Genomic DNA, 250,122 nt, shown 5'->3' with positions numbered 1-250,122 from the left:
TGGTATAGACCTATCCTAATCATAAAGCAAATGCAACAGTTGCATTGGCTCAGCAATGGCCCCAGTCAGAGCCCAAAGAAAATCTGTGGCATGAGTTGAAGACTGCAATCCACAGATAAATCCCAGAAACTTGAAACAGCTTGAGCTATTCTTCCAAAACTGGGCAAAAACCATACTATACCGTTGTGCAAAGCTGATAGATGCTCATCTTAAAATGATTCGTGACAGTTATTCCTGAAAAAAGGGCTCCCACCAAGTATTGAGCCAAGGGGTGTGAAGACTTATGCTATCAAGACTTTTTTTTTGTTTCTTGTTTACTTTGTGAATATTCTTATAATTGTTTGTTCATACTAAAAGTGTACAGTATGTTGTGTAGATAGGTGAAAAACTCCTACTTTAATGCATTTTGGATTGCATTTTTTAAACGAATTTGAAAAATGTATAAGGATATTCAGACTCTTGCATCGTACTGTAGGAATCAAAACTGGCAGAACTCAAGCATGCATAGTATAGACTCAAAAGGACAGTAGTGATGAGGGGAAAGAGAAGTGGAAGGCAGAAGATCTCTTCAAGCATGGTACTCAGGAGAAGTTGGTAGAAAAGGACAGTTATCTCCCAGTTTCCCATTTGCACCTATTTTCTGCATGCATTATGTTTGTTGACTACACCTGTCTTTAAAGTAATCCTATTCCAGTAAGGTTAAATGACCATTTTTCTCAATGAAGAAGGGTGAATAGTGGAGTGCCGCAGGGATCTATACTGGAACTGGTGCCATTTAACATATTTATAAATACTCTGGAAATCAGAACGAGTGAGGTAATTAAATTTGCAGATGGCACAAAACTTTTAAAGATGTCAAAACACATGCAGATTGTGAAAAATTGCAGGAAGACTGGGCATCTAAATGGCAGATGACATTAAATGTGGACAAATGCACAATGATGCATATTGGGAAGAATAATCCAAATCTTAGTTACCTGATGCTAAGGGCCACCTTAGGAGTCAGCACTCAAGAAAAAGATCTAGGTGTCATCGTAGACAATACACTGAAATCTTCTGCCCAGTGTGCGGCGGTGACCAAAAAAATAAACAGGATGCTAGGAATTGTTAGGAAATGGTTGCAAAATAAGACCAAGAATAATATACTGCCTCTGTATTGCTCCATTCAATTCTGGTCACTGTATCTCAAAAAAAAGATATAGCGGAATTAGAAAAGGTTCAAAGAGGAGCTACCAAAATGATAAAGAGGATGGAATTCTTCCCGTATGAGGAAAGGATAAAGGAGGCGAGGATAGAGCTGGGCAGACTTATACGGTCTGTGCCAGAGCCAGTGGTTGGGAGGCGGGGCTGATGGTTGAGAGGCGGGGATAGTGCTGGGCAGACTTATACGGTCTGTGCCCTGAAGAGCACAGGTACAAATCAAAGTAGGGTATACACAAAAAGTAGCACATATGAGTTATCTTGTTGGGCAGACTGGATAGACCGTGCAGGTCTTTTTCTGCCGTCATCTACTATGTTACTATGTTAGGTTAGGGCTCCTCAGCTTGGAAAAGGGATGGCTGAGGGGAGATACAATCAAGGTCTATAAAATCCTGAGTGGTATAGAACGGGTAAAAGTGAATAAATTTTTCACTCTTTCAAAAAGTACAAAGACCAGAGGAGACTCAAAATTACAAGTAAATACTTTTAAAACAAATAGAAGGAAATATTTTTTCACTGAAAGAACAGTTATGCTCTGGAACTCGTTGCTGGAGGATGTGGTAACAGCAGTTAGCATATCTGTGTTTTAAAAAAGGTTTGGACAAGTTCCTGTAGGAAATGTCCACAGTCTGTTATTGAGATGGACATGGGGGAAGCCACTGCTTGCTCTGGGATTGGTAACACAGAATGTTACTACTAATTGGGTTTCTGGCAGGTACTTGTGACCTGGCTAGGCCACTGTTGGAAACAGGATACTGGGCTAGATGGAATATTGGTCTGAACCAGTATGGTTCTTAGGTGTCTCAATGAAAACAGCTACATTGATAAGAACTAGAACGTTCTGACTAGGGCCCTTAGGGCAAGATGCACTAAACTAAACAAGGCTTTAACGAGCCTTTAACGAACATTTTTCCTACCCTGGCATGCATTAAAGCCCAATTTCTGACGACGGTAGCAGCAAACGAAAACGGAATGCAGATGAGCAAATTGTGTAGAAACCCCATTGAAATGAGATGCACTAAAGTTTTCTGCTTGCCCTAATGCTGGAAAACTACCGGAAAGCTAACGAGAGGTCTGTACCTCTCGTTATCTTAAATGTCAAAAAACTTAAATGTCAAAACAAAAGAAAAAATCACGAAGGGGGCAAAAACGCTCGTCAGGAGTGTCCTTTATTGACGCCCGAGGTCACCGCTGCTTCCCACTCCCCCTGCATTAAAAAAAAAAAAAAAAGGATCGGGAGGGGACAAAGGCGCTCGTCAGGAGCGTCCTTTATGGACAGTCTTGCCCCCCCCCCCCCCGCCCGAGGTCACCGCTGCTCCCCGCTTCCCCCTGCATAAAAATCAAAACTTTAGCAGCCCCGGCCCCCCTCCTTTCCTCTCTTTCTTTCTCTTTTTCTCCCCAGCTCCGCCTCCTGCCATCCTCCGCCCCCGTGCCACGCTGCCCCCCCTGAGGTTGTCGCCACTGCTCCCCCCCTCCACGCCCTGAGGTTACATCAGACAAGGGCGGGCCCAGGAGCAAAGGAGAGATGTCCGAAGACTCGGCGAAGAGGCGATCAGCTGTTCTTGCCCGTGCAGCGCCTTCACACAGAGGTGGAGGGGGAGCGGCAGCGACGACCTCGGGGGCGGAGGATGGCGGGAGGCAGAGCTGGGGAGAAAGGGAGGGGGCCGGGGCTGCTAAAGTTTTGATTTTTATGCACGGGGAAGCGGGGAGCAGCGGCGACCTCGGGCGGGGGGGGGGGCAAGGCCGTCCATAAAGGATGTGTTTCTTTTGGTGGGGGGTTGTTTTTGTTTTTACGTTTGTGGTATGCGCAGAGCAGCCAGCATAACGCTTGGCTGCTCTGCGCATGCTTTACGGGCCGATTACCGACGTTTTTAAAGAAGGGTTAGTGAATGCAAGTGAGCTGCAACGAACAGCTCATTTGCATTCCCTATCCTTCTTGCATAGCCGTTCTGTAGCAATTCGTTATGGAAGTCGGTACGGAACGGCTCTAACGAGGACTTTTGTGTATCTTGGCCTTAGTCTCTTGCAATATTTTCCAGTGAGTATAGTAAGTATAAACCCTTCTCTACCACAAAACATTGCAAGGTCAGAACCTGCTCCACGTCCAGTCCTCTTTTCTCAGCTTTACCTCCAAGCCAACTCACGGTGCGTTGCCATTTACCTGTACTTAAGCACAGCAAGCATTTGCACTTCTAGCAGTCACATGGACCCATCACCTTCAGGGTTTAAAAAAAACAAATTCTTCCAAAGTCTGAATTTGATCAGTGGCTCTCTCATTGATAGCAGAGTATACCCCTCCTTTTACCACATCCCAAATAATCACAACTTTGTGACCTACACATTCTGACTACAATCATAAAAATATATTTTACTTGACTTTCAGTTGCTACTATGAAACATCACCCATCCAGTGTATCTGATTAGCCTATATCTCCCTGATGGGCAGGGGAATGAAGCCTGCACAAGAAACCTGCCCATCTCACCTACTCTGTTGTCTACAGGAGGTAATGTTAATAGAACTTAAAATTGCAAATATAGCATTACATGTATATGACAAAATGGATTAGTGCTCTAAGGGACAAGTTGCTCTTTGTAGAATCTAAGCACACAAATTAATTCCATTTCTTTAACTTATTTTAGTGTCATTAAGTCAGATCAGTAAAAATCTCCTAAGGCTAAGTGTACCACTTTGATTGTAACCACAGAAAGTCAGTATATCATATCCCATCCCTATCACCCGTCCTTGGATATAGCAATGGCAGAAAGGGGAGAAAAGAAATCATATTGGATTCTGTAGATGAGCCAAGAGTTTTTCTTCTTACTGATTTGAATGGGTTCTATTTTCTAAACAAACCCAGTCCTGCATTGTGACAGACAACTTATACAATTACTTAGAAACACAGAAAAATATAGGCAGATAAAGACCATATGGCCTATCCAGGCTACCCATGCCATCTATTCTTCCTATCACTCCCTCAGAGTTCCTATGTACTTGTCCAAAGCTCTCTTTTATTTTATTTATAATATCAAACAAGTACAACCAAGCACTGTTTCAAGAAACCAATACAGCCCACATCACGGGAAAAGGAAGAGAACAATTAAATATGAAAATAAACATTAAGGAAATTAGGACTAGTCACAACATACAAGGACTAAACGTAAAGCGATGGTATTATGTTCCCTATCTAATAACAGTCTTTCCAGATGGTCTGGTTCAAAGACAACACATTTAAAATCAGATAAAGTAATCAAACATTTGGAGGGAAGCTTTATTTAAAAAAAAAAAAAAAGGTAGCACCTAAAGCTAAGGCCCTAACTTTTAACTGAAGAAATTGCTTACGTTTTATTGAATTGTCATAGAGACATCTGGAAAGATCTATATTTTCCCTCCACAATACAGGAAATCTTTCTTTCTAAAGTAATTTTGCATAATTGTAGCCTTGTCCAGTTCTGAAGAAAAAGACACCAGGAGAGTGGACCGCAATGATATATCATCCTGCAGTTAAATTATCCATCTCATTATCTCTAATGAATAATATATCAGGTACCACCAACTCATCTTAGGTAAATAACATTTTATAACAACAATAGTATCAGCACTAGGCAAAAGTAAACACTTCTTTGAAATATTTCTTAAGCAGTATCTCTGCAGACAACAAAGGACAAACAGGAAAATTCAAGAATCTCAAATTGGTAGCTCTCTATGTAAATACAAGTTATCTTTAATCCTAGATTTATTTATTTATAGCATTTATACCCCGCTCTTTCCCGCTTGATAGCAGGTTCTGTGCAGCTTACAAGGTACGGTACAAAGTATCATTGAGATAACACAAAGTATGGCACAATTTATCACAGAGATAACCCAGTTATATATAATATAGGAGGACAATAGGAGGAGACGTGGGGGGGAGGATTGGAGTATGGGTAGTGCTAGTGGTGTGGATTAGGTTCGAGAATTAAGTTGGGTTGATTGGGTAGGCTTGTTTGAAGAGGTATGTTTTCAGCAGCTTTCGGAAGGGTAGGTGTTCATAGGTTGTTCGGATGTGTCGAGGTACTGTGTTCCAGAGTTGGCTGCCTATGACGGAGAAGTTGGATACGTAGTAGGTTTTGTATTTGAGGCCTTTGCAATTGGGAAGATGAAGATTGAGATATGTTCGAGAAGATTTGGACCCGTTCCTGGCTGGAAGATCGATCAAGTTGGTCATGTAGCTTGGAGATTCGCCATGGAGGATCTTGTGGATCAATGTGTGGGCTTTGAAGTTTATGCGTTCCTTGATAGGGAGCCAGTGAAGTTTTTCTCTAAGTGGTGTAGATGTGCCTGCTTGTTCTAATACCCCAATTTGAGATCCAATTGTTAAGAAAACTTCAGCTGATACAGAATAGAGCAGCTCAACTAATATTCCAGATTAAGAAATACAGTATCATCTCTGGGTATCTTCATAAACGCCATTGGCTCCCTTTAAAAGCTTGAATTATTTTTAAAATTGCTTGTATTATTTTTTTCATATATTACATACTTCTTCACTAGATCTACTAATTCAACTTTTGTCTCAATCATCTTTTTCTTCATCTCAGGTATAAAATACATTTCTATTAAAAGATAGTCCTTTAACAGTAGGATGTTACAAGTGTCAGTTATATCTGATCTTTTCTTGCTATGCCATCATTATATGGAATGATCTACCCCAATGTATTAGAAATGACCCAAACTATCTTCCGTTTTGAAGGAAACTGAAAACTCTGATAAGTTTTTAAAAAATTTCTTTTGATAATTTTGATGTTATTTTTACAAGTTTCATGTATCACTGCTGATGTAATTCCCCTTCTTATGCTATAAGCCACTTAGAACCACCAATTGGGATTTGCGTGGTAAATATGTTCAGTATTAGATTCAGATTTATTAAAAGAACTATCGTTGAATCTTAGAGTCAAAATCATCCATCTTTGGGACAACTAGATGAGAAAAAACACAGTTGTTGTACAGGACCTTTTAGCATTGTCTCAGTCCTCTTAACCACTTTTCACACATCATCCTATATAATTTTCACCTCCAACGTTCTGAAGCTGCCTAGCATCCTGGCTTCCGCCGTGGTCTGCTAGGTGCTGTAGATCAAAATGACGTCACGAATCCCACTGATTGGCTGCGCCTCGGGATGTCACCAGCCAGACACACAGCAACAAACCGCGACCCAGCCAGCAGCAAATAGTGAGCCAGGCAGGGGGAGGAGTAGGGAAACATGCAGAGCGTGTTTCCCTACTCCTCCCCCTGCCTAGGAATCGCTCAAGACTGGCTGTAAATATCCCAAAACACCCGCGCGCAGTAGCTGCCATCAAAAAAACGCCGCCCTAGACTGTTGGAGAGGACGAAGAGGAAGGAGAGCGCCTGCGGCGACTGTCCAATGTGGAAGAGGTGGGTGAGGGCTCAGGGTGGCCATCAGGGTCCACTGTTGACTCGGAAGAGGGGGGGAGGGACAGAGCAGCGGGTCCGACTCCAGCGCAGCCGTCATCCCCTTTCACTCAAATGAAGCAAACCTATGAGATGCTGCAGGACGTTTAATGCACAGGAGTGGAAGTGAGCAACGCAAGTCTACAGTAAGCAAGGAAGCCCATTGGCAGTGGCGTACCAAGGGGGGAGTGGTGGGGGGGTGGTCCGCCCTGGGTGTACGCCGCTGGGGGGGGGTGCCGCACGCCGGTCAGCTTCGTTCATTTCCATGCTCCCTCTGCCCCGGAACAGGAAATAACCTGTTCCGGGGCAGAGGGAGCATTGAAACGAACTAAGCTGACCAGCGCGCAGCACCCCCCCCCCCCCAGCGGTGTGCACCCGGGGGAGGGAGGGTTCTTTCGTCGGGGGGGGGGTTGCGCTGCGCCGGGGGGGGGGGGCGCTGCACTCGGGGAGGCGAGGAGTATCGGCGATCTGGCCCGGGTGTCAGCCCCCTAGGAACACTACTGCCCATTGGTTAGTACATAAGTACATAAGTAGTGCCATACTGGGAAAGACCAAAGGTCCATCTAGCCCAGCATCCTGTCACCGACAGTGGCCAATCCAGGTCAAGGGCACCTGGCACGCTCCCCAAACGTAAAAACATTCCAGACAAGTTATACCTAAAAATGCGGAATTTTTCCAAGTCCATTTAATAGCGGTCTATGGACTTGTCCTTTAGGAATCTATCTAATCTCTGTTTCCACTCCCCTACGCAGCCATCATTGGTATACACTCAAAACCAAGCAAACCTAAGAGCTGCTGCTTCACATTGGTGTTTTAAAATTGTTGTTCTATCTGAAACAAGTCTAAAGCTGTTTCAACTGGATAGGCAGTGCCTTAAAACATGGAGGACAAAAGGAGGGGGGAGACAGACAGACCCTGCAACTGGGAGGGAGACCGGGAGGGGGGGCCCTGCAACTGGGAAAAGAGGAAGGAAGGAAGGGAGGAGGGACCCCCCTGCAACTGGGAGACAGACCGGGGGGGGGGGGGAGACCATGGAACTGGGAGCGAGGGGGGACCCTGGCACATACTCTCATTCTCACACACACACTCGTACCCAATCTCACTCTCTGTCACACACACACTCACATTCACTCTGTCTCACACAGTCACTCTCACACACACTCAAACATACACACTCCAAGGAATACCTTGCTAGCGCCCATTTCCTTTAAAGAGCAACGGGCCTTTTTTTACTAGAATAGAGATATTTCTGAAGTTTCAAGGTCTTCTGTTGGGGCTTCTTTAGGAAATTCAACAGGTTTCAAAGACAAAAAACAAAGGTGGCTTACACCAGGGGTGTAGCCACGGGTGGGCCTGGATGGGCCCAAGCCCACCCACTTTCCCTCCAGGCCCGCCCAGCCAACATCCTTGTACCAAGGTATCAGCAGGTGGGGGGGGGGGGTGTTCCGCCGGCGCCACAGTCCCCACCTGCCTACCAGCTTCATCGAAGCTCTTCTCATTCCATCCAGCCTTTAAAAAAAAAAACCAGTGAAGCGTGTCTGCTCTGCTTGGCTGTAAAGCAAGCAAATTGCCTTGTCGCGTCGGCCCTTCCTTCACTGTGTCCCACCCTCTGATGTAACTTTCTATTTCCGCGAGGGCGGGACACAGTGAAGGAAGGGCCGACGCAACGAGGCGATTTGCTTGCTTTACAGCAGAGCAGACGCGAGGCGCTTCACAGGGTTTTTTTTTAAAGGCTGGGTGGCAGGAGAAGAGCATCGATGGAGCTGGTAGGCAGGTGGGGACTGGGTCGGGGAGGGGGGCTCAGATGGGAAAAGGGGTCTGGGTGGGGCTCAGATGGGAGATGGGGACTGGGTCTGGGTGGGGAGGGACTCAGATGGGAGAAGGGAGCTGGAACTGGGGTCTGAGAAGGGGGCAGGAGGGATTATGGGGCCATGCCTGGGGCAGGTGGGAGAATGGGTCTGGGGCTGAAAAGGGGGGGCCCTAATGCAAGGCATGTGGATGAACTGGGCGCCAGTACTGAAACTAGGGGCTGAAACTGCGGACTGGGGGCTAAAAAGGGGACAAGGAGAAGTGGCTGGGGCTGAAGCTCGGGACTGGTGGGAGAAAAGTGCTGGGGTTGAAACTGGGGGCTGAAAAGGGGACAGGGAGAAGTGGCTGGGGCTGAAGCTCAGGACTGGTGGGAGAAAAGTTCTGGGGTTGAAACTGGGGGCTGAAAAGGGGACAGGGAGAAATGGCTGGGGGCTGAAGCTCTAGACTGGTGGGAGAAAAGGGCTGGGGCTGAAACTGGGGACTGGTGGGATAGTTGGGCTGAAAAGGAGGGGCAGCGAGAGGGAGGGCAGACCCTGGATGGATGGGAGAGGGAGGGCAAATGGTGGATTGAAGGGGCAGACACTGGATGGAAGGGCCAGCAGAGAGGGCAGACACTGGATGGCAGAGAGAGAGCGAAGACAGATGCTGGATGGAAGGAAGACGGTGTAAAAAGATTAGGAGGGCAGAAACCAGAGACAACAAATTGTAAATAAAATATATATTTTTATTTTTTTTGCTTTAGGATAAAGTAGTATTGTAGATGTGTTAACAAATATTTATAAATAGAACATGTAAATAAGGTAATCTTTTTATTGGACTAATTTTAATACATTTTGACTAACTTTCAGAGAACAAAACCCCCTTCCTCAGGTCAGGATAGGATACTGTAACAGCACTATCATGTATTGACCTGAGGAAGGAGGTTTTGGCCTCTGAAAGCTAAATGTATTAGTCCAATAAAATGGTATTTTATTTTCTATATTTGTTTTATTTCTATTTGTTAATTTGTAAAGTGGTGATTGGTATTTGTTAGTTTTTTTTTCTTCAAATTTACATCTGTTGTCTTTATATTTTGCACAGTACTAGGGGACATTTTCTGTTTCTGTGGTGTTGCATTGTATGCAGAGTCTGGCATCTTGGGGGTTCAGTTTAATTTTTGTCTAAATAGAAAGTTTATGATTACTTATTCTATAGTGGATTAGGGTGTATCTGTGTTTGTGAAAAAGACATGGCTTTCAGGTGGCACTGACTGTGCAGGATTGACGATCTGTACTATTCTGTCTGGTTTCATTTTACAATAGGTGAATTGATGGTCTAGTGCTCACTGTAGTGTTTAAGATGCTTTCCTTTTCCTTGTGTGTGACTTGTAGAAATGACTGCTTATGGTATGGTAGAATTGCTCTATTGGTCCTGAGTGTTTTGTATTCTCGGTATGCCTAGTACTGGATTTTGGAGGGGGGGTGTTAAAAAATGACCAGCCCCGGGTGTCAACTACCCTAGGTACACCACTGCTTTGATCGCGGTCGCTGCCTTTTCTCCTGCGGCTGATGCCAAACTATGGGGGAGGGGGAAGGGCAGGGTTGATGCCGGGCTACAGTTCCAGGCTGGAGATTTTGGGACAGTCCTGCATTTCTGACCACCCCATTGTTATGGGACTTGCAGCACTGATTTCCATGGGCATAATCAGGCACTGCAAATCCCACACTGATTTGGGTTATAAAGTTTAAATCAGGACTGCACAAAATCTCAAGCCTGGAACTGGTTAATTTGCCATCTCTGTGATTTCTAATTTTTTGTGTTTTATTCTGCAATTTGTAAGGGGTGGTCTGTGTTCTTGGCATCTCTGCGATTTCTCATTTTTTGTCTTTTATTTTGCAGTTGGTAAGGGGTGGTCTGTGTTCTGCATGTGACTGATGTAAAAGATTCTATGTGCATGTAGTTCGTGTTGGGATCTATATGAGTCTGACTGCTCTGGCTTTTTAAATGGGAATGGCCGTTTCAGAATTTACCTGTTTTATGAATACAGCTTAATCAGGCATTTGCATTTGTTACAAAGCAAAGTTTGAAGGATATGTGCCATTGACATGTTTGCCTTATAGCAGCCATATTTGGTCAAGTTTAAGATATGGGATAAAATCACAATATTTTAAAATGTCGGTGTTCCATGAACCAGGTATGTGGTTTGTGTTAATGCAGGAGAGCTGTTGCACAGACTGTTTACTTAGAAATCCATCATCAAGTGCACTCTAAGGCATTATTAAGGAGTATCCCAAGAAACACTACTCACACCTAGTGCCCACCCATATTAGCTCTGGGCCCACCCAAAATGTCAGGTCTGGCTACGCCACTGGCTTACACCAAATCTCTCCCGAGCAAAAACATCTTCATGGGAAAATCCTCCAATGGAGGATAAGTGGTAAGAAATGGATGGATGAGGGGGGTCTGCCTATCCCCTGAACTTAGTGAAGCACCGGAGCCCATACCAGCAATCATAGGAGAAGCACCCCTAATTCAAGGACACCATACCCCCTTTATTAAGTGGCGGTAAGCCCGTGGGCTTACCACTCTGTCATATCTGGCGCTACAAAAATATATTTATTTTTGTAGCACCGGAGAGTACCTGGTGGTAATCAGGCAGTACCATGTGCTGCCCAGTTGCTGCCGGGTTATTGCGGGAGCCCTTACCGCCACCTCAATGGGTAGCGGTAAGGGCTCCCCCATCGAAATGGCCACGCAGCAAGTGCTTTACTTTCTGCACAGTCATTTCCTGTAGGAAAGAGAGACTTTCCTTTTACCTGCTGCAGTAAAAGGGGGCCTTGGCGCGTGTGAAAATCTTGCGCCAATGTCAGTGCAGGCCCCCTTTTGCCGCAGCTTGGTAAAAGGAGCACCAGATGTTTTTCTATAGGGGCTGGAGTAGAAGTGCCCACCACTGGATGTTTTTGCTTTCCTTTTCCCCCTAATGTAATTTAATCTAAAACAAACAGGAAGGCAGGGGCTTCACAAACAAAATTTCCTGGCTTCCTCAAGGCTTCACCGGGGATCCAAAGTGGAGGAGTGGCCTAGTGGCGGACTTTGGTCCTGGGGAACTGGGTTCAATTCCCACTGCAGGCACAGGCAGCTCCTTGTGACTCTGAGCAATTCACTTAACCCTCCATTGCCCCAGGTACAAATAAGTACCTGAATATAATATGTAAGCTGCATTGAACCTGCTATGAGTGGGAAAGCGCGGGGTACAAATGTAAGAAAAAGAAAAGTGACACACAAAGGGCCTGGCAGGGGCATGCCCCTTTAGTCACATCCTGTAGCTGCACCATAGAGAATCCAGGATATTGCCTTGCTTCTAAAAGACCCCACAACAGGGATACCCCATTCAATATCTGGCATATTAAAATAATCTATTAGTAGTACTTCCCCTTTCCCAGCTATATTTTCAAATGCCCTCCACAGGGAGGTGGTAGAGACAAAAACTGTGTCAGAATTCAAAAAGGCATAGGATGAACACAGAGGAACCCTATTTAGAAAATAGATGGTAGAAGAAAAAAATAAAAAAAAATCTTTAAATGGCTGCAGGGGGTTGTGTGAGTGACAATTGAATGGCTACTCCAGCTGTGAAGAACTAAGGCCGGTGCCAGGCAGACTTTGTAGATCTATGTCTGTATATGGCAATCCAGTTTAAGATAGGCTGGAGAAGGCTTCAATGGCTACTTCAGTAGTTGGAACTGAGGACAGTGCTGGGCAGACTTCCACAGTCTGGGTTCCACAAATGACGAGACGGATTTGATAGGCTGGAGTGAGTTTTGATGGCAACTCCAGTAGGTGGAACATAAGGACTGAGCCGGGCACACTGGATGGACCGTTCAGGTCTTTATCTGCCGTCATTTATTATGTTACTATCGGCCTTATTTTCGAAAGTGGTGGGCGCCCATATTTCGACCCAAATCGGGAGATGGGCACCCATCTCGCAAAGGCGCCCAGATCGGTATAATCGAAAGCCGATTTTGGGCGTCTTCAACTGCACTCGGTCGCGGGAACGAACAAAGTTGACTGGGGCATGTCGGAGGCGTGGTGAAGGCGAGACTGGGGCGTTTATCGGCCGAGGAGAGATGGACGCCTTCGGCCGATAATCGAAAACAAAAGAGCGGCAGAAGCGAGAATTTGGGTCGCTTTTTTTGGACCCTTTTTTTTCACGACCCAAGTCCCAAAAAAGTGCCCCAACTGGCCAGATGACCACCAGAGGGAATCGGAGATGACCTCCCCTGACTCCCCCAGTGGTCACTAACCCCCTCCCACCACAAAAAAAGAACTTTAAAAAACTTTTTTTGACAACCTATATGCGAGCCTCAAATGTCATACCCAGCTCCATGACAGCAGTATGCAGATCCCTGGAGCAGTTGTTAGTGGGTGCAGTGGACGTCAGGCAGGCCCATCCCCCCCCTACCTGTTCCACTTGTGCTGGTTAATGTTGAGCCTTCCAACCCCCCCCCAAACCCACTGTACCCACATGTAGGTGCCCCCCTGCACCCCCTTAGGGCTATAGTAATGGTGTAGACTTGTGGGCAGTGGGTTTTGGGGGGGCTCAGCACACAAGGGAAGGGTGCTATGCACCTGGGAGCTATTTTAATTTTTTTTTTTAATTTGTAAAAGTGCCCCCTAGGGTGCCCAGTTGGTATCCTGGCATGTGAGGGGGACCAGTGCACTACGAATCCTGGCCCCTTCCACAACCCAATGCCTTGGATTTGTTCGTTTTTGAGCTGGGCGGCTTCAGTTTCCATTATCACTGAAAACCAATAGCGCCCAGCTCAAAAACACCCAAATCTTAGGTATGTGCCCCGCCCAACCCATATTATAAAAAAATACGGTTTGTCCCGCCTCTTCGCAAGGCCGCCCATGGAGATGGGCACCCACTTTCGATTATGCCCCTCCACATCTTCAATTAAATCTCTGTCCAATACATTTGCTATCCCCTCTTTCCAAATTGACCCACAGTGCCTCTTCCTTACCCTATAGGTCCTGCAATTGTGTGACTTTAATATTATCGTTAACATATAATGCCACTCTTCCTCCCTTTCTTCCTAACCTTTCTTTCCGCTCATGGTTCTCTATGAACCATGTCTCTGATCGCCACTAAATCTAAATCAGCCTCTTCCATTACAGCCTTATTTCCCATACTTTGGGCATTAGAATATACTGCTTTTCAAATGTTGCCCCTTTTTCCCCATTGGTGTAGAGGTAGTCAATGCTTCACTTACCTGAGGGGCTTCTACTTACCTGGGGGTTTTGATCATTATGCCTCAACGATTTGAGTTAAAAGCCCTCTTAAGTACATAAGTACCGCCATACTGGAAAAAGACCAAGGGTCCATGAAGCCCAGCATCCTGCCTCCGACAGCGGCCAATCCGGGCCTCAAGAACCCGGCAACCCCCCCCCCCCCCCCCCCAAAAAAAAAAAATGTTCAATGGACCTTTCCCTCAGGAATCTGTCCAAACTCCCTTTAAATTCCGTAAGGCCAGCTGTTATCACTACATTCTCCAGCAACAAGTTCCAGAGTCTGAGTAAAGAAAAGCTTTCTCCTATTTGTTTTAAATCTACCATATTCTAGCTTCATCTTGTGTCCCCTGGTTTTTGTTGTTTGAAAGTGTTAGGTTAGCCAGTCTGCTGCTGAAAACAGATGGGCACCATCTCTGTTCAGCAACCCTTGAAAACATCCAAGCCAAAATGCTGTTCACACCATTTCTGCAGCCACATATTCATCTCTAGGATGTGAGCTTCTCAGCCTTGGCCTTTACCCTCAAACAAGGAGGATCGATCAGAATACCACCTGCGCACCTGTCTGCTTCACCTTCTCTCCCAGAGCCATGAAGTCACTTTTGATACATTCAGAGGGATAGCTAGCTGATGACTGGATAATGTCATTAGGCTTGATGAGTATGGGCAAACTTTCGTAACATCTTGGATTTTGGCACCTGGCAGACACACACAACAATCCACATTTATTACTACAGAGCCACTATATACATACTTATACATATTTACAGTGCTTCTAGTCCTCAATACAAAATTAGCCCCTGTGTTTGTAATAGTTTGCATAGGTGTAAAGTTCACTGCTAAATATTACCTAATTTTCCAAGTGAAAGTATGCACGAGTTCACTTTGAAAATTACACCAGGAAACGACCTGCACACATTTACACCTAATATGTATGCCTAGCTCATAGGAAATTTTATATGTATACTTTTGAAAATGTGAAAGTATGCCCTTTAGTGCAAATCCCTCCTCACCTCCATCCCCAGAATATAGTGCAGGTACACTACTACTATGAACAAATTTAGCTGTATATAGAGACGGAGACTTTGTAAAAGCTCATTTCTATAGTACTTTTTCTTTTGTACTTGCAAGAATGACTTTTAAAATTGTTTCCACAATGTATAATAATCTCCTGATAGAACAGAACTTCACAGAGATGAGATGCCATACCAGACAGTTGCCAGTAGCCCCAGTGAGTTTCAAACAGTGTAGCAGAGTTACCTACTGTGGCAAAACAGTGGGTTTCCAAGCCTGTGAACTGTAATTTCATGAAGTGCATTTCCCTTGTTTGGCCAGCAGATGGTGACTGTCTTTTTTTTTTTTTTTTTTATAAAGCTGTTACAGAAGTGACAGTTTTTTCTCGTCTAAGTGTGAGGTAATCTTTAGTTCCAGATAGGGGAAGGAGAAAGAAAGATCTTTTCACTGGGGCCCTGCGAGCAGCTATATTTTATAACCTGTGAGAAGCTATATTTCCTGAACTCCCCAGATAGTAACAAGGGTTTTAAGACAGTTTTAATGTTGATCCTTGTTTTAGTTATGTTATTGCTTGCTGTACTTTTTTCACCTAGTTTTTTCAAACATTCACTGTTTTACTGTAACAATAAACCTATTAGTTTATTGGCTCTGCTGTCCTGGACTAAGAATCCTGGTGGTTTGTGTTTTGGGTGCTTTCTAGGAACTGTGGGACCCCTGGAAGTATGGACCCAGTGTCCTTAGAAACCACTGGAGAATAAAATTGCGGGTGGGAGACTTACCCAGAGGCAAGTGTAACCCAGCAGGTGGGAAGAAGGATATGGCAGAGTAGAGCATGTGCACAGGTGGTAGTGGGCCTGAGCAGTGCTGGGACAGCCCTTTAGGTTGCTGCACGGTTAAACACCCCCAAGTGGGTTGACACCTACCTTTAACAGGTTTGTGCACAGACCCCAGGATTAATCAGACACAGAAGGGAGTGGCATTACATGGAACCAGAATGAACAGCTCGCAGACTAGTATAATGTTCTGAGCAAGAGAAGCCCCCTTCCTATGCACAATGATTTCCTCAGACCTCTGTTAGTTCCATACCTCAAAGAGTAGTGCAAATCTCAGAGAGATGAGGGATTTGTGTGCCTGATGTATCCTATCTGTGGAAAACACCTGCTAAAGGTAAGCAACTTAATTTTTTTTCTGTCAGCAAGCAGGATATAATCAGGCACATACACAGGTAACTCCCGAGTGCAAGGCTGCTCAGAAAGAAATTTTTCTAACAGTAGCCTGTTTACAAAAAATGATGCAAGATCTTCTGCTCTCACAAAGACAGGTTGATCACTATAGCTCAACTAAATACTATCTCTCTGGCTGAGGACTGGTTCAAGCAGTAGTAAGAAATGATAGTATGAAGCAAGGATCAAGTAACTGTTTTCCATATGCTGTCCAGCAAAGCAGACTTCAGGAGAGTTCTGGTAGCTGCAGTGGCTACAATTTGATATTCCTCTAGCCTGCAATGTCAGAACTCAACACTCTTTTCATAACAGAATTGAAAAAAGGATGACAATTGACTACTGAAATTTTTGTTTATTCATACTTGTATCCCACAGTGATCCAAAAACGAGTTTCGGTTCAATGTGGCTTACATTTAACAGTTGTTAGAGATTACATTGTTTCAATTACATTTACAGGGTTGTATGATGCTGTGTTTTACAGTGGTTGGCAAGGTAAACTATTAGTGCATATGGAATAGTCATTGGGTTTCTTAAGAAAACATGTTTTAGTTCATTTCTTAAATGAAAAGATGCGTTACAGTTCGAGGTTGTGTTGTCAATTGTTGTTCCAGAATGATTAGTGCATATTTTACTCATAGAATTTCCTGAAGAGGTAGGTCTTTAGGTCTTTTCAGAACTGGAGGTAGTTCGTGATGCTTCTTATGACTATGGGAATTGAGTTCTACCATTTTGATCCCAGGAAGCAAAATCTCACCGTGTAGGTGGACTTGTATAGTACATTTTTGCAATTGGGCAGATGTAGTAGGTAACTTCTGGTTCCTTGGATTACATTTCTTATGATTTCATGTCTAGCATGTAGTCCAGTGAAATGCCAAACAATATTCTGAAGATGATTGTGCTGGTTTTGAAAAATAGTCTGGCCTCGATCGGGAGCCAATGTAGCATTCTTCCCGACGGAAATATTTCGTAACCTGATACAATCAATGGTACTAAGCCACGCAGACTACTGTAATGGAATCTATGCGGGATGCAAAGATCAAATCATAAAAAAATTTCAGACCGCCCAAAACACAGCAGCCAGGCTTATATTTGGAAAAACGCGTTTTGACAGCACCAAACCACTCCGAGAAAAACTGCATTGGCTACCAACCAAAGAAAGTATCACTTTCAAAATCTGCATGAATGTTCATAGAATTGGCGAGGCACCTGGATACATGACAGACCTTATTGACCTGCCAACCAGAAACACCACAAAATCTACACGATCATACCTAAACCCCCACTACCCAAGCAACAAAGGACTCAAATATAAATCCACCTTTGCATCCAGCTTTTCCTCATGGGATGGCTGAGTCTGCATCTGCCTCAGGCCACTGGACCAAAGCACCAAGGTACAAGTCTTCTCCTGAACTCTGGAATTGCTTCCTCCTCCGATGGGCTGGAGAGGGGTATCTTATTGGTAAGAGCTTGCTTCAATGCCCAAACAGGCACCAGCATAGTCGAACATTTGACAGTCAAGGCATGTGTCCCTCTCTGTTGGGGGGGGGGGGGGGGGGGGGTCTGGTTGAGGAGTGCTAGACCACCAGGGAAGTGTTGGGGGATGGGTGTCAGCTGCTCTGTCGGGGGGGGGGGGGGGGGCTAGGGGTGTCTGGTGCTGTGTCTCGGGGGGGGGGGGGGGGGGGGCTAGGGGTGTCCGGTAATCTGTCCAGGGTGGAATGGGGAGGTATGCTAGCATGCAGATGCATACTAGACAGGGCTCTCCATTCTCCCCAATGCCCTGCAAACCCCAATGCCAGTTCTGAGCTGATGTAGGGTTTGCCACGGGAGCAGTGCCCTTGTTTGGCATGCTGCATACTGAGCATTGGGGAGGAATAGGTAATGCCCTGTTTAGCTTGCATACTCATTGCATTCAGAGCTGGCCAGCGTGTTACACGCACTGGCCAGCTCTGATCATCACATGGGATCAAGCACAGGCAGCTAGTAGGGCGCTACTGACCTCTAGCACTCACGTTTGCTTTTGATCTGGGCATTAGAGTGGCTGACAATTTCAGAAACTTAGCCGTACCAAATAGCAACATTTACAGATGTTTTTGTAAGGCATATTTAAAGTCATTCTTGTCATTTTACAATCTCTGGTAGAAGCTGCATTGGAAGTTTTGTACTGGCTCCAAAGCAGCAGTTTTTGTCCCACAAGTGACACTTCACCTCAAAGGAGGACATGGGGGGGTGCCAAGATACTGCAAACCGTTGTGGCAAGGCAACAGTTCAGCACCTATGCTACACAAAAGGCAGGGGTTGGGATCTGCCATGGTGACTGAGGACTGTTCCAGTGCCTCAGACGGTACAAGGGGCTGTGGGCAGAATGATGAACATGCTGAAAACCAGACAGTATCACAGAAGGGAACCTTTGTACCCCAGAGGGGAGGGAAAGGAGTATTTGGAATGTTATTGAAGGTGGGAGAGGTAGCAGATGAGGAGATGAAGGTGTTTCAGATGACAAATCTGGGTGGACGGAAATGGCAATCAGGCTCTCAGACTCTCTCACAGTCAGCACCAACGCAAACATGCTGCAGTGACACTTATTCATGATTCATGACATTCATCTGGCATTGGATGTACATTGGCATGCTATCTAGAACTGTTGGCTAGACATCACTGAAACAGGGTCCTTCACACTCCCCTGTACCACCCACACCTCCACCAGCCCTATACATATTTTTTGCCTTCAAGTTTTTTGTCATGCACTTTTGCTTAGAATATGCCGGGATTGGGACGTTTAAAGAGCAAATAGCACTTCTAAAATGACCGCCCTAGTATTTTATTGACACACATAGATGCCTTACACAAAGCCTGCAGGAACAGTGTCTCGATTGTGGACACTGACACTTATGCCTGCAAGTAAAGCACACATTTTAGAAAATACACATTAAAGCTTCACCCAAACTCCTCCCATGAGCACACCTACTCTATAAATATGTGCCATGTATTTTTACATGTGCACTAATTTGATAAAAGGCCTTTCACAAGTGAAAAGGATTTACAAAATTACCTCCTTAAAGTCATTGTATATGGCGATAAAAGCAACATCTGCAAAGGAGAATCTACCTGAATGCTTCTTTTCTCTGCTTCATGCTTGCAGAAAAGATTTAAGTGGTCCTTTCAAGCTCACAGAGACATCCTTCTATAATGCTTGCATTCAGCCTGCCTGTATTTGAAACCCAGACAGGAGGAGCTGGCATTGAAATTCTGAATCTTTCTACGGCATTTAGGGCATGGTCAGAATTCCAACTTTCATTTGATAGCTTATTTTTATTTTTCCTGCTGAAAATATAACAAAAAAAGACAACATAACTATGCATGACTTCTCACTGACAAAACATAAACTTTTCAAAAAGAGATCTTTTTTGTGTCCATTTGGCAGAGCATAAAACAAAATTGAGGGGTCCGAGGAGCACAATGCGAATGCGGACAGCCACAAATGCTCTTAAGCGCTCAGAACAGTTGCAGCGCTGTGTGATGTTACCCACTTTTGTGCCTGATTATATCCTGCTTGTCAACAGAAAACGTATTTTACAGTTGTAACTTACCTTTGTCTGATAAGATTAGGGATGTTCAGCGTGGACTGTCCCTGCTAGAGGGAAAGGGTTATAGCTGATCACAACGGTTGAAGAAAACCACACAGCTTACATGCAAGATTGTGTTTTTTTTGCCATACTGCTTTAGAGGGTGGCAATACAAAGTGATAGGACTGTGCCTGAGAGATTGTAAGTCACTCAGCTAACAGTTGCCATGTTAAAATTTGTGACTTTGCTTAGCAGTGAGTTGCTTCAAATACAGTGTGCAAAGTGCATTGATGTTATATTCACAACAGTGACTATTTCCTCTTCTAGTGCTGTTAGGCCATTACTCTATGGTTCCCAACTGTTTTTAACACTATGGTATACCATCTTCCTTTTTCTGCACCCCATGCCATCATCACCTTTCCTCCCCCAACCCTCAAAATCACTTTTCTTCCTTCCTTCCCATCCCTTGGCATCACCAACCCCTGGATGGCATTCAACTGAAGAGAGGAATGGAAAAGCAGCACTTGCTACATGCTGCTTCCTCCTTTGCTGTTTTCCTTCTGAAATTGGAGCACGTGAGACTCTCTGGCCCCATGTGGTTTTTGTCTTCAAAAGTAGAGAGGTGTGGTAGCCGTGTTAGTCCATTTTTAAAGGTAATCAATAGAAATAAAACAAAATAAAACATGATGCCTTTTTTTTATTGGACATAACTTAGTACATTTCTTGATTAGCTTTCGAAGGTTGCCCTTCTTTGTCGGATCGGAAATAAGCAAATCTTGGTAAATGACAGTATATATAAGTGAGACTTCAAAGCATTTCAGTGACAATCTAACAGGGTGGGGATGGAGGTGGATGGGTGAGACAGGGGGATATGCATGGAGACAGGAGAGTGACAAACAAAGCTTACTAGCCCATTATACGCCATAAAATTGTAAATTGTACTGCTTTGTTTGTCACTCTCCTGTCTCCATGCATATCCCCCTGTCTCGCCCATCCACCTCTATCCCCACCCTGTTAGATTGTCACAGAAATGCTTTGATGTCTCACTTATATATACTGTCATCTACCAAGATTTGCTTATTTCCGATCTGACGAAGAAGGGCAACCTTCGAAAGCTGATCAAGAAATGTACTTCTGCGCAAGCAGAAGAGCAAATGGCTAGAAATGTAAGGAGGGGTGACAAAAATTTCTTCAGGTATATTAGTGAAAGGAGAATGACTAAAAAGGGAATTGTGAGACTAAAAGATACAACAAACCGCTATGTAGATAATGACAAAGAAAAAGCCAATTTGCTAAATAGATACTTTTGTTCTGTTTTCACTGAAGAAAATCCTGGAGAAGGACCATGAGGGACTGGCAAAAGTACATTTGAGAATGGAGTGGATATAGCACCGTTCACAGAAGAGAGTGTGTATGAACAACTTGGAAAGCTAAGGGTGGACAAAGCCATGGGACCAGACGGGATTCACCACAGAATATTGAGGGAGCTCAGAGAGGTTCTGGCGGGTCCTCTTAAAGATTTGTTTAATAAATCCTTGGAGATGGGAGAGGTTCCGAGGGATTGGAGAATGGCGGATGTGGTCCCTCTTCACAAAAGTGGTGATAGGGAAGAAGCTAGAAACTATAGGCTGGTAAGCCTCACTTCGGTTATTGGAAAAGTAATGGAAGCGATGCTGAAGGAAAGGATAGTGAATTTCCTGGAAGCCAATAAGTTGCAAGATCCGAGACAACATGGTTTTACCAGAGGGAAATCGTGCCAAACGAATCTCATTGAATTCTTTGATTGGGTAACTGGAGAATTGAATCATCGACATGCTACAGACGTAATCTACTTAGATTTTAACAAAGCTTTTGACACGGTTCCCCACAGGAGGCTTTTAAATAAACTCGATGGGCTGAAGATAGGTCCCGAAGTGGAGAACTGGATTAGGAACTGGTTGACAGACAGACGACTGAGGGTGGTGATAAATGAAGTTCACTCGGAGGAGGGAAAGGTGAGTAGTGGAGTGCCTCAGGGATCGGTGCTGGGGCCGATTCTGTTCAATATATTTGTGAGTGACATTGCCGTAGGGTTAGAAGGTAAAGTTTGCCTATTTGCGGATGATACTAAGATTTGTAACAGAGTGGACACCCGGGAGTGGAAAACATGAAAAAGGATCTGCAGAAGCTAGAAGAATGGTCTAAGGTTTGGCAATTAAAATTCAATGCGAAGAAATGCAAAGTGATGCACTTAGGGAGTAGAAACCCACGAGAGACTTATGTGTTAGGCGGTGAGAGTCTGATATGTACTGAGGGGGAGAGGGATCTTGGGGTGATAGTATCCGAGGATCTGAAGGCGACGAAACAGTGTGACAAGGCGGTGGCCGTAGCGAGAATGTTGCTAGGCTGTATAGAGAGAGGTGTGACCAGCAGAAGAAAGGAAGTGTTGATGCCCCTGTACAAGTCGTTGATGAGGCCCCACCTGGAGTATTGTGTTCAGTTTTGGAGGACATACCTTGCTAAGGATGTAAAAAAAATTGAAGCGGTGCAAAGAAAAGCTACGAGATTGGTATGGGATTTGCGTTCCAAGACGTATGAGGAGAGAATTGCTGACCTGAGCATGTATACCCTGGAGGAACAGGGATATGATATGATACAGACGTTCAAATATTTGAAAGGTATTAATCCGCAAACAAATCTTTTCCAGAGATGGGAAGGCGGTAGAACAAGAGGACATGAAATGAGATTGAAGGGGGGCAGACTCAAAAAAAGATGTCAGGAAGTATTTTTTCACAGAGAGAGAGTGGTGGATGCTTGGAATGCCCTCCCGCGGAAGGTGGTGGAGAAGAAAACAGTAACGGAATTCAAACATGCATGGGATATACATAAAGGAATCCTGTGCAGAAGGAATGGATCCTCAGGAGCTTAGCCGAAATTGGGTGGTGGAGCCAGTGGGGGGAAGAGGGGTTGGTGGTTGGGAGGCGAGGATCCTGGTGGGCAGACTTATACGGTCTGTGCCAGAGCCAGAGGTGGGAGGCGGGACTGGTGGTGGGGAGGCGGGGAATAGTGCTGGGCAGACTTATACGGTCTGTGCCAGAGCCGGTGGTGGGAGGCGGGGCTGGTGGTTGGGAGGAGGGGATAGTGCTGGGCAGACTTATACAGTCTGTGCCCTGAAAAAGACAGGTACAAATCAAGGTAAGGTATACACATATGAGTTTATCTTGTTGGGCAGACTGGATGGACCGTGCAGGTCTTTTTCTGCCGTCATCTACTATGTTACTAAGTTATGTCCAATAAAAAAGGTATCATCTTATTTTCTTTTTCATGTTTTATTTTGTTTTATTTCTATTGATTGTCTTCAAAAGGAAGCTGACAAGAGAGGCAGTGCCAGTGGCAGCAGGAGGCAAGCAGTGCTATTCACTTTTTTCTTTGTCAGCAGGCCCTAGCCAGGGGGGGAGGGGACGGGAGAAAGAGAGCACATGCTAGCCTTGGTAAAGACAGCTATGACCTGCTGCGGTCTTCCCTCTGTTGGCAGGTAAATTTCAGCTGCACATCTAACATTCCCCTATGGCACACAGGTTAGCAACCCCTGCCTGCAGATAGTATGCTAGCTACAAAGTGAAAATGCTTGTTGTAAAGAACACCCCGGGTTCTCCATGTACTGCCCTGGGACTACACCTTCTATACTTGTCCTTTCTCTGTAAGAGGAAAAATCCTGTAAGGGTTCATAGCACTAAACACCTGGCTATAGTCCAGGTACAAGCCTGGAGGACAGCCTGAAGTGAAGGGACCTGCTTTCCTATCAATTTAAAAGCAGAAGACACCAATTGGCACTTCTTAGAAAAACAAAATTAGAAATAAAGGTCAAACAGGATGCAGGTGTGACTTTTTTTTTTACTCTAATCTCGCTTAAAGCTGGTCACAAATCTGAAAGATACCCAATATAAAAAAAAGGTCACACTTGTATACTGTTTATTGACATTTAAGTGAAACAATGATCATCCAGGTTCATTAAAATCTTTAGAAAGTGTGATTTTTCACAGGTCAAATAGCGTCCCTACTGTCACAGTGCTGCCAAAGCACAGCAGGAAACAAACCCTTCCTAGACACAACCCCAGAGTTTCCTGGTTAGCAGCCATGTCAAATACCATTCTCCCAGAAGGGAGATGTTATTGCTTTAAACAGCTGGGATAATTTGGTAAACAATTCTGATAGCCCTGTTAAGGCAAGTAACAGCCTCACACCTACAAACACTGAGGTTCCTTTCTCTTCAAAGAAAAGAATGGTTTCACAGACAGGTTAAATAAATCAGTAATATATTAAGCACCATAAAATGCAAACAAATGCAGCATTAATAAATTAATTTGCCAAGCTGACAAAATTGCCCTACAGAAGTCCACTCAGGAGGATAGCAAAACATCATCTTAAATATACACAATGAGGATGGCTGAGATAAATACAAAAACTGGGTGTCCATTCCAAATGAGAGCTGCTCTTGAAGGGCTCTTGTGGATCAGTGAAAGCCTACAGTTACCAGAAAGCAATCACTGTTTGCCAAAACTATTAGACACACCAAATAAATCCCAGCTTTGGGCTAGGATGCATCCTTCTCCAAGCATCCAGAGGGCTGTGCCTCTGAGTGCATAGCATGAAGTGCCATGGCCATCATCCTTTCCGAGTCAGATAACTGTTAAATGATCAAACTTGTAAACAAAACAACTATAGAATTTAAGGTTTATGAGAAAGCAGGTAAGTTACAAATACTGGTGGAATCGTAAGGATGCAGCACATTTGGGTGCCTGACTCGTTACTATAGGATTACCCGTGCTGTCCTGGTCTTTGTCCAGGCGGGGAGTCGATGCTGAGGAATTTAATGTTGAAGGGAGAGGTCTTGCTTTAAAGGATTCTAAACTGCTAAGACCAGAGTCCTTACAGTCACTGTGTAGGTCTCTATAGGAATTTGGGTCCTCTAAACTTTCAGTTGTTCTAGTGCATGATTCTAGTGAGCAGGCATCTCCAACATGCATAATACTACAGCTGAGGAGGCCACTGGACAATTGGACAGCTTTTGGCTCCCCTGTGCCTCCTGGGTGCTCCTTCCATTCATTAAAATTAAAGTCAGTCAGCTTGCTTTGTACCACTACCGTGTGCCTCCTCCACACTTTCTTTTTCCGTCTCGTCTCTGGAGAGTTTGGTTTCCTCAAACCAACCCCAAACATGTCATCAGCAGAGGATTTCATGTGTGGTTTGTGCTGCATTGGTACTGGGTGTTTAAGGGATTCAGAGACTTGGAGCTCATCTGGCTTGTGGTCAGAAGGGGCTGTATCAACACTAGTTGGCACACAGCTTTCTGTTTTCTGCCGTGATACTTTCAGGCGAGCCAGGGTGTCGCATTTGATCAGCTGATGGGAGCTGAAGGAACGCCGCTGGCCATGTACTTTGCTGTCAGAACACCTCTCAGCATACAACCCAGGGCTGCTGTCTTCCCTGCATTTATTCTGTAGAACTCCCAACACGGACTTCTCTGGCAAGAAGCAGGAAGCAAAACTACTTTGAGTGTCTGATTCCAGGTGACTGAATTCACTCCGCTCATCATCTGCCTCATCCCCACGGCTTTCAGCAACTGACTGGACCTCGGAGCAAATGCTGCGGTCAATGGTGGACATTGTAGAATATCCTGAAACTATAGAGTGCGAATCAGCAGTGATTCTATCCTGTGACATGTCTGAAGACTGCCAGAGCCTTTCACCTGGCATCTCTTGTGAACTGCAGTCGGTACTTTGAGTTTCAGCTGTAACCTCCATTTCTTCAACAGATCTTCCCAGTCTTACAGAACTCATCTTCTTTGTTTTGAAGTTCATTTGAACTTGAGCCACAGTTTGTACCTCAGCTGCTAGGGCAGCAAAGTGTTGCTGGTTTTGAATGTCAGGTTCCCTATTCATGTTATCTTTGTCCTTCATGCCTTGGTTTCTGTGATTCAGTGATTTTACATTGTCCAACTGTTCCTCCATGGCCCCATGACCCTGTTGTTCTTGGGTTTCTTCCACTCTCACATGATGTTTGTTAGCAGTCTCATGTTCTGAGTCATCTCTGTTGCTTGGAACGCACTTTTCCTCCTGCCATTTCATTTTCTTGCGATTCACTATCGCCATGAAGGGGATGCTCAGCATCTCCTTTGTCTGAAAGAAAAGATGCACACAGGTAATTACGATTTCCGAACAGCTCATACCAATCCATAGTGGATTTCTTATTACCTTCATTATGGCTGTGGTCAATTTTGAAGTACAGTGAAAAAAAATATTAAATAGATCATATTTGAACCAGGAAGTAATATTACCGACCTCCTCATACTAGCCAATCATTTTATTATTTAGGAGAGTAAGCACTGGCAAATGTTCCACTGTTTCAACTCTCACTCTGAATATGGTGAAATCTAATTCTCCTAGGCCCTATAGAATACTCTCTTGGTTCTGTGTGCTGTTCCTGGGATAAAAGGTTGGCATGTGAAGTGGGCATTCACCTTAGATTTAGCCGAGTTGCTCCTGGTTGAATCTGTAATCATAAGAAAAGCAACGATTAGCCAGTCTGTGACAGCCACTCTGAGGTAATTACAATGTTAGAACAAACAGCAGGTTTATGATTTTAGTAAAACTTAAGTCCAGCCCTATTTCTGAAATTACCAACCAGAGGAGCAGTAAGTATATGAAAAATGGATTATAAGCTGAAAAGCAACCAAAAACACCCTATGTATGTACAGCCCTTGCTGACAGATTATCACAAAATATTGTCAACTGTATGCGATATTGTATTTTGTTTTGACTGTAATGTGTTTATGATACTTTTTGATTATGAATGTTTTATTATAATTTGCATAGACTATTAGATAATGTGGGGTATAAATCTTGTAAAATAAATAAACAAACCAACTAAAAAACATCAAGAACTGCTGTTAGTAAGACTGTGAATGTACTGCCATTAGGGTAATGTGTGCACACATACACCATAAGGACATTTATGTACATGCTGCATGTGCTGCTATTGGGGGGGTGGGGAGACTGTGTACAATGCTGCAAAGTGACTGTATGTGCATTAGCAGATACAATAGCAAACTGCCTTCAGCAGATCACCAGAGCTTTAATTTACACTCTTGTGAGGTGCTCAAAATCAGCTCATCCTGGTGCCTGCAATGCAAATGCGTTTCTGCTAGAATGTCTTGTATATCATTCTAGTTTATTATGGCACCACATCACTTATGTGGGACTGTAAATCACTACGATGGACTTTGTAATCAGAATGGAAGTCTAGCAAGCTTTTAAAAATAAATAACGATGCTTGCCTACACTTATATTAAAATGGTAATTCCTAAACATACAGGAAGTAATATATCTAACCACATGCTAGTAATAAGGTCAGAATAATCAAGAAGTTTTAGATTAGTAAGATCATCTCAGATTCTGTGTCTTTAATAATTGTTTTCTTATCAGAACTGTCTCACTATCTTGATTATGAACAGATTTTCTGCAGCCTCTTCTTTTATATTTTCTTGGGCTCTCTTAAAATTCTGAGACCTAACCTTGGCTTCTAGAGATTCCTGTAAATACTTAAAACAATTAGGCCTAACCTCAAGCCACAAAAACACACAGGAATGCCCACTTACAAATAAGCAAAGCTTGAATAAACTATGGAAATTAAGGAGGCAATTTTAACAATATTTGTGGGTGCCTTAAGCAAATGTTCACTCCCCACTGGTTTCCTTTGAAAATTCAGGGCCCGAATGCCACCATGGGTACTTCTATCTCTCCACACCTTGCACCTGCTTTACAACAGATACAAAGTTGTCACTGTATATTAAAACAAAAAGCCTGTGGACTGTAGGCTTTCAGAAGTACGCAGACACTGATCTGCTGAAGGGAAGGACAAGTTTTAGTCTATGATTTACCTAGGTTAAATCATTTGAAAAATTGTTCTCTAATGGATTAAGTAGACCAACTGACTAGTTCTTCAGGATATTGCTCCATTATATGCACAGACATAGTGTTCTGGTGTTCCTATTAATTTCCCTATGGAAAAAACCCTAAAACAAACTAACTACAAGTCCCTGTATATAGTGAGGTAAAACCAGGACTGGATTAATCTGTCCTAAAAATCTGGAGTCAGGCTTTTGTAAATTCTAACATGTGACCCTGTAATGTCCTAAACTTGTCCAATTAGGCAAGGCCAAATATCAGCACCGAAGACCAATAGAAGCTTATCCTGGGATAATTCTAGAGACGGGGCAATTTCACAAGTGGCAGTACAGGCAGGCAGCTGATAATATCTCTCCCTTTCTGGTTACACTGACTTGTCAGAAAGCTGTGGTGAGTAGGCAGCAGATGCAGAAGTGAAACAACCACAACAAATCACAATGGTAATATCACCAAGACAAAGAACAAGGTAAGACAAGGAGACAGCAATGTGAGATGGCATTAGATGTGAGAAGGGGGAACCCAGTGCTCCTGAAACTTTCTTACTAAAGCCCAGGATGTTAATGTGTAAGTCACTCGCAAAGCAGCACACGCCGTACCAGTTCTACATCTCCATAGGGTCTGCTGAAGGAGGAAAAGGATGACAGTAACAGAGTCAAAGCAAGAACTTATGAAAAGAATGTCAGAATCACAATCATAAAAAGGTTTAATTACTTTTTTGAGTAGCAGTATGACTTGGGAGTCCTGCCTACCTCTGTTATGCAGTTTACTGTATTTGTTACAGCAATCACCTTATGCCTCTCCATCACATTACTTATCTCCTCTTACAGAAATCCACCACCCTAAGGTTCTCTACCAAAAGCTCATAAAGCCCACCATCTAGAAGGAAATAAGGTGGCCCAGCCTTGACACATTAGAAAGAGAAAATCATCACCCCTCCTGTCCCAAGTTCCCAGCTATTACCTGAGGCTTCTGCAGGGGCTACTGTCCTCCCAATGTTGGGAAGCAAATGCTCTATATTTGGCACAGACTGCGTGTCCCTCTCCTCCACAGGAGTCTGTAATTACAACATAGACCAGTCAACCAATAGCACAATCCCTGCACAGCACCCAAAATACACAAGGTGGAATTCAAGTCACTCACTTTTTCCCCCTTCTCCTCTTCACTAAAGAACCAGTCTGACTGCAGAGAACAACAACAAAAAAAAAGAACATTAAAGTAACCTCCTCCCAGATCAGACTCAATACACCATAGCACTCACACACTTCATACAGCTGTCAACCATTCCCCTCCCATGCTCAGCCAGAACTCAGTTCCTAAATGGTAGTTTTATTGTTACATCCTTATTGCAATAATTATGGATGCAAAAGTTATACAAGTGTGGCTGCGATATGTACATACGCACATATGCATGCAATCACTGTGTAGGTAATACAAAGCTTTTTAGCTGCACCACAGTTCCTACTTATCTTACTTACATGTTGAATAAGGGTCTCCACGATCTTATAGCGGTCTGGCATGTGAGTAACCATATCTGTCATATTATCCTCTGAAGTTCTGACCAGAGTGGGACCAAAAACAAGTGCGAGGTTACGGGGCTCCATCTGCAAATAAGACGGAGTTAGAAAGTAGACGAACCTTGACAATAGAAAAACAGGGAGTGCTGTTGTTGGGGTGAGGGGAAGAGGCAGGAGTAAATACCTTGTTCTTGTCGCAGTGATCCGCTATAATCTTCAGGTGTCTTATCAGGAACTTCAAGGTTTCGTAATTGTGTGCCGGCAGATCTTTGATCTGAGGACGAGGGGAAGAAGAGAGGAGGTTTGAGGAACTTATGGAACGTATTCAAATTCCTTTCTTCTCGCAGCCTGTCAAAAGAGAGGAGCAACTTCTGGATTTGGAATTATCAAACTGCCTCCATCTCTACAGATCCTTCTGGTAGATATATCATATTGCCCTGCCTATCCTTTCCTTGAGACTCTTCTCCTAGGACATGTAACACACTGCCCCTCCTTCTCAGAGATCTCTCTCCATGTTAAATAAAATAATCTCACGCTTCCCCTTCCCCAATGTCTCTCTTCAGGGGGACTGGGATGGGATACGATTAGTAAACTTTGTATTTTCTTTTACCAGTTTCCAAAGTGTTTTGATGCGGTCTGTGGCATTTTCCACACGGTTTGCTTCAATGAAGTCACTGTATTTATCTGAAACCAAACCAAAGTTACAGACCTTTGTCAGTGATATGTAGGAACAATCATATCTAAGCACGTATATATGAGGGACCTTAAAAGGACTAATAAATTAAATGAGACAGAATGAGGTACCACATTAGGAATATTCACTCACCGTCCGTGAAAAGTGGTTCTGGCAGTTTTCGGAAGAATGACTTCAATAAGCTGCTGATAACATTGAGGTCTTGCCATCTCTGTGGAGAGAAACATGGAGAATTCAACCACATGCAAACAGTTAACATAAAGAAGCAAGAGCAGAGTGTCCTTGTGAAGAGAAAGCAAGTTATTTACTTGTAACAAAGTTACAAGGCAACAGGGGAACACAGCTGCACAAACTGGTGATGTCTCCTTAGAAAAACCTGTGTGTGTGTGGAACTCTCCTTTAGCTCAGTAAAACCTTTAGGCTTGTCTAAGTATATGTAGGCATTCCCATAAGTATAGGTCCCCTCCCCCTCAGTCCATAGCGAAGCAAGACATTTTAACCTGTCAGTCACTTCTCTTTATTTAAAGAATCTGTATCTTGAGGGGAAATGTGGCTGCATTCCCCTACTGTCTACACAGGATCATCATCACAGGTAAGCAACTTTGCTTCCTCTGGAGACAAGCAGGGGAGATACAGGCACTGACTGGTGATTTGGAAGTTGACAACCACTTGTTAGTTGTAGTATAGAGATAGCTAGAGGCAGGCAACCTAGGAATGATGTGAGGGTGGTTAGCATTTCCAGTTTCACTTTGTTTCTCTCATTTTTTTTTAAATACAGAGGCTACCTAGAACTGCCTGTACAAAAGGCCATGTCTGTGCAAGAAGTGTCAACACAATAATGCTTAGTAAATGTGTATGTGGAAGTCTACATGGCAGCTTTTTAGATATCTTTGTGTAAGAAAAACTGATTCAATCTGACACCCAGTTGGAAAGAGAATGCTTGGACATTGGTAACCCTGGGTTGTTACGTTTGTATGAAATAAAAAGTTGCAAAGTTTTGCGCATCTCCTTTGTGGCTTGAAGGTAGTACAGCAATGGACTTCTACAGTATACAAAGCAAAGCCTTTTTTCTACCGTGTCAGCAGGAAAGAAAATAGGTAAAGTGATGTTTTGATTTAGATGAAATTCTGACTGCCTTTGGTAGGAATCTGAGAATCACTTTGCTGGAAAAGAATTGCAAGTAGGTGTTGTATTGAACTAACGCTTGAATTTCACTGACTTGTATGGCCAAGGTGATAATTACAACGAATATAGTCTTCCATGTTAGAAATTTAAGTGAATCACTATATAGAGGTTCAAACAGAGCTTCCATTAGAGCTGCAAGCATTACATTAAGGTCCCAAGGATACAGTGGGGTACACCTTGCTGGTTGGTGTTCATTAATCCTCTCATAAACCAGGAAAAAAAAGGGTGATTAGAAAGCAGTTCAATAGCGTCTAAGAGTGACAATATTTCTGCACCACAAAGGTCTTTTTTAAAGACCATACTCTTCTAGAATCTACATACCAAGGACCAATATTATCATACACAGACAAGACTCCTGAGGAAGGCACCGTGTGTGCCGAAACATGGTACCCTGTTGAGTCATTTTTCAATAAAGCTTTTGATCTACATATACGTCTCCGGTCCATTTTGGATAGCTCAACTCTGCTCCCACTCCCCGCCTTTTCTTGTTTTGAAAGTAAACATAAGCAGAAATTGCTGAAAGTGTAGTCTGCTATAGGTGGTCTTAACTCCACACTGATAACAAAACAGGTAAGAAAATCAGAATGATTAGAGGAACGCCATCGTGTAAACCTTGTCCATTTATGTTGATACTTCTTTTTTGTAGGGGTTTTCTTGCAGCAAGTAATATGTCTTGAACTTCTTGGGAGAGCGACAGGGATTGGATTATGTGCCTTTCAACATCCAGGCCAAAAGATACAGAGACTTGATGTTTGGGTGTTAACAGTGTTCCTGGCTGCTGTGTCAGCAGTGGCAAGTCCCCAAATGGTAGTGGGTTGTGCAGAATAAGGGATAATAGTTGAGGGAACCAAATATGTTTCAGCCAATGGGGGATCTATATTAGAATTACATGAGCTTTGCCTCGAGATATTTTTTTCTTAAATGTTTATTGAAATGCAACAAAGCAAATCATAATAGTCTCAACAACATAAACACATTCACAAATACAAAGTTATATTGAAACACTAAGCATAATAATTTTTTCCATGCCCCATCCCCATAGCCAACTATGACACACAAAAAAAAAACCCACTCACACAAGACCACTGAAGCTAAGAAAAGAAAGAGAAAGAATAACACAATTGAGTAAAAAAAAAAAATGCTCCTAAGGCACAGAGTCCAAATGTTTCAGCAAAGCAGCCCAGCTTTTATTAAACTTTTCAGTGGTATGTTTCTGACTGTCAGTAAGCAATACCACAAATCTCAGTCTCTTATACCACTCTCCCACTTTTGGTGGGGAAGCTGAAGTCCACTCGTTTCCAATGGAGCATTTTGCCGCCAACAAGCAATTGACAATCACTTTCTGTTGAGTGAACAGGTAACCGTCTAACCCCAAACATAGCAAGCACAACTGGAGTACCAATTAAATGAAGTGCAAAACACAAAAACAGGAGGAAGACCTCTCTACAAAGATCCCGAAGAAGAAACCTAGGAGTAGAGGTTGATACATGAGGAGTAGTGAAAAGTTGAGTTCTTTGTTAGAGCACCAATGATGAGACCCGACACGGGGACGTGTTTTGGCGGACAACCTGCCTGCGTCAGGGGTTGCTGACAAACCATTCCAAATGTAGAACACAGAGAGTCTGGTGCCTTGTTGTAGCGATCAAAAGTAATAAAATACTTGCCAGCTAATAGCTGGACAACAGAATAAAGTACTATCAAAGCTACACCATAGTGTGGATGTCATCGTGTCAACCTCTATTCCTTCATAACAATTAAATGAGCATCTAAAGCCAGATTGATGGCCTCTATAATGCGGGCCCAGAAGGGCTTCATGTAAGAACATTCTCACCACATATGCAAATAAGACCCCCTCTTCTGGCATTCCCTCAAGCAAGGATTAGAACCTCCCCCTTTAAAAGTGCACAGCCACACCGGGGTCATATACCACCGGATAAACATCTTAACATTGGTCTCCCGCATTTGGGTAGAGATACTTGTCTTATTTACCAATATGATCACCTCTTTCCACAGCAGGATACCAAACATCTGCTGGAGGTCTTTCTCCCACTGCATCACATAAGTAAGTTTGCCAACTTGGCTTCCCTGGATGCACTTGAATAAGGCTGAGATCAGGCCTTTCGCTTCCGGATGCTGGGTCCAAAGTGCCTCTCGGGAGCTAAATGACCTGGATTTTGCATCTTTGTAGGGGTTACTATACAGACTGTGCCTATACTGAAGATAAAAGAAAAGGTCCAGTCAATGCAGATCAAACTCTTCCTGGCGCTGATCAAATGCTTCAAGATATTTTCTGAAGTACTTTGGATATGAGCAGGAAGGGAGGGAACGCACAACAGAAACTGTGATTCCAGGTGATCAGAAAGTATAGCAGGCTGTTCTTTGACTTCTTCCCCAGAGAACAGGAAGCGTCTTCACTTCTGCTCACTGCATCCCAACAAACAGATCAATCTTAGGATGACCCCAGGAACCACATGAGGTTTGGGCTATTGACTTAAAGTAGTCTTAATCTGACTGAGGTTTCCTAGTAAATAGTAGGTCACTCACAGGGTAGCCTGAATGGCACATGCAAATTGCCATATCCAGACACCTCAATAAAAACTAAAGGAAGCTGATCCTCCTTGTATTTTTATGTAGAACATTGCTATCTGGCTGTCTGGATGGATGAAAATGTTCTTGCCTTGTAGTCAGCTTGTGAATGTGCAAAGTACAGAAGCAATGGTTGTGAGTTCTAGGCCTGCATTCTTTCAGTGACCAGACACCTGAGTGCATAGCTGTAGAAGGTAAGATATCTGTGAGGTGAGGCATCTATTGTTAAGGAACATGTCAGCCTATTTGGGGGGGGGGGGGGGAACTTGTCCTCTGGATAGACTGACTCCTGTTAGCCACCACTGTAAGTATTCTTTGATTGGTGGAAGTGACCCAAATCCTCTTGAAAATGCCAGTGCTCTCATGTGTGACCCTGCAAGTGGCACTATGTCAACTGATGTGCCCATATGATCTAGGAGGCGCAGAGTGTCTTGAGACGTTACTGACCAAGCCTGGTGAAGTCACAGCTACAGTTGATGACGCACGACTGTCTTCTGGGAGGTATGCTTTGGTATCTATGGTGTAAAAAATTGCCCTGATGAACTTGATTACTGCAATGATTGTGCAGAAAGCTGAGACGAGTTCATGGATTGAAGAGACACTGTCTTTAACTGAGACACAGTGACCTTCACCTTGTCAAACAGATTATCTTCTATTCGGGTAGCATCTGCAAGGCAGTCTAGACGATCTGAACCAAGTTGTCTGTCTTGCACCTATGGCTACAGCTGCAGTCTGGAAGGCCACACCATATGCATCATAACTTGTACATATGAGATGGTATACCCATTCCTGAAAATTGTGTTCTAAAGACAGTGATCTGAAAAGGATTCAGCCAAGCTTTCCACCATTTGTTGAAGAAGGGAGCGGTGATGGTGGAGGATTTGTAGTTGATATGCCAGAATTTTCATGGTGAGCATGGTTCCTTGGTAAAACTTTTTTCCTATCATATCAAGTAACTTCTGCTTTGCCAGCTGATGTCTGTGCAGAAGTCTTGAGCAGTTCACACTTCTAAGGGTAGTCACAACCTGGTGTCAGAAGGACCTTATATTTTAGGTCCAGACATCTTGACATTGTCTGGGCCAAAAAGGGTGCCTTCCAATTATATTAATTGAAGATCCTGATAAAGGTGATGCACTGGACAAGCAATTACTTCTTTTGGAGCACCGAGAGATAACAATATGGCTTGGAGGTTGGTCTTATCACTGGTTGGTAGTGTGGAAGACAAACCTAAGACCCCTGATAATTTTAATAAGAATTTTGGATGAGTGATCCTTCTGCATGTTCCTCAAGGATTTGTGAAAAGTGATCTGAAATGCTTTTCAACAGTCTAGACTTGTTCATTCACCTCTACTGATTCACCAGAATATGATATTCCCCTAGACACCAAGATCTACATAATTGTTAGGTAGTTCATTCCTATGCTAGCATAAAATTCCCATAAATTAAGCAAAGGCAGCAAAGGTGATTATAGTGGACCCTGAAGGGGCTCTTGACATGGGGTGACATTCCTGAGCCACACAAGCATTTAGAAGGGCTGAGCTGTTGAATAAACTTTTGAAGCAAAAAGAGCAACCCACCATGTAAAGCTTCACTACTGTGGGTTCATGTGATAATAGTTTTTGTTTCAGTGAGGAGATATGCATCTGAATAGGTCACAGAGACTTTTAGACTGTTTAGAAGAGAGAGGAAACTGTACTAGTGCAGTATAGCCTGAACATACATAGGAAAGACTAAAGGCTTTCCTGAGCTAGAGGAGAGAGCTGCACACACAGGTTCCTCAAGGAGATATCACCAGTGTGCCTGCATCTCCCCTGTCTGTCTCTGAAGAAGCAAAAGCACAACCAAATTCTAGTTCCTTTCTTGATATATGTTGATTTTTATATTTTTTTAATGTAAACCGCTTTGAAATGCGTTAGCAAAGGCAATATATTAAATGTAAATAAACCATAAACCTGACATCCACTGCTGGAATTCACATCACTTGCAGTCACTGCTTCCACATACAGTATTTAAAATGAAATACATTTTCATCATTCCAGTTCTATAACAAAAAAAAATCACTGAAAGAAGGTAAAGTGTATTCAAACAGTACAATAGAAGAGGCAACTCCATTGTGTTGTGAATAAGACGAACAAGACTGAAAGCGGGGACAGGGCAGGGGTTGTAAGTTAAGCACAGACAGAGCAGGGCCAGAAATGCTTAAGGCCAGGAGATCAATACAACATTATCCAACTGTAAAGATCTTATCTGATAAGGTGACTATTTAGTTGAAAACCCATATTTGTAACCAAGAAGTTTGGATGAATGAGGATTACTAGACCATGGTCCTAAAGATTCGGTGTGTGGTTTGTGATTGTTGGTGTAAATGGAACATTTGTTTTAGACAGAAACCATCTTACATATAAGGTTGACTACACTAATATAGTTCATGTATTGAGATCTAGTAGGCTGGTCAGCCTTCTGAAAAATACAGCTTGGATTGTGGTAGGCTGCAGTATCCATGAAAAAAATGACTCCTAGTGGGACTACATTGGTACCAGTCAAATACATGATCTGCTTTAAAGATTTGTGTTTACCACTGAACATCTTGAGAGGCTCAGAAAGACAGGTTATCATAAAACAGTCCTAGCTGTAGGTGCACTACTGACCAAACTACCTTTTAAAGATAATTCACTTACATACATTAAGGAATCAAACACAATAAAACGTGGAAAAGAAAATAAGATGATACCTTTTTTATTGGACATAACTTAATACATTTCTTGATTAGCTTTCGAAGGTCGCCCTTCTTCCTCAGATCGGAAATAAGCAAATGTGCTAGCTGACAGTGTATATAAGTGAAAACATTCAAGCATTACTATGACAGTCTGACAGGGTGGGAGGATGGGGGTGGGTAGGAGGTATGCATGGGGACATCAAAGCATATCAATGATATTCTAACAGGATGGGTGTGGATAGGTGAGGGGAGGGTGATCAACAGAGACATACAGCTTTATGGTTTATAATGGGCTAGGAACCCCAGGTCCTTGTTAAGTCCTTTCTGTTGGGTGTTAAAATATTCAATCATTCTGACTTCAAAGGTCTTACGTTCGTGTATGGTTTTAAAGTTACCTTGCAGGATTCTCACTGTGAAGTCACTGGTACAGTGTCCTGGTCCTGTAAAATGTTGACCAACAGGCGTGGGAACCCTACTGGCACTAGTATTGTTCGGCTAGCCCATTATAAACCATAAAGCTGTATGTCTCTGTTGATCACCCTCCCCTCACCTATCCGCACCCATCCTGTTAGAATATCAATGATATGCTTTGATGTCCCCATGCATACCTCCTACCCACCCCCATCCTCCCACCCTGTCAGACTGTCATAGTAATGCTTGAATGTTTTCACTTATATACACTGTCAGCTAGCACATTTGCTTATTTCCGATCTGAGGAAGAAGGGCGACCTTCGAAAGCTAATCAAGAAATGTATTAAGTTATGTCCAATAAAAAAGGTATCATCTTATTTTCTTTTCCATGTTTTATTTTGTTTGATTTCTATTGATAACCTTAAGAATGGACTAACACGGCTACCATACTCCTATACATTAAGGAAAAAGCTTTTAGGTGTCTAATGCTAATGTTATGGACTAAGCTTCCCTTGAAACTTTGCATATTAGGCTGATTATTCTTTAAGAAGGGGTTGAAAGTCCCTTTATTGTTTTACTGTTTAAGACTTTTGGTTACCTTCTGAACGCTGTTTTACCATTTAATGTTGAGAATCATTTTGTTGACTGAAAATCATTCTTAATTATCGGCAGGGGAGCAACCGTGGGTCAGCTTTTTGTTTTGTCCTTGGTTGTTTTCATTTTGTTCTCTGATTTAGTATGTTCATTTTTATTGCAATATATTAATGTAAAGATTTGAAGTAAATATAAATAAGGGTGAGAAGAGACAGAGTGCAGAGCCCCAGGGTTATGCTTCCTTACCTCATCCTGCAGGTTAATTTCCGTCACCCCTTTGTTGAGCTGCTCCTGGAGGCTGGACACCACGGCATTATTACCTGGCACTCGGTAAATGCCCATGTAGTGCAGACCCTTCTCCTCCACTAGTTTACAGCAAGACTCCACAATCAGGGGAACTTTCTGCAAATGCAGGGCACATGTTACCATTTATACAGTGTAAAGGGGGGGGGGGGAGACAAAGACAACTATTCATTCGCAATGAATTTGGAAATACACATATGCTTTCCCAGACAAATGTGCTCTAGATTCTCACCTTGTTATCAACACCTGGCTGACAATCTTCTAACCTCACTCCAAAGGCTCGGGGGGAAAATTTCTTGGTTTTTTTCATGATACTTCGTCCCCAAGATCCTTTTGTGGGACCACCTTCATCTAGGGAACAGATTAATTTATTATAACCTCAATATCTAATCAAATCAAGGACAGTCATGCACTATAAAATAACAGCAGCCATTCTATGTAGCCTTCCTTTCTGAATGGACGTTTCCCAATCAAAAAGCTTAATGCTACGCTGGACTTGTTCATTGTCTGAAAATTTGAGCACACATGGAAGGAGAGAATTATATATATTTAAGTCATTTTTATTAGAAGCATTATAGCAGACGCAATCAAAACTATGCAATTGATAAAGAACAATACCCTCAAAACTTTGTAATATACTCCCCCATTCCCCACCCCCCCCCCCCATCCCATGTCATGGTTGGCTCCCCTTGAAGAATTCCTAGCTAAATATCCATAGGCTCATGAATTTAAAAGGTAACTATGAGCCTTACTAGGCAATAACTGCCACAAAGGTGCCTAAGTCTCTTGAAAAAGGTTTCCTTGACAACTGTCCAGTCAGCCTATTCCTTGCCGCCCTATTCACAATTACTGGACGAGGAGAGCTCGCCAGCCCAGTATTGTGGGACCAGAAGATGTCAACCATGTTAACAGTATGTCTTTGATCCCAAAATGAATAGCCTTGTGAAGAAATTGCAAGAAACCTAATGGCACAGGATCAGTGCACACATAAATGTCCAAATAGCATAAGGGTGATCATACAGTCCCAACAAATGTCTAAGGCAGAAAGGATGCCACCCCAAAAATGGGCTATAGTGGGACAGAGCCAGAACATATGCCCCAAGGTTGCTGCAGAACAGGCACTTTAAGGACAAATTCAAGCAGCCTTGAAAGCTCAAGATGGAAAGATATGCAACTTTAATGTAAATTTATAAAGGAGCGCCCGCAATAACATGGATTCAGACATTTTATGTGACAGGAGAAAATTATAAAAACAAGAATCTGAGTAGGCATCTTGGATTTTGTGGTGGATTCAATGTTTTGGTCACAATTCTTATGTCTCTTGAAATTCAAAGATTGGAAGCTGCTGCTCTTATCCAACACATCCATATGACAATTAATGGAGAAATATAAAAGATACAGACTGTCAAAGCCATTACCTTTCATGGAAGAGTCTTGCTTTGGGGATTGGGGGGCATTCATTCCTGTTGACCTCAAAAACTCAGGTACACGAGGCCCCTTCGGAGAGGAGTCAGGTTTGGTTCCAGAGAGGCTGTATGCAAGGGCATAAAGGAAGACCTTAATTTCCATCTCTTTCAAGCAAATGAAAAGGGTCTATCATCTCCTTTCCCCAGAGACTAGAGGGCTTTAAGAGCACAAATACAGTTTACAAATCTGATTACAAGTAAAATTTCTACATGGCTAATACAGCTATTCAAAAGCACTGTCTTGGACTCAAAATGCACTAAATGTAATCAAACACAAGCAGGTCTTTGTTCTTTAATCCCAGAACATATGCACTTGAATTTTGAAGGCCCAAAATCCCAAAGCAGTTGCTGACCTCATGCATCACTTGCAGGTATGGAAGGCAAAAAACTGCAATGCCCAAAGGCCTCTCCAAATCATACAGCGCCACCCAAGTACTAGAAATACAGACAGAACCTGACAAATCACATACACACACCACAATGTCTTACCTCACTTTTCGATAATCATTTAATTTCTTATTGATTAGTGCTTGACTCGCAAATCCAGGCTGCTGGGGGTAAGAGAAACAAACCATCTTGTGAGTGGGATTCTCAAGCTCACCTGTTTCTCCCTGTTGAGTGTGATCAAGGCCTCTTGTAGGTGAGGAAAGTGCCAACTACATGGTCAAGGATACTGCTTCCTCTTGCTTTTTTTTTTTTTTAGCAGTCTTATGACCAAGTCCCTACTAGTTCTAGTTCTGGCTTAGATATTTCCTCACAGTGCGAGTATCAGAAAGTTAAGTAGCTTATTCTAAACTAGTTACACGTAGCACAACTGGCTAATTGCATGACATTACAATCTAAGGTTTAAAGGTACAGGATTTCATCTCCTTACTGAGGAAGGGGAAGGCAGGAGACACAGAGTTAATCTTAGTACATGGATTAACTGCCAGCAAATAACTCCTAGCAGCTCTTTCCTTGTAAAAACCTAATATTGGTGATCTCTCTATATGAATAAAGGTTTCTGTCCTGAAAGCAAGTATATACTATGTAAGCCACATTGAGCCTGCAAATAGGTGGGAAAATGTGGGATACAAATGTAACATATAAATAAATAAACCTCTCAGCAATAACCATAAGGTAGTAGGCTGTCTCCAACTGCGAGACATAAGAGGAGGTATTCAAAGCCTCTCACCTCTCCCTCTATTTTGCTGTCCTCCCTAATGGCTTTGATCCAGGAGAGCATATCATCACGATCCTCTGCCTGAAAGAGATATTCACAGAAATCAGCCGTCGTCAGCCGCAAGACGTGCTTCCTCTTGGTCTCGCTGTAGGAAATGTCCACCAGGCAGGCTTGGATGCTGATTGGCTGCTCCTCCTCACCTTGGGATGGTGCATAGCTGTCAGCCTCCCGTCGGTCCTTGTACAAGTACAGCAAGTGTGAGCGGAGAACAGAGAAAACTCGTTTCCACTGACGAATTCCACCACCTACTTTCTGTGGGGAAAGAGAATGATATTTTATTGTATTCATGTTTATACTTGGCTATTTTACTATTGTTATGCTGTTAACAAAATTGTAAGATTTATTTTAAACTGTACCTGCTGTAAACTGCCTTGGGTGAATCTCTTCATAAAGCCAGTTAATAAATCCCAATAAATAAACAAAAATGGTGAAATGTCGATAAATACCTACTGCTCTCTAACTGCATGTCCTGGTCAGGACCATCTTCTCAAGGAATATAAATGTCAAGGAAGGCTCTCATTTCACTATATACAGTTTTTACTCATATTAATGCACTTCTAGAAGCTACATGCAGAACTTTTTTAAAGAATGCTTGCAAACTGCATGGCCATTTCCTCAGATTACTTCTAGAACCCTGCCCATTGTAAACTATGTGCAACAGAAGCCACAAGAGGCAGGCAAGCAAAGTCTCCTGTATCTCAGATACAGAAGGAAGTCTCTCCTGGAAGCAATGCCATCTTTCACTTCAAATACAATCCCCTGGGATGGTATTTCCTCCTACCCACTGATGATTTTCTTGATTTCAGGCGTCTCATCTCACTGGGAAAGTCACCTGGGAATGTGGGCAACTCCCCTTCTGATGACACAGCCCTTGGGAACATGAGTATTTCACTTTACCTTGCCCTTTTTGGTGAGGATCTGCTTGTAATGCAGCCACCCCTCCTTCCGTACATCACTGAATTTAACATCCAAAAGGTCAGATGGCAAATGTTTCTTTGATCTTGAGTCTTCTGATGTCCCCAGACTGTCCAGTGACTGAAAAAAAAGGGCCTCCAGTTATCACCAGCTATAATAGGGATTTCTGATTAACTTAAATTCTTGTTCTATTAGTACTGTTCTCTATACTAGTCTGAGCATGAAGGATGTGTTCACAATACCACATCACAGTCAAGACAAATTCCTAACTACCCTCCTCCTCTTCCCTCCACCTGGTCTGACCCCCTCCACTCTCCAAGTCAAAAGGTCCCATCCCACCAGAGCCTGACCTTTCCTCTACCCCCTCAACCTATCCCTGGTGGTCTCGAGGCAGTCTCCTCTGCTCCTGCCCCATACTGTGCTGAATTCAATCAAAATGGTATCTATGACCCATAGTGGTAAGTCCTTGGAAGGGAAATCAGACAAAGGGGGGAGATGGAGGGGGCATGTAGCATAGCAGCAATATCTTTTTTTTGGATTGGGCTCCCATTGTAATACATACTGTGGCAGATACTGCCACTGCATGTAATAGTGGCCACGCACAAGCATCTGCTCATTGTGGTAAATGCAGGGTAGATGCTGGAGACACCCCCCCCTCCATTTACTACACTGGCCTTGCACTTACCACACATTAATCTTTTCACCATATGCATGGCAAGACCCCATAACAACATAGTAAATGTTAACAAAACCAACCAGTGTGTCCCATTCAATTTGGCCATTAAGGTAGATAGGATTGGAACAGCTGCTCTGTGCAGGTTACCTCCCATGCCTTCATAAAAATGCAAAATTTATTTCCCTTCTACTTTGGAGTGGAAGTGCTCTATGCTTAGCTTCAATCCTCTTGCTATTTAGAGATCCTCTGTGTACATCTCACTCCTATTTGAATTCCATCACTATTTCTCTCTGCTACCTCCTCTAGCAGGGCATTCCAAGCATCCACCACTCTCTCCACGTATTAAAAAAATGTTCCAGATGTTGCTTTTGAGTTTAGTTCCTTGCAGCTTCATATGTCCCCTAGTTCCACAGCTGTACTGCCTGTGGAAAAGGTTAATCTGTCCATGAATTAGTTTCAAATATTTATAAGTCTGAATCATATTTCCGTTGTCTCTCCTCTTATCAGAAGTACACATAATTTGGGTCACCAAGAGGCATATTTTCAAAGCACTTAGCCTTCCAAAGCTCCATAGGTTTCTTTGGAACCTTGGAGTGGAGGAGTAGCCTAGTGGTTAGTGCAGTGGACTTTGATCCTGGGGAACTGAGTTCAATTCCCACTGTAATTCCCACTGCAGCTCCTTGTGACTCTGGGCAAGTCACTTAACCCTCCATTGCCCCTGGTACAAAATAAGTACCTGAATATATGTAAACCGCTTTGAATGTAGTTGCAAAAACCTCAGAAAGGCGGTATATCAAGTCCCATTTCCCTTCCCTTCTCATGCGTCCTTTGCTGCAGACCCTCTTGTTTTGATTGCTTTTCTCTGGACTGTCTCCAGTTTCTTTCCCGAGATAAGGCCTCCAAAACTAAGCACAATACTCCAAGTAAAGTCTTATCAACAACCTGCAACCTCCTTCTTTCTGCTGGTTATGCTTCTCTCTATGCAGCTCATGATCCTTACGGCTTTGGTCTGTGCTGGGACTGCTGCTTTTTAACATACTTATAAATGACCTAGAGATGGGAGTAACTAGTGAGGTAATTAAATTTGCAGATGACACAAAGTTATTCAGGGTCGTCAAGTCGCAGGAGGAGTGTGAAAGATTACAGGAGGACTTCGCGAGACTCGGGGATTGGGCGTCCAAGTGGCAGATGAAGTTCAATACTGACAGATGCATGTGGGTAAGAAGAACCCAAATTACAGCTATGTCATGCAAGGTTCCACGTTAGGAGTCACAGACCTAGAAAGGGATCTGGGAGTTGATAAGACGTTGAAAACTTCTGCTCAGTGTGCCTCGGCAGCTAAGAAAGCACACAGAATGTTGAGTATTATTAGGAAAGGGATGGAAAACAAACACGAGGATGTTATAATGCCGTTGTATTGCTCCATGGTGCAACCGCACCTCGAATACTGTATCCAAGTCTGGTCGCCGCATCTCAAGATATAAAGGAATTAGAGAAGGTGCAGAGAAGGGCAACGAAAATGATAAAAGGGATGGAACGACTTCTCTATGAGGAAAGGCTGAGAAGGTTAGGGCTCTTCAGCTTGGAGAAAAGACAGCTGAGGGGTGATATGATAGAAGTCTACAAAATAATGAGCGAAGTAGAGCGGACAGATGTGAAGCGTTTGTTTACACTTTCAAACAATAATAGAACCAGGGGACACAAGATGGAGCTAGAACATGGTAGATTTAAAACAAATAGGAGAAAGTTTTTCTTTACTCAGCGTGTAGTTGGACTCTGGAACTCGTTGCCGGAGAATGTAGTGACAGCAGCTGGCCTTACAGAGTTTAAGGGGGGGGGGGGGGGGGTTTACACAGATTCCTGAGGGAAAAGTCCATTGAACATTATTAAAAAATCATTTGGGGGGGGGGGGGGGTTGCCGGGTTCTTGAAGCTCCTTTGGATTTCTATAACCCAAATGCATCACTCTGAACTTCTAAGCATTAAAGCATGATTGGTTTTGCTGAAATCCAAGTAAACCACATCCAGCTCATACCTTTAAGCTATTTCTCAGATTACTCAGTTGAAGAAATCAAATCAGATTAATTTAACAACATCTGCTTCTGGTAAAAATCATGTTGCCTCGGATCTTGCAACCCACTGGATTGTAGCTTGTTTGCTATCCTTTCATTCAGTTGGCATTTTTGTTACTTGTCCCCAACACCAAGGTAACACTTACTGGACTGTAGTTTCCCACTTTGTCTGCTGACACGGGACCACATCTGCCTTTTTTCAATCCTATGGAATCGCTCCCATCTTCAAGGATTTTTTAAACACATCCTTCAATTAACCCATTGGAACTTTTTTGAGCTCCCTTAGTACCCTGGAATGTATCTCATCTGTCCCCATAGCTTTGTCCACTTTGTTTTGCAAGTTGTTCACAACAGTTACTTATCTGTAGCAGGTATTCTCCAAGCAGAATAGGAATCCTCATCCAACAAAACCTATGCGAGAAGAATTCTCCAGAACTTCTGAGAAAACTTCACTGCAAGGTTTTTAGAATACAACTTCTTGGCAGGAGGTAGGGTTGTGAGACTTCCTATCCTATTATCCTCAGAGAACATCTGCTACAGGTGAGTAACTGCATCTTCTCCGAGGACAAGCAAAATAGATGAATCTTCATCCCTAGCTACAAGCTGCGTGAACATAAAAAAAAAAAAAGAGGCAAAATGAGCAAACACCAAAACAGTTTTTGGTGGCAACAAACCTTAAACTATGTTTTTATAATTTGTTTGGTTTTTGTTACAGGCAGATTGGAATGGAAAGCAATGAGCCTGGGATTCTAAAATCCTAATAGTTTCTGGAGGACTATTTGGCTAAATCTACTATCATGTCCTGCTCTAGACAATGTGAAGTGAATAACTGAAGTCCATGTTACTACCCTGTAAATCTCTTCTATGGAGACTAGTCTCAAGTCAGCTAACACCACCAACATAGCTCCAACATGTGAGCCATGATATGACCCTGTAGAGGCAGTCCAGCCTGGGTGTAAGTGAAGGAAATGCAGTCTGCTAGCCAATTGTAGAGTGTATGCTTGCCAACGGCAACCTCCATCCTGTTTGGGTCAAAACAAAGTCCACCCAGCCTTTGTTTATGGGCTTTATTATGCTCCAGATGGAAGGCCAAGGCCCTCTTGCAGCATGCAGTGTACTTTGACCTTTATGAACATGAGGTTTAGAGCAGAAAGCTGGTTGGACAAGTGACCGGTTAAGATGGACTTCTGATACTACCTTTCAGATGAGAGTGTAGAACTGCTCTGTTACTGAAAAACTTAGTGTAAAAATTTCAATTACTAGAGCCAGGAGCTCACTTACTCTACAAGCTTAAGTAACTGCCACCAAAAACAAGGACTTTCCAGGTCAGGTACTTCAAATTGCAGGTATCCAGTAGCTCAAATGGAGCTTTCATCAGCTGGGTAAGAACAACATTGAGATCACATAACACTTAGAACTTGAAGAATCCTGGTAAGTGCGTCTGCAAAATCCTCATCTTACCATGGAAACTTTGCAACTTCAACTTTAAGCTGAGATAAAATTATTATTAAAAGGCAATTATTAAAAGACTGAACTAGATATACACGTGCACACACACAGAAATAGATAGATATGTATGCACACACAAATAAGAGGAAATGACCCAAGGGCAAACTTCATAGGTACAAACGTAGCCATATACTACTACTTTCACAACAGTGTATGTTAGTGAAAATTACCCTCCATCTCTGTCAAGATCCAAAAACTAGAGAAAGTCAAACATCCAGGCTATGATCTGTAAATACAAGACCAGCAGTATCCCAGCTGCAGTAATTTCATGGTGAAGGTATAAGATTTGCCTTAGTCCCTGAACCTATGTCAAGGCTGCCAGCAACTTCAATGAGCTTTCTAACGTTTGTGAATACTCACGCCATCTGTGAAGAAGCTCCTCAGCATGCGCAAACTAGGTACACGATTGGGTAGTTTTCTGAAAGCAAAGATCCATAAATTAGCTAATAGATGAAAAAAAGCAATGCACAGAAAATCCCAGCAAACAAAAAACACTACATAAGAAAGCTCTTCCAAAGCTAGAGAAAGTCAAATGTGCCAGGTCACCTAGCTGCCTAAAATACATTAACTGAGAAGATCTCAAAAAAATATGGATGAAGAGTGTGATACTGATGCAGAGCCTACTCCAAGAGGTTTCCATTCCCACTGATCTCAAGGTTCAAACTGAGTCGGACGTGCCCAGACAATTCTGTCCTTTAACACAGGGAACAGAGGGTCAGGAAGTGGGGAAGAGAGTATCTAGAAGAATACCTGAGGGAGAGTGTGACAATGTTCACAAAAAGAGCAAAGAAAAAGTTTAGAGGAATAATAAAAGAACAAAAGTTCCAAAAACAGCTAAAAATGTATAATAAAGGGGAAAAAAGTGAAAAAAATTTGGCTAGTGATAACATTTTTCTAAATAATTTTTCATTCCTAGGCCTTCTCCAAGTATTTACCTCAGGAACTTCCCTTCCTCCCGGAAAGAGTTCAGACCTTCATCACATGACTTGGATCGCTCTGTTGTTATAGCAACTAGGTATGAGGACCGCCGGCTGGCTTTGATGCTGCCTGTCGTAGAGAACAAAAGAAATCTGACTAAAAGTAGAACACATCTGAACAGAGAAAGTAAATTTCACCTAAATAAAAGAAAAATTATATTTAAAAAAAAAAAGGAAAGGAAAGAAAAAGATAGTAGCTATCCAGGTACTGCCGCTGAATATCAGCAGTGCCCAGGTAACTCCTTGAAGGCCAGATATTTAGTGCCATTACTTGGATACATGCCGGCACTGAATATCTTGACTCAATCTGGCATCAGGTTCCATTTATACACAACATTGACCTCCACTGGCTGAATATTGCCCCCTAAAAATGTTGCCATGCTGCCAATTTGACTCCTATCTCTGCTCAGCATACAGGAAGTAGCAAGGTGGGTGTGACACAGATAACATCTGGGGCTGGAGTAGGGTGCAGTGTGCTGAAGTTTAACATGTGGAGATACTGTACAGGGTGGAGTTTCATGCAGTATTAATGCAGTGAAACACTGTGTATATGTGAAAGACTATACCAAGGGGCTGGAGCAGAGTGTAGTGTGATGCAGTAAAGTGTGGGGAGACAAAAGGTGTGAAATAGATTCGTTTTGAGCAGGATAAAATTTGATGCATTATAACATTGACAGACACTGGATATGGCACAGATTATACTGAAAGGCCGGAGCAGTGTGTAGCATGACAGAATAGCAACAGGGAGTAGGTGTAACTTTTTAACATGTTGCAGCATAGCATAAGATTTATTTTACATACGAAGGACAGTGGGACACTTACTGCAATCCTGGGAATAATGGCGATTTATAGCAAAGTTGAAGTTTGGCAAAGCAGGGCTGGTAGTTTTGATGGGGGCAGATTTCATGGCACTGCAGACGACAGATGAAGCTGGCACATGTTTTGCCTTCAGGTCAATGTTAGGACTCGTTGGCTCATCTGAAAATTAAACATAGTAACATAGTAGATGACGGCAGAAAAAGACCTGCACGGTCCATCCAGTCTGCCCAACAAGATAACTCATATTTGCTGCTTTTTGTGTATACCCTACTTTGATTTGTACCTGTGCTCTTCAGGACACAGACCATATAAGTCTGCCCAGCACTATCCCCGCCTCGCAACCACCAGCCCCTCCTCCCAACCACCGGCTCTGGCACAGACCGTACAAGTCTGTCCAGCACTATCCCCGCCTCCCAACCACCAGCCCCCCCCCCCTCCCAACCACCGGCTCTGGCACAGACCGTATAAGTCTGTAATTCAACTAGAAAGTGTATGCTTGGCTACTACAGTCCAAGTTTTATTGGTGTCAAAACAAACAAAAAGCAGGGTGGACTTTGAGGGTTTTAGCTTATCCCAAATAGAAAGCTAAGGCACTTCTGCAACTCAAAATGTGCAAGACATGTTCCCCATCATGAATGTGTGGTCTGGGGAAAATATTTGAAAATATGATCGAGTGGTTAAGGTGGAAATTCAGAAACGAAGGATGTGTCTGTATAACCATCCTAATTTTGATAAGCTTTTGTTTAGGGTGGATCAGTCACTAAGGCCTAGGGCTCACAGACCTTGCATGCTGAGGTGATCACCACCACCCACCTGAGAACGATCAACGAATTAACTAACTTCCGCAAATCTCTGAAGACTTACATCTTTGACAAAGCCTACCACGAGAACCCATAACTAACCATAACACAACACCCTTCCAACTTTAGGCAGAATGTTTCTCTCTACAACTTCTTGATCAAATCCTCTTGTCTTCCTTGACTTCTTTGTAACACCAAATGTACACTTCATCCTGTATGGCGATGCCACAACAGGTCTTTGTAAGCCACATTGAGCCTGCAAATAGGTGGGAAAATGTGGGATACAAGTGAAAATAAATAAATAAATAAAAATAAAATAAAATCTTCCAGAGCAGATACAAAACTTCAGTTCACAATTGCCTAGTAACTCAAAGAGAGCTTTCATCAACTGGGTCAATATCACACTGATGTCCCAAGACACAGCGAGTGGTTTGATGGGAGACTTCAATAGAAGCAAGCCTGACATAAAATGAAAGAAGGCAGAGAGATGGGTTTCCCTTCTACATGCTAGTGATAAGTGACAGTTGAACTGAGGTGAATTCTAACTGAATTGGTTTCCAAACCTGACTCTGGTAGATGTGGAAAGTATTCAAGGAGTTTAATGTGAGAAAGGGTTTAAGGGCTTTCTGTCACACTGGACAACAAACCTCTTCCACTTAATAAGACCTTCCACCAGACTCCTAGAAATCAGAAGGATATGAGAGATGTTATCAGGTACATCCGATGAACTGGCATTACCCTCTAGAGGCTGCAAGGCCAGGGATCTAATTTTGAGATAAGGGAGTTCCCCGATTTTGCATTAGATCCCAGCTCAAACATAAGCCCTTCCTCCAATCTAGGAGGACGGCACAGAAGGCTAATTGGTCCTTATCCTTGACCAAGGAACTTTCTTATTCTGATGAGATGCAAATAAATCTACACGAATGTTTCACACTCACAGATCATCAATGGCTGCCTCTCTGAAGCTACAGTTGCACCCTGTGCCACTTGCCCACTTCCCATCCATCCTTGCCAATGAGAGGAGACGGTGAGCTGGGAGCAATTTTTGTGCCCCCATATATTTATGCTGTGTGCCGCACCACTCACACAGCCAATATATGGCATGGCCCCTCTGTCCAGGGATCACTTGGTGGTTGGGACTAGACTCACTTCGTGAATGTCATCCCATGTGAGATGGCCAAATTCCACATCCTAACAGTTTTCCCACAGAACAAGTATGATTTCCCATGCTTTAAATAGAACATAGCTACTGTAGCTGCAGCAGGATGATTTTATTGGACAACTGATCTGTGACAGTTTTAAGAGTATTCCAGATCATCCTTATCTCTAGGAACTTTATCTAATGAAAACTTTTGTGAGCATACCATGCGCCCCTTTCCCCCTCCAATCCTAGTCTAGATAATTAGGAAAATTAGGCCTAAAGAATTTGGGAATAAGCAGTTCCTGGTCAGATTCAATTGTATCAGCCACCAGAAAGAGTGTGCATGAACGGTCAGGTGACTTGAAGGGATTCTCACATGTTCTAAATGGCCCAATTCCATTGAGATCATAAGGTCCACTGGGCTAAGGGCTGCATTTTGATTAAAAATTTTAATCATGATTAATCACATGATTAAAGAACCAACAGCTTCCTCTCTCCTGCTGCCAGGTCCATTATCTCTCTCTCTTCCTTCCCTCCTATCCGCCCCTCCCCTGTGGTCAACATCTCTCCTCTTTCTTCCTTCCTACCCCCCCAAGTCCATTATCTTTTTTTATTTTATTTTAGTTACATTGTACCCCGCGCTTTCCCACTCATGGCAGGCTCAATGCGGCAAGCAATGGAGGGTTAAGTGCCTTGCCCAGAGTCACAAGGAGCTACCTGTGCCGGGAATTGAACTCAGTTCCTCAGTTCCCCAGGACCAAAGTCCACCACCCTAACCACTAGGCCACTCCTCCACTCCTTTTCTTCCCTCCCCCCACCCTCTCCACCCCAGGTCCATTATCTCACTCTTTCGTCCCTCCCTCTCTCCACCTCTCCAAGTACATTTCTCCTTTTCTCTTCCCGCCTTCCAGTTGTGCATCTCTCTCTCTCCCTTACCCCCACTCCCATCCATTATCTCTCCCTCTATCCTTCTCTCCTTCCATTGGACAGCATCCCCCCCTCCATGTAGCATCTCTCTTCCTCTCCTCCATGCCCAGGTCTATTATCTCTCTCTCTCTCTCTCTCCATCCTTCTCTTCTTTCACCCTCCCCGTGCTCCATCTCTCCATCCTTCTCTTCTTTCCCCCTCCCCATGTGCAGTCAAGCTTCTCTCCCTCTACATCTCCCCCTCTTTCCCCCCTCCCCCATGCATGATCCAGCATCTCTTCCTCCTCACCCTGCCTGTGGTTCGTCAGCAGACCTGTGGCATGCACTGTGGCTTTCCCTCTGACCCATCCCTCCCCTGCAGAAACAGGAAGTTGCATCAGAAAGCCCAAGAGCAGGCCATAGGCAGTGTATGAGCATTGCTGCTGCTGCTGCTGCCAGGGACCTGAGAGAAGGCCTGATTTAAGGTACATCCAGGGGGGGAGGAGGGAATTGAGACAGCTGTCAAACCACAGGCAGGGCAGAGAAGGAGAATGGAGAGGAATGCTGGGGAGAGACTGCAGCACAATTCACTTTATTAGCTGTGATTATTAATTTTTTTTCCCGCAATTAACATGCAGCCCTACTGGGCCCGTACCATGTTGAGGTATACCCAAGGTAGTTACACGTACTGTTGAAGCCATAAAGACCAACAATCTCAATATGTCCCGTCCTTAAGCCTACTGATTCTCTAATTTCTTCCAAGATGGATACTTAAGTGTGATCCTTTCTTGTGGAAGAAAGTCTTTTGCCCGAATCATGTCTAGCAGAGCTTCTATAATTGATGACAGAAACAAGTGAGATTTGGGGTTCTGCTCATGAATTCTGTGGTTTCTTCCTGAGATGTGCTCTTGATTAGCCAATTGTCCTGATGAGGAAACGCATGTGTCTACCGAACTAAGGCTGCAACCTTTTCTGGATGCCTTCAAAGCTGGTCTCAAGCCTTTTTTGTTCAAGGACGCCTTTGGGTAGCTCTCCTCTGCATGCCTTAGCAGCGAGTCCTAATTACACAGACGTGTACCTCATGTACTCCCTCCCCACACACTTTATGTACATTGTAGTTCACCCCTTATCACCCTCCATCTTGTTTTGTCTAACTGCGTTTACAACTCTTCATTGCCTACTTTTTAGGCTGTTAAGCCACTCAGATGGTTCATCTAATGGGTGGGGTAGAAAGCTCTTAATAAATTTGAAACTTTAACTAGTGTTGGTGTACAACTCTAACAGCTAGCATTTTCATTAACACATGTGATACCGATACGAGGATGAAGGGCAGCATGCAAAACTAGGAAGTTGTGTTTTCCTACTATGATTCTGAAATACTTCTTGTGCCACCATGTATCTCTATGTGGGTAAATCCTGGGAGTATAGCCAAGTCTCCCTTCTGGAGGAAAAGAAAAAAATGCAGCTGCCCAGGGAAACAATCTTTAATTTTTCTTTTGCAAAAATGTTGTTCAAGGCCTTTAAATCTTTAGGTCTAAGGTGGGATTAGTTCCTCTGTTTGGAATCAGAAAATATTTGGAGCAAAATCTCCATCCTGCTGATGGAACAGGCTTGATTGCATTGGTCTCTAAGAGAGAGGAGAGTTCCTTTAACAATACATTTTGAGGCTGAAATTTTGACCACAATATCTTTTGCACACAATTTAAGCAGATTTACAATAGATGCAATATGTACCTGCTTTGTATTATGCTGAGAACTCAGATGTCTGTGGTTATAGTAGACCAAGGTTTATGTACAACTTTAGCCCTCCCCTGACAAAAAGGTCCTCTGGAACAGACACTGGAAAACTGGCTTTGTCTACTTAGATATAATCAAAACCTTGTTTTAGCTGGGAGCCCTCTACTACCTGAGGCAAAAGTGAGGTCACTGTTATTGACAAGATTGATGGGGTGAGGAGTAATACCTCCACAGAAAATAGAAGTGCCTCCTCAGCACCCCACTCAAGTACCCCCTAGATGATGTGAAGGGTGGGTAAAAAGTAGCTGCAGAGAAGGTCTGAACCACAGCACAATGGTCTTTAATCTGATCCAGTTCCTCCTTGATGTTATTTCCAAAGAGAATTATTTTCCTTGCAGAGCACATCAGTGAGCTTTTCCCACGTCATAACTGAGATTTGAAGCCAACAGTCATGAGAGTCTGCAGGCATCACTACCCATGGCAAAAGATTTCATGCTGTCTTGAAAATGTCACAGGTCAACTTGACCAGGCGTTGTCCCCTAGTGACCTGGGGTTATCATTTTTCTATTGAGAAAAACTCTTGACAGACCTATCTTGTCCAGAATGTTTTGCATATATTGGTAAAAAGCTATATGGAAGGTAAGCAAAGAATTCTGGGGGGGGGGAAGCTCTTCCAAACGTGGTCCCAGTTATGAGCATCTCCCAGAGAGCACAGATGGGTGGATTCTTGTCTGCTTGATCTTTAGAGTGTATTTGACCACCAATGAGTGATGTGGTAGCTGTTACTGGATTCCAGAAGTCTTCTGGACACTGTTTATGGAGTTAGCCTTTTTATTCACAGGTTGTGCAGGAAGTGAGGGTTAAATTCTCACCTGTAAACGGAACACTGTCACACTTTCCTTGGAGGAGAGATCTGAGAAAGTGAAAGATGTCCAACATTTCTGGCCTAGGCTCAAGCTCTCTCTAAATTAAACGGGGTCTCAGCCATTCCCCAACAAAATCAGTGAAAAAAAAGGTCCTCAAGCAAATACTTTTTCCTTTCCAGTGGAAGAGAAGAATCTGAGGGGAGACTAGTAAATTCCTCCTGATTACAAATACCTCCAGGTAGAGGTAGTGGAGATGAGGACTATATCTGAATTCAAGAAAGCATGGGACAGGTGTGTAGGATCTCTTAGGGGGAGGAAGAGATAGAGGATGATAAGGATGGACAGACTGGATGGGCCGTATGGCTTTTATCTGTCATTTTCTCTGTTGTTATGTTTCTAAATGGAACCCTAGAAATGCTCAGACTCAATAATCAGAAAAATACTCTGGCAAACTTCCTATGCTCCATAAAGTCGAGCCACTTTGCTCAGCAGACTAAATGGAGTGACGTGGTCGAAGCGGTGTGCATGATGAATGATTTTACCCGCTGTTGATTGCATACGTTGAAGGCGCTTCAAGGCGTGCAAGGGTAAACCAGCATACAGGGAGTTATAGTAGTCGATTTTAGAAATTACCAAAGAAAGGAGCAGGGTACAAATAGACTGAGAAGAAAGGAATGGACGAATAACATGAATATGATGAAGAGCTGTATTTAGGATTTTTTCCCCTGTTTTGTTAATCCAAGTTCATCTTTTCCTTTTTTTATCTACTAATGAGATTACAATTGTAAAATTTATAAAAATAAAAAACAAACAGTAGTAAAACCTACCTAGGGCTTTTCTAAAAGGGAAAAGGAATGAAACTGAGGTGGTCCTGATGAAGAGACAGAATTTTAATGAGAAAGGTAGCTCATAAATCCTGTAGGAAAAGACAACGGTTGTACTCTGCAGAAGCAAAGGAACTGAGGTGGCCCCATACGATGATGGTTCTCTGCACTAGAATGCACTACAAACTTAAAAAACTTGGATATTTATTTATTGCATTTGTATCCCACATTTTCCCACCTCTTTGCAGGCTCAATGTGGCTATATACTTTTGTAGCCTGGATGACGCCACCCAGTCACGAGGGCTCATATTCTGTTACCCTCAGAGAAAACAAGCTCCAGGACAAGGTTGGGGGTGCAAAGCATGGTAAATAACTGAGATATAGGACACCCTGACAGAAAATGTCCAGAAAATGAAACTATTTCCTTCTAGCCCAAGGAGGTTTGATAACAGGAGACAGCACAATGTCACAAAGCTGAAGCTGGTCTCCACCTAATGAGGTTTTAATTCTCCCCAATGCAGCTGCCAACATCTTGGTACAACTAAAACAATGAAACTGATAGGGTGACGAGCTCCGCCTACTGACTTCAGCCCCTATAAAAGACTAGATAGGCTCATACCATCTCCTGTTATCAAACCTCCTTGTTCTAGCCATTGACTCTAGCAGGCAAGTATCAAAACCAGAAATGGACCATTTTTCACTGTAACAAGGGGCCTGTACTTTACTAAGAATAAAATCACTCCACTGGAGGTGGGAATACCCGCCAGCAGCATGAATGGCACTGGAAAACGTTCTGGGTTCACACACAGTATGTCAGAGTGTGAATGATTGAGACTGTGTGCATATGATAACATAACCTACTTGTTTTTTCCAAAATGGGTCTTTTCTTGCTCCTCTGATATTTTCTTCATGCTTTACTTTCTTCCCATGCTGTTCCTTCAAGACCCAAAAGACATGCATTCTGACTACTGTTGCTAGATTTTATGGTACAATAACAAACTCCTTTTCCTTCTGCATTGTTCACAGTTCTAACTAACCCAAGGAGCAGAAGCCACCAAGCACTGGAATCAAACCCAAATCTGAGGCCAGAATTGGCACAACCACAGGGCTGGCTCTATAATATGTTCTTTAATAACAAAAGGTATTAAATTATGTTAATTTCAGCGGAATAGAAGAAAGAGCATGTAGACCCTGCATAACAAATACCAGTTACTTTACTACCCAGAATGTCAAAGAAAGATGTAGACCATACTTCCAGAACTAGAACACCAACCATGGCCTATGACCATTTCATATTGTTTTTTTTTTTCAATTTTACTTTATTAAGAGAACACACACGCAAATAAAACTTTACAGATCCATAATGTGTAGTCTATTAGTATCCCATTCTGTCCCTCATGGGGCGGATACAGCTCTATCGAATGATAGTATTCCCTCGATGGTTATATGTGTTACAGGCCTTGCCATTGAGACTGACAAAACGGGATGTAATGGCACTTAGGAGGCTAGTAGTCAAATTCTGCTGGGGGGGAAAAAAGTCTAGGATGAAATGGCAGCATCTCATAGGGAACTGGAGACAGGGTGGGCTGGGATTGCCGGACATCCGATTGTACAACCAAGCATGTCTTATGAGACATATGAGGGACTGGGTACTAGGTACAACCACATACATGGATATGGGGATGGAACGCGCATTTTTCCATCCGTGGCATTTGAACTATTTGCTACACGTTGAAAGGAAAGGAAAGCTGCCAGAAAGAATAAGGGACAGTGTATTGCTGGGGCCATTGTGGCATATGTGGAGGGAGCTATTACAGCGCTGGGGTCAGGACCCCACAGCTAGTGTATTGATGCCGTTAACTGGGAATGATTCTTTCACCCCCGGTAGAGAGAATGTGGTGTTTCGTAGACTTCAGGAACAGGGTGTGGAATTGTTGGAAAATTTTATTCAGGAAGATGGAACTTTGGTACCAGTAGAAGACTTTGTGCAAAGGTGGTCAGGGGGACCGGCGATAATATTGGCCTATCATCAACTAGCCCATTACGTACGTAGCTTATCGAAAGAAGGTCTGTCTTTGCGATTTAGGAGACAGCTTCGGGAATTTATAGAGGGAGATGCGATGGGTCAGGTCTCGGTATCCTGGTTTTGCAAAGAACTAGAGAAGGGACAACCAGAAAAACAAGTCCTAGAGGTGGCTACTAGATGGAGCGTTGAAGCGCAGCAGTCAATATCTGAGCGCCACATAAAACAATCGCTGACAGGGTTATCGGGGATAGTGCATAGTGCAGAGCTCCAAGAATGCCAGTTCAGGACAGTACACAGAGCCTATTTCTCTCCCAGAAGGGCATTTCAAGCAAAAGTCATAAAATCTGACCATTGCCTAAAATGTAAGCAGGGAGGTGCTACATTGACACACTGTATGTGGCAATGCAGGCGTATTAGATCTTTCTGGGGGGGGACTAAGTAACTACTTAAGTGGGGTATTAGGGTATCAAATTGATATCACCTTTGATAAAATGCTATTCGGTAACCTGGGACAGTGGGGGGTGGGGACACAAGGAGAACGGCTGTTTCTAAGTAAATCTTGCATAGTGGGGAAAAAGTGTATCCTTAATCATTGGGTAATGGACATGCCTCCCTCTCATTGGTACTGGAGAAATAAACTCCATCAGCTTATGCTCTGGGAGGCGAGAGGGGCACGACTGACACCAAGAAGGCAGGTCCGGTTTCTGAGTATTTGGCAGAAATATATAAATACGATATCTCCACGAGCACGCAGTCAAGTACTTAATGGGCTACCTTGGGGTAGAGGAGGAGATTAGAATTGATAAGTTATGAGATATGGAACAGGACAAGGAGGGGAGGGGGGGTGAGGGGAGGGGAGGGGGGAAAAGAATGCACATGACCAGATAGCGAAGGCCTGAATGGTGGAGCTTTCAATTGACAAGCATTGTTGAAGTTAAAGGTACACTTTAGTGAAGTTGTAGTATCAGGGTACAACATTGGCTATCAGAGGAGAATGGGAGAGGGGGGGGAGGGAGGAATTGGGAGGGGTAGACTGTAATATTAAAAGTTATAAAAATTGATGCCTGTTAGTTAGCAATTATTGCACAATCGCATTGAGATCTGATGTTTGATCTGTGCAGAGTTTGTATGAAAACGTTTATTGTGTTGCAGCATCAATAAAAAAATGTTTAAAACTAGTATCCCATTCTATAAAACAACAGACCATATTACCATCCCTCCCTCCCCTTCCAAATAATCCCCACCCCCCAGACCTAAGCTGTAAACAAAAGAGGAATCTGGATTAGCAGACCATTGTATATAAAAGAGTCCCAAGTCTGGTGATACTTCACAATAGATCCATTGTGTCTCGCTGTTAACTTAGACATCAGGTGGATATAATTCAATTTGCGAAGAATCATCTGAGGACCAGGGAGTATTATCATTTCATATTGAAAGTCTGCATCAACTAAGGTCTCAGCACAAGGCCCAATATTCAGTGGGATTTATCCAGGTAGTAGCAGCTCCTTAATTCCCAGATTTTCTGCAGCACTTATCCAAACAGTGCAGCTGAAAATCTGGTAAGACCACCTTGGCACCATCCAAGAAGTGTTATGGTAGTCTGGGGGTGGAGTTTAGATGAGGCTGTGAGTTAAAAACTGTTCTAATTTTATCAAGGTACCAGTCTGAATATCACCTGTAGCAGGATTAGGTGCTGGCAGCCACATCATATCCAAAATTTCAGAACAGCCACCAAATATCCAGGTATAAAAATTCTGTGGCAACCAGCATTTAAAAAAACAATACCTGAATGCCGACCTGGAAAAAAGAGAAAGGGGCCATAGGAGCATTCTACAGGACTGTTAATCTCCTACTCTCTCTTCACTGCTATTACTAATATGTTCTGTAGTGCTACTAGATGAATGAGATGCTGTACATAAACACTTAAAAGACAATTCCCACATCACAAAGCTTACAATCTTTTCAAGACAGATGAAAAGCCAATAAAAGATTAGGGAATTTAATTTATTATGGGAATGATTAAAACATCATAAGTAGTAAACAAGGAGTTAAGATTTAAAGGCCAAAATGTGGCCTTTGAGCCTAGATTTGAACAGAGCCAGAGATGGAGCATGATATACTGGTAATTGGGAAACAAAATGGGAGCTGGAAAGACTTCTACCGTCTATGCCCTGATTGTGACTGAATAGATAGGGATGGGGGCTGGAGTGTAAACTTTAAGGGGCTTCGACGTTAGCTTCAGAACTTAGTACAAGAACAGTGCTGGGCATACTTTTACGGTCTGTGCCCTGAGAACGGCAAGGACAAATCAAACTCGGCTATACATACCATGTAAAATGAGTTTATCTTGTTGGGCAGACTGGATGGACCGTACAGGTCTTTATCTGCCGTCATTTACTATGTTATACTGATTCAAGAAGCCTATTTCAGGCATATGGTGCAGCAAGATGGAAGAAACAGAGTCTGGTGCTGGCGATGGACCAAAGAATGGAGTTCTCAGGGAGAGGTCTAAGGAGAGATACTAAGGAGCTGCAAAATGAATGCACCTGTGAGTAACAGACGTTTGAATAGCATGTGGAAATGGATAGGGAGCCAATGAAATGAACTGAGAAGAGGGGTTATGTGAGTATTGATACTGGTAGAAGATAAATCATGCAGCAAAATTCTGAATAGATTAACATGGAAAAAGATGGCTCAATGGGAGACTTCTGAGGAGCAAGTTGTAGTAGTCTATGCAGGAGGCAAGGATGTGTGTTCAGAAAGAAATGAATTTTGGTGATGTTATGTAGAAAGAAATGATAGGTCAACCTGGAAGACATACTGAGCCAAAATGACAAATTACTAAATCACCTAGACTGGATGGCATGCACCCTAAGATATGGAAAGAACTCAAACATGAAACTGATTATCTGCTGTTAGTGATCTGTAACCTGTCTTTAAAATTGTCCATAGTACCTGAAGATTGGAGGGTGGCCAAAGTAACACTGATTTTTAGAAAGGGTTCCAAGGGTGATCTGGGAAATTACAGACCAGTAAGCCTGACGTTAGTGCCAGGCAAAATAGTATAAACTACTATGAAGAATAAAGTTACGGAACATGGTTTAATGGGACAGAGTCAGCATGGATTCAGCCAAGGGAAGTCTTGCCTCACCAATTTGATTTTTTACTTTGAAGGCATGAATAAACATGACGATCAAGGTAAGCCAGTTGATGTAGTGTATCTAGATTTTCAGAAACCTTTTAACAAAGTTCCTCATGACAGACTCTTGAGAAAATTAAAAGTTGGATAGGAGGCAATATTCTGTTGAGGATTAGGAATTGGTTACTGTACAGAAAACAGGGAGTAGAGTTAAATGGCCATTTCTCTCAATGGAGAAGGGTGAATAGTGGTGTGCTGCAGGGATCTGTACTGGGACCGGTACTATTCAACATATTTATAAATGATCTGGAAATTGAAATGACGAGTGAGGTGTTTAAATGTGCAGATGACACAAAACTATTCAAAGTTGTCAAAATACATGTGGACTGTAAAAAAACTGCAGGGAAACGTTAGGAAATTGGAAGACTGGGTATCCAAATGACAGATGAAATTTAATGTGGACAAATACAAATTGATGCACATTGGGAAGAATAATCCAAATCTTAGTTACCTAATGCTAGGGTTCACCTTGGGAGTCAGCACTCAAGAAAAAGATCTAGGTGTCATTGTAGACAATATGATGGAGAGAGTGAAAGGGTCAATAGATTGAAGATCCTAAATGTGTTGGTACTGATTGGACAAGACTGTAGGGGGGGGGCTGGTTAATCGTGGAAAGGTATCAGATGATGGTCAAGCAAGGGAAGAACTGAAGTGGAAAAGTTTGAGAACAAGCAGGTGGAGGAGGACAAAATTGAGGAGGTGACCATATTGGTAAGCAGGAGTAGTGGAGCACCACTGGAAGTCAAATGAGGTTAAGACAAACTTTGAGGCATAAGAGTCAGAGGGGTCATCAGCATACATATTAAAGTCTCCAAGAACGAGGAAAAGGGAAGATGGTTCAATAAAGAAGGAAAGTTAAGAGTCGGAGTTGGTGACAATGGAAGAGACAAACTTATCTGGGGCAAATAGGCCTATGGAATGCACTTCAAAGGAAGAAAAGGAGTGAGACAGAGATGGAAAAATGGATTGAAACCTACAAGAAGGTGAGATCAACAGCTCGTCACCACTGCCACAGCCAACTGGATAAGGTATATGGGAGAAAAGGTAACATCAATGAAAACAGTCTTCAGAGAAAAGTCAAACCTCAATCTCACTATAATTGTATCCAGATTCTACTGCAGAGAACAGTGCTTCAAAAATACACATCCATACGTCTTCCATTTCAACAGTTTGTAAGAAGGGTTTTGGAAAATCAATGTTCAATTTGTGATAGCTCTGTATAATAGAACTATTCTTGTATTTTAAATAAATACATTCCAGTCTACACTCACCTATAAATGGAATGGAAGCCAATGAGTCTTCAGTAGTTGCCAACGGAGCCACTCTCTGACTGGAACTATCTCCATGTTTGTCTTTGCTGCTGCTAGTTTTAATAGAAATGTTTGAAACATCCTTCACATCCACTGGGAAGGCAAAATTCATCTGTCTCAAGGCAGGTGGGGCTTTGCGGCCTGTGGGGGGTTTCTGCCTGAGAACCACTTCTTCCTTCTTCTCTTCTACTTCAGGCTGCTGGTGCCCCATATCCTCATGTGAAGACTGTTCAGGTGACTTGTCCAGAATGGTCAATCTTTGGTCCCTGGTAATTTCTGAAGTACCACTCAGTGAGGATTCTGAGCAAGATGTGCCATCAATATGGGAGGATGACAATTTATCTAAGCAAGGGGCTGGTTGGGTTTCTTTCCTTTGAGACATATTAAATGTTGGAAGGTCACCAAAGGTAGTGTCCCTATAAGAAAGAGCATGAAGTAGCTCAGTCCTGCGCTGGAACGAGGGGCTATAGCTTTGGTAGCCTACATAGCCAGAATCTTCAGTGCTCTGGAGGTTTGGTTGGGAAGGGTGTTTTCGCACTTGTACAGCAAAGTCCCTGGAAGTGAGAGGAGATGAATAAGAACTTGCTTGGCTCTGTTGGAGTCTACCAACTTGTGGTCCGGCAAAAGGTCCAGGCCTATAAAACTTATCCATTTTCCATAGGCACCTGTCAAACCTTGGTGAAGCTACAGCATTTTGTTCCAGGCTGTCCGTGGAGTTTTCATAGTTAGCCAGATAAATATCTGACCGTGATCGGAGACTGCTATGTTCGTGGTTTGACTGATGCAGAGTGTCCTGGGAGGCACTATGAGGCCAGGCTTTGTTAACTGGAACATACCCTAGACGGTCTTGAGAAATACTGCGGTACTGTAGTGGCATGGCATGTCGCTGCTCCTCTGAAGTGTTCCTCCGGGGGACTTGGTTAGACATCCAATTGGACAGTGCCTGCTGGCATTCAAACCTGGTGATGGCATTGGGGTTCCGTAAACATTCCCAATTTGGATTCCCTTTAGTGGCAGGAACTTGACCGAGATCTCTAAAGTCCTTAAACACAGCACGGGTCTGATGGGCTGGAAGCAGTTTAGAATTACTATAATTAGTCATGGAGGAAAGGGAATGATTTACAGAACCTTGGCAACTGCTTTTAGGAAAGTGAAATGAAGGAGAAGCAAGGAAGGTAGACCTCCCTACTGGTATTCCAGTTTTTGGCTGGGTCATTCCATACTGGATCTCCTCCATGAGACAGACAGGGCTGGGTATATTACTCTCAACACTTCTGATGGCATCTATTCTTGGTCTGCTTCTAGCACTAGGTATTGGACTGGTGACAGAGTCTGCAGTCATGGGTAATGAATTTCCAATCCAATGTGGCCTGCTCTCTGCCCGTTTATTCACCAAAGGTTCTAGGACTCTGGGTTCCTGGGCTTGATTCCAGCCCCGGTATGTGCAAGTCTTTTGGGAGTAGCAAACTGGAGGCGGCTCTGGAATACTCTGAGCACCCCCTGTGTATGGGTCATTCCCCTTCAAGTAGGCATCTTGAGAATAGGCCTGCAAGAAAAATAGACAAACTATGGGTATTACTAATCATCAGGCTTCCTTGTGGAGTAGACTATTTAGCAGTTTAGAGAGGCAGGATGACATTGGATACTTCTGGAGGAAAGCTTTAAAAAAAAAAAAAGCAACGAGGAGGACGGCTAAAACTAGGAGAACTTTCATGTCTTAGTGAGATTCTTTTGCCGAAATAAAGTCCTGCACAAGGAGATGAAGGACATTAGTGCAGAACCATCATATAAAAATTTAAACTCTCTGAAAACCAAGGCTTTTCCTTAATTTGTTACCAATCTAGTATTACTTTTTCCTTTAATCTTGTTTTCCAGTGCTGCTTATTGCATTTTGTCCCAGTATTAGTTTCATGGTGTTTACTGTTTCCCCCCACCCCCAGATATTCAGCCAGCGGCGGTCAGAGTTTTTTTTAAAATACTGATCGTTGCTGGCTAACTTATCCCCCGACATTCAGTGCCAAACCATGTCCGGCCACCGGCACTGAATATCAGGGATTTTGGGGGCAGGCTGGGCGCCCAGAACTCTGCGGGCCCAGTCAATATTTAGCCAGGGCCATATAAACATTATGAATATTGGGCCAGCCAGCCCACATTACTTTTTTTTATTTTTAAATTTTTTTTTCTTTACTAAAGCCCCAGAGCCCCCCTCAAGCCCTCCCGTCAATGTCTTTTTCTTTTCCTCCCCCATCCCAGCCCTTATCAAGGCCCCTGACCCCCCCCCAGTCATGCAGGCATGCCCTCCCCTCCATCCCTAGTGGTCCAGCGGGGTCATTAGGGGCAGGAGCACAGTCCACTCAGTCATGCCCCTTGAGGCGCAGGTCTAAAATGGCTGCCGCAACCTGAGACCAGCACCACAAGGGGCAAGAATAAGGGGGCTGCCATCCTCCCCCAACGACCCCGCTGGACCACCAGGGGTACAGGTAGGCCCAGAGGGAGGGCCTGCCTGAATTTCTGGGGGGGGGGGGGGGGCTGGGGGTTCTTGATAAGGGCTGGGAAGTGGGAAGAAAAAAGGGGACATTGGTGGTGGTGGGGGGGGGGGGGGGAATTGAGAGGGCTCAGGAGTTTTAGTAAAGAAAAAAAATAAAAAGAAATAAAATTTTTTTTTTAAAAGCTATACAGGTACCAGTCCGATATTCAGAGCCGGAACCCACGTAGCTAAATGGCCTTTATTTATGACAGCTCTTGACTACTGCCAGCACCCGCATAACCTAGGGCTCCTCCCGAGTGAAGCCCCTGATCTGCCCACTTTTTGTTTGGGCGGTCTCAGGGGATATTCAGCAGCACTGTCCAGTTACGTGCTGCTGAATATCCCTGGTTAGATGCCAGGAAGCAATTTTCTCCTCTCTCCCTTCCCCTCCAACCGTGTGCATCTCTTTCCTTCCCTCCAACATTTCTCTTCTCTTCCCTGCCCTCCATTCCATCTCCTTACTGTCTTCCCTCCACTCCATCCATGTCCAGCATTTCTCCTGCCCTTCCCTCCATCCATGTCCAGAAACTCTGCTCTCTCCCTTGCCCTCTCTTCCCATCCATGTCCAGATTCTCCTCTACCCTCCCATCTGTGTCCAGCGATTCTCACCTGCCCTCCATGTCCAGCGATTCTCCTCTGCCCTCCCCTCCCATCTATGTCCAGCGATGTCTCCTCTCTTCTCTCCCCTGCCCTACCCTCCCCATCCATGTCCAGCGATTCTCCTCTCTCCCCTGCCCTCCATGTCCAACGATTCTCCACTGCCATCCCCTCCCATCTATGACCAGCAATTTCTCCTCTCTCCCCTCCCCTCCATGTCCAGCAATTCTCCTTTGCCACCTATCCTCCCCTCCATATCCAGTAACTCGCCCCAGGCCTCCACCTGCCCCCCCCTTTTAAGTCCCCGACGAGTTCCAGCACCTCAGCCCCACCTGCCCGCCCTTAGCTTCCCGACAGCCCCCCCCCCCCTCCACGACGCGTTTAAATCTTTTATTTTATTTTTTTTTACGTGAAGTCGCAGCACCGGCATTAGTGAGAGGACCAGGCTCACCTCCTCCTGCCTTCCCTTCTGTCCCGTTTGTGGCCGTGCCACCCTTCAGACTTACCCTGTTTCTGGGAGTCAGTGTCTGTGCTGGCTTCTGCTTGTCTCTGTGTCTGTGTTTGTCTTAGGTTCTCTCTGGCTCTGTGTGCTGATTGCCCTACTGAACCTCACCTGTGTGGGCTATGCCTCTTCCAAGATGGCTGCCGCCTCTTCGTCTCTGCCAGTATCCAAGATGGCTGCCGCCTCTTCGTCTCTGCCAGTATCCAAGATGGCTGCCGCCTCTTCGTCTCTGCCAGTATCCAAGATGGCTCCCGCTGTTACTTTCTATGGGATGCCTGCTCTGAGTGTCAAGCCTCTGTTTGGTTGCAAGGTGATTGCTGCACCTGTGGCTCTGGTGTTGATGGGCTTTATTAGTCACCTGAAGACTAGAGCCTGGGCCTTTGTATCTACTAACCTCTACTCACCTCATCTAATCTCATGCAAAGGTCCTGGAGTATAGAGTGCTGTACCCGGTGTCAGTGTTTGCTCTGTGTGAGTGTTCTATGTTTGTTTGACTAGCTAGCTTAGGCACCGTGTAGCTTATAGCCTGTGTATAGCTTTGCTAGTGTTTTATGTTTGTTTGACTAGATAGCTTAGGCACCGTCTGGCTTGTTGCCTGTGCCTAGCTCTTCTAGTTCTATGTGTTTGTTTCCAAGGTATGACTAGTTAGCTAAGGCACCGTCTGGCTTGTTGCCTGTGCATAGCTTTACTAGTGCTCTATGTTTGTTTCCAAGGTATGACTAGTTAGCTAAGGCACCGTCTGGCTTGTTGCCTGTGCATAGCTTTACTAGTGCGCTATGTTTGTTTCCAAGGTATGACTAGTTAGCTTAGGCACCGTCTGGCTTGTTGCCTGTGCATAGCTTTACTAGTTCTATGTGTTTGTTTCCAAGGTATGACTAGTTAGCTAAGGCACCGTCTGGCTTGTTGCCTGTGCATAGCTTTACTAGTGCTCTATGTTTGTTTCCAAGATATGAATAGTTAGCTTAGGCACCGTCTGGCTTGTTGCCTGTGCATAGCTGTACTAGTGTTCCATGTTTGTTCCTTGTGTCAGCTAGCCGTCCTGCTAAGCTGTTTCCAAGACCATGTTTGTTCCTCGTGTCAGCTAGCCGTCCTGCTAGCCATTTCCTCGTCTGTGTTTGTTTCTAGTGTTAGCCTAGCCGCCCTTGCTAGCCACTATTCCAAGACTGTGTTTGTTCTTAGTGTAGACTAGCCAGCTTAGGCCCCGCTGGCTTGTAGCCTGTGTCAAGCTGTGCTTGTCTTCTGTGTTTGGGCCCAGGGCATGACTTGTTAGCTGGGGCACAGCTTAGTTGTTAGCTGGTGTATAGCCTTCCAAGCCTCTTGAGTCTGCTCTGTGGATGTTCTTGTGTATGACTGGGTTGCCCGGGTACAGCGTCTCTATGCGCCTGGGTCCAGCTTACTTGTCATTGTGTTGATTCCTGCTGACTACCAGAACCCGGATAGTTCCTGATTGTCTGCCTTGCCTTCGCCTAGGTGCCAGGGGGCACTCCTGGATCTTCATTCCTGCTGTTCCTGTAAGTCCTACCGGCTGCAAGAACCTGAGGGCTCAACCCGAGGGGGAAGGCAGTCAAGTGTAGGTGAAGCCTAGGTCCAGGGTGTTCCAGTTCCGTGGGTTCCGCTCCAGTGTGTTCCAGTCCAGTGGGGCCACTCCAGTGTGTCCAGTCCAGTGGGCCCCACTCCAGTGCGCACCAGTCCGGTGCGTTCCAGTTCCGAGGGTTCCGGTGTACAACTCCAGTCCGGAGTTCCGGTCCAGTCTTTTCTCTTTTCTACCTGGAGGGTGATTTTGCCTTAAGGACTCACAAACCCCGCGCTCCCGGGGAAGAAGCCTGAAGGTATGCCAAGGTCCTCGAGAGCGCGGCGAGCGCGTGAGGCGCGACAGAATACAAAGGCCATGAGTTCGGCGAGATCATCAGTCCAGGTGGGTTTCCTGCCCATAAATTCGTGCCCCACGGACAATCCGAGGGGAACTTCTGAAATTTTTTTTGATTCCAAGGACAGTCTAGTTTCTAGTTTTGATTCCGATATAAGCCTGGAGGAATACCGAGACGAACTTCTGTGGAATCCAGCCTTTGCGGATACTCTTGAAGCAGCAGCGGAGAAGGAGCGTATCGAATGGAGGCTGTACGACGATGACCCAGTTTTTGACATGGATCCGGACATCACGCTCCGTGAGTACCGCCGCAGACTTCGGGAAGACCCTGCTCTGTGGGATACTCTGGAGTCTGAACTCGAAAGAGGACGCTGGGAACGTTCTCCGCCCAGGTCTTTTCGCCCTCCTCAGCCGAGTAGCTGGCTGTACCATGGTGGGGTAACTTCTCGTCGGGATCATAGTCCACAGATGCTGAGTCCAGTTCGAAGAGGGGTTCCAGTGAAGCCTCTAGCCAAGCCACTGAGGTCGGGCCGAGGGAAGCGTCAGACCAAGCCCCGGACCTCAGTTCAAGTAGCGCGGCCTCCTAGGCGCTTGAGTCCAGTCCAGGGGATGCTTCATACTGAACCTCCTATTCCAGTCCAAGTAACGAGGAGGCTTAAGTCTCCGAGACCAGTTCGAGGAAGGCCTTCAATGGAGCCCCAGATTCTTATGCAAGTGGCGCTCCAGGTTGAGCCTCCAGTCCTCATGCAAGTGGCACGCCCTTTGAAGTTTCCGAGTCCAGTCCGAGGGAAGCTGTCGATGGAGCCTCAGATTCCTGTGCAAGTGGCACTTCGGGTCGAGCCTCCAGTCCTCCTTCAAATGGCATGCCCTTGGAAGTCTCCGAGTCCAGTCCGAGGGAAGCTGTCGAGGGAGCCTCAGATTCCTGTGCAAGTGGCGCTTCGGGTCGAGCCTCCAGTCCTCCTTCAAATGGCATGTCCTTGGAAGTCTCCGAGTCCAGTCCGAGGGAAGCTGTCGAGGGAGCCTCAGATTCCTGTGCAAGTGGCGCTTCGGGTCGAGCCTCCAGTCCTCCTTCAAATGGCACGCCCTTTGAAGTTTCTGAGTCCAGTCCGAGGGAAGCCTTCGATGGAGCCTCAGATTCCTGTGCGAGTGGCGCTTCGGGTCAAGTCCCCGGTTCCTGTTCAAGTGACCCGTCCAGTCAAGCCACTGAGTCCAGTTCGAGCAGCGCTCCAGATCGAGCCGCCGATCCCTGCCGTAAGGGTGTGTTCGGCCAAGCCTCAGTTAAAGTTCCGGCCCTGCCAGGAGGCAGAGGGCGTCTCGAGTTGCAAGTCCAGTCAAGATGCTGAGTCTGGATCGAGTTGCAAGTCCAGTCAAGATGCTGAGCCTGGACCGAGTTGCAAGTCCAGTCAAGATGCTGAGCCTGGACCGAGTTGCAAGTCCAGTCAAGATGCTGAGCCTGGATCGAGTTGCAAGTCCAGTCAAGATGCTGAGCCTGGATCGAGTTGCAAGTCCAGTCAAGATGCTGAGTCTGGATCGAGTTGCAAGTCCAGTCAAGATGCTGAGCCTGGATTGAGTTGCAAGTCCAGTCAAGATGCTGAATCTGCACCGAGTGCAGAGGTCAGCCACGATATTGAGTCTGCTATTGAGGAAGAGATGATGTTCCCAGAGGACTGTGATAGACCTTGTGTTGATTCAGCCTGGGAGAAGATCTCCGAAGCTATAGCTGAGAGAGGGTGTGTTCAACGGCTTGGAGCCCGGAGAAACCCATTTTCTGCATTTCAGCCTGCTAGCATGCTCTGGGGATACCAGGGCCGTCTCCTCTTGAACCCTGCTCGGCAGAGGCCGCCCGAAGCTAAGGTTAGAGAGACGTCCCAGTCCGGCCAGAGAGGGGCGTCCAGCCCTGCAGCTGAATCTCTTCCAAGTTCCAGTTCTAACCATGATGCTAAGCCTGTTCCGAGTTCTAGTTCCAGCCAGGAGGCTGAGTCCATGTCTAGTTCCAAGTCCGACCAAGATGTTGAGGTCGTCCTAAGTTCCAGTGTCTGTCAGGAGGCTGACTTTCTGTTGAGTTCCCGGTCCAGTCAAGCCCCTGAATCCAGTTCCAGTCAAGGGGTTGAGGCCAACCCGGGTGCTAGTTCCAGATCCATTTCTGTTCAGACTTCTAGCTCCTGCCAAGATGGGAATGCCACCTTGAGCCTCAGCCCAGCTTCTAATGTCAGCTGGAGTAGTGACTCCAGTCCTGTTCCTGTCATTTCATGGACTTGCCAAGAGGTTCAGGACATTGGGGGTTCCCTCAGGAGAGGGTTACTTTTGAATTGTGTTCCTCTTGATGTTTCCATGTTCCTGAGGTTGCCCCATGGTGACTCGAAGGAGCTTCCTGGTCACAAGTTCTACTTTTGTCTGCCAGTTTTGATCTTCCTTGTGACTTCCAGCCCAGTGATCTATGTCTGGCTTTTGAGACCTATCAGGAGGTTTCATCATAGTTACCCCTGGATACCCGACCGCCTCCGGGAGACCGAGAGGGGGGTCTTGAGGAAGGGATACTGTCCCGTTTGTGGCCGTGCCACCCTTCAGACTTACCCTGTTTCTGGGAGTCAGTGTCTGTGCTGGCTTCTGCTTGTCTCTGTGTCTGTGTTTGTCTTAGGTTCTCTCTGGCTCTGTGTGCTGATTGCCCTACTGAACCTCACCTGTGTGGGCTATGCCTCTTCCAAGATGGCTGCCGCCTCTTCGTCTCTGCCAGTATCCAAGATGGCTGCCGCCTCTTCGTCTCTGCCAGTATCCAAGATGGCTGCCGCCTCTTCGTCTCTGCCAGTATCCAAGATGGCTCCCGCTGTTACTTTCTATGGGATGCCTGCTCTGAGTGTCAAGCCTCTGTTTGGTTGCAAGGTGATTGCTGCACCTGTGGCTCTGGTGTTGATGGGCTTTATTAGTCACCTGAAGACTAGAGCCTGGGCCTTTGTATCTACTAACCTCTACTCACCTCATCTAATCTCATGCAAAGGTCCTGGAGTATAGAGTGCTGTACCCGGTGTCAGTGTTTGCTCTGTGTGAGTGTTCTATGTTTGTTTGACTAGCTAGCTTAGGCACCGTGTAGCTTATAGCCTGTGTATAGCTTTGCTAGTGTTTTATGTTTGTTTGACTAGATAGCTTAGGCACCGTCTGGCTTGTTGCCTGTGCCTAGCTCTTCTAGTTCTATGTGTTTGTTTCCAAGGTATGACTAGTTAGCTAAGGCACCGTCTGGCTTGTTGCCTGTGCATAGCTTTACTAGTGCTCTATGTTTGTTTCCAAGGTATGACTAGTTAGCTAAGGCACCGTCTGGCTTGTTGCCTGTGCATAGCTTTACTAGTGCGCTATGTTTGTTTCCAAGGTATGACTAGTTAGCTTAGGCACCGTCTGGCTTGTTGCCTGTGCATAGCTTTACTAGTTCTATGTGTTTGTTTCCAAGGTATGACTAGTTAGCTAAGGCACCGTCTGGCTTGTTGCCTGTGCATAGCTTTACTAGTGCTCTATGTTTGTTTCCAAGATATGAATAGTTAGCTTAGGCACCGTCTGGCTTGTTGCCTGTGCATAGCTGTACTAGTGTTCCATGTTTGTTCCTTGTGTCAGCTAGCCGTCCTGCTAAGCTGTTTCCAAGACCATGTTTGTTCCTCGTGTCAGCTAGCCGTCCTGCTAGCCATTTCCTCGTCTGTGTTTGTTTCTAGTGTTAGCCTAGCCGCCCTTGCTAGCCACTATTCCAAGACTGTGTTTGTTCTTAGTGTAGACTAGCCAGCTTAGGCCCCGCTGGCTTGTAGCCTGTGTCAAGCTGTGCTTGTCTTCTGTGTTTGGGCCCAGGGCATGACTTGTTAGCTGGGGCACAGCTTAGTTGTTAGCTGGTGTATAGCCTTCCAAGCCTCTTGAGTCTGCTCTGTGGATGTTCTTGTGTATGACTGGGTTGCCCGGGTACAGCGTCTCTATGCGCCTGGGTCCAGCTTACTTGTCATTGTGTTGATTCCTGCTGACTACCAGAACCCGGATAGTTCCTGATTGTCTGCCTTGCCTTCGCCTAGGTGCCAGGGGGCACTCCTGGATCTTCATTCCTGCTGTTCCTGTAAGTCCTACCGGCTGCAAGAACCTGAGGGCTCAACCCGAGGGGGAAGGCAGTCAAGTGTAGGTGAAGCCTAGGTCCAGGGTGTTCCAGTTCCGTGGGTTCCGCTCCAGTGTGTTCCAGTCCAGCGGGTTTCACTCCTGTATGTTCCAGTCCAGTGGGGCCACTCCAGTGTGTCCAGTCCAGTGGGCCCCACTCCAGTGCGCACCAGTCCGGTGCGTTCCAGTTCCGAGGGTTCCGGTGTACAACTCCAGTCCGGAGTTCCGGTCCAGTCTTTTCTCTTTTCTACCTGGAGGGTGATTTTGCCTTAAGGACTCACAAACCCCGCGCTCCCGGGGAAGAAGCCTGAAGGTATGCCAAGGTCCTCGAGAGCGCGGCGAGCGCGTGAGGCGCGACACCTTCGTTCCCTCTCAGTGTCCCGCCTTCCTGTGACATAGTTTCCTGTTTCCGCGAGGGCGGGACATTGAGAGGGAACGAAAGGAAAGGGGGGTGGGGCTGTAGGGAAGCTAAGGGCGGGCAGGTGGGGCTGGGGTGCTGGAACTCGACAGGGGCTTAAAAGGAGTGTCACAGGTGGCAGGAACGGAAAGCAGGGCTAGGGAGCTAAGGGCGGGTAGGTAAGCCTAGGGGAAAAAAGCACTGGTTCTACGTATAATCCCTACACTTATGGTTTCAGTTTTGTAACTTATATTGTCTTTGCTTGTCTGTCTCCTGCCTGCTTAAATTTCTTGGCTCTGGCTATCCACTGATACTCAGCATCACTAACCAGGCAGTGTCTCTGAATATTGACACTAACCAGCCATACTGCTCCCTCACATTGGAATTTCCTCCCTCTCTCCCTCCAATCCAAGCGTTCACTCCCTAGATTCAAAATGGCATTTAAGACACTTTTGTTCACTCGAACTTTAACTCTGAGCCGGAAGTGTTGCACAGAGCCTCTTCTGTGTTTTTTTTTCTTGTTTCTTCTGGATTCTTTTCTCCAGCCTCAGTGGCGTACCAAGGGGGGGGGGGGGGCGGTGGTCCTCCCCGGGTGCACGCCACTGGGGGGTGCCGCAGCGCACGCCTGCTCCTCCGAGTTCGCTAAACTTTGTTCGTTCGCTGCAGCTCCCTCTGCCCCAGAACAGGTTACTTCCTGTTCCGGGGCAGAGGGAGCTGCAGCGAACGAAAGCGAACTCGGAGCAGGCACGCGCCGCGGCACCCCCCAGCGGCGTGCACCCGGGGGGGGGTGTCATTTTGCCGGAGGGGGGGGGAGGTGTCATCTAGCGAGGGGAGGGGCACACTGCACCCGGGGGGGGGGGGGGGGGCGCATCGGCGCTCCGCCCCGGGTGCCATCCAGGCCAGGAATGCCACTGTCTAGCCTTCTTTCCTCACCTATGATCACCCTAACTATTTGTATTTTGGTGTTCTGTTTCTTTCTTCTACTTGCTTAATGTATTTTGTAAATCACCTTGTTTGCCAGGTGGTATTATCAAGTCACATAAACAAACATTTTGGAACTGGGCTACAGATGGGCATCATTGGGGGGCAGAATCATGGAGGAGCTGGTAGTTATTTGGTGCTGGTAATTCTCAATACCTGCATAGCTAACTGGGTATACAGGACCACAGAAAAAGCAGTCCTAATTCTACCCGCTTAGCTATGTGAGTGCTGGCCTTAAATATCAGCTGGCACCAAACATAACTTCTAAGTAGCCAATCCAATTTTTACCCCATTTCCAACCTCCTCAGTCCCTCCACGCTCATCAGCAAACCTTTCCCCGTTCCAATTGCCCCGTGGCCCCTTGCTCCTCATCCAATCAGCTGCCCCTTTCTAATCCCTTCACCTCACCAAGGTTCCAATCTCCTCTCTGATCCCTGAACCTACGTCAATATATGAAGCCTCACCCACAACCCAACACTCACCCATCCCCACATCCCCTAGACCTCTCCATCATCACAGACTTACCCTGGAGAGATCTCTGGTATCCAGCAGGACAGGGCTGCAATGTCCCCTTTCAGCTCCAGCTATCCACATCTGTACCCCTAGTTGTAGGCCTCTGGTACTACCGCTAGGGGGTGCCATTTTTGATAGCCAGAAACGAGGAGAAGAAAAGGCACCACTCCAGCTCTGTCGCACTAGACAGCAGAGATCTCCCTTGGGGAGGTGCAGGGCTGAAAAGAGGTGATGGAGTGGGTTTTGGATTGTGGGCGGAGCTTCATGTATCGACATGGATCAGGGACTATTCATGGGGGGGGGGGGGGGGGGGGGGACTCGCATAAGTCAGGGCGGCACACTTTTGGCCGTTCATGATCTCGTATTCAGTGCCAGTACCCAGACATGGCCCAGCTCTGAATAACCAGGGCCTAATTTAGCCTATGGCCACCAGCAGAATATTGATCAGATGATTCTTTCTAGTTCCAAGTAGAGTTAAAATTACAATAACAGCTCTCAGACAGTGTGGAAGAGAGCTATCTGATATCACTAGAAATGGAAACAGCAGGCATGTCCTATACTCTCCCAGGAACAACTCGCAAGCCTGAGAGAGCTGTAAGGAAAGGAACTCTATCCCACCTGCACTTACCTTCATGGACACCCAAAAATGCTCACTGGCCCACTTCAGGGGCACTCAAAAGTGCTTACCAGTTGTAAGATATCCTCATCCTTAGGCATGATGGAGAGTTCCAAAGCATCCTCACTGTAAACAAAACAAAACCAAAAATGATAAAGTTGACTGGGCCAAGACTTGCTTCTGGAGGAATCTGTTCTAAACACCTTTGTATAGTCACTCAAACTAAAAGATAATTTGAATTTAGATTGTGGAACTAAAGGTGAGTTACATTTATGTTCAGTATATATTTCTCTGTTCCAGGTGGCTTATAGTCAGGATTTAGATTAGTTTACTAACTAGTTTTCCCACGCCACAGCAATTTAATGATACCTGTCCTGGAAAAGGGCAGATAACTAGCATCACACACATTGTTAAAACAGGCTTGCATATATTTATTACTCAGATATGCAAATATGGAGGGCAATTTTAGACGCCATTCGGTTTCAGTGCCAAAACCAACTTAAAAAGCTGTTTTTGGCAAGTTTCTGTTTCTGCAAGAAAGCTTTCCGCAGGGTATCGGTTATGGCCAAAACTGGTCTCTTGTTTACGGTGGTTCCCACAACCCCTCCCCACCCCCTGGTCCCAGAAGAGGAGCTCACCTCTGGCAGCAAAAAAAAAAAAAAGCAGCTCACTGGCTCTGGCAGCAAAAGGAGCAGCAGCAGCTCAACTCCAGTAGCAAAAACTCATCTCCAGCATCAAAAAAAAAAAAGTGTGTAACGTCTGCTGCTTGAACGCATTAGTGACAGCAGTCACTAAGGTGACAACCACCCTGTAGAAAGGGATACTAGTACTGAAGGATATGCGGGATCACAAGCTTCAGTTCTTGCTGAAGCAGTACTTTTGAGATGTCAACTTCTGTCTGAAGACCCATATATCAAGGTTGGAAGCAGACATATCTTACATGGCAAGTGTTCTATATCACTCTAGCCAGTACTGTAGAAAAATGCATCCTTTTCAAATTACTTACACTTACTTTCAAAGCACATAAGATTGGACTACTAGACTATCTACTTTTACCATTCCATATTCCCCTACGCGACTGCTCTGCACTATAAATCATCACTGTCTCGTTCTTCCAAACCCAAAACAAGTTCAGTTAGCATCAACCCGCCATTGTGCCACTTCCAGGCACCTTTTCAGTGGAATTCTCTCCAGAATCATCTTTCAAAAAAAATTCAAGAAAATCTTAAAAACCTGGCTATTTGAGAAGCCATTTAATTTAATGGAATCAAATGGGGTTGAGAGTTTGCTGTACCATCTCCAAGGTTTGCTCCTGTTCCCTCAGCTATCCCTTACCTCCCCTTTTATATTTGCCTATTGCTGTCTACCTGTGAGCTTGTATACTCTGTCCTATCTACACACTTTAGTTCATTTCAATTTTTCTTTTTTGTTGCTATTTTACTCTGTAAACTGTCCAGATCTGTGAGTTAGCTTGAGCAGTATAGTAAGTTATTTAATAAACTATAAACGACTATGGCAGTATCTAACTTAGCTAGGTAGGCTCATGTGACTATGAAACTGGGCTGTGAATACAGCCTCAAAACCCAGCTTGGCAGGCTTTGTTTTAGGGTCAAGATGATTTTTGGACAGGACTTAAAGAAGACAGTGGAATATTTGGGGGAAAGCACATCCTTAGAGACTGGCTTATCCTCTGCAAAGAGCACTTCCTGCTCATTGCCAGGAAGAACTCTCGAACTGCATACTCCCACACTGCTACAGCACCCTGCACACTGGGAGCACCATTTAGCATTCTCCGGAGGCATCTTCATTAAGCTACAGCAGTACTCGGAGATGCAATCAACTGAAATTTTCCCTTCCCTGTTTTGCACCAAAAAGCCACCATCGCAGCTGACTCACGATGCCTCGACTTTTAAGTGAGGTGAAAACAGCAGTGCAGTACCAGCTTGCCTGCCTCACTCCCCAAACCTGTCTCTTCTCCTCACAGCTGCACCATCCCTGGCACAAACTCGACCTCTCTGGAGATAGCCAAAGGACCCTAACTAATGGTGATCTCAATATTGAGCTGATCCCCTCGGAAGGAGTAAGGAACTGCAGCAGGGATTGAAGCCCTCCTCTTGCCACCGAGGCTGTACAATGGCTCTGGCAGAGCAGTCTCTTCTTAAAGTCTGGGGCAAGAAAGGAACAATGTTTTCTTCTTAAGCCAGAAATATATAAGGAAATTGGGGAGAGGCACAAGGGAGGCAAGGGAGAAGTAAAGTTCTAAACCCAGTAAGATCTGTCTGGGAAGGGAAGGGACCTGAACCCCTCTAAGTATTCTGTACACAATCAAATTCCAGCTGGACTTTGGATTCCCTCTGACTTTCCCTGCTCAACTGGGTAAGAAGTTCTCCGACTGGGTCCAGCAGCACTCTACTACTACTACTATTTAACATTTCTAAAGCGCTACTAGGGTTACGCAGCGCTGTACAGTTAACAAAGAAGGACAGCCCCTGCTCAAAGGAGCTTACAATCTAATGGACAACATGTGAAGTCAGCTTACAATCTAATGGACAGTATGTGCGGACAGACAAATTGGGGCAGTCTAGATTCCTGGGTAGAGTTGAAATGGTTAGGTGCCGAAGGTGACATTGAAGAGATGGGCTTTGAGCAAGGATTTAAAGATGGGCAGGGAGGGAGCTTGGCGTATGGGCTGAGGAAGTTTATTCCAAGCATAGGGAGAGGCAAGGCAGAAAGGGCAGAGCCTGGAGTTGGCGATGGTGGAGAAGGGGACAGAGAGGAGGGATTTGTCCTGTGAGCGGAGGTTTCGGGTAGGAGCGTACGGGGAGATAAGGGTAGAGAGGTAGTGGGGGGCAGCAGACTGAGTGCATTTATAGGTTAGTAGGAGAAGCTTGAATTCTATGCGGTACCTCATCGGAAGCCAGTGAAGTGACTTGAGGAGAGGGGTGATATGAGTATATCGGTCTAGGCGGAAGATAAGATGCACAGCAGAGTTCTGAACGGATTGAAGGGGGGGATAGATGGCTAAGTGGGAGGCCAGTGAGGAGTAGGTTGCAGTAGTCAAGGCGAGAGGTAACGAGAGCGTGGACGAGAGTTCGGGTGGTGTGCTCAGAGAGGAAAGGGTGAATTTTGCTGATGTTATAGAGAAAGAAGCGACAGGTCTTGGCTATCTGCTGGATATGTGCAGAGAAGGAGAAGGAGGAGTTGAAGATGACTCCGAGGTTGCGGGCAGATGAGACTGGGAGGATGAGGGTGCCATTTACTGAGATAGAGAGCGGAGGGAGGGGAGAGGTGGGTTTGGGTGGAAAGACAATAAGCTCTGTCTTGGACATGTTCAGTTTCAGGTGGCGGTTGGATATCCATGCAGCAATGTCAGATAAGCAGGCCGATACTTTGGCTTGGGTTTCCGCAGTGATGTCTGGTGTGGAGAGATAAAGCTGGGTGTCGTCAGCGTAGAGATGATACTGGAAGCCATGGGATGAAATCTAGCAGCACTCTCACCAGACCAGTCCTCTGCAGCATGAAATGCAAGTCACCATCGGCTGGAGACAGAATACTGGCATGCTGGAGCTGCACAGAGCCTCTTAAACGGCAGAGTTCTCAATTCACACATCTGGGCTTGGACTGGTGCATGAAAGGACACAATTTTGCAATTTCCATATGTTAAGTGGAGCCACTTCCACATGTAGCTGTCCCATTTTACAACTTCCCCATGTAAGAGCTGCCAAATAACTAGTAAGATCACATTCTTTTTTTGTTTTTGATGGAAGGCAAAAACAAAACAGGGGATTTAGGAGAATTACTCTCTTAATCCCTGGCCAAAATAAGCACTTTTTAGAAATCTGTTTGTGCCCCTGAGCTGGCATAAAACCCAAACAAGAAAGTTTTTCTCCACAACATGTATTCCCTTTGTAAAATGGGAAATATGTGTATAGATTTTTGTCTCACCCAAATCATGCCCCTACCACACCCTTTCAAAATCTCTGCGTGATGTGGATCTCCACATGTAAACAGTGGCTTTCTGAAATCATCATTTACAAGTGAATTAATGCTGCTATTTATACATGGAGATGCTTCTAAAATAAGCATCTATATGTCTTTATAAAATACTAGCACAAATCCTACAGAAATCCTGCCTAGATTGAAGGAGCTGACTTTATGCTAGCTCAAGAACAAGTTTAAAAGAGCATGTGTACTATACACATATGAATGTACATTGTAACTCCACCCACACTCTCTCTGAACATGCCTACTATACAACTTCATGCCAGCTTCTATCACATGTATTTTTAGGAATAACCCAATGTTGTAAGAGCCCATTTATCTGTGTTACATGCAAAAACAGTTTATAAAATTATCCTCTATGTATGGTCCCATCTAGTTTAACAGATCCATGCAGGTTACACCCCTCTATGATCTGTTTAAAGTGATATGGCAATTTGTGTTTTGCTTCAATTCCATCCTCTTTCGATATAGTCATCCTTTCTGTTTATCCCATGCATTTTTAAATTCTGTCACTTTTCTTTGACCCCGTCACCTCCACCGGGATGATATTTCCAAGCATCCTTCTCCTAGGTCCTCAATTACAATATGTAACTTTACCCGATATGTGGGTAAAGTTATGCACATACAGCCTATACAGGCATAACGTTTTACTTTACTGTACATGGGACTTGTAGCCCGCAAATAAAATAGTTCAATGCAGTTAACAATAGTTAAAGAATGAACCAACTTAAACTATGTGGAGGAGTTCCCGGAGGCAGGGTTGGGGAGGAATTCACAATTATGCACATAGTATTTTTTTTTAAATGCATGTATTCTTACTGTACACTGCCTTGAGTGAATTCCTTCAAAAAGGCGGTAAATAAATCCTAATAAATAAATAAATAAATATGCATAGAACCACCAAGAAAATTTCTACATAGTAAGAAGGAGGTGCATAAATTCCATGGGGCAACTTTTAAAATCTGAACGTGCAGATTTTCTTTTTCAAAATATGCCTACACCATACAGGAAAACTTATGCATGCATACATCTAGAAAATTAGCTCCTAAAAGTTCAGTATAATCATGTCATCACAAGCATGAAATTACACTAATTTATATGAGACAAATACTAAAGGTATTTACTGCATGTATAGACTGCTGAAGGAAAACAATTCAGCACATATCCACACCACTGTAAGAATTCCTACCTTTACTGAATCCCTCCTACTCACCTGTTCTGTATCAGAGCTATGACCTGGGAGTAGGTCTTACCAACAATGCTCTCTCCATTTACTTTCACTAGTCGGTCCCCTGTCAACACAAGAACAGATGTAATCAGAAGGACAGCACAGGCCAAGGACCTCTATTCAACAGCCCTTATTGCCCCATATGCATCTTCTGCCAGTCTGCATGTCCCCAAGGGCTCTTAATTCCCTTAACCTGGAATAACACAATTGAGGCATATTTTCAAAGCAAAGCACTTAGCCTTCCAAAGTTCCATAGAAACCTATGGAACTTTGGAAGGCTAAGGGCTTTGAAAATATGCCTCATTGACACCTTGAATTCTTCCTTCTGGAGTCAGGGACAGAAGTTGGCATCAATCTTATTGTCTACAGTAACTTTTATTAAAGGATACAGGGTCATGTTATCACACACCAGGACAATTCAACAAAGGTAGAGCTGCCTTCTAATTTTACCATCCCACTATCTGCCTACAGGAAGGAACCAGAGAACTGCATGGGAATGAACACTGCGGGAATCCTGTGGAATCTGAAGGATTCCCGCTGGGATGGAAGAAGTTACAATGGGATTCTAGCGAGGATAGAAGTTACCATGGGATTCTAGCGGAGATGGAAGAAGTTACCATGGGATTCTCGCAGGAGTGTGGTCAAAATCTCTGGCAACTCCAGAATGGAATGCACTGCAAGAGGCAATTAGAGCACCAGAATGAGGCTTAGAATGTCCATAGAGGCAGCTGGAACACTCAATGGATGAATAAGAACATAAGAATAGCCATACTGGATCAGACCAATGGTCCATCTAGCCCAGTATCCAGCTTCCACCAGTGGCCAATCCAGGTCACAAATACCTGACAGAATCCCAAATAGCAGCAAGATTCATACTACTGATCCCAAGGACAAGCAATGGCTTTCCCCATATCTATCTTAATAGCAAATTATGTACTTTTCCTCCAGGGATTTGTTCAAACCTTTTTTAAAACCCAGATATACTAACTGCTGATAACACATCCTCTGGCAACAAGTTCCAGAGCTTAACTATTTGATGAGTGAAATTTTTTTTCCTCCTGTTCCTTTTAAAAGTACTACCACGTAACTTCCATGGGTGTTGAAAGAGTAAAAACAAATCGATTTATGTTCTACACCACTCAGTATTTTGTAGATCTCTATCATATCCCCCTCAGCCACCTCTTTTCCATGAAGAGTCCTAACTTCTATAGCCTTTCCTAATACGAGAGGAGTTCCATCCTCTTAATCATTTTGGTCGCTCTTCTTTAAACCTTTTCTAATTCACAATACTCAAGGTGTGGTCGCACCATGGAGCGATACAGAGGCTTTATAATATTCTGTGTCTTATTTTCTATCCTTTTCCTAATAATTCCTAGCATTCTGTTTGCATTTTTGGTCACCGCCCCCAAACTGGGCAGAAAATTTCAGCACATTGTCCACAATGACACCTAGATCTTTTTCTTAGGTGCTGACTCCTAACTCATAGTTCCCATTTCCAGTTCATTAATAAATATTTTGAACAGCACCGATTCCAGTACAGACCCCTGGGGCACGCCACTATTTACCCTCCTCCACTGAGATCATAAGAATAGCCATGATGGGTCAGACCAATGGTCTATCTAGCCCAGTATCCAGCTTCCAGCAATGGCCCAATCCAGGTCACAAGTACCTGGCAGAAACCCAATTAGTAGCAACATTCCATGTTACCAATCCCGGGGCAAGAAGTGGCTTCCCCATGTCCATCTCAATAACAGACTTTTCCTCAAGGAAATTGTTCAAACCATTTTTAAACCCAGATACACTAACCACTGTTACCACATCCTCTGGCAATGAGTTCCAGAAATTAACTATTCTTTGAGTGAAAAAATATTGCCTCCTATTTGTTTTAAAAGTATTTCCATGTAATTTCATTGCATGTTCCCTGGTCTTTGTACTTTTTGAAAGAGTGAAAAATCGATTCACTTCTACCCGTTCCACTCCACTCAGGATTTTGTAGACCTCAATCATATCCCCCTCAGCCATCTCTTTTCCAAGCTGAAGAGGTCTAACCGCTTTAGCCTTTCCTCATATGGGAGGCGTTCCAACCCCTTTATCATTTTGGTCGCTCTTCTTTGAGCCTTTTCTAATTCCACTATATCTTTTTTGATATATGGCAACCAGAAGTAAATTGGCAATTGAACCCTACCCTCTTTTTTCTATCCATCAACCAATTCCTAATCTACATTCCTAATCCACAACAGAACATTGCCTCCTATCCCATGGGTTTTTAATTTTCTCAGGAATCTCTCGTAAAACTTTATCAAATGCTTTCTGAAAATCTAGATACATTACATTAACCAGCTCAACTTTATCCACAAAAAAATGAAGCAAATTGGTGAGGCAAGACTTCCCTTGGCTGAATCCATGTTGACTCTGTCTCATTAAACCATGTTTATCTATGTATTCTTTATAATAGTTTCCACTATTTTGCACGGAACCAACATCAGGCTTACTGTCTGTAATTTCCCAGATCATCCCAGATCCCTTTTTAAAAATAGGTGTTGCATTGGCCACCCTCCAATCTTCAGGAGCTATGGACGATTTTAAAGACAGATTGCAGATCAATAACAGCAGATCTGCAATTTCATGTTTGAGATCATAGTTAATGAATATCATCCAAAAAAAACCACAGGAGGCTGTTGGGGTTGGCTGCCATGAAGTAAATAATAGCGTCAACTCCTGCAGTTACGGGTGGGGATGGAGGAGATTGACTAGGGGATGGAATGGATCTTAGCAGATATGGGTGAACATAAGAATAGCCATACTGGGTCATACCAATAGTCCATCTAGCCCAGTATCCTGTTTCCAACAGTGGCCAAGCAGAAACCCAGATGGGTTAGATTCCACTGGGGATAGTTGAAATTTCTGTTCCCATGCAACTCTCTAGAAGGAACCCAAAAACAGTAGGCAAAAGAAGGTGAGGGAGAGACTGACACCATCAGACAGAGAAACACTGAGTGACAGAGCATACCAATAATCAAATATACTGATGAATAAAGTGAGAGGCAGAAAGCAAAGAGAGGTCAGTATTCAGTGGCACAGCTTAACATTTAGGGCTCCTTTTACTAAGGTGTGCTAATAGATTTAGCACGCGCTAATGAATTAGTGTGCATTAAGTGCCATGCAGCTCATTTTATTCCTATGGGCTTCTTAGCATTTAGCGTGCGCTAAATCTGTTAGCGTATCTTAGTAAAAGGAGCCCTTAACTTTTAAACACATAACTGACTATTTGATGATATGTGTATCTTCAGCTGCAGATATCTGTTTAAGTGGCACTCTGAAAATTCACATACAACTTTAAGCATTCAGTTATATATGTAAAAGCTACACTGCTACTTGACCATCAGCATTTAGATGTATAATTTATATGTTCCACAGCTGAATTTCACTGCTGAACATATAAGTTTATAACCTGCCCTAAGACCCCTCTGCCACTATCACTCCCCTTTTTGAAACACATAACTGGCCATTTTACAAATAAAATGGCCATCGTTTTACATAGAAGAAGGCTGCCAACTGGAACCAGATTCATAGGACAGGGTTGATCCAATCCTGGTTTACCCTCAGTGCATGCTGGGACTTGTAGTCTTGCTTTTCTTAGGGAACAGCTTCAATACAAAACCACGTGGAAACCCAAGAAACCTATCCAGATTCTCTAAGTTATACTGTTAATCTTTCCACTTAAATATTGTAATATACCATTTGCTATTTTTTGTTTTATTTTGTCCAAAAGAGAGGAAAAAAGCCTTAGCAGTGAAAGGCTTATGCTGTGAAAATTAGGCAATGTCCATTCCACTCAGTTGCATTAACATGAGTACCACAGCTGCCTACTGACTTGGACTAATCATTGGCAAAAACCTCCCGATTAATTTTTCAATTTCTTCTTGTACTCAATTCTCTCTTCCTTCACCATACTTGCAGCAAACATGTGAATTTCAAATGCTTAATTACCAATGTCCAAAAGCACAGCAAAAAAAACAAAAAGACAGCACTTAACTTTTAATGTGGAGTGGAGGAGTAGCTTAGTGGTTAGTGCAGTGGACTTTGATCCTGGGGAACTGAGTTCAATTCCCACTGCAGCTCCTTGTGGCTCTGGGCAAGTCACTTAACCCTCCACTGCCCCTGGTACAAAATAAGTACCTGTATATATGTAAACCGCTTTGAATGTAGTTGCAAAATACCACAGAAAGGCGGTATATCAAGTCCCATTTCCCTTCCCTTTGTCTCTAACCCGATCCCAACACCTGTTTCACCAATGCAGACTTCTTCAGGGGAAACTGTAGGTCTAAGGGGTCGTCTTGTCGTCAATTGCTTGATTGGTGGAACTGTTCACAGTTTTTTGATTTTGGCAAAAAGTTTTCTTAGGGAATGTGATATCGATATCAGAACTACAAGTCCCTGAATGCAATGGGATAAAAACACAGGAATGGATCAACCTTGTCCTGTGAATCTAGATCCAGTTGGCAGCCTTAACATACATCCACCAGCAATTTCTTTTTTAAGCAGTACTTGTGAGGTTACACTGTGACCATCTGCATAAGTGCATTTGAATAAACAGACCTCTTATGTGTCTTCGTTTCCCCGTCAATCCCATCACTGACCTGGTCATATCTGTTTCTCTTTCCTAACACTCTTCAAGACTGCCTTACAAATACAGCCCTAAAGAAATACTGATTCTGCCCTCCCATCTCACCTGTGCAGAGTCCAGCTAGATGTGCAGGACCACCTTCCTTCACATTCTTAACAAAAATAGTATCCATGGGCTCTAAGTGACTGCATGGAGACTGGACAGCTGAAGGAAGCATTAAGCAGAATGAGAGAACAATCAGCCACAGGGACATTTATCTTTGCAGTAAGATTCACAGTTACACTCACATTGTACTCATATATACAGCAAATGTTATGTGTACCTGGCATAACATCCACCACTAAACTGTATCAAATCAAGAATGTAACACCTATACCTGCAGGACAAGCACATGTACATACACACACACATATATGACCAACAAAAGGCGGCATCACACACACACAGGTGGTGACAGATTGACCAACAAAAGGTGGAGTCACATACAAACATTATATATATATATATATATATATATATATATATATATATATATATATATATACATACACACACATACTAGTAAAACATGCCCGAACCCCCCCCCCCCCCATCCACCCCTTCGGCGTTGTGAAGCCACTGACCGCCATTGTTCCGGAGCTCGTCAACGCATGCCACCTTCATCTCCCGAGTCCTTGTTGGTTGTAAAGCCACTGACGTCATTGCTCTGCCCTCGACGTCATCACATTTGACGCGAGGGCGGGGCCCAGACACAGCGATTTCGGTGGCTTCACTACCACGAACCCTTCGAACCCGAAGGAAGTGCCCACAGGTACTGACAGTGACGTCAGTGTCCTCAGAATGTTGAGGGTGAGTTTTATTATATAGGATATACACACACACACAAACACACAGATGGTGACTGACAAGAGAGGGTGTCATACACATGCACGCAACTGCAGACAGGCACACCAACTGATGACAGATGGAGTCACTCACCCATGAACGGGTGGGCGAGAGACTTGAAGAATGAGTAAAAGAACAGAATGAGTCCGAGGTTTTACCTGTCTGATTCCTATTGTCCTTTTCCTCCTCCTGTAAAAACAAATTTGCATTACCAGCTGTGTTAATGAGTAAAAATAAATGCATATCATGGGTAAACATATATGCCCATATAAGCCATCCATAGTTCCATACACATACTGCCTTGTATTTTCAAGTCACTTCTGATTGGTTCAAAGATCACCACATGAATGAAACGCCTCATTAACACCTTTTTCCCCCAAAATCTATTTTATTGGTTTTATAAAGAAACCAAAAACATTTATAACAAACCATCATTACCAAGTTAAATTTTTCTGACAAAGTACTTCTTGCATACACTTTATAGAATAGTATCAGTTACGGCATTTAGGCATAGACATGGTGCTGGCGTGTAAATGCTGACTTACATGCTTAACCGCCGTTAAAGAATTCACACTTAGCGCACAAGTTTGGTGCCTAACTTAGGTGACTTTTCTTGAATTAACCTCATAGTGCCCAAAGATTTGAGTTAGGCACCAGCAGTGGAGGAGTAGCCTAATGGGTAGTGCAGTGGGCTGAGAACCTGGGGAATTGGGTACGATTCCCACTGCAGCTCATTATGACCATGGGCAAATCACTTAACCCTCCATGGCCCCAGGTACAAACTTAGGGGCCCTTTTTCTAAAAGGGTTGGCGGGTGGCAATGGGCTTCCCACTTGCCAATCTGGAACTACCACCGGGCTACTGCAGGAGCTCAGCTGTAGTTCCCACCCCCCAGCATGCGCCATTAACAGTGCTACAAAAATATTTTCTATTTTTGTAGTGCCAGTGCCCGGTTAGCAAGTGAGCCCTTACCGCCACCTCAATGGGTGGTAGTAAGTGCTCCTTCCCGAAATGGCCGTGCAATAAATGGTTCACTTAGTGCACGGGCATTTTCTTGTTGACAAAAACACCAGCCTTTTACTCGCTGCGGTAAAAGGGGGTCTCAGCACATGTTAAAAACATACTGATGCTAACGAAGGCCCCCCTTTTACCACAGCTTAGTAAAAGGACCCCTTAGACTCTGAGCCCACTAGGGACAGAAAAGTACCTGCATATATGTAAACCGCTTTGGCTGTACCCACAGAAAGGCGGTATATCAAATCACTAACCCTTGACATTTTCTTTAACAGTACATTGCATCAATGAAGATTATGAAAAATGAACTGTATAGCCCAACATTGCACCCGTCTTAATTGCTTTATTCAAGGAAATGATTCTCCAAAGCAAGTTAGAAAAATGAGAGTGTCATCACCATATAATGATACCGAATGCTGTTCTTAACTGACCATTATACCAAATATACTTTTAGCTTGTCAAATTTCAGTGGCTAGTGGCTCTATGTCTACGGCAAAAAGAATAGGTGACAAAAGGCACCTTGTCTTCTACCATGATATAAAGATAAATTTTGGGGATGCCAACTATTAACTAAAACTGAAGCACTGGGATTCATACACATAGCTCTTATCCAGTACATAAAATTTTGAACAAAATCAAAATGCTGTTAACAAAAACAGTCATTCAATTTTGTCAAAAGCTTTTCAGCCTCTAAAGATAACTCACTAACACAACAGTGGCAAAGCTGAGCAAAGTGTCGGGAGATTAATCAGTCTAATGCATTGTCAGAACCATGGCAATCTTTGATAAAATCTGTTTGGTCATGGTGTATAATAGTATGAATAAAGTCATCTACACTGGTACACAAAATCTTTGCAAACATTTTAAAATCTCTCTCTTTACTATACACAGGTCTATAATTAGCACATAGTAGAGAGTCTCTTTCTTGTTTTGGTATAAGAGAAACAGATACCTCACAGAAAGATTTAGGAAGAATAACTTTTTTAAAAATATTGTTAAATATTTCTACTATAGGTGCGATTTGATATATTGCTTGGTAAAATTTTATCAGAAGGAAATGTGAACCTGCTGTTTTACTGTGCTTCAGGTTCTTAAATACTCACTGTACGTGAATGTAACTCACCTTGAGCTACTACTGAAACAAGTGTGAGCAAAATCCAAATAAATAAATAGTGTTATGTACTTTCTCAGTGGCATAGCCACCAGGCCCACCCATAGAGACCAACCAAATTTCGGTTTTGGTTGTGGTGTCAAAACTAGCCTTAAATTCTTTTTCTGCCTGGTTTCGGCCTTGGCCAAAAGGTTATGGCCATGATTTCAATTTCAGTCAAAACTACCAATGTGTTTTCAGTGAAAGCTGAAAATTTGTGTTTTGTCCTGTTTGTCTCCCTCACTCTCCTCCAAACAGGAGTTGCCTCCCCCCCCCCCCCCCCCCCCAAGCCTGTCTTACAATTCCTGGCTGTCTAGGGGTGTAGGCAGGGCAGGAGTGATCCCTAGTTGCTCTTGTCCATGCTGGCTCTGCTCTCAAAATGGCTGCCATGATCTCTAGAGACAATCTCACATGACTGCCGCAAAAGATCATGGCAACCGTTTTGAGAGTAGAGCTGTCATGGGCAAGGGTGACTGGGGTTCACTCCTGCCCTGAATATATCATTACACCACTAGTGACTGTAAGACAGTCTGGGGTGGGGGGGGGGGGGGGGAGGCTACTCTTTGCATTCTTTTTTGTGCAATTGCAAGTAATGCGGTTATAATCTTGCATAGTAGTTTATATAGTAAATAGAGTAATCCAAATAAATGCATTTGATACAAAAGTTTAGAAGGAATATAAGTCTGTAAATTTGGGATGATAAGCTCCTTAGGAATTAGCCTCTCTATGGTGATATGACATCAGCTGTCACTCCAATAGTGGCACAAACTCAGCCATTGTAAAAGCACTATGGCTTTTAGTTCATTTTCATTAACTGAGGTCCATGTGTGCAGAGGCTATTTTGCTTGAAGGTAAAATATGGTCTTTTATTATTTAAATTATTATACATATTCTGCCTTGGATACTATTTAGGTGATTCTAAAGAATTTCCAGGCTCTGTTGGGTATGATGAAAACGCAGCATTTTAATCAAACTTGTGGGGTGCAGAACTAGATTCTATGAGAAAGGAACCTGCAGCAATTATTTTCAAGTACAAGTACTGGTCAGCTTATAATGTTAGCTGGGAAATATTAGTGAAATGAAGTTTAGATATTAGAAAATTGAGAAATGTATTGCTCTTGATTTGTAACTTTTCAGAACGTATAGTGCTCATATTCAGTGACATCAATGTGCTTTTTCATTCTGGATTGTGCATCAGGCTGGTATATTATCCGCAGAGTAGACCAGTGTCTGGACTCCTTTACTCTGTTTTAGTAAGAATCTATATCATGCTTGTCCTTAATCAGTTTTGTAACTGAACACAAAACGAGAAACTCTAAGTGCTACTTTCTCTTGTTAAGTCTGCACAGTGTGGATAAGCATAAAAAGCTGATTTTTTTTTTTTTTTTACATGTTCTCACAAAGTTTCTGTCTCAGAGTATATTTAACTACATCTGCACTGACTTGGGAACCTAAACATGCCAGACTTGAGAAAATCCTTATTAAAATAGCTCTCCCAGTTGTCACAGCCTGTGCTTGCAGTTCCTGGGACTGGAGGGTAATCTCCTGTGAGTTTAGCAGAGAGCTGCCAACTGCAAGTTCAGCAATCCTCAGTTGGCCTCATTGGTTCACATTCACACAACCAATCTTTAGTTTTCCAGATCAGTTTCAGCCAAAACCAGGCAATAAAGTTTTGGTAGGAGTTTCGGTTTTGGCAAAACTGTAAAAAGTAGCACTTAACTGGGCAGTGCTGCTGAATATCGGCACTAACCAGCCAGCTGTACTCTGGGCAGGAGCAGAGTGTTCTATGGGGTGGAGTCAGGGAGAAGGCGGCAGTTATGCAGATGCCCACATAGCTAAGTAGGCATACAATCCCCCTCCCTACCCATCTTCAAATCCTTGCTCAAAGCCCACCTCTTCAATGTTGCTTTCGGCACTTAACCTTTATAACCTTTCAGGAAATCTAGATTGCCCCAATTTGACTGCCCCTACTTGACTGACTGTACATTTGTCCTTTAGATTGTAAGCTCTTTGAACAGGGACTGTCCTTTTATGTTAAATTGTACAGCGCTGTGTAACCCTAGTAGCGCTTTAGAAATGTTAAGTAGTAGAAGTAGTAGTAGTAGTAGGACCGCACAAAAAAACAGTTCTAACTATACTGTATTGAACATTGGCTGGCACCCACATAGCTTTCGGGTAGTGGCCATGGACATGGTTGACCTCCCCTCCCTCCAGCCCCCCCCCAGATCCAACCTCCTCCCAACCCCCACCAACATGACCCAATCCCATCCCCCTATCACGACTGGTCCCCTCTCCTAGCAGCCCCCCTCCCAGCACCCACCACCTCCTGAAACCTCCTTGCCTACCCACCTGTAGGCCCCCCCTCCCACAGCCTACCTTATGCTCCCTGATGGTCTAGTGGGGTAGATCGGACAAAGGCAGACCTCACTCACTCCTGTCTTTACCAGCTCCAGCTATAAAATGGCTGCTGTGATCTCAAGCAGTAGTCTCATGGTACTAACGCTAGAGGTCAACCTTAAATATCTTATGTGTGTACATTTCCATTGAGAGCCAGATATTCAATGCCAGTGCCCAGACATGGCCCACCATTGAATATCCAAGGCTAATTTAGCAGGCAACAATCAGCATTTAAAAATATGCTGACCACCACCTGCTGAATATTGGCTGGCTAGTAGTTTATCTTTGAACTCATAAAAATGTCTTTAGGTCAAATTATAAGTAATATGCCATCAGAGCTTTCTAGGGCATTAAGCTTCCCTCTCACTGCTATTAAATCTTCAAAAAAATACACAAGCAAATATTTTTACAGTCTTCTAATTTTTATAAATATGGTTTGAGGGCAAGCACCTCTGCTTCCTTATTTGTTCTCAAAACTATTGAAAGAGAAATAATCTGGCCTCTCGGTACTGTTTCAACAGGCTAAAAGAATCAATATCTGGGGTACAATCAAATCTTAAATATTCTTGCCAAGCCATCATTAGTTGTTCAATAAAATTAGATTCACTAAGAAGCTGGCTGTCAAAGTTCCTCAGAGGAGTATCTCCTATTAAACTTTTTAAACCATAAGCAGATGGGCATGATCTGAGATTAGAATGGGTGCCATTTTATAAGAATGTAAAGCACCTAATAAATCAGCAGAGACAAACCAGTAGTCAACTAATACATATATCCAGTCCATACGTTATCTATGCCCTTGGCTTTCCAAACACCCCATGTAGAAGTCTCTAACATGTTTAAGTAAAGCTTTAGCATCTTGATTAATCACTATTTTATTATGGGATTTATCCACTGAGGAGAGACTGATATTAAAGTCTCTTAAGCAGATTGCTCCTTTGGCTATTGATTTTTAGCTGCTCCATTACTAAGAGGGTAAACATATAGACAGTGTAATGAGGTGATCCTGAAAAATTCCTGTCGCAATTGCTTATCATCCCTCTATTATAGTGTGAACAATTTGTATAGGACAATTTTTAGCAAGTACAAAGTCCTGGAAAGAAAATATGGAACTTCTATCCACACAGGTGTTATCTACAGACCTCCAGCACAAATGGAGTAGCTGGCCAGTGTTGGGTTCAGTTTGTCAGCTTTGGATCAATAAACTACTGCTCTGATCATCTTGAAGATTGTGGTTGGCTTTTTCCCTGTATTCACTTGAAGCTGGACAAGGACCTGATGGAAGACATTCATAAGCTTGGTATGAAAGGGGAGGTGCTACTGTTGGGAGATTTCAACGTACCTAAGTGGATCGAAACGTCCCGTCAGCAGAATCAGATAGAAGTAGCAAGATCGTGAACGCCTGCCAAACTGACTTGCTCAGACAAATGGCAAAAGAACCCATAAGGGAAGGGTCGACACTGGATCTAGTACTCACAAATGGAGAAAGTGTTTCCAGTGTCTGGTGGGGCCCCACCTGGGTAATAGTTATCATCAAATGGTTTAATGTAAGAGCAAAAGCAGAGTACAGACACACAAAAAGCACTGGATTTTGGTAAAATGGGGTAATATTTGAAGAAGGGGCTGATGGCAGGGGTAGGAATTGGAGAAGTGGAAGTGCAGTGGTCTAAGCTGAAAACTGCTATAAATATGGCAACTGATCTTTACACAAGGAAAGTGATCAAAAACAAGAGAAGCAGGAAGCCTATATGGTTCTACAAAGAAGTGGCTGAAAAAATAAGGGCAAAAGAGGTTTTGTTCAAGAAATACAGAAGAATGCAAAGAGAGGATCATGGAAAAGATTACCAGATTAAACTCAAAGCAGCAAAGAGGGAAATACGGCTAGTGAAAGCGTGGACAGAAGAAAAAATGGCTAAAGGTGTAAAGAGAGGTGACAAAATATTTTTTTACATATATTGGGGAAAGGAGAAAAAATAGATGCTGAAAATAGCTATGTGGAGAGCAATGAGGATAAAGCAAACGTGCTAAACAAACACTTCAGAAGTATTTATTTAGCATGGAAGTAAATTCTGGAGAAGGACCCTTGTTGGCTGCCAAGGATATCTGTGAATGGAGTGGATATAGCGCCATTTATTTATTTATTCAGAACATTTATACCCCGCTTTATACCACTTAAAGCAGCCTCAAAGTGGCTTACAATGAACTGAGGAAACATCAATATATATAAAAGGCGAGTGTCGTACTCACTCGCAAATGCACAGTAGAGACCTTCTCTGCCCCGCCCCCACGTCAATACGTGATGACGGGGGCGGAACAGAGAGGGTCTGTACTGCGCATTTCTGAGGGAGGGACACCGCCGTCTAACGCTCCCCCCACCCGAATCACCGCCGCCACCCACCTTCTACCCGGTCAGGCCCTCACTCCACTATTGAAACAGCGAGGGTCCGGGAACGCAGCACTGAGCTCTGCTCAGCTGCCGACATCGCCCTTCCTTCTTCTTCTCTGCCTCTGTCCCGCCCTCGACGACGTTACGTCACACGAGGGCGGGACAGGCAGAGAAGAAGAACGAAGGCCGATGTCGGCAGTTCAGCAGAGCTCAGTGCTGCGTTCCCTGACCCTCGCTGTTTCAATAGCAGAGCGAGGGCCCGGCCGGGTGGAAGGTGGGTGGTGACGGTTCGGGGGGGCAGCGGCGAACTCGGCGGCGGGGGCAGGCCTTTCAACCCCCCCTTCCTATAATAGCCCCTTTTTACGGGCTCAAAGGCTAGTTCACAGAAGAAAGCAACAGCTTGAAAATCTGAAAGATGATAAAGCTATGTTGCCAGACGGGTACATCCCAGGATACTGGGGAGCTCAGAGAAGTCCTGACGGGACCTCTTAATAGATCTTTAGAGACAGGTGAGGTTCCTCGGGATTGGCGACGTGCGGATGTGGTCCCTCTTCACAAAAGCGGAGACAGGGAAGAAGTGGGAAACTACAGGCTAGAAAGCCTCATGTCAGTGGTAGAAAAAATAATGGAATCGCTGCTGAACAAAAGGATAGTTGACTTTCTAGAAGCCGACGGGTAACAGGATCCGAGGCAACATGACTTTACCAAAGGAAAATCCTGCCAAACAAATCTGATTGACTTCTTCAACTGGGTGACCAAAGAACTGGATGGAGGAAATAAGATAGATGTGATCTACTTCGATTTCAGCAAAGCCTTTGATATGGTCCCTCACTGAAGACTCATGAATAAGCTGAGAGGGCTGAACATAGGACCTAAAGTGGTGAACTGGACTGGAAACTGGTTGACTGACAGGTGGCAGAGGGTGGTGGTAAATGGAATCGGCTCAGAGGAAAGGAAGTTGAGTAATGGAGTGCCTAAGGGGTTGTTGCTGAGGCTGATTCTGTTTAATATGTTTGTGAGAGACATTGCTGAAGGGTTAGAAGAAAAAGGTTTGCCCTTTTGCGAATGACACAAAGATAGACAATAGAATGGATACCTTAGGGTGTAGAAACCATGAGACGGGATCTCCAAACATTAGAAGAATGGTCGAGAGTCTGGCAGTTAAAATTTAATTACATTTAATTAAAATTTAACTGTACAGTTAAGTTCTCCTGAGGACGCCATTACAAGGCAAAACATGGACCATGTAGAGAATGAAAAAAGTAAAAAGAGAAAGTTATTAGCAAGAAACAGAAGAAGTTAAAAAAATTGAACTTTGGGGGCAAAAAAGAAAAGATGAGGTCCTCCCTTGTATTACTGGATGGACAAACAAGAAGAAACCACAAGTGAGTTATAAAATCCTATATAATAATTCTCACCTCCAACGTTCTATGCTTGGGACCGTGGCTCCCTGGCTGCAAGTGGTCTGCGAGGCAGACAAGCACGGATGTCACTGACGTCAACACAGCTGATTCCAAGGCAAGGGGAGGAGTAGGGAAACACGCGCAGTGTGTTTCCCTACTCCTCCTACTGCCTCGGAATCAGCTGTCACCCCCCCCCCCCCCGCGCGCTACGGCCCCCTTGAAACCCACCCCCTCCCGCGAACCTGTCGAACCCCCCCCAGAACGCTGAAAACCGCACCCCCCCTCCCGCCGCTGTTGTGCACTACCTTCGGGTGGGTTCCTCAATCATCTTCTCAGAAAGTTTAACTCCGTGCGTCTGACGTCAGACGCACGCAGAGGAACTTCCAGACAAGATGATTGAAGAACCTACGGGAAGGGAAGAACAACACTTCAGCTGTAAGCACAGGTAGCACAACAACGGCGGCGGCAATGGCAGCAGTTTTCGCTGGCACGGGGGGGGGGGGGGAAACGACAGGTTTGCGGAAGGGGGGTTCGAGGGGGCCGTAGCACGGGGGGGGGGGGAATTGCCTGCCTAAGGCCCGTTTCCTTGCCTACAGAAACGGGCCTTTTTTACTAGTTTCAAATAAAATAAGCAACAGAGCGACAGCATGTAAGGAGACTGTCATGAATTAAATGAGTATTACTTAGAAAATCCAACCACCTTCCCCGTAAAATAAATCTTAATTTGGCAGGGTTAAGTCCATTTCTTGTTGTGCAGGAGATTCAGGATCCACCAGATCTTTTGTCTTATCAGAGTCACCAAGTTCTGCATTTTCAAGGTCATCATTTTCACGGAGTTTCACAGAATCTAAACCTGAATTCTTTTTCCATTTCTTCTGCAATTTCTAGTGCAAATTCAAAGCCATGAATATTCTCCTTTAAATTCAAAATGATGGCAAAAGGGAATGCCCATCTATATTTAATTATCTTTTCTCTAAGGAACTGAATAAGTGGTTGAAAATCTGTCTATGTAACATAAATGATGCACGATCAGCATTTTTTTTTTAAATCTCCACTCCACAAAAGGAAACAATTCTATAAAGTTGGTCTGATGTAGGTGCCATTAACTGACAGGCACCTATGTGCACTAAGCGTTATTCCATAAGGAAACATCTAAGTACCATGGTGCTTAACTGCAAGGAGGGGGGCATACCTCCCATATATGCAGGTAGTTTACAGATTATAAATTACACATCATTTGGCACACACTGGTGCCAACTTACACCTCCATTGACATGGCATAAGAGGATGCACCTACACATGAGTGTGCCAGTGCTGACCAAGATGCCATTATAGAACTGGCACTAAGCGCACGGCATTGGGGCACCTAGATTGAGTGTCAATTTATAGAATTGTCCCCAATATGCCTTTGTTGCAGGTGGCCATAATAGCCGGTTTATCTAATGAAGAGTTATGCTAGCCCTTGCTCTCAGTAAAATACAGGCCAATGGCTCATAATAAGAGCTAGGCTTCTTAAAATCAGAGATCACCTTTGACACAGTTACATTTCACTGTGGCAAGTGCTGAACTGGCAAGGGTGGGGGCAATCTACTCTATAAACAATCCTGAGATTGGCACCTGCAAGACGTCATGAGCAAGAGTTGCTATGGTTACGTAGAGATAGTGCTGGGTCAGCTGCACCCCAGATGGGACCATCCAAAGGGGGGGCTACAGGAAGGTTTGGGAATATGTGAAGTCATTCTGATCAACTGATAAGGACTAGGAGCCCTGTTGAGACAGCTGGGGTCCATTGAAATGAATAGGGCCAAAATTGTATATAAGCAGCAGTTTGAGGAGTATTAGTTCAGACGAGACGAGACGAGAAGAGAAGAAGAAGGAGATGAGAGGAGAAGATGAAAAGAGAAGGGAGACTCCAGAAGGCTAGAGAGAGAGGACGTGCCGTGATATGCGGTTCCATTATGTGAATGCTTAACCTACCTGTATTACCATTGGTAAGATTGTGATAAACTATCTTATTATATCTACTACATACTGGGTTCCTTTCTAATTACAAGAGTCCATACTGCCTGACGGTGTAAGCCTGTCATGAGCAGATTCGAGGTTGGGAAAGCTAGATATTTGGAGGGCATATGTAACTTTGCCCAGAGAGATGAGACGGGCCACTGCTTCCGCTGCTGGATTAGCAAAGGCAGATTCGGAGAAAATAAACACTTCCTACATGTGGAAACAATTTCTCTAAACCATGAGTGGGCAACCTCCATCCTCAAGGGTTGCAGGATTCCCCCAATGAATATGCACGAGATCCATTTGCATTCACTGCCCCCATTGTATACAAACTGATCTCATACATACTCATTAGAAAAATCCTGAAAACCTGAATGGGCTGCAGCCCTTGAGGACCAAGATTACTCACCTCTGATGTAGACTATTAAGATGATTAGAAAGACAATTGAGGATACCAAACAGATCATTTTATCAGGGTAGCCAGGAAGAAAGTGATAAAAGAGGTCCTGCAAAGTTTGAAAGATAGGTTTGTTTTACATTTTTAACTTTATAACAGTCAGAGTTTTTAAATATGTAAGGTGAAATTTAGTTACTGAAAAAAATTTCATCTTTCTAATGAGCTCTTTCTATAATACAATCAATTCAGACCTAGTGTTACGAGACATAACTGAAGCAGGTAAGTGCTAGGTTCAGCAATCATCTTTTTCTATGGTATTAGTAAGGAACTCCGTATTTAAAATTATACATTTAGCTCCAGCAGACAGAATGTGTCAGACAGCATTCTGTGGTGAAGGAGCTTTTTATCCAGCTCTGCTAAAGCAGGTCAGGCAGTACACACACAGAGACCTGCCAAACCTCCCACTTTTGCATGTAATCTCCCACACTCTTGCCAGGGTAACTGGGATCTCCTGCTCTGAATGGCATCCCCATCCAGTGGCAGCAGGAAACGCCTTCATAAAACATCATCTCCTGCTACTGCTGATCCTGTGGCAGCAGGAGACATTTAATGAAGGCGTTTTCTGCTGCTGCTGGATGGGAACGCCACTTCTTTTGCCCCTGGCTGTGAATCGGCATGTGCAAGGGACGGAACTATGGGCGGGATTGGATGGAGCTATGGGCAGGCCCTAAATCTCCTGTTAAGTGGGTAGGCCCCCTTGGCAGCTCTGCACAGAGCACAGTTAGAGAGCATTGAAAATAGTGACCCTGGTAAACAAATGCCACAGAACCTTTGGAGATATAAAAAGCAAAGTTTCCAAAGCTAATTAGTAGATTTTATGAACTCTTTGTGTCATCTTGGATGCCCAAAAAAAACCAATAGGAGGAGTTGGGAGGGCAGAGCTTTACCTTCATACAACCATCTTCTTCACAAGAATACCACTCCCACATTAACATTTTCTAAGAAGAAAGCACCATCAGACTCACAAATACTGAAGATATGTTCAAGAAGTGAGTTCTTTTTGTTCTTAGTCCTAAAGAAAACAAGATTCCACAATACTTTTTAATCGACTGGCTCAGCATTTATTTCTGCATTTGTATCCCACATTTTCCCACCGATTGGTAGGTGCAATGTGACTTACAAGATTCTGGAGTTGATTGGTTACAGTTTGTATAGAACAAGGTTACAATTATATAGAACAGTGAGATTAACAGATGTATGCAAATATGTTGATGTCCATAGCTTCTGAAATTATAAAGGCTCATCTTCAGATATGACCCAAGCTTGGGGATACCACATCACATCTTGCTGATGCGTTTCACTGGGTCAACATTTGGAGTATCATGTGCTAAATCAAGTTATGCAGGTTACTCAGATGCAAAACACCAAGAGTTAGTAAATGATAAATTGATTGCATTTATCCTTATATTTGGTCATTTTACTATTGTTATGCAGTTAACAAAACTGTAAGGTTTATGTTAAACTATACCCTGCTGTACACCGCCTTGGATGAATCTCTTCATAAAGGCAGATAAATCCCAATAAATGGAGACACTTTCTTATGAAAGTTCTGTGCTGTTAGAAGCATTGCAGTGTAGAGTTAACTTCCAGAGACCTCAGGAAATCACAAGAGGAAAGCGAAAAAGAAACCTTTGTACCACCCTCTGAACTTCCTGCATGCCACATTCCAAGGATCAAGCCCTACAGCCCTCTCAGCTCAACAATGGGACATCTACTTACAGCCATCCTCTAGCTCGCCCCTCCCCCCACCCCACCCCCAGAATGAAAGCTAAACTGAACCACTCATACCATTTTCCTTCTTTCTGCCATGAGGGGTAACCTCCTCAATCACAATCAACCAAAGCTAGTGATCAAAACCAAAAAGGCCTATGACAGGGATCAAAGTAACTACCAGTGGGGACACCAAAACAATACCTACATTCATTTCACCCTCCCTTACAGTCGCCTTGCTCAAATCTTCCTTAGTAACAAGTTTATGGATTATTCTTCCAGGAACAAATCTAAACCTTTTTAAAACAGATTTACACTACCAGCTTTTACCATATCGTCTGACAATAAATTCTAGAGCTTATGTATTTCAAGAAAAATTATTTTCTTCAGTTTGTTTTAAATATATTACTTAGTTAACTTATGTGCTCCCCAATCTCTGTACTTTTACCAAAAAGTAAATAGATTTGCATTTACCTGTTCTTCTCTACCCATTTTTTAGACTTACCATATTATCCCTCAGTCTTCTGCTCTCCAACCTGACTAGCCTTAACCTCTTTAGCTTTTCCTCATAGGGGAGTTGGTCCATTACCATATTTTAGGAGGTTTTTTTCGTACCTTTCTGAATTCCACTATATCTTTTCTGAGATGCTGCAACTACAACTACACAAAATACTCAAGATGTGGTTGAACCACGGAGAGCTGCAGAAGCATTATGATATTCTCTGTTTTATTCTTCCTTGCTTTCCTATTAATTCCTAACATTCTATTTGCTTACTTGATTGCCACACACTGAGCAGAGGATTTCAATGTATTATCTACAATAATACCTAGATCCTCTGCTGGGTGGTAACTCCTATTGTGGAACTTTGTATCATGTAGATATAGTTTGAATTGTTCTTCTCTATTTGCCATTTGGATGCCCAGTTTCCCAGTCTCACAAAGTCCTCTTCCAATTTCTCACAATCCTCTTGTGATTTAGCAGCTTTGAATAATTTTGTGTCATCTGCGATCTGGTCGCCTCATTTGCTGTTCCCATTTCCAGGTCACTTATAAAGCAGAGGTTCCAGTACAGATCCTTACGGAACTCTTCTAGTCACCTTTCTCCATATAGGTAGAACTGTTCTGGCAACATAATCCACCTGGGAGGGGACTGTACTGGACCTGGAGCTTACAAATGTGGAGAAGATTTATAGTGGGTGATCTGGCACCCGGTGATCACCTGATGGAAAAATTACATCTTACTCCCTTATTTTCTTTCCTTTAGTCCTACCAGACCAGTCTAGAACCTATGGGTTATGGTTATCTACCATCAGATAGAGATAGAGAAACAAAAGTAGTTCCATGTGATTCACTCCATAAGGCACAGAAGTTCAGTATTTCAACTGGGAAAGCTTTGCATTCTCTCACTAATTTGAAATGCTATACATAATATAGCTAAAATAGCATATTACCTCTTCATCATGGAAGTTGAACCTGTTGATTTAACATAATATAGTAAAGGCAGAATAACACAGGTGTACTTGTTGACTGAGGCCAACCTAGTGAAGCTTGCATATTACTACTACGTAGGTAAAACCAAAAAAAGAGAAGAAGATGAAGCTGTTGGGGAAAAAATAATATAGTAAAACCAGGATACTAGTAACAAATCAGTTGCAAAACGAAAAAATGGAAACCTATACCTGAAATGAAGGATAACATAGTAGAAAAGCTGAATAATTAAATATATACTCAGGTGGGTTTCTGGACTTGTCTGGTATGACTAAATGAAAGACAATAAGTGAGTAAGATATAATTGTTCCTTCCTTAGCATCCTTACAAGACCAACCCAGAACATGTGGGATGTAACAAAGCAGTCTGGAATAGGGGTGGGTCAGAAAAACATCTGCTAGAATTAAAATTCAACAAACCAAAGGAAAGTATTCCCTGGGACACAGCAAAGAAAAAAAAGTAACTCCAGACTATTGAGGCTAGAGACCTGCTTGGATATGATGCATACAAGGGAGAATGAACGAGGCAGAAACACTGAAAAAGAACTGAGAAACATTAGGAAGGAGAAGGGGAAAAGGAATCCCAAAAGGCAGGAAGCAGCAGTATAGAATATTGCAAAGTAGAGAGGACTCCTCATAAGTACCCATGAAGAATACAACTGTTGGAACTCCAAAAGGAAGAGGTCTATAAGGAAGACCCAAGTTGAGATTCATACAAGCTTGTCTTTGAAAAGGAGAAGACAATAAAACAAGATACTAGATGCAGAAGAGACTAACCCCAAATTGTAGAGAAATACTAATTTGTCTGAAATAGACTAATTTCAACTTCCCTCTAATAAAGCAAAGAAGGATCAGTTCCAATATGATATGTATGATAGATAAAGCAAACAGAAAAAGATGAAAATCCATCGTACTCAAATGAACCCAAAAGGGGAGTTCCTTAGAGAAAGACAGTATGGTTAAACCATGGAGAGATGCAGAAGCATTAAGATATTCTCTATTTTATTCTTCATTCCTTTCCTATTAATTCCCAAAATTCTATTTGTTACCTTGGCTGCTGCCACACACTGAGCAAAGGAGTTCAATGTATTATCTAAAATAATGCCTAGATCCTTTGCTGGGTGGTGATTTCTATTGTTGAACTTTGTATCATGTAACATATATACATAGTAAATGACGGCAGAAAACCAGTCCATCCAATCACAACATAAACAGTCACACACAATATCAATTCATGATTAACCTAACAATGAATGTGATATAAAATACTTGATCATGGTCTCTCTTTGGCATTTCTGGGACACAGATCATAGAAGTCCATCTGGCACTGTCTTTATGTTCCAACTACTGGAGTTGCCATCAAAGTCCACTCTAGCTTACCCGAATTGGTCTTATTTGTAGGACAAAGATCATAAATGTCTGCCCGGCACTATTCTCACATTTCAGCTAACGAAGTTGTTGTCGAAGCCCTCTCAGCACATCCTAAACCGGACTGCCCTATATGGGACAGACTACATACGGGACACAGACCATACAAATCTGCCCCCACTGGCCATCTGAGCACCACTAGACACATCCACACATATACGGCAGATACAGTATGAATTGTTCTTCCCTATGTGCATATGAAAATTCATCTGCCATTTGGATGCCCAGTTTCCCAGTCTTGTGAAGTCCACTTCCAGTTTCTTGCACTCTCGCAGATCTGCTGGATTTATAATCTTCAAATTTATTTTTTTAAATTTCCCTCTCTTGTGTTCTGCAATATTGTTTTATTAGGTTTTATTATTGTTGTGCTATTACATCTCCATCTCATATTTTAGGTTTTATGAGTTTAATTGCATGTGTATTATGTTGATTGTTAATTTGTTCGGTTATTACATTTTAATATGTACACTGTCATGATCAAATTTGAATGGCTGCATATTAAATTCTCAAAAATATATAAATAAATATCAGAAGGACAGGGTCCAACATAAACCTCTAGGTGATGACTCATTCTTTGGGTAGTCAAAACAATCAGAGATAAAAGACAAGGTAACAAGAATAATCTGACTGTAGTTGGAGGCAACTACCAACCACAATAAGGTGCGTTCTGGATAAAAACCCTAGACTGCAATAAAGACTAGAAGACAATTTCACTTAGTTACGGTCTGAGTCTGCAGAAATACCAACATTATTGCAAAACAGCTGGCTTGAACTTATTGACATCTAAAGAAAAAAAAATAGCACCAGCATCTGTAAGGAACAACAAAGAATAGGAGAGGAAACAAATTTACTAGATGAGAAAATTCAGACACTCCTCTGGTCCCTTAGGTGACCACTTGTATCCAAATAAACTAATCTGTAAGTATCAGTTGAAAATTGAAGGATATAGCTTCTGGATCAACAAATACATATATCCCATCTGTTGGAAACAGAGGCATTAGTCCAGAAGAATGGAGAATAAGAACCCGTCATTAAAGAGTTCTAGTTATAGCCCGAGTATCAGAAAATAGGAAAGATACAGAGTTGTGCCATTTAAAGGAATCCACAGAATAAAGAAGCACTACTAGTGTTGAACTAGAAGAGTTGACACATGTAGACAAAGTCCCAGAGGAGAACAGTGTAAGAAATATAAGGTAGGAGATGAAAATGTGATTCCCAGGGCTAATATATCTTGCAGAAACAATGTAAGAAACTATACTCCCTCTGCTATGCAACTATAATAGCCACATTTGGAACAGGTATAAAGATAAGGGAAAAGAAGTTTTGAATTCAAAATACCTAGCATGAATTATAAGAAGTTGAAAAGCAAAATTCCCAACTGATTCTTTGCCAACCATAGAAAGAAAAGTGATCCTGCAAGAATTAGTACACTGAAGGAACTAAACATCTGGCCAGTGGCGTTCCTAGCCTGCATGGCACCCGGGGCAGATCACCGATGCGCCCCCCCCCCCCCCGGGTGCACGCCGCTGGGGGGGGGGGGTGCCGCGGCGCACGCCTGTTGGCTCCGAAGAGTTCGCTAACTTCGCTCGTTCGCTGCAGCTCCCTCTGCCCCGGAACAGGAAGTAACCTGTTCCGGGGCACAGGGAGCTGCAGCGAATGAGCGAAGATAGCGAACTTGGAGCCAGGCGCGCGCCGTGGCACCCCCCAGCGGCGTGCACCTGGGGCGGACCGCCCCCACCCCCTTGGTACGCCACTGTATCTGGCAACTTGAATAACTAATGCAGATCCACAGAGATACTGAAAATTTGAAGGGCAAAGGCCAAAATATCCAGAAACTAGTATTTAGAAAGTGCTAAAGGACTGCACTAGACATAGTGGAAATAAGACATAAAACATATGGGTCACTTGGAGGAACTCCAACTGATGGCTGAAATAATCCAGCCTGCCAAAGGCAAACCAACCTACAGTGAAAGAAGACCTTTAGAATTAGTCCTGCCTTTAAGACAAGACTTCAATGATATCTTCTTGAAAGCAAACCGATAAGAGAACATCCCATGGCAGTCCCCCCTTAGCAAAAAAAAAAAAAAAAAAAAGTATAATTTTGCAGGTAAGAATGCTTCTAAACTAATCAAACTTGTTAGCAGCCCCTGTCAGAGGTTCTGAGGAGGAAAACTGCTGAGAAATGTTGATCCTTTCATAAAGCGAATGCTACATACCTGTAGAAGGTATTCTCCGAGGACAGCAGGCTGATTGTTCTCACTGATGGGTGACGTCCACGGCAGCCCCTCCAATCGGAATCTTCACTAGCAAAGTCCTTTGCTAGCCCTCGCGCGCCCGCGCGCACCGCGCATGCGTGGCCGTCTTCCCGCCCAAAACCGGCTCGAGCCGGCCAGTCTCATATGTAGCAAAAGAGATACGAGGGAAGACACAACTCCAAAGGGGAGGCGGGCGGGTTTGTGAGAACAATCAGCCTGCTGTCCTCGGAGAATACCTTCTACAGGTATGTAGCATTCGCTTTCTCCGAGGACAAGCAGGCTGCTTGTTCTCACTGATGGGGTATCCCTAGCCCCCAGGCTCACTCAAAACAACAACCATGGTCAATTGGGCCTCGCAACGGCGAGGACATAACAGAGATTGACCTAAAAAAATTTACCAACTAACTGAGAGTGCAGCCTGGAACAGAACAAACAGGGCCCTCGGGGGGTGGAGTTGGATCCTAAAGCCCAAACAGGTTCTGAAGAACTGACTGCCCGAACCGACTGTCGCGTCGGGAATCCTGCTGCAGGCAGTAATGAGATGTGAATGTGTGGACAGAAGACCACGTCGCAGCTTTGCAAATTTCTTCAATGGAGGCTGACTTCAAGTGGGCTACCGACGCAGCCATGGCTCTAACATTATGAGCCGTGACATGACCCTCAAGAGCCAGCCCCGCCTGGGCGTAAGTGAAGGAAATGCAATCTGCTAGCCAATTGGATATGGTGCGTTTCCCCACAGCCACTCCCCTCCTATTGGGATCAAAAGAAACAAACAATTGGGCGGACTGTCTGTTGGGCTGTGTCCGCTCCAGATAGAAGGCCAATGCTCTCTTGCAGTCCAATGTGTGCAGCTGACGTTCAGCAGGGCAGGAATGAGGACGGGGAAAGAATGTTGGCAAGACAATTGACTGGTTCAGATGGAACTCCGACACGACCTTTGGCAAGAACTTAGGGTGAGTGCGGAGGACTACTCTGTTATGATGAAATTTGGTGTAAGGGGCCTGGGCTACCAGGGCCTGAAGCTCACTGACTCTACGAGCTGAAGTAACTGCCACCAAGAAAATGACCTTCCAGGTCAAGTACTTCAGATGGCAGGAGTTCAGTGGCTCAAAAGGAGGTTTCATCAGCTGGGTGAGAACGACATTGAGATCCCATGACACTGTAGGAGGCTTGACAGGGGGCTTTGACAAAAGCAAACCTCTCATGAAGCGAACAACTAAAGGCTGTCCCGAGATCGGCTTACCTTCCACATGGTAATGGTATGCACTAATCGCACTAAGGTGAACCCTTACAGAGTTGGTCTTGAGACCAGACTCAGACAAGTGCAGAAGGTATTCAAGCAGGGTCTGTGTAGGACAAGAGCGAGGATCTAGGGCCTTGCTGTCACACCAGACGGCAAACCTCCTCCATAAAAAGAAGTAACTCCTCTTAGTGGACTCTTTCCTGGAAGCAAGCAAGATGCGGGAGACACCCTCTGACAGACCCAAAGAGGCAAACTCTACGCTCTCAACATCCAGGCCGTGAGAGCCAGGGACCGGAGGCTGGGATGCAGAAGAGCCCCTTCGTCCTGCGTAATGAGGGTCGGAAAACACTCCAATCTCCACGGTTCTTCGGAGGATAACTCCAGAAGAAGAGGGAACCAGATCTGACGCGGCCAAAAAGGAGCAATCAGAATCATGGTGCCTCGGTCTTGCTTGAGTTTCAACAAAGTCTTCCCCACCAGAGGAATGGGAGGATAAGCATACAGCAGGCCCTCCCCCCAATGCAGGAGGAAGGCATCCGATGCCAGTCTGCCGTGGGCCTGAAGCCTGGAACAGAACTGAGGGACTTTGTGGTTGGCTCGAGATGCGAAGAGATCCACCAAGGGGGTGCCCCACGTTTGGAAGATCTGGCGCACCACTCGGGAATTGAGCGACCACTCGTGGGGTTGCATAATCCTGCTCAACCTGTCGGCCAGACTGTTGTTTACGCCTGCCAGATATGTGGCTTGGAGCACCATGCCGTGATGGCGAGCCCAGAGCCACATGCTGACGGCTTCCTGACACAGGGGGCGAGATCCGGTGCCCCCCTGCTTGTTGACGTAGTACATGGCAACCTGGTTGTCTGTCTGAATTTGGATAATTTGGTGGGACAGCCGATCTCTGAAAGCCTTCAGAGCGTTCCAGATCGCTCGCAACTCCAGGAGATTGATCTGTAGATCGCGTTCCTGGAGGGACCAGCTTCCTTGGGTGTGAAGCCCATCGACATGAGCTCCCCAGCCCAGGAGAGACGCATCCGTGGTCAGCACTTTTTGTAGCTGAGGAATTTGGAAAGGACGTCCCAGAGCAGGGCCGTGCCTAGGGTCTCTGGCGCCCCCCTGCAGACTATCAGTTGGCGCCCCCCCCCCCCCCCCCCCATGAAAATGATCGCTCACCACTTGCCACACTGAAAGGAATTGTCAGCAATATTCTTAGAAACAAATTGCTATACATTGCAAAATAAGATAGCAGATGTAAATTCTCAAAGTGGACATATTCCAAACGCTAAAATGAAAATAAAATAATTTTTTTCTACCTTTGTTGTCTGGTGACTTTCTTTTTTCAATCATGCTGGTCCAGTATCTGATTCTGCTGCTATATGTCCTCTTAACTCCATTTCCAGGGCTTCCTTTCCATTTATTTTTTTACTTTTCTCCTTTCTTCTTCATTTCTTGCTCTATATCCATTTCCAGCAATTTCTCCTCTCTCCCTGGGTCCTGCCCTCCCATCCATGTCCATTCTTGTCCCTCTCTGCCCTTCCCTCCTCCATCCATACCCAGCAATCCTCCTCTCTCCCCTCCCCTCCATTTCCAGCAATTTGTCCTCTCCCTGGGCCCCCATGTCCATCCTTGTCCCTCTCTGCCCTTCCCTCCTCCATCCATAGCCAGCAATCCTCTCTCCCCTCCCCTTCCCTTCCAGCAATTTGTCCTCTCCCTGGGCCCTGCCCTCCCATCCATGCCTCTCTGCCCTTCCCTCCGCACCCTGGGGCCTTTAAATCTTTTACTTCCGGTCGCAGCAGCGTCAGTGAAAGCGGAGCGCTGCCGACGTCTCCCTTCCCTTTGCGCTCTTGGTTCCCTCAGTGTCCGCCTTCTTCTGACGTCAGAAGAAGGCGGGACACTGAGGGAACCAACGAGTGCAAGGGAAGGGAGACGTCGGCAGCAGTGGCGTAGCTAGGATAGTTGACACCCGGGGCCGGTCATTGTTTAACACCCCCCCCCCCCCAATCCAGTACTAGGCATACCGAGAATACAAAACACTCACGACCTATAGAGCAATTTTACCATACCATAAGCAGTCATTTCTACGAGTTACACAAGGAAAAGGAAAGCATCTTAAACACTACAGTGAGCACTAGAACATCAATTCACCTATTGTAAAACGAAACCAGACAGAATAGTACAGATCGTAGATCCTGCACAGTCAATGCCAACTGAAAGCCATGTCTTTTTCAAACACAGATACACCCAAATCCACTATAGGATAAGTAATCATAAACTTTCTATTTAGACAAAAATTAAACTGAACCCCCAAGATGCCAGACTCTGCATACAATGCAACACCACAGAAACAGAAAATGTCCCCTAGTACTGTGCAAAATATAAAGACAGCAGATGTAAATTTGAAAAAACTAACAAATACCAATCACCACTTTACAAATTAACAAATAGAAATAAAACAAATACAGAAAATAAAATCATTTTATTGGACTAATACATTTAGCTTCCAGAGGCCAAAATCTCCTTCCTCAGGTCAATACAGTATAGTGCTGTTACAGTATCCTATCCTGATCTGAGGAAGGGGGTTTTGTTCTCTGAAAGTTAAGTCAAAATGTATTAAAATTAGTCCAATAAAAAGATTACCTTATTTACATGTTCTATTTATAAACATTTATTAACACAGCTAAAATACTATATCCTAAAGCAAAATAATAAAAATATATATTTACAGTTTGTTGTCTTTGGTTTCTGCTTTCCTTATCTTCTTTTCACCTTCTTCCTTCCATCCAGCATCTGTCTTCGCTCTCTCTCTGCTCTCAAGTGTCTGCCCTCTCTAATGTCCCTTCCATCCACATCTGCCCTCTATTTCTGCTCCTTCCATCCACCATCTGCCCCAGTCTGCCATCTCTCTCTCCCCCTTCCATCCACCATCTGCCCTCTCTCTCTCCTTTCCCTCTAGCATTTGCCCTCTATCTCTGCCCCCTTCCATCCACTGTCTGCTCTTTCACTCCCTTCTATCCACTGTCTGCCCTTTCTCTCTGCTCCTTCGATTCACCATTTGCCCTCTCTCTTTCCCCCTCCCATCCATTCAGGGTCTGCCCTCCCTCTCACTCCCCATTCCATCCAGGATCTATCCCCCCTCTCTCACTGCCCCCTCTTTTCGGCTCCCAGTTCCCACCTGCGGCTGCCCCTAGTTCCAGATCCATTGATTCTCCCATCCACCCCTGCCCCAGGCATGACCCCATTCTCCCTCCTGCTCACTTTTCAGACCCCAGTTCCAGCTCCATGCCCCTTCTCCCATCTGTCTCCCACCCAGTCCCTTCTGCCCATCCGAGTCCCCCTCACCCCATCTGTCTCCCACCCAGTCCCTTCTGCTATCCAAGTGCCCCCACCCTCACCCCATCATCTGTCTCCCACCCAGTCCCTTCTGCCTATCCGAGTCCCCCTCACCCCATCTGTCTCCCACCCAGTCCCTTCTGCTATCCAAGTGCCCCGCACCCTCACCCCATCATATGTCTCCCACCCAGTCCCTTCTGCCCATCCGAGTCCCCCTCACCCCATCTGTCTCCCACCTAGTCCCTTCTGCTATCCAAGTGCCCCCCACCCTCACCCCATCTGTCTCCCACCCAGTCCCTTCTGCCCATCCGAGTCCCCCTCACCCCATCTGGCTCCCACCCAGTCCCTTCTGCTATCCAAGTGCCCCCCACCCTCACCCCTCTGTCTCCCACCCAGTCCCTTCTGCCCATCCGAGTCCCCCTCACCCCATCTGGCTCCCACCCAGTCCCTTCTGCTATCCAAGTGCCCCCCACCCTCACCCCATCTGTCTCCCACCCAGTCCCTTCTGCCCATCCGAGTCCCCCTCACCCCATATGGCTCCCACCCAGTCCCTTCTGCCCATCCGAGTCCCCCTCACCCCATCTGTCTCCCACCCAGTCCCTTCTGCCCATCCGAGTCCCCCTCACCCCATCTGTCTCCCACCCAGTCCCTTCTGCTATCCAAGTGCCCCCCACCCTCACCCCATCTGTCTCCCACCCAGTCCCTTCTGCCCATCCGAGTCCCCCTCACCCCATCTGGCTCCCACCCAGTACCCTCTGCCCATCCGAGTCCCCCTCACCCCATCTGTCTCCCACCCAGTCCCTTCTGCCCATCCGAGTCCCCCTCACCCCATCTGTCTCCCACCCAATCCCTTCTGCTATCCGAGTCCTCCCCCACCTTCACGGTCACCCCATCTGTCCCCACCCTCACCCTGCCTCGTCTTCTCCCTGCCACCCGTCTTTAAAAAGAAATTGCCGACGCGATAGCGAGCGCAGCACCTCGTGTGGAAGTAAAAGAAGCGAATCCGATCATCTCATTGGGCCTTCCTTCACTGTCCCGCCCTAGAGGAAATAGGAAGTTGCGTCAGAGGAGGGCGGGACAGTGAGGGAAGGCCCAATGAGATGATCGGATCCGCTTCCTTTACTTCCACACGAGGTGCTGCGCTCGCTACCGCGTCGGCAAATAAATTTAAAGGGCTGGTGCGGGGGGGGGGTGCCAGGATGAAGAGCAGCGGGAGCGGCGGCACCCCCCTTTCTGGTGACACCCGGGGCGACCAAAAGATTTAAAGGCCTCGGCGGGGTGAGGGTAAGCACCGCGGCGGCGCCCTCCAGAGGTGGGCGCCCCCCTGCGGCGCTTACCTCGCTTACCGCATCGGCACGGCCCTGTCCCAGAGTCAAATTGGACCAAATCGTCCACCAATACAGGGATTCGAGAAAACTCGTGGACAGGTGGATCACGTCTTCTAGATCCCCAGCAGCCTGAAACCACTGGGAAGCTAGGGTCCATTGAGCAGATCTCATGTGAAGGCGGGCCATGGGAGTCACATGAACTGTGGAGGCCATATGGCCCAGCAATCTCAACATCTGCCGAGCTGTGATCTGCTGGGACGCTCGCACCCGCGAGACGAGGGACAAGTTGTTGGCCCTCGCCTCTGGGAGATAGGCGCGAGCCGTCCGAGAATCCAGCAGAGCTCCTATGAATTCGAGTCTCTGCGCCGGGAGAAGATGGGACTTTGGGTAATTTATCACAAACCTCAGTAGCTCCAGGAGGCGAATAGTCATCTGCATGGACTGCAGGGCTCCTGCCTCGGACGTGCTCTTCACCAGCCAATCGTCGAGATATGGGAACACGTGCACCCCCAGCCTGCGAAGTGCTGCTGCTGCTACAGCCAAGCACTTTGTGAACACCCTGGGCGCAGAGGCGAGCCCAAAGGGTAGCACACAGTACTGGAAGTGACGTGTGCCCAGCTGAAATCGCAGATACTGTCTGTGAGCTGGCAGTATCGGGATGTGTGTGGAGAGCATAGCCAATCGTTTTCCTGAATCATGGGAAGTAGGGTGCCCAGGGAAAGCATCCTGAACTTTTCTTTGACCAGATATTTGTTCAGGGCCCTTAGGTCTAGGATGGGACGCATCCCCCCTGTTTTCTTTTCCACAAGGAAGTACCTGGAATAGAATCCCAGCCCTTCTTGCCCGGATGGCACGGGCTCGACCGCATTGGCGCTGAGAAGGGCGGAGAGTTCCTCTGCAAGTACCTGCTTGTGCTGGGAGCTGTAAGACTGAGCTCCCGGTGGACAATTTGGAGGTTTTGAGGCCAAATTGAGGGTGTATCCTTGCCGGACTATTTGCAGAACCCACTGATCGGAGGTTATGAGAGGCCACCTTTGGTGAAAAGCTTTCAACCTCCCTCTGACTGGCAGGTCGCCCGGCACTGACACTTGGGTGGCGGCTATGCTCTGCTGGAGCCAGTCAAAAGCTCGCCCCTTGCTTTTGCTGGGGAGCCGAGGGGCCTTGCTGAGTCGCACGCTGCTGACGAGAGCGAGCGCGCTGGGGCTTAGCCTGGGCCGCAGGCTGTCGAGAAGGAGGATTGTACCTACGCTTGCCAGAAGAGTAGGGAACAGTCTTCCTTCCCCCGAAAAATCGTCTACCTGTAGAGGTAGAAGCTGAAGGCTGCCGGCGGGAGAACTTGTCGAATGCGGTGTCCCGCTGGTGGAGCTGCTCTACCACCTGTTCGACTTTCTCTCCAAAAATATTATCCGCACGGCAAGGCGAGTCCGCAATCCGCTGCTGGATTCTATTCTCCAGGTCGGAGGCACGCAGCCATGAGAGTCTGCGCATCACCACACCTTGAGCAGCGGCCCTGGACGCAACATCAAAGGTGTCATACACTCCTCTGGCCAGGAATTTTCTGCACGCCTTCAGCTGCCTGACCACCTCCTGAAAAGGCTTGGCTTGCTCAGGGGGGAGAGCATCAACCAAGCCCGCCAACTGCCGCACATTGTTCCGCATGTGTATGCTCGTGTAGAGCTGGTAAGACTGAATTTTGGCCACGAGCATAGAAGAATGGTAGGCCTTCCTCCCAAAGGAGTCTAAGGTTCTAGAGTCCTTGCCCGGGGGCGCCGAAGCATGCTCCCTAGAACTCTTAGCCTTCTTTAGGGCCAGATCCACAACTCCAGAATCATGAGGCAACTGAGTGCGCATCAGATCTGGGTCCCCATGGATCCGGTACTGGGACTCGATCTTCTTGGGAATGTGGGGATTAGTTAAGGGTTTTGTCCAGTTCGCAAGCAATGTCTTTTTTAGGACATGGTGCAAGGGAACAGTGGACGCTTCCTTAGGTGGAGAAGGATAGTCCAGGAGCTCAAACATTTCAGCCCTGGGCTCGTCCTCCACAACCACCGGGAAGGGGATGGCCGTAGACATCTCCCGGACAAAGGAAGCGAAAGACAGACTCTCAGGAGGAGAAAGCTGTCTTTCAGGAGAGGGAGTGGGATCGGAAGTAAGACCCTCAGACTCCTCGTCAGAGAAATATCTGGGGTCTTCTTCCTCTTACCACGAGGCCTCACCCTCGGTGTCAGACACAAGTTCACGGACCTGTGTCTGCAACCGTGCCCGGCTCGACTCCGTGGAGCCACGTCCACGATGGGGGCGTCGAGAGGTAGACTCCCTCGCCCGCATCGGCGAAGCTCCCTCCGCCGACGTAGTCGGGGAGCCTTCCTGGGAGGCGACGGCAGCCGGCACCGACGCCGGAGACCTCACCTCGGGCGATGGACCAGCCGGCGCCACGCTCTACGGTACCGGTGGCGCAAGCACCGCCGGTACCGGAGGGGTAGGGCGCAACAGCTCTCCCAGGATCTCTGGGAGAACGGCCCGGAGGCTCTCGTTCAGAGCGGCTGCGGAGAAAGGCATGGAAGTCGATGCAGGCGTCGACGTCAGAACCTGTTCCGGGCGTGGAGGCTGTTCCGGGCTGTCCAGAGTGGAGCGCATCGACACCTCCTGAACAGAGGGTGAGCGGTCCTCTCGGTGCCGATGCCTACTGGGTGCCGACTCCCTCGGCGACCCAGAGCTCTCGGTACCGACACGGGAAGGGGACCAGTGACGATGCTTCTTCGATTTCTTAGAACGAAGCATGTCACCGGAGCTTCCCGGTACCGACGAGGAGGACGTAGAATCCAGCCGTCGCTTCCTCGGGGCCGAGGCCGAAGGAGGTCGGTCTCGGGGGGGCTGTACCGCAGGAGCCCTCAGGGTAGGGGGAGACCCACCCGAAGGCTCACCGCCACCAACAGGGGAATGGACAGCCCTCACCTGCACTCCTGACGATGCGCCACCGTCCGACGACATCAGCAGACGAGGTCCCGGTACCACCGACGTCGATGCAGCTATCCGATGTCTCGGCGCCGATGCAGAGGGCCGATGCCTCGATGCACTGGCAGCCGAGGATGAAGCTCTGGACGCTGAAGACGTCGACGCACTCGATACCCCCGGTGCCGATGCCGACGAAGAGCCCGAGAACAAAACGTTCCACTGGGCCAATCTCGCTACCTGAGTTCGCCTTTGCAAAAGGGAACACAGACTACAGGCCTGAGGGCGGTGCTCGGCCCCAAGACACTGAAGACACGACGCGTGCCTGTCAGTGAGCGAGATAACCCGGGCGCACTGGGTGCACTTCTTGAAGCCGCTGGAAGGCTTCGATGTCATGGGCGGAAAAATCACGCCGGCGAAATCAAAATCCGAAATGACGAAATTGAGCACCAAAACTTTGAGGGAGAAAAAATCTCGACCGAGGCCGAAAAGAGGCCTACCCCGACGACGAAAGAAAACTTACCGGGGGAAAAGTCTGAAAATACGGGAAGGGGCAAAACGAAACCCGAAGGGCTTCCGGAGCACTTCCCAACAATTTTGAAGGATTTTCCGAAGAAAAACAACACGTCGAAGACAAAGGACGCGCGAGGTCGACTTTCCGGGGCTCGACACGGCGAAAACACGACCATACCGAGTGCGGACAAAAGAAGACTGGCCAGCTCGAGCCGGTTTCGGGCAGGAAGACGGCCGCGCATGCGCGGTGCGCGCGGGCGCGCGAGGGCTAGCAAAGGACTTTGCTAGTGAAGATTCCGATTGGAGGGGCTGCCGTGGACGTCACCCATCAGTGAGAACAAGCAGTCTGCTTGTCCTCGGAGAAAGTACCATACTAGCCTAGTTCCCTAGGCCTAAAAGCAGCCAAATTTGATAGGTCCAGCTAGGAGATCTGCAGACAGAATGGAAGGCAGCCCAGTGCCAGAATCTGGGAAGTATGAAAGAGTAGAGAAACCTTGTTCTAAATTATCTTTGAATTTGTGACAGAGAGAGATATTATTTTATCTCAGAGCAGGGGCAGCCCAAGGCAATTTGCAATGCCGCTCTCACCTGGTCTGGCATCTCCCCCTTCCCCACATTTTACTTAATTTTTTCTTTTCCAAAAGGCAGCAGCGGTAGCAATTCTCATAGGCAGCCCTGCCATGGTGCCAGCAGCCTCTTCGCTGTACTGTGTCCTGCCTCTGAGGAAACAGGAAGTTATGTCAAGAGGTGGGCCGCAGTAGGGAGAAGATTTATAGCCAAAAATAAGATAAACTTGCTTGAGGGAGGTGGAGGGCATACAGCCGATGACGATCGGGGTACATAAGTCTCTGCATATGAACTGATAGATGCAGTGCGGTACAACTGAGGTTCATGTTCTACACAGCTGTATGGTTGAATCAAAGTGATATGCATAAAAATTAATTGTATTTCTTAAGATAATCTAAACTTGATTGAGTGATTCAACAAAGTATTGTGAAGTTACTGCCTACATTGAGTCTAAAATACTGGCAGCCAGCCCCCTGAGCGTGATTTAAGTGGGCAGCAGCCTCTCCTGCCCACTTAAATTGTTTTGAATATTAACCTCTATGTTTCTATGAGAAAACCGACTATTTAGCCCTACTCTGTTTTTTTACCCTTTAACCAGTTCCCAGTCCATAATAGGCCATTGCCTCTTATCCCATGACTTTTCAATTTCCTCAGGAGTCTCTGATGAGGTACTGTATCTAGATTTTGACATCTAAAATAACCCCACAGTATATCTTCACATCTAAATAATAGCATTTACACATGTAGATTGCATATACATGTAAACAGTAATTTTAGAAAACCACTATTTACCCATGGAGATCCACGTCACAGAGATGTCAAGGGGGCATGGGGGATGCATGGTTTGGGTGTGCCTTAGGCAGGACAGAAATACACATATTTATTTCTCTGTTGTGTAAAAGGAACATGTGTTTGAGGGGAAATGCCCCAGTGGGTTTTACACAAGCTCAGAGGCATCATGCACAGATTTTTTTTATTTTTAAGTGCTTGTTTCAGTCAGGGCTTTACAAGACGGATTAAGAGGTAAATGGTTCATAATCCCACATTGTTTAGTTCTGCCTCTAAAATAAAGAAAAAGAAAAATTGCAGCCTCACTACTTGAGTGGTGGAACATTCAGGTCTAGGTTTTTTTTTAATGGGAAAGCTACAAGTGGAATGATGTCACTTGCATGTGGAAGTTGTGAAATCACTCCTCCAACTAACAGAGCAGACCAATATTTTTATGATTTGGAGACATTTTATTTTTTTATTTACATTTGTTTTTATGTGTATTCTTGTAGTGGCAAGTTAAGCCCCTCATACAGCCTCTGGGAAGCGAAACATGGCCACATCAGGCATCCAATTTTAATAAAGCTGTGTTTGTTTTTTTTATCTTTGGTCTGTCCTTTGGTTGGAGGACTGTTTGCATGTGGATCTAAGCCTCTGTTGTCCGTGCAGTTGTAAAATCACTACCTCCATATGGAAGCTGGCACGTTTATGCTGTTAATTTTTCCACTGTATATATTTGCAAAATGGTTGCTCACACTTTATGTGCCCTCCTGCATACCCTATGGTGAACTTCGATCTAATTTCCTTTCTTCGATTCCTGCTAGACCAGACCAATGGATTAAGTCACACTACCAACAGATGGAGGCAGACACATCAGCTTTTCCAGTGACATTATAAGGAATGGTGAAGCCCTGGAACTTGTCAGCATAACTATTGTCAACGCTGATTTATATGGAATAGAGAAATAGCTTTCAGGAAAAAGGAAGGTACTGTCTGCAACAGAGCCCATCACACAGGAAACATAAGGATCCCCTACATGAGAGAAGCTGCAACCCCGAGATGCATCTGGTTGAATTTATAGACACCAAAAAAGACAAAAAAAAAGTTTTACAAGGAGTCTTTTAGGTATACATATTGCAGAGACTTAAATGGCTGGCTTGCTAAGGCAGTCAGAACCAAAATAAGATATCACTGTGAAACCACTGCTTAACCACTTCACAACAAGAAACTTGTCTGGATGAGCTGCCAACAGCACCTCCTTGACTCTACCTTTAATAATAGCAAAGTATAGCCACCTGCACCTTAAGCGAGCTCAGGGATAGGCACTGGACAAGATCATCCTAATAAAAGCCCAAGATGGACAGCACACCTGCCAGTAAGAAAGCTGACATCCCTTGTACCAACCTTTAAAAAGGCTCAACACAGGCTAGAAATGTACAAGCCCTACATCTCTTAAGAGCCTTACTATCACCACCAATGAATAAACTCGGCACTTTAAACAGATTCTCCTTGGACAGGCCATAAGCCAAAGGGATCTGGAACCTCCAGGAAAATAGGACCCTGCTAATAAAGACTCCAACTGCAGGGGAATGGCAGGGGAAACTAAGCCAACCAACCCCCCAGGTCAGCATACCATGGCTGACAAGGCCAGAATTACCACAGAGGGATGGTCCCTATCCTGCACAGAATACCCCTGACCATGAAGAAAAGACACAGAGAAGATCCTCCTGTGGCCACAGATCAATCAGCACATCTATTGTCAGAGCCAAACTCTTTTCTACAACTGAAAACACATGATGTTTTGGCATTTTGCTGCACCACCACCTAGTTGAATAAGGGAGGGAAACACCACTCGCCTACAACTATTTGACAGACGAAAGACCACAACTTCCACTCTCCTGGGTCCAGGATGTGCCAGCTGAGAAAGTCCACCGCAAAGGAAAGATAAGGATCCCTACATAGAAACAAGATGGCAGATAAGGGCCAAATGGCTCATCCAGTCTGCCCATCCTCAGTAACCACTAGCTCTTCCTTTCCTAAGGGATCCCACATGGCTGGATGTACAAAACTCGAAGTACTGGATTTCAGAAGTACTGATTTTGGTAAAATACCTGAAGAAGGAACTGATGGCGTGGGAAGGCATAGATGAAGCGGAAGCCCAGTGGTCCAAGTTGAAAGCTACTATACACATAGCAACTGATCTTTATGCAAGGAAAGTAAACAAAAACAAGAGAAATGGGAAGCCTATATGGTTCTCCAAACAAGCGGCTGAAAAAATAAGGGCAAAATAGGCTTCGTTCAAGAAATACAGAAGAACACACAGAGGATCACAAAAAAGATTTTTGGATTAAACTCAAAGAAGCGAAGAGGGAAATATAGCCAGCGAAAGCGCAGGCAGAAGAAAAAGGCTAAAGATGATAAGAGGTGACAAGACCTTTTTCGGATATACTGGGAAAAGGATAGGAATAGAATTGGTAGACTGAAAGATACTGAGAATGGCTATGTGGAGAGTGATGAGTTAATGCGACCATGCTAAACAAATACTTCTCTTCGGTGTTCATGGAGGAAAATCCTGGAGAAGGACCACAGTTGGTTGCCAAGGGTATATCTGGGAATAAAGTGGATACTGCACCATTCACAGAAGAAAGTGTTTTTAAACAACTTGAAAATCTGAAAGTGGACAAAACTATGGGGCCAGATGGAATAAATCCCAGAATGCTCAAGGAGCTCAAAGACGTCCTGGCAGATCCTCTTACAGATTTAATAGATCTTTAGAGATGGAACGCAGGATTAGAGATGAGTTGATGTGGTCCCTCTTCACAAAAGCAGGGACCGGGAAATGGTGGGAAACTACAGACCTCACGCTGGTGGTAGGAAAAATAATAGAGTCACTGCTAAAGGAAAAGCTAGCCAACTTTATAGAATCCAATGGGTTGCAGGATCCAAAGCAACATGATTTTACCAAAGGAAGATTCTGCCAAACAAATCCAATTGATTTCTTTGACTGGATGACCAAAGAACTATGAATAAGCTGACAGGGCTGAACTTATGACTCAAAGTGGTGAACTGGATTGGAAACAGGTTGACCGACAGGCGGCAGAGGGTGGTGGTAAATGGACTTCACTCGGAGGAAATGAAGGCCTCAGGGAGGAAGTGGAGTGCCTCAGGGGTCAGTACTGGGGCCGATTCTGTTTAATATATTTGTGAGGGACATTGCTGAAGGGTTAGAAGGAAAATTTTGCCTTTTTTGTGGATGGCACGAAGATCACAAAGAGTGGATAACCTGGAGGGAGTAGAATCCATGAGAAGAGATCTCCAAAAATTAAACGAATGGTCTAAGGTCTTGCAGTTAAAATTTAATGTGAAGAAGTACAGAGTGATGCATTTGGGGTGCAGAAATCCAAAGGAGATGTACCGGATAGGAAGTGAGATATTGATAAGCACAGCTCAAGAGAGGGACCTTGGTGTGATGGTGTCTGAAGATCTCAAGGTGACAAAACAATGTACAAGGCGGTGCCATGACCAGAAGGATGCTGGGCTGCATAGAGAATGGTATAATCAGCAGAAGAAAGGAGGTGCTGATGCCCCTTTACAAGTCGTTGGTGAGGCCCCACTTGGAGTACTGTGTTCAGTTTTGGAGGCCCTATCTTGTTAAGGACGTAAAAAGACTTGAAGCAGCTCAGAGAAAAGTGACGAAAATGATATGGGGTTTGCGCCACAAGACATATTACGAGAGACTTGATGACCTGAAGATATATACCCCAGAGGAAGATATATACCCCAGAGGAAAGAAAAAACAGGAGTGATACAATACCTTTCAAATATTTGAATGTCTGTATTAATCTACAAACAAACCTTTTCCAGAGACAGGAAGATGATAGAATCAGAGGGGACATGAATTTAGGCTGCAGGGGAGCCAATTTAGGAATAACGTCGGGAAGTACTTTTCACCAAGAGGGTGGTAGATACCTGGAATGCCCTCCCACAGGAGATAGGGGAGATGAAAACAGTAATGGAATTAAAAAATGCATGGGATAAACAAAGGAATCCTTTATGGAAAGAATGGAACCAAAAACTTAGTGGTGCTTAGATGGCAACCCCAGTAATTGGGAAGCAAGAACATTGCAGGACAGACTTCTACACAGTCTGTGCCCTGAAAATAGCAAGGGGGTATCAAGATCAAGTATGCATATGTAGTATCGCATCATACCTTATGCCAGGGCTGAACAAAGTTTCTTAGGATCTAGGAGCCAGCCCAAAAATCTAGGAGCTAGACTTGTAACGAGCTAGGGAGTGAATACACACACACATACCCATAGCTCTATCTCTGCCTCTCTTTAGCATTCAAACACTCATAGATCAGTCAATCACCACCCCATATGGTATACAAGCCCCCCCCCCCCCCACACACACACACACAACACACACCAAAACGAATTCTCAATACTGCTCTTAAGCTTTTTATTGTTTTCACCTGCACATACCTCCCTAGCTCCTGCACCCCATCATATTGACACCAGCTCGTGCTCCCCCTCCCCCACTGTCCAGTAGCACAGACACCCAAGTTTGTGCTCCCCCCATCCCCCCACCCCCGCAATACTACAGAAATGAAATATATCAGAGATGAACATTTCCCAAAGCTGACATAGTCTAAATGAGTGGAGGAGTGGCTTAGTGGTTAGGGTGGTGGACTTTGGTCCTGGGGAACTGAGGAACTGAGTTCGATTCCCACTTCAGGCACAGGCAGCTCCTTGTGACTCTGGGCAAGTCACTTAACCCTCCATTGCCCCATGTAAGCTGCATTGAGCCTGCCATGAGTAGGAAAGCACGGGGTACAAATGTAACAAAAAAAATAAAATAAAATATTTTTTTCTATCTCTGTAGGCTGAACATTTTATTTTTCCATTTGATTTGGTCTGTCTCTCTTCTGCTTTTCTCTATTTTTCCTGCCTTTCCAGGTCTCCTGGCCAGGAGCTATTTTTGGATGGTTAAATCACTTTGAATATCAACCCCCCCTGCCCCCCCTGCATTCATGGTGTTTCCTGTTTTCTTCATTCGGATTCCTTTTTCATTATTTGAAAGATGTTCTTTTGACTATTATAGCCTCTTTCACCTTTTAACCATGCCAGCAGTAATTTGGCCTTCCTTCCACCTTTTTTAAAGCATGGAGTACATCCATTCTGCCAATGACGACTGCAGAGAGCTAAGCCTCATTCCGAGATGGGAGAAAGGAGAATAAAAATATGCACTAGGGGAGAGAGGTACTGAAGGGAGGTTGGAAGTATGTGCTAGGAGTGGAAAAGTGCTATTGGGGGGGGGGGGGGAAAGAGTGGGGAAGGGAAGGGTGGGGTGCATCATAAACAGGCACAATGCTTCCTGTTCTAAAGCACTATTTCTTCCTTTCTGAGGAAGCTGACGGGGCATTAAAAAAAAAAAGTGACGAGAGAAAAAGGAACAGGAGAGGTGGAGGAGCAAAGAACACATGACTGTGCAAACCTACAGACTACATGTAAGGAGAGAAGCAGGGAGCACACACACCTGTGTTTGCTATCTACTCCACACCAAGAATCAGCATTTTCTAGTATGGTGTTAGTATATCAGGCAAACAACAAGCTGGGGAGGGGCTGCCTGCACCTTTTGACTGCCACCCCCCCCCCCCCCCCCCCCCGTGCAGCTTTCTTTTTTATCCTGGCGCCCAAAGTAGAAAATACAAGTTATTTTTGCTGCTTGCTTCCTTGCTATCTTCAGCACAGATTGTCATAGAGGACAACAACCTCCTAATTGATGCTATATCACCCTTTAAGAGTAGCATGGAAAAGGCTAAAAGTAATCACAGCTCCTGCTCTGAATTTCACAAGTATACCACACAGCAGAAACATTCCCTGGGCCTTGCACACAAACACCCATTGTCATGACCGGATTCTGGAAGCTCTAGATGGCTCCCAGGCATTATAATAAGGTATAACAAAAGATTTCATTTGCAAGATATCAGAAATGATCTCACCAAAACTCTGTCAGGTGATCTGTAAGATTGCATCTTCCCCAAAGACATTCCTTGTGACATTATTCAGGAGGAATCCTGGATTCATTTTTTTATTCCATTCATAAGAATACAACCTTAAACAGCATCCGCCAGCTCAACCTCATCCCTTGAGCAGCACCCACATATACAGTAATAGATGACTGACCAAATAAAAGCGGAGTCACTCATACACTCATCTACTCGGCCTTCTACCCCAGCAACACTAGTCCGTTGCCCCAGCAACACCCTCTGGGACAGCCCCAGACTCAGAGCTGCTTTCTTACCTTTGCACCAGCCTGCACTGCTGACTCTGGTGGATATACAATGAAATGTCTGAGTGTAAATCCAAAGCCTTGGGGATTCTTCCTAATATGTAAAGTTTTCGGGCCCACCCAGGGAACCAGTGGCCCAGGTGGGAAGTCTCCATCCATCTGCTGAAGACAGAAAAAAAAAAAAAAACAATGAGTCAAACAAGACTTAAGATCATCTTCCATTACACACCATGCAACATTTATTCCCATTACCCAGCATATGGTAAATGTCACATAAGCATGGTAGGCTGGGAGCTGGGGAGCAAAGAGAGAGACAGAGGTGTAGGTATATAAGTAAAAAAAGACCTCAGACTCCAGAAACCTCACAAACTCCCCATTCAGCTTCTCTATGTTCAGATACAGCCATTACCGGTGAGGAAGCTCAAAAGAATGAAATAATGGCCAGAGGCCAGATGGATTTCCTCTCAGATTCCTTGCTGTGGGACACACACAGTTAACCAGTATCGAACGTTGAGTATTGGAAGACCTATATATACAGATAGATACAGTAAGAGAAGGAATTCAATAAGGCAGCTTGAAGAGAAAATGTATCATACTGAGTTCCCCTACTGAAGCCTGCCAAAATTGTAAAGTTTTTTTTCTCAAACAGTTTTCATTGTCAGCAAGTGCAGAGGAACAATGAGGGGTGTCGCAAAGGTGTTATCAAGCCTCTTGTCAATTCTGAGGAGTCACGGGGCACATCAAACTGAGGGAATTGTGGAAGGATGGCAGCTTTAGCTTCAGTACCATTAAGATCTCATGAACTGAGCATGTGATCACTGGTGGCTTTGTTGGAAGAATTTCAGAAGAGATGGGACTGTATCCTACTCCAGGAGCTGGGTTAAGTCAACAGTATTGACCAGTTTAAACAACACATCTCCATTGCACTAATCAACTACTGTGATATTAGACTCAGTTTGTCTAGACTGCCCTGACTTAGCTGGAAATCGTTTCTTCATTAGGTATACACTGATTTCTCATAAGTACCTGTGCTTTTAGGCACAACAAATCTAGCCAAGCAGAGGTTGACATCAGAATTATGTATCTGAAAATTTTAAACTGCAAATGCAATTTCTATCATCCATTAAAACAGCCTTTAAGCAAGATAAGAAAACTTAAGAGAAAAGCAGGCAACACTACTGAATTTGCAGGTTGTTAATTTTCTAGTTATTCCTTTAATCTTTTGAATGAACTCTTTCAACACCATCTAATGGAGGTCCTTATGGTCCCACAGAAGCCATGCCATTTCTAATATAGTTCCACTATTCATGATGTATTGTAAGCCACATTGAGCCTGCAAAAAGGTGGGAAAATGTGGGATACAAATGCAATAAATAAATAAATAAATACCTCCCGTAAGGATTTTTCCTACAATCTGGAAAGCATAGTGGGTGAGGTACAAAGAAAATACAAGTTAAGTAGGAGGACATAATCCTCACAAAGATAATAGATGGATAAAAAGTGACGAGAACAACAAAATGGAAGTCGTCTGTCTTAATAAAAACAGTCTTTATTGGATCATATGTTCTTCGGTGATAAACTGTGACACAGGCAGGTTCACTATGTGCATTGATGGCAAGCCGTAGCACATATGGACTCAACACGGCTGTGTTTCTGCACTAAGGCCTGCATCAGGAATCAATGATTCTAGAACAGTTGTGACTAATACTCTAATGAGACTGGTGAATCTCAATCTGTAGCATAAAAAGTCTGCATATTCACTATCAATTAACTGAGTGTTTAGTCCTTGTAATCTGAAATCGGGGCAAATGTAGTCAAAACCTTGGATGACCCCCAGGTTTTCCATGGAGAGGGGGGGTGCTTTCCAGCTCCCAACTTATGTTGATATTAGAAAATCAGATATTGTGGTAAAGGGAAAAAAAACATAACACCATTACAAACAGGAGGTACCTATACAAAGTGATTACTCTGTACTATGTATGGAGAAAGAGAAGCAATTAAATAAAGTAGAAGAAAGATATAGAAATAGTACCAAGGTCTTAACTAAAAACAACTCCCACGCCTGCCAGTACATATCACACCCTATGAGCTCTAGAAGGAAGTTCTTTGGCCCAATGCCAGTATCAAGAAGCGCCCTTAGCAGTAAATCTGAGAGACTAAAATCAGGTCCAACCAATCACAGCTTATGAGTGAGTAAATTCCTGTCATGGTGTATGCAAAATAAACCCATTTGGAGACACTACCCCATGGAAAACAAGAGAAGTGAGATCTAGGGTTATCTGATGTTAGTCACAGTGAGTCACCTCTCTCAGCCCTGCCACATTCCATTTCAAAGACGTCAACTTGAAAGAAAATGGAGAAAATCTCATCTAGATGAAGACAGGCTCAACTGTAAGAAACAGATACAAGGGAATAATGGGAAATTGACCACAGGCTCCAGGAACCAGGATGAAGTCTCAATGCTTTGAAAAGTTTATTTATAAAAGACACAGTACTGTGACTCGGCCCATGGCCTGCTTCAGGAGTCTTTGACAATAAAGAGGTTACAAAATCTGGAATATCAGATCTTTCCAGTTATTAATACAAGGATTGGTCTTGAGAACGACCTTTTAAATAATAATGGCAAATGTGCGTGTCTTCTAATCTTGTGACACAGAAGCTGAGTGGACCAATCCCACTATTCCGTTGTATCTGTTTTTCCCATGGGATTTTGAATTTCTCCACCTAGTCAGATTGTCGCTTCAACTATAAGAACACATGATAATATACCGCAAGGCCATAACAGCAGCCAAAAAACAATATTTTTCTCAACACATAGAACAAGCAGCAAATTAAAATAATGAACAGTCTACTGCAAACCACACAACAGAACCAGCCTTCCAGTCACAACTAACCAGCAACAATTTTGTCACTTACTTTGCCAACAAAATTAAAGATCTCTATCAGGACCTACAGACAGTCCCATCAAAGCTCCTATCAGCTAATGAAGAGAACACTCCCTCTTCCTTGCCATGCACAGCCATCAAGGACTTATTCAACCAGGTCACAGAGAAAGCTCTTGAAAATATCCCGAAAGGTCTATGGCCTACAACCTGCCCTCTTGATCCCTGCCCAGCAAAGATTGTACGAGTGAGTACAGGCCTCACTGAAGGAACCACTAAAACTGTTAGCTCCTCTCTTATGTCAACACTAAAAAGAGCTGTGGTGCGCCCCTACTGAAAAAGAGCTCACTGGACCAGGACAAGCTCGAAAACTACCAACCAGTCTCTTAACATTCCTTTCCTGGCAAAACTTATAGAACATACAGTTTGCAGTCAACTCAATGACTGGCTAATTGAAAGTAATTGGCTAGACCGATGTCAATCTGGCTTCAGACCTGGGTATGGAACAGAGACAGTTCTTGTGTCTCTTCTTGAAGATCTGCACAGAAACCGTGACAAAGGATCTGCTTCGATACTAGTGCTGCTCAAATTTCTCGACAGCCTTCGACACCGTGGATCATAATATCAAGCTTACAAGACTGGCAGAAACAAGTATCAGTGACACAGTATCTACTTGGTTCAAATCCTGTCAGATAGACAACAATCAGTTCTGTTCAGTAACAGCACATTACCTTGGGCACTGGACTGTGGGGTGCCACATGGATCCATACTGTCTCTCATTTTATTTAATATCTACCTCAAGCCTCTGGCCGAGCTGCGTTGGTCAATAGACACAAAATTTCTACATCTATGCTAATGATGTGCAACTAGTCATACCCACTGAACCAGATCTACCCATAGCTCTGAATAAACTGACTGCCTGCCTAATTGCAACTCAGGAATGGGCAAACAACAATATATATAACAATATATAGATCCAGAATTATCGTATATTATTTGTTATTCTAATATCATGCTTTTTCATCATCATGTTACCAAGATCCTTCTGTAATTACTAAAAGCTATTTCTTGTATACCTCCACTACTCATGATAATTGTAAGCCACATTGAGCCTGCAAGAGGTGGGAAAATGTGGGATATAAATGCAATAAATAAATATATAAATATATAAATAAATATATAAATAAACTTTACCTGAACCCAAATAAAACAAAGATTCTTTGGGTACCAAACACAAGTGGACAAATGCCAAACTTCAAAATACTTTTCGGGAAGTATGAACTCCTCCTAAAATCACAGGTCAGAAATCTTGGGATACTGCTAGACTCATCACTCACTCTAATCTTGCAAATTCAAACAATCTTTGAAAATTGTCTCCATCAAATCTCTCTCCATATATTGAAAAGACAAGTCTAACCAGAGTGATCTATGCCATAACATTACGACTAGACTACTGTAATGCCCTGTACACTGGCCAAACCAAAAAGAGTTTGTATCAGCTCCAACACCAGCACAATTGATAGAAAGCTGCAAGTGGCGTGACCACATCACACCCTTCCTGCAAAAGCTACACCGACTACCAGGAACTTACAGGGCTGTTTGATTTTCAAGGTCCTCAGACAAAATAGGCCAGAGTACTTAAAGAATAAGTTAACCCTTTACACACCTTTAAGACCTCTAAGATCCTCTAAAGGATCATCACTATCTGTACCCTCCTCAAAAGAAATTTACCCGCCAACAATCCTTCTCAGGAGTAGCCCCTACATTCTGGAATTTATTATCAGAGGGGCTACGTATAACTCGAGACTACCTCTACTAGTTCCCACCCTTCACTTGCACAGGCCTGCAGCAGGAAGAAGCACACTAAGGTCAATTCATAGAACCTGGGCCATGCTATCTATCTAAGCTGTCCTTATATTCCACCAACTCTTCATAAGGGCCAAAAGCAGACTGCTAATAAAGAAAACCGAACAACATCCAGAATCAACAGAATTAAAGTATTTAAAGGATAATACATATAAATCCAAAAAATGTTTAAAATATATCACATTAATGAAGAGAAAACTATTACATAAAAATGATTTTTTTTTGCTGTTCTCTGAAAACAAGTATGAACTTTGACATCGTTATCTATTGGTAACATCTTCCATGATATCGCCTGATAGGTAAAAAAAAAATTTCCAATAATCTTTTATAACATACTCCAGACACAAAAGGAAAGAACAATGTCCCATTATTCCTCGCCTGAGGAAATTTTAAGACTTTGGGAAAAAGAACAAGTGGACTAACCACTCTGGACCAGAACCTTCAAATTTTATATACATCAAGCAAACTAATTTAAACATAATAATTTGCACTTATACAAGCAACTAACGTAAGCAAATCAATTATGGAGAAGCTATCATATTTATACTAACAAAACATCAACTCAGCAGCTGTATTTTGTAAAATATGAAGCTTAAACTTTAATTGTTTTGAAATACTAGATTATAAATTATTGCAATAATCCAAATGTGACAAAAGCTTGGACCAACAAAAAAATATGTTCTTCAATAAAGAGCCTATTGTTTGTAACTGAAGCAATATTAAAAAAAAAATACACACTGTTTTAACTATCTGATTAACTTTAGGTTCTAACAAGAGTATAGTAGCATCCAGCAAAATTCCCAACATTTTAGTTTTTCAGCTTTCAGTACCGGTGTAAGAATATAAACAGCTGTGTCCAAAGCATCAGGACCTGCTCTCCAGAAAATAGGCAGTTTAAATCTATTAACAAATAACCAGATCCAATGTAAAAGAAAACATGTTTTTTCCCCCCATTGCAGATTCCAGGGAAGAAAAGATGTGCCTAAGCTTCAAACATTCAAGTCATTACTTCTAGGGTACCAGCCTCCAAAACTCACAGCAGTTTCAACCCATCCTGTTCTATACTTCTCTAGACTTGTCCGCGCCATCATGTTCAGAAACTTCTATTCTCTGCATTAGGTTGGAATTTGTGCCAATGTTTTCAGCCCCCACAATCTGCACCCTCAGAGACTCCTCTAAGCCCCTTGTTCTCTGAATTTCATTGGCGTCTCCTTGGGCATCCTCAAATACACATTTAGTAGCAATTCTAATTTCCCACTGGAAACTTTTCATCCTTGTTCCAGTGGTACCATTCCTGGCTCACTTCTTTAGTGCACCAGTAGTAGCAAGGAGTAAAGCCCAGGAGCTCTATCTCAGGCAGGGAGGGGCTGGGAAATGCTGGTATCACAGGTTTCCCCATTATGACCCAGGCATGCTGGAACATGAGCACACTCCCAGCACTGCTCAGTCACTTACTCTACCAGTGTCTCGGTTCTTTTATCATAATATTTTTAAGCTGACAGCTAAATGTGCCCTTGTGATTTAACCTGTAGAGACAAGTAAAAAGAAATACTCAAAGACAGAAAAACTAAAACAAAACAAGCTAGGAAGAACCAGAGCTAGTAGTAGCAATAGCAGTAATGAGCAGGAGGAGTCAGAGTAATGCAGACAGATCAGCTCACGGAAAGAAAGAATGACAACCATATACAGAATAAGTAGGACAGGAAAAGCAAATTAACACACAAATATACCGAGAGAAGTGCATGAATGGGCTCTGGGGCTCCCACTGTACCTCTAAACCCCTGAGCCCCAAAGTTCCATGGCGAATGGGGCACAAGACAATTAGGTAAATGAGAAGTAATGCTTAAAGGATTCCAGTGACCATAGCACATAAGGCATCAGAAATACTCACAGCATCTAAAAAGGGGTCCTGCCATTATTCTACAGCTGCAGAAGGCTCCTGTCAGAACTCAACCAGGTTAGAAACTGTAAGAGGTCTGAGAGTATATGTGCAGTGCAGGGGAAAACTGTATAATATTCTGAGAACACCTGGAGTATGTGGACCATCTATGATAGCCTGTGGCTCTGGGGCCAACCACCAAGAGGCCTGTACATCATGCAAACTCCCAACTACGACACTACCAAGAATACATGTGCATGCCATAGGAGCCAGCTTTTCAAAATTGTTGGGGGTGCTAAAACCATGGAAATTACTTCTCCCGGGACACAATCAAGGAATTTGTTTAATATTGGGGGTGCTCAAGCACCCACAGAGCTGGCTCCTATGGTGCATGCAAGATGACCACTAACATTAAGTATAAAAGAACCCATTTTTGTCCCCCGTGAGCCGTTCATACCACCCACTCCCCTAAGGATTAACAGCCTGCTTTTCCATGAAGTCTCTTGCTTCTCTCACCAGAAATTGTTGTTCTGTGCCCAAATGAGGCCTACATTGCTGCTTCATACAGTCGGTAGTGCTGCTACTTTGCTGCTGCGACTTGGTACCCGTAATTTCTTGACGTAAACTGGCCAACCAGATGCAGCGGGGCTCCGGGGAGCTGCAGTCCACCCCAATAGCTTGCTCCCATTGAAAGTATGGACTTTGCCAAGCACTTTCCACCACAGACATCACTGCACCTCACTTTCTGCTGCCAAACAACCCAAGAAATACTGCTATGAACTGAAAAAGAAGCAGGGACTGTGCAAAGCAACAGCAGCTGGAAGAAGAAAGCGTCTTTTTGGCGGGTGGTCTGCTGCTCTCATGTCTTGTCCTGATTCAGCAGAAGCAGTGGAAGGAATGTGTGGTGGACACAGCACTACCTGCAGATGGGTCTGCCCCAGTCAGTCAGTCTGTCCCAAGGAGAGAGAGAAAAGATAAAGTAGAATAAAAAGATGGACATCCATGAAGCGACACTGGAAGTTCCTCAGTCGGGTGTTTTCTGTTTCTGTCTGCAGCTGCTAAAGGCGATCATCATTCCAGCCCTCCTCTCCCTGTGACCCAGCCCACTCCAGCTGACACCAGCACAACCCACTGCAAGTCTCACCCTGCTGGAAATATGCTGGCCTGGATGAAAAGCACATAGCACCTCCTTACTCTCTCACAATTCATTTCAAGCCAAAAAAAAAAAAAACTATAGGAAAGATCATCTGTGTGCTGCCTGAGAAACGCAAAGGCTGAGAAATTTTCAAAGAGATTTCCTTGGTTAAAGGAGCATTTTACCTCTCAGAAGCCAAATGAAAACTTGCCACTATTTATGGGTAAAAGTATATGCACATGCAACAAAACACGAGCAGGGGAACAATACACATCCTTCGAATTTTCAAAATATGCACAGTTTTTTAAACATGAGAAAAGTATTACAGAAAGACTATGCAAGCATATACTGGTGCTCACACCATGTACTTTTTTACTTTGAAAATTAGTATAAGTTCTGCAGATAAAAGTATCTATGCACTTCCCCCCACCCCCGACATTCAAGGCTATTTAACTGGCCAGAAAAAGCCAGAAACAGCCTCTGACCAGTTAAAAAGCATATCGGTGCATAACTGTGGATATGCAGTAACCAGTTATCTCTTGCTAAATACCATGGCTAGCAGCTAGCCACTATTCTGCTACGTCACGCGACACAGTTGGTTAGGAATGGATATCCAGCACTTAATTGACTATGTTCAGCGGTTAAAACAGGCCTATCTTTAACCGCTAAAAAGTTAACTGGTTAGTGTTGAATATTGGCTTAACCTAGGGTTACCATATGTCCGGTTTTACTCGAACATGTCCACTTTTTCAGGACACGCCGGGCAACCAGGCAGGTTTTTCCAGCCTGCCCATTTGTTCGGATTTACGGACGAACGGGCAGGCTGACGGGCTTCCTAACTTCCCCTCCTTTACCTTAGTGTGGTGCCCTGGTGGTCTAGTAACCTCTTCGGGGCAGGAAAGAGCCCCCTCTTTCCTGCCTGGCACGTCTGCAGACTGTCTTTCTCCCAGTGCCGATTCAAAATGGCTGCCAAGAATTCAAGCGGCAGCCTAGTGAGACTTCTGCAGAAGTCAGTCTGAAGACAGTCTGCAGACACGCTGGGCAAGGAAGAGGGGGCTCTTTCCTGCCCGGAAGAGGTCACTAGACCACCAGTGCACCACACTAAGGTAAAGGAGAGGAGGAGTGGGGTAGTGAATGGAATCATGTGGATGGAGGGAAGCTGGAAAATTGGGGGGAGAGGGAATCAGGCTTTCTTTGGAGGGGTCAAAGTGATGGGGGAGGAGCGGGGCATGTATCCTCTTTTTTTTTTCTTCAGGCAAATATAGTAACCCTAGCTTAACTGGCTAACTTTTTAGCAGTTAAAAAAAACCCCAGATATTCAATTCCAGTCACTGGAAATGGCCCAGTATTGAATATCCTGGTTTAACGTCTGCGGCGGACAGCAAAAATTCGGCCTGCCACCAGAAAAATAATCGGGCCCTTTGCAATGAAGGTAGTTCAAATTTTGTTGCTTCAGAGGGCCAACTTTTTAAACCTTGGCGTTGCTTGCAGGCTCACAGATACTCCTTGGGGGGGGGGGGGGGGGGGGGGGGGGGGGAGTTGCCTTTCAAAAACTGGTAGATGAGCGACACAGGTATTTTTGTACCAGAGGGCTATAAAGCAGGTCGAGAGTCAATGTGGTAAAGCATAACCACAGATTTTGAAATGAGCTCTGAGAGCATGTTCAACCTGCAACTTTAATCTATGCAACTAATTAGTTGCCCAGGTAAAATCTTTTGAAAATTGTCCTCTGAGTAATAACGAATAGGACAAACAAAGGTTGAATTAGTACAAGAAGAAAAGAAAAGCAGCTATCGGGTTTTGGTACAGGTTTGAATCACTTCTAGTTGTTTTTGGCGTTTTCTTTTCCCTGGCTGTTTTGGGAAATGTGCATCTCTGATCTCTATTTTGCATGTGCAGGAGGAAATGCTTTCCCCGCTTCTATTTCTCCAGTATTGCACTGAATGCAGGGTCTGCCTGTATGGGATTTCCATTTTAGTTTGTGCCTGCATGTTATTTGTGTTTTCTTATACTTTATTTGATGAGTTTTGTCTTTGTTTTGCATGTGACCAACATATTGTGTTACTTATTCCCCCAGCAAGTCCCCCAGAATCTTTAATTTGAGCTTATGCCAATTCCAAGAAAGCAACAAAGGTGCTAAAAGATAAGTTCAATGTTTTTGGTACCCAGAAATACCAGAAATCAAAGGGTAACTAGTACTGCTCGTTACCTACAAGAAGACGCCTGGGCAACCAGGGAAGACTAGCAACGATCAATTTTTGGCTTTACTATGTGTCAGAAAACGCTGATAAATTATTTGCTTTTTACTTGGATTTAGATCATGTGTTTTCATTAGTAGGTCACAAAGAGTCACGTCGTTCTCTCTCCTCTAGGCGAATTCTCTGCTAATCCTGAGTAAGCAAAACAGTAAAATCCCTAAATTCGCAGGTATACTGGAGGTTTGAGGAGTCTGTGTAGCCACTGCTATATCTACCATGAGTGTATGGCAGGCCCAGAAAAAAACAAAAGGGGTTCAAGAAAGCATAATCAAAGGCATCCTTAGCAAAAATTTGGGAATCGTTTCCCAGCAAGCAAAGTACTGGTGCTCTAGGGCCTGGTGGAATATTTGCAGTACTGCTTTTACTTCAATGTACTATACACTCAATTGCACAACAGACCCCCCCCCCCCCCGACTGAAGAGCTACAGAATATACATCAAAAAACATACACAAAAATCCTTACATTAATATACTTTCATTACTGATCATTCACAGAATAAAAAATAAAGGGACATATCCAAATGCAACCATAAAAATGGAACCTTTTACCCTCCCCCCCCCCTTAAAATCAACTTTAAAACACCAAGTTTGTGTTTCTTTATGGAACTTCCAATAATCTGGGCACTCACAGTAACACAGTAAATTATGGTAGACTAGGAAAACAGGCCCTTTTCAGGAGCAAATGAAACAGGCGCTAGCAAGGTTTTCCTCCCTAACCCCCCCTTCTCCCTCCCTCCCTCCCAACCGAGCCCTTCGTCGCCCCCGTCTCCCTCCCTACCTACCTACGGACCCCTTCATCTTTCTGACGGCATTGCTCCGCATTCCGCACCTGCCTCTTGGACGCAACGAACGCCATTATGGGACAATATATGTTATAACCAAAGTATTGCTAACAGTATTTAAACTTGCTATTTAAAAATAAGTTTTCCTCCCCGCCCCCCCCCCCCTTGAGTTGTATAGCATCCTCACTGATAGAAGCCAACTTTTCAAAATGATTAGGGGAGCTGAACACAACCCAATATTCTCCCTCTGCCTGCCACCACCTCCAAAAAAGAAATAGTTTTAGACTGCATTCAAAGATAACATGAGGCTCCATTTCCCAAACTTTAGCTTGCACACCATTCCTGAGACATCACCGTCCCCTGCATGTTTTCAAATCTAAACCACACCTTAAGATATCTTTACACTATACACAAACTTCAGCACAAACGCACTCAGAACCTTACCATACTATAATAGCACTAACTCCCAGGACACGAAGAGCTACAACCCATTTATGAAAAGGCAGCACTGTAAATACTACATAGGGCCATAAAACACCAATGCACTAAACTAGTGAAAAAAACAAAACAAACAACATCCCTACGCAGATGCTACCAGAATACCACATTGAGTCCTGAGGCAGGCACGGTTAGACAGACTTCTATCAAGTGCAATTCCAGCAGCTGCTGTAAGAGACTAACAAAATCCGGTCTTTGCTGTTCAGGTTATCAAATCCCAATTTTTTTTTCAAATCATATTCAACTCTTTTTTTAGTTGTCTTTTCTTTGGAAGGTCTGCTGCTTTGGCAGGTCCTGGGAGTAAGGGCTGTTATGGAATGGCAGATCTACTACATAGGTCCGCCCTGAGAAGGTTTTGTGTTACCTGATAATGAGAAAACATTTTGCGTCATTGTTAGTGAGGTAATACAAGAACTGGAACACTCTTTTTGGTATGATGAGTACTAAGAGGAACATTCTAGTTTAGCTCTGCATCCAAGGGAGTTTCTGTGGGTATACAGTGTTTGCTTCAAACACTGGAGGTGCATGGTTTCTCGCTCTCCCTATCTTTCTCCAAATATCCATATCAACTCTATTTGAAGCACTTGACTGCCATAAGACCATGTGCTGCCCACATTATATATTAAAGGGTATACAGCAAAAGAAGCAGTGAAAGGAACTAAAGTCATGGATATATGGGCAGGTCCTAGTTTGTATATTTGTTTCTCCGAGAATTAACGGACCTGCTCCTTTGAGTGGTTTGTGGTCACAAGAATTGGAGTTTCATTTTAGAAGAAATTTCATCTCATTGCTGCTGTCTCAGTTCTAATATTTATGCCAGTCATATGCAGGTTGAAAAATAGTTACAAGTTGCCTCAATAGACATCAAGGTACCAGCACAGGGGTCCAAGAACTAGCAAGGGAGGAAAGTGTCCTGCAGGCTTGGAAAAATGACATCAGCTCCAACAAGCTGAGAGAAAAAGCACCAAGTTAAGGTAGTTAGTCTCTGCATGCAGCGGAAACAGGAGAGGGAGGAAGGAAGGAAGAGGCAGGGAGGGAGACAGAAACATAGAAGGGAAAGCAGAAAGAAAAGCCAGAACAGAAAAACAAGGAAATATGGAGCACAAAGGAGAAAGATAGAAGCCTTTCCATTAAAAAAGCAAACAAATCACTGTCAAAGACATGTACAATTGTATGCATAATCCAGCAAGGAAAGCTGTGTCAGAAGGGACACTCTGGCCATGAACCCACTGAGGTCCTACAGTGGAGCTGGGGGCAGCTCCGAACCAGGTCATCCCACTTGAAAACAAAGGACAGCTACTGTTCTGTGTGAACGCAGATTCCTCTGTTCAGCAATTAATGGAAGGGAATGATATCACCAGCAGAAACCCAAATAAGGTAAACTGCATCCCCAGCTCACAGAACAAAGAGATTAGAGATGCAGGCTGCAGTGCCAGACCCAGAACTACCCTACACACATAAGGGTGGTGATGGCAGTACCAGTCAGTCCCAGGACTCTCCTACACACTACACACACACACACGAGGCACACCAAAAGGGCGGCAGCCCTATTCTACAGTCACAAAGATTCTACGGTAATACCAGGCCTACACTAGACACAAAGAAGTCATGAAAGTTCCAGAGCCATACCACATATACAGTGGGACACTATGGCAGTGCCACACTGAGAAACTTAATTACTTGCCTTTTCCAAATCCAAAACATACAGTGCCTTGCACAGTTCAAATTCAGCAGTCGGTCTCTGGCAGCAGAGGATTATGCAGCCCAATGCTAGGGCTGTTGAGTTGGTACATCAAATCTTCGACCCACACCCCCCTCCCACAGCCCTGCCAATTCACTTCACTTCTGCCCTGTAAACACCCCTCACTATTCCAGTACCGAAAAACTCGCGCACTGCTTTGTCCATAACCCTCACTCAGGCCCTACAGCACCCACTGCTATTCTAACATTGAGAACCTCTCCTCTGTGTTCTGTAGCATCTCCAACTATTCTAGCACCAAGAACCCCTCCTCCAGCTTACAGTACATACACAGCTCTCCCAATGAAACCAACTCCTGCCCCACATTACTACCTGCTTTTCCAGTATCGAGACCCCACATACCAAAGGAATTAAGCTCTATGAGCAATTGCATTCTATTTCACAAAGCCGCCTTTTTCAGGAAATCCTTTCACCTTCACAGCAAATAATTCCTGCCTTCACTCACTGTACAAGTCTCAAGCCAATGATCACAACTATTAGTTACTATGCGTTCCACTATCTTCACGTTGCACTTTTCTAACTATTGTCTCAACTGATGTTAGCCTTCTACTAGAGAATGACACGGGGACGGGGAACCGAAGTAACCTCGGGAATGGGGACGGGGACAGAGCTCGTGGGGACACACTTTGTCCCAGTGTCATTTTCTAGCTGGAAGGGTAGAGGGTGGTGGTTGTAAGGAGGGTTATTATAGCTGCTCATTGTTATTATTGTTTTCCATTTGTAATTTATACACAACAGTTGCACATCATAGTGTTCTTTTTTATACTTTAATAAAAAGATTGGAATATAAAATCATAAGTGTTCAAGGCTTCTGTAGATGAGGAGAGCCCACGGGGACAGGGCGGGGATGGGGACAAACTTTGCCCCCCCCCCCCGTGTCATTCTCTACTTTCTACTTCAATTGTCAAAATCTTCTCCTCTGATTTTATTGTGAGCCACACTGAAACCAAACATGTTGGGAAAACGTGGGATACAAATGTCAAATAAATAAAACTCTGCCCATGCAAACCCTAGCACCAATATGCCGCTTTCCACTACCAAACACAAAAAATCAGGGACAGATGGTGTTAGAAAGGAACAGGCAAGCACAGAGAGGGGGAGACCACCACCTCCTAAGAGGTCAGCCTGTAAGTGAAGTGCAGCAGCCTGAGGGCTCTAGGAAAGAAATGCAGAGCATGTAGCAAAGGAATTGAAACCCTCCAGTACTATGTATAGAAAGAAGCTCATGCCCTGTACTTTACAGAGTGAAAGCTGGCAAATAGCAGCTATATGCAGCCCTTTTTTTCCCCCCCAAATCAAATTCAAAATCCAAATCCCACTTAAAGTAGCCACTATTATGGTCCAAGTGTCCAGAAACTTCAAGTTTCATCAAATCCACAAATTCTCATTCATTTAATCTTGGCAGCTCCCGGGGCTGTAGAAAGCTATAATTGCTCACCAGGGAGCTCCCAACCTCCCCCTCCCCCAGAGGGAAGTGGGGATGGAGGGGTTCTTCCAAGGGGTGGATGAAGGAGCTTACAAGGGGTGGGGAGCGTAGGACAGGCCTCTACAAATTTTACTGACCATTTAAAATCACTTCACTTGTCTGGGGCTAACAGGCATATTCAGCAATACTTAACCAGGTGACGCTAAATATGTCTTGTGAACACCTAAGATGAAACCACATAAAACAACAGTCTTATCTTTAAGCGGTTCATTGCCAGGTACTGCACTTAACCATATATGTTAGCCAGCCGCATATGCCTGGAAATTCAATGGCAGTGCCCAGACATGGCCTGGCATTGAACATCCGGGAATAAAGCTAGCAGCAGCCAACAAAAAAGTGACTGCCGGCTGAATTATCTACCCCTCTGAATCTATAAGGTATGTGCCTCTCCTCCGATGCAATGTTTTTGTGCTTGAACTCTTCAGTCTTTATATAGCGTAATTGGAATACAACTCCAAAAGGAGGTGGAAGGGAATGTGAGGATTTGTATCCTGTTGTCCAGAGAACACCGGCTACAGGTAAATAACTTGTCATGCTGCTTGTCCACAGGGAAAACCAAAGTCCTCACAACTGGGAATCCCTAGCTACAGGCTGCCTTTAACAGAAAAAGGGGAAAATGGAAAAGGAGACTTCCAATTGCAAACAACAAATTGTTTTGGTGACTAAAGGCTTTTTTTTTTTTTTTTTTTAGTTTTGTGGCCACCCCCATGTTATTTTAAAAAATGCAACCTGATAAAAGTGAGCCCTAGAGATAGTGGAGTTGGATTCTAAGCCTCAAAGAGATTCCAAAGGACAGGATCCACATCATAGCCCTGCAAATCTCTGCAAAAGGAGATTGTAACAGCGAGAACGATTTTGGATTTTTACTTTGAGCACCAGAGAACCACACGGTTTAAATAGAACAATAGCATGGCATTATTTCTTTTGACTTGAATTTTCCATGGGAGCTTTGTTATTGGCTACCTGCAACAAATAAATGATTACCTTTTTTAGGACTGGATAGCTAGTCGAGAGAATCTTCTTAAAACAGGGCACCATTTTTTCTGTAAGGTGAGTTCGGCTCCAGAAGTCACAGTTAAATGAAGTATGTTATTTCTATCATTTGAGTTTTAGTTCTAGAGAAGATTACAGAATGCTATTTGATATCACATTTTAAAATATTTTTCCTCCAAATGGTCAAGCGGTTGTTTACAGTCGTAAACTGCGAAACGCTGGCCACCACTGGCATATAAAATAAGACTAAAGGAGGAAGATTTTCACTTTAACAACACACATTAGATAACTAAAAGCTAAGTAAATTAATGTTTGAAACTTCTGAAAGGCATCTTAAGTACTTTTAATGGAGAGAGAGTAATTCCATAAGGAAGGGGTTTTTTAGCCAATGACTTAACATTGAGCTTTGGCTGCTAAAATAGAGCCTTGAACGTTCTGAGGCTTTTTTTTCCTTCCTATAACATAACTGGCAACTCAGATTTTAAAATTTTAAACGATCCATGAGGTCAAAGGAATAATTTGCATTGATAGTTGTGAAGGTGTAATCTTTATTCCTGCCCCCCTTTTTTTCTGGTTGTTTCTTACCAATTATGGTCAGACAAAATGGATACTGGGAACATCTCTTCAAGCCACTGGGGTCTTCTTAGACATATTGTTAGGAAAAATAGCTGCAGCAAAATCAAATGACTCAATTTTGAAAAGTTATCCAGATGGAAGCCTGAGCCTAAAAACAACTTGCAAAAAAAAAAATGTTTTTTATTTTGAAAAAAATAACAAAACATTAGAGGTACCTACCTAGGAAAATCTAATGGGGGGGGGGGGGGGTAGACTGCATGACAGCAACATACTTACACAGCAAAAAACAGTTTTGGGTCACAGAAGACAAGCGGAGGTGAGCGTGATACCAAATACATCTGATCGGATCCACAGAAAACTTAGGACTAAGGAGAACCAGTATGACAGCAGTAAGAACATAAACCTTGCCATACTGGAACAGAACAAAGGTCCATCAAGCCCACATCCTGTTTCCAACCATGGGTTGGAACAGGTGTGCCTGCTCAAAAGCTTCTAGAAAAAGTTACTGGAGTAGTTGCTTTCTGTGCTAGGCTCCATCAGTGATGTCACTCATTAATGAGGATTTATGTCCTGCTGCTTGTTAGAGAATCAAAAATGGCTTTACAAATTTAAGCGAAACTTGTACTGCCTTTCCCACAGGTCACAGCTGCAACAGTACAAACAATCGTAACACAAATTAACCAAGTTTTACATGATCTGCTTTTTCTTTACTTTGCCCCTGCTCACAAGCTTGATGCTGTTGTGTCATACGGCCAGACGTAAATTACTGGTCATTTAAAACCAGCCTGAAGACGTGGCTATGTCGCTCGGTGTTTGGCACATAAGGGCTGTTTTGTTTCATGTGTATATCTGATGATTTCTGGATGCTGCCCTGCTATCATATTAGAGAGCTTGACCCTGAGAAGCTGGTTGTTTGCTTTGTAAGTTCAGCTGTTGAGGTTGTTCCGTTTGTATGCAAGTCTATGCCTCTTTTGCTTTATTTTATTACTACTTGACTACAAAACTGCTGCTCTGTTTTTATTATTCTATTATAAACCACTTTGCTGATCAAATGAAAAGAGGTATAGCAAATGATTAAAATAAACTATAGGAGGTAAAAAGCGTAGTGTTCCAATTTTTCTCCCAAGAGCTGTCCATGGAACAAGCATCCCCCCCCCCCCCCCCAAGTGCCTCAGGGTTCTAGTGCTTTGTACTTCTTGAGAGCAAATCTGATCACCACAGAATGTTAAGGAAGCTGTTGCCTCAATAAAATCTGGGAGACATTTGACTTTATACATGGAATCAACCTTTTTATTCACCGAGTGCACAGCGAGGGGACTTTCCCACATTTTTATTTCTAGGTCCATCAGGATCATATAAACAGGCATTGCAACGCTTTCCGGGGGGGGGGGGGGGGGGGGCGGTGTAAAGGAATTGGAGGATGTTATCATGCGTCTTGGGTTCCTCCTCACTCTCTAACTAAAAGACACTGAAATTAGCCATTTCACATCATTATTATTATAGATGCTCCCCAGCATTTTCCTCACCTAACCGCCCAGTGAGCACAAACCTCTAGCAGTAGCAAACTTCCACGCTTTCCCCTACACAAGGCTCGACTCCTCCTTTGGCTGCTTAGGAGCAGTTCATTGCTGAAGGCATGAAAAGTCCACCTTTGACACATGCATCTCAATATACCATAACATGGGCATTTTGGAGCTTTGGTAAGGTCACCAGGGCAGCCAGGAAACCTGGGTTGGTGGGACCACACTTAGTCCACAATCTGAAGTTTGTCCATCCCTGCTCTATTCTATCCCCTATTCAGACATCTAAAAAGTTCTAATGTACCAAAAGTATTTTTCCCATAAGGAAACCATTTCATCCTCTTTAGCTTTCTCTGTAGTCTTCCTAGTTCTGTTCTATCTTTCTCAATAGGCAGTGTCCAAAACTGCACACAATAACCAAGGTACTCTCACACCATGAGCTGATAGAGGCATTATCATAATCCATTCCTTTCAGAATAAATCCTATCAATTTATTTTTTTTTGGCCACTGTTGTCCACTGAGCTGAGGAGTGGCCTAGTGGTTAGGGTGGTGGACTCTGGTCCTGGGGAACTGAGGAACTGAGTTTGATTCCCACTTCAGGCACAGGCAGCTCCTTGTGACTCTGGGCAAGTCACTTAACCCTCCATTGCCCCATGTAAGCTGCATTGAGCCTGCCATGAGTGGGAAAGCGCAGGGTACAAATGTAACAAAAATAAAATAGATACTATTGGAGATTCTACATGGAATGTTGTTATTCCACTAGCAACATTCCATGTAGAAGGCTGCGCAGGCTTCTGTTTCTGTGTGTCTGACGTCCTGCACGTACGTGCAGGACGTCAGACTCACAGAAGCAGAAGCCTGCGCGGCCACATTGGTGATCTGCAAGGGCCGACTTCTACATGGAATATTGCTAGTGGAATAGCAGTAGAATCTCAAATAGTAGCAACAGTGGAGGAGTGGCCTAGTGGTTAGGGTGGTGGACTTTGGGCCTGAGGAACTGAGTTCGATTCCCGGCACAGGCAGCTCCTTGTGACTCTGGGCAAGTCACTTAACCCTCCATTGCCCCATGTAAGCCGCATTGAGCCTGCCATGAGTGGGAAAAGCGCGGGGTACAAATGTAACAAAAATAAATGTATTGTCTACAGTGACTCCAAGATCCTTTTGCTGAGTGGTAATTCCTAATATAGAACCCAATGTTGCATACCTATAATTTGTAATCCCTCACACCCAATCTTCATTACTTTGCATTTGTCCATTTATTTGGATGCCCAGTTCCCTAGGTTTGCAACATCTTCCTACAGTTCTTCACAGCCCACTCGAGTTTTAATAACCGTGAATAATTTTGTCTCATCAGCAAAACTGATCACCTCACTCACTGCTCCCTTTTCCAAATCATTTACACAAATGTTAAACATAGTGACTCCCATACAGATCCTTTAGGCATGCCACTACTCACCCCTCTTCACTGAGTCCCGTTCTGCGATTCCTCTCTTTTAAACAATTATCAAACCACAGCAGAAATTACCTCCTATTCCATGATATATTAATTTAATTTATTGATGGCTCTTCTCATGAGGAATTTTGTTACATGCTTTCTGAAAATTCAGATACACTACTACACTGCTTCCATGAGAATGAATGACGACTAATGGTCTGCGATATAGAAGTGGTAAAACCAAGGAAGTGGCTAGGGCTCTTCAGCTTGGACAAGAGATGGCTGAGGGAAGATATGATAGAGGTTTATAAAATACGGAATGGAGTGGAATGGGTACAGGTGAATTGCCGGTGGTTGGGAGGCGGGGATAGTGCTGGGCAGACTTATACGGTCTGTGCCCTGAAGAGCACAGGTACAAATCAAAGTAGGGTATACACAGAAAGTAGCACATATGAGTTATCTTGTTGGGCAGACTGGATGGACCGTGCAGGTCTTTTTCTGCCATCATCTACTATGTTACTATGTAACTTTTCACAAATACTAGGACTAGAGGGAATGCAACGAAGCTACAAAGTAGTAAATTTAAAACAAACCAGAGAAAACAGTTCTTCAACTCAATGAGTAATTAAACTCTGGAATGTGTTGCCAGAGAATGTGTTAAAAGCAGTTAGCTTAGCAGGGTTTTAAAAAGATTTGGATAATTTCCTAACAAGTAGTAGTAGATAGACATATATACACACACACAATTTAAATATTCATCTGTTTGCGAGTATGCTCTCTTTATGAAACTATGAAAGAAGCAGCCATATCCCTTCCCAATCTTTTTTGTTAGATCTTGAATCCCGTACTTCTCTACCGGGCTTTAATGGAAAGCAATGCACGCTAGCGCAGCCCTTAGACCAAAAATCATGTCAACCCTGCCCCCACCCCCCACTTCAAAAAGATGGAATGAAAAGTCTTTTTTGTTTGGAAAGCAGTCAATTGCTTAGCAGATAAGTTTCACTACCAAAACAAAAAGAGAGAGTTATACATTCTGGATGCAGAAATTCAAGGAAGCAGTACACAGATGGACATGCTGATGTCCACGAAAGATGTCGGGGTGATTATATCCAATTATTTTAAGGCAGCAAATCAGTATGACAGGACAGCGGCCAAAAGCAGAGAAATGCTGGGTGCGTAAGGAAGTACAAAACTAGAAGGGAGAAAAAAAAAAAGGACAATCAACTCTTCTTTTTTTTTTTTCCAAGCAGTGCATAATTAAACTGTGGAATCTGTTGTCAGAGGATGTGCTCAAGGCAATTTACACAGTAGGATTCAAGAAAGGGTTGGACAAGTTCCTAGAAAAAATATCCATTAAAAAAAGTATTAGGCAGGCTTTGGAAATGTGCTATGAGAAATAGACCTATTTTTGTGATCAGCTGGATACTTGCAACCCAGACTGGCCCTTATCAGGGACAGAATGCTGGGTTTGATGGACTTTGGAGTGGAGGAGTAGCCTAGTGGTTAGTGCTGTGGACTTTGATCCTGGGGAACTGAGTTCAATTCCCACTGCAGCTCCTTGTGACTCTGGGCAAGTCACTTAACCCTCCATTGCCCCTGGTACAAAATAAGTACCTGAATATATGTAAACCGCTTTTGAATGTAGTTGCAAAAAAACCTCAGAAAGGCAGTATATCAAGTCCCAATTCCCTTTGGTCCGACTCAGTATGGCTCTTCTTTTGTTCCAAGTCAGGTGTGAGACCTCACTTGGAGAACTGTATCATTCTGGAGGCTCACTGAGAAGAGCTATAAAAGAAAATGGTGCAGCATCTTCATCAGAAGTACCAGGTGAGGCTTAGGGATCTAAACATATATATCTTAGAGGAGGGACCAGATAAGCGAGATACAATAGCTGCATTCAAGGACCTAAAAGAAGATATAGCAGCAAGCCTGTAACAGAGGAAAGCAAGCTGAGAAGAACAAGGTGTCATGACCTAGGTGAAATGTCGGTAAGTATATTTTAAATGAAAAAAGAAGTGGAAGAGCGAACACCCTCCTAAGGTAGATGATGGTGCCTAAAATAATTATGGAATTTTAAGAGGGCCTGGGATAAACACAGAAGATCCTAATTTGTTAAAAGTGAAGAAAGCATGACCTAGTGGTATATGTTCATAGCAGTGTAGTCACCTGATTAAATAGTGGGTGTTGGGGCTGCCTCAATGTTAGAAGTCCTAATGGAAATGTAGGGATACAACCCCTATCACTATACTAGTGCAACACGGAGCTTGGTCTACAGCCTCCTGCACTCCAGAATACAAATGACCAGTGATGATGTTTCAATACAGCATAAATTTGCACTTCAGAAAGGAAATACCTGTAACCCACTTTTGGCTGATGCAATAATGAGGCAACCATGGCAAGAGCCTTGGTCAGGGCAGCCTCCCTGGTGCTGGAATTAGGAGTAAAGTTTCTAGAATAACATCAAAAGACATTCCTGTAGTGTTCCACACCATAATATACAGGAAACAAGCAATCATCTCTCTAATCGTAAGAGACAGTGCCTTATTGAAAATTATATAAAACGGGCAGCTATGGGGTCAAGGGGTTCTTATTTCTCTCTTGAACACCTCTGAACTTATCTCTACTCATCAGTTCACCTACTGGAGCACTTCAGAGTGTGCCTGGCCAGCTCAAAACCACCTTCCGATCCCGCCGTTCTCAAGGGAAAGAGACTTGCCCCACCTTCAGTCTGTATGACAAGCTCTATAATTGCTATTGGGTAATAAGACAGGTGGCCTGATCATGAGCCGTAAAGAGTGTGTTTAGCCCAACTAGATTTTGATAAGTGTTCATTCTAAAGCATTTAACGTACACTTATTTCTAACTTCTAAGCATACCTAGCAGTTGTTCATAACTTAAATCTTGACTTCCATTCTTGGTTATTCAAATTCAATTCAAATCAATTCTTTTATACCACTAATATCCCCTTTCTTCAGTGCGGTTTACATTCTAGGTGAGACAAAAGCAAATAGTGTGAGGTTTGAGAAACATTAGAGACCATTGGATTAATGCACGAGACTGAAAACATTAAGGAAAGGATAATGGATGATACTAGGAGATAGAAGTCATAATGGATTATTATGAAGAAGTCTTTAGGAAGAGAAATGTTTTTAGCGTCTTCCTGAAGTCGAGGTAGCTGTTTTCTGTTCTGATGGAAATAGGTAGAGAGTTCCATATTTTGACTCCAAGAACAGGAGGGGGGAATAGAGAACTGAAAATGTTCTTATTTCTAACTTGCTTTTGGAATGGTGATGCTGGCATCAGTTGTTGTTTCAGTCTGCTATATTAATTTCCTGTAAATAAAGCTTCATTATTACTGTATTCAACACTTGTATTATGTCTGTCAGTGTGTCTAGAGTGAAGGAATAGCCTAATGGTTAGTACAGTGGGCTGAGAACCTGGGGAATTGGGTTCAATTACCACAGCTGCTCCTTGTGATCCTGGGCAAGCCACTTAACCCTCCGTTGACTACAAAAAAAAAAAAAAAAAAAAAAGATTGAGACAGGGAAAGTACCTACACATAAAACATATGTAACTGCTTTGGTTGTACCCACAGAAAAGGAGTATATCAAATCCATGACACTTTATCCTTTATATCTGGGAGGGATGAGAACTCAGATTTCTGATACTGTTTCATAGTAGTTCTATTATTAGGTTTCAATTTACTGTTTTCAAGTTACCTCGTTTTTTTGTATTTATGTCTATTCTTGGTTATTCTACTATTGTTATGCTGTTAACAAAATTGTAAGTTTTATGTTAAATTGTACCTGCTGTACACCGCCTTGGGTGAATCTCTTCATACAGGCAGTTAATAAAGTCTAATAAATAAAATAAGATTTGACCAGTTACAGGGATGTGAGTCTAAGATCATTCCAGAGTGCTTTACATTAATATTCTTTCCACATCCCTACCCGCACTGTCCCATAGGAGGCAGTGTTATTACTGATTTACTCGTACAGAAACATGTGGTCAGGTTTGTCCAACAGGCTCCTATGGTGGAATCAAGTAGGAGCTGGGTCTGTCTGTCAGGCTGAAAGTTCTAGAAGAACAGGAAGTGCTAATGGAAACGCAGTTGCTCACATAGTGGTCCTCTTACTAAGCTGCAGTACAAAATTACCTTAGAGCACTCTTATGCAGGCCTTTCCCATGTGCTAAAGTCATTTTTACCACAGCCGGAAAATGGCCAATTTTCACATTTTCTGAATTAATGGTTATGCGCTAATTTTGCCATTAGCACATGGCGATTTTAAAAAACGTTAGCTCATGAGCACTTACCACCTATTTTGTTGGCAGCAAAGAGCTCACAAGCCAATCCTGTGCTAATCAGCATGCAGTAATGTAGATGCGCAGAAATGCCACACTCTGCCCCCAAACATGCCTTCTCCCAGAAAAATTGGGAAATATTTTTTAGCGCGTGGTTTCCACATGCGGATTCAAAATACTGCAGCTTAATAAACGGAACCCATAGTGGGGTCTCTGGAAGGCTATGCAGGAGAAGTACGATGCGGAATGTTTGGGTAATTTGTATAGATCAAAGTAGGTTACAACATACACAAATAGAAATACATGAAAAACATACAAAATATTAAAATATAGCAATATACAAAAATACAAAACAATGCTGCCCTTATAAATTTTTTTCATATTACTGTAATGAAAATCACATCACAGCACCAAAAATTATTAGAACGAGACAAACCTGAAGGCTTAAATAAAAACTTAAGCATTTTTTAAAAGAAATCATATTAGGTCAAACACATTTCAATAAGAGGCGAGTTCCACAGGATTGGAACCACCACCGAAAAGACAAGAGATTCTCAGCCAGGAGAACCTGAAGATGAACTGGCACATCCACTAACACCAATTCTCAGATCTTTTTTTTTTATTGAAGTTTAACAAAATATACAAGTAGGAACTTGTAACAAAAATTATAGACAATGTTCCTAAATGTTTATACAGTACAGGAAAAAAAATACAATAAGGAAATAATCTTAGGAATATTATCTAATTTTAGCCCTCAAGTAAAAGGAGGCGGAACACTCAAATAAAACAGAGAGAAAAAAATACAAATAAAGGTAAAGGCATTCAGTGCAAGCATTATCACAATACCCAAATAACCTATTCTATACTGAAGGATTACCAAACAACTCAATTGGAAACATATTATCCAGAAAATTATTTAACTGTAAAGGCTCATACAAAATATATCTAATATTGTAAATTTTAATCATACATTTTGAAGGAAAATAAAGAAAAAAAAATCGCCATTATTCTGTAATACATGTGGGCAACGAGCCAAGAATGACTTACATCATTCTTGAATCTCCCGCCCCACGTCAGGAAAACACCAAATTTTTTGACCCATAAATGATGACGGAAAAATAGCTTAAGAACTAAGGGGTCCTTTTACTAAGGTGCGCTGAAAATGGCTTGCGGTAGTGTAGGCGCGCGTTTTGGGCACACCCAATCCATTTTTCAGCGCACCTGTAAAAAAAGGCCTTTTTAAAATTTTTGCCAAAAATGGGCGTGCAGCAAAATCAAAATTGCAGCACATCCATTTTGGGTCTGCGATCTTACCACCAATCATTGACCTAGCAGTAAAGTCTCACATGGTAACCGGGCAGTAATGACCTATGCATATCAAGTGCTACTTGGCGCACATCCAATACGTACATTCAGATGAATTTGAATTTCCAGTAACCAAAGCTTTTGAAGAACGAACAATAGGATGTTTGCTTTTAAGGTGGTAGGTCAGCGTAGTGAGGCTGCTATGGTATTTGAAATCCTTACCACAATATTTGCAAAGAACAGTTGTCTTGTCCTTGAAACGAAAGTCAACATTCAGCAAAACTTTATTGTTGTCCGTTGCCATTCACATTTGTGAAAGGGGGGTCCCAGCTTTGAGTCGGATACACAGCACTAGCAGCTTTGAGTGAGGTTGGCAGCTGAGTGGAGTTGGCGGCACTCGCAGCTCTGAGTGGAGTTGGCGGCTCTGGCAGCTCTGAGTGGGGTCAGCGGCACTAATTGTGCTGCCCTACTGTTGTTTTTTTTAGTACCTTGGTTGTCTGGTGATTTTATCTTCCCTTCCCTTCCACTTCCCCTCCCCTCCTCAGGCACCATCTCCTCCCTTCCCTTCTCCTGACACCATCTACTACTACAAATCATTTCCTCCTTTCCCTTCATCCATGATCACCATTTTCCCCTTCTCCCCTCCCTTCTATGGCCACTATGAGTCTTTTTTGATTCTTCCATCCATCCCCCATTTCCAGCATGTGTCCCTCTACCCCTCCCCCACACACACATCTTCTCTCTCTCTCCCCTCCCCCCAGCACCTTTTCTTACTTCTCCCGGCACTCCAGCAGCCTCTTCTCCTCTGTGCGATTCTTCTTCCTGCTCCTCACGGCCCTCGGCCTTGACTGCTTCAGTGAAAGCACACTGCTTCTCATCTGGCTCCAAGCCTCTCTCTAACAGGAGGTTCTGTCAAAGGCAGCAGGCACCATCTCCTCCATTTTCCCTTCCCCTCCCCTGGCACCATCTCCTCCCATCTCCCTCCCTTCCAAGGGCACCATCTCCTCCTTCCTCTCCTCAGGCACCATCTCCCTTCTCCCGCTCCCTCTCCTGGAACCATCTTCATTTCTGATCACAAGCCCAGCAGAGACTGGTATTGCTCCTTCAGTCTGGAAAGCCACTTATATTACCATTTTTTAATATTTTTCCCCTTTCTCCCCCCCTTCCCTTCTATGGCCACCATTTCCCTTCTTTAATTCTTCCATCCCTCCCATCTCTTTCTCTCTCCTCCCCCCTGCATCTGTCTCTCTCTCTCTCTCTCCTGCTGCAGCCTCCCTCCTCTGCCCACATCTATTTTCCTCCTGCTGTGGTTGCACCCCCCCCCCCCCCCCCGGTGCTGGCATGCAGCTGTTCCTTCTCCCTGTCTTACCCAAAGCCTCTGTATGCCCACCTCTCTTTTTTTTTTTCTCCCACTGTGGTTGGTGGTCAGGTTAGCAGTTGACAGTCGGGTCAGTGGTCAGGTTGGCCCCTCCCACCCCTTTCTCTTTCTATCTTACCTGGTAGCTCCTCACAGTGCTGGCACAGTGTGGAACAAATGAGGGATTCAGCAACTCCTCCTTATGCTTGCTCGCAGCTCCCTGGCAGCTTCCTCTCCCTGCCTCACCCAAAGCCTCTGTAACAGGAAGTTCCATCCCCTCTGACAGAACTTCCTGTTACAGAGAGTAGCTTGGAGCAAGCAAAAGACAGGGGCACTACCGGAGCATCAGAGAGGTAAGGTCCCGAAGAAAACAAAAAATGGGAGAGAGATTTGGCCAAGTGATCTTTTAACTCGAGTTAAACATTTAACAAATTAATCGTGTTATTAATGCGTTAAATTTTCAGCCCAATCACCTGAAACATCTCTATCCCAACAGATAAGTTGGATGCAAGAAAACCAAACATAGTGGTAAAAGAGAAAAACACCAGAACAGCATTAATAATAAAGACGTCAGTCCTGAGAGATTACTTTATGAACCGTGTAGAGAGAGAGAAGATCCTCAAGTACCAAGAAATGTAGTCCAAGACTAAGAAAATAAGGTGAAAAGATAAAGAAATATTTTCAAGCATTTTAGGTGCCACAGACTTGATCATAAAGAATTTGCAAACCCACCTGGATAAGTTGCCTATATGTTCCATCTCATGAACTCCAGAAGGAAGCTCTCTTTGGCACAATGCAAGTTTTATAGCAAATGTTAGCAGTAAATTCGAGAAACTAAGATCATACTCCACACACCTTAACTTAGGAGTGAGGTTCACTCCTGTCACAGTATGTGCAAAACTAACCCATATGGAGAAATTGCCCCAAGGGAAAAAACAATTTCAGTCTTCTGCATATTTAAGCATAGCTTACTTGCAAGCATCCAGGTTTCAATAAATTTTCAGGCAACGCTATAAACTGAATAGTCTCATCAACTGTAATAACTACACTAGTACTGCTGGCAATATAAGGGACAATATTCGGCAAAATCATACCCTGTTAGATAGCTGGGTAAAGTTATCCACATATTTTAAACTAGACATTGCGAGACATCTGCCACTGAACATTTATCCAGCTAATTTTTGAAGCTAACTAAACAAATGCTTCTGAATATGGACCCATTTGATTACACAGCTTTGTGGTTAGGCATGAGAAAGCTGGATGCTAGAGAGACATAAGTGGGTATCTCGATTTCTCATTTACAGAATAACTGTACAGACTGGATGGCCTGGATAGCCGGCAGTCATTTGCTGCATTACAATGTTACTATGTTATGTCCAAGCAAAGCTGATTCTCTGCAGATCAGATTCTGAAAGGGGCTCCCCATGCATATGATTTACAAGTCACTTCCTCTCATTGCTTCAAGCTCTGCAGATCAGGGCTAGAATCCCCTGGGCTCAGCTCTGTGATGACAAGGAGGCCAAAGGTCTTGAACTAGTTATGCTCTTCTGTAGAGGAAGACACTAAAGTGCGGAATAAAGAGGTGACATTACAGACCATGTTCCAGCTAATTAAGGAGTCCTGGGATGGAGAAGGGAGTTGTTGCCAACACATTGTTTTATGCCCTAGAATGGTACAGCACATCACTCACATTCCAGTATGCTGGGCCCCCTGACCCTTGCATACAATGTGCTCATTTACAGCTCTGCTGGGAGGGAGGCCAGATCCTGTGATCACAGCTCTGGTCATTCACAGCTGTCTGTTAAGTCACTCACTCCTCCTCTAAAGGCCCAGAAACAAACAGATCCATAAGTATCCAATTCATGGTGATATTAAGTGATACACTAAAGATATTATCAAATACTAGTAATAAAAAAAGCCCGTTTCTCATTGAAATGAAACGGGCACTAGCAAGGTAATCACCTTCTGCCATTAATGTTTTTAAGGGAAGTTCCAACATCCCCCTCCCTCCCAATACCAGGGGGCCCCCCCCTCTCTTCCCAGTTCCAGGGTCGTCGTCCCTCCCTCAGAGTTCCAGGGTCATCGTCCCTCCCTCCCTTCCAGTTCCAGGCCCCCTCCCTCCGAATTTTAAAATTCATCTTGACCTACCTCGTCGGTAAGTAAGCGGTCAGGCTCGGTATTTACTTCAGTTTTCCCTTCTCTGTCTCTCAGCTCTGGTCCCGCCCTCATGTCCTGTTTCCGCAAGGGCGGGACCAGAGCTGAGAGACAGAGAAGGGAAAACTGAAGTGCCGAGCCTGCACGCGTTTTACCGTGCGAGGTAAGTCAGGATAACTTTTAAAATTCGGAGGGAGGGGGCCTGGAACTGGAAGGAAAGGAGGGAGGATGACAACCCTGGAACTGGGAGGGAGGGGGGACAGACAATGACCCTGGAACTCGGAGGGAGGGAACGAACTTCCAGTGGGTGAATATTATATGCAGCCTTCCCTTCCCTCCAAGAGCGAGGCACTGAGAGCGAGTGCAAGGCCTGTGGTTGGTCCCTTCTCCTTCTGACGTCGCGTTTCTTTCCCTGGCAACTATACAGAGTTCCCTCGAGGGCGGGGCGATTACGAACCCTACACGGCTTCACTGCCATGCTGCCATGGAGTCAGCTTCAGAACGTTGGAGGTGCAAATTATTATATTAGATATGCTTTAAAAAGTGCTATGTTCCTATTCTGCTTTTCTTTTACATGTCAAAGGATTTCAGGTACAGCTGACCAAGCAGCAGAGATAAGCTTGCTGTATCACAGAACAGAGGCACTCCAGTAAAGCTTGGGTAGGAAGGGTGCAATACCAAAAGTCTATTTAATCACACAATGCATCGGCTAAAGATACTCCAGACTTCATAGCCACAAATTCATAATTATACTACTAGATAATCTTTTCATATATGCAAACTCAGAATGAATTACAAACCTGAAGGCAACATCTCGCCAAGATAAATGGTTCCTCAAACTGCTCGCTCACAAAAAGACATGTACCCTCTTCCTGACACACAGTTCTGTTTTCCTTTCTCCTCCCTTTCCCACTCCTCTTGCCTCAACAATCTGCTTCATTTCTTTGAAGGCGTGAACATATGGATAAAGGAGAGCCTATTGATATAGTGTATCTAGATTTTTAGAAAGCTTTTGATACCATCCCTCATGGGAGACTCCTGACAAAATTTTTAAAAACATCGGATAGATGGCAATGTTTTGTTTTGGATTGGTAACTGGTTAAATGATAAAAAACAGAGGGTAGGGCATCATTACTATAACATATTTATAAATTATAAACAAAGAAAAAATATTAGGCACTGAAATGGCAGATGACATTTAATGTGGTCAAATGCAAAGTGAAGCACACTGAAAAGAATTATCCAAATCAGTTACTTGATGCTGGAGTCCACCTTAGGCGTCAACACCCAAGAAAAGACCTAGATGCCACTGTGGACAATATGTTGAAATGTTCTGCTCAATGTGTGGTAGCAGTGGCCAAAAAATCAAATAGAATGTTAGGAATTAATAGGAAAGGGATAGAAAATAAGACAAAATATATGTCGTCTCTGTATCACTCCATGGTGCAACCTCTCCTGTTGCAATTCTGGTTGCCGTATCTCAAAAGATATAGCGGAATTAGAAAAGGTTCAAAGAAGGGTGACCAAAACGATTAAGGAGATGGAATTTTTCTCATATGAGGAAAGGATTAAAGGCCAGATGCACAAAGCTTAAAGCGCTATTAACGTTTGCTTTAGACTGGTTCTAGCCAGTCTAAAGCAAGCGATTATGTAGCTAGTAATGTACAAGGGGGTTTTCCTTGGTTCTGTGTGCCGTTAGCAGCCTATGAGAACCCCACGCATATTCTAGTGTGCATTTGGGGGGGGATACACAGCTCCAGAACAGCCATAAAGTCAATGAGAAAATTTTATAGCTGCTATGGAGCTGTCGGAGAGGAGAGAAGCAGAAGCAGGCAGCTGCAAAGGTTGCTTGCTTGTGCTCCCTACTTCTCTCCTCCAAAATTTTTTTTATTTCCCTGGTGGTCCAATGGACCCTGCCCCCTCCCCCCCCCCCCCCCCCCCGGAATCTTGTTTTATTTGTTTTAAATTTTCCCTGGTGGTACCAGTGGACCCTGACATCCCCTCCCTGCAACACTCCCCCAAACCTTTTTTTTTTTTTTATTTTCTCTGGTGCTCCCTTTCCCCCTATGCACACACATACCCCCTCCCGACCTCTCCATGTACCTTTACAAGGTGGAGGCAGGAGGGCAGGAGCAACAGCTCTTCCCTCCTGTCTAAGGCCCGCCTGGAACAAACTGGCAGCATCTAGGCCCTGCCCAGTGCATTCTAGGATGTAGTGGGAAGGCCTAAGCACCATATAAGGAAATAAACTCCTTATATGGTGTTTAGCCCCACTCAGTGCATCACTGGGCAGGGCCTGGATGCCACCATTGTGTTCCGGGCGGGCCCGAGGAAGGAGGGAGGAGCTGTTGCTCCTGCCTCCACATTGTAAAGGTACACCTGAGGGGTGCGGGTGGGGATGCGGAGTATATGTACATTGAGGGAAGGGGTCTGGTTCACTGGATCAACAGGGAAAATAAAAAAAAAATTGGGGGTTTGGGGGGGGGGGGGGGTAAGGGTCCACTGAACTACCAAGGAAAATTTTTAAGACAAACCAAGAGACTGGGGATGAGTTTAGAGGGGCTGTCCTCCACAATCCCAAACCCCCATACCCCCAACCCCAGCAGCTCATAGACATCCACAACTGAGCTTTGGAGAAAGGAATAAGCAGTGCAACTAGACTGGAATCCAGGACCTGTAAATGGGTAAACATTTCGGAGCTGCTATTCAAAAGTACTTTTGCATTGGTCACTGGGGAACATGGCTGCCTAAGCCCCAAGCTCCCGATCACTCGCAGCGTTTTTTTATTTTTTGCATTCCCCCAGCTCACAGTGATTTGCTTTTGCCTGATCTGCACGGCAGAGACAATCAACTTGTGGGTGTTCTGGAGAGGTGATGCAGACCCGTGCAGAGCCAGTCGATCTCTCCCAATTTGCATTCGAGGGTGGCACGAGCAAGAAGCACATGGCGGCCCAGGTAGAGGAGACCTTGGAGGAGCAGAAGCTAAGCGGAGGCCCGTCCTCTGGGGACGGACTCACGACGCAAGACCAGGCAGGTCCCGAAGACGCAGTTTTCCCGGAGCTGAGTTCCTGGCTGCAGGAGATTCGGTCGGACCTTACGGCGGTCCGCTCTGATCGGGCCGCTTTGGGGGCTGGCCTACGAGGTAAGAGTAAAGTGCTGGGACGCTAGGTGGAGGAAACCGAGGGCCGAATTGACGAGCATACAGAGGCACTGGGGTCCATGGACCGGCAGATCACAGATGTCCGCATCGGTCAGCAACAAATGGCTGACAAACTAGAAGACTTAGAAAACCGGAGCAGATGCAACAATCTGCAGTTCCGCGGTCTTCCAGAGACCCCAACATCGGTGGTCCAACAAGTGGTTAGCTCGCTGCTTTCTGCAACTGAGTCGCCTATTGCCCCGGACAGTGTAATACTGGAGAATAACCTCCCTAAAGATAATATAGCCTGTTTTCAGGATTTCAAACTGAAAGAGCAGGTCTTAAAAGCCGCACGCCAAGCTAGCAATTTCAAATGGGACTCCTACTCTGTGGAGATTTATCAAGATCTGGCATCAGCCACATTGAAACGCCGGGCTGACCTAAAGCCTGTTACAGCCAGACTTCCTGAACTGGGTATCCGGTATAGGTCGAGACATCCCTTTGCGCTGGTTTTCTATAAAGATGGATGTATGCACCATCTGTTTCAGAAGCTCGTGAGGTCCTCCCTGAGGGGGACCTAACATCGACACCATCACAATCTGGTGTGTCTCGGCCCGACATCGCCCTGAGGTCTCAACCAAAGTGGCAGCGAGTGGGACACAAACGTCTGCAGCACCAGCAATCGGCTGGCCTCCTCACTTGAGGGTGGACCGGGAGTATATAAATAAGGTCACTTCTATGCTGACAGTGTTGGACCCCCTTTCTGGGGTCAGGTTCATGTGTGAAAGATGTTGTTTTGACTATTGAGACTGGGAGTTGGAACTGCTCGATGTTTGGGATTGCTGCTGTGAACCGACCGTTCACTTGTCTATTAGATTGTAAGCTCTTTGAGCAGGGACTGTCTCTCTTTGTTAAATTGTACAGCGCTGCGTAACCCTAGTAGCACTCTAGAAATGTTAAGTAGTAGTAGTAGTATATTGACGTTCCATACTTTGGCTGTTTGTTGCTGAGTGGGGGTTTAATATAGCTGGATGCATAATAGGTTGTGGGTGTGAGGGTCACGTTCCTTCCCTAGGGCACCTATTCTGATATGGACAGGGTGTCATGGATAAGTGGGGGGCTGGATGGGGAGGGGAGATAGGAGAGGATCTCCACAGGGTACGGGGGAGGGGACTGGTTTGGTGGTTGAATGGTGGTCAGGAGTGGAGGGAGAGGAGTGTGATTGGGGGTGTGTGGATGGCTAGAGTGGGGCTATAACACTGTTAGGATGACAAATATAAACTTAATGTTCCTGAATGTCAGGGGTTTGAATGTGCATATGAAGCGTCAGCTGCTATTTCGGGAGCTGGTTCATTTGAAGGTAGACATTGCCCTGATTCAGGAGATGCATCAAAAGCCACAACACAAGCATTTGTGCAAACATCGTAATTATCCACTTATGTATTTTGCATCTAATTGAGTGGGGGGCAAGACCAAGGGGGTTCTGATAGCGTTTAATGATTCCCATCCTTGGCGTACTGAAAAACAACATTCCAGATAAGGGGGGTCATTTCTTATTAGTAGTTTTTTCAGTGGGGTCTCAAAAATACACTATAGCACAATCAATGGTACTCAGTCATCTAGATTACTGCAATGCACTCTACGCTGGCAGCAAAGAGCAAATAATTAAGAAACTTCAGACAGCTCAGAATACTGCAGCTAGACTCATATTCGACAAATCAAAATATGAAAGTGCTAAATAAACACCTACGAGAAAAGCTACATTGGCTCTCACTCAAAGAACGCATCACGTTCAAAACATGTACCTTAGTTCACAAAATCATCCACGGAGACGCCCCAGCCTACATATCAGACCTGATAGACCTACCACGCAGGAATGCCAAAAAATCATCCCGCACATTCCTTAATCTTCACTTCCCCAACTGTAAAAGGTCTAAAATACAAACTAATGCATGCGTCAACCTTTTCCTACCTGAGGACACAATTCTGGAACACGCTGCCGCACAACTTAAAAACGCTCTATGAACTAACCAACTTCCGCAAAATACTGAAGACCCATCTCTTTAACAAGGCATACCACAAAGACCAACAAATATGAACTCAAATACAAATATCCAGAACTGCCTTACAATATCTGCTTGCTAAACTACTAGTATGTTCTATCATTATCATGTTTGCTTGTTAAACTACTATTATGTTTTATCATTATCATGTTACTGAAGATCCTTCTATAATGCTAAATGTATATCTTCTTATATGCCTCCACTATTCATGATGTATTGTAAGCCACATTGAGCCTGTAAAGAGGTGGGAAAATGTGGGATACAAATGCAACAAATAAAATAAATAAATAAATATAAGGGCCTAATACGAATCATAGGGAATTTTTTCACCAATTGGATCAGTTATTACTGGCACATGGGGAGGGGTCATTGTTAGTTGGGAGGGACTTTAACCTCACCTTAAACCCCTGGTTAGATAACGCGACCCTAACAATACAATACACTCAACAGAGCCGTTCACTGCTTCGTGCATTTTTAACTAGGTGGCAATTGATAAATTTCTGGCGACATACGAACCCTGTTACAGAGAGAATACACATATTTCTCATCAGTTCATCAATCTTATTCTCGTATTGACTTCTGGTTAGGCGACGCGTCAACTCTTCCATGTATTCAGGACCAGCGGATAATACCTCGCACATGGTCAGATCATAGTCCGGTCGCTCTATGTCTGTTCTCGGACCCTGTCTAATATTACCCCACAATGGCATTGGGGGTATCCTATGACTATACAGAATGGAAAAGGGTATTCAAATCCTTACTCAAGGTGTCGGTGTCCAGTTCCCTGGTAGAGAATGGAAACAAGATACTTTACTGCTGGTACTATACTCCCAAGAGATTGGTTAGAATGTTCAAAGGGGGGGGTCAGCCTTGTGTTTGACGCCAGTGTGAGGGAGGGGGGAGAGTGAATGTATCACATTTGGTGGTCTTGCCCCTCAGCACAAGAGTTCTGGACTAAAGTTTTGAAATTTGTGTCTAGTTTGACTGAGGTCAGTTATCCCAAGAAAATGGAGCACTGTCTTTTGCATGCTAAACCGCAAGGTGTGAACCTGAATACTCATCGGCTGGTCACACAGGTGTTTGTGGCTAGTAAATTAGTATTGGCGGCAGCATGGAAACAACAGTCCCTGCCTGATATATCTGTGATACTGCGTAAGCTGGATTATATCCATTTGATGTCTAGACTCACAGCGTTGTGTACAGGGAGTATAATAGATTATCATTGCATTTGGGACCCATATGTTCTATGGTCATCTCACCCCGAATCTGCTTCGCAAGAATCTTAGATTTGGGGGGGGAAGGGGTGGGAGGAGGGGGTGGATGGGTATGTTAAGCTAAAAGAAAAGCCAGTTATCTTTTGGTATCTGTTATACTTATTAATGTGAACCTAGTTTGTGGATGGTTCAGATGTTGTATTATTCAACTGCAGATATTTCAATAAAATTATAAATAAACATTTTTTTAAAAAGTACTTTTGCATTTGACACTAGGGTTCCTAGCAACTAAACATATCATTTTGGCCATTTTTTTATTTACAAAATGTCCATTATATTTTTAAAGGGGTGTGGTTTGTGGCAGAGCAAAGATTCATGGGGGGAGGGGGAGGAGTCACGGTCCACTGACCGCCAGGGAAAATTAAGAAAAAAACAAACCTATGGGATCTGGGAGGTCCGGTGCATCAGAGCTGTCAAATCCATTTGAAAAGCTTAGACTCACAAACAGCGAGCGATGCACAAAGCGGGATCCGTGCAGCTCATTTGCATGCCATCCCCTTTATGCACTGGCCCTAAGGGCTCTTCCACTAGGAGAAGAAAACACTTGAGGGAGGATATGATAGAGGTCTACAAAATCCTGAGGGGAGTAGAGTGGGTGGACATAAATCAATTTTAAAAGAGTAAACAAAGTACACAGACAAGGGGACACTCCATGAAGTTATAGGGTAGTACTTTTAAAACAAAATAGGAGAAAATATTTTTTCTCTCAAAGTTAAGTTCAGGAACTCATTGCCAGGGGACGTGGTAACAGCAGTTAGTATATCTGGGTTTAAAAAAAAAAAAAGGTTTGGACCAGTTGTTGAAGGAGAAGTCCATGAAGTCCGTAGAATGGAATCTTGCTACTCTTTTGGGTTACTAACAGGTACTTGTGGAAGCAGGATACTGGGCTAGACAGACCATTGGTCTGACCCACTATGGTTATTCTTAAGTTCTTGTACATTTGTCTGTGTTCATAAACCTGGCATCCACCTTGATCTGTGAGTGAAACCTGCATGCAAAGCCACAAGCCTGACCCTCTCTGTATGTCAAGGGATACAAGAAACTGTGTTGCCCAATATTTGGGGGTTCCAAGAGTCACCGACACTGGTTATGCATAGAACAGGGGACTCTCTGGAATTTCGATACTTTGGGCATTTATTTGCAGCAAAAGCTCAAATCTCCAGCTGCTACAGACTTGATTCCACTGTGCCAGGATGGTGTATAGAAGCTCCCTTTGCTTGCCCCTATCCCTCACACCCCCAGCACAGACTGCCCTCTTGCCTCCCAGCACCAACAAACAGCGCAGGCAATAGAATGCACGACTGCAACAATATGAAAAGACGACAGTCTATGGGAAAGGGTGTTGGATGTGTGGAACAGCCTCCCGATGGAGGTGGAGGATACTAAGAGGTACATTTTTAACACATCTAAATCCGATTTTGGATGTTTTGTGAAAAACATCCAAAAATCCAGCAGCGAATATGGTTTTCAAACCAGAAAAACGTCCAACTCTTTTTTTTTTTTTTTTTCAAAAATGGCTATTTGCTAGACATTTTTGTGCTCAGTGTATATCTTTTAGGGACATTTTTGGGGAAAAAAAAGTCCAAGGGAAAAACACACAAAAACAAACCACTGAGATATATGGGGGAGGGTCAGCATTCTTACTAGACTGGCCACAGACATCCCAGCAGAGCAGTGGGGCACCCTAAGGGGCACAGTAGTGTACTTCACATAAAAGGTCCCAGGTACACCTCTCACTTACCAGTTACAGTGGGATATGGGCCTGGATATCCTTCTCTACAGTCCACTACACTGACCACTAGGAAACTCTAGGGACCTGCTTGCTGCTCTAATAGGACTGGCCATAACATCTGAAGCTGTCAGAGGCTGGTATGTACTGTTTCTTTCACAGTTTTAAGGGGTGGGAGGGGGCTTTATGTGGAAATTAAAAAGAGTAAGACCTTTCTTCCCAAGAACCGTTTTCCGTAACCTTGTACAATCAATGGTGCTCAGTCATTTAGACTACTGCAATGCACTCTACGCCGGTTGCAAAGAGCAAATAATCAAGAAACTTCAGACAGCCCAGAACACTGCAGCTAGACTCATATTCGGTAAAACAAAGTATGAAAGTGCTAAACCCCTATGAGAAAAGCTGCACTGGCTCCCACTTAAAGAACGCATCACGTTCAAAATATGCACCCTAGTTCACAAAATCATTCATGGAGATGCACCAGCCTACATGTCAGACCTGATAGACTTACCACCCAGGAATGCTAAAAGATCATCCCGCACATTCCTTAACCTGCACTTCCCCAACTGCAAAGGGCTAAAATACAAACTAATGCATGCGTCTAACTTTACCTACCTGTGCACACAGTTATGGAACGCATTACCGCGCAACCTAAAAACGATCTACGAACTAACTAACTTCCACAAACTACTGAACACCCATCTCTTTAACAAGGCATACAACAAAGACTAACAAATATGAACATACACAACTCCTCCACATATATTCAGAACTGTCTTACTATATCTGCTTGTTATATTACTATCATGTTTTCATTATAATGTTACAAAAGATCCTTCTGTACCATTAAATGTATATTTTCTAATTATATTTCCACCTATCATGATGTATTGTAAGCCACATTGACCCTGCAAAGAGGTGGGAAAATGTGGGATACAAATGCAATAAATAAATTCCCCCCGTGGTCATTTGGTCATTTAGGGCACCTTTTGGTCACTTGGTCGTAACTGAAACAGATCTAGCCAAAAATCTCTTAATTTTGGCCCTGGATGTTTTCATTTTGTTCCATTATTGAAGCTAAACATCTATTTTTTGGTGCCACCCATGGCCCGCCAAAACACACTCCCAACATGCCCTCTTCAAATCTGGGTAAACTGGAGCAACACATCTAAAATTGGGGTGTCAAAAATTGCAACTTGGACGTTTGAGAGAAAAACATCCTTCTTCCACCTTATGATGTTTTGGAAACTTTTTTTTATTTTATTTTCAAAATGAGCTCCTAAGGCTATTTCCAATTAAAAAAAAAAAGCATGGTATAAGCACACAAGATCTCTAAGAAAGAGGCAGGGATAGTAGATAGTATGGATGGGCAGACTGGGTAAGCCATAAAAGTCTATCTGCCATCATTTTCTCTGTTTCTCTGATGCTTTCCTTTCTGCTTTTGATTGGTTCATTCTACTAACCATGTGCAACTTTCTTTAAATTATTCACCTTACTTTCTAACTCTTCTTACTCTCTTACCTATCTATATGTTCAGCTTTGCTTTACCCTTCACTATCAATTAAAATGCTCTATTACGTATTGTGTTGACATTGTAAGTAGTATACTATACCATACTTATTATTTGAATATTTTTATTGCTGTAATCACCTATTGCTTATGTTTGATCTATTCTTACTGAACACAGCCTTAAGCGAATTCCTTCTAAAAGGCGGTAAATAAATCCTAATAATAACCAGAAACAGTCAACTGCAAGAAGCAGGAAAACAGCAGCAGCTGCTCAGCAGTACTTTGACACCACAGCATTATCACAGGGTATGACAGGAGACAGAGGCAAGGAGAAGAAGGATTGGGGGGGGGGGGGGGGGCAGCGACATAGCAACCACCTCCCCCTCCTTCTACAGTAATCTCAAACTGAGTAAAACTCAAAAGTTCCCATCTTGGCATAAGCCTAGTCTACCTATATCTTCAAGCAACCTCACTCCCGCTCTCCTCCAACCATGTTATCCTAAATTTACTGCTATTAGTCACAGGCCTTAGACATGGAACAGGATTTCATTTCCTGTTTTCACTGAAAAGCCTTCAAAAAGTTGTTGGCAGCATTTCTACAGGACTTAAAATGAGCTACTTCCTGCAGTAGCATGCCATACAGTCCCTAGCTAAGAGAAACCAAGAGACGGGGGATGAGGTTAGAGGGGCTGTCCTCCACAATCCTGAACCCCCATACCCCCACAAACCCAGCAGCTCATAAGCATCCACAACTGAAAGCTTTGGAGAAAGGAAAAGGGAATGCAACTGGAATGGAATCCCAGACCTGTAAATGGATAAAGCATTTCAGAGCTGATATTCAAAAGTACTTTTGCATTTGACGCTAGGGTTCCTAGCAACTAAACATATCATTCTGGCCGTTTTTTTATTTACAAAATGTCTGTTATATTTTTAAAAAGGGATGAGGTTTGTAGCGGAGCAATAGTGAACGAAAAGGTTATACACTGAGGAGGAAAATTCAGCCACAGAATATAACTTATACATTCAACTGGCAACACAAAAATAACGGGTATAATTAACCATTCAGCCTAGACGTTTCAAGTATCTGTGGATTTTCAAAACTAGTACTTTATGGTTGGGGTCACTGAACATATGTATAACCTACAAGTTTTACATTTAACAATGACCAACCACACTGGTGAATGACCTCTTTTTCTCATAATATGAATTTTTGTCAGGATCACTCAACCCCTGCTGCAGTCAGATTTCAGCTGAGAAATGCAAGGAAGCCCCACACACACAAAGCTTTAACATTGTGCCATGACTCCTGGGGGAGGAAAAGAATGTGGCAAGAGTGTACGGGACTTGAGAAAATGTGCTGTAAATGAACATCACATCTCCTCTCTTTTTGAGCTACATGATGCAGGGTTATGGTGTGTCCTAGTCCTAGAAACCTTTTGAACACATTTACACAGCACACTGCCCTCTGCCTTTAAAAGAAGCGCTGTGCTATGACATGTGGCTGTACAAGGGCACACCCTTACAGATACTGAAAAATACTGAAAGCAACCCACCTATGTGGTGAATCTCTTCATAAAAAGGCAGTTAATACATCCCAAGAAAGAAAGAAATCAAAAACTTGGCACCCAAAACTCTCTCCCCTCTTACTTCTCTGTAAGTTTAAATTAGTTCTCCAAACTGCAGACCACATCTAATGCAGACACCCGTCACTTCACAAATGAGAGAATTGCACAGCAGTCTACTACCCCTATTCCTGTCTAGCTGTGATTCAAGCTCTGGAGGGTCCCAAGGACTAAAAGAAATGCACGTCAGCACTGGCCACATCTTTGCTCCCTCGAAGGGCTCCTCTCCTTACTATAGAGATAAGAATGGTATACGTGTACAGCATACCGTCAGTGACAACTATGATGCCCTTGGAGTCTCTCCCTAAACCTACTTCTGCTGCTGATCTGCAGTCTTTCTCTGGGGCCCAGCATGACACACATTAATACCACATCTTCAGCCTTTTCAGCAGCCGTTAACTAATCTTAACAACTGCATCTCTACGACTGAGAAATTTTCAGTTGAAACCCAGAAAGGAGTAAGCAAGTCTAGTACAGTCTCTACTCAGCATAAGATAAACAAAGGGAGAGAAGAGAGAAAAGGAGTGACAGATGCCCTTCACTCTGATAATTTAGGACAGAGAAAGTATCTTCAGACTGCCCTTCCCAGGGAGAGACCCAGGCATTCTCTTGAATAAACTAAGAGGGAGGTTTGACCGGACAGGAAACACCAGCAAAGACCACATCTCAGACATGTACTTACTTGTATATTTGGAAAAGGAGGAATTCCAACCAGGCAAAAAGTGACTCCATTCATTTGCCAGTTGGAGGGAGGGAAGTGCTGAATTCCAGAAGCTGCAGATTGTTGGAGAGTTGCTCTGACCCCAAGACGTGTCTTGCCCTTGAAGCTATTTTACTGCTTAGGAGTCTTTTTCTAAAGTTTGGGTCTCCTTCTCTACCCTGGAGCTGCAATTCCTGTGTGTTTCTGTCCTGAGTTTGGGCTGTCTTTCCTTCTCGCTCCTCTTTCTCTCCTGTCCTGTACTGTCTAAGTCTAGAAAACAACAGTTACTCTAAAAGGAAACACTTGAAGCTTTATTTCACAAAGGCGGCACTGATGCGCTGCAAAAATGAGAGGCCCTCCCCCAACTTTCCCTAAGGAAGTTTCCGGGATTTTGACTGAAGAGAGCATGGAGAGCCTGTGACAGAGAGCTCATCGCTAAAAAGCCACACACAGGGATAGAAAGTATTCAGCTACAGACAGTATGTTTTTCTGTGCTTGCCCTGAATCAAACAAACTGATAAATGGCAGATTCAGTAGCACAGAACTAGAAATAGCTGCACACATCTTGTGGCTGAGTGTGATGTGCCAGTGGAGGCTGCCTTAAAGAACAGGCAACCGTGACACCCTCCCTGACCCACCTCACCAACACTGCCCAGGCTACAGCCCTTCTTTTCTCTCCCCCTCCCTCGTGCAATTCGAGGGTGGGGCTCCGACCCCGGCAAAGAATTACAATAAACACCACACCATACAAGATCTAGTGGTAACAACTTGGCCACAGCTTTATTAAGTAAAACATGTAATCAACAATTATAAGAAGTATACAGGGATACCAAAGGCAACTAAAAACCCATCTAGAGCAATTACAATATCCCTAGTCCACCTTGGGATCAGCGAGGTTGACAGTCTGACATTTGCAAACTAGTGAGCCCAACCTTGGGTGCCGAGAGAAATGGTGGAAGCTATAATTCAGAACGAAATCAGTGAACAAATGGGACAGACATGCATTAACGAGGAAAGCCAGATGACCTAGCAAGATGTCAGGACTTAACTGTATTAGAAATTTTTGAAAATAGAATCAAATATGCGAGTACGAGTAAAGGGGTCATGGATTTGATAGAACATCTTTCTGTGGTACAACCAAAGCAGTTTACATTTATTATATGAAGGTACTTTGTCTCTAGTGGGCTAAAAATCTACAGTTTTGTACCTGGGGCAATGGGTTAAGTGACTTTCCCAGGGTCACAAGAAACCAGAATGGGAAAATGAACCCAGTTCCCAAGGTTCTCAGTTCACTACACTAACCATCTAGCTACTCCTCCCTCACATGTGGATGGAGGAGCCATGAAGTCCCTCATTAGAGGCTCCTGTGGAAATGAGGAAGCAGGAGGCAATCCCTATTGTGGGCAAGGAACTGGCTAAAAGACAGGAAACAGAATAGAATGAAATGGTCAGTTCTCTCAATGAAAGGGCGTGCCCCAGCGATCAGTGCTAGGTCCAGAGTTTCACATATTCATTAATAACCTAAAAAAAAGGAGAAAAGGGCAAAGTAGTCAAATATGCAGATGACAGAGTCATCTGAAGTGGACAAAATGAAAGCTGACAATTAAGAATTTCAGAATTTGATTCACTGACTTGTCAATCCACTCTTCACATAGAATCAAGGCAGAATACAATCCCAATAACCAAAAACAACATAAGCATCATATAGAAAAGAATACCATAAAATAAAGTAAAAAGCAATAAAATAGCATAGATCTCTGTCCTAAAAACATTCATCCATAACTAAAATCCTTACCCCAAACTGACAACAGTTTTATCTTAACCACATAATAAAAATAAATATTTCTTGACCTCTTTTGCATAATTCTTTCCAACTTTTGTCAGGTTGGAAAGAATAAAAATAAAAAAAAGTACTAGAAGATGTAAGAGCCATTGTCGCCAGTCACTTTAACGCTCATCTTTTAAGAATGTGTCATTTAGTCACGTACAATTAAGGGTGCGTCAGTTTGTCAATTATAACATTTCAGTGTGTGTCACTTAAGTGTGCATCTCTTAAGGGGGCCAGGAAACAAGCATGTCCGTCATGTTCCACAAGGCCATACTGGTAGAGGCACGGAGATTTATAAGTCCTCAAAGGGAAGAGACAAACTTTAATGGCTTTTCCTACTGTTTCTCACAGAAATAAAATGTCCACTTTGAGCTGGAAATGCATCTTTTCAAGAATTACGACCTCACAACCATACTCTTGATTCTGCCTCTGAGGAGCTCAAAGTGAAACTACAAAGAATGGCAATGGCACTTAATGGGTGCCTCAATAGGCTACCTGCCTTCCAAACACAGATCAACACAGATCAATTATCACCAAATCATCCTTTTTTAAATTTCTGCGTGCTCTTCAACACGAAGGACTCCAGTTTGCCTTGTATTCTAGAGTTTCCATGAAGAAAGCCAAAAGTCAAAGAAATATAAAAATTTGAATTTGCAGATTAATTTAATTCAAGAGTACTCTAAGAATAATAGTATTAATTGAAAAACCTGTCTAAGCGTTGCTTACAACATCAATTTGAATGTTTAAAGTGAACAGCAACTATTTTTTTTCTAAGCCATGGTTTTAAATTTCAGGTTGTTTTTTTTTTTTTTTTTACTTGTTAAGCACTTTTAACGTTGCTTTGTATGCATTTGTATGCTTTTGGTGAAGACATTAATAAACGTTTCATGAATTTTATACATTCTGTGTCTCTTCCCTCCATCAATGGCTTACTAATAAGTGTCACACACTTAAAAAAATGCTTCTATAACTAACGTGCTATAAAGTGTCACATGGGTATGTGTCACGCTTGACAATGACACTGGTCAAAGTAACACTTGCTCTTCTGTCGTACAGAGAAAGGCAACAAAATGGCTTGACAGGTTAGGGCTCTTTATCTTGGAGAACAGAAAGTAACAGAGGGAAGATAAGATGGGCTTATGAAAATATAAGTGATGTGGCACAAGTTAATAGGGAATGGGTATTTACTCTTTCAAATAGTACTAGGAACCAAGGAACCATATGAAGCTAGCCAGGGTGAAATTTATATTTACCTACTCATTACCTTTCCTCGAGTCATAAGAATATAAGAATAGTCATACTGGGTCAGACCAATGGTCCATATAGCCCGGTATCCTGCTTCCAGCAGTGGCCAATCCAGGTCACAAGTACCTGGCAGAAACCCAATTAGTAGTAGCATTCCATACTACCAATTCCAGAGTAAACAATGGCTAAGGACTTAGGACTTTTCCTCCAGGAACTTGTGCAAACCGTTTTTTAAACCCATATACACTAAACACTGTTACCAAATCCTCCAGCAACGAGTTCCAGAGCTTAACTACTCTGAGTGAAAAAATATTTCCTCCCATTTGTTCTAAAAGTATTTACATGAAATTTCATTGTGTCCCCTGATATGTTTTGAAGAAGTTGGGGGGGGGGGGGGGAGAAATTGATTCACCTCCACCTGCTCCACACCACTCAGGATTTTGTAGACCTCAATCATGTCCCCCCTCAGCTGTCTCTTTTTCAAGCTAAAGAGCCCTAACCTCTTTAGCCTTTCCTCATATAGGAGCAATTCCACCCCTCTATCATTTTGGTCACTGTTCTTTGAGCCTTTTCTAATTCCGCTATATATTTTTTGAGATATGGCAACCAGAATTGAACATAATACTCAAGGTGAGGTTGAACCACGGAGCGATACAGAGGCATTATAATATTTTTGGTCTTATTTTGCATTCCTCTCCTAATAATTCCTAGCAGCCTTGTTTGCATTTTTGGTCACTGTCAAACACTTGGCAGATTTCAGCATATTGTCTACAATGACACTGTGAAGTAACAGTGTGTGTTAAGCCTGTAAAAATGTATTGGATATTTTCCTACCTAAATTAATTCTGAAGAGCATTTCTCTAGTTTGGCTAGCAGATGGTGCATGTTTATGCTTAAAGCTGTTACAGAGGACTGACTTCTCTTTCCTTTAGTCAGTACAGAGATAATAGGAAGTGCCTGTAGTGATGTAATAGTTTTTATTTGAAACTTGACTCTTCTGGGCTTTGAATGTTCTGAAGTTTGAAATTACCCAACAGATACTGGCTGTTGCTCCAGTCTTAGCCCGGGAGGAAAAGAGAGAAAGATCTCTTTACTGAGGCTCTGTGAATTATATGTTCTGACCTTCCCAGGTATATAGATGTTTAGACAATGCAATAATTGATCCATATTTCAGTTACCTGTTATGGTTTGCTATTTGCACTATTTTGTTCCACTGTTCAATTTTTAAGAGAATAAACATAATTGTTTGTTCGCCCTGTTTGTCTGATAAAGAATCCTGGTGGTTTGTGTGTTGGATCTGCGAGTGCTTTCTGGGAACTGTGGGACCACTGGGAGTGTGGCCTAAGCATCCTAGATATCACTGGGGATAATTTGAGAGTGGGAGACTCGCAGAGAGGCAGTTGTGACCCCAGTCGGTGGGAGGAGGGTGCTAGTATAAAGCACGTGTGGCAGGTGCAGGCGGACCTGAGCTCTGCTGGGGATAGACCCTCTAAGTGGCCACGGGGTAACCCCAGGCGGGTGGGCTAGGCATTTCGTGGCAGACACCTAGATCTTTTTCTTGAGTGCTGATTCCTAAAGTGGACCCTAGCATCAGATAACTATGATTTGGATTATTCTTCCCAATGTGCATCATTTTGCATTTGCCTACGTTATAAATACATAAGTATTGCCACACTGGGACAGACCAAAGGTCCATCAAGCCCAGCATCCTGTTTCCAACAGTGGCCAATCCAGGTCACAAATACCTGGCAAGACCCCCAAAAAGTTCAATACATTTTATGCTGCTTATCCCAGAAATGGAGAAATTAGATCTTACCTGCTAATGCCCCTGTATAAGACGTTGGTGAGGCCCCACCTGGAGTATTGTGTTCAGTTTTGGAGGCCATACCTTGCGAAGGATGTTAAAAAAATGGAAGCGGTACAAAGAAAAGCTACAAGGATGGTATGGGAGTTGCATTCCAAGACGTATGAAGAGAGACTTGCTGACCTGAACATGTATACTCTGGAGGAAAGGAGGAACAGGGGTGATATGATACAGACGTTCAAATATTTGAAAGGTATTAATCCGCAAACGAATCTTTTCCGGAGAGGGGAAGGCGGTAGTACGAGAGGACATGAAATGAGATTGAAGGGGTGCAGACTCAGGAAAGATGTCAGGAAGTATTTCTTCACGGAGAGGGTGGTGAACGCTTGGAATGCCCTCCCGCGGGAGGTGGTGGAGATGAAAACGGTAACGGAATTCAAGCATGCGTGGGACAGGCATAAAGGAATCCTGTGCAGAAGGAATGGATCCACAGAAGCTTAGCTGAAATTGGGTGGCGGGGGGAAGAGGGGTTGGTGGTTGAGAGGCTAGGATGGGGGAGGGCAGACTTATACGGGGTCTGTGCCGGAGCCGGTGATGGGAGGCGGGACTGGTGGTTGGGAGGCGGGAAATACTGCTGCACAGACTTATATGGTCTGTGCCCTGAAAAAGACAGGTACAAATCAAGGTAAGGTATACACATGAGTTTATCGTGGGCAGACTAGATGGACCGTGCAGGTCTTTTTCTGCCGTCATCTACTATGTTACTATGTTACTATGTAATTTGCTTTCCTTTAGTCCCTCCGGACCGGACCAGGATTGGACTGTTGGGTTGTGCCCGCCTACCAGCAGGTGGAGACTGAGAAAAAACTCTGACTCTAGAGAGCCAATAGGAGCCCTGGCCATGTGACCTTAGCCTCAGTATTTGAATAACAAAGCAGGAAAGAAAGAAAGAACTTCTGTGCCGTATGGAATCCTAGCAGCCACAAATTCCTCGGCAAAACCGAGTACTAGAGCTCACCAGCAACTCTCACCAAAGAAGTGGTATGGCCCATTTGTATTAGAGCTCGCCAGCAACTCTCACCAGAGAAGTGGCATGGCCCATTCATATTAGAGCTCACTAGCAACTCTCACCAGAGAAGTGGTATGACTCACTTAAGGTTTCATATATATTCCATCAACTGAGCTCACCAGCAACTCTCACCAGAGTAGTGGTATGACTCACTTAAGGTTTCATATATATTCCATCAACTGAGCTCACCAGCAACTCTCACCAAAGAAGTGGTATGACCCATTAAGGTTTTATATATATATATTCCAGCAACTGAGCTCACCAGCAACTCTCGGCAGAGAAGTGGTATGACATATTTAAGGCTTTATATATATTCCAGCAACTGAACTCACCAGCAACTCTCACCAGAGAAGTGGTATGACATATTTAAGGCTTTATATATATTCCAGCAACTGAACTCACCAGCAACTCTCACCAGAGAAGTGGTATGACCCATTAAGGTTTTATATATATTCCAGCAACCGAGCTCACCAGCAACCACCAGAGAAGTGGTATGGACCACGCAAAGTCTTTTTTTTTTTTTTTAAACATTCCACGTGTGGTAAAGGAACGAATACACTTCCAAACTTAATAAAAGAATCTAAAGAGTTGATAGAACATGGGAGGGGCCTGGTCCGGTCCGGAGGGACTAAAGGAAAGCAAATTAGCAGGTAAGATCTAATTTCTCCTTCCTTAGCATCCCTCCGGACCGGACCAGGATTGGACTGTTGGGAAGTACCAAAGCAGTAATCTTAAGGGAGGGACAGACATTGAGAATGTGGTAGAGTCCCTGAAGACACCCAAACTAGGATGAATACGAAGCCAAAGCTTGATGATCCAAGAACTGCCAATAAACTAAATAGAATGACTACAAAGCAAAAAAGCTGAAAAGTCCAAGCGATGCTGAACATTGTCCCCTACCAAGTGGCCGCTATATAATGTCCCCTACCGCACTATCAGTGCAGCGCAAAGGACAGAGAGACTCGAGGAAAAAAAAAAAACGACTGAAAGAAAGATGGCAAAGGTAGAAGCAGAGCCACCTGGAAACAAAAATCTGCAATGAATCTACCTCAGCTGAGAAAGTGGAAACCGAGATCCTGAAGTACAATACTCCAGATATCGTAGACTATTGCTGACCTAGCAACAGATTGGAAGTATGTAAAGCCTGTCAGTGAGAAAGTACCTGATCACTAGAAGCTAAATAGGTAAAAACAAGAATGCAGTTAAATACTATGCAGAAGAAGAAGGTACCTAAATCCTTGCTGCAAATTAGACTGAAGGTCCAAATAAACTGACAGCCGCTGCAGTTACCCAACATGAAAAAAAAAAAACATATCTCAGAGCGCAATTCAACTGAGAGAGAAAGAATCATCTGTAGCTGTTGCCTCTGCAAACCAATCACCTGAGACTCTTGTCGTAGACCCCAATTAGTGAAAACGGGAATAAATCAACAGTAGACACTTGTTAGTACCTTTCATCTGTTAGAAACATATAGAAGTCCATAAAACACTACACAGTTCCAGGAACAACATGTATAGAATGTTTGTACGTTTAGGAATCTAGCCAGGTGCTCATGGTCTGGATTGGCCGTGGACAAAAAGGTGGGCTCAATAGGACCTTTGAGCTTTTCCCAGTGTGGAATTACATATGTACTTATGTAGTAGAACTATAAATATACATATATATTTTCACAGATGCAGCCATCAAAAAACTGGTCACTGTGTATATGCTCCCGGCATACCTGCAGGAAGAATGCTCAATCTCAACCACCAGACCACTAGTGAGAATACAGAGGCCAACTGAGTGGAGGGATTCCATCAGAGATAAATATCTGGATACGAGAGGGCATCTATCTCTGCCGCTGACAAGTCTTTTTAGCAAGAGAGTAAGCGAGGCACATGGAAGGTCAGAGCAAAAAGAAATAGTTGTAGAACTGGGACCTCCCCTTAAGGTACTATCCACTGAGAACTCTTTTTTTTTTTTTTTTTCCTTCAATGGTCACGAAATTGACAGAGTGAAAAGCTGCCCAAAAAAGACTACCGAGACTCCAAAGCGAATGAAGAAAAAATTGCTTCTTGGGAGCTAGAAAGTAATATTTTACTCTGCAAAATAGAGCAAGGTAATGGCCGAAGGCCCAAGAACATCCAGAGAAAACAGAAAGTGGGACGCTTGTAGAGAAGACAAAAACAGTCTGCGCCAACTTGACTAAACAAAGAGAGAAAAAATAGAAACATGCTATGAAATCTAATGAGATCACACGAGAGCTCAAAAGAGAGACCTGGCTACATGCACCCCATAACCTAGGGTGTGCCCGAAATGCACCACCCGTTGCTTGACCTGACAACTCTGCCAATAAGACTGTCTGTAATGAACCAGACATCTATGGAAAGGATGAAACGACGAGACGTAGTTTCATGAGCGCCGCTGCTACTACGACCATAACTTAAGAAAAAAGTGCGCGGAGCCGACGCGAGACCGAAGAGCAGGGCAAGAAAACTGGTAATGAGGACCTTATCATCCTCGTATCACGGACATTACTCCTCCTATACTGAGATGTACTAAGATGTACCGACCCACATCCATAAGAAATGAATGTGGTACTTGCAACCTGGACTGACCACAACTGAGAACAGGATGCTGGGCTTAATGGACTCTTAGACTTTCCCCGTATGACCATACTCATATACTAATAGCAAAAATGCACAGGAAGTGAAAGAATCCCCTTCCAATTGAAAGGAAGGTCTGGAATGAGGACATATAGAATGAAAATGAAAGGATCACCATATGTTGAGCGTGGACTGAGACACACTGGCCTTTAATTTTACCGGATCTCCCCAAACCTCATATCATGTCATGCCTCCTTCCTCACTGAGATGTACAGAGATGAACAGACGCACACTCACGAGATATGAATGTGGTATTTGCAATCTGGATTGACCCCATCTGAAAACAGGATGGGGACTCTTGGCCTTTCCCATTATGGCAACACTTATGCCCTTATGGCAAAAAATGCACAGAAAATGAGTGAATCTCCTTCCAAGAGAAAAAAACTCTTGAGAGAGGAAGAATAAAATGAAAATGAAAAGGAATAGACTTGGAAAATACCTATTACGGAAAAGGTGGTGAATTTGTGCCACAGGAGACAAGACTGTACCTGACGTCAAGAAAGCTTGAAACAAGACCCTAAAATCTGTAAGGAAGAGAAAGGGATAGCAGATATTATGGATGGTCATACTGGACAAAACCAGAATGTTTACCATGTGCCCAGGCTGAATAGAGGAAACAAAAATACAAGTAGATGGCATGAGGACCTCCCACTATCCTTAAGTGGGAGAAAATGCAAATTGACCTGATAACTTTACTCCCTAAGTGGACATATATCTTGTAAGTCCTAGAAGAAAACTAAGATAACACATGAGAAACTCCAAGACAGTTGGAAAGTAGAGAAGATGTGAATAAAACATGCCTTCTAAAGCATCTGAGAAAACTGGGTGCTCGGTAGACAGGACTGAGTCTCCTAGAATATGAGAACCATCTGAACCATGTAGCCTATGCAGCTGTCATCTGCTATGCCAAAGAGAATGCATAGCCATGAAAGAAAATTGCTGAAAGGAAGTAAGACCTTATGTCCAGAATTGCAAAGTACGCAACAATTGAGTATCAGACAATGTATTTCATTGCACATGGCATCTGAACCATATAGCCTACGCTCTAGAGAACGTTTGTTAAGATCTTAAAACACTGTATAAGAACATAGCCACGGAGGAAAATTTCCTAAAAGGAATTAAGATCTTATGTCCAGCATTGTAAAGTACCAAACAATGGCACCTGAACCAGATAGCCTATGCCACAGAAAATGTTTGTTAAGTTCTTAAAACACTGTATAACATCATAGCCATGAAGGGACATGCTTGAAAGGAACTAAGATATTATGGCCAGATTTGTAAAGTACTAATCAATTGACTATTAGACAATGTAGTCCTATTCACCAGGAAATGAGAAAGACACAGAGTGACACACACTGGACCTCCATAAAAACTGCGCTAGACAATAGCAAAGACCTTTCCTCCAAACATCACACACAAGGGAAAGGAATAGGAAATTGGTTATTTTGGAGCTGAGATATAATTTAATTCGCCCCATCGTCTAAAACAGAGAATTCCCGACTGAGCTGCACTTTGAATCGGAGTCTTGCCAAGAACAAAGAAATCGCCAACTGAGCTGCACTTTAATTCACAACATTGCTAGCAACCAAAAAGTCCCCGACGGAGAAAAAACAGAGGGGAAAACAAAATGAGCGCCATTCGCATCGTAACATTTCGTTTTTGTTTTGTTTTTTTAATAGCTTGAAAAATACATGTAAAAATTAATTGCGGGGAAAATATACTACCAATTGCCCCAACTACCGGAGAAACAATATCTCCTTTCCATTGCACAAACAGCCAAACACAGTAAAAGCAGAAAAACGCTGCCGCATCAAGGGAAATTGCAGCTGCAGGCAAAACAATGGCGGCCAAGCGCGCCAAAATGAGAAGAATAAAGTTCGGGGGAGAAAACCACTGACCAGACCGACGAAGAAGCAGGAAATCCGTACCGCTGAAAAACAGATAACCTCCGATGCTGCACAAAACATGGTTTAGCCTCTGGCCCGACAGGAACCGTCAATACAGCTCCCAAGCTATACAGACCTGTCCAAGAGCGAGCACGCGCTTAACAGTTCGCGCCTCTCTTTTTTTTTTTTTTTTACAACTACCGCCACTAACAACGCCGGATAGCAGAGGAAAAATAATGAAGATAACAAAAAAAAACACCGATTAAAGTCACAGATGCTGACTTTTCACTTTTTTTTTTTTTTTTTTTTTAATAGCTCCGCCAGAAAAGAAAATAAAGACTCTTCAAACAGAATAAGACAGAAGAGCTACCTGCTCGTTATAAGACTGGGGAAAGCAAAAACTACTTCCTTTAAATTCCTTTCATTTGAATTAATTTTTTAAATTTTCTTTTACTTGATTTAATTCTTTAAAAACAGCTGCCTATTAAAAGTGGCTGCCTCTCCCAAAGACGGTACACCTTTCCAGAGAAAGGGACGGCCCTTCCCTGCTAAGCCAGGGAGATGGGGAGGAAGGGGGGTGGACTCGAGACACCCGAGTTTAACACCCCAGAGGCTGTCAAAGAAAGAAAAGAAACCCTGTCAAGCCTCTAATTACGATTCCAGGCACAGAAGAAGTATTATAAATATATCTGTAATATCTTATAGAGAAAAAGAGAGAGAGAGACTAATGGGCTCACTTCCTACCTGCTGAGAGACTGAGAAAATACTGAGGCTAAGGTCACATGGCCAGGGCTCCTATTGGCTCTCTAGAGTCAGAGTTTTTTCTCAGTCTCCACCTGCTGGTAGGCGGGCACAACCCAACAGTCCAATCCTGGTCCGGTCCGGAGGGATGCTAAGGAAAGCAGTGGATTTTCCCCAAGTCATTTTAATAATGACCTAAGGATTTTACCTTTAGGAAGCCGTCCACATCTTTTTTTAAACCCTGATAAGCTAAATTGCCTTTATCACATTCTCTGGCAACGAATTCCAGAGTTGAATTACATGTTGAGTAAGGAGAAATTAGATCTTACCTGCTAATTTGCTTTCCTTTAGTCCCTCCGGACCGGACCAGGATTTGACTGATGGGTTGTGCTCGCCTTCCAGCAGGTGGAGACTGAGAAAAAAACTGACTCTAGAGAGCCAATAAGAGCCCTGGTCATGTGACCTTAGCCTCAGTATTTGACTAACAAAGCAGGAAAGAAAGACCTTCTGTGCCGTATGGAATTCTAGCAGCCACAAAGCACTGGGCAATGCCAAGGATTAGAGCTCACCAGCAACTCTAACCAGAGAAGTGGTATGGCCCCTTTTTGTATTCGAGCTCACCAGCAACTCTCACCAGAGAAGTGGTATGGCCCCTTTTTTATTAGAGCTCACCAGCGACTCTCACCAGAGAAGTGGTATGGCTTACTTGTATTATAGTTTACCAGCAACTCTCACCAGAGAAGTGGAATGGCTCACTTGTATTATAGCATACCAGCAATTCTCACTAGAGAAAAGGTATGTCTCAGTTGTATTATAGCTCACTATGAACTCCCACCAGAGCAGTGGTATAGACCACTTAAAGTTTTACATATACATACCAGCAACTGAGCACCCTAGCAACTCTCACTAGAGAAGAGGTATGTCCCTCTCGCAGTAAAGCTTACTAGCAACTCCCACCAGATGGCTCACATGAATTATAACTCACCAGGAACTCACAGCAGAGAAAAAGGTAAGACCCTATTTAAAGTTCTTTATATATATAAACCCATACATACCTATAGCTACATATAAATTCCAGCAACTGAGCCTACCAGCAACTCCGACCAGAGACATGGCATGGCCCACTTAAAGGTCACTATATATAGTAGCATCTGGTTTGTTTGTTTGTTTTATTTATTTATTTATTTATTTATTTTTATTCTGTTGAAAACAAAAGACGAAACCTGGGAGGGGCCTGGTCCGGTCCGGAGGGACTAAAGGAAAGCAAATTAGCAGGTAAGATCTAATTTCTCCTTCCTTAGCGTCCCTCCGGACCGGACCAGGATTTGACTGATGGGAAGTACCAAAGCAGTAATGTTACGGGAGGGACCCTATGAAAACCCTGAGGGAATACTGGAGTTGCCAAGACCGCCTACTGGCGACAGGGACCATTCAATATACAAAAGACTTTGAGGGCCCCCAAAAGAAATCCCTCTGCAAAGAGACAACCGATTATCTAGTTGAGAAATGAATTTCATTACTGTAACTGTACCCCTGGAGAGAAGACAATTAGAAGGTCTGAATTTCCTAATGCAGCGAAATATAGTGAAGCAGAAACGACCAATCCGTTACGCCAATCGGCTAGAAGGACAGAAGGACTATCCCAGCGCCGAAAATGTTCAATAGTGGTGAAACACCATGTAACAGAAGGACAGGACAATCCCAACGCCGAAAAATGGGAAATAGTTGTGAAATATCATGTACATAAGTACATAAGTACATAAGTAGTGCCATACTGGGAAAGACCAAAGGTCCATCTAGCCCAGCATCCTGTCACCGACAGTGGCCAATCCAGGTCAAGGGCACCTGGCACGCTCCCCAAACGTAAAAACATTCCAGACAAGTTATACCTAAAAATGAGGAATTTTTCCAGTCCATTTAATAGCGGTCTATGGACTTGTCCTTTAGGAATCTATCTAACCCCTTTTTAAACTCCGTCAAGCTAACCGCCCGTACCACGTTCTCCGGCAATGAATTCCAGAGTCTAATTACACGTTGGGTGAAGAAACATTTTCTCCGATTCGTTTTAAATTTACCACACTGTAGCTTCAACTCATGCCCTCTAGTCCTAGTATTTTTGGATAGCGTGAACAGTCGCTTCACATCCACCCGATCCATTCCACTCATTATTTTATACACTTCTATCATATCTCCCCTCAGCCGTCTCTTCTCCAAGCTGAAAAGCCCTAGCCTTCTCAGCCTCTCTTCATAGGAAAGTCGTCCCATCCCCACTATCATTTTCGTCGCCCTTCGCTGTACCTTTTCCAATTCTACTATATCTTTTTGAGATACGGAGACCAGTACTGAACACAATACTCCAGGTGCGGTCGCACCATGGAGCGATACAACGGCATTATAACATCCGCACACCTGGACTCCATACCCTTCTTAATAACACCCAACATTCTATTCGCTTTCCTAGCCGCAGCAGCACACTGAGCAGAAGGTTTCAGCGTATCATCGACGACGACACCCAGATCCCTTTCTTGATCCGTAACTCCTAACGCGGAACCTTGCAAGACGTAGCTATAATTCGGGTTCCTCTTACCCACATGCATCACTTTGCACTTGTCAACATTGAACTTCATCTGCCACTTGCACGCCCATTCTCCCAGTCTCGCAAGGTCCTCCTGTAATCGTTCACATTCCTCCTGCGACTTGACGACCCTGAATAATTTTGTGTCATCGGCGAATTTAATTACCTCACTAGTTATTCCCATCTCTAGGTCATTTATAAATACATTAAAAAGCAACGGACCCAGCACAGACCCCTGCGGGACCCCACTAACTACCCTCCTCCACTGAGAATACTGGCCACGCAATCCTACTCTCTGCTTCCTATCTTTCAACCAGTTCTTAATCCATAATAACAGCTCCCTTAATTGGCAAGATCCCCGTTAATGTCGAAATCATTGAATCTGTTGTTATCTTAAGATCACGAAGAAGACCCCATAACAGCAAGAAAAAACTGACTGAGAAAGATGAAAACATGACCTTCCGGAAGACAGAAAAGAAGGAACCAGAAGAAAAATCAGCTGCAACCTGCAGGTAAAGAAAAGAGAGAGAGAGACGCGGTCCGACGATGCAACTGCAGCCTAGTTACAATTACTGACGCAGCAAATCCTGTCTTAGCTCAACAAGGCCGTAGGAAAAAACCAAAGAAGAAGACCAAAACAAACCTGTTCTGAATGAAAGATGGGACTGTGGAACAGCAGGGCCTTGCGAACAGGAAGATGTAGAATAGACACCAAGAAAGACGCTAAAGATCCGCATATCCCGGATCTCAGGACCAATATGGAGCTGCCAGATCTACTGGGCCCCCGTGTGTCTCTATCTCTTGTAAAAGACGACTCCAGAGAAAAAACGGAGGAAAGAGATAGAGAAGATTATCGCTGCCATAGGACACCTACCCCTGCCGCTGACGAGACAGTTCAGTGAGAGACTAAGCGAGGAGCCTGTGAGGACAGAGCAAAAGCAAAAGGTTGCAGAACTGAAGCGTCCCACTAAGGAACTATCAGCTGACCACGCTCATAAGGTGAGAGTCCATTCCTCTGAAACTAGGGAGAAACAAAAGAGAAAAATGCACTTAATAAATCTCGTTTTTTTTTTTGTTTTTTTTTTTAACTCCAACCACATGAAAAACAGAGCGACAGTAAGGCGAAAAACTGCCCATGCTAATAAAGTCGCCTTCTGCCATATGAATCGTAGCCTCGACATTGATCTTTGAGAAAATACATAGGCTGTCAAGGAATCGTCCGACAGACTCTCACAGAGAAAGAAACGCCTCTAGAAGTAAAGAAATTATTCAAATTTTGAAGATATTGAAGAAGTGACAAGTTGCCCACTGAAAATGGGGTAGCCTGCCTAACCAACAGGCACCCCCACCACGGAAACTGCCAAGGAACGATAAAACATGTCCACTGTGCATATTATAGAGACATACGTGCAGTAAGGATGCTTTAGCATGTTCTTTTACAAAGAATGAGCCAGCATTACTACTAGTAACAGGTGTGGTAACCTTAGTACTGTGGTGGTAGTGGTCATTATGGTTGAAACACCAGAACAGAAAATAGCAGAAAAATGTCAAGAAAAATATAGCCTAGGAAAGAACTCCAACAAATCGCTGTCATGGACAGTAACCTGAATATAATGTCAAACAAAGAACGCAACCTAGGAACTATATTTGAATCTGCCCCACCTTAGTAGCCAGCCGCTCAGTCTAAGACCGGTCAACTTGCTTGATAAAAAGTTTTCCTGATGAGCCGGACATGTAGATACTAGAAAGTAGAATTCTCTCTTCCATAAGAACTACTGCCACCACTACCAAAAACTTGGTAACAGTGGGAGTGACTGTTGCGAGATACAACAGCAGTGCAAGAAAGCGAAAAAAAAAAAAAAAAAAAAAATGGTGTCCCAGAATCTCAAACCGCATAAAACCTTTGGCAAGCGGTTCTGAAAGGAATATGTAGGTAAGTTGCCATCAGATCCAAGGATATTAAAAACAGTATGCCATATTCAAATGACTCCATAGAAAAAACATGTGACATGGAGAACGCGGTACCTTGAAAACAAACACATTAGGCTGCTTGCAAAGTCAAAAGCTTAAAGATCCAAGAACCGCCAACAAACAAAATAGGAGGATTACAAATCCAAAATCCTGAGGGTCCAAGAGCCGCTGTAGATTGCCCCCTACCGCACTAGCAGTGCAGTGAGGACAGGAAGACTCTAGAAAGACGGCTGAAAGAAAGTTGACAAAGCTAGAGGCATAACCGTCTCGAAAAATCTGCAATGATTCCGCCTCAACTGTAGAAAGTGGAAACACGAATCCTGAACTACAAACTCCTACTTGTCTCTTACAGAGCTTGCAGTACCGTGATAGTGACAGGTAGCCGGTAAACATACCCGGAAACGAAACTGGACCAAGAGTAAGGAATAGCCTTCCCCACTGAACAGAGAAAATATAGGCCCTTCTGAAAAAACAAGGGTCCTGAACTACCAAGACCTCACCTGATAAAGGTAGGTGCTAAACTATTGGCCACATAGGAGCAGATAGCGACATGCGCAAATAGTGTCATCCACATCTTACTTCCTCCCCTGAAACCAGAGAGGTGAGAATTGAACAAATTAAACATGTACCCATAGAAAGTAAGTTATGAGAAAAAATATACATCCAACAAGAACAATCCATACCAGGCAGAAAAAACTGCCTGTGACTGCTACTGCTGCAAGGAAATTCTCAGTGGGTTTTTTTTTTTTTTTAAATCTGGCTATTGTTACCAATATTATGATGCCCAGTCCGCCTTCCAGTGGTGAACCCGGACCGCTCCTGATGAGCTGGGCACTTGCGTTATCCGGAATGCACACCTGCACCTGCCCCGTTTTTTTTTTTTTTTTTTTACAGCAAGTGCAGCTACCTGAATTGCCACAAAAATCAGATACCTGACATGAGAAAAGGCAAAAATACTGTGAAAGAGGTCCTCACTGTGCGCTATCTACTCACACACAAAAATCAAACAGACTGACCAAATACAAAAGCAAAAGATATTGACACCAAAACATACAGGTATCTCCTAAAGGGTGACCTGATATTAAGAACATAAGGGACAAGCAAAATATTATTATTATTATAATTATTATTAACATTTGTATAGCGGTACCAGATGCCCGCAGCGCACAACATCTTACATAGAAAGACAATCCCTGCTCCATAGAGCTTACATGAGTCTTTATGTAACATATAGTATAGAGGAGCAGCCACTGACCCATGGCCAGACCCTGGGCCAAAGAAGAAAAGGCCCGAGGGAAATACCCGTCTGCTGCAAATCCCCAGACTACCCCAGAAACAACATCTCCGTTTCCTTCTACACTCCCGAGAAAAACAAAACCGAACCGGAGAAACGCTGCCTCGTAAAGGAAACTGCAGCTGGAGGCAAACATGGCTACCTAGCGCGCCAAAAGTAAAAGAACGAGGATCAAAGAAGAAAAAACACGGAGGACATGAAAGGAGATGCGACCGCAAACGAAGAAGCAGGAAATCGCTGCCGCTGGTAGAGGAAGAAAAAGTTACCCTCCGGTGCCGAGCAAAAACATGCTTTAGCCTCTCCTCCGACGCTAATAGACAGCGCAGCACATCCTGAGCTTTTCAGACCGATCGGAGAAGAGCGGGTGCGCGCCGAAGCGGTTCGCGCCATTTTTTTTTTTTTTCTTCAATTCACAGCTGCTAAAACGCCAGAAAACGGAGGAACATAATTGTGAAAATAAAACAAATCGCCCTTTAAAGTCTCAAACACTGAATTGTTCCCATCTTTTATTTATTTATTTATTTTTGCACAGCTGAACTAGAAAAGAAAAAACTCCTCAAGCATAATAAATCACAACCGAGCTGACTGCCAGGAAAAATCTGGGGAAAGAAAAAAGGGCTTCTTCTCGTAATTTCCTTCTATTTGTTTTAACTCTTTTAAAGTACAATCCCCAAAGAGAAATATTCTCTTAAGTTTTTTTTTTTTTTTTTTTTCCAACCGAATTAGAAAAGACAGTGCTGAAGAGAAGTAGAATAGCACAGAGCTGCCTGCTCGTTAACAGCCTGGGTATATACATTTTTTTTTTTTTTTTTTTTTTAACAGTGGAGCTTGCTCATTAAAATTGTGACTTTCTAGAGTGGCTGCCTCTCCCAAAGACATACACCTTTCTAAACAAAGGGTAGCCCTTCCCAGCTACATATGGGAGATGGGGAGGAAGGGGGGAGGGACCCGGGGACACCCGAGTTTAACACCCCCAGAGGCTGTAAAAGAAAGGAAAAGAAATTCCTACCTGCCCAGCGTCTAATAGAGAATTCCTAGGCACAGAAGAAGAGGTAGCATTATTGTTGTTGTAATTATGAACCTCTAAAAGAGAAAGAGATAGAGAGAGACTAAAGGGCTCACTTCCTACCTGCTGGGAGACTGAGAAAATACTGAGGCTAAGGTCACATGACCAGGGCTCTTATTGGCTCTCTAGAGTCAGTTTTTTTTCTCAGTCTCCACCTGCTGGAAGGCGAGCACAACCCATCAGTCAAATCCTGGTCCGGTCCGGAGGGACGCTAAGGAAATAAAAATTTTCTCTGATTCGTATTAAATTTACTACTTTGTAGCTTCATCGCATGCCCCCTAGTCCTAGTATTTTTGGAAAGAGTAAACAATTCACATCTACCCGTTCCACTCCACTCATTATTTTATAGACCTCTATCATATTTCCCCTCTGCCGTCTTTTCTCCAAGCTGAATAGCCACTTTAACCTTTCCTCATAGGGAAGTCGTCCCATCCCCTTTATCATTTTAGTCACCCTTCTCTACACCTTTTCTAATTCCACTATATCTTTTTTGAGAATCGGTGACCAGAATTGAACACAATATTCAAGGTGCGGTCGCACCATGGAGTGATACAAAGGCATTATAATGTCCTCATTTTTGTTTTTCATTCCCTTCCTAATAATACCTAACATACTATTTGATTTCTTAGCTGCCGCAGAACACTGAGCAGAAGGTTTCAACATATCATCAACAACACCTTGGTTGGTGACTCCTAACGTAGAACCTTGCATTACGTAGCTATAATTCGGGTTCCTCTTTCCCACATGCATCACTTTGCACTTGCTCACATTAAACATCATCTGCCATTTAGATGGCAGTCTCCCAGTCTCATAAGGTCCCCTTGTAATTTTTCACAATCCTCTTGCAATTTAACAACTTTAAATTTGCTGACGACACAAAGTTATTCAATTACCTCACTAGTTACTCCCATCTCTAGGTCATTTATAAATATGTTAAAAAGCAGCAGTCCCAGCACAGACCCCTGAGGAACCCCACTAACTACCCTTCTCCATTGAGAATACTGACCATTTAATCCTACTCAGTTTTCTATCTTTTAGCCAGTTTTTAATCCACAATAGGACACTACCTCCTATCCCATGACTCTCCAATTTCCTCTGGAGTCTTTCATGAGGTACTTTGTCAAACACCTTTTGAAAATCCAGATACACAACATCAACCGGCTCACCTTTATCCATGTTTGTTCACCCCTTGCCCAGAATGTTGCCCAGTTCCGAACAAATCTAAATCCCTCATCCCTGCTCCATCATCTCAACCACACATTGAGACTTTAGAGCACTGCCTGTCTCTTGGGTCCTGCACATGAAACAGGAAGCATTTCTAAAACACTACCCTGGAAGATCTGGATTTCATCTTTCTACCTAGGAGTCTAAATTCCAGAGCCTCCCTCCCACATTTTCCTATGTCATTGGTACCCACATTTACCAAGACAGCAGGATCCTCCCCAGCACTGTCTAAAATCCTGCTAGATCATTCCAGACAAGAAGGTAATGTCCCCATAGCAGCAGATATAGACACAACACTGACAATTCAGTACAGCCCTGGAACTTGCCAGTATACTGCAGGGATCGGTGCTGGGACCTCTGCTTTTTAACATATCAAACATATAAACGGCGAGTGACCGTACTCACTCGCAAATGCGCAGTAGACTTCCCTCTCTGTCCCGCCCCCGCGTCAATACGTGATGACGGGGGGGCGGGACAGAGAGGGAAACTGCGCTAAGGGGAGGGAACCGTCGAGGTCGCCACTGCTCCCCCTCCCCCCCAAGGTCGCCGCCACTGGTACCCCCCCCCCCCGGAGTCGCCGCCATCGCCACCCCTCCACCCAGCCTGTCTCTTCACTATTCAACTTACATCTCTGCAGCAGGGCAGATCAGCTGAGCTGCCGTTGGCCTTCCTTCCCTGCCTGTGTCCCGCCCTCGCCGACGTTACGTCACACGAGGGCAGGACACAGGCAGAGAAGGAAGGCCGATGGGAGCTCAGCTGATCTGCCTGATCTGGAGATGTAAGTTGAATAGCGAAGAGACGGGGCAGCAGCAACTCGGGGGGGGGGGGGGGTACCGGCAGCGGCGACCCAATAGCTCGTTTTAACGGGCTCAACGGCTAGTTCATAAATGACCTAGAGATGGGGGTAACTAGTGAGGAAATCAAATTTGCCGATGACACAAAGTTATTCAAAGTAGTCAAATCGCAGGAAGATTGTGTAAAACCAGAAGCAATCACTCACGAACTTCCTGTTCGCTAGCAATTACTTCTGGTTACTCACGCCTTGATACAGCACTTCTCTAGCGAAACTATGGCCACAGTGGGCGTGCTGAACCAATGACTCACACATTTCCCTGCACTCACACTTGAAAGCTAAGTTTGGATTTGATTCTTTCATGTTTTATTTGGATCCCTCATATACTCTGTGGAGCTAGCATTTATGTATATCAAAGGGGTTTTTGCCTATGACAAAAAATATACCCAACATTTACATACATAAAAAACTCCACCCTTGTTATTAACCTATAACTATTGGGTTGGAGGTTGGGCTTGAATCAGGGTTTTTTTCCCCTTACCCTTTCGAACAATACGAACGCACCACACAGAGTTATAGTTGCGTTCTTTTGAGAGTTTTCTTTTGCCAATTACCTTGAGAGTTATATTTATATGACTGAATTTGGTACTCTCTTCCCTTTCATTGGTGATATATAACTAAGCGCAAATTACTCGTGCCAGAATTCTGCACCAAAAAAAATAAAAATAAAAAAAATTATACAGACAAAATGTGCAACTTCTGCAAAATTCTGCACAAAAAAGTGCAAATTCTGCAAGTTTGTCATAATTTAACCAATATTATAGCCCCATACACAGATACCATCTATATTATTCCCAGCCCCCTCAGCATCCATATTTTTTCCAGGTCCCTCCTTCCCACCAACACACATATATAGCATCCACTTTTTTTTTTCAACAGCTCCCTCCCTGACTGCACTCAGAGACCATCAATATTTTGTTTTCAGCCTGCCCCTGCACTCACCCGTGATGTAGGAGATACATGGAAGTACCTCTTCAGGGCAGGAAAGACCCACTCTTTCCTGCCTGCTGCCACTGCTCTGGGCCGATGCCGCCAAGGAGGTCAGCGGTGCTCTCACTTTTTCCAAATGGCCGCCCAAGACTACTTGCGGCAGTCTCACAAAATTACTGCTTGAAGTCTCGGTGGCCATTTTGAAAAAGCAGCAGCACAAGCCAGAGAGCGGCGGGGGAGCCAGCCAGGCTGGGGAGGGCAGCAGATAGCGAAACATTTATATTACTGTACCATAATCTCCTACCTCCACCAGCTACTCCAAGCTATTCTGCTGGCAAACATTTAAGGGGAGAACACTGGAGGTGATCCTATGTGCAGATTCTGTGCAAAAATGTGGAATTCTGCGCAAATTCTGTGCGTCACAGTCACGCAGAATTCAGTCACTCATGAGTAGCAAATGACAGGATAGCCCCCATATATGATTATCTCTCAGTTGGTAAGAGGTTGCATGTGTGCTCTCTGCAAACAGTTCCTGACTCTCACAGAATGAGTCCAATCTCTGGAGGCTAGAATAAGGAGTAAGAGGAACTAAGGCAGACAGAGGTATACAAAAAGGAGACCTCCAGGGATATAGTAAAGTCGTCCCAACTACAGTCAAACAGCCTCTGTGCTACCCTTGCAGGAGCAGAAAGTAAGCCTGTAGTTATGACTTGCCTTCCAGGGGATGCAATATCCTCTTGTACCAAAGATGCGTCTCCAGGGGCTTCTGCCTGGAAGGAAGGGTTAGGACTGCTGTTTTATTTTATTATTTTTAAAAGATCTTCATTGTGTCATCTTGCAAAAACATACAGACAAAAATGTAAAACAGTACAAGTACTACCAGGGCAGCAATATCTAATACAAATACATTTTTTTCCCCCAGTAAACATCAAGAGCCTGATATTGTAACAATTTCAATGGCTAGGAGAGGCTCCTGACTGTGTAAATCGCTTGTTCAAGGATAACCAGCAATATTCAGTGGCACTTAACTCCAACCTCTAACCAGAGAGGTTAGGGGCGGGACAGAGGTTGAGACTATGTAGAGCAGTGCTCTAGCTGGTTAGCGACGATATTCAGACTGCTAATTCGCAAAGTAAGCGCCTAAAGTTAGGACAGAAAAAAAGTCTGTCCTAACTTTATGCACAAAGTTTAACCAGGCACTGGTCTAAATTATCAGCCAGTGGCCTCCTCCCAATACCCGAAGAAAATAGAAATTTATACCCCGCTTAATACTCCCCTATAAAGAAAAAAAAAAAAGATAAACAGTGAGAACTCCTCCCCTTCACCCCAAAACATTGGTTTTATGACAGCTACTCTCTTGCACCAACTTCTAACAACGAAACCAAACTGCTTACTCACACATCTGTCAAATATATACCCTATTTGGACAGAAAGGATGCCCAGAAGTTTTAGAAGTTTTCCCATTTATGCAATGCACACCTACACTCAGCAGTCAGGCAATCCATCTCACATACTTAACGAAGCTTATGTAGTCATCTGACAAGAAGAGGATCAGACTAACTTCCAACCATTGGTTACAATCAGCTTAGCTGCATTGACACTATGCTTCACCAATGTCTGCTGAACCAGGCACAAGCCAGAACAGATTTACTAAAATAAAAAGATCCCTAATCCCACAGCATCAACACATCCAACCAGTACTGCAATGAGAATGAATTGCCTGTCAAAACTCCCTCACTTTTCAAGATGACCACAAAATGTGCCCCATGGTGCAGCCATGCCAACTTGGAGGCAAGGCTTTTGGAAATATATGATGTATTCGGCCTGGGCTAAGATGCCATCTATACAGCACCTTAACACAATTTTCCTGTACATTCACAGCCTCTCTCCATGTATTTTAGATCAGGATCTACCTCAGCAGATCTTATTCTAAAATACTAGCAAAATTTGAGATGTCACAACCTGGAGATCTCAGTTTATTTATTTTTTTTATTGCATTTGTATCCCACATTATCCCACCTATTTGCAGGCTCAATGTGGCTTACAGAGTTTTGTTATGACATAGTCATTACAGGAAATCAGATACAATTGGTAGTATACAAAGATTAAGTAAGGGAAGAGAGAAGGAGGTGTTAGGGAGGATAGTATAGAGGTGGACTATCATAGCTGGGTGGATTCGTGGGGTAGTTTTGTAAGGCTATGGGTTCTCTTTGTAGGCCTTGTTGAAGAGTTCTGATTTCTACATCCTTTCTAAAAATTCCGCTTCATGATGTAATTAAATTAAATAATAAAAAGACAGATATGCAGACCTGATGGGGTCAGGGAGTGATCACTGCTTTATCTAGCTAAATTTCAAACCTTTTCCTCTTGTTTTCAACTGTAAACAACATGTCCAGCTATTACAAACTAAGCTTAGATTGCAGTCTGTATTTTATAACCCAGAATCACCCCTCACAAGGTGGTATATGGTTTATTTGGTTTTTATTATACCACTTTTAGAGGGTATAACAAAGTGGTTTACAATCAAATCAGGGTAGGACACTATCTGTTTAACAGGACACAGCCTAGGATACACACAATAAGGTAGAGTCATTTTGTTAAGATCTGAGGCCCTTATTCACTGCTTGAAGTCCTCAGTTAAGCTTTATGGATTCCATCTACTACAAGCCCTTTCAGGACAAATGGATTACCACACATCTTAAGTCTCTTCAACAGAAACCAGAGGCTTAAGGGTGTCACTAGCCCTAAGATTGACATACTCACATCCACTTGCATTAGCAGGATACTGATCCCTTTTCGTGCCCATCCTTGATCAGACTTTGTTCATTCTGGCTACAATGCAGTTAGCATTCTGTGCTCTGAACAGATCTGGGGAAAAGAATCAGTGGAGTAAGTTCCATTTCTTATGTGCACTATTCCTACCAAAGTAGCATTTTCTGTTCATATTAGGTAGGGAGGAACAGCACCTTACTAGTTAGAACAGCAGCTGAGAGCCCAGCCCATCCCACCCCAAAAAATATATATATTTGAACCCTGACAACACCTATTGTTTCCTTCAGAAAGCCACTTCATCCTCCACTGCCTCAGGCACAAACTTAAGGCTAGATTTACTGAAGTACAGTACTATGCTAATACTCATCAGTCAGTAAATAAATCCCACTGCAAAAAAAAAAACAAATGGGACTTGCAATAACATTCACTAATGCACTGCAATACTTTAGTAAAGCTAGCTCTTAGATTATAAACCCTCTAAAGATAGAGAGATACCCATTCTACCTAAATGTAACTTTGCTTGAACTACCAATGAAAAGGCATGCATTAGAAAAGTGGGCCCTATGCGCAGAGAAGGCCAACAATGCTCTTCCAGAGGTCCTTCTGAATGGGTGTGCCTACTCAACTGATTTTGACTGTCTGGCTAATTTAATACACATTTATATTACTGTACAGTAATCCCCCACCTCCACCAGCTACACCATGCTGGAGGTGATCCTATGTGCAGATTTTCGTAAACCATCTTGCCAGTTCTCCATATAGGACTTAGCTAAGCACACAATCGCAGGAATGCAAATGAAATCAAGTGCCTACACCAAAGTTTCTCAAGAAATCCAACACTAAACACCCAGATCTGAAACCGCAGAGAGAATGGGAGGGACATATTATAAAAGCAATCATAGCTCTATACACAACAGCTATAAACTAAATGCTAAAATTTACCTGCCGATTTGGTTTACCATGTTTGGGTTTTTTTCCCATTTGATATACCGCTTCCTTGAGGACAAAACAAGGCAGTTTACAATCAAATCAGAAACTTGAAAGGAATGCCATTTCATCAGATAGGAGAGCAGAAAAGGAATGAAATTCTTTGCCATTAATGAATAAGCACCACCACTTCAATCTTTATGTCGAATATGGTCTCTCCATAGCCGATGACCTAAATTATGCTACAATCCAATTTATTACTCAGGAACCTTCATGCATTACCATAATTTATTCTTCTATACCATGTATATGCACACGATATATATCTATACCATGATCTGTTCCACGTATGTTATGTTCCATGTATTTTACCATGTATGTATGCAACTTAACGCATTACCACTTGTAATTCTGTTACCCGGAAATGGCAACCGCCATTTCGGCAAATGTAAGCCACATTGAGCCTGCAAATTGGTGGGAAAATGAGGGATACAAATGCTACAAATAAATAAATAAATAAAATAGACACTGAGGGACAGAGAAAAGAGGAAGTTAGAATCATCCCGTGCATGCCTCTTCCGCAGGCTAGATATCTCTGAAGGCTTAGCTAAAAAGGTTAGTTTTTAAAGGTTGACTTGTATTTGGCAAAGGATTGTTCAAGTTGGGGCAAGGGTGGCAGGACATAAGGTGGGGGCAACAAAGAACAATGCTGAGTTTCTTCTGGTGTCAATTTGGGCCAATGACGGCGGATGACTATAAAGGTGTATTAGACAAATGAAGGAAGAAGATAAAGGCGTGAGGAGAGATGCAAGGCAAGGAGGAGAACCAGTGTAGATTAAATTACTAATTCTTGCTCATAAAGCAAACTGGACTTGAAAGATAACAGGGGGCAAGTGATGCTGGTAGGGAAGAGGGAATAAGGTCCAACTTGTGAGCCTTAAAAAAAAAAAAAAAAGACTTGCTTATTTTGTACTGACTGGAGAGACATTAAATAAGACCTAGTGGAAGTCCTACATACACAGTATTACAAGGTTACAGTAATCTAACCTTGATATGTGTGCATGGAAAAGTGTTTGGGGGGGGGGGGGTTCAACATAAAAAAAAGGAACGGATTGATCTGCATTGCTGTAAACCCCAAAAGCAGGTATGGACTTCATAGGAAACTTGGATGTCAAAGTTGTTGGCCAATATAAATTCCCAGGTGTATAAAGCAGTCTACAAGAGGTAAGAGATGCCAGCTATGCAAGATACCTGGATAATCTTTGTGCCTGTATACAACAAGGTCTTGGTATGATTCAAAAGATGGTTGTCTTGAAATGCAGCACTGAATTTGAGACAGAACAGGAGGAGCAGGTGCAGAAAAGAGAAGGACATCATTGGCGTAGAAATGTAATAAGAAACCTTGATCATGAACGACTGTAGCAAGAGGACTGAGGAATAGATTGAAGAGAAGTGGTGCAAGGACAGAGCCTTGCAGGAAACACCACAAAAGAGGCAACGAAGGGAAGAAAAGGTAGAGTGAGAATTAACAGAAGATGAATGATCAGTGAGCAAGGAAATGAACCATTTGAGCACCTTTACCAGATAGACTAAAGCCACTACTGCATTGTAGGAGGTGGTCATGATCCACAAAGATTGAAAGCAGAGGATAAATCTAGTAAAAACATGGCAGCAGATAAAGGCCAAATGGCCCATCCAGTCTGCCCATCCTCAGCAACCACTAACTCCTCCTTTCCCTTGTTTTCTTAAAATTCAGACGCAGTCCTCGTCTCCACCACCCCCCTCCGGAAGGCTATTCCATGCGTCCACCACCCTTTCCATAAAAAAGTATTTCCTTAGATTACTCCTAAGCCTATAACATCTTAACTTCATCCTATGCCCTCTCATTCTAGAGTGTTCCTTCGTTTGAAAAAGGCTCACCTCCTATACATTAATTTCACAGAGATAAACATTTCTATCATATCCCCTCTCTCCTGTCTTTCTTCCAGAGTATACATATTGTGATAAGTATGAGGCTGTCCTATCCGGGGTAGGCCACTAGAGGGTGCTAGTAAGAGAATAGATGGAGGTCGCTAGGACCGGGGCGAGCCCTGGGATGTCCACAGGTGTAGGAGGTTATGGGCTGGGTCCTGTGTAGCTAATTAACCTCTTTATACCCCACCTGAGTTGTGAGAGGAAGAGAAGTGAGCTGGCAGCAGAAGAAGAGAGATCCCCCTGGAAGATACTGGCTAACCCTATGGACTGGGGGTGGACTGTGGATCCAAAGGAGATCAGCAGGCTGAAAATCCTGGGGTAAGAAGTCCCTAAAGCATTAGTGTTTAACTGTGTGTCCCAGTACTGAGAGAAGCAGGCTGCAAAGCCTGGGGTTAAAAGTCCCCAAAGTATTGAAGTTAGTACTGAGCCCATGTATCTGTGTGGGGAGGCTCAGTGTGAAGACCTATGAAAGTATAAAGTATTAAGCTAGAAGAAGTGAGCCCAGGGGCTGGAATAAAGAGTTGCCTGAAAAATATGCTGTTGGTGAGACCTGTCTAATTTGCTTAGTGAGAACCAGGTCACCCTGAGTGAGAAGGGGGGTAGCACACTAATTTGCATATGATCTGCATATTGAGAACCAGGTCACCCTGAGTGAGAAGGGGGGTATCACAATATTGAGAGTCTGTCCCCATACACTTTACAGCTGAGACCACTGACCAATTTTGTGGCTACCCTCTGGACCAACTCCATCCTGTTTACCTTTTTGAAGGTGCAGTCTCCAGAATTGTACACAGTATTCTTAAATGGGGCCTCACCAGAGACTTATACAAGGGCACTATTACCTCCTTTTTCTTGCTGATCATTCCTCTCCCTGTGCACCCCAAGCATCCTTCTGGCTTTGAACATCACTTTTTCTACCTGTTTGGCCATCAGATACAGTCACCCCCCACCCAGTCCAGCTCTTCTTTCATACACAGAAGTACTTCACCTCCTATACTATACCATTCCCTTAGATTTTTGCAACCCAAGTGCATGACTCTCCATTATGTAGCATTAAATCTTTGGTCCAGAAACTGGACCATTCTTCAAGCTTCACTATCCCTCCTCATGCTATCTACATCTCCAGGGGTCTACTCTATTACAAAGTTTGGTATAATCCACAAACAGATAAACCTTACCACACCAGTCCTTCTGCAATATAACTCAAAGATGTTAAAAAAAAAAGAGCTGGCCCAGGGAGAAGATTAAGATAATCTGGGCACTGGCACAAATGTAGCCTCAGAGAGGACCTGGGGCTGTTCTGCTGGTGGCATAAGTGCTCTTAATGCCAAAGTGGGAGCCCTCTGCAGCAACTGCACCAGTTCCTCTCAGAGCATGCCAAGGAACAGCTTGAAGGTGGGCATCAGCAAAGGCATAAGAGCCGGAGCAGCGGCAGTCTGAGAAGATGTCTTGTGCCGAACCAGTGGTGGAAACAGGGCTGCTCAATGACTTGCGCACCAGCACTTCTTCTAAGGAGGGGAAGCACTCCTCCCTGCACTGGCGCTTTTTGGGTATCAGAGGAGCCGATGTTTCGATGCTCCCAGCCCTGTGTGTCGAGAAAGACAGATGCTTATGCTTCTTGAGCTTCCCCCAATGCATAGAGCCTCGATGATGCCGAATTTATACATGTCCTCGGTGTCAGGTCCGATGCTGACCAGTCCCAGGGTCTGCTACCAGCGCTCGGTGTTCAGGCAGGTGGAGACCCAGTGGATGCCGAAGTTGAAGCAGCCATGGAGGTTGAAGTCAATGTTCCAGCCTTCGAGGAGCCAAAAATATGCTCCATTTGAGCCAGTTGCACCCAATGTGCCAGAAATGAACTTTCTATAGTTGATTATCTAACTTATTCTATAATTCACTCTATCATTCAGGAACTTCAATGCAATACCACTTGTAATTCTCTATCTGGAACTGGCGATCGCCACTACGGCATAATGCACGCCACACTGAGCCTGCAAATTGGTGGGAAAATGTTGGATACAAATGCAACAAATAAATAAATAAAAGCATCACTAGACTATTGCTCACTACTGATATTATCAACAAATGAAAGATCACACTCTACTTTTTCTAACATTGTTATTGAATTTTTCTTTATCAGGCCAATTTTCAGATGCGTTAAAATTACCACTGTATGCCCTTTATTAAAAAAAATATATATTAGGTTGATAATAGGTTTGACAGGTTTGGCCAATCTCCTCTCTTTCAGTCTTAGTTAAGGTATACACCTGAGGGTACTGAAGGAACTTAGGGAAGTTCTAGCAGCTCCACTGGCTAACCTTTTCAATGCTTCTCTAGAGTTAGAAGTGGTACTGGAGGACTGGAAAAAAGCAGATGTGGTCCTTCTCCACAAAAGCGGAAGGAAGACGATGAGAACTACAGGCTGGTATGTCAATTAATGGAAACACTTTTAAAACAGACAATAGTAAAGGATTTGGAATCCAATGGATTACAGAACCCAAGGCAACGTGGTCTTATTAGAGGCAGGTCTTTGTCAGACAAATCTGATTTTATTTCTTTTTTTTATTTGTTACATTTATATCCCACATTTTCCCACCTATTTGTAGGCTCAAATTTATATCCCACATTTTCCAACTAAATCATTTCAATGTGTATTACAAACATAATTAGGGTAGTTACATTCGATAAACTGATCGGTGTCACTAGTATTGGGTAATCTGTGATTAGTTGCATGTTGATGTGTTACAGTGGTTGAGTATGTTGGGGATTATCCGTGAAGGTGGAGTGTTTTTGTTGGCTACTAGTATCCTGTCAGTGAATAAAAGGTTGAGTTCAGATTAGTGGCAAAGATCAGGTTAACAAGGAACTTGGGTTTTTCACCGAGGTTGAGCGTTTTTTAATTGGTGGTTAACTGTGGAAAGAAGGATCGAGTTCAGGTTGGTGGCGAAGAATAGGTTGACAAGGAACTTACTAGTTGATATTTTTAGACTAGGGATTCCCCGAGTCCTCGTAAAAGAACTTTTTGAAGAAGAAAGTTTTTAGTTGTTTGCAGAAGATCAGGTAGTTGTTCATGTTTAAGGCCTTGGGGAGAGTTCCAGTTGTGTGTGCGTAGATATGTGAAACTCGAGTAAGCTGATGTGTATCGCAGTCCTTGGCAGTTGGGGAAGTGGAGTATGATAATTTCTTGATTCTGTGCCAATGTTGTGCATTGGTAGGGTTATTAGGTCTGTCATGTAGCTGGAAGCAAGACCGAATATGATTCTGTGGGCTAATGTGCAAACCTTGAAGGCTATTAGCTTGATGGGGAGGTGGAGTAGTGGGGTGGCTCTGATAAATCGTGATTTTCCGTGAATTAACCTTGTTGCTGTGTTTTGTGCCGTTTGTAACTTTCTCAAAACTTGTTCTTTGTATCCAGTGTAAATTCCATTACAGTAGTCTAGGTGTGTTATGGTTAATGTTTGTACCAGCATGCGAAAGACTGTTCTTGGAAAGTGGCATCTAATGTGCCTTAGTTTCCACATTGTTCAGAACACTTTCAGTACAACATTTGTTGTCTATTCTTTGAAAGACAGGTTTCAGTCTATTGTGATCCCTAAGACTTTAGGCTATACCTGCCATCAGGTGGGTGAATCTATTTAGCATGATGCTGGAGAATGTGTCTTTGCAGTAGGAGGATGTGAGGATAAAGAATTGTGTTTTTTTGTTTCGTTTCAGTTTGAATGTGGTCGCCCAGGATTATAAGATATTAACTCCTTGGGTTATTTTGGTTTCGATTTCTGACATGTTCTTGTCAAATGGAATGTAGATTGTCATATCAGCTGCGTAGATTAATAGGTTGAAGCCCTTTTTTGACAGTGTTAGCCAGTGCTTTTTTTGTAGAAAAAAAGGTGCTGGTACTCATTGTGGGCGGAGTCACTACATATGACTCAACTCCTATTATAGCCACACCCACATTTGCCACACCCCTTATACCAGCCATAGCGCTTATAAGCAGACATCATTGAAAATATTATAACGTGATTTTTTTTTCATTATAAATAATTTCTGTAAGCTGTTACAGCTCCAGTATACCCAGTGCAAAATAAGACAACAGATGTAAATTCTCAAATTGCACATATTCCAGACACTAAAATGAAAACAAAATGATTTTTTCTACCTTTGTTGTCTGGTGACTGTTTTTCTGATCATGCTGGCTCAGTGTCTGATTCTGCTGCTATCTGTCCTCTTAACTCCATTTCCAGGGCTTCCTTTCCATTTATTTCTTTACTTCCCTCCTTTCTTCTTCATTTCTTGCCCTACATCCGTAAGTAAAAGCTGGGTCCTCCGCAGACTTGACTGTCCAGTGGATCCAGCTTCTGCCTATTTTCTACATCCATGTGCAGCTTTTCTCCTCTCTTCCTTTTCCCTCATCTCATCTCCTTCCTCACTCTTCCCTCTCCTCCATCCATGTCCAGCATTTCTTCTCTCTCCTCCATCCATCCATGTCTAGCAACCCTCCTCTCCATCCACCCATGCCCTCCATCCACCCATGTCCAGTGATTCTCTCTTTCCCCTGCCATCCACCCATGTCCAGCGACCCTCCTGTCCCTCCCCTGCCTTCCACCCATGTCCAGCGACTCTCGTTTCCCTGCTCCCCCTCCCTCCAGCCACCACCTGCCTACCAGCTCCGTGCCGACAACCCTCTTCTCCTGCCACCCGGCACCGTGACCCAGCCTTTTAAAAAATCTATGAAGCGGCGGAGCAGTGCCTCGCGTCTGCCTGTAAAAGAAGAAAAATCGCCTCGTCGGCCGGCCTTCCCTCACTGTGTTCCGCCCTTGCGGAAATAGGAAGTTACGTCAGAGGGCGGGACACAGTGAGGGAAGGCCGGCCGACGAGGCAATTTTTCTTCTTTTACAGGCAGACACAAGGCACCGCTCCGCCACTTCATAGATTGGAGCTCATTCGGAGGAAAAGGATGTTACCAGTGATGTGCCGCAAGGTTCAGTTCTTGGGCCGGCTCTTTAAATGTTTTTGTAAATGATATTGCTCAAGGGCTGTCTGATGTTTGCTTCTTGCGGATGATACCAAAATCTGCAATAGGGCAGACACCCCTGATGGTGTGGATAACATGAGGAAGGACTTAGCAAACCTAGAGCAATGGTCTGGAATTTGGCAACTTAGCTTTAATGCTAAAAAAAATGCAAGGTCATGCATTTGGGCTGCAAAAACCCGAGGGAATGGTACAAATTTAGGGTGTGAAGAACTTTGTGCACGAAAGAGGAGCAGGACTTGGGTGTGATCATATGTAATGATCTCAAGGTGGCCAAACAGGTAGAAAAGGCGATGGCGAAAGCTAGAAGGATGCTTGGGTGCATATGGAGAGGAATGGCCAACAGCAAAAAGGAGGTGATGATGCCTCAGTATAAGACTCTGGTGAATCCTCAATTTACAGTATTAGTACAATTCTAGAGACCATACCTTCAAAGAGATAATAGGATGGAGTTGGTCCAGAGGATGGCTACTAAAATGGTCAGTGGTCTTCATCACAATGTGTATGGGGACAGACATAAATATCTCAATATGTTTTCTTTAGAAGAGAGACAGAAGAGAGGAGATAGTAGTAGTAGTAGATATGATAGAGATATTTAAATACCTATGTGGCATAAATGCACAGGAGGTGAGTCTTTCAATTGAGAAGAAGCTCTGGAACAGTGCATCGGATGAAGGTGAAAGGGGAAAGACTCAGAAGTAACCTGAGGAAATACTTCACGAAAGGGTTTTGAATTTGTGGAACAGCCTCCCAGTGGAAGTGGTAGAAACAAAAACAGTACCTGAAGTCAAGAGAGCTTGGGACAAATACACAGGATCTCTACGGGAGTGACAGGAAGAATAGATGATATGGATGGGCAGCTGGATAGGCCATATGGTCTTTATCTGACTAAATTATGTTTCTATGTTAAGTTACTTTGAAGCAACTGGGTGACTTCTTGACTAAGAGTAACATTTTAGACCAGGACTTGGTCCTCGAGGGCCACAACCCAATCAGGTTTTCAAAATTTCTACAATGAATATGCATGAGATCTATTTGCATTCAATGGAAGCAGTAAATGCAAATCAATCTCGTGCATATTGACTGTGTAGTCCTGAAAACCTGACTGGGTTGTGGCCCTTGAGAATCATGGTTGCTCAGCCCTGTTTTAAGAGCCTTTTCAGTATGGGTACAGGAAGACCCATAGCACCAAGTTCTCATTGTTATCAACCTTGGATGTACTAAGATATTGGGGGGGGGGGGGTGGGGATTGGATATAATCAGCTGCTTGCCATCAAATACTGATTAATGGACAAAGTCAACATGGATTTAGTGAAGGGAAGTCTTGCCTCAGCAATCTACATTTCTTTGAAGGGGTGAACATATGGATAAAGGTGAGCCGGTTGATATTTTGTATCTGGATTTTCAGAAGGCGTTTGACGAAGTACCTCATGAAAGACTCCAGAGGAAATTGGAGAGTCATGGGATAGAAGGTAGTGTTCCATTGTGGATTAAAAACTGGTTAAAAGATAGTACGACTGGTAGCGCTATAGAAGTGATTTATAGTAGTAGTAGTAGAAAACAGAGAGTAGGGTTAAATGGTCAGTATTCTCAATGGAGAAGGGTAGTTAGTGGGGTTCCCCAAGGGTCTGTGCTGGGACCACTGCATTTTAACATGTTAATAAATGATCTAGAGATGGGAGTAACTAGTGAGGTAATTACATTTGCTGATGACACAAAGTTATTCAAAGTCGTTAAATCGCAGGAGGATTGTGAAAAATTACAAGAGGACCTTACGAGACTGGGAGATTGGCCATCTAAATGGCAGATGACGTTTAACTGTGAGCAAGTGCAAAGTGATGCATGTGGGAAAGAGGAACCCAAATTATAGCTACGTCATGCAAGGTTCCACGTTAGGAGTCACAGACCAAGAAATGGATCTCGGTGTCGTCGATGATACATTGAAAACTTCTGCTCAATGTGCTGCTGCGGCTAGGAAAAAAATAGAATGTTGGGTATCATTAGGAAAGGGATTGAAAACAAAAATAAGGATATTATTCTGCCACTGTATCGCTCCATGGTGCGACCGCACCTCTATTATTGTGTTCAATTCTGGTTGCCGCATCTCAAAAAAGATATAGTGGACTTAGAAAAGGTACAGAGAAGGGTGACGAAAATAATAAAGGGGATGGGATGACTTCCCTATGAGGAAAGGCTAAAGCGGCTAGGGCTCTTCAGCTTGGAGAAAAGGCGGCTGAGGGGAGATATGATAGAGGTCTATAAAATAATGAGTGGAGTTGAATGGGTAGATGTGAAGCATCTGTTCACGCTTTCCAAAAATACTAGGACTAGGGGCATGCGATGAAGCTACAATGTACTAAATTTAAAACGAATCTGAGAAACATTTTATTCACTCAACGTGTAATTAAACTCTGGAATTCGTTGCCAGAGAATGTGGTAAAGGCGGTTAGCTTAGTAGAGTTTAAAAAAAGGTTTGGACGGCTTCCTAAAGGAAATGTCCATAGACATTATTAAATGGACTGGGAAAATCCACTATTTCTGGGATAAGCAGTATAGAATGTTTTGTACTTTTTTGGGATCTTGCCAGGTATTTGTGACCTGGATTGGCCACTGTTGGAAACAGGATGCTGGGCTTGACGGACCTTTGGTCTGTACTGTTTACCTTCTAGTCGGATCCAGAGCTTTTTGTATCCCAAGCTTATGTCTCGGCCTACCCAACAACTACTGAACATAATTAAAAACAAAAGTGGCTTCTAACCTCCAGGAATAGCTGGCAGTGTATTAGCCAGCCTGTCTCTCCAAAAGGTTAGATGTATATTTATTTATTAGGATTTATTTTTCACCTTTTTGAAGGTGTTCATTCAAGGCGGTGTACAGTAAAAATTGAATGGGCTTTCTCTCATTTGCTGAACTGGGAATCACTAGCGCGGCTTTGTAAAATAGGTCCTAAATTTTAAAACAATGGCATGAAACAGTAGCAAAATATCGTTTGCACTAAATGGAAGTAAAGTAAATCATAGCATTAAACTGGAAGTAATGTGTTAAAAATAAAAGCAAAAAACTTCAAAGTAAACTTTACTTCCATTTTAACTTCAGAAGCTCTTGTCCTGGGATTCTCTCAAGTTAGGAACTCCTAACATAAGGAGACCAAACTAGCCTTTCCCCCTCTACTCTGCCGATGCACCAGCAGTATTTACCTGGTCATGGGAAAGTGCACTCCACCCCCACTTTTGTTTTACCACCATCTTGGGAAATAAGCGCTTCAGGGATACCCAGGACATGGGGGGGTGCTAGCTTGAGAATCCCACATTTCTACAAGCTGAATTTTAACTTCCACTGAAGACAATGGAAAGAAGAGAGAAATTTTACCTCTGGAGGTGAAGTAAAGTTTCAGCACTTTCAAGAAAGAAAAAAAAAAGTGTGCAAATCTTTACAACAGTTTGTTGCACAGGAAGCGTTTTTTTTAATGCAGCTCACTAGCATGCATTTCCATGCTAAATGCATTACGCTTAGTAAAGCCATTTAGTTCTATTTTAACGCTAAATTTTGTGCGTTACTATCCTTGATACATCAGATATAATCATAGTACACAATTAGAACTAAACCAGAAGTTGCTGCACTGAGCTTAACGCTGTTTATTACTGTAACCTGAACGTAAACAACACATCATCGCTGCTCCATTATAACTTAATTTGTCGGTTCCCCTATCCGGCCCTTCCTGTCATCTAGGTACAATACAGGAAACAGCAATCTCACACAGAAACTGTTACCATGGATATTTCACCTTCTCACAAATATAGAGCCAAGCTGTCCAGGAAGAGAAAGGCAGGGTACAACATGAACTGCAAATTGACCTAAAATATAATAAAGCATCTGGTAACCATGAGGAAACCCAGACACCCACCAGCTCCCTCAGTGTCTATGGGAATTCCCAAACACAAACAGCTCTCCTCCAGTCAGGGCCAGTGTTAGGGGGACGCCCAACAGGGAAATTGCCCAGGGCCCCTAAGCTTGCTTATAGCTGGAGATGTAGCCTGCAGGTGGGCTTCGGAACTTCTTGCCAGGTTTCTGCTCTGGGATCCAGATGTTTAACACTGGCTCTGCTTTCGACAGGCCACATGCCTGGCATCATCTTTATGCTTTGCTACTTAAATGCATCTTCATCTATTTTTTTATGTTGATGTTTCCTGAATTCACTGCTATACCAAAGCTTCCCCCACCACCACCCCCACTTTTTATTTCACCAGACATACAAACAGAGCCACAGAAGAAAGGAACATACAGTATTTGCATTCCTCCCAGTAAATTAACACATGCCCTCTTCACAACCCTTTCACTTTCAAATTCCCCAGCTCTTATGCTCTAGCTCTGGTGCAGCAGAACCAGTGGGGGAGGCCTGTCAGTTTGTTGTTTGTTTGTTTTTAACTTGTGCAGCTGAGATGTCCTTGGTGCAGAAAAGGCATGAAACAAATTGATGATACAAGGCAGCAAACATATGGGTCAGAATATACAGTAGGGGCAGCGGGGCTTCCCCCCCCCCCCCCCCCACCCCGGGAGGTACTAAGTACCAACACTTTTTCCATTGCCTGCTAAAATTATTCCTACAAGGCTTCTGCATTGCGCAAAGTTTGAGCAGAATTCCCCAGTCACACAGGATTCACTATTTTCACACAGAATCTGCGCTTAAGAGGGGAATTTTTTTTTAATTGGTAGGAACAGACCATGGTAAAGGAAAGAAGGCAGGCAGGCCTCACTGCCACCTCTCCTCCCCAAGCATCCATGGGCCCTCCTCAGGCTTACCTTAACACGCCCTGGTGGTCTAATGTCCTCTTCAGAGGCAAAAGAGAACCCCACTCTTTCCTGCCCACTACCACTGCTCTGGGCCAGTGCAGCCACTTCTTAAAACAGCCACCAAGACTTCAAGCAGTAATCCCATGATGCTGTGCAGCAAGTCGACAGCCATTTGTAAGAAACGGCATTGACCCAGAGCAGCAGCAGCAGCGGGCAAAAAAGAGTGGGGTTATTTCCTGTCCCAAAGAGGTACTTCCAATGCAGCAGCTCCTCCTCCTCCTCCTTCACAGTGACTGGACTAGTGAGTAGGGGTGCAGGTGTGTGTGTGTGTGTGTGGGGGGGGGGGGGGGATCTTGAACAAAATGGAGTATGACTATGTGCAAGGGATGGATAGTGGGGGTTTCAAAAAGGTGGATGGAGTATGGGTACGGGGGGGGGGGGGGCCTGGAAAAAAGGTGGATGCTATAGGTGCTGGAGGGAACTGGGAAAAATATGGATGGTATCTGTGTACAGGGACAGGGGCTGTAATATTAAGACTCTAGTGAGAACTAACAAACTTGCAGAATTTGCAAATTTTATGTACAGAATTTTGTTTTTTGCACAGAACTTCAGCAGGAAAATAAAATATACCCCTGGTCTCCAAAGCCCAGGCTCTTGACACCAAGTCTGCCTTTTCATAGATCACCCAAACCCTGAAAGATGGCCTTGGGCCTTGAATTTGAGAACTGGCATCTTTTTTACTAAAAAAAAAAAAAAAAAAATGCACCAAGGGGCAGTGATGTTTTTCTAATGTTTCTTGAACAAAATACCCTGATGCAAAAAAAAAAAAAAAGGTAAAGTATTTTTCAATGGTCACCAGTTTAAAATCCAAAACCAGAAGCAATATGAATAAACACAGCGTTTTCTGATGTGCCGCAATACTATCTTTGCAGCTCTTCTGGGCCATGCTTTGTTTGGTTTTCTGTGTGTATTGGCCTTTGAAAATGTCTCCATCCCCTTCCCAAGCAACACCATCAAAACACCATAGAGAAGAAAGGAAATCTTTATGACTTCACTAATGGAAAACTACCTCTTGATACCCCTACTGCGCTTTAAAAACCAACGAACATAAGAAGCCATACAGGGTCAGACCAATAGACCATCCAGCCCAGTATCCTACTTCCAACAGTGGCAAATCCAGGTCACAAGTACCTGGCAGAAACCCAAATAGTAGGAATATCCCATGCTATGAATCCCAGGGCAAGCAGTGGCTTCCACTATGTCCAACTCAACAACAGTCTATGGACTTTTCCTCCAAGAACTTGTCCAAATACACTAACTTCTGTTATCACATACTCCGGCAGCAAGTTCCACAGCTTATCTATTCTTTGAGTGAAAAAATATTTCCTCCCATTTGCTTTAAAAGCATTTACATGTAATGATATGGTGACTAGAATCGAATGAAATACACAGGCATTATATTATTCTTGGTCTTATGTTGCATCCCTTTCGTAACAATTCCTAGCATTCTGTTTGTTTTTGGGCTGCCACCACGCACTGGGCAGAAGATTTCAGCGTATTGTCTACAATGGCACCTAGATCTTTTTCTTGAGTACTAACTCCTAAGGTGGACCCTAGCATCACACTATGATTCGGATTATTCTTCCCAATGTGCATCACTTTGCATTTGTCCACATTAAATTTCATCTGCCATTTAGATGCCCAGTCTCCCAAGGTCTTCATGAAATTTTTCACAATCCGCATGCGTTTTGACAACTTTGAATAGTTTTGTGTCATCTGAAAATTTAATCATCTCACTCATCATTCCAATTTATACATCATTTATAAATACGTTAAATAGCACCTGTGCCAGTACAGATCCCTGCGGCACTCCACTATTCACCCTCTTCCATTGAGAAAAGTGGCCATTTAACCATACCCTCTATTTTCTGTCCAATAACCAATTCCTAATCCACAGAAGTCTCTCATGAGGAACTTTGTCAAAAGCTTTCTGAAAATCCAGATACACTAAATCAACTGGCTCACCTTTATCCACGTGTTTATTTACGCCTTCAAAGAAGTGACACAAATTGGTGAGGCAAGACTTCCCCTTGGCTGAACCCATGCTGACTCTGTCCCATTAAATCATATTTATCTATGTGTTCTGTAATTTTATTCCTTATAACATTATCTCCTCCTCCCATAACTGAGTAACCCTCTGGACAAAAAAACCGAAAGCCTGCAAGCACCAAGCAGACCAAACACCTAAGACCTAATCACAATGGGTAGCCATCCTGAACTTGTGGATATCCCACCCCTTCTTGTCTCAGCGCTTGTATCCAAAAGAAGAACACAACTGCCATACTGAGTCAGATCAAAAAGGTCCTTCTAGCCCAGTATCCTGTTTTCAACATTGGCCAATCCAGGTCACAAGTACCCGTGCTTTAATATAGTTATTAAAATCCAAGGAGAGGCCTCTTAAGAAATTGAGGGCCGATGAGATGAATAACTTTATAGCAGGGGTTGGTAACCTGTGGCATGTATGGTTGGTATTGCTGGCTGGGATGCCCAAGCCCCGCCAGCTGAAGATGTTCTGTGCCTGGAACCCCCCCCCCCCCCCCCCCCAAAATGCTGTATGAGCAGCGGAAAAGTTGGCAATATGCTTCCAGCTGCTGATGCCGGCACTTCCTGCGCATATTCGGATCAGGAACTGAGCAAGTGCAGGGGTCCGTCAGCAGCTAGAACCACGCCAACTTCCTCGCTAATCAGACAGCATGGGGGGGGAGGGGGTTCATGCACAGAACATCTTCATCTGGCAATGCTTGGGCATCCCCGCCAGCCAGGGTATTAAATATTCATGCAGCAAAAGGGTGAGGCAAAGTGAGGAAATGTGTAGAGGCACGTGATCATTCATTCTAACTGAATCTAAGAAAAAATTGGCACACAATGTACAATAGGCTGCCGATCCCCGATTTACAGAAACTGAACATTTGAGAGAAATAAATTAGCTCAAATTCATATTTTACTGTTCACATATATTCCTTCCACTACCGTCTCATGCTGAGCAGAATCAGAGTTTAGGACACCTGGACTGCTGCCTGTGCTGGCTGCACAAATGAGGAACCACCACCCCTTGAGCTCCAGTTTTAAGATGCCAAGTCACTGTTTCCATTGTCCGTGCCAGCCTCATGCCCATATCCAAGTTTCTGGTACTTCAGCAAAACAACAGAAACAGCAGGAAACATCATTTACATCCTCTGAATTACACTCCATATTGCTCCCTTTGCAGTCTCTCACAGGGATGTATAAACACAGTCACATGTAACACAGATACTTATCTACTCACACATACAATATAAACACAGACATATCACTTGGCTGTTGTAATCTCCTCACATAAATATAGAACATTGTCTGACACACCCTCAAAACACATCCGTACCATGGCGACAACCAAAATCCAAAGCTTTTAATTTACAACTTCTCATCTAAGACTGATTAGAGCCCATCTTCCTCTGTTCCCCATACAAAGTGCTGCACAAAGCATTTTGTAGATCCTTATGGGGAGGTATCACTATGGAAAGGAAAGAATTAAAAATGCAACTAAAAAGGCAGGCCACCCACTATCCTTATCAGCCTCTACCTATTACTCTTCCCTTCACCTTTAAATCTCACAATGCCACTTTTGCACTTCTTCTGTCACTAAAGTTTTTTTAGATATGTATTGTCGTCGTCCCCCCCCCCCCCCCCATTTGACCATATTTGCATCTTTTCTTTCCTGCCTACTTTACCAGCTTAACTTTTCAAGATATCATCACCTGTCTTACTCTCTTTCTATGATCTCTTATAGTTTATGAAGGCTAACCTCTTTTTCCCTACCTTTTCAGCTACTACTTTTGAAAACTAAAGTGGACTTCTTTTCCTCTCCTCTTTTTTTTTTTTTTTTTTTTTTAAAGAGGTTTGTTTCCCTTAAAATAGTTCCTTTTGGTTTTGCTCACTGTTTTTCTATTTCTCCCAGCTATCTCTATCGAGCTAACTCCTCTTTAAGGTATTCACTCATCTCAAAGTTAATTTTTTGGAAACCTAGAACCTTTGCTTTTGAATGAACCCTTTCCACACCTGTCTTAATATTGAACTACACCATTCAGTGATCGCTCACTAACATCAAAAACATTCTCCCCATTCAAAGTACTTAGTCCAGTATGGCCCCATCCCACGTGGGTTCCATTTCCAACTGCTAGATTCTCCCTGTAGAGAATCCAGGATCTCCCTACTTCTTAGCAAACCCAGAACGGGATAGTCCATTCAACATTTGGCTTACTGAAATCTCCTAATTTAGTAGTATTTTCCCTTTCACAGCTATAGCTTACAAGTACATAAGTATTGCGACACTGGGACAGACCGAAGATCCATCAAGCCCAGCATCCTGTTTCCAACAGTGGCCAATCCAGATTACAAGTACCTGGCAAGATCCCAAAACAGTACATTTTATCCTAGAAGTAAGCAGTGGATTTTCCCCAAGTCCATTTTAATAATGGTGTATGGACTTTTCCTTTAGGAAGCCATCCAAATCTTTTTTTAAACCCTGATAAACTAACCACTTTTACTCATTCTCTGGCAATGAATTCCAGAATTTAATTACATGTTGAGTGAAGAAATATTTTCTCTGATTTGTTTTAAATTTACTACTTTGTAGCTTCATTGCATACCCCTAGTCCTATTATTTTTGGAAAGAGTAAACAAGCAATTCACATCTACCCATTCCACTCCACTCATTATTTTATCATATCTTCCCTCAGCTGTCTTTTCTCCAAGCTGAAGAGCCCTAGAGGCATATTTTCAAAGCACTTTGGGAGGCTAAGTTCCATAGGTTTCTATGGAACTTTGGGAGGATAAGTGCTTTGAAAATGAGCCCGCTAGCCTCTTTAGCCTTTCCTCATAGGGAAGTCGTCCCATCCCCTTTATCATTTTCACTGCCTTTCTCTGTACCTTTTCAAATTCCACTATATCTTTTTCAAGATGCGGTAACCAGAACCAAATACAATATTTGATGTGCTGTCACATTAGGAATCTCTGACCAGAAAAGGGATCTAGGCGTCATCGTTGATGATACGTTGAAACTCTCTGCTCAGTGTGTGGTGGTGGCTAAGAAAGCAAATAAAATGTTAGGTATTATTAGGAAAGGCATGGAAAACAAAAGTGAGGATGTTATAATGCCTTTGTATCAGTCCATGGTGCAACCGCGCCTCGAATATTGTGTTATTCTGGTCGCCGTATCTGAAAAAAGATATAGCGGAATTAGAAAAGGTACAGAGAAGAGCAACAAAAATGATAAAGGGGATGGGAACACATTAAAATGCCCAGATCAGCTTGAATAATAATTTTCACCCCCTATAGAAATACCCCTGCTCCCTAAAGTACCAACCTAGCAAAAGTTAAGTTAAGCATGAAGGTAATGCTGAAATAATAACCCAAAATGATACACTGCTATCTGCCTTAGTTTTCCTAAGTGCTGTTAGTTTCTCCATCAATACAACATGCTGCAGTCTCCGACGCCATTGAGTGACAGAAATCGGTGAATGAGTTTTCTATTCATTGCGAGCTGCATAAATGCAACATTTTACTATTAGCCGAGTAGTGGTATCAAAATCCTCAGAAATTAAAGTTCAATAGACACATATTCACAGAAAAATCAAACACTCCCAGAATAACCAAGAGAGCAGAATGCACATATGTCCAAAATGTTCTCATACTTGGACAGTCCACCACAGGTGCACTAGTGTGCCAGTTTCTCCACATTGTTTCTGACATAAGGAACAGCTGTTACCACATCCTCCAGCAACGAGTTTCAGAGCTTAACTATTCGTTGAGTGAAAAATATTTCCTCCTATTTGTTTTGAAAGTATTTCCATGTAACTTCCTCGAGTGTCCCCTAGTCTTTGTACTTTTTGAAAGAGTAAAAAAAAAAAAACAATTCACTTCTACTCGTTCTACACCACTCAGGATTTTGTAGACCTCAATCATATCTCCCCTCGGCCATCTCTTCCAAGCTGAAGAGCCCTAACCTCTTTAGCATTTCCTTATATGAGAGGAGTTCCATCCCCTTTATCATTGTGATCACTTTTTCTATCTCAATTTGCCTAAAGGAGAACGGACTGAAAATTCTTACACGTTGCTACATCACTCCACTGATGTTGTTCAAGAGAGAATTAAAAGTTGGAGTAGCATATTTGGATTTAAAAAACATTTGAACAAGTTCCTGGATAAAAAGTCCATAGTCTGCTATGGGGAAGCCACTGCTTGTCCTAGGATTAGTAGCACGGAATCTTGCTACCAGTGGTGTACCAAGGGCGGAGTGGTCCGCCCTGGGTGTCAACAGTTGAGGGGTGCTCAGCTGGATAGAGGAGAAGAGGGTCGTCTATCGAAGGAGCTGGTAAGCAGGTGGGGAATGGGGAGGGGAGGGGGGCTCAGATGGGAGAAGGGGCCTGGAGCTGGAGTCTGAGAAGGGGGCAGGAGGGAGAATGGGGCCATGCCTGGGCAGGTGGGAGAATGGGTCTGGGGCTGAAAAGGGGGGCCCTAATGCAAGGCATGTGGATGAAGGGGTCTGGAACTGGGGGCTGAAAGGGGGAAAGGGAAATGGGACTTGATATACCGCCTTTCTATGGTATTTTGCAACTACATTCAAAGCGGTTTACATATATACAGGTACTTATTTTGTACCTGGGGCAATGGAGGGTTAAGTGACTTGCCCACAGTCACAAGGAGCTGCAGTGGGAATTGAACCCAGTTCCCCAGGATCAAAGTCCGCTGCACTAACCACTAAGCTACTCCTAGGGTAGGTGGGATATGGGGGCTAGTACTGGAACTGGGGGCTGAAAAGGGGCAGGGGCTGAAGCTCGGGACAGATGGGATAATGGGGCTGGAACTGGGATCTGAAAAGAGGGGGCAGAGACAGGGGACAGATCCTGGACAGAAGGGGCAGACAGGTGGATGGAAGGGGCAGAGATAGAGGGCAGATTTGGATGGAGGGGACAGCAGAGAGACAGACACTGGATAGCAGAGAGAGAGCGAAGACAGATGCTGGATGGAAGGAAGACAGTGAAAAGAAGTTGAGGAAAGCAGAAACCAGACACAACAAACTGTAAATAAAATATATATTTTTATTTTTTTGCTTTAGGATAAAGTAGTATTTTAGGTTTGTTAATAAATGTTTATAAACAGAACATGTAAATAAGGTGATCTTTTTATTGGACTAATTTTAATACATTTTGACTAACCTTCGGAGAACAAAACCCCCTTCCTCAGGTCAGGATAGGATACTGTAACAGCACTATATTGTATTGACCTGAGGAAGGAGGTTTTGGCCTCTGAAAGCTAAATGTATTAGTCCAATAAAATTATTTTATTTCTATTGGTTAATTTGTAAAGTGATGATTGGTATTTGTTAGTTTTTTCAAATTTACATCTGCTGTCTTTATATTTTGCACAGTACTAGGGGACATTTTCTGTGGTATTGCATTGTATGCAGAGTCTGGCATCTTGGGGGTTCAGTTTAATTTTTGTCTAAATAGAAAGTTTATGATTACTTATTCTATAGTGGATTAGGGTGTATCTGTGTTTGTGAAAAACACATGGCTTTCAGTTGGCATTGACTGTGCAGGATCGACGATCTATACTATTCTGTCTGGTTTCGTTTTACAGTAGGTGAATTGATGTTCTAGTGCTCACTGTAGTGTTTAAGATGCTTTCCTTTTCCTTGTGCGACTCGTAGAAATGACTGCTTATGGTATGGTAGAATTGCTCTATAGGTCCTGAGTGTTTTGTATTCTCGATATGCCTAGTACTGGCTTTTGGAGGGGGGTGTTAAAAAATGACCAGCCCCGGGTGTCAACTACACTAGGTACGCCACTGCTTGCTACTAATTAGGTTTCTATCCAAAGTGTAAAGGGGAAACGGGTCACCCCACAAAAAAATATTATATAAAAAAAATATGAAAGTGCAAATAGGAATACCAGCACTGTGGCAAGAAAAACAATTATGTTAAAGCTAAACACAGTATACTCTATGCAGTCTATATATTTTATGTTTTATTTAAAGACAGAGAGGCATTAGAAGGTTATCAGAGTGAGCTATCAGACCTCTTACAGCACTCAGCTATTTCAGATCTAAACTCTTTAAAGCTTCATCAATCATTTGCCTCAATGTCTCTACAGACTTCTTTTCATTTCTTTCAAAAATAAAAAAAACTCAATCACAAACAGCAAAACCGCCGCTGTAATATTAGTTTTACCAGAAATAATTATTCAAATAAAGATAAATGCAAAAAAAAAAAGTGACTTAGGTTGCTCAGATATGTAAAGCCAGTACTGCGAAGCTTGTTCAACACACCAGATTCCTATATTAAGCAAATGGCATTTTGGTCTTCATGACATGCTTCAGGGGGGGAATTAGAAAGCAGTCACTAAACATAATTAAATCCATCAGCGAACAAACTCCTACTTGCTCTTTACTATTTGGGTTTCTGCCAGGTCGTTGTAACCTGGACTAGCCACTGTTGGAAACAGGATACTGGGCTAGATGGACCATTGGTCTGACCCAGTATGGCTATTCTTATGTTCTAGTACATCTGATCATGACCTTCCAATCAGACTCTGTAAAACATCCAGCCTAAATCATTTTCCCAGGCAATCATATAAAGAAGATTAACACACCTATATTGCTTAATAATTTTGTAGACTAGAGATTAATCCCCTCGAAGAATCAGACCTCCACCAGAGCTCCTCAAGGGGAGACCATGGACCCACGATATGCGCAGATAGTAATAAAAATCCGAACTGCAAAGATTACATTCTGCTTGCAAAGCTGAAAATGAGCAGAAGCCACCATCATCATATAGTCAGTACAAGTATCAGAGCCCCGTCAGCCCATGATACCAAGTGACAATCACATATATGAGCAGCCCCCCCCCATAGCATCACCACAGATGTAAACCAAGAGCACCAATACTTACCATATTATAAAGAAAGCACAGCATGTCACATCACTTTTGTAGTATATGGCGAAGAATAGGACAAATGGAATCAAATATCAATGACTAGTAAAAGAGGCCCGTTTCCAACAGAAAGGAAAGGGGCGCTAGCAAGGTTCCTCCCTCTCTCCCTCCGTCCTCAGAGCTCCAGGCCCCCCTACCCCCTCCCTCCCTCACCCCCTAAGCTTCCCTCCCCCTCCTCCACACCCCTCCCACCCCCTCCCTCTCACCCCTTCCCCCCCCCCCCGTGTCGTTTCAGGACCCCACTCCCCCCCCCCCGCCCCTCCTCTTCGTAAGAGCTGGCTGTTTAAAGTTTTTACCTCCTGCACGCACGGATGCCTTTGCTTTCGATGGTTTCAGCTGTTCCTGTGGTCCCGCCCTCATTTCCTGTTTGCGGAAGAGCGGGATCACAGGAACAGCTGAAACAGAAGCGAAAGCAAAGGCAGTGTGAAGCGGCGTCCATGCGTGCAGGGCTTCAATGTGGCCGGTGGACCGCAGAGGAGGTAAAACGTTCTTGGGCAGAGGAAATCGGAGGGGGGGGGGGCGTCGAACTCGGACAGGAGTGGGGCCGTCGGACTGGAGCTTCCAGTGGCTGCTGCTGGGTTCTCTTCCCTCTCACTTCCCATTGGTCCGCCCTGTGACGTCATCCCCAGGGCGGACCAATGGGAACTGTGTTACGAACCCAGGCATCCAGACGGATGTGCAGAGCTGCAAATTATTATATAGGATGTGTGCTATTTTTTAAAAAAGAAAAAATGTTTTAAATATGTAAAAAAGAAGCTAATAACATATTATGAACTTTAGTAAATGTATATACAGAGTTTGTATACCTCTTCTGTTGTGGCTGATTTGTCTAATTAATTTTAATAAATGTAATTGCCCAGTCTAAACTGAATTGCAATGATTTTGCTGCATACTTTGCCAACAAAATTAAAAGTCTCCGCCAGGATTCACTGGCAATCTCACACAGACCCTGACCAATCAACCAGGGGTGCACAAACTTGCCCCCTCCTGAAAAAGACGGATGGGACACTTTTAACCCAATGACAGGAGAGCCTTGACAAAATCTTAAGAAACCTTCGACCAACTACCTGCTCCCTCAATCCCTGCCCATCAAAATTAGTGCAGCAGGCAAGTATGGGCCTCATAGAAGGCACCACAAAAATTGTGAACATCTCTCTTTCTAATGGGCAGCTACCAACAGCATTAAAAAGGGCAGTGGTCCACCCTTTGATCATCAAGGTTTTTCACCTTGATCAGGACAAACTTGAAAATTACAGGCCAGTATCCAACATCCCATTTCTAGGGAAACTCATAGAACAAACAGTCTGTGTTCAACTTAATGACTGGTTACAAAAGAGAAACTGGCTAGATCCATGTCAATCTGGATTCAGACCTAGTTATCGTACAGTAACGGTCCTTGTATCCCTATTAGATGATCTTCACAGAAACCGAGACAAGGGATTCGCCTCGATGTTAGTATTGCTTGATTTCTCTGCAGCTTTTGACACTGTGGATCATATTTACTACTGATTGTTATTCATATCCTACTTCAATACCCATTGCTGTTTAACTGTTATTTTTTATTCTGCTAAATTTGAAAATTGTACTTCTTGCATTGTAACTTACTACAATATTTTTGTAAGCCACTTTGAGCCTGCTATCAGTGGGAAAAGGTGGGATACAAATGTGATAAATAAAAAAGGTTAAATGGCAGCTGTTTAGCGAGCTTAACTACCGTCAGCTCCACATACCATCGCGGAGCTGGCCCGTTGTTGCACCTACCGGGTTCGTTGGGCATCGCAGAGGTTTGATTTTCTCCTCAATACCTGGTTCGGACCGGAAAATCAGGGGAGCAGTTTTCTTTTTCAGGCTTGCTCGTCGTGTCGGCGGTCCGGTTACATCAGTGTGGCAGTTTTGGGTCCACGAGTGCCAGGACCGGCTCCCCACGTCGCGGGAAGCTGTTGGTTGGCTCTTTCCCAGTGTTTGCTCGTCCAAGCTCTCCCTCAGCCTTTCAATCGGCGTGCTCCGGTCTGCGATGGTCATCTGCGCTGCTTGTGGCTGGCTGCTGTGCATCGAAGCCTTCATCGCGTTTGGGAGATATACTGCGCATAGCTGCATCTTGAGGGGGACTTGCCTCCTATTGAGTCACCAGATGTTGCCTTTGGCTCCGGTAGTCTGCGTCCTCTGTTCCTCAGCAGTGTTATTGCCGGACCAGTTGGCTGCTGTCATCTGCCTCCACTCTCCAGGCTGCATGCTGCTTCTTCGGCACTTCTTCGCGCCTTGTTGGGAGCTGTTCCAGCCACTTTGATACATCTCAACGCCTGGCTTTCCACAGTCCATTTTAGACTCTTTTTTCCCTTCCCTTCTCCCTACATACCTGACATCAAAATCCCTTTTGGGAAGTATGAACTCCCCCTCAAATCACAAGTCAGAAACCTTGGAAGATTAAACACTTACTCTGATTACCCAAATCCAAGCAACCTTCAAGAGCTGCTTCTACTATTTGCAATAGCTACGCTGCCTCTCTCCTTACATCAAGAAGGTAAATCTTATCCCAATTGTACATGCCATGATAACATCAAGACTGGATTACTGCAATGCACTATACAATGGTCTGACTACAAAGGGCCTGCACCAGCTCCAGTTGATTCAGAATGCAGCAGCAAGACTCATAGAAGGTTGCAAGCGACGTGACCATATCACACCATTTTTGCAAAAACTTCATTGGCTACCAGTACAATACAGAGCTAAATTTAAAACTCTATGTCTGATCTTCAAGGTCCTGAAAGGAAATGGCCCCGAGTACCTGTAAAATAGGATGATCCAACACACACCACCAAGGACACTAAGCTCCTCCCAAGGGCTTTCACTAACCACACCCTCTCCAAAAGACATTAGATGATGTGATACCCGCAAGCGAGCCTTCTCTGGAGTAGCCTCCACACTCTGGAATGCACTGCCTGAAAGGCTGCGCTTAACACAAGACTATCTCTACTTCAGGAAGCAGGTGAAAACTTTGCTCTTCAACCAGGCCTTTACTGGAAGAAGTAACTAACTCACTAGTCTCACTCACACACACGAGTACTCAGGCTGCATATACTGCAGCAGAATATGTTTATCCACTCTTACTCTAGCTGAGATAACATTTAACCATTTCTCTGACCTCATGTGCAACTTTCTTTAAATCAATCAACTTACTTTCTAACTCTTCCCACTTTCTTACCCTTCTATATGTTACATCTTTGCTTTACCCTTCACTATCACCTATAATGTTCTATTACGTATTGTGCTGACATTGTAAATAGTATACCATGCCATACTCTGTACTGTTTTTGAATATTTTTGTCTATTGCTCATGCTTAATCTATTCTTACTGTACACCGCCTTGAGTGAATTCCTTCAAAAAGGCGGTAAATAAATCCTAATAAATAAATATCATTACAGTTTTTTAGACCATCACTCATATCAATTTTTAAATTTTTTATTTCATTTTTATAATTTTTCATTTTAGCTTCATCTATTTGTTTACTACATTATTTTTATAACATTTTAACACTCATGAATGTGTTCATTGTATAAATTAATCTGAAACGTGTCACTTTTCGTTTGTCTAATTCGCTTATTTAATTAGTTATTTATTTTTCTCTTTATGTAGATTCAATAGACCCCTGATGCAAGCCTTGGTACCGAAACACGGCCATGTTGGGTCGTTTTTTTTAGCTGTTAATAGTAAAGACTGCCTGATATTCTCCTTGAGCTGTCCTCACTCTTTTGTCCATTGCTTTTGTTGCACGTGAGTGTTTTCCTGTTTAAACATTTAGAACATCTATTATAAATAAGAAATTGTACATGAAGCAAAGAGAAGGTTAAAGGTAAATATACGAATCACACAATGTTATTCCTCCCAGGTTTGCAAAGTATAGTAATACTTGCAGTATTGAAGTGATATGGTATCACAAATGCAAAGAATTAAAATAACAGGTCATAATGGGGCATACCAATAGGGCAAAAGAATAGCCTATTTTCTTTATCTTCGCCCTTTTAAGAGCAATGTCATAAGACAATACAGACACATCCGGCATGCCGATAAGGCCTTGAACCAACAGATACTCCCTGTTCACCATACCAGGGTCTTCATGGCCAGTATGGAGCAATCAAAAAAAACAGCACCACGGGCCTTTAAAAATGGAACACAGTTCTTTAATGAATGAGCCTTGACAAAAAGACCCGACACGGGCCGTGTTTCGGTGACTAGCACCTGCGTCAGGGGTCACAGTGATGACGTGGAAAACTTGGGGAATAACTCGAATATATTCCTCTACAATATATTATTCCTTACCCCACGTCTCATGTAGTAAAAGCTACAAAGCACCAAGGCACTTTCACTTTCTGTATCAAGTTTTCCACGTCATCACTGTGACCCCTGACGCAGGTGCTAGTCACCGAAACACGGCCCGTGTCGGGTCTTTTTGTCAAGGCTCATTCATTAAAGAACTGTGTTCCATTTTTAAAGGCCCGTGGTGCTGTTTTTTTTGTTTGGACTTTAGTTTGTACTTTGTTCCCTCTCTTTTGTTACATCCAGTATGGAGCAATCAACATTACCATACCATAATGTTTCTTTATCCTTTGCATAACTCTGTGTATGAGCAGCCATGGCAAAAATACACACAGAAGACCCAACTGTAGCCATGTTTGAATTAATGCGTCTATTCCTTTAAGTTCCAATCTCAGGCTGAAAAAGGATGAAATTTTCACATTCTGGCCTATTGTCATCAGGTCCATGATTAGATAACCCCATCAGTGTACCACTTCCAAGAAAGCAACCTCCACTAGACTCCATTCTCCTGGATCTAAAGAATTCCTGCTGAGGTAATCCATCCGATATTTTGGGTCCTAGCCACGTGCCGCCAAGACATCTCAGTGGCACTGACCCTGCAGCACTGACCCACGTGCCGCTGAGATATCTTCCAGATTCTCCTCCACCCAATCCATGAACATCTACACCTCTTCTGCCACTTGCAGACTTCTTGTTCCTCCTCATTTGTTGACATAGGCTACTGCCATCATGTATCACCTGTGCTTCTAGACAGTAGATCAAGCACTGTGCTTCTACAGAGGACCATCAACCTTGTGCCCATTTATGAGATAATGTGCCCTCCCCCAACCTGTGAGATTTGCATCTGTCATCACGAGGATCCAACTATGAGTTTACAAACTTTTTCTTTTGGTCAGATTGTTGCTGTGTAGCCACCAGTTAAGTCACTGTTTGACCTCCAGTACTAGTGACATGACAAAGTGGAACTCTCAATCTGGAGGCCATCAAGTTAGAAGAGACCTCTCTAAAGATCTCATGTGCATCCAAGCCTACAACACTAACTCTTAAAGTCACAATCATTAATCCAAACAAAGATAGGGATTGCAAAGATTGAGAAGAGTTCTCTCATATAGCTTTTCCTTCTCACCACAGGAAGAAACACTTTGCCCCCATATATGCCAACATTTAAGACAGGGTAAGGTTGCTCTTGGAGAAACTGACAACCTATCCCAACTCTTGTAAGAAGTGTACCACTTGCTGTGTGACTTTCACTATCTTGGAATGACTTCATTCTTATCAGCCAGTCATCTAAATAAGGTTGGATCAAAATTTCCTCTTTGTATAAGGTAGTTGCCACCATCACCACTGTAAACATATGCAATGCACTGACTAGTCCAAAATGTAGAGCACAAAATAGGGAATGCTGTCCCAAGTTAGCAAACCTCGGGTAACATTGATGAGACATAGGGATGTGCAGATAAGATTCCTTTAAATCTACAGAAGAAACTCTCCTTAGTGGACCACCACAATCACTGATCTTCCATTCGAAAACTTGGAACTTTGAAAAATTTACTGACCACTATGAGACTGAAAATTAGTAAAAAAAAAAAATAATAATAATAATAATAAAATACTTATTTCGGAACTACGGAATAAATTGAATAACATCTTGTTTTCTCTTCTGGAGGCCAAACTGGAACTACCACTTCTAAATGAAGTAACCTAAAAAAGGTCTGTCAGATTGCAACCACTTTTAAGTGAGAAAGACAGGGTGATTCCTGAACCACTTTGGGAAGACACAAAGCAAACTCTAGACCATAATTGTCGTGAATAACTTTGAATATGCAAAGATCTGTGGTTATCTAGGCCCATCGCTGGTAAAATGACTTCAGTCAATCTCCTACTAAAAGCACCAGAGAGGAGGCCCTCAAACTTTCATTTTGATCTCCTGGTAGTACCAGACATTCCTATGGAAAAAATCCCAGTCTCTTCTACAGCTACTTCAAAAGGACTGACCTTGAAAGAAAGTCTACTGCACCAAACAGTACTCACCACTCCCAGTTTATATTTCCTGTACTCCCTAAAGTGTCCTCTAGAAGAAAAACCTCAAAAAGAAGGTTTGGAGCGATCTGAAAAGCAAAGTATCTACCAAGTAGGTTGTGCCCAAATCTAAAGATGTCAGCAGAGGATGATCCAGATTCCACAACTGAATAGTTTTTTCCATCAATTGCTCTGAGCACCTAAAACACATCCAAAGGTAATCGAAAGACTTCAAATAAGATTCCTTCTTGCAGTGCTAGGAATCTTTCAACGTTGCACCCCTCGACTGGGACAGCAGTCTTCTTTGTCACTAACGAACCCACCACATCTGCCTTAGGCAGCCTAAATCTTTCAGACTGGCAAAAACTAGGGCTTTGCTTTTCACTCCCCCACATGAAGAATATCTAATAGATTTGTTGTCACTCTCTTCAACCAAAGGATTCCTAATTAGTAAAATCGGTAATAATCTTAGGTGTTACTCTGGATTCTGATTTGATATTTCATTCCCATATTTCAACTGTTATTGGAGAATGTTTTTCAAAATGCATCAAATCTGTTCTACTCAGAATTTCCTTGAACCTAAGGCAATTTGTGTCTTGACCAACTCCTTAATCTGACTATTTTAATTCTTTGTTTGTAGACTCCCACAGGGAGGGAGGAAGGACAGAGACTACACCAGGAGGGGGGTGAGAAGAAACACTGGCTCCACGGGAGGGGGGGGGGGGCGGGGCGCTGCCAAAACAAGTTGGCTTAGCGTGTCACTGTTCCTACTTTCCAACCTGGGCTGCTTGAAAGAAGAATATGTAGCACCAGCCTTGTTTTAGTTTTCCTAACAGGGATACTGATGTTCTAGAACTCACTGCAAATATTTACAGTACTGCCTTTTCTGAGGTTTTAGAAGTTGGTGCTGTTAATCTAGTCAAATAAAATAAACATTCCACATGAGACAGACAGAAATATGGAATCATTACGGATAGAAATTCCAGGTGTGAAGGGAAGGAGTATTCTTGTAGGGCTGTACTACCATTCGCTGGGAAAGAACAGATGTATGAAGAAATGTTTACAGAGATTAGGAAAGCTAGCAAATTGGGTAACGCTATAATAATGGGCAATTTCAATTAACCCAATATTGACTGGATAAATGTTACATCAGGGAGTGCCATGGAGATAAGTCTAGATGTAATAAACAACCAATTCTTGGTGCAGCTCATCTAGGAACAGACAAGAGGGGGAGCCATTTTGGATCTGGTCCTCGGTGGCGTGCAGGGCATAGTGCAACAGGTGTCTGTGTTGGGTCCTTTTAACATCAGCAAAATTCGCCCTTTCCTCTCAGAGCACACCACCCGTACTCTCGTCCACGCTCTCATTACCTCTCGCCTTGACTACTGCAACATACTCCTCACTGGCCTCCCACTTAGCCATCTAGCCCCCCTTCAATCCGTTCAGAACTCTGCTGCACGTCTTATATTCCGCCTGAACCGATATAATCATATCACCCCTCTCCTCAGGTCACTTCACTGGCTTCCGATCAGATACCGCATACAGTTCAAGCTTCTCCTTCTTACCTACAAATGCACTCAGTCTGCAACCCCTCATTACCTCTCTACCCTCATTTCCCCATACGTTCCCGCCCGTAACCTCCGCTCACAGGACAAATCCCTCCTCTCAGTACCCTTCTCCACCACCGCCAACTCCAGGCTCCGCTCATTCTGCCTCGCCTCACCCTATGCTTGGAATAAACTTCCTGAGCCCTTACGCCAAGCCCCCTCCCTACCCATCTTCAAATCTTTGCTCAAAGCCCACCTCTTCAATTTTACTTTCGGCACCTAACCTTTATACCTTTCAGGAAATCTAGACTGCCCCAATTTGACTGACTGTACATTTGTCCTTTAGATTGTAAGCTCCTGTGAGCAGGGACTGTCCTTCTATGTTAAATTGTACAGCGCTGCGTAACCCTAGTAGCGCTTTAGAAATGTCAAGTAGTAGTAGTCCTCTGGGAAACTGATCATAACATGATCAAGTTTTGCTACCATCTGGGATGAACCCGCAAAAGAAATCTACTGTAGCTGCATTTAATTTTCGGAAGAGCAACTGTAATAAAATGAGAAAATTTAAAAGAAACTAAAAGGATCGGCTGCTATGGTTAGGACAGTAAATCAGGCATGGACGTTATTCAAACATACCATCTTGGAAGCCCAGTCCAAATGCATTTCACATATTTGCAAAGGTGAAAAGAAGAGAAAACGTCAGGTGAAGTAAAAGAGACCATTACAGCCAAAAGATTGTCCTTCAAAGAATGGAAAAAGGACCCAAATGAAGACAATAAGAAGCAACGTAAGCACGTCAGATGCAAGCATTCATAAAGAAGGCTATAAGAGAATATGAAGAGAAACTTGCAGCAGAGGCTAAAACTCGCAGTAACAACGTTTTCTGGTGCATCAAAAAAAAGAAAGCCTGGGAGGAAATGCGTGGGACTGTTAGATCACAAAGGAGCAAAAGGGGAGCTCAGGGAGGACAAGGCCATAGTGGAGGAACTGAATGAATAATTTACTTCTGTCTTTACAGAAGAAGATGTAAGAGATCTGCCTGTACTGGAAATGGTTTTCAAGGGTGATAAAGCGGAGGAACTGAAAGAAATCTCGGTAAACCTGGAAAATGTACTGAACCAAATTGACAAAATTAAAGATTAGTAAATCACCTGGACCAGATTACATACTTCCAAGGGTACTCAAAGAACTCAAGCATGAAATTGCTGATCTGCTGTTAGTAATATGTAACCTGTCGTTAAAATCGTCCGTAGTACCTGAAGATTGGAGGGTGGCCAATGTGACGCCGATTCTTTAAAAAGGGTGCTAGGGGTGATCTGGGAAATTAAAGACCAGTAAGCCTGACGTTGGTACCAGGCAAAATAGTGGAAACTATTATAAATAACAAAATTATAGAACACGTAGAACAATATGGTTTAACAGGACAGAGTCAACATGAGTTCAACCAAGGGAAGTCTTGCCTCATCAAATTTGCTTCATTGATTTGAAGGCGTGAATAAACATGTAGATAAAGGTGAGCCGGTTGATGTAGTGTATCTAGAAAGCTCTTGATAAAGTTCCTCATAAGAAACTCCTGAGAAAATTGAAGAGTCATGGGATAGGAAGGAAGGTTCTGGCGTAGATTAGGAATTGGTTATTGGACAGAAAACAGAAAGTAAGGTTAAATGGTCATTTCTCTCAATGGAGGAGGGTGAACAGTGGAGTGCCGCAGGGATCTGTACTGAGACCGGTACTATTTAACATATTTATAAATGATATGGAAATCGGAACGATGAGTGACGTGATCAGATGATACAAAACTATTCAAGATTGTTAAAACACATGAGGACTGTGAAATATTGCAGGAAGACTGAAAAAGCTAGAAGAATGGTCTAAGGTTTGGCAATTAAAATTCAATGCGAAGAAATGCAAAGTGATGCACTTAGGAAGCAGAAATCCAAGAGAGGCGTACGTGTTAGGCGGTGAGAGTCTGCTAGGTACGGATGGGGAGAGGGATCTTGGGGTGATAGTATCTGAGGATCTGAAGGCGATGAAACAGTGCGACAAGGCGGTGGCCGTAGCTAGAAGGTTACTAGGCTGTATAGAGAGAAGTGTGACCAGCAGAAGAAAAGAGGTGTTGATGCCCCTGTACAAGTCATTGGTGAGGCCCCACCTGGAGTATTGTGTTCAGTTTTGGAGGCCGTATCTTGCTAAGGATGTAAAAAGAATTGAAGCGGTGCAAAGAAAAGCTACGAGGATGGTATGGGATTTGCGTTACAAGACGTATGAGGAGAGACTTGCGGACCTGAACATGTATACCCTGGAAGAAAGAAGAAACAGGGGTGATATGATACAGACGTTCAAATATTTGAAAGGTATTAATCCGCAAACAAACCTTTTTCGGAGATGGGAAGGCGGTAGAACGAGAGGGCATGAAATGAGATTGAAGGGGGCAGACTCAAGAAGAATGTCAGGAAGTATTTTTTCACGGAGGAGGGTGGTGGATGCTTGGAATGCCCTCCCGCGGGAGGTGGTGGAGATGAAAACGGTAACGGAATTCAAACATGCGTTGGGATAAACATAAGGAATCCTGTGCAGAAGGAAGGGATCCTCAGGAGCTTAGCCTAGAATGGGTGGCAGAGCTGGTGGTTGGGAGGCGGGGCTAGTGCTGGGCAGACTTATACGGTCTGTGCCAGAGCTGGTGGTGGGAGGCGGGACTGGTAGTTGGGAGGCGGGGATAGTGCTGGGCAGACTTATAGGGTCTGTGCCAGAGCTGGTGGTTGGGAGGTGGGGTTGGTGGTTGGGAGGCGGGGATAGGGCTGGCCAGACTTATACGGTCTGTGCACTGAAGTGGACAGTACAAATAAAAAAGTAGCACATATGAATTTATCTTCTTGGGCAGACTGGATGGACCGTGCAGGTCTTTTTCTGCCGTCATCTACTATGTTTATGACCTTAGGAAATTGGAAGACTGGGCATCCAAATGGCAGATGAATTTTAATGTGGACAAATGCAAGGTGATACACGTTGGAAAGAATAATCTGAATCATAGTTACCTGACACTAAGGTCCACCTTGGGGGTCAGCGCTCAAGAAAAGATCTGGGTGGTGTTGTAGATAATACGCTGAAATCTTCTGCTCACTGTGCGGCGGCGGCAGCCAAAAAAGCAAACAGGATGCAAGGAATTATTAAAAAAAGGGATGGTGAATAAGACCAAAAATACTAATAATACCTCTGTACTCTCTCCATGGTGCGTCCGCACCTGAGTATTGCGTTCAGTTCTGGTCGCCATGTCTCAAAAAGATATAGCGGAATTAGAAAAGGTTCAAAGAAGAGCAATCTAAATGATAAAGGGATTGGAGCTCCTCTCGTATGAGGGAAGGCTTAAAGAGATTAGGGCTCTTCAGCTTGGAAAAGAGACGGATGAGGGGAGATATGACTGAGGTCTACAAAATCCTGTGTGGTGTAGAATACTCGCTCCAAAAGTACAAAGACTAGGGGACACTCGTAGAAGTTATATGGAAATACTTTTAAAACAAAAAGGCTATATTTTTCACTCAACAAATAGTTAAGCACTAGAACTCTTTTGCCGGAGCATGTGGTAACTGGGTTTAAAAACGGTTGGACAAAAGTCCACAGTCTGCTATTGACACAGACATGGGGAAGCAACTGCTTGCCCTAGGATTTGTAGTATGGAGTGTTGACAAGATTTGGGTTTCTGCCAGGTACTTGTGACCTGGCTTGGCACTGTTTGGAACAGGTGTGTAGCTACGTGGGGCCACGGAGGCCTGGGCCCCCGGAGATTTCGTCCTGGACCCCCCTGCCGACAACCCCTCGACCCCCCCTCCCCGCGGACAACCCCATCCCCGCCATCGACGTGGGCTACCAACCCCTGCCAGCTGAGGTCCTCTTGCTTCCCGCGGAAGGCTTTGTCTGTTTCTGGCGTTAGACTCACAGAACAGAACGAAGCCTTGCAGATCAAGGTTCGTTCTGTTTCAGTGAGTCTGACGTCCTGCACGTTACAGAACGAAGCTTGCGCAGGAAGCAAGAGGATCTCGGCTGGCGGGGATTGGGGTCCCTCGCCAGCAAAGGCAGGCAACGACCGGCCGCGGCGGGGGAGGGCTGGTGACCGAGGGGGGGGGTTTGAGGAAGGGTCGTCGCAAGGTGGTGGTGGTGGTGGCGGCGGTGTCGGCAATGGCGGGGGGGGGGCTAAAATGTGCCCCCTAACCTGGGCTCTGGACCCCCCTCCCGACGAAGTCTAGCTACGCCCCGGTTTGGAAAACAGAATACTGGGCTAGTTGGACCATTGCTCGACCAGTATGGTTAGTCTTATGTAATGGTAGTTTTGCTAAAGGTCCTGGGTGACTTTTTTTTCATGGAGGTTTGTGTTATTTCATATATACCTGGTAATGAGAAAGTTTATATTGCTATGACTGAGAACACACTACAATCATTACTTTGTGTGGTAAGTTTTATGCGGACATGAAAGGCTATTGATGCTTTAACAGTTCTTTAAATTTATCTATTCAAACATTCTAAATATTCTATTTTATCCCACTATATACAGTATAAAGCCATTCTCATCAGGATCACTCTCCCCGTTACTACCGTCTGCCTGAAAAACCTTTCCTTGTGTACTATTTATAAACTGTCTAAAAATACTGTTTTCTTGAGCAAATGTGAAGCAGTCGGCAGAGATGCAACAAAATCCCAACTTATGAGCGAGATTCACCTTTACCATGCAATATACAAAATCAAAATGCACAACACCTAATCTTGCAAAGGAAAACATCAGTAGCTGGGCGCGCCACTGCCACACCCCTGCCATCCCATACAACCATCCCTACCCTATCCTATGTTCCGATGCACTATATTGGCCCGTGAAAAGCGTTTTACCCATTCCTACCTGCTCCATGCTGCTTTCTCCGCGCACCCTCAATGCTGCGGGCTCAGAGAACCATCGCTGGCTCGCGGTACAGGCGCCTACTACTACTACTAACTACTACTACTCCCTCCCCCGCCATCTCTCCAGCAGTAGCACCCAGAACCGCGGAATAAGTCAGCGGACCTGCTGAGGCTTGCACGCCGCCGCCCCCCATGCCTAAACCGTGTCACGTGACGTCCACCTCCCATCTGGATGGGGTGGGGGATGGGCTGCTTTCCCCTTCCCAATCCAGCCGCGTTTCGGCTAGAGGCGGGATTTTTATTTTACGGTCACCTGTAGCTCCCGCCGGGAGCCGGGTGCTAGCTGCTAACTGCTAGGCTGAACCGCGTCCGCCCATGCGCATCAACACGGATTAGAAGCAAGCAGAAGAAAGCAAGATAGAAATACTGCTGCTAGGAATGGACGCTATGAGAGCAACCTCTTCGGCAGTGGCGGCGACTAGCACGAGAAAGACTTTTAAAATGAACGAGGAGAGGGAGGCTTTGAGAGAAGCCTGTGTGAATAGAGCGTTCAAAGTGAAACACCCCCCCTCCCCCGAGGTTTGAAAGTGTTGAAAATTGACAACTCCTTTAGACAGTTTTCTGTTAATTTACAGAAGGATGGCAGTATTACTCCATTCATTCAATCTGAAAGCAACACTCTTAACTGACACCATAGCACAGATGCCGAGAGTAGCCCATCCCAAAATTGGAGATTACTACTACGATGCTAGAAAATGCTGGAGGTATTTCTCAGGTGCCCCAGCCAAGTCACCAGCTCTAGTAAGATTCCAAAAACTGCCATGTTCTTCTATTCGGTGCATTAACATTAAAAATATTTTTCTAACTTTATATTATATTTTATTTTAAATATATTATATAATATATTTATTTTTATATTGTCTGTTCACTTGTCTCATAGATTGTAGCTTCCTTGAGCAGGGACCGTCCCTCTATGTCAAAATTGTACAGCGCTGCGTAACCCTAGTAGCGCTTTAGAAATGTTAAGTAGTAGTAGTAGTAGTATTCTGGCACATTTATTTTTCTCATTATTTTGGTCACAGGCTCTGGTTTCTTGCTGTCCTCTGCCTTTTCTTAACTCTGTCCAGAGTTCTCTGCCAGTTTGGCATTTCTTCTCTCCATGTCCACCACCCAGCTTCCCTCTGTCCAATATATTGAGCATCCCTATTCTTGCCCAGTCCAGTCAGGAGCATTGCCAGACACCCAATTTTGGGTGGGCCTAGGCCCAAGATGGGTGGGCAGAAGAACTCTGCAATTCCAACAAGTGATTTGGGTTCTCCCTTGGTCGCCTGCATGCCATATGGAGGCATATTTTCAAAGCATTTTGGGAGGCTAAGTTCCATAGGTTTCTATGGACTTTGAGAGGCTAAGTGCTTTGAAAATATGCCTCATGGTCTCTCAAATATCCCCCTCCCCTGCATACCTTGTAAACAGCAGATTTTCACCGGCAGCAAGCAACAGCTAATACACACTGCTCATGCTGGCCCCACAGCCTTCCCTCTGATGCAACCTCCTGTTTCTGCATAGGTGGGAATATATCAGAGGGAAGGCTATGGGGCCAGTGCAAGCAGTATGTATCAGTCGCTGCTCACTGCAGGCTAAGATCTGCTACTTAAAAGGTATGCAGGCAGGACAGTTGGGAGTTTTCGGCTAGTGGGGCTTGGGGATCCCTGCCAGCCACATCGTAGGTATGTTGCTACTGGGTGGGCCTGGGCCCACCCTTGGCTACGCCACTGGGTCCAGTATCACCCTTCTGTGTCTTTATCATTGGAGGAGTAGCCTAGTGGTTAGTGCAGTGGACTTTGATCCAGGGGAACTGGGTTCAATTCCCACTGCAGCTCCTTGTTACTGTGGCCAAGTCACTTAACCCTCCATTGCCCCCGGTACAAAATAAGTACCATGAATATATGTGAAACCGCGTTGAATGTAGTTGCAAAATAACCACAGAAAGGGTGGTAGTAGTCAAGTCCCATTTCCCTTTATCTCTCTGGTCCTAACTGCCCCTCCATCCAGCATTGTTCCCTGTATTCCCTAGTCCTATCCCTCCCCCTTCCAGCATATTCCTTCACTTCCCCCCCCCCCCCCCCCCAGAATCCAACATATCGCCTTTCCCTTTCCCTTCTTCCTGCCCAATAATTCAGCAAGTATTCTCTCTTCTCTTGGCCTTCCCCACCCAGGAATTGATCAAGTAGCCCTCTCCTCTGGCCTGCCCGCGAGGTCATTTATGCTCTGCTCTTTCCAGTGCCTATCCCTCCCTCTTGCACCTTTGCTTTCAGGTCCCACCATCATTTCCAATTCCCCACCCCAGCAGGTCCAGTATCTCTCCTTCTTGCTTCTGGTACAGGTGCTGGCTTAATTTCCAATTCCGACCACCACCAAGACAGGTCTAGTATCCCCTCTTGCTCCCACCACTGCAGTCCTAGCTTCATTTCCAATCTCCCCCCTCCACCACACCCACCCACACTGATCCAGCATCTCTCCCTCTTTCCCCTGTGCGCACAGGTCCTGCCATTTCCTTCCTCTCCCTCCTCCTCCTCCCCCCCCCCCCCCAAAAAAAAAACAAGTTCACTACCTCTTCCTCTCTCTCTCCACCAAAGGTCCCAATCAGTATAGCTCTCCCCCCTCCCCCCTAGCCCAAACACCCCCACCCACCCCTTCTCTTTTAAGCTTACCCTAGATTAGCAATACTGACAACAGGCCACCTTGGGCTAATCTACCAGGCAGGCCTTCCCGCCTAACTCTGCTACCTGCAAAGGGAAGGCCATACAGACTGGATCAAGGGATCCTGTTTTCGGTACTAGTGCTGCTGACCATCTACAGAAAGTTTTAGAAGACTGGGGAGAGGTGGGAATATAAGGGATGTAAAGAGCCAATGCTACAAAGCAAGAAACTTTGGCCTGTGAACTTGAATAGGTGATCATATGTATGTGACTTGGCAAAATGTTAAGTGTTAAGTACAGTAGACATCATCTCACCCTGCACACAATAAGGGGGAGGGGGGGGGTCAGCTTCTATGTCTGATACTGTCCAGGTTAACAACAGGTGACACTATTGTGCCTAAAGAGTTGTATGTTTGTTTTAACTACTGTCCAATAAGTGTATATTCCACCAGTTAACTGACATTTCGCTTCTTCATTCTGTGATATTCTAATTGTTTCTGCTTTATTCATTGTGTAAATAAAAATCTTTATTAATTTTTATCAGCTTCTTGTTTCAGGTTTAATAATATAAACAGAAAGAAAAGAGTTGAGCTCAGCATTGCTCATTAAGATACATGGCAATTAGCCCACAATTTTGAGTGCTCTATAAAAAAAAAAATAATAATAATATTTGCAGATCTGTGCCTTACCACTAGGTGATGATTATTATTTAGTCCTATACACCACTAAGGGTCAGTCTACTAAAGAAAGCATTACAATCAATTAAATCCCTTATTCCATATCATCATGCTGATCAATCCATAGACTGGTGGGTTGTGTCCATCTACCAGCAGGTGGAGATAGAGAGCAAACTTTTGCCTCCCTATATGTGGTCATGTGCTGCCGGAAACTCCTCAGTATGTTCTGTATCTCAGCAGGTGGTGGTCACACACAGCAGCAGCTCTGGCTAGGCCTCCAAGCCTAATTTTTAGGTTTTATTGAGTGCCTGGGGTTGAGGGCTCTTCTTGAGCAAGTGCAAACCTGGTGGCGCCAGGTCCCTCCTTTTCTCCCCCCTCCCGCTGGCTCCGTTTAAAAAAAAAAAAAAATTTTGAACGTCCTTAAATGCGCTTATTTCGACGTTTATTTAAACGTTTATTGCAGCTACTCACTGGGACACCAGGTCGTTACAGCTCGGAGCGGAAAGCAGGTAATTTTTACCTTTTTATAGCAGGCAGGGGGTTCCCCGATTGATCTCCACGTGGCCTATGGCGTCGGAGGGCGAGGGCGCAAAGAGTCGCTCCCCGGATCGCTTGTGCGCTTCTAGAGGGGATGCGGGGGTCTTAAAGTCTGATTCGCCCTTGTTGGGTGACAGTTTCGTGACCGATGAGTGTCCCGGTCCTTCCTCCGGTGTGGCGGTTTTTCCCGCCATAAACGCCCATCCCCCGCTGCTCACCTCCGCCATCTTGGCCGGCCACGCGGCTCGGACGGCTTCTTCTTGGGCCGCCCTTGAGGTGGGAGACGTTAATGCCATGAACGCCCTTAATTTGGGCGACGGCACAAAAGCAGCTAAACTTAAGCGCCGTTCTTCCCGCGCGGCTCCTTCGCGGAGTGTCGCGCCGGACGCCATTTTGGATGCGCAGCATGTCTCTCCCCCGCTCTTGCGAGCGCCGGTTGAGAGTGCGTCTAGGGCTGTAGCCCAGGCTGCGGAAGTGCACAGTCTGGGGGGTTTCTCCCCCGAGTTTGTTTTGCTGCTGCATCAGGCCTTCCTTATGCAAAACGCTGCCCCTGCTCCCTCGTCTGGTAAAGAGGTTGAGGCCCCCGGAGGTAAACGCCCTCGGGTTGATTCCCAGGCCTTGGAGGACTTTGTCTCCTCCGATGTAGATGAGGGCAGCGTTTCTGAGTTCTCCCAACGGTCCTTTGCGGATTCCTTGGAGGAGACGGATCCCCGCTCGGATGGAGCGGATGACCCCTCTGCAGCGCGGCTCTTTAGCTCAGAGGATTTGCCCAACCTGTTAGTGCAGGCCATGGGCATTTTGAAGATTTCCTCTCCGGAGGACGTCTCTCCCTCAGCCCCTGTTGGTTCTGCCATTATGCTGGGGACGAAGCGCCCGCCTAGAACCTTCCACGTGCATGATGCCATGCACACCTTAATTTCGGCTCAGTGGGATGTCCCGGAAGCGAGCCTTAAAGTGGCTAGGGCTATGTCCCGCCTCTATCCTTTGCCTGAAAGTGAACGTGAGGCCTATCTGTGGCCTACCGTGGATTCTTTAATCACTGCGGTGACTAAGAAAACGGCGTTGCCGGTGGAAGGTGGCACGGCCCTAAAGGACGCCCAAGACAGAAGATTGGAGGCGGCCTTAAGGTCGTCCTTTGAGGCGGCTGCTTTAAGTTTGCAGGCCTCAATTTGCGGCTCTTATGTGGCCAGGGCGTGCCTGACTATGGTGCAGCGGGCTTCCCCCTCGGATCATTCCTTGAGGGCTGATTGGCCGGCCCTGGAATCGGGCTTGGCCTATTTGGCAGACTTGCTGTTTGATGTCTTGAGGGCCTCAGCTAAAGGCATGGCTTAGACAATCTCTGCGCGGCGGTGGCTTTGGCTGAAGCATTGGTCTGCTGAACACGCCTCTAAATCCCGCCTGGCTAAATTGCCTTTTAAAGGCAAGCTGCTGTTTGGGGTCGAGCTGGACAAAATCGTGACCGATCTCGGCACGTCTAAGGGCAAGAAGTTACCAGAGGTCAGGGCTCGGGCTAGTACTCGCCCCGGTACCTCCAGAGGACGGTTTCAGGAAGCCCGTCGGTACCGCCCGGGCAGGTCGGGCTCTTCTGCCTCCTCTTCCTTCAAGAGGAACTTCTCCCCCAAGCAGCATTCCTTTCGCAGAGACCGCCGTCCCGGAGGTGCTCCCTCCAGTCCTCCCCCAGGGTCTCGTACCCAATGACGGGGCCTTGGTCCACCCCCCAGTGCAGATTGGAGGACGGCTGTCCTCGTTTCTGGGCGAGTGGACCACAATAACTTCAGACGCTTGGGTGCTGGAAGTCATCAGAGACGGCTACAAGCTAGAGTTCTGCCGACCCTTAAGAGACGGGTTTGTACTCTCTCCCTGCAAGTCTCCGGTCAAAGCTGTGGCAGTGCAGCAGACCTTGGACAATCTGATCCGCCTGGGTGCGGTCGTTCCGGTGCCAGAAAATCAGCTTGGCAAGGGACGTTACTCCATTTACTTTGTGGTACCAAAGAAAGGAGGTTCTGTACGGCCTATCCTCGACCTCAAAGGGGTCAATCGGGCCTTGAAAGTTCGGCACTTTCGCATGGAGACTCTCCGCTCTGTTATAGCAGCAGTGAAGGCAGGGGAGTACCTGGCATCCTTGGACATCAAGGAAGCGTACTTGCATATTCCCATCTGGCCTCCTCATCAACGCTTTCTGCGTTTTGCAGTACTGGGCCGACACTTCCAGTTCAGAGCCCTCCTGTTCGGGTTGGCTACTGATCCGCGGACCTTCTCCAAAGTAATGGTGGTCATCGCGGCCTTCCTGAGGAAGGAAGGAGTACAAGTCCATCCTTATCTGGACGACTGGTTGATCCGAGCCACCTCTTATGCAGAGTGCGGCAAAGCTGTGAACCGGGTGGTTGCTCTTTTGAGCTCCCTGGGGTGGATCATCAACTGGGAGAAAAGCCAGCTGCGCCCAACTCAGTCCCTGGAGTATCTGGGAGTTCGATTCGACACCCAAGTGGGCAGAGTGTTCCTGCCAGACAATCGGATTGTCAAGCTTCAGGCTCAGGTGGACCAGTTCCTAGTAGCCTCTCCTCTTCGGGCTTGGGACTATGTGCAGCTGTTGGGCTCTATGACGGCCACGATGGAAGTAGTGCCCTGGGCCAGGGCTCATATGAGACCACTACAACACTCTCTGCTGCAGCGCTGGACTCCGATGTCGGAGGATTATGCTGTGCGCCTTCCCTTGGACCCAGCAGTGCGCAAGGCGCTGAGCTGGTGGACGCAGACAGACAAGTTGTCTGCAGGAATGCCTCTGGTGACCCCGGAGTGGATTGTCGTCACGACGGACGCCTCTTTGTCGGGCTGGGGAGCCCACTGCTTGGGAAGGACAGCGCAGGGGCTCTGGTCTCCTGCAGAGGCAAAGTGGTCTATCAACCTCCTGGAACTCAGAGCCATTCGGTTGGCGCTTTTGGAGTTCATCCCGGTACTGGCGTTGAAGCCAGTACGGGTCCTGTCGGACAATGCCACTGCTGTGGCCTATGTCAACCGCCAGGGAGGTACCAAGAGCGCCCCTCTAGCCAAGGAGGCCATGAATCTATGCCAGTGGGCGGAAGCGAACCTGGAACAGCTGTCAGCGGCCCACATTGCCGGAGTCATGAATGTCAAGGCGGACTTTCTCAGTCGCCATACCTTGGAGCCCGGAGAGTGGCAGCTATCTGCTCAGGCGTTCTTGGGCATCACGAAGCGCTGGGGCCAGCCGAGCCTAGATCTGATGGCGTCATCGGCCAATTGCCAAGTGCCGCGCTTTTTCAGCAGAGGACGGGACCCTCGATCCCTGGGAGTAGATGCTCTTCTCCAACAGTGGCCGACACAAGAGCTCCTCTATGTGTTCCCGCCCTGGCCCATGTTGGGCAGGGTGCTAGACCGGGTGGCAAAGCATCCGGGCCGGGTAATCCTGGTGGGTCCGGATTGGCCCAGACGTCCCTGGTATGCGGACTTGATCAGGCTCTCAGTCGACGATCCTCTGCGGCTGCCAGTGGAGCAGGGTCTGTTACATCAGGGTCCCGTGGTGATGGAGGATCCCTCCCCCTTTGGTCTTACGGCCTGGCTATTGAGCGGCAGCGTCTGAGGAAGAAGGGCTTCTCAGACAAGGTCATCGCCACTATGCTGAGAGCGAGGAAGCGCTCTACTTCTACTGCTTACGCCAGGGTTTGGCATACCTTTGCAGCGTGGTGTGAAGCAGGCTCATGTTCTCCATTCACTGCTCCAATTTCTTCAGTGTTGGCATTCCTGCAAGAAGGTCTGGAGAAAGGCCTGTCGCTCAGTTCCCTTAAAGTCCAGGTAGCGGCCCTGGCTTGCTTCAGGGGCCGCCTGAAGGGTGCTTCCCTGACTTCGCAGCCAGATGTGGTGCGTTTTCTCAAGGGAGTTAATCACCTGCGCCCTCCTCTGCACTCGGTGGTGCCTGCGTGGAATCTCAACCTGGTGCTAAGAGCATTACAGAAGCCGCCTTTTGAACCCTTGTCGAGGGCATCTCTGAAAGACCTGACGTTGAAAGCAGTCTTTTTGGTGGCTATCACTTCAGCCAGAAGAGTTTCCGAGCTCCAGGCACTCTCATGTCGAGAGCCTTTTCTGCAGTTCACTGAGGCAGGAGTGACTATTCGCACAGTGCCTTCCTTCCTGCCCAAGATTGTTTCTCGCTTCCATGTGAATCAGCAGCTCTGTCTCCCTTCATTTCGTAGGGAGGACTACCCAGAGGAATACTCTGCTCTTAAATATCTGGATGTGAGACGAGTCATCATCAGATATTTGGAAGTGACCAATGATTTCCGGAAGTCGGATCATCTGTTTGTCCTGTGTGCAGGTCCTCGTAAGGGTCTGCAGGCTGCTAAGCCTGCAGTGGCAAGATGGGTCAAGGAAGCCATTGCAGCGGCTTATGTGGCCGCGGGGAAGGTGCCGCCTATCCAGCTGAAGGCTCACTCCACTAGAGCTCAGGCGGCCTCGATGGCAGAGGCCGGCTCCGTCTCCTTGGAAGAGATATGCAAGGCGGCAACTTGGGCATCGGCCCATACATTCTCCAAGCATTACCGCTTGACTGTGGCGGCATGGGCGGAGGCCCGGTTTGGAGCTTCAGTGTTGAGGTCAGGGATTTCAATGTCCCGCCCTGGGTGAGTACTGCTTCGGTACATCCCACCAGTCTATGGATTGATCAGCATGATGATATGGAAGGTAAAATTATGTATCATACCTGATAATTTTCTTTCCATTAATCATAGCTGATCAATCCATAGTCCCTCCCAGATATCTGTATTGTTTATATTCTGGTTGCATTTCAGGTTCAAGTTTAGTCTTCAGTTCCTGTTCAGGAGGACTTCGTGTTCAAGTTTTTCAATGGATTCTTCAAGAGTTGAGACGAATTTGTGTTACAGTGAGCTGCTGCATTCCTCTCCCCTCCGTTTTACGGGGCTGGATTGAGACTTAAATTCTGCCGGCACTCCCTCCCGCTTCGTGCGGCTGTAGGGCAGCTTTGTACCCTTCCCGCTTCGGCGGTGTTAGGGTCAGTCAGCTCCTCCCGCGGTTGCGGTTGCAGGATAAGACAGATCCCCCCGCATCGGCGGGTGTGGTGTCCCTCCCCCGCTCCGCGGGGATGAGCTGGACGGATTCCCCTCCCCCACTTGTGTGGGGATGAGCTGGGTTAATTCCCCTCCCCCGTTTCGGCGGTGGTGAGCTGGGCAGAGTGTCCCTTTGTGGGTGTAATTCTCTAAGTGCTGAGTCCTGCGGATGGAGCTTTGATATCGACATACTGAGGAGTTTCCGGCAGCACATGACCACATATAGGGAGGCAAAAGTTTGCTCTCTATCTCCACCTGCTGGTAGATGGACACAACCCACCAGTCTATGGATTGATCAGCTATGATTAATGGAAAGAAAATTATCAGGTATGATACATAATTTTACCTTTTGTAGACTAGTCCCTAGCAGTGCATCACAACACACCACTAGGAGGTCAGGTGCTGCCATTTTGGATCACAGCAGTGCCAGAGGTGGAAAGGGAAAATTGATATATTGCCTTTCTGTGGTGTTTTGCAACTACATTCAAAGTGGTTTACATATATACAGGTACTTATTTTGTACCTGGGGCAATGGAGGGTTAGGTGACTTGCCCACAGTCACAGGGAGCTGCAGTGGGAATTGAACCCAGTTCCCCAGGATCAAGGTCTGCTGCATTAACCAGTAGGCTACTCCTCCACTCAAGTGAATAGGCATTGCTCCTGCCTGGCCAGTCTTTGAAGTGAGGCAGCTGAGAAAGGAGGGGGTAACACTAGAACCCAGGAATATTTTGGGCTTTCTGTGTTTGTTTTTTTAAGGTCAGAGTAGGACTGGGGGCCACCATGGACTGTTAGTCACTATTTTTAGGTAGGATTGCTGGGACAAGGGTGGGTAGCAGTCAAGTTCTGAGGTGAGGGACAGTGGTCAGGTCATGAGGAGGGGTATGTTGGTCAATGAGGAAAGCTGCCAGGTGGTCAGGCTGATGGGTTCCTAATGCATTTCAGATGTAGCAATATTTTTTTTAAACCAGCTGGTGCAGTAGATGATCAGTACACATCTTTACATTGTTGTGGCTTACTAAAAAGTCTACCGCACGAGACAACATCAGCACTGGGACCATTGTACAGCCACTAACAAGCATGAAGACTGCTCATTAACCACACCAGTAAGGCCCACAGTCACTTTGTGCATCAGCACCCTAGTAAGGTAGCTAACACAGTAATTACCACTAGAGGCAGGAGACCTTGTTGATGCCTTTCTTGAAATATGAAAATCATTTTAAATAATACTAGCAGAAGCAGTAGATAATGATTTACTTACTACTACTTATCAATTCTAAAGCGCTACTAGACGTACGCAGCGCTGTACACTTGAACATGAAGAGACTGTCCCTGCTTGACAGAGCTTACAATCTAATTAGGACAAACAAGAGATAAGGGAATATTAAAGTGAGGAAGATAAAATAAGGGTTCTGAACAAGTGAGTAAGGGTTAGGAGTTAAAACCAGCATCAAAAACGTGGGCTTTTAGCTTAGATTTGAAGACGGTCAGAGATGGAGCTTGATGTACTGGCTCAGGAAGTCTATTCCAGGCATATGGTGCAGCAAGATAAAAGGAACGGAGTCTGGAGTTAGCAGTGGAGGAGAAGGGTGCAGATAAGAGATATTTACCCAGTGACCAGAGTTCCCAGGGAAGAATGTAGGGAGAGGTGAGAGTGGAGAGGTACTGAGGAGCTGCAGAGTGAATGCAATTATAGGTCAATAAGAGGAGTTTGAACTGTATGCGGAAACGGATAGGAAGCCAGTGAAGTGACTTGAGGAGAGGGCTAATATGAGCATAACGTAGTCGTACAGCAGAATTTAAAACAGATTGAAGAGGAGAGAGATGTCTAAGTGGGAGACCTGTGAGAAGCAAGTTGCAATAGTCTAAGCGAGAGGTGATAAGAGTGTGGATTTACTTGGTTATATCTGCATGACACATTTGCCAGGTAAAGCACAACACACAAGACTTATAAATACTGATTTACTCTCACGTATTTATACCCTTTAGGAATCTGAACATGTCATTCAACCATCTTTATCCCCCCCCAGTGCAAGAGCACAAAGTATACTGATGTGAAAAAAAATATATACAAAGACCAGTAATGAATAAAGTGTGAAGATACCCCTGCTATTTTGTAAACTTGATTCCAAATAAAGACAATAGAAATGAAAGGGTATTGTTTCTGCTGTCCTCTGCCTCTCTTACATTTCAAATGCATCTAGAGAAGGGGTTTTCAACCCACTCCTCAGGTAGTTCTAGCCAGGTTTTCAGGATACCTACAATGAATGTATGAATGAGACAATTTTGCATGTAGTGCCTCCATTGCATACAAATCAATCCATGCATATTCATTATGGATATGTGGAAAAACAGACTGGCTTGGTGTGTCCTGAGGACTGGGTCGAGAACACCTGATCTAGAGGAATTGGGATATTCATTGAAAAAAAAAAGGGGGGGGAAGGACCCTTTTCCAAGCCTCAGAAAGTTGGGAATCCTGTTCACTGTTTGCACAGTTGTTAACAGGTCATAGAAAATGTGATTCCTGAAAAATATCAGAGAACCGTAATGTGCCCCTTAGGCTGTATATAGATCTTTTCAATTTCAACATTTTTCTTTAAGTTATGTCCAATAAAAAAGGAATCTTATTTTCTTTTCCATGTTTTATTTCTATTGATTAACATTTTTCTTTACAACCTCATAATTTAAAAGGCCTCAGTCAAGCTACATTACCCTTTGAAAAAATTATTTTTTTGGGGGGGGGGGAGGTAACTTTAAAGGGTTAATTTCCAAATTATATCACTTCCTCACATTCATGGGTAAAAGGCAGAGAGATCTAAGACCTTTAAACAGGGAATCTTTTGGATCCATTTATGGGAATCTTTGTTTAAATACTCAGTTTATGCTACTTTGTTAATTACACAGCTACAACTTATTTAGGGATTATATTACCTCTAAATGTTTTTGAACAGGGCTTAGACAATTCAGATCTTTGCTGGAAGAACTATGGAGAAGTTGGCCCCTTTTTTATTTTGCACCTTTGGTGGGAATCTCCTTGTATTCAAAGTTTTTGGAAGCAAATTCAATTCTTCTTAAAACAAATTACACAAATTTCTGTACCATTTAATTTAAACCTTATGTTACTTGGGTGTTGATATTCAAACTACCATCCCTTCAACATATAAACAGATAACAACAGGACAACTGTTAGCTGTTACATCTGTCATAGCCAGGGCATGGAAAGGTTCTGTCATCTATCACAAAATGGCTTGGTAAGGTTTGGATGATTTACAAGACTGAAAAATTAACATCTGAACTGAAATTATAGAAGGGCTAGAATCCCTTTCTGCTTTAAATAACAAATGTGTAAAGGTGTTAGATTTGATATGTGCCTGCCTTCCGTTTAGATATGATCTCATTTTCTATTTTATTTACTGTTAAGGGCTTTGTAATATTTTTGACTCGGAGTGATGCACTTACTACATGAATAAAAAAGATTTGAAAACACAAAGACGACCAACCACTAATTCTGTTGATCAAGGCAGTCTGACAGCAAAAAATGTATTTGATATACTGCCAAGTCATAATAAAATGACTAAGCAGTTCACAAAACAAAGACAAAAATCACTAAATGGCTAGGAGTCAGAGTAAGCTTAAGTTACAATTTATGAATCAAAACCAATATAATCAGAGAACAAAAAAACTACCATTTAAACTGCTAAGAAAACAAAAGAAAGGGAGGGAAGTGGCCCAAGTAGACAAGACTTAGGGAAAGAAGCAGCAATTAGACTAATCACAAATGCTCGCCGACTCCTGCAATGTAGGCCAAAAGGAAAACTTGAATAAAGTATTCTTTAAAGCATCTTAAATGCCATAAAAGTTGGTCAGCTTTGATAGTAAGAAAGCTTTTGATACGGTTTCTGAGCCTTATCTCTGGGAGGACTTTACGGCACTTCAGTTTTGGGGGAAGAATTTTAGATTGGTTTCAATTATTATACTGTGCACTGATGGCTCAAGTCAGTTAATGGCATTGGTCTAGATTGTTTCCAATTAAATGGGCTGGTGACCAGATAAAATCTCTTGGTCTACATGCTCTGTAATGCTCATCACAATTGTATACTCAATGTCACACACCCCTCCCCAGTTGAAAACTAGCAAAAATTTATGCTGGCAGTTGCAGATTTTATCAATCTCCCTATACAGGTGGGGGGGGGGGGGGGGGGGGGGGGGGTGGGGAGGATACAGGTAATAATGATCCTGTTACTCAAATGGATTTATCTGCCATTCATTCTAAAGCCTAATGATCTTGCAAGGGGGAATAAAGTGAAAAGGCTTTTCTTTTTGTTGGGGGAGGGGGGACCTAGACTGGGGCTTAGACAGATGCAAATTTTAAAGGGTGAAGAGGGACTTGGACTCCCCAATCTCCGGGCTTATTGTCTAGCATGTCATTTGCAGTTTACCATGGATTGGCTTTTTGTCGCTTCTGAGTTTTGCAATGTGATTTTAGAAAGTGCTATAGGGGAAAGCTGAAGCGAAGTCAAGATGGTGGCGTGATCAGTGGGAGTGTTACTCAAGAAGGTTTGCTGCAGCTATGTGTTTCCTCTTTGGTTTCTGAGCTATGCCTCACACAAAGCATAAGGGAGTACTGAAGCCTGGGACCTCTGCGAGCTTCATTTTTACTCTGGTGTAGCAAACTATTGAGCGTTATGCGACCGTCACCCCTACCTTGTCCAGAGTTGAGCCCGTTGATTTTCCTGGCAGAGGAGTATTGGAGAATCTGGGCCTTGAGATATCCTTTTCTCCTCTGGTCTGCAATCCTCTCCCATGTCCAGTGGAAGCGAAGAGGGTAGTAGTGGCAGGACTAACTATGGAAGTCATTGTAAAGCTGTCAAAGGGAAACCCCCCTCGGAAGGTCATCACTGCTGAGATCTCACTCATGGGAGGAAGTGAGACAACTTTGCCCAAGTGGAGTTTCACTTGAGGGGGTATGGCGGGTTTTTGATGAAGATGTCAGCATCATTTGTCCAAGACCTCTTTGGAGGTAACACTGCTTGTAAATATGATAGATACTTTATCAAAAAGTGTTGATTAAGTTAAAATGGACTTTGTAACAAGTTAAAGAAGAAGTGAAATCAGTACAGGAACTATCATCTTCCTTGGTCAAAGATAATAATTTGATGATATATAAGAAATTAGAATTTTTTGAAAATTATAATCGTAGATTAAATCTACGCTTGTTTAACTTTCTAAGATTTATAGGATTAACCCCGTTGGATGCCTTTAAAAAATATATGGCTGAGATTTTTAAATATACCCCTGAACATATTCCACTTTTGAATAAAGTCTATTATCTTCCTTCTTCCTTGAAACTTTGGGTGAAAGTCCTATTGAGGAGGAGGGATGTATACCTGTAGATTCTCTGAGAAATAATGTCCCTGTTAATGAAAACAATACAAAAACTGCAGATAACAGTCCTATAGTTGGAAATATTCCTTTGATAAAAGAAGTTAATAAGAAAAAATTGAAGATCAAGTTAATGAGCCAAATTTAGAAAGTAGTTTGGATTTGGATAATCTGTCAGCATTTCTAGAGAACTCTATTTGTGATGTTGTGGAAAGATCAACATTATTGGCTGTGTTTGTATTTGAACAAGATTTGAATGCTTTGTTAAGATTGTATTTTAGGAGATCTCGTGAGCTCTTTTTTTTGGTTAAAAGGTCTGGATTTATCCAGATGTGACAAAAACCACTCAAGAAAGGAGGAAAGCTTTTCTTTCCTATCGACCGACCACAGGTTAAAGAGTTGGGAGCTTAATTTATGTTGAGCTACCCTCGTAAATGTTTGATAAAGTACCTTTGAGTTAAATGTCTTTTTTGTACCAGAGCAGTTTAAGTCTTTTTTTGGACATGAAACGGATCTCCATAGTCCCAGAAACTTTTTATAAGCAGAATTAAGTAATATAGGTGGGATATGGATATCATGCAACAGCTTTTTCTTTTTAATTTTATTCCTTTTATACTCTCCTCATATAATTTTCTCTGCCCCGTTATGGTAGTCTAATTAAGAGCTTACATATTTTTTTCCTTAATGATTAATTTTCCTATAACTTTTCTTATTGTAATTTTTGCTTTGAGTTGCTTAAAACAAGTGTTGTTACTTGTGTATTATGGTTTTTTTTTTTCAAATGTCATAAAAAAAATTATTATAGGGGGGCCATTTGGCATTGTCTTATCTTTCACACACAAAGGTAACCACATTGCCCTGTGCCTTAATGTATTTATTGCATTTATAGCCCACCTATCAACTAAGCAGGTAACAAACACACATAATTAAAAATACATAAACAAAAACAGACAACTTCAAACACTAGATCTCAGTTCTTAATCCCATAGTCACATCAAGCATATACCTGCACAAACAGCCGCATTTTCAGCTTCTTTCTAAATTCAAATATCGATGAAAAAATACAAACATTGCCTGGCAAGTTGTTCCATAGAAGAGGTCCAAATATGGATAGCGCATTGTCACAGGTATCAAAATAGCGTACCCTTGCTAGAGAAGACTGCACCAGTTGCCGAGTTCCACCTTTCTCAAGGAGCAAACCAGATCATAAAGTCTCACGATTTGTTGTTCTGCCCCCATATTCATGAATTACAAAATTAGATTGTGAACCCTCCAATCTTCTGGTACCATGCTTGATTTTAAAGATAAATTACACATTACTAACAATAGCTCTGCAAGTTCATTTTTCAATTCTATCAGTACTCTGGGATGAATACCATTCGGTCCAGGTGATTTGCTACTCTTCAATTTGTCAAATTGCGCCATTACATCTTCCAGGTTTATAGAGATTTCAATCAGTTTCTCTGTCAGCTTTGAATACCATTTCTGGCACCAGTATCTCTCCCAAATCTTCCTCGGTGAAGACCGAAGCAAATAATTAATTTAATCTTTGTCTTCCCTGAGTGCCCTTTTTACCTCTCAGTCATCTAGCAGTCTAACTGATTCTTTTGCCAGCTTCTTGCTTTTAATATACCTAAAAACGTTTTTAGTATGTGTTTTTGCCTCCAACGCAATTTTTTTTTCAAAGTTCCTCTTTGCCTTCCTTATCAGCACTTTGCATTTGACTTCCCATTCTTTATGTATGCTGTTTCTCATTATTTTCATTCGGATCCTTCTTCCATTTTCTGAAGTATTTTCTTTTAGCTCTAATAGCTTCCTTCACCTCACTTTGTAACCATGCCGGCTGTTGCTTGGCCTTCCTTGCTCCTTTTTTTAATACATGGAATGTAACTGGCCTGGGCTTCCAGGATGGTATTTTTGAACAAAATTCACGCCTGATGTACATTTTTAACCTTTGCAGCTGCTCATTTAAGATTTTTTTTTTCACTGGTCTTCTCATTTTATCATAGTCTCCTTTTTTAAAATTAAATGCTAATGTATTGGATTTCCTGTGTGTACTTACTCCAGAGCCGATATCAAGTCTGATCATAATATCAGGGTACTTGATATCACCCATTATTATTGTGTTCCCCAGTTTGTTAGCCTCCCTAATTTCTGACAACATTTCTACATCTGTCCGTTCATCCTGGCCAGGTGGATGGTAGTCCACTCCTATCAATATCCTTCTCCCTTTACACATTACATTTCAATCCATATAAGTACATAAATAATGCCACACCGGGAAAAGACCAAGGGTCCATCGAGCCCAGCATCCTGTCCACGATAGTGGCCAATCCAGGCCAATGGCACCTGGCAAGCTTCCCAAACATACAAACATTCTATACATGTTATTCCTGGAATTGTGGATTTTTCCCAAGTCCATTTAGTAGTGGTTTATGGACTTGTCCTTTAGGAAACCGTCTACCCCCTTTTTAAACTCTGCCAAGCTAACCGCCTTCACTACGTTCTCCAGCAACGAAGGTGAAATTAGATCTTACCTGCTAATTTTCTTTCCTCTAGACCCTCCAGACCGGTCAAGACGCGTGGGTTATGTCCTCCTACCAGCAGAGGGAGACTGAGAAAACACTAAGCTTTTGAAGCCTGTATATATAACCTGTGCAGAACCTCCACTAGCCAGTATACCCCTGACAAAGCAGAGAAACAAAAAACACTAACAACAACTAGCAACCCTGTACGTGGTCACAGTAAACTGCAAAAACAAGAAACATCTTCCGCTTGCTCTTACGGAAACATGTTCCTTTGCCTTTGATAAAACAGTTGGGCTTCTACAGGTGGACTATCAAAGAAGAGCCCCACCTGTCCCGGACTCCTATCACAAAACAGAAATAAACAGTCTGCAATTAGAGAAACAACAATTTACAGCAGCCAAGAATTATCCAACAAACACACCTCCTGGCCTCCAATACAGACAGGGCGGGCTCTTGACCGGTCTGGAGGGTCTAGAGGAAAGAAAATTAGCAGGTAAGATCTAATTTCACCTTCCTCAGCGACCCTCCAGACCGGTCAAGACGCGTGGGACGTACCAGAGCAGTAACTAACTTATGGGAGGGACCTACTAAGGCCAGAGGTCAAAACTGCTGCCCCAAAGCGCACCTCGTCCTTTGCATGCACAGGAATCCTATAATGCTTCACAAAGGAATGCAACGAAAACCAAACCGCAGCCCGACAAATATCTAACAGAGAAATCATACTATTCTCCGCCCACGAGGCTGCCATTCCCCTAGTGGAATGAGCAGACCAGCCCCTAGGCACCACAGGACCCTTCACCAAGTAAGCAGATGCAACCGCCTCCTTCAACCACCGTGCTATGGTCACCTTAGGAGCCGCTGCACCCTTCTTTGGGCCACCATGAAGAACGAACAAACGGTCAGAGGCTCTGAAGTCCTGAGTTCCAGAGAGATAACAACTCAAAACTCTCCTGACATCCAGCTTGGCAATACCACGCTGCTCCGAATCTCCAGCCATATCACCCAACACTGGCAGAGAGATGACCTGATTAACATGGAACTCGGAAACCACCTTGGGCAAAAAAGGAAAGCACCGTCCGCAACGAAACCTTTCCCTCAGAAAGGACAAAAATGGTTCCCTAAAAGACAAAGCCTGAAGCTCTGAAACACTCCGTGCTGAAGTAATCGCCACCAACAAGACCGCCTTTAAAGATAAATCCTTACAAGATGCCGATACCAGAGGCACAAACGGAGGCCTGATCAAAGCATCCAAAACTAGCTTCAAATCCCACGGAGGCACCATCCGTCACTGAGGCGGACGCAGCAACTTAACACCCTTCAAAAAACGCACTACCTCAGGCACAGACGCGAAGGACTTTCACTGAAGCTTCCCACGAAAACATGACAAAGCTGCCACCTGAACCTTCAGTGTAGACAAGGCCAGACCTCTATCAACACCATCGTGCAAAAATTCCAAAACTTCCGCCACCGAAGAGTGAAACGGCCGAACTCGATGGTCTTCACACCAGTGCTCAAAGATTCTCCAAACCCGGACATACGCCAAGGAAGTGGATCGTCTACGGCAACTCAACATCGTAGCAAAGCCACTGGACGAAAGCCCCTTCTTCTTCAACTTGTGCCGCTCAAGAGCCAAGCCATAAGCGAAAACCGAGCCGGATCCGGCATGATTATCGGGCCTTGACACAGAACTGATCCCAACAAAGGCATGGCCGCCGCCCCTGCCAACCGCACCAGGTCTCCATACCATGGTCGACGCTGCCAATCCGAAGCTACCAGAATCACCCGACCGGAGTGATGTTCGATGCGCTATATTACTCGACCGACTAACAGCCACAGAGGAAACACATACAGTCACTCCCGAAGCCAAGGCAACAGAAGAGTGTCGATTTCCTCCGCTCAAGGGTCTCTTCAGCGACTGAAAAAAAAAAAATCTCTGAACTTGCGCATAGCGAGCCGTTGCCCTAAGATCACCGAAAGTCCCCAGACCGACACAACTCACTGGAACACTGACCGAAGAAAAGACCACTCTCTGGGATCTAGAGTGTGCCTGCTGAGATAATCTGCATCTATGTGACCTACCCCGGCCACATGCGCTGCCAAGAGAGCCTGAAGATGAGTTCAACTGCGCCGCCAAGGCTCTTTGTTCCCCCCTTGACGGTTGACATATGCTACTGCCATGGCATTGTCACAGAGCACTCGGACTGCCTTGTGGCGAACCACCGACGTCAAGGCCTGGAGCGCCACCCGAATGGCCCGAGTTTCCAGCCGGTTGATGGACCACTCTGCTTCTGCCCGAGACCACCGGCCTTGAGCTACCTGAGACAATGTGCCCCCCAACCTTGCAGACTGGCATCCGTGACCATTACCAGCCCCTGTGGGGACTCCAACGGCATTCCTTTCCCAAATTGCGCGGACTGAGCCACCAGCGGAGACTGAGACGAGGGGCCACCGACAGCGGACAACACATTTCCAAGTCCTGCGACAGAGGGGACCAACGACTGAGCAGAGCTGACTGTACCTGACGCATGTGCGCCCTGGCCCACGGAACTACCTCTATGGTCGCCGCCATCAGGCCCAGGACCTGACGATAAGTACGGGCCGTCGGCGCCTTCTCTGCAAGGAACCGACGAATCGGACCCTGTAACTTGGAACCAAAAGGCTGCACAAAGGAAAGTGAAGATAAGCTTCCGTCAAATCCAGGGAAGTGAGAAACTCTCCTTTCCTGACCGCACCAGTGACCGACCGCAACGTCTCCATCCGGAAAGAGGGCACCTTGAGTGCCGCATTGACCCTTTTGAGATCTAAAATGGGACGAAAAGTGTCCTCTTTCTTGTGGACCACAAAATAGATCAAATAGCACCCTGAGCGTTGCTGATCTGAAGGAACAGGAACCACGGCTCCCAACGCGAGCAGCCACCGCAGAGTGTCCCTCACTGCTGCCCTCTTGCTCCAAGACCGACAGAGGGATTCCAGAAACACTTCGGGAGAACAGCTTTCGAATTCCAGCGCACATCCGCCTCGAAACACCTTGAGAACCCACTGATCTGACCTGATTTGGGCCCAACTCTGGTAAAACAGACTCAGCCGAGCCCCAACATGCACCAGAGCCTGAGCCCGCACACCTTCATTGGGAATTGTGGCCTGAATACTAACCTCCCGCGGAAAAGCCACGCCCTCCGCGATGACTCTCACGAAAGAACTGTGTGCGCTGGAAAAACCGACCCCTAGAGGTCCTACTACTATTAAACATTTCTATAGCACTACTAGACTTATGCAGCGCTGTACAAATTAACATGAAAAGACAGTCCCTGCTCAACAGAGCTTACAATCTAAATTGGACAAACAGACAGCTAGGGGTAGGTCCCACTCGATCTGCCCGGCCTATACCGCTGAGCCTCCCTAAACCGTCCCCGAGAGGAACTAGTTCTGGCCCCTGCCTTGAACCGAAAATCTGGAAGCCATAGAACCTTGGTATCACTAAGACCTCACACTAACTTGTCCAAATCTTCTCCAAAGAGCATAGCTCCCTTAAGTGGCAGAGACCCACAACCATAGCCATATTTTTTGTCTGAAGTAGGCAACAAATCATAAAAGCCTCAGACAAAAAGGATGAACCCATGTCCAAGTCGGCTACCTCCTGACCCCCAGAAGAACCAACATCTACCGAATCATCCAGGAGCTTCTCGGCCCAACGAAAACATGCCCGAGCTAACAGATCCCCACAAACCGAGGCCTGCAGGGCTAGAGCCGACAAAACAAAACTACGCTTGAGAAAAGATCCCAACTTCCTATCCTGAGGATCACGGAGGGCCGTTCCTCCATCAACCGGGATAGCCGTAGCTATAATTACTGCCGTCACTACTGCATCTACCGTGGGAGCCTTAAAGGAATCCCTATCGTCCTGAGGGAGGGGATAAAGCCTCGCCATTGCCTTTGCCACCTTACACGGCAAATCCCATTCCTGACAAATCATCTCCCGGAGATCCTTGTTCATAGGGAAGGATCACGCCTGACGCTGAATGCCCTTCACCAACGGATCCTGGACAGTTTCCCCCAAAGCCACCTCAGGACCAAACTGAAGGGTGGACGACACCTGATCTATGAGTTCTGACAGCTCATCTCTATGGAAAATCCGCACTACTGAAGGATCCTCTCCAGGAATCCAACAATCCTGCTCCTGAGAGCCGTCAATTCCATCTGACTCCCCCAGATCACTAAGCGCAGCTTCTGCAGCTACAGGAGAAAAACATTGCCTGTCCTCTGACCACTCTAACCGTGGTCTCTCAGCCAAGACGGAAATAGCCCCCTCTTCCAATTGGGGGGGGGGGGAGGGGGGGGGTCCCGATCTCCAGGCCTGATACCGCGTCCAGACAAAATCTGGAGGAAAGCCCACCATTCCTGGACCGTCATTAGGCCCTTTTGTGCCAAAAACGGAGGCCGCAGGCCCAAAACCAGCCGGCTCCACGGGCCGCGTCAGACTCAAGATGGCGGCTGTTCCCGCCGAAACTGTTCCCGCTGACAGCGGCCCTGCCTACGCTCCCGCTGACCCGGAGACTCCCGACACCATCGATCCCTCCGCGGTCAAGTCGGGGGGTGCCGCAGCCACCTTTATAGGTGCACCGCAAAGCTACACTGAGCGCCCGGCGCCTCTACCCCTCGTCACGAGCACGCGCGACATCGGAGGAGCTGGGCCGCCATAAACCACGAGGGAAGGGAAAAGCTGTTCCGCAAACGCGCCAAACCAAAAACTCACTCACACTGCAAAAGCAGTGGAGAAAGCGCTGCTCTCTCGTTCCAGCAAGGAATCAAAACCCCCGTTCGGTCCGCTGAAAATAAAGAAATAAATGCCCTTAAAGGCACAGTACTCCAACTCTGGCAGCTGGAAATTGTAAGGCACTCAAGGCTACAATACTGAGAAAGCAGCCGAGGCACAAAGCTGCCAAGCAAAACGAAATAGAATAACTGACCTTAAAGGCACAGTACTCTAACTCTGGCATCTGGAAATTGTAAGGCACTCAAGGCTACAATACTGAGGAAAGCAGCCGAGGCACAAAGCTGCCAAGCAAACAGAAATAGAGAGCAGCACAGGGGGAGGGGACCCAACATAGGTGTAACACCCCAGGGGGAAAAAAACTGGGCCCCACCAGACCCAGGGCCCCAAAGCACCTTTTTTTTTTTTACACACACACGTACAGGGTACTGCAACAGAATAAAGTTTGGAAGGAAAAAATCCTACGACCCAATGACAAACTACCTCACCAGATTATTGGAGACTGCACAGGCTGTCAACTGCTACCTCTGCTGAGACTGAGAAAATACTGGCTAGTGGAGGTTCTGCACAGGTTATATATACAGGCTTCAAAAGCTTAGTGTTTTCTCAGTCTCCCTCTGCTGGTAGGAGGACATAACCCACGCGTCTTGACCGGTCTGGAGGGTCGCTGAGGAATTCCAGGGTTTAATTATGCATTGGGTGAAGAAACATTTTATCCAATTCCAAGATGTGTTTGTGTCCTGCAGAATTTTCAATCTATTTGATTCAAGGCCCTCCTTAACGTACAATGCTACCCCTCCACCAATTCGATCCACACTATCACTACAATATAATTTGTACCCCGGTATAAAAGTGTCCTACTGGTTATCCTCCTTTCACCAGTACATTTGGTGGCAAAGGCCACCTAGAGTGGCACAAACTGTTCTCAGTCAGAGGAAACATGAAGGAGGGTTGGCAGTGCCAGACCTACTACAGTAGTATTGAACAGGTCTGCTGCAGATGATTTGGGATTGGAAGAAAGGCAGATATGTTAAGGTGTGGGTTCAGTTAGAAGAGGCAGCACTGGGACAATTACAGAAAGGGAGGGTGTTATAGCAGGGTAAAGATACTCATGATTTATGCCCAAAATATATAATTTGGAATTCTGTTCAGGGCAGGAATATTTCGTTTATCGGTAGTTGGAGGCTAAAGGGCTGTGCAACCTTGGTCAGTTAATGACATCTGATAGAAGGGATGTGCTTTTGTGCAGAGCTTAAAAGCCAATTTGGGATACCTGATGCAGCTTTTCTGTATTACTTACAAGTCAGACGTTACAAAAAGGGATCATGCAGCGGAATATGCTGCATTTGAAAAATTTATCCTGCAATTTAAAGGTAGGAAAGGAACTTGAGTCCCCTACTTATGCTTTAGCAGATGACTCGCAAGAAAAGGCTACACACGTTACACAATAGGAAGAGGATCCCAATGGAGTAAGGAACACTGGTTAGGAATATATAAAATAGTGAGTCAAAACAATGCATTTTACCCAAATTCAGGAACGCTGCTACAACATATTACATAAAATGCATACCACTCCCTTTAAGTTGAAACAGTGGTACCAAGTGGAAATGGGACTGTGTTGAAAGGGCTGCGAAGAGGTACTTTCATAAGTGATAGGGATGAGTAAAAAGAAAAAATATTGGGAACTCTGGAACTACTGGAGGACATAACAGGGCACAAGCTGGCAATGGACCCTTCCACAAGTTTGTTGTTTAAAAATGTTACTGATGATATACTAAAGGGGAATGTGTGCCATTTTGCATTATAGACTGATGGCAGCTCTGTGTATGTACGAGAAACACTAGGATTCTAGTACAGCACCCAACAGAGGTAGTGATCAAACCACTGAAAATATGTAGAATGGATAGGGTTCAAGTAATACAGCAACAGAAGATTCTGAGATATCAAGAGAGAGAGCTCCTTCTGGAAGACTGAAAGAAAGTCCAGGAACGAAAAAATATTGTTCCTGACAGCTGATAAACTCCCAGAGGAACATTACAAACTGTTCTTATGACATAAGCTTGTAAGTATTCATGGTAGCAGCCCTGCAACGAAGAGGGGAGAGGTAGTGGGGAAAATTGGATGGAGATAATTTTGCAGACTTGTTGTTCAGGAGACTATCACTGTTTTTCTATTCTTCTTTGGAAAATAGAAAGTACCAATTAAAAAAGAAAAAACCTATCTCATCTCTCACTTGAAGGTCATCTGGGACCACTATGGGAACTTTGGCTATGCTCTCCTGGAGCCAATCAAAAGCTTGTCCCCTGCTTTGACTGAGGAGTTGGAATTTTTGGGTCCTCTGCAACCTAGGATGGCAGTGAGATCTCTGGTTATTATGGGAAGGGAGGGGGGAGAATACCTAATACTTTTGACAATAGTAGATCCACCATTACCCTCGGCCAGGAGAGTGACTTGATCATTTCAGAACATTTCTTGATGAGGTCTAATATCTCTTCCACCTTTTTCACAAAAAGACTGTCGCCCCTGACTGGAATGTCTGCCAGCTTCTCCTGAATTGCTGGTTCTAGGTCTGAGGCATGCAGCCAAGTGAGTCTGCACAACCCAATACCCATAGCGGAGGCTCTGGATGCCATATCAAAAACATCACAGGTTGCCCACGCCATGTACTTACCACACTCACACTCTTTGGTTACTAGCTGATGGAGAGTGTATGCAAACTCCGCCACACTGCGACCAATATTCTGCAAGTGCATGCTCATTAAGTGCTGGCAAGTAGCTATGTCGGAGGCAAGCACAGCATTCTGATAAAACTTCCCAAAAGGTTCCAAGATCTGGGCCTCCATCCCTGGAGGCACCAAGGAATGTCTTCGAACTCTTGACTCTTTTGAGAGCAGATCTGGCCATCATGGAATGAGGAGGAAGCTGGAGCTTCTCGACTCTATCCATAGGGTCAAACTCCTTGTTTACCCACTGTATGGGGGTGGGGTGGGGGAACCCTCTTACTGCTTCACCTGTACAAGTGTAAGGATTCTGTGCACAGGCACTTTCACAGCTTACTTGGGGGGCATCAAACTGAAGGATGCCCAAACCTGTTGGCCCTGGGCTCAGTCTCTAAATCAAATGAGATGGACAGCCATTTCCCTGCTTATGCAAAAAAAAAAAAAAAAAAAAAAAGGAGGTGACTGTCTCCTTTCAAATGGAAGGGAGGGGTCTGAGGGGGCCACTCCTCCAAGAAAACCTTTGGTACCTCCTTAGACACCCAGGAGCTGTCAGCAACCAGACTCAAGAAGAAGTACTCCCCTGGAAATGTCTGACACTGTTCAGGACCAGGCCAGAGGGTGTCAAGGCACCAGGAATCCCTGGTTTCCAAGGAGGCTCCCTGTGACAAACAGTGGGGTTTTAAGCCTGTAAAACTGTATTATTTCTTGAAGTGTATTTCTCTAGTTTAGCCAGCAGGTGGTGTATGTTTATGTTTAAAGCTGGTACCGAGAAATGACTGTTCCTCTTTAGTTAACACAGATAAGAGATAACCTGCAGTGATATGCCAGCTATTTTTAAAACTTGTTCTGGGCTCTGATTGGCCCAGGAGCTCAAGATTCAACTAGGATGTATTGGCTTTTTCTCCAGTCTTAGCCAGGGAGAAAAGAGAGGCACCTGCTACTGGGAAACTGGAACAAGCTGGACTGTTACAGAATCTTACACAGACACCACACACTAGCAGAATCCTTCACCTCAGCTGCACATGTAGAATATGGACAGACCCTCACCTGATACAAAATAGGGGACCACAAGAAACATGCAGACACAAACTAAAATGGAGACCCCCCCTTCCCCTCAAGAAATCCAGACTATAAAGGGCAATATTGGTAAAAGAGAAAAAGAAATGTATTGTCCCCTGAACTTTGCAAAATAAAAATATTAAAAAATTGTACATTTTACACAGCAGGCACATCTCAGTCCTTAAAGTATTACATTAAATGTATCTTCTTCCTTTGTTGTCTGGGAATTTTATTTTTCTAATTAGGCTCCCTTTTTCTCACTCTCTAGTCTCCTTTTCACTTCTCATCTACCTATTGGATTTTCCTATCTTCTTCTCATTCTCTTTCCAACATTCCCATTGTCCACCCCCATCCTCTGTACACACCCTCTAAATCCTCATCTACCCTCCACTGCCTCCTGTCCCCTCACCAGCTTCATCCCTATCTCTTTCCTTCCCTTTCTTCCAGACCATTCTTCTATCTCTTACCCTATACCCCATGTCCTATTGCCTCTTTCACCATATTTTATCCCCATTTCCACCCTCACTCAACCATGTCAGAGACTCATACCCCTCCCCAGTATCCCCATCCCTTTTCATTGCCTCTCATCCTCTCCAGTCTTCCAGGTCATTCATATTATGTCTCAACCTCTCCCCAAACGTCATCCCCTTTTCTTGCCCCTCTTCTCTTTTCTCTCATTTCACACTCACTCGTTCTCCTAACCCAACATATACCTATTCATAACTACCAATTGCCAAGTACTCACTATCCCCTCAAAATTCCCATTCCATCTTTTTTGTCTTTAATTCCCTGCTCTGTTCCTCAACCCTCATTTGATTGCCAAGTCCAAGTCATCTTCTGTCCTGTGCTCTTTCTTCCAACCTCCTAGTTTCATTCATCTTCTCTGTTCTTCCCCCCCATCTTCAGCTCTGTTCCCCTTCTCTCCCTCCCTAAGTGCCATCCATCTGCTACTCTGTACCTCCCCCCCCCCCCCCCAAGTGCCATTCAACTTCTGCTGTTTCTAGATCTCCTCTCCAGTTGACATCTTTCCTATAAAGCATCTCCTCTCTGTGCCTCTGTCCCTCTCTTCCCTGCATTCTGGTATTTCTCATCCTCCCTTTCCTTACTCACAGTCTGGCATCTTTTACTCTTCCTTTCCCCCAGGTCTGGTATTTATCATCCTTTCTTCTTCCTCCTTCTTGCTAGTCCTCCAGTGTTTCTATGGCTACCAGCAGCATCAGCAAGTAAAGCAAACTGCCTCTGGCCGGCCCCGCAAGCATTTCTTCTGCTGTGTCTCGCCTCCTCTGACACAACTTCCTGTGTCAGCGTAGGTGGAACACAGCAGAATACCACACCTTGGTCACACACTGAATACAGAAAAAGGGACCACAAATTATGTTTAAATCATTTTTATTAAGTTTCAAAAGCAACAAGACATAACGTGGAGAAAACAATCTGCAAAAGCATTTTCATAACAGGTACAAACAACCTTCCCAACATTATTCCCTCCTGTCCAAATCCCTTAATCCCTCCCCAAAGTCCTCCCTTCCCCCCTACCCCCCCCCCCCCCCCCATACCCCCCATACTGTCTCTGTTCTTTGCAAGGAGTCCAAGTCACACGGATCCCGTCCACCAACGTATTCAATTCAGTATTCTGCTTCTTGCCGCTGGCTGCAATGTATCCCAAAAGTTTGCCCACGTTTTCTCTAGGCTCCTACCTTCTTTAGAGGCGAAATCTTTAACTCCACATCTTTCTAATTTTAGTAGTTCAATCATCTGCGTCCTCCAAACGCTTATTGGCGGGGTTTTTTTTTCTCACCAGTTCAATAGTATAGTCTTTTTCCCAGTCAACACTGCTCGCCTGAGGAATGAGGTGAGTCCCGGAACTGTGGGTGTCGCCTCTTTGTAGATTCCAAAGAGCAGCAACGGATGTTTCTGTATGGTGCGACTCCAGTATGTCTGAATTTCGACCAGTACCCATGACCAGAAGTCCGCTATGTTAGGGCAATGCCAAAACATATGACCAAGGGTTGCAAGTGATTGTCCACATCTGGGGCACGCCCCAGAGTCACCAAACCCCGCCTTCAGCGCTCTTGATGGAGAAATATACAGCCTCATCGCAAATTTATACTGTAACTCCCAATGACGCGTGTAAATTGCACTGCTCTGGGCTGAACAAAGAAAGTCTCTGAATATCTCTGTTGTTACTTTGGTCTCCAAGTCTCTGGCCCAGGCCTGTGCTCTGCTTATGTAATCAATGTCCTCTGTAGAGTCCTGGAGGAACCTGTGGTGATATCGGAGGGGCACGGAGTTTTGGGCCCCAAGGGTCATAGCCGTATTTAAGGTGTCTTGTACATCTTCACTAAGGTTAATCCAGCCCAGGGCTTTCAGGTAGTGCTGAATCTGCAGATATGCAAAATGATCAGTCTGAGCCAAATGATGTTCTCGCTTAAGCTCCGCAAAGGGCCATATTTTCCCTTCTTCAGTCAGAAGTTGGTACAGATAAAGTATTCCTTTGTCTCTCCAGCGCTTAAAGGACGCCGAGGAGGATCCCTCTGGAAAGTCTGGGTTGTGGTATAAAGGCAGAAAAGGGGTCACCTTCCAATCGAAGTGGTGCCTCCTACAGAGCCACCTCCATGCTGCTCGTGCTGATGTAACTAGTGGGTTGTTCCCTACTCTGGCAGCTATCTCCCTTCCCGGTGCATGTAACAGCCAGCCTAAATGCGCATTGGGACCACAAATTATATAAAGATAAAACTTGAATTGGGAAAGACATCCGTGTTGCACAAACCTAACATACTCCAACAAATAAATTCAGAATAAAACACTTTTTTCTACCTTTGTTGTCTGGGTATTTTATTTTTTCAAGCATGTTGGTCGCAATTTCTTCTTTTGTTTTCCTGTCGTCTTCTGCTTTCTTTCCAGTGGGTGCAGTCCATTTGTCTTTTCTCCACTTTCCTCTTCTCTTCCCTCACTACATCTGTCTGACATACTTCCTCTTTCTCTGTTTTCGCTCCCTCCCTCAGATTTCATCTTCTCACCTGTTCAGTCCTCCATCTATATTTCACTTACCAGTACCTATCAACTTCCCATCTTCTCCTCCCACCCCTACCTCTCCTGTCTCACTTCTTCCCTGGCCTCATATTCCCTTCTCTTTCACCCACTCCCCAAATACACAGTCCTACCATCTATACTTACCATCCTCCTCTCATTCATCTCTCCTTGAGAACGGCTATTGTCTCTCCCCACATTGTCCCACCATGCCAATATCTCCCCCAACCCCTCTCTCTCCTCCACCACTATGGTCCAGCATTTCCCTTTCCCCTCTCTCCCCCTTATTGTGCCAGGAGAAATGGCTACACAAATCCCTAATGCCATGAGCTTTCCAGTTCGTATAGGCAGCAACTGCACACCAGAAGTGAAAGCCTGATAAGTGTGGTTTACTGCATATACAATCTGGGAAGGTTCAAGCCATCAGGGTTTGTGTAGCTGAATCTGTGGGTCCAGCATGTCTCCCCTTCTCTTACTCCCTTTCTCTCCTCCTCCTCCAGTGGTCCACCATCTTCCTCCTCTCTTCCTGCTTTCCATCTTTAAAACACCAGGCTTCCCAAGGCAGATTACAACAGGTAACATGAACCCATCAAGAAACAGGATACCCTCACTGAAATTTGGCCATCTGTATTATTTAGAACAGTGTAGAAAAATGAGCACAAAATACAGCATTTATAATAGTGCTGTTTCTACCAGCTACAATAATTTTTAGCTGTTTTAGTGATATAAATATAATGAAATAACAATTGAATATCTACATATGGGAAGCTTTCAAATAAATTGAAAAACTATACAAAAATAATAAAAATTTTATCCTCCACTTTTTAAGGCACTGTCTATCCAACTAGAACAGATTTAGCCTTTTTACAGGTGGACCAAGCATAGGCAGTCCCTTATTTCTAATGATCTTTTGGCTATTTTTTCAATAGCGTTTACTATTATTTTGGGTCAAAGGTCTAGATAAGCCTCCCTGACTCTCTGCTTTATCTAACCTCCTACCTGTTGCCTTAAACCCCCCTCCCCGGCCAGCACCACTTCCGTTTCCCCCTCTCTACCCCCCTCCAGAGTCAGCACCGCTTAGTTGCTCCCTCTCTCCTCTCCCCTGAGTCCAGCACCGCTTTTGTTGCACCCCACCTCTTCCCTTGAGTGCTGCGCCGCTTTGTTGCCCCCCTCTCTACCCCCTCCTCTGTCCCCCCCCCCGATGTCCAGCAAGCTTTCTGTCTCCCCCACCCCCCCCCGGGACCCATTGCTTCATTTAACAGCCTCTGCAGTGATAGCCCGCTGCAGAGCGCGTCAAATCCTTCCCCTCTACGCGTCTCGCTCTAGCTCAGACACTTCCTGTCTGCACGAGGGTGGGACTCGTGATGACGCAAGCAGAGGGAAGGATCATCCGACGCCAGGCTCAAGCAGTTTGTTGTTGCTGCAGGCAGGAGTTAAACAAAGTAGGCTGACAGGGGGGGGGGCAGTGAAGAGGGAGAACAGAGAGTCCAGGAGAGAAGCTTGCTGTGGAACAGTATGGTGGGAGGGGAAAGAAAGTGCAATTAAAAAAAAGAAAGTGCAATTAAAAAAAAAAAAGTGCCGGACGCTGGTTCAAAAGTATATAGGCGCCATTTTTTAAAAGAATCCGTTTTAGGGAGCGGTCACTCCCCTTGCACCCCCCTACCTACGTCACTGGTGCAGGGTAGCCCCAGGCGGGTGGCTAGGTGTTTCATCGCAGCATAGTGGGATTGTCAGGTTTAGTGTGCAGGTGAGGGTCACCATCCACTGAGTGGTTTGGAGTTTTTGGGGGGTTTTTTACCTGTAACCTCCAGACACAGAGCACTGTGAACAAGTGCAGCAGTAACAGGGTCCTTTTCTGTTGTTGTTGGTTTTTTTTTTGCTAGTGTTAGGAGATTAGCAGCATGCTGATGGAGACTGGTAGCAGCCCTCAGCCACTGGATATGCCTGACCTAACACCAGAGTGACCAGATGACCTCAGTGGGGAGGAGATGCAGGACCAGAAAGTTCTCCTGGGGGGAGAGCAGACCCATTCTGGGCAGAGGCCTGTGAGTTGGCAGAGCCGGGTGCCATAGCTGCTGAAATCAGGTAGATCTACCTCCTAGAGTAACAGCGGCTAGACCAGCTGCAGTGAGACAAATGGGAACAGCAGGGCAAAGAGCAAGAATTCCAGCAGTAGCGAGAGGAACGGAGATGGGAAGAGCGACAGCGAGAACACCAACGTGAGGAGAGGGAGTTCCAGCTGCAGAAATTAAAGATGGAGATAGAAATGGCTCGTATCCAAAGCTCCAGCCCAACCCCTGTGCCAAGGCCTGAGGCAGGATCCACAGTACGGATCAGGCCCAACTTATTTGCGCAGTTTGATACCCGAGGTGACACTGGTGGATATCTAACTGCATTTGAAAAAAAATTTGCTGCCTCAATGAGATTCCTCAGAAAGCCCTGAAGACTCATCTCTTCCAAAAGGCCTACAAGGAAAATGCATAGCCTACAAAACTACTTCAACAATCCACACAGTTAACGCAGTTCACCTCTAACCTACCTAACACTTTCCGTCTATCCTCCCTTACCTAATCTTTAAACAGTAATAACTGTACTTGTTATCATGAAATGGCTATGCCTATCTTCTCTTACCAACATTCAAACTATAAGAATTGTACCTGTTACCACGAAATGATTATGTCATAACCACACTCTGTAAGCCACTTTGAGCCTGCAAATAGGTGGGAAAATGTGGGCTACAAATGCAATAAATAATAAATAAGACTGAAGTGTGCTATCTGGGAGGACAGCTCACTGGTAGAGCACTTGAGGCATTCCAAGGACTGTGCATGGAGATGTGCTCCCAGTTTGAGGAGGTGCACAAAGCTTTGCTGAACTGTTATGCCATTACCCCCCCAAGACCTACAGACTAAAGTTCCAGACTTTGCAAATGGGGCGGATGATACAGCAAGTTTGTGATCCAGTTAAGATACCAGCATCAGTGGTAGCTCAGTGGAGCTTAGGTTAAAACCCTGGAGGGCTGCCAAAACCTGATGGTCCTGGAGCAGTTTCTCCAGCGTTGTCGTCCAGAGATGAGGGAACTTGATGTTCAAGATCACCAGTCCCATACTCCAGAGAAGGCGGCTGAGTTGGCCGACATCTTTATGGCTAACTGTCCCTCGTTGGCAAAGAGAAGCCATCCTTATCCGTAGCAGCTGGGATCTAAGGGCAGCCAGGGCCTTAAGCCAAATATCCCTGCAACCTCAGAGACTGTCAGCAAACCCTCCAGGGTTCCCCAAAAACCTAAAGACTTTAGGCATGAATGTCCTTGTTACCAGTGTGGGCGTACAGGACATTTCAAAGCAGACTGTCCAGATAATCCCAAGCCTGCACTAAACAGCATTTCCGTTCCTGCACCAAACCTGGCAGCTTTTGTGAGTGGCTCCAGTCCTATGAAGGAGGCCCACGCAGTTGCTGCAGCACAAAATGTTACTGGCCATTCATCAAGCAAGGAAGCAGATGGATTTCCACAACACTACAGCACCCCAGTAACTGTGAATCAGATCCGGGTGCCTGGGCTTGTAGACAGTGGTTCTAGTATGACTATTACAACCAGAGGTAGTGCCAGAAAATGTTATTCTTCCAGGGCGCACTGCAGAGGTAGTGTTAGCCAATGGATCCAGAGAGACTGTACCCATTGCTTGAGTATTCCTGGATTGGGGTACCAAGCCTGGATACAGAGAAGTTGGAATAATGAAAAACATGCCGGTACCAATGCTGTGTGGGACCCTTGATAGCAGAGTAAGCATTTCCGCTATGGTGACCTGTAGTCAGGCCCGGGCGGCACAACAAGCAGAAGTAGCAGAGATCACCTCTCCAGTTCCAGATCCTGAGCCAGTCCAAGTGGAACCAGCTGACCAACTAGCAGAAGGAGGTGCTCCAATGCTTCCAGCAGCACCAGTTCCAGAGGTGACCGGGGTCATGAGTATAGAACAGCCTGATTTAACTGACACACTTATTGATCAGACTGATGACCCTGATTTGTCAGAGCCATCAACATAGACCCTTCCAAATATGGACACTGACATAGGACAGAGATATACTTTTCAGGAAGCACAGCGCTCTGACCCTGACCTGGAAGCCCTCAGGCAGAGGGCTGGTCAGCCAACCAACGAGACTTGTAAAGAACGTATCCTATGGAAAAGGGACTTGTTGTACAGAGAGACTGATCCTGTTGATCCTAACAGGACCTGGACAGCAGGCAAGCAGCTTATATTGCCCAGGGCATACAGAGAACTCCTCCTACAGATTGCACATGATATTCTACTAGCAGGACATCAGGTGACATGCACACACGCTAGAATGGCACGGAAGATCACCCTGAGCTCCCCTGAAACCTTTACCCATTATCAGTGAGCCATTTGACAGAATAGATGTGGATATAGTGGGGCCTCTAGCTGTCCCTAGTCAGACTGGGAAAAGATATATATTGACAGTGGTGGACTTTGCTACCAGATATCTTGAAGCGGCAGCCCTATCCTCAATAGAAACAGAGAAAATTGGCACTGCCCTACTAGAAATATTTTCCAGGGTATGATATCCACGAGAAATACTATCAGACCAAGGGACAGAGTTTATGTCTGAGCTGATCTAAAATCTGTGGAGTGAAATCTGTAAGTACCATCCCATATCACCCTGAAGCTAATGGGTTGGTGGAGAGATTTAATTTAATGGGACATTAAAGCATATGTTAAAGACTTTCATGGAAACAGGAGATTGAGACTGGGAGAAGTACTTGCCCTGCAGGATTCTCCCCATTTGAGCTGCTTTATGGCTGGAGGGTGAGAGGGCCCTTTAACCTAATAAGAGAACACTGAAGCGATACCTCTTAGACCCTGTAATTGAATATGTAGTTAATATGCAGCAGAGATTAGAAGGCCTTGTTGGCTTTGTCAAAGATAACTTGCAGGCAGCCCAGACTAAGCAAAAGACCTAGTATGATCCTAAGGCCCGAAATAGAGAGTTGTATGAGGGCCAGCAGGTGCTTGTTTTAGTCCCAGTTCATCAGAATAAGCTTCAGGCTAACTGGACGGGACCTTACAAGATCCTAAGGCACCTGAATGATACAAACTATGTTGTATCTATGGACTCTCAAGACAGAAAGCAGCGTACCTTTCATGTAAATATGTGAAAGGCCTAGAACCCATAACTGACCTCTTAGCAGAGACATTACCAGAGAAATCCGACACTGAAGAGAGACAATTGAAATGTACAGACTATGGAAAACCCTTCAAAAGGGAGAACTACAAGGACAACAGGAAACACATATAAGAGACACATTTTACATGCTCTAAGTATGAAAAAGATTTCAGTATGAAGAAAGAGCTAATGCAGCACCTGAAAAATAATAAAGAAACTGGAATATGTACAAGTATAGAATATGGGAAAAGCAGTACCAATAAAGCAAACATTACAGAATATCAGAAAGACACCGATGAGAGAATATCTTCATATCCTGCTTATGACAGTAGCTTCAACCAGGAAGAAAGCTCCA

General features: G+C 44.3%; 1 protein-coding gene across 4 annotated transcripts; it reads right to left on the bottom strand.

Annotated features, from left to right (window-relative positions):
- Positions 1 to 23,444: 23,444 nt before the first annotated feature.
- Positions 23,445 to 216,195, bottom strand: ARHGAP23 (Rho GTPase activating protein 23). 4 transcript variants are annotated; one of them, XM_030220800.1, is made up of 25 exons: positions 216,113 to 216,195; positions 181,589 to 181,693; positions 117,483 to 117,632; positions 82,949 to 82,979; positions 82,011 to 82,109; positions 77,264 to 77,342; positions 72,120 to 72,174; positions 59,894 to 61,478; positions 47,128 to 47,283; positions 46,264 to 46,375; positions 45,689 to 45,746; positions 41,055 to 41,192; positions 40,110 to 40,409; positions 39,425 to 39,486; positions 38,888 to 39,000; positions 37,702 to 37,820; positions 37,413 to 37,568; positions 29,807 to 29,885; positions 29,591 to 29,664; positions 29,165 to 29,254; positions 28,942 to 29,067; positions 28,607 to 28,645; positions 28,427 to 28,520; positions 26,020 to 26,051; positions 23,446 to 25,678 (listed from the first exon to the last, which is right to left on the bottom strand). In XM_030220800.1, exons 2-25 carry the CDS (start codon positions 181,598 to 181,600, stop codon positions 24,254 to 24,256), a joined length of 5,184 nt encoding a protein of 1,727 aa, XP_030076660.1. In that variant the 5' UTR covers positions 181,601 to 181,693; positions 216,113 to 216,195; the 3' UTR covers positions 23,446 to 24,253. The 4 variants fall into 4 exon arrangements, with proteins under 4 accessions (XP_030076657.1, XP_030076658.1, XP_030076660.1 ...); XM_030220797.1 differs by lacking the exons at positions 181,589 to 181,693; positions 216,113 to 216,195 and adding an exon at positions 124,614 to 125,123 and having other exon boundaries at positions 23,445 to 25,678; XM_030220798.1 differs by lacking the exons at positions 181,589 to 181,693; positions 216,113 to 216,195 and adding an exon at positions 124,614 to 125,123 and having other exon boundaries at positions 23,445 to 25,678; positions 39,425 to 39,483.
- Positions 216,196 to 250,122: the final 33,927 nt, after the last annotated feature.

This window comes from Microcaecilia unicolor, chromosome 12 (assembly GCF_901765095.1).
Source record: "Microcaecilia unicolor chromosome 12, aMicUni1.1, whole genome shotgun sequence".
In the NCBI taxonomy this organism is placed as follows: domain Eukaryota; kingdom Metazoa; phylum Chordata; class Amphibia; order Gymnophiona; family Siphonopidae; genus Microcaecilia; species Microcaecilia unicolor.
The sequence above is the reverse complement of the archived record's forward strand: the minus strand, read 5'-3'. Positions and strand labels throughout refer to the sequence as shown.

Coding starts and splice junctions, on each gene's coding strand:
- ARHGAP23 (XM_030220797.1), bottom strand. CDS start 124,826: ATGTCTGTGGTGGAAAGTGCTTGGCAAAGTCCATACTTTCAATGGGAG. Junction 40,410..41,054: donor TCCTCACCAAAAAGGGCAAG/GTAAAGTGAAAT, acceptor CTTTCCCCACAG/AAAGTAGGTGGTGGAATTCG. Junction 29,068..29,164: donor ATCACTGCGACAAGAACAAG/GTATTTACTCCT, acceptor TCTTATTTGCAG/ATGGAGCCCCGTAACCTCGC.